A 288,358-nucleotide genomic window follows, 5' to 3' on the forward strand; every position below is an offset into this window, starting at 1 on the left:
CTTGCTCTCACTCTATCTTACTTTTGTTGATTGTTCTATCAGAATCTGACTTTTTCTACTTCTGACTCTGTCTCCCTATTTTAAGGGCCCCCAACATTTATATGAGAGTGTGCATGTGTGTACACATGTGTGTGCATGTGCAAGTGTGTCCTGATTTATCAGAAAATAGGCAATAAATTCAAAGTTCTTCTGAACAGGTGGCCCCAAAATCTTTGATGACTAGGGCTCCAAACATTCCAAAAATGACAGTGGCTCAGTGCTTAATTTTAGCCAGGGGTTACCAGTGGAGTGGGAGGGGGCACCTGACCTTATTTGTGAGGGGCAGCACTTATTTTCTGCATCAGGCAATTACTGCGAGCAAAAGACCCTAATGGGAAAGACAGAGGAAGAAAAAGACGGAAAAGTGTCACAAAGGGTGAAATCAGAAAGCTGCAAGAGTGAGCTAGAGGGGAAGGGAGTGGCTGTGAATGGATTAAAGAGGCCCGAGATGGCTTTAGGATTACCCTGCCTCAGTATCCTGTGCTTGCACATGTAATTGCAGTAGCCGCATGTTTCAGAGGAGAGCTTTGGGCACCAGCCCAGCACGTTTTTATTTACAAATTAAGCACTGCAGTGGCTCACTGGGAAGAAGGTGGTAAGGTCAGACTTCTTTGCCTCTTAATGCCTCCCATCCTAACATGGAAGCAGAGCTACACTGGCAAAATGCCAGCATACACACTTTCTGAGAACTCATACACTGAATGACTGTCCTGTGAGTTGCTACAAAACATAAATGACACTTCCAACAAAGTCATTGGCTGAAGATGGCGGACCCTATGTCCCACTCTGTGTTTGCTAACTATATATATAGTCTGATTCAGAATGTGAGAGACAGTTCAATGAAAGTAATCGCTGAAGCCCCTTTCTGTGTTATTTTTCTTTTCACGTTTGTGTTATTTTCAAGCAGTATGCAAAGAGTAAAGCCACTGGCTCACGCAGAAACTGTCTGTTATCAAGACATTTTCTGCACGAAGGAGGCTCTCACGCGCAAAAAAGTATGAAATTTGGTCAAATGAAATTTTGAGAAATTTTGCACGTTTTGTTCAACCAGAAATTTAGAAATGGCGCAAATTTTACCAACCTAATTTAAAAAGTGACCAGGCTTAATCAAAATACTCTTTTCTGTTAATATGTTACTGCTTTGTTAAAACTGACAAGTGCTCCGCAGCCCCTGTGAAGATGGTACATTTTTAATAACTCCACAATGAAATGATATAAAATGAAAGCGGGCACTAGCTCCTCCCTGGTGGCAACATGGGAGGGACATTCTGGCCTTGTCAGTAGTTTGCAGGGAACAAAAGTCAGCCCCGGAAATTCTGTCATTTAATTGTGGACTCTTGGCGCCTGCACAGTATATTCCCGAGACAGCAAACACAATGAAACCAAAAGCAGCTCATTATCTCCTAAACTGTACTTGATGAGCCCACAGAGGGCTCAGCTTTCATCAAACTGTGAACAAAGAAGTGTACAAATATTGTTTGCAAGAAACCCAATTAGGCCTGCCTGTCAGTAGGCAATTTTACACCGTTAGACATGCTGCATTGTAAGTCGAAAAGTCCCTGTGGGTCCGCCATTTTAGAGAACGACAATAAAGTTTTAAGTGTTCAGGGAAAGAATGTAAAATGAGAAAAAGAACTAACTGAATTGGTTAGAAAGCTATACATTAAAGTCAGAAGCACCGATCAGAGACTTTTTAAGGCATGGGCAAAGTGGGCTATGGCTAGTGCTTAATTTGAGCCGGTGGATTAAGTTGCGGAGTACCAGCACTTATTTTTCTGCCTCAAGCATTTCCTGCAGGCAAAAGACAGACAAGAGAAAGGCGGAGGATGAGAAAATCGAAAAAGTGTCACAAAGGGAGAAAGCAGAAACTGCAAGGGTGAGCTGAAGGGGCAGGAAGTGGCTGTAAATGTATTAAAGAGGCCCGAGATGACTTCAGGATTAGACTGAGTCATTATTCCAAGCTCACACATCTATTTGCCACAGCCGCATGTTTCAGAGGAGAGCTTTGGGCACCAGCACGTTTTTATTTAGAAATTAAGCACTGGCTATGGCCCAGGGCCCCAGCATTTTAGGGGCTCACCTGATAGAGTCAGCTGTGTTCTGAAGAGAGTCTTGCAGTGGTGACAAACAGATTGTTTTAAATACCATTTAATTGAATTCGTTTTTGATGTGGTTGATTTTGCAGAGAAATGTTGTTTCATGCAACATTCATAAAAAAACATTTCTTTTTGATTAAAACAGGACCTCATGTATGAGAAATGGGAGGGGGGTCAAATAGATTATTTACAGTACTGTTAGGGAGCTGCTGCTTTGTTATATTATTGAAAACATCAAAAATCCTTATACATTAGATATAAACACATGGAGAATTTGGACGTCAGTGACCTGGCTGAAGAGGGCATGAAAGTGCTGAAACTGGATCATAAATTCAAAGCTGTTCTGCACAAGAGCCCCCAAAATATTTTTGGTCCAGGGCCCCGAATCCTTAAGATGTTCCTGGCACTGATCTGTTTTTGTTTTTAGAAGTTTCTTTCAGTTGAGGATAATATGAGCTTTGTAGTTTTCAATGTGCAAAACAGTGATCAGAAATATATTAATTCATTTAGAAATAAATGGTACAACAGCAACACTCCTTGTCACTAAATTAAGCGAGACATTAGGTTTGAGGAAGCTGTAGCATTGGATACTTTCCAAATCATCTAACAATTTAAAGGAAAAACTATTTGTGAAATCTGAACTATATTAATTTAGGGTTCCCACCAATTTTATTTGAGAGATTAATTCACCACAACTTTAGTGGCCTGAAACGTTGCACAAAGAAGAAATTAGAAACCTCAGTACGGGCTACTGATGCCATCAAATCAAAGCTTGGGGGAAGAAAACCTGCGGACATGAAGAATTAGATCATGAAAATATGTTTCTTTGTTATTTAACTGTTGTAATTTGTGCCCAAGGTATTCTTTATGGTCAGGGATTGTTTATTTTTGTCTTTTACAGAAATGCACACCGATTGATAAGTCTGAAATAGTTCCTCATATCTGACATGATCTATCAATTCTACCACATTTTCCTACTGTAAGAAATTGAAGTATTATAATCCTTTGAATGCTTGTCACAATGTAGTCAGATTTATGTAAGAGGCAATGTGTATCTATACAGTAATCAATCAGTAGTATAGTGAAAACACAAAGAGGAACAATCCTAAACCAATTTAGACAAATAGGGTAAATTTGATTTTTAACATTTGAAATAAAAATAGTGCCAATAGGCACAACTCACCAATTGTGCATTATCTGGTCACGCTATACCAGGTCAAAGTCAAAATGTATGGACCCTCTATGTCGAACTTAGAAACATTTTTGGAAGTCAGATATCCTTCAGTGGAGCAAACTAGCAAGATGAGGCGACTGGTGATTTGATGTAAATGGCTGTGGCTTTGATGGTGATCCCTGTCTTTGACGGGTCTCCAGATAGAAAGTAGGCAAAACGTTTTTAAGTCCCACTTCTTGTAGATTTGAGCACAGAAGGCTAATTCTCTAACACCAGCCAAGAGTCCAGGATCTGGGCCGCACTTCAGGGTTAGGTTTCACTCCAACAGACACCAGCCGCAGGGTCCAGGGCAGGTCCAGGTCAAACTGGTCAGCTGAACAGTTGCAGAGAGAGAGGCCTCTGGGAGCTTGTAGAGTTCCTGTATCGCTAATAGAAAGTCAGTCAACTAACCCTTGGAATCACTTCTGGGGTCCTGGGTTCAAAGCAAGCAGGGGCAGTCTTCCTTCAGGTTTCAGACAATAAGGGCAGTCATTCTTGTTACCTTCACAGATCCTGCAGTATTCCATGGATAGTACTGGGGATGCCACAGTTATGCCCAGTGTCAGATTCTGGGTGGGGGAAACTCCTTGCCACTCCCTAACCAATGGAGTAAAAGTGCCCTGGGGTGACCCCACCCACTTCTGCAGCACTTCCTGTTTTACTGTAACCTATCCCACAGTACACATCTTTCCCTAAAACGAACATTGCAGACCCTTTGATCCCCTGGTCAGTGCTCCCTGTGTCCACTCTAAGGTGTGGCTATGATAGTAGGCAAACCTTCCAATGTGGTCACTCCAAACTAGTTTAGGGGTAGCTCCACCTCCCACTGGGTTGGGGACCAACTTGTCTAGGAAGACAAAAGAGAGGAAGGCCTAGGTGTGAGCTACATCTGACAGTGACAGGGTAGGCATTCATTGAAGCTCAGGAAGTGGCTAGGCGTACCAATCAGGCCATCCTGCTTAAGGTAGAAAACACCTCTCAATACCCAATCTCTTTGTCTGCTAACTGGCAGCAATACACATCTCATTAGAATGGAGCCATTAGTACTTTGGTGAGAGTTAGGCAGCAGCAGAAATGCCCCTTGGTTTTAAGCAGGAAAAATACAACTTTTTAAAGGTGTCTTTTCTAAATTAATTTATTTCCCAAGCTGTTGCCAAACTGAATTTAGCATTTGTTAAGTATAACGCAGTGTTGGCCTATGAGAGAGCCAGCCTTGCCACAGTAAAACATGACTTTGGGGGGTTTTCCTTCCATGATGTAAAACAATAAATAGGCATGTCGTACTTTTGAGTACCATGCACCCTGCCCTATTGGCATTTACAGCCTTCTTTAGGAATGACATATTAGTATAAAAAAGAAGCTTTAGGTCTGTCAAAAGAGTTATTTTGAGAGGTGGAAATGGTAGTTTATACAGCACATACATGTGCAGTGGCAGGCCTGGACACATGTTTTGCATTGGTACTGTGTTGGGTGGAACAATGATTGCTGTAGCCTAAGGATTACATTTACAGGCATTGTGTACGCATAGTTCTATATGCTAGGGACATATAAGTAAATTACATATGGCAATCAGAGGTATTCGACTCCATGCTTAACGGAAAGAGCACAAGCAGGTCTAAGCAGTAGTAAAGGTCATGGTGTTCTACAGTCAACAAAAATAGGGTTAATCAAAAAACAAAATAATCCCAATTTCTGACTCACGCCACTCCCATCCAAATGCTAGGATAGACTAATCAATGACTGTTGCAAAGTCTTCTTTTTTCCTGGTTCACCCCCATTTGTTTTGTTGCTGAATGGTGCTGATGGTAACAGACTGACTGTGACCAGTGCTATGTTAAAACACACGCATGTAGTAGAGTACACTAGGTATTAGGATACCCTTCCAATTGGCCTGACAGACCCTGTAAATCCCTAGCATATAGAAGGGCAAGGGAGTACAATCTGCCTATAATCCCCTAGTATATAATAGGGCATGGAGATTAGATGCCCTGCAGAATTTCTGCACTTACATGTGTGCATGGGTGTGTGCAGTCTGTCCTTTTAAATGCAGGCCTGCCTTGCTGCCTGTTTTAAAAGTTAAATTCATACCATTTACATGACAGCCCCTATAAGTCCCTAGTAAATAATATGACATGGGGGTGCCAACTACTTATAAGACCCTAGTGCATAATAGGGCATGGAAGTAGAGGCCCAGCAGAATTGCTGCCCTTTGCAGGTGGGCACTGCTGGAGGTTTTCTGTCATTTGTAGATGCAGCCTGACTCTGCAGACTGTATTTAAATGAAAATGGTGGCACAATTCGACTTTGGTGCTATGGGCACTTTAAATGTGATGATCTACCTTGTTTTCACATATTAGATACCCTCAGGGTCTCACCTAGGTGTCAGTCCCAGGGGTGGGGGATCATGTAACTATAAGCAATGGCCTTATAAAATATGTTTTATAAACCCTAGTGAGGGAAAAACTGATCATGTCATTTTTCCCTATTGTAGATACTGGGCTTCATAGGCTATCATTACAATATTGTATTTTGATCTAAATAGAGTAAAGAAAAGCATAGAAAGGTTATTCAAGATCTTAAAGGATTTGTTTTGCTAAATCCAACAATTTGACATTGGGGAATTTATCGTAACTTGTACAGAAAATACGTTTTAAGGCTTTTCTTTCTGTGAGCCAAAATCCAGCCTCCTGAAGGTCTCCTCTGATTTGACAGTGATAACAGGATTAGCAGAGCTGCTTGATTAAGTGATAAGTGGCTGTCCAGGAGAGAGCCTATCTGGTGAAGGGCAGCTCTGGGGCCACACAGGAATGCCATAGCAGTGGGAGGGGTAATAAAACATACAGCCGCAAAGGAGAGCAGGACAGGAGGGAATTCCACATCCCTAACCCCCGCCTTCTGGACCCCTCAGCCAGATATCAGGCTTAAGGAAGGAATTTGCTGATGTTAGGAGGAGAAGAGCTATGGAAATGAGCCACACTGGGTGCTGGTTTAGTCACCTCTTACTGCTCTGCTGACAATTCAGCCATCATGGATTTTGGAAGAATGGTGCTTTTTGGGACAGGAATATGCCATACTTTGGAGGAAGTGATCATGCACCTGGGTCTCACTCTGAGTTGTAATGGGCAGGATGCCCCCCTTCCTGATGCCCAGGAGCTGGGAATAAATATGTGATAGGTGCATAGCCTCTCAGATCTGTTGCCTGAAACTACAAGAGGGAGAAGGACTGCCCTGCTGGAATCTGGATCTGCACCCTTGGCCTGCACTTCTGAGTGAACTGCACCTGCTGCACAATCTGGTACTACAGCCCTGGGGTCGGTGTCTTGCTTCAAGAAGCACTCAGGAGTGGACTCCCTGCAGCTACAGGCTAACAAAGCTTCACCTGCATCATCTCCAGCAAGAGACCCCAGCCTGGAATGCATCCAATGGACTTTTAAGGATTTGGCTAGGTGCATTGTGTGAATTGTGGTCCAACTTTCCAAGGACCATCCAGGAGATGCTAGACCCTTGGATTTGTGTTTTTGACCCTTTGTACCTTCAAGGAGGACTTCAGGAAATACCTCCTGAAGTTTGGAGAATTTTGGTAAAGTTGGGGCTTTATGTTTCTAAGCACTAGGAAGTGTTTATTCTTTAAAAATTCATATTGCCGGGTCCAAAGACCATCCAGGAGATTTCAGACCCTTGGATTTGTGCTTTGGACCCTTTGTACCTGCAATGAGGACTTCAGGAAACACCTTCTGAGGTCTGGATGAGTTTGGAGACATTTGATAAAGTTGGCAGTTTTTGTGTTTCTAAGCACTAGAAACAGTTTATTCTTTAAAAAAATCATATCTCTGGTTCCCTACATTGGATTTTTGTCATTTTGGTGTCTTTTTACTCATAAACATATAACCTATTTCTATAAATTGGTGTGGGATTTTTATTATGTGTTGTGTCTCAGTTGGTTACTGTATTGGTGTTTTTGAATGCTTTAAACTCTTGTCTCCCAGGCTAGGCCTGCCTGCTCGGTTACAGCTACCAAGGGTAGAACAAGGGGCTAATTTACTGAGACCTTTCCTGAATCTATATTTGGTTAGTGAACTTATTCCCAGTGGGAGGTTCATACTTACCACTACCAATAACCCACTTTCCAGCAATACCTTGATGGGCTTCACTCCTCTAGTGATAGAACACAGACTGTTTGCCTCCTATGCAGTGGCACTGATCTTTTCTATTCCCCCTCTGAACATATATGTACCCCTCTTTCACCATCCTCCAAGGCCACTGTACTTGCCCATGGGGAACCCATATCCTCATTTGCAGGAGACCTGTGAGGCCCCTAACCATAGCTTGCCCAGTGATTTATCCAGGGAGGCAGACAGTACTACCATGGCCAAGAAGGTGATATGGCCCATCCTGCCATGTCAGGCTTCTGTCCCCAAACTAGGAAAACCCAGAGAAACCACCTGTGCCCATAAGGACAGCAACCACCAGAGGCCCCTGGCTATCCAGTAGCAGGTGCAGGGTCCATCCTGGTGCCTTGGCAGGCCTCACTTCCATACTTGGGGCTGGCAATGAGATTCCCACTTGCTCTTGAGGTTTCTCAAACCTCTTAGTTTTCACAGAGGGAGAGGCAATGGTCCAAGGTGATGGGCACCCTACTTCCACACTCTCTCCTGTCATCTCTGGAGTGGAATCTTGAGACTGAACTTTCAGGCGAGTATCTGTACCCTGAAATTGAACAGGTTCCTGGCAAGCCAGTACTTCCAGGAAGGAACCACCACCTCCATCAATGATAACATCCTGAATCTTGCAGTGGACTGCTTGGTGGAAGTCTCCTGTATTCTGTCTCTGTGACAACACAGGTGGCCCCTCCAGGTCAGAAGTGACCTCACCAGGGTCAGTCTTTGGTTGCCCTTTTTTTAGAGTGGGTAACCCCCGATCAACTGGTCCTCCTACTGTGGATTTCCTCAACCTCCTACCCTTTGCTCTCCAACTTGGCCTTTTTACTCTCCCTTTAGGTGCAGTACCTCCAGAAACCTGAGATTTTGGGGTGACCTGGGCAGCTGTCATACCCAGATCTTCTATCACTAGTCGTAATTTGTTTTGCACAATGCAGTTAATGGCAGTTGTGAACTGATAATTACCCTCATCTGGCCCACTTTTCTACACTATTCCAGGCAGACCAGAACCTTAGGAAGGACAAAGTCAGGGGTGTAGCTTGGTTAGTAAGATTAGCGGGTGTGAGCTTCAGATTTTCCAACAATCAGGCTTGCATATAATTCTAAAATATATTAGAGGAGAAGAAGGGTGCATGAAAGGGGCCTAATTGGCACTGGAAAGGGAGAGGAATGCGGATTAGTAGGAGTACTAAGAGAGAAAGCACAGTATTTTGAGGACTTTCAAAACAGAAAGGGAGAAAGTGTGTGTGTGTTTTTGTCTGTGTGTTTGTAAACATCCCTGGTGAAATCCGACTGACATCTCACAATGCCCGAATGAAATCACATGTACCCAACTATTTATCAGAAACACATTTAGTAGGGGAGTGTAACATCCCAAACCCTCCTCTGAAGCTACGCCCCTGACAAAGCCATACTTTTGTGCCTGGGTGACCCTACATACTGTCCTAACAGATACTGCTCTGGAGACACGACAGCAGTATCCACCACCATGATTGGATTGGCACAGGTATCCCTTAAAGCAGTGACAGGGACCCATTCATTGTGATCTGGTAGAAACATTGACTCCCACCAAGAGGGAACCACAACCTTTTCCTTGGAGTCCACCTCTCCTTCAAGGGATACTAGGTTATGCTCTACCCTCTGCACCTGGGGATCATCTGACCCAAAAGTCACAATGGCCACACCAGAGGAGTGCCAAATGTAGATGGCGTCCTGGACCAGACAAAGTCACCCACCTGTGCCCTAACTGGAGACAGTCAAAGCTCTGGAAAAAAAGGTGCTGAAGGCTTCTTCAGTAGGTTTCTGCCTATTAGAACCTTTTTCCTTATAAGGTGCTGCTTACACTCTTCTTCCTTATAATCTGCTGTTGTGGACTTTGGATCACTCCTAAGTACTCTTTTGACACTCTGGTACTGATCCAGAGGTCAGCCTCCTTCTCAAGTGCTCTGGACACAGTCAACTTGAAATGAATCATGTTGGTCCAGCTCTATAAAGCAATTATTGAACATGTGCACTTACATGAATAGATTGTTTCATAAATAGATTGTACAGCCCTTCAAAGTCACTTACTTTGCTACCCTTCATCCAGCCATCTAATATCTTACTGGAGTAATCCACAGAATCCACCCAGGACTAGTTTAAACAGTGACTGGTTGCCCCTAAATTTCAACCTGCATTTTTCTGAGGTAATGCCAAACTTGACAAGGGTTTCTTTCAAAGCACATACCTCATCCTGTCAGCTTTATCTAGGTTGAATACGGTATTCATCTCAGTGACTGCATGCATATGCTTCAGGAGAATTGCTCCAAATCCTTCCCTAGGACTTTGTGCATGCAAAGCCACCTCATAGGCTTCAAACTACTTGTCAAAGTCATACACTAACACAAAACTAGGTACTAGGTCTTTAGGAATGTGAACCCTGTTCCCTCCGCTAGGCACCTTGGTGTCATTGCCACCATCTTCACTGGGCTCTGTTTCAGATCCAATTCTTTTTTGGTCATCTCATCTGCAAGAAGATTTTTCTTCTCCTCTAGATCCAGTCTCCTTTCCTCTAAAGCTCACTCATCATCTACCTTTTTCTCCTCCAGGGCCCTTGTTGCAGCTGCTTCGGGCTTCCTCTCTTTCATGGCCAGAGAGGCCAGTCTCAGATTCAGCTCTCTCTTTGTCAGCTTGTCCGTCCTCCAACTCGGCAGGGTTCAGTCAGTGGGACAACACATTCTTCTCTTTGCCCTGGAAGAGGTAGGAGACCTCTGTTCTGTGGGCCCTTCTCACCCTCTGGCTCTGGGACCATCACCAAGTCATTCTCTTCCTCCTCTTCTATCTCATCCTCTGCAAAATATTCTCTTGCCTTTGTGGTGTAGACTGCAACACGCAGACCTCTTCTCCAGCTCCGAAGATTATCTGGTACTCCAGTTTTTTAGGGCCTTTTGTTAGCTTTATCCCCTTTCTTTACATAATTTCTTTCAGCTCTGCTAGACTTAATTTTTCACTGTTGCACCTCTTTCTTTGCAATAATCAAAGATGAAAATATGAGGATAGGAGTGAAATTTAAATTTAATTTTAAGAAAAAGAAAACAAATACCCAATAAAAATTAAAGTAGAATTTTAAAATAGGTTAGCAATTTAATTTTGGTCTAAACACAATGCTACAATCATTTTCTTGACATATCATATTTGGCACATGTCTGTGGGTTCAAATAAAAAAATATAAATGTACAGTAGTTTATGCAAGAGGAAGAGGGTCTTTCATAGACGGTTGCTTACATACTGCTAATACAAGATCAATATATCTTCCCTTAATGTGTAATACTGATTTTGTTACAACTCACTTGGATATCTTGAATGAGAAGGATAATATTTCACTGTGCCTGACATTATGGGGAGTCTAGCCACAGATTAAACTCCTCAGCCTCTAGAAGATGGGTTTACCAAAAGCTGAATGGGGATAAATTACCACATCAAAAAAGGATTAAAATGAAACTAGTTGAAGTGACTAGAGGTCTCAAATGCCCCCCCCCCCCCCCTCGTGTGATAGAATATATCTGTAGCCATAAATCATATCTCCCTGGACATCCTGTTTTTGTTGGCCATCTACGTTTCCCACTATCCTTCTGAAAGATTACTAGATTTTCTCCTGTTTCAGACCAAATTGACCGACGAGACATATGGGACAGTTTGGTAAATGTGGATGTGATTGATCTTAGGTAGCTATGTTACTGTAATAAATAAAATGAGGTCTTTAGTCTAAAATACAGTCAGATACAAAACTAGAGATTGAATCTGGACAATAGTCATTCACGAATGCATTAGAAATAGGCTGTCTGTGTCGACGCCAAGGGTTTTTTGACATTGTGGAACCTCCTTAGTGAAGCAGATACATGAGTGACTATATATGAGTTAACTATGGGTCCTCTATAGGGGCACATGGACCCATCTTTTGTTTTTAAAAATGTATCTCTTTGGATTATTGAAATAAAAATGAGGAAAAAGAGGGAAGAATGAGGTCAGGAAAACAGAACAAAACAGGAAAAATAGAATGGAGAGGTAAGGCCAGTTCTGTCTGTAATAAATAAAAAACAGAATAAAAGTGAAAAAAATGGAAGGCGCAGAAAAAAGGGGACGGAGGGTTTGGGCACTCAAGAAAAAATATTTAAAAAAAATACTAAACAAGAAGAAATAAGAAAGAGACTAAACATGGGTAGCCTGAAATAATTTCCAAAAAGTAAATACAAACAGAAGTTAAAACATTAGATGAAAAAGCAAAGTATACATTTTGAAATAAAAAATTAGAAGTAATGTGATACATTAACTTTAACTGTGCACGATTTATAATTAACCTTGCCTGGCTCATAATCAGTAACTTAATCTAACAACAAATTGATGATTTCAAATGGCACAACTAACAGCTAATAACATGTGTGAGGTGTCTTCTGAGGTGTTGCATGGATCAAAATAATAGCAAACAATGATCAAGCATTGGCAAAGCGAAGAGGCTTTGATTCTGAAAAATCCATTGGTTTTGTCAATATTAATTAGACATATTTTTTAAGGCATGCTGCACAGCACTAGCTGATGTGCAGCATGTCCTTAAGTTAATTAAAAAACGTTATGATGCAAACAGTGTCCATGTCATAGCTCTTTTAAAAAAAGAAATGTTTAAGCCATATTGTACAGCAGCTAGCGCAACTGTCCAACATCTTAAAAAACATTGACAAAACCAATAGATTTCATAGAGGCAAAACCTATTGACTTTGCCAATACTTATATTTTTAGTTTGCTTTACAAAGGAAAGCTGAATTGGAGGAAGAGCTGGTGGTTCTATTTTGCAACAAACTGAAACTATTTTGTATCTTATTACGGTCACACAGCATTCCCAATGCCTTGTTAGTCATAAATTGAACTTTCAGACACTTAATTTGAAATGTACTCCACAAAGCTATAAATTCAGGCAGCTGATTCCCTGCCTCTCGTTTGTTATATTTTTACGTTGAGAATCCAAGACCAGTTGTATACACTTTGTGGGCTTACATCCTGCCCATCGCTCTTTATTTGTCACTTGGTTTGTCCTTGGAAAATGCTTGCTTTCTAGTGGTGAATCTTTGCTCATTGTCTCACCTTTTAGTCTTTTGTTTTCTCCTATGGATTATTGACTAAGTACTGTATATTTATGCTTTGGGCATTATGTGGCAATTTTGTAGACTACTTTTTTCTTTGTTCCCTGCTTGTGTTGCCGTTTACCTGTCTTCAGTGGGTACATGATCAGCTTCGGCACCCGTAGTTGCTTGCACTTTATTGCAGCATTTGTCCCTCCTACATGCCGCATGCTGCATGCCCGCCACCACCTACCTCCATGTTGTTGTTTATTTAGTCGATTAAATTCTCTTGCACTCATCCTGCTGTTTTCCTCATCTCCTCGTAATTTCATGAGGTCACAAAATTCAAATTCTGTTCCACTGAATTCTGGGACATGTAGTTCTTTTGTCCTTTTAAACACACTAAGCGCACCAATAACACGAGTTGCAGGCACTGGCCCATCATGCCAAGCGCTTTTTCACTGCCACTTTGACAACACCACCATCCCGGTTGTGTGTGCCATTGTTTTGAATGAGCACTAGCGTTGCTGTTGGTGCCATGTTCTTTCTGGTGCCACCGCAGAGGATCACAGAAGAGGCAACTGGGCCTAGGAGCAGCAGCAGGTGGCAGAGTAACATAGGCTCGGCTGACCCTTGTGCACCCCGCAGAGCAGTGCCAGAGTCAGATTGAGTTATGCAGAGAGAGATCCTCCCTCTCTGCACTTGTCCAACCCTGACATTTTAGATCAAATATGATGTTTCAGTAATGAGTTTTGTGAAACTATTGCAGTGTCACCCACCCTAAAATGTGCATGTTGCTGAATCCCCAAAGAGCATCGGATTTTGTTTCACACCCTGTTGTATTGCCTCACTTTCTTGTGCGTTCAAATGTAGAGTCACTTGTGACTCTTTTTAGAATGGGTTGCACCTATAAAAAGATGACTATGATTTAGCAGTGCCCTTGGTTCTGTTTTTTAAAAGTATGGTAAGAACCTTAACAAATGTTAACCTTTTGAAATTTCACAGTCTTTTTCTTCCTATTGGAATTAACGTAGTAGGCTTAATGGGGAGTCTTGTGGTACATTATAGTAGCCAAAACTGAGCATTATATCACTTTAGTCTTAGCATTGCATCACTCCTGTTCTGTCTCACATCATGGGGTTTCTAAATTACCTTGTACTTGGTGTAAATATAACCCATCATGCAGCTATGTTTTGAAAGATGTTCTAGATTATGTTCCAGATGTTAATTAAATCAACGTTATCATTTCTGACCTAACAGCTAAACATTAATTCATATGTAAAGTCTTAACAACATTTGAACTTGTTGATATTTCTTTATCACAGAAAAGTCGCTGTGAAGATTCATTTGGGCTAATCACCACTGCTGTGTGTGGTAACTGGGTTTCTTATGAGGGAAGAATATGTTGTTTATGTCGCATTAGTAAAAGTGTAATCCAATTACCGGTCTATTTTTTTAATAGACAAATGTTGAACGTTATGTTTCTGGTTGTCATGCAAATAACACATTCTAATTATTGCTCAGAGGAGCAGGTGGTGAACTAATCTTGCATAAGATTTTCAATCTTAAGTATTTTAAATGGAAATATAGTGAATTGGAGTACGTGTGTGTTTAACAAGTTTCATTTTTTTCAAACGGAATAATCGCTTTATATTTGTTTAAAGTTTGCAACAGCATGCCCGCCTCATCTACTCCTGCATCGCTGTTTGTTTATATTGTTTATGTATGTTAATCATTTGAAGGTTTTCAGGCAATTTCTTCTGCCCGTCTCGTTTCAGCGTGCGCTCTTGCATAGCACTTATTTATTTACTAAAACCATGTCTAAAATCACCTAAAGGCACATTTGCCAATAAACGGTATTTACCTGTAGCAGTGTGCTGCATGTCTAAACACCTATAAGGTCAAAAAGGCGAGACCTATTGGCTATGCCAATGCTTGTAACCATTGATAAGCCTCCTATCTATCTCAACGCCTAATTGTGCTCCCAAGAAAGGGGAAATAGCTCTGAGGGTGATGACAGCCCCAATGAGAGCTCATACTCTTCTAGTTAGAAGCAGTGATCTTTCATCCAAACTGTGTTTCGTAGTGTGTTTAGGGAATATTTTTCTAACTGTATTTTTTCATCCCCTGCAAAGTACTTGTTAGCTGCCTAGTGTCACGAGGAACACTTTCAGCCAGTACTGCTCTCTACCTAGCAGTGCTTCGCATGCTAATACTTGCAGCACTATACTTTTTTTTTTTCAAAGGAACCAGTGAAACTATGAGTCCCAGTATGCCTAGAGCTTTTGAGAAAAAAAAGCATGTTTGCAATCTGGGGGATCTCTGCCCAATGGTCTGTGACTGTTCTTCGTGAAGCCATGGAGAGAAATCAGATTACTCTACAAACTTGGCATATTCACTTTGCGCTTAGAGGCAGCAATAGCAAGCCAGACAGGTTTTAGCCACGAGAATTATACATTCAGGGGCATATTTATACGCTGTTTACACCAAATTAGCGTCATTTTTTTACTCTAATTTGGTGCAAAACTAACTCCATATTTATACTTTGGTGCTAGACCCGTCTAGCGCCAAATTTATGGAGTTAAAGCCATTTTACAATTAGAGTAAAAAACATGACGCTAATTCAGTGCAAACAGAGTATAAATATGCCCCTTAGCGTCAAAAAATGATGCTAATCTGGTTAGAGTCATTTATTTTGACTCTAACCTGGCTAATGTCAATTATTTTTACGCTAGCCTACCCTTTGCACCGGCTTGCCCCATTCCATAAATATGGTGCCCAGCTGGTGCTAAAAAATGGTGCAAGCCGGTGCAAAACGTTTTGGTGCAAAACTGCGTTAGTGCAGTTTTGCACCAAAAAGTATAAATAAGGCACTCAGTGTAATCGTATTTCGGACCTGAAGTGAGGGTGTGGGAGATGGCTGAAGCAGGGTGGTGGGCAAAACAACAAAGAGCAGGAAGGAGGATGTGGTGGGTTAAAAGCAGCGAGGGGTTGTAAAAAACACCAGTGGTGGGCAGGGAAGTGGTGGGTTAACACGCCGAGGAGGAGAGAAGACTGCCTGCAAATGACACATATGGAGTACTAAATAGCAAATAAAAAAAAGGACCTTCAGAGTGTGTAGCCAATGGAGAGACACTGGCCAGTGGCCGTTCCAGTGACAGGAAGCTGTACTTGAGCCAATCTCCATGCCACTACATGGACAGCAACGCAGAGCAGGAAGACATGCAAAGTGAAAGCAGAAGACATGCTTACCAATCAGACGCATGGAAAATAGAGTGACTTTGGAATCAATGAATGGTAAATAAAGGTAAGTATTGGGTGGACCGTAAGCCCCTTTTAAGCTTTTTTTTCAATTACAAAAGATTACCAGAGCACAGCACAAGCGGTGTGCATACAAAACCTAAAAAGTAAATCTCAATATGTCACACACTTTCCCATGACGAAAGGGCCGGTGATGGAGTTCCTAACGTGTCAATGGTAGTTTTGCCCTAGGCTGTAGGGTTTCACAAAAGACTTTCCCCCTAAAGTGACCCTGCTATGTTTCTGACTGTGCAACACAGTCATACGCTGTGGGGAGGTGGGAGATGGGCTCTAGTGGGATTTCACTCCTTGGCACATACCCAACAAGCAGATCAGTCAAAATAATCTTCATTGTTAATACTAGATATCCATTGTCTAGGAAGACGTTTTTAGGCCTTTCAGAATTTGAGGTGATTTAACACTTACCTAATTGTGACTTTCTGAGTCGATTTCCTGAGAGGACATGTGGATGAACCATATCCTTGAGGTATAAAGACGGTGCGTTCACAACCAGAAGCCAGGGGATAATTTATTTGGGTATGCTGCAGGTTTTGATGCCTGATCACAGCCTTGAGATAAAGTTTATCATATAGTTTGGTATCTGGGAGCACCCTACAGGAGATATATATATTTTGCCTAGCTTGAGGTTAACTATGGTAAACATTCTTTTGTCTTTTTCCTATGGGTATTTAAAAAAATAGACTTTATCAGAGGATTCTTGGCAGACAACAGTGCTTAGTTATGTTTAAACACATTTTTTCTTCTCAGTTAGCCAATTAAGCTCTTTGCTTTTTAGGTCTGGCTTGACTGAGCATCTGGCACTTACTTCATGTGATCAATAGAAAAAAGAGCTACAAAAATCAATAAAATAGAGGGTGTTGACTCTGTCTCCGTATTGATTTTCATAACCAAAGCCTTTAATTGGACAGAAATTATTGACTTCCCATGAAAGAGTGCTTGTGTTACACTTTATGTCCTGTTAGAAAGTGTATACGTAATAAAGGAGGAGTGAATTGGTTATAGTGACAAGCCAATAATGCCACTTGTCAGATACTAAAGGTATGTTCAGTTACTCTGGAAAGTTATGACAAGGATAGTCATTCTGAAAGGGTGGATTGTTATTACACTTAACACAAATATTTTGTTACAAGGAATCTCACAGACTATTGCAGTGTGCATGGTTTATGTCCTGGTAACCCTCTCTGACAAACCCTTCAAGTAAAATATTTTGGCTGTGAGAATCTCTCTCAGTCATAAATAGGGAGGGTTGAATATGTTTTTGCTAATCATAATTTGGTACATTTTTGTAATTTTATGCTTGTATGCCAGTGGTTGCCCTGTGGGGAAATTAATGTTTAAGGCGTACTTTGGTTATGGTAACAATTAAATAGTAAAGGCTACAGACCTGGTTAGTTATTTTGGTAAAGTTAAGTAATAAGTCACGTATCTTGTCTGTCTATTATGAAAAGTTACAATAAAGATAGTAGGGCTCATATATTTATAGTGACAAAAATACATGTCGACCCCCATGGACCTTTAAAGGCAGTTTGTTACTCTCCTGCTTTTAGACTGTAGAAAGATTACTGAAGCATGCCACAGAGGCGTAACAAATGATGCTGCAGCCCCCGTGGTGCAGGGGGGAGGGGCCCGAGCTCCGGGAGGCCCCCTAAGTACAGCACGCTGTGCACAGGTGGCAGGCCCCTGACTGGGTCCAGGGATGTGCCCCCCCCCCTCAACTTTCGTTACATCACTCGTAGGCCAGGGTGTTGGTGCTGGTTACCCTCTTTGACCAACGCACACAACAGACAATTTACACTGTGATCATTCTTATTAGGCCCTCTTGGAGGACTTCTATCTGCTATTTTGTACATATTTGTAATTGTATCACTGTACGCCTTATGAGTGTTTTGCGGTAGAGCTTATGCTCGATACAGAAAGTCAGTGTTAGAAGGTGAGAAGCCAGCCCTGATTGGAGAACTGGAAAATGTTACATCAGGTTTCATGTGCCTGATCTGTTTTTTTTTTTTTTCAAAAAACAATGACACAGGGAATAGGCCTCAATTATTTGCTGTGAAAGTGTATGTTATAACCTCTATGCCTTTAAGCGTGGATTGTTACCGCCCTGTGGTATTGACAGTTAACAGGTACTTTATTATACAGAATTTCACAGATTACAATATGAGGCAATGGTTTTAATGTATTTACCTCATTCAGATACCTCTGGTGGGCTAAATATTTGCATTTGAAAATCCTTCTTAACCCCTCTTAGCAAGGGTTGTATTCCCCTTGTCAACTGTAATATTGTCCATGTTTGTAAATGTATGACTCTGTACCTAAAGGTTGCCTTCTGACAAAACTTATGATCAATACAGTAGGCCTGAGTTAGTTCTGGTAACAAACAAATGATGAAGCGGTTAGGCCTGATTTGGTCACTGAGAAAAGTAATGTAAGATGCCACAGGTCTGAACTGTTTACTATGAAAATTTAAAACAAAGGCAATAGGTCTGAGCTGTTAATAATTAAAACATATTTTAAAGCCAATAGGTCTTAAATGAGGACTGTGATTACATCATCAGTTAAAAACTTTAGACAGTAATGTTGTTGCATGGAATGTGACAGATCACTTTGATGGCCAAAAACACTCATGTTGGTTAGTCACTCTGACAAACCCTGGGGGTAGATGAGTTTCCAGAGACTTGTCTTGCTAAACCCTCATATTTCTGTTGCTCAGACTCGCTCTCTAACTTATCTACAATCTCGCAGCTCAGTTGGTCCCACACACACACCTTCATACATTTAAGCATACTCTTGCAGGGCTGTTAATTACACGTTCATACTATAACAAACTCCTACACACTCTTGCAGTACTGTCGATCAGACACTCAAACCATCCCAATGTGAAACACCCTGTGTCTGATCATAGATTTACACCATGGAGAACTCATTGCTGGGGATCACACACTGCCATCTTTTCACACTCATACATTCTCTCACAGTTCTGTTGCAGCTCACACTCATGTATGATCAAAAGTAGTGTTGATCATTCACTCGAACTCTCACAAACTCATCAACGTTCTGGCAGTACTGCAGTCATTCCCTCACAAATGTTGACGGATTCATGTAGTGTTTTCATGTACACTTCCTCGTAAAGTCAAATACTTCCTTGCAATACTTCTGGCCACACACTCATGCTCTAAAATACCATAACATTTACAATGCGGTCGGTCTCACTCGCATATTTACAAACTCATAAAGATTCTTGAAGTATTATTGATCAAATATTCTCACAAACGTGCACACACTCTTTCAGTGCTGTTGATCACTCACTCATAACCTTCAAAAAGCATATACACTTGCAGTACTGTCGATCGTGCAATCACAATCTTACAAACTCATATACTCTTGGTGTACCTTCTATTCTACACCCACAATTCTATAAATACATACTCATTGTTGCACTACTGATGATTGTACATTCAAGACTTTACACGCTCAAACACACTCTTGCAGTACGGTTGACAATGCACTCACAATCTTACACACTCATACCCAGTCTCGAAGTAGTGTTGAGCGCACACTTATAATCTTACAAACTTGAACACTCTCTTGCAGTATTGTCGACGTACATCCACATTCTTACACATTCATACCAACTCTTGCAATGCTGGCAGTCACACACCCACAATCTATTAGGATCAAACACCTTCTTGCCGTACTTTTGGTCGTACGCTCACAATTGGAGTATTGTCACTTGCAGTGGCGGCCGGTAATTTTAGGAAGGAGGGGGCGGGCGGGAAGCACACTCACACTTATTCATTCACACACGAACACACATCCATTGAAAACACTCCAACATTCAAACATACACGCACGCACCAAACATTCATTTAAAAAACACACTCACATACACTTGCCTTCACCTCGGAGGTCCCAGGAGGGTTGGGACTGCCGCCTTCCCTCCCTCACTCACCTTAGGTCAGCTAATGAGGGAAGGCAGCAGTCCGAACTTCACCACAGAGTGGGATGGGGTCAGTGAGACTTCTGACCCCCTCCCCACTCTGTGCTGAGGCGTCACTGATTGACATTCGCCCTGGGCGCTTCAGGGCTTAAACCTGAAGCGCCCAGGTCGGAGTCAATGGGTGAAGCTTCCCCTCGTCACCGAGGGGGAGGGCCTCGAGGCACCTTTGCTGAGCTGAGGAGGTCACGCCCATAGGAGCTGTGATCTCTTCAGCCCAGCAAAGTTCAACTCAGGCAGCCAGGAGTCTGCGCAAATCACGCATGTCTCGCTCCTGGCTGTCAGATCTGAACATGAAGAGTGTCTGTCAGGCTGACCTTTGCTCACCCTGACAGACACTCTTCATAAGGGGCAAAAGGTGGGGGGTGTGGCCCCTCCGCCCTAAAGGATGGGCCGCGGCTGGTCACTTGTCCACCTACAATCTTAAAAAATCAAACCCACCCTTACAGTATTCCTGGCTGTACACTCTCAATCTCACAATTTCAAGCACACTACTACAGTACTAACAAGCAGAAACACGCTCTTGCAGTACTGTCAATCATTAAACTAGAATCTTACAAACTCATACACATTCTCACAGTACTGTCGATTGAACTGGCACAATCTTGCAAACTCAAACACACTCTTGCAGTACACATTCGCAATACTGTTGAGCATTCGTTCACAATCTTACAAACTCACACACTCATACATCACAAAGTCATGCACACTCCTGCAGTAGTAGAGATCTCCTTCACTCTCACATTAGAATCCCCACTGTCTAATAAATGAGAGCTGTCCTTGAAAAGAAAAGGCCAGAGCCGATGCTGAAAAACAGTTTTATTTGGATCTTGAAAAGGTTCACACTTCTGGAGAAGGTTCCAGTTTTGATTTGCAACACAGTCCAGTGCTGAAGAGAAATAAATGTCAGACTATGATATGCAAGTAATTGTTTGGATTGATGGCAGCCACTTCCACTCCACAATAGTTATGTGTTTGTTTGTCAAACTCAGCTGTCTCGGAACACAAACGTCACATGTGGGCAGAGACAGCATCAAGAACTTGGCACGTGTGGGCTTCAGCTCAGATAATCTGAAAATGGAAACCTTGGTATTTTGAAAGAAAAATACAAAGGTGAGTGACATGTTGACTGCAAGACTGTTGCTAGCAGAAACGTTAAATGTGCCAAAGACCATAAAAGGTTACTCTGGCAATAGGAAGCTTTAAAGCAGGACAATACAAATGTGACCAGGCCCACATTACAATATAAAACAAGTGGATTGGTCTGGACACAAAAAGGAGAACATGCTTGTAAAAACAAAATGGGGGATGTGGCCTCTCCTATAGTTGAAAGCTAGTGGTTGATCCAGTTGTGACATCATCGATGATTGCTGAGGTGCTGTGGCTCATAAATGGGGGTCAGTTATGACGTCTTCTTGAATGACAGGTTGTTGCAGACTTTGAGACTGGGGTAGGTGGGGCGCCAGTTCATAAACTGAGAAGTCTGCCAGTACTGCAATGGCATATCAAATATAACATTGGCTCTATTGAAAGCAAAAAAACGAGGCCATAGGGTGTTCGAGTGTGTAATGCCTCACATCATGATCATTTTAGAATACTTCCAATGCTTAAATAGTAAAAAAAAAAAAATTAAATTGGAAATCCCAAATTTTCTTTTGCTTAGGAGTCCGCTTTTACAATTTCCAAATACTGGGCCATACCTATTCTTCTACCTCCATACACAACCTCTCTATTTCACTCTTGCTAGTTCTTTTTGCTCCCTCTTTCCCCCTTTCTCCATTTTCCTATTTTGTCTTCCTTCTTTCTTCTACTACTACATCTCTCTCTCTCTCTCTCTCTCCCACTCTCTCTCTCTCTCTCTCTCTCTCTGGGTCAAAGCCCAATGATGACAAATGAGTCCAGTGCCTAGCACCTGCTTCCATCAGCACAATTGTTCCCTTGGAAAGTTCAAACCTGGCTTTCCAGTGCGTGATGACTATCTTTGAAGGCCAAACCCAGTTTGAAATTCAAAAGGGCAAAATAGGAAAAAGAAACACAACAGGAGTCATTAGTCGCGCCTCGAAGTGCATACCTGCACCAATCCCAATGAGTTACTTGCAAAATACATATTAGCTATTAAAAAGCACTTGCCCTATATACTCGCTGCTCTGCATTTCAACACCTGAAAGAAGTCTAGTTTTCCAAATTCCATACCTTGTTTTCCCAAACATAGGAATTTCGTCTTTGAAGGATAATTTGGCGCCTGATCATAGCCATGGAGGCATTGGTTGTTATGGTGTATGTGTGATGCTAGGTGATGATTACAGCTTTTGTATTTTTCTGTTCCCCAGTCCCCACCCACCCTTTTAAAAATAAATATTAATATTCCCAACCATGCTGTGTATGGTATACTTTAATATAGATTTCCTCCAAGATGAGGATGTCTTATCTAACAATTCTTTTCCACCAGTGGCAACCTCAGATTCTTCTCCAGAACATACATGCACAGCTAATTCCTTGAGAAGATGAAGCTTCCGTAACTCCCTGATCCCACCTCCCGGTTTCTCCTCTGTTGGGTAGGTGGGAATCCATGAGTGTCTTCCAGAGTCATTAGATCATCCCAGCCAGCCAGGGTGGGAGGAAGAGCCCCACGGTGCCAAGCAGGCACACCATGATGAACATCCATAGGAAAATCCTGTCGATAACCATGGCCACGTACTTCCAGTCCTGCTTCACCTGTGAAGACACCAAGAGAGACAGAGATCATCATCTGCTGGGGCTTTGCTGAAAATCTGTAAAGTATGACATTCAATTGAGATTGGGTTATAGGTGTAATCTTATACTGTACTACACTTGCACAGACCTCCGGTGAGACATAGGGTCTGGCATAGGTCATTTTACAGTTCACATTATACTTCGGGATAGTTTAAGGCCTGAGAAGAATTTTGATTACACTTGAGTAATCAGAATAATTTCAGTAATTCTGCATTACTCTTTGAAGCATAAATACCAATAATTATGCAATTACTCCTGCTCACTTAATTAAAAGTAATTTAGGGGGAAAGATCATCATAGTGCAAGAGCACATTTAGCAAGTGTGAGTGGCTGCTCGCTCTTCGTGTTCGGCTACATTTAGTTCTATTTCTTTTTGCAAAGGCATCCCTGCAATCATTTTGGATGCTAGGGTAGAAAGCCCTACCCCAAGAGCACATTTAGTAAGTGCAAGTGGCTGCTCACAGTCACTATTCATTGGATGTTGCTTTTAATTCAATGTCCGAGCACAAAATCCAACTTCTTGTTCATTTTAGTTGTGAGGGGGCATTTTTGCACTAAGAAATAGCTCTCGGTGCCTAATTACTCTTCTTTCGTAATTTTGCATGATTACACTACACGGAATTATGTGAGTTACGCTCACCCCTAGACAGTTTGAGATTAGCAGTTGGTGTGGGGTGATAGTGCTAGGTTTGAGTTATGGTGGTGTCATTACTAGTGTTCGGCAAAGATTAGGCAAAGAGCTAGCACCAGGGTTTATAGTAGTTTTATGGTGAGTACTGAGTTATTGTTGTTGTCGGTATTAGGGTTAGTGGCAGGGTTAGGGTTGGGCTATTCTTGGTGCTATCATTAGGGTTAATTCAAGGTTAAATATACTGTAAAGATCATGGTTAATGGTAGGGTATAGTTTGGGTTTTTGCTGGTGTTAGCATTAGGTTAGTTCAAGATGAAGAACAGGGTTAGTATCAGAGTTCATGGGGTAGTTGTAGGGTTAACGCTGGGTTATTGTTGATGTTAGCATTAGTGTTCAAAATTAGGAAGGTAGGCTGATCATTGGGTTTCTGTTGGCATTATTAGGGCTAGTTTGAGGTTAGGTATAGTGTTAAGGTCATGGTTAATTCTAGTATTTGTTGAGGCATGCAATGTTGTTTGCGTTAGCATTACAATTGTTCACAGTGAGAAATACCATTCGCAACATGGGTAGTGGTAGGACTAGGGCGAGTCTTGGGTTATCGCTGAAGTTATCACAAGTATTAGATCACAGCTGGGCATAGGATCACCATGAGGTTTAGCCGTAGGGTTCAGGTGAAGACTGACATCATTAGTTTTGTCGTTAGGGTTAAGTCCGGGTTAACATATGGTTAGTGTCAAGGTTAGCTAAAGGATTACTAAAAGTGTTGGGTTTTTAATGTTGATTTTAAGCATATTTCAAGGTAAGGCACAGAGAAGTCATCAGGTAAAGTGGTAAGATTAGGGTGACAGTGTGGTTATTCTCAGCAGTTATATTAGTTCACAGTTAGGTACATGGTGAACATCAGGTTTAGTGACAAGTGTTAGGACTAGGTTATTGTTGGTTTGGCAAGATAGTAATTGAGTTAGGAGCACTGTTAGTAGAGGGGCTAGGTGGGCCGAGAGTGCGCACTGCAGTCCAGTTATAACCCATAACTGGGCTGCAGTGCACACGCAGCGAGCTCCGCTCCGCTGACGGGGCTAGCGGAGTTTTTGGTTGAACTCTGCACTCAAAGTGGAGCGCGGAGTGCCAAAACTCCATTAGCTCCAGCAGCAGAGCTGGCAGTCCACCCCTAATTAATTTACAAAATATAGTTTTTCTCGCTTAATACTCCTACCAATCAGCATTCCTCTCCCTTTCCACTGCCTTTTAAGCCCCTCTTACACGCCCTGCTTGACGTATAATGTATTTTAACATTAGATGCCAGAGTGATTGTCGGGAAAAATGAAGCTAACTCCACACTTGCCCGCAAATCTTACTGACCATGCTTTGCCATTGCAAACAGTCAGCATCAGGGTTGCTGGCAGGGTTAGGGCTGAGTTATTGTTGGTGTTAGCATTGGTGTAAATACATTGCTGCGGACACGGTAAGCACTGTAGGTTGGTGGTAGGGTTAGAGTGAGGGTAGAGTTACTATTTGTGTTAACATTGGTGTTAGTTCAGTGTTAGGCACACAGTGAGCATCAAGGTTGGTGGTAGGGTTAGGGCTGAGTTATTGTTTTTAACACTGGTGATAGTTTATTGTTAGGCACACATCAGTATCAGGGTTGGTGGTAGTGTGAGGGTGAGGGTAGCGTTATTGTTGGTGTTAGCAGTGGTGTTAGTACATCATTACAGACATGGTAAGCACTGTGGGTTGGTGGTAGGGTTAGGGTGGGGGTAGCGTTATTGTTGGTGTTAACATTGGTGTTAATACATTATTCCAGACACGGTAAGCACTGTGGTTGGTGGTAGGGTTAGGGTGAGGGTAGAGTTACTGTTTGTGTTAACATTGATGTTAGTTCAGTGTTTAGCACATGGTGAGCATCAAGGTTGGTGGTAGGGTTAGGGCTGAGTTATTGTTGTTAACACTGGTGATAATTTATTGTTAGGCACACAATCAGAATAAGGGTTGGTGGTAGTGTTAGGGTGGGGGTAGAGTTATTGTTGGTGTTAGCATTGGTGATAGTACATCATTGCAGACACGGTAAGCACTGTGGGTTGGTGGTAGTGTTAGGGTAGCGTTATTGTTGGTGTTAGCACATCATTACAGACATTGTAAGCACTGTGGGTTGGTGGTAGGGTTAGGGTGAGGGTAGAGTTACTGTTTGTGTTAACATTGATGTTAGTTCAGTGTTTAGCACACGATGAGCATCAAGGTTGGTGGTAGCGTTAGGGCTGAGTTAGTGTTGTTAACACTGGTGATAGTTTATTGTTAGGCACACATCAGTATCAGGGTTGGTGGTAGTGTGAGGGTGAGGGTAGCGTTATTGTTGGTGTTAGCAGTGGTGTTAGTACATCATTACAGACATGGTAAGCACTGTGGGTTGGTGGTAGGGTTAGGGTGGGGGTAGCGTTATTGTTGGAGTTAACATTGGTGTTAATACATTATTACAGACACGGTAAGCACTGTGGGTTGGTGGTAGGGTTAGGGTGAGGGTAGAGTTACTGTTTGTGGTAACATTGATGTTAGTTCAGTGTTTAGCACACGGTGAGCATCAAGGTTGGTGGTAGGTTTAGGGCTGAGTTATTGTTGTTAACACTGGTGATAGTTTATTGTTAGGCACACAATCAGTATAAGGGTTGGTGGTAGTGTTAGGGGGGGGGAAGAGTTATTGTTGGTGTTAGCATTGGTGATAGTACATCATTGCAGACACGGTAAGCACTGTGGGTTGGTGGTAGTGTTAGGGTAGCGTTATTGTTGGTGTTAGCACATCATTACAGACATGGTAAGCACTGTGGGTTGGTGGTAGGGTTAGGGTGGGGGTAGCGTTATTGTTGGTGTTAACATTGGTGTTAATACATTATTACAGACATAGTAAGCACTGTGGGTTGGTGGTAGGGTTAGGGTGAGGGTAGAGTTACTGTTTGTGTTAACATTGATGTTAGTTCAGTGTTTAGCACACGATGAGCATCAAGGTTGGTGGTAGCGTTAGGGCTGAGTTATTGTTTTTAACACTGGTGATAGTTTATTGTTAGGCACACATCAGTATCAGGGTTGGTGATAGTGTGAGGGTGAGGGTTGCGTTATTGTTGGTGTTAGCAGTGGTGTTAGTACATCATTACAGACATGGTAAGCACTGTGGGTTGGTGGTAGGGTTAGGGTGGGGGTAGCGTTATTGTTAGTGTTAACATTGGTGATAGTACATCATTACGGATACGGTAAGCACTGTGGGTTGGTGGTAGGGTTAGGGTAAAGGTAGAGTTACTGTTTGTGTTAACATTGATGTTAGTTCAGTGTTTAACACACAATGAGCATCAAGGTTGGTGGTGGCGTTAGGGCTGAGTTAGTGTTGTTAACACTGGTGATAGTTTATTGTTAGGCACACATCAGTACCAGGGTTGGTGGTAGTGTTAGGGTGGGGATAGAGTTATTGTTGGTGTTAGCATTGGTGTTAGTACATCATTACGGATACGGTAAGCACTGTGTGTTGGTGGGTTGGTGGTAGTGTTAGGGTGGGGGTAGAGTTATTGTTGGTGTTAGCATTGGTGATAGTACATCATTGCAGACACGGTAAGCACTGTGGGTTGGTGGTAGTGTTAGGGTAGCGTTATTGTTGGTGTTAGCACATCATTACAGACATGGTAAGCACTGTGGGTTGGTGGTAGGGTTAGGGTGGGGGTAGCGTTATTGTTGGTGTTAACATTGGTGTTAATACATTATTACAGACATGGTAAGCACTGTGGGTTGGTGGTAGGGTTAGGGTGAGGGTAGAGTTACTGTTTGTGTTAACATTGATGTTAGTTCAGTGTTTAGCACACGATGAGCATCAAGGTTGGTGGTAGCGTTAGGGCTGAGTTATTGTTTTTAACACTGGTGATAGTTTATTGTTAGGCACACATCAGTATCAGGGTTGGTGGTAGTGTGAGGGTGAGGGTAGCGTTATTGTTGGTGTTAGCAGTGGTGTTAGTACATCATTACAGACATGGTAAGCACTGTGGGTTGGTGGTAGGGTTAGGGTGGGGGTAGCGTTATTGTTGGTGTAAACATTGGTGATAGTACATCATTACGGATACGGTAAGCACTGTGGGTTGGTGGTAGGGTTAGGGTAAAGGTAGAGTTACTGTTTGTGTTAACATTGATGTTAGTTCAGTGTTTAACACACAATGAGCATCAAGGTTGGTGGTGGCGTTAGGGCTGAGTTAGTGTTGTTTACACTGGTGATAGTTTATTGTTAGGTACACATCAGTACCAGGGTTGGTGGTAGTGTTAGGGTGGGGGTAGAGTTATTGTTGGTGTTAGCATTGGTGTTAGTACATCATTACGGATACGGTAAGCACTGTGTGTTGGTGGGTTGGTGGTAGTGTTAGGGTGGGGGTAGAGTTATTGTTGGTTAGCATTGGTGATAGTACATCATTACGGATACGGTAAGCACTGTGGGTTGGTGGTAGGGTTAGGGTGAGGGTAGAGTTACTGTTTGTGTTAACATTGATGTTAGTTCAGTGTTTAACACACAATGAGCATCAAGGTTGGTGGTAGCGTTAGGGCTGAGTTAGTGTTGTTAACACTGGTGATAGTTTATTGTTAGGCACACATCAGTACCAGGGTTGGTGGTAGTGTTAGGGTGGGGGTAGAGTTATTGTTGGTGTTAGCATTGGTGTTAGTACATCATTACGGATCCGGTAAGCACTGTGGGTTGGTGGGTTGGTGGTAGGGTGAGGGTAGCGTTATTGTCTGTGCTAACTAACACTGGTGCTAATTCAGTCCTAGGCATACAGTAAGCACCAGGGGTTCAGTGGCTGGGTTAAGCTGTGGGCTGGGTTATTGCTGGTTCTAGCTGTTGGTTTAGAACTAGTGGCAAGCATGGAACAATTTGTTTTCACTTATCATCATGATGTGTTTTAGGTTGGCAGCTGGAGCACGGTCAGGGATAAATATACTGTTCAGTGAAAGGTATATAAAAAAACACTTTCTTGCTATAACCCTCGACTTTTTGACGGCTGAAGCAAGCAAGTCCCGTTCGGTCTCAGCGCCGAACAGCCAATACCACCGCGGTGCAGCGGAACACCTGACTGCCCACCGGGTCCCAGGCGGGCATTTAATTAAAATTAGCTTGGTCGGCTTAAGAGATAAAGACAAAAAGTGCTGAATCAGACATATCTGCCCCCCCCCCCCCCCCCCCCCGGCTAGGCACGTTTATTTATTTTCTTCATTACCAGGTAGAGGTTTTAATTTTCGCACACCATACCACTGCTTCGCGTTTCAAACACCGCTCCCATCAGCGGCTTTTACATTTCTCCTGAGACAGGTACGAAAACTTTCAAGAACAGAGATTCTGTGGTACTGCTCCGAAAACACTGACCCACGCAAAGAAAAAAATCAATACCAACCCAAGGATCGTTCCTTTTGCAAAAACACAACTGCAAAGGAGATTAATGGCCCCATAGTTTCGGTTTACATGGTCGAAAAATCAATTTGCAACGTTATCAGGAACATACGTGACAGCCGCAGCGCTGCCGCCTTTACACCCGACTATGTAAGAGGGGTGAGTGCGCGGTCTACCGGCCAAAGGGAGAAAAGAGGGCAGGTCTGCCTGTGGAGAGAGACGCCCGGAGCTGGATTGCTGCCTTAGCTGGTGCGTTGGTCCAATTGTCTCAATTAAAATGAACCAAGACTACAACTCCCAGAATGCGCTGACATTTAAAAGCAAAACTAAGGAATGCATTAGTGGCGTCCCGGTGGTATGGAGGCATCTGGTCACCCTATCTACGAGCTATCTTTGCTCCTTCTAATTTCTACGCCGTGTCACTCATTTCCTTAACCCCACAGCGACAAACAGGACATTTTTGAGGGACTAAAGTGGAAGAATGGGGTCAATTTCGTGATGTCTAATAGCGTCAAATGGCTTTTGATGTCACTTCAACTACGCTTCTTTTGGAACATGTTAAATTGTTATTCTGATATTTGCACCAACCAACCAGCGGAAACAAATCCATCAACAGAGCGCCTTAGATCAGTCATTTGGTGTAAATGTTGTTTATGTACCAGTCACTGAGTGCAAATGCTCGTCTAAAACTGACGTGCACTCTTGCTAAACTTATAGCCCTGACACGTTTCCCAGGGCTATGCATAAGGAGCTGCCCTCGTCCAGCTCTTTATTCCTTTGTAAAACCAGGATTGCAAGTACCAGAATTCAAATTAAAAACTGCAATGGAGCAGACCATCACACATGGACCTGGTACACTTGGCAGGTATTAATTTAGGTAATTCAGCCCTTCTCAATAATATCCATTTTCTAAAAAAAAATAGGAGACAGGTGGAGACATGATGTAGTCAGTGGTTAATTTGTAAAAGAAAGCGGGTCAGTGATGGAAGCCTGCAGCCGTAGGTTGACGGGCCGAATAACAAGGGTGGTAGTTCTGGTGCGCAAAGCTCTCCTCTGAAACACGCGGCTGCTGCATTTAAATGTGCAGCACATAATACTGAGGCAGCATAATCCTGAAGCCACCTCGGGCCTCTTTAATCAATTTACGGCCACTCCCTTCCCCTTCAGCCCACCCTTTCAGCTTTTACCCTTTGGGACTTTTCCATCTTTCTTTGCTTCGTCTTTCCATAGCAGTAATTGCATGATGAAGAAAAATAAGTGCCTGCCCTAAAAAAATAAGTGCTAGTGCCCCCACCGGCAACCACCGGCTAAAATTAAGCACTGACCTGCCCCTTTATCTCACTTTTGCTGGTTCCTGCTTTCTCTCTTTTTGACGGTTTTGCCATCTGTGTTTTCCTCCATTCGGTGTGTTTTTCCCCTCTTGTGGTTTATATGTGATGAAAAAAAATAAGTGCCAGTCCCCAGAAATAATTGCTGGAGGTACCCACCGGATGAAGCACTGCTTGTGGTCAAGCATACCTGCCAAGTTTCTTGGGTCCGTGTGTGACTAGTTAGGCCGCTCTCTTTTTCTTAGAATTCTGTGATTAATAGTCTTATTTAAAGCAATATAAAACCAGAACTACAAGTCCCTGAGTGGTAGGAAAAACCAGGACTTAGTAACTTAGGATACTTGGCAGCTGTAGTGAAGCAGAGTTGCTGGTCGTAGAGTAGCTGACACGTTTCACAGGTCTGTGCCTGAAGTGCTGCTCCACTCCAGGTTTCTTTCTTTGCATTCTGAGAGTTGTAGTCTTGATAACTGAAAAAAACTACAAGTCCCAGAATTCATAGGAAAAAAACTGCAATCGAGCAGCACATCATGCATGGACTTGGGAAACTTGGAAGGGCTGTAGTAGTGTCAGCACTGGGTATACATTCTGTGAACTGTAGGCCCTGGCACCTTTCCTCTGACTACAGTGCGAGAAGAAGAGAGAGTTAACAAGGACATCATTCAGGGGTCGCCAGGGATTGCAGCTGCGACCCCTCGCTTGCCCCTTGCGACCCCTGGCACTGGCTTTGAGACCTCTGTCCTCAGATGTGATACAATGAGTGCCTAGCACACAGGAGCAGCTCGTCCTAATGAACTTGGGTTGGGGCTCCACTTTCCTAGTTTTCTGACAATTTTTTAATTATCCAAACAGTGCTACACCTCACCCTGCTCCTCATGCACTCACACTCATCCATTCCCATCCATTGCACCTCAGTCATGTCCTGCAGCATTCACTGCTAGCCCTGCACTGAGTCTCTCGCAGCTCTGCTAAGGCACCTCAACCCAGTGCTACACCTCACCCTGCTCCTCATGCACTCACACTCATCCATTCCGCTCCCCTTGCACCTCAGTCATGTCCTGCATCACTCACCGCTAGCCGTGCAGTGAGACTCTCACAGCTCTGTTAATGCACCTAAACCCAGTGCTACACCTCGCCCTGCTCCTCAGTCACTCACACTCATCCATTCCTCTCCAATGCACCTCAGTCATGTCCTACATCATTCACCGCTAGCCCTGCACTGAGACTCTCACAGCTCTGTTAATGCACCTCAACCCAGTGCTACACCTCGCCCTGCTCTGCATGCACTCACACTCATCCATTCCGTTCCAATGCACCTCAGTCATGTCCTGCATCACTCACCGCTAGCCGTGCAGTGAGACTCTCACAGCTCTGTTAATGCACCTAAACCCAGTGCTACACCTCGCCCTGCTCCTCAGTCACTCACACTCATCCATTCCTCTCCAATGCACCTCAGTCATGTCCTACATCATTCACCGCTAGCCCTGCACTGAGACTCTCACAGCTCTGTTAATGCACCTCAACTCAGTCCTACACCTCGCCCTGCTTCTCATGCACTCACACTCATCCATTCCGCTCCCCTTGCACCTCAGTCATGTCCTGCATCACTCACTGCTAGTCCTGCACTGAGTCTCTCGCAGCTCTGCTAATGCACCTCAACCCAGTGCTACACCTCACCCTGCTCCTCATGCACTCACACTCATCCATTCCTCTCCAATGCACCTCAGTCATGTTCTACATCATTCACCGCTAGCCCTGCACTGAGACTCTAACAGCTCTGCTAATGCACCTCAACCTATTCCTACACCTCACCCTTCTCCTCAGGCACTCACACTCATCCATTCCTATCCATTGCACCTCAGTCATGTCCTGCATCATTCACCGCTAGCCCTGCACTGAGACACTCACAGCTCTGCTAATGCACCTCATCCCAGTCCTACACCTCGCCCTGCTCCTCATGCACTCACACTCATCCATTCCGCTCCATATGGATTCCATAACTGTCATAAAATTGCTCACGTGCTAAATCTCTGTTTACAGTTAAACCACACGAAACAGTGGATAGGGCACATTTACAATGACCAAACCATCCGTATTATGTTAACACGTTTCAGCCTGCATACATGGCAGTGTCTGTCATGGGCATTCTTCAGGGCCTAAAAATGGTGCGGCGGGGAGACCACGGATCCCTATCATCTTCTAACACTAAGTCAGTGTGGAGTGCAGAGTTGGCAGAAAATGACTCCTAATGTGATAACCTAAGAAACCATGGTTCCTCGATTTTAGGGAACTAAAACTCCATTGGCTGAAAGGAGGTGCTGTCCTCTGTACTCAAACATTTGTCAAGCGGTATAGTGGAGGCGAACCTAATAGCATCTGTTACTCAGCTGCTTGTGCAACCAGTGGAGTGTTAGGATTGGTTATTGTACCTTTACATCATCCACTGTTTTGTTTGGTTTTAACTGTATCTAAGGTACCTTCTATTAAAGGTATGACCTTGAGTTTACATTAGGTATGTTTAGTTTGTGTGGATCCCATCTTCTTTGTGACCTTTTTCAAGAACTCCCTCATAATGGGGTTGAGTCTGCCCTGGTAGTACCATCTTACCAGGGTGGGATGACATTGCCAGTGATGGAGGATGCCACAATTAGTGGGTGAGGCGTCACCCAATCTAATCAGCACTCTTGGACTAATTATATATCCCCTTGTGATTTAAAGTAGGGGCTTTCTGGTTTTTAGTGGTGGGGATCAACATTGGCCTAACACTGTCTAGCCTTCAAGCTGTGGTGTGTTGATCTTGAGGTGTTTGTGGAGGGTGTGTAGTGGAATACCACCACCTCTCCCTTTGGGTTAGTGGCACACTTAAAAAAAACATTTTGACAAAAAACACCAGGAAACATTTAAAAAGAAATATAAACAAAGGTAGATTGCCTGCTTCGAATACTATGGAGCTTTATGGCAACTCCCATCCCCTCTGGACCAAACTTTTTCTTCATGTTATCATTGTAGGGAACAATGTCTCCCAAAACAAATACACCTGGTTACAGTCTTGATAGTGAAGCTCCCCTTTCTTCATGCAACAGTCCTTGTACCTTCCTCTCTCTCCCACTTACATCCTACTCATGCATAAATCAAGCAATACCTGCATGAATTATGCATCAGCAACTTTCAAACATAAGTCTTTACTGAAGCATAAAATTGTTATGGCTTTGTGAACTGTGTGAATGCATAAACCAGGATCTTTTTAGGATTATGCAACCTTATCAAAATAAATCTTTAAATCTTTGGAATTTAGGTTCTTTATGTTTATTACTCTGATTTATTTGCCAAATTCACTTGAGAGAAAGTCAGTACCTACCCCTTTTCCCCAACCAGAAACCTAAAACAGAGAATCTGGAATCCTAAATATTTTAATGCATATGATTACACAACTGGGCACTTGAAGCTTGCAGCTGTTCCACATGAACCTTGTAAAATCCCAAATGCAGCCAGAACAAATATACTTCTTGCCAACGGTTTTCAAAATGTGCATAGCTAGTGTGGCTCTGAGTAAAGTGTTTAGGTTGGGAAATGACTGGTGACAACTGCTTCAAAACAGTGTTTCCACTATGTTTAAGGTCTTTTGAGAAATACAAATGCAGAGAAAGAAGTGCAACAGGTGTTATGAAAAAAATATGTCTTCCACATGAAATCTGAATATCGTCACCAGATGTCAAAAGAAAGAACATCAGTCCATCAGCTATTCTCAGGAAGGTGTTTTACAGAAATATTACACCATTACCACATGGGTTTGAAAATAAAAACATTCAATCCTATTTAACCTACAGTCTGAAGATGTGCAGGTGGCAGTACTCTTTAGATACTTCAAAAGATTGACGTCAAAGCCTTAAAGTAAGGAATGATGCCCTCGTATTTAAAGCGAGTAAATATATATAAAATGCGAGTACTTCATAGGAACTCTTTATAGGTTTTGAAAATGCCATTGTTATAGAGTTGAGCATTTTTTAAAGAACGAGATATGCTGCTAAACAAAACACGGTGATATGTTGACAGAGGAACATTAAGACTGTACAAACTGAATATACTATTTAAATTGCATTTGCAATATTAACTCCCATCCACCATGTTAGTGAAGCTGTGGGCAGACAGTAACCATTTGCAGTTGCCTGAGAGAACTCGTAGAGAAGCCAAGGTTTGTATGTCAACTTACTCAGTAAATTCCTGAAAGTTTGATGTTTGAAATCATAACTATCTCAATTTACATGTTTCCTGTGATTTCATAGTTTTCATATAATGTCATGCCTTGACTTTGTTTTTTGAGCGTCATTGTCATCTTGGTTGAAGTTGCAAAACAAATATACCTAAGGTGAGCATGATGTGTCCTAAAGATGCATTATATTTTGAGAACATGCAAATTGGTTAATATAATTTTCGAATTTTGAGATTCCAATTAAGTACTATGAATATTTGTGACACCCTCCGTAAAACTCCCTCCTCGACAATTTAAGGTATGAAAGCCAGTCTGTCTGCTTTAAAAGCACTGCATGTGTGTCACAGAATCAGTAATTATGTATGCATGTATACGTGTATGTTATTGTAAGCCTAAGTAACGATGAGTTGGGAGGAAAGACGTTCGAGGGCACATCCTATATGTTACAATTGTCTTGCAAATTTGCATAGGAATATTTGCTTTTTGCTCCTTTAATAACAGCCAGTAAAATACATTACAAACTTGGCATACAAAACATGTCTATGCTGAGCAGGGGTTCCTTGCTCGTTTTGGTGTACATCTATTCTGCGTTGGAGAAAATGAAAGAAATTTGTATTGAGATAGCTTACTAATTGGATTTGTGATCGAGCTGACAAACCTACATTTGAATCTCAACTCAAAAACTGATTAGCTGGGACATTTTGGTCCCCATTGGCCATTTTGCACTTTGAAGCTGACTTTCCCAGTCTAGTATCTTGGTTGAGAACAAATTCATTGCAGGAGGATGTTTAATTTAAAAGGCCACTATATTGCAATAACGGAAAGGATAAGGGCAGAATACAGAGTAGCGTAAATGCCTCCATACTTACGAAGTCAATATTAGATGTTAGGTTCTTGAACTAGTTCAACTGGTTTTTACACAAAGGTTTTATAAAAAAAAGCCCTGTCTTTTCTAGAAAGCTATTATGAAAAATGATGTTTCTAGGCCATGTAGGAGTCGAGCTATGCACAATCCATACAGAAATCCAAAGGATACCAAAATACATTTCAGATGGGTGAAAAATACAAATTAAAAAAAAGGATACAAAATCATGGTTTATGAGCTTGCTTATTGATTCACATACGCTAAGCAGATTGTAGGAAATCACTTTACTATTGAAGTGGAAAGGGTATTTATCTAGGTACAACTGACAAAAAGTTACACAAAGAACAGTAACAGGATTAGCAATACAGGCAGACAAAGTTCTGGGTAGCTCACATTTATTAGCCACCTATGATTTATGGAATTTCATGCTTTTACTAGCTTTAGCCTGTGAGGAGTTTTCCCCACAAGCACTATTTCATTGTCAACATTAATTGGCACTTAAGTCAATGTGCTGTTTCCTTGAAAGTTAACTTTAATACCACTTTTGTTGAACCTTGACACCAAATAGATGGTCGGGGTATTTTTCTCTAAACAACTTAGAAGGGGTGTGAAAGTCCCAATTTAACATTCAGAAGTGGGGGTCTTTGAGAGTTATGGGTAGCAATCATTGCATTCGTAATAAAAACTGAAAACCATGCAAAAGTAAATGTTCGAAAACCAATAATTACAAATGGTAATGGATTCATGGGTGTTCATCTGAATTTAAACAAAGGATGCGGGAAATCATGTACTTTTTGTACCTCAGAAAGCTGCACAAATTTCCATAGCAAAATGAGGTTTGGCAGTATCTAGCCTGACATTTTTTAAAGCGAGCACCTACCTAACGTAAAAAGAAATCTTGCAAGATAAGGCAAAAGACTAGTTAGTTAAGAAAATGCCTCTCAGCTAGACATATTCTTTCTGAACACGTCCACTGCTTGTATCTTGCAAGACTTTTTTACTCAAAGCATGCATTCCCTCAAAAAATGTTAATGAAATTCACATGATAAAAAAGGTTGAAAACATGTCGTGTCTTTTGTAATATCCAAATTATGCATATCAATAATTTCATTAGTGTAATTATAATTTTTCCCGGACCTAAAGTCAACATCATGACACTCTATAACCTGGTATATGAAGCATTACATGATGAACTATAAAACGCAGCGAGGACGCCTGAGATAATTCACAACTTGTCTTTTTTTGGTGAATACCTAATTGGGATCATCAAGTGAAACGAATAAAAGACGAGCAGATCCAATTAATAATTTACCTAATTTATTATGAAAGTATGAAATTAAAACTGTTCTCTAAAAAAAAAAAAAGAGGATCTGCAACAGTTTGGAGACACAGAAAAATATAGTAGAACATTAGAATGTTGGGAGATACATTGAATTGGGGTGGTGTTTGGGTGGTAGCCACATGTCTGCTTCGAGGCTCCCTCCTGGCTTACAGCGTGAAGGCATTGAAGACAATGTGGGGTAGTAATGGCTGGTATAATCCTTCTGATCCAACATTCCAATGTTAATGGTTCAGTTTCTCCCTTTTTAAAACATAAAATTCTACCTTCAGTGGGTGGAATGTTCTAACAGCCTTATGCCCTCTTGTATCGGGCTGACAGGTTGTTAAAGGGGGCCTTCTTCCTCGCATAGGCCCTCGTCAATGCCTCAGGTCTAGAACTCAGGGTCAGGGCCTTTAACAGCCGGTGTGGCCTTCTGCAGTGGGCTACACAGCTATGATATAATTTCATGTTGTGCAATTCATGTTATTGTTCAACAGTGAAGGGAGTTTAACAAGTCAGATATGAAGTTGATAGGAAATCATAGACAGGTACCTTTCTGGGGAATGGAACACGCATGTAATGGTAGATGCGCTGTGATGTCAGCCCTCCTTCACGCTTCCTATTCAGTCAGTTGCTGCAAAGACGTGAAGAAGCTGATTGCTCAACAGGTACAGCTCGAGAGGGTAGGATCGTGTCTTGTGCTTCTGGTGTTTGTGTCTGTGAAGCATTCTGGGCCAGCTTCCCTCCTTCTTTCCCTCCCTGGTGTGATGCAGGCCCTGTGCCTGGCAATGAAAATTGTATGCTACAATAAAGGTTGAGTGGCTCTCACTGGGAAGTGGCCCTGGGCTGGTCCCAGGAGAGCAGCAGAGCAATTGCATCTTCTGCCCTCAAAGCGAGAAGAGCTTCAGATCCTGGAAATTGAAGGGTCTGATCTCAGCTGCTGTGTCTGCTACCTGTGGGGCTGCTCATCTCAGAATGAAAGGGATTGAGACTGGAAAGATGGAAATGAAGAGAAAGGAGGTAGGTAGTGTAAACATCTTAAAGAAGCAGAGGCAGGAATAATTTACAAAGTCAATGTGTTTGACTTTTGGAGAGCGCATAGGCAGAGTGAGAAAGACATCATACATGCACACATTCCCATAGGGACCACACATTCAAGCACACAGGAAGACAAAAGGCACACAGGCCTCCTTGAACATAGATCAACAGTCACTAAGGCACAAAACAACTGACATAGAGGAAGGACTATAAACAGGCCCAAAGACTCCAGTCACCCATTAACCAAGAATATCAATACTAATTAATTTCCCTCCCCCATCTCGAGAAATCACTTCAACTGGATGACGTGGCCTGTCATTCTCCACAATGAAACAATCCTTAACCTATTGGGAAAAAAAACGCCTATTGTTGACAATAAATTGTATTCAATAGGTCCTTTCAAAGTTTAAACAAATATATGTAGCCTTGCCATTCAGTACCTGCATCTCTACAGTAGTAACATATTACACACATACCGTTGCCAGAATGTTTCATGTAAGTAATATAATGTGCATGTCATCACTGGTTTCCGTTCACAAAATATTGTTATGAGGTGTGGTGTTCCTATTGTGTGAATTGAAGCACACAATGCATACAGCTCCCAGAATATACACATTTGTAAAATAAGGGTCTTTAACTATAAACAATTCTGGCATAAACGTATCAAATCTGCTTCAGATGTGGTCTGTCTGCATCACCTTTACCAGGTCTCACTATTTAAATCAACCAGCATCTTGCCTCCAAAGGAACATAATACCAGATTTTACTAGCACATTGCAACATTCTAGATGAAAACAGCAAATCTGTTCTGTGGTGAATTATGCTTTGTTTGACTTCCAAATCTTTTTAGTAGGCTGTGACTGTATTAGTCCACAGACACACAGAGCACCATGGAATAAATCCTTTGAATGAGACACGAGAAAGATTAGACACAAAAACAACTTGAAAGACTTCAATTGCACATTTCATAGGTGGGTCACTTCATTTCACATTTCCAATATATTTGAGATGAGTGAACAGCATTTACTCAAGGAAACCTAATATTAGAAAAAGATAAGAAAAATAGAAGGAGTTTAGCAGAGTTTGAGAGAAAATAGAGCATGTAATGGGGCTGTGGGAGCAATGGGGGATTAAAGAAAGAAGAAGGAGAAGAAAATGAATAAAGATAGATGTAGAAAGCAAGGAAGCGAGAAAGAGAAAAAAGGAGATACAAGGAGAAAGAGCACATAAGGGAGAGCCAGGGAAACAGAGAGGAGGCACTAAAGGAATGAGAGGGAAGAGGAATGAGATTGGAAAGATGGAAATGGAGAGAAAGGAGGTAGGTAGTGTAAACATGTAAAAGAAGATAGTGTATGTGAGAGGGAAAGGCAGAGAGGAGAATGAAAGGGAGCATCTATGAGTTAGAGAAAGCCAGAGATCAAGAGAAAAGGAACAGAGAGAATTGGAAAAGGAAGGAGAGGAAACAGGAGATAAATAGGGAGAGAGGAAAATAGGGAGAGAAAGCGAAAGGGTGTAAGCGGTGGGAGGGAAATGAAGGGCAAGACAAAAAGGAGGAGGGGAGGGACGCAAAGGAAGAAACAGAGGGAGAGGGAAGATCTAATGGAAAGAAATAAAGAGAGAAACAGAACAAGAGATAGGGAAGACTAGGCCACATAGAGACAGGGGAAGAGAGAGAAAGAGAGGGAGAGAGGGGGAAAGAGAGAGACAGAAGGAAAGGTGAGCAAACAATCTTTCCAGGGAACATGCCCATTGCACTGCTGATACTTGAAAGCAGACTGGTGTTGATACAAATTGTGAGGCCTTCACCACAAATTTAGACTTTTGGGTACCCCTCAATTGCTAGAGATTAATCATTGATGAGATGGTGTAGGTATCCTTAACTGGGAGACTGATACCACTCGTACTCACTGGCCACAACCTGGTCAAGCCCCTTTACAGTCTTCCTTCGAAGTCACTCAGCTTTTTCCGTGACAGTGGTGATGGCATCATTATTGTGGTCCTCAAGTATTCTAGCCAATGTGATGCCAAACTGAAGAAGGAGGTGGTGCTGAAACACGTCCTCCAACTATGAAAACTAATGTATTCTATTTGCTGAATTTTGTGTAGTGACCCAAACCAAAAGCATGAGCTTCAGGTAATGAATGCATGTATGTAGGTATGTGGTAGTTGTACTGTGCAAACCTAAATAAAGAAAGTTGAGCACTGTACAAAGTTAAAGGCTCATATACAATCAACAAGTGAGTAGAGAATTTGCTGGTCTATTACCGCATTGTGATGTAAATGTTCTTTTAAGACGTGTGTCCACAACTTTTTCCTGAATTGGAGCAGGGTTTGGGTGGCCCTCATGGACATGGGGGTGTTGGTCTGGATCTTGGTGTAGTGATATAAAAGGCCTTTGCCTTGTTTGTTTCCTTTTCTAGGTCGAGCGTGCAAGCACTCTGGCCTGTTGTAATTTATCTTTGGGCTACGCCCACTGCACGCCCATCACTATTACTCGTTCATGAGCTTGCCTTTCAAAAATCCTTTGTTATCATTAGTAAATGCTTTATGTTTGTCCCTCCATGGGGCAGTTTTGTTACCGCCTTGGCCACTGACCCTGTTACATGGATAACTGAACTTTTGCCAATAAGTTTAACTGTGAGCGAACTTCTTTTGCCTTTTGTGTCTCTCCTTCTCGCTCATGTTCATGGCGGCCATGGTGCTTTGAATCGACTTACTTAGCTCAAATGTTTTACTTTTCATTTTCAATTTATGTGGCACAAAAAGTCCAGTTAGGAATATAAAATGCTAATAGCTCTAACTTGAGCAAATGGGAGAGCCAGTGCATTGCAAAATGCTTGTTACACATCTTGCCTCCAATCTGATGGTGTCATAGCTCCGGGTCTGCCGAGTGCCACCAGCGATAGTAAGTTTGTGAGTGTGGAGGTTTTGATGATGCAGATAGTTTTAAAGATGGAGCAGGCTGGAAAGCAGATTTAGTGGAGATTCACCAAGATGAGGATAACATTATCCTATTTCGTCATGCCCTTGATAAGACATGCTGCAGTGAGTATGATGGCTTTAAGAGAGGCCAGGGTGGCGGCTCAGCCAGATAAAAGAGTATGAGAGCTTGAATAACAGTTCTGAAATTGCTTTCAAGGAGGTATGGTTTCACAATTTTCAGTAGATAGTGTTGGAACCGGACCGCCTTTGCTGTTGCTGTCTTGGCCCTGTATGTCTTGAGGGTGAAGTTTGTGCCTCGTATGAATTCAAATTGCTTGCGATTACTTGAAGGTTTTGTTCGAAGCAGTCACGGTTTATGTCATGGAACCAGGTATGTACTATTTTGTGTTTGTTATTCTTGACAACTAACAGGAATTCTGTCTAGTTGGAGTTTAGCTTTAGGTGGGTGTTGGATATCCACGTCTGGCTGAAATTCAGGCAGTGCTTGAGGCACTGGGTGTGTGAGAGAGATCTTTCTGACCAGGAATTACAGTTTTAGCGACCTCAAACTGGGTATCCAATCATGTTATGTGTTGGACTTTTGCTTTTGCAGGGTCATCCCCAGACTTTTTTGCCTCCTGCCTCCTATATTTTTCTGACATGTTGCTGTTGGCTTTTCAACTCTGAGCACTTTACCACTGCTAACCAGTGCTAAAGTGCATATGCTCTCCTGTTTAAATTGTATGTAAGTGGTTTATCCATGATTGGCATATTTGATTTACTAGTAAGTCCCTAGTAAGGTGCACTAGAGGTGCCAGGGCCTGTAAATCAAATGCTACTAGTGGGCCTGCAGCACTGGTTGTGCCACCCACATAAGTAGCTCTGTAATCATGTCTCAGACCTGCCACTGCAGTGTCTGTATGTGTATTCTTACACTGTAAAGTCGACTTGGCAAGTGTACCCACTTGCCAGGCCTAAACCTTCCCTTTCCTTACATGTAAGGCACCCCTAAGGTATGCCCTAGGTAGCCCCAAGGGCAGGGTGCAGTGTATGGATAAGGTAGGACATATAGTAATGTGGTTTATATGTCCTGACAGTGAAATACTGCCAATTTCGTTTTCACTGTTGCAAGGTCTGTCTCTCTCTCATAGGATAATATGGGGGCTACCTTTAAATATGATTAAAGTGTAGATTCCCCTAGAGAAGAGATGGACATGTGGAGTTTGGGATCCCTGAACTCACAATTTAAAAATACATCTTTTAGTAAAGTTGATTTTAAGATTGTGCGTTTGGAAATGCCACTTTTAGAAAGTGAGCATTTTCTTGCTTAAACCATTCTGTGACTCTGCCTGGTTTGTGGATTCCCTGTCTGGGTCCGTTTGACAGTTGGGTTGTTTTTCACCTCACACCAGACAGTGACACAAAGGGAGCTGGGGTGTGATCTGCATTCCTGATTAGCCATCTCTGCTAGGAGGGAGGGGTGGAGTGGTCACTCTCATCTGAAAGGACTGTGCCTGCCTCTGACAATGCTGTCTCCAGCCCCCTGGTGTGTGTCTGAGGCCTTGCCTGGGCAAGGCAGGATTTCGCAAGAAGGTGTGAGTCCCCTTTGAAGGAAGGTGACTTCAAAGACTAAAATGGGTATAAGAAGGGCACCCAAACTTACAAACTTTAGAAACACTTCTGGAATCAAGGGGAACCTCTGCCTGGAGAAGAGCTGATCGCTGAGGAACAAGTGCTGCCCTGCCTGTGACTGTGCTTTGTGGAGCTTTCCTGCAGTGCTGCTTCTGCCAGAGTAAGAGGGCAAAGACTGGACTTTGTGTGCCTTCCATCTTGAAGAAGAAATCTCCAAGGGCTTGATGTAGAGCTTGCCTCCTGTTATTGAAGTCTCAGGGATAACAAAGACTTCTTCCTGCCAGCACCTGGAGTCTCTGGAGAGACCCCTACTCTGCTCTGTGGTGCCCTTCCAGTTCCTGGGACCCTGAAAGGAGAGGCTGGCAGCCTAAGGACAAAAATACACGCACCGAGCGCCGTGCGGAGAAAAGATCGACGCGAAGCCGATCGCGGCTGAGAAAACGACGCGACGCCGGCTCCGCAGCTGAGAAACGACGCCGCAGGAAACGCGACCGGAGAATCGACGCCCGGAGCAGGAGAAACGACGCGCAGCATCGCTGATGAAGGCTGAGAGATCGCAACCTGCGCCGCGGGATTTTCGGACCGTCGCGTGGCTGGCTGTTTCGACGCGCATCGCCGTGCCGAGTTGTTTTCGACGCATATAACCGTGCAGGGTTATTTTCGACGCGCACCGCCCGTGCGGGGTTATTTTTTACGCAAACCAGGTACATTTACACGCTAGCAGCGCTAGTGTGTTGTTACAACTACCTAAAGACTCTTTTTATTTTAAACCTTTTAAAAAATCATAACTTGACTTGTGTATGTTGGATTTTTGTCGTTTTGGTCTTGTTTTGTCTAGATAAATATTTCCTATTTTTCTAGACTGGTGTTGTGTCATTTTGTAGTGTTTTCATTAAGTTACTGTGTGTGTTGGAACAAATACTTTATGCCCAGCACTCTGAGGTTAAGCCTATTGCTCTGCCAAGCTACCAAGGGGGTAAGCAGGGGTTAGCTGAGGGTGATTCTCTTTTATCCTAACTAGAGTGAGGGTCCTTGCTTGAACAGGGGGTAACCTGATTGTCAACCAAAGACCCCATTTCTAACATTGGTGACCAGCGGTCGGGATTTGGACTTGTATTTGTACTTGACATACAGTAATTAAGTGTACACTACTGTTTTGATCTCAGACCACTACGCGACCACATACTACTTGTTTGGTGATCTTTTGATTTTTCTCTTAAGGACTCTTTTTATTCTACTTCCATGATTTTGCTGATCCCTTGACTGATTCTTTTTACTTCATTGGGAAATTATTTTTTTTCTGCCTTTGGAACTTTGCACTTGTGACCATCATGTCTCAATCTGGAGATGCAACAGCTGGAGCTGTGTTTGAAATGGAGAAACTGAAGGAGTACTCAGTTGCTCAATTGAAACAGTTCCTTAAAGATCTTGACTGTCCCACTGAGAGCTCCACCAGGGAGGGGGAGCTGCAACAGGCACAGAGGGCCGGGGTGACAATCAAGAAGGCTGGAGGGCACACAGAGGAGGAGAATGTGGGTGGGGAAGTGCAGAGGATACACAGTGGTGTAGTGGAGGTACCTGTTACGCCTGGGGGGAGGGTCCCCAGGAGGGATAGCAGGGTGTCACCCAAGGGTCTGACTCCTGAAGAGTTACAGGACAGACGGGCAGACAGGGCTCGCCGATTCAAGGAGTTGGAAGAAAGGAGGAGGGACTTAGAGATTAAAAAAATGATTTATGCTTACGAGCTTAAATTGAAAGAGCTGGAAGTCATGAGGGCTGAGTCCAGCTGGAATGGTGGCAGCAACAATTGTATATCCAGTGATGCTGCAGAAGTGCACATGCCCAGAGAGGTGGTGTCCTACTTGAAGGAGGGAGTTAACACACGCCAGGAGGTTCAGGGGTATGAGGTAGCTCCAGTGATGCACAGGGTCCCTGAGGTGGATTGGGGAACTGGCATGGGGAGTCATATTCCTACTGGTGGGAGGGACACTCTACTGACTCTAGGTGAGAGTGACAGGGAGAGGGGTTCCCCCCAGGTAGAAGTCCTGGTTATGGAGTGTGAAAACATCCCAGAAGAGCGTGGGTTGAGTGTCAGGGACAGTCAGGTACTGTCTCACCAGTCTCAGGAGGGTGATGTGGGGTGCTTTTTCAAAGCAGAGTCACTGGATGGGTGGGTGAAGGGTACTTTGGTTAAGTCATGTGAGGGGCTGAGTGATGTAATTGCTGGAGAGCATATGTCTAGTCCTTATTTTCCAGAGCTATGCCAACACCAGGTGGAGTGTGAGTTCTCTGACCCCAGGGAGCTTACAATGGAGGCAGACTTCTGGGTGAGTACCAGAGAGTCTGAAGAGGCATTTGGGGGTGCTCCTGAGAGGAGTGGTCTAGGTAGTTCCCAACCAGGTGAGGTAGGGAAGGATTGTAGTGTCCCAGGTAGGTCCCAGTGTAGTGGGATGGGTGAGGGACCCCATGTCCAGTCTCAGAGGAGAGGGAATGGGGATGGGTTGAGGCCCAAGGTGCCCGAGATCCGGTCCCAGGTCCTGGAGGGTTCCCTGCGGGAACACCAGGAGGGGAGCCTAGCCTGTACCATAGGGCCATCTGTTGAGGGAGACCCCACAGTGTCAGGAGAACTTGGGGGGGCCGCTGTAGCCAGCGTCCCACCAGTTCTGGTGTCTGGCAGTACCACTCCTAGTGAGGGGGTGCAGAAGTCCAGACAGAGGGTTGAGAGGGGGTTGCGGACCCCAGTGGAGAACCTGGAGGATCAGGGGTCAGCTCTGAGAGCAGAGCCCCCCATGAATGACCTTGGTGAGACCATTTCTGGGTTGGGGGGAATCCAGACTCTGTCAGATGGGCAGAGGTCAGGAGACCTGCGCCAGCCAGACTCTTGTGTGGCCCTTCGGGACAGTGTGTCCCTTGAGGGGGGTAAGTGTGCCCCCCTGGAAGTCCTGGTGTGCCAGGCAATGGTTCAACCGCAGGGTGGTGACTCTGGGTTGAATGATCAGGTTCAGGGGGTAAACTCTGACCTGATGGGGGGTAAGTGTGCTCCCAAGGAAGTCCTGGTGTGCCAGGCAGTGGTTCAACCGCAGGGTGGTGACCCTGGGTTGGATGACCAGGTTCAGAGGGTAAACTCTGACCTGGTAGGGGGTAGGTATGCCCCCCAAGAAGTCCTGGTTTGCCAGGCAGTGATCCAGTCTGTGGGTACAGGCCCTGGATTGGGAGGCCAGGTTAAGGGTGTCCCCCCTGACCTGGAGGAAGGGGCTACTGCTAACAGTGCCCCTACCATGTTGTCTTCTGGGGGGGCCGCTCCTAGTTGGGTGGTTCAGGACCCCAGAAGAGAGGGCAGGGGGAGGGAAGCCTCACCCCTGGCCCTGGTCCAACCTGAAGGTACAGACCCCAGGTTGGAGGATCAGTTGCAGGTTAACATCCCTGCACTGATGGAAGAATTGTGCAGGACTGCTTCTACAAGCACCCTGACAGTTTTTGACTCTGGGGGTGCCGCTTCTGCGGGGAGGGTACAGAGCCCCAGAGGGGAGGACCAGGGTCAGGTTAACATCCCTGACCTGGTGGAAGAGAGAGTGGTCAAAGGGTGCCAGGCACCTGGGGCTACCACCCCCCACTCTCCACAGTCACAGTGGTTAGAGAGGCCTGAGGTCGGGCTCTCATCCCTGACAGTTGTCTGGGGCCACTGTGGCTTGCTGTCCTGGTGGACAGAGTTGCCCCTGGGGGGGGGAGGACGAGAGTCACACCCCGGGGGTGGAGTGGGCAACACCACTGTGTTGGCCCTGGTGGTACTATCTGCCCATTGCAATACATCTGTGAGCAAAGTAAAGTTAGGTGTTGCACAGATGGTGTCTGTAGATGTGGAGAAGGGTTCCCCATGGGTTAGCTTAGTGGGCCCTGAGAGTATGGACAGAGGGATCCAACTGGAGTCAGGAAGGCGTAGAACTGGAGCATGCCCCTGCTGTTGTGGGCCTGGGTCCCTGTTCTATCGCCCCAATCAGGGAAGTACATCAAGGTATTGATTGTTCTCCCCTGGCTTTAGGCTGGTAGGGGGTCGTGTTGGACTTTTGCTTTTGCAGGGTCATCCCCAGACTTTTTTGCCTCCTGCCTCCTATATTTTTCTGACATGTTGCTGTTGGCTTTTCAACTCTGAGCACTTTACCACTGCTAACCAGTGCTAAAGTGCATATGCTCTCCTGTTTAAATTGTATGTAAGTGGTTTATCCATGATTGGCATATTTGATTTACTAGTAAGTCCCTAGTAAGGTGCACTAGAGGTGCCAGGGCCTGTAAATCAAATGCTACTAGTGGGCCTGCAGCACTGGTTGTGCCACCCACATAAGTAGCTCTGTAATCATGTCTCAGACCTGCCACTGCAGTGTCTGTATGTGTATTCTTACACTGTAAAGTCGACTTGGCAAGTGTACCCACTTGCCAGGCCTAAACCTTCCCTTTCCTTACATGTAAGGCACCCCTAAGGTATGCCCTAGGTAGCCCCAAGGGCAGGGTGCAGTGTATGGATAAGGTAGGACATATAGTAATGTGGTTTATATGTCCTGACAGTGAAATACTGCCAATTTCGTTTTCACTGTTGCAAGGTCTGTCTCTCTCTCATAGGATAATATGGGGGCTACCTTTAAATATGATTAAAGTGTAGATTCCCCTAGAGAAGAGATGGACATGTGGAGTTTGGGATCCCTGAACTCACAATTTAAAAATACATCTTTTAGTAAAGTTGATTTTAAGATTGTGCGTTTGGAAATGCCACTTTTAGAAAGTGAGCATTTTCTTGCTTAAACCATTCTGTGACTCTGCCTGGTTTGTGGATTCCCTGTCTGGGTCTGTTTGACAGTTGGGTTGTTTTTCACCTCACACCAGACAGTGACACAAAGGGAGCTGGGGTGTGATCTGCATTCCTGATTAGCCATCTCTGCTAGGAGGGAGGGGTGGAGTGGTCACTCTCATCTGAAAGGACTGTGCCTGCCTCTGACAATGCTGTCTCCAGCCCCCTGGTGTGTGTCTGAGGCCTTGCCTGGGCAAGGCAGGATTTCGCAAGAAGGTGTGAGTCCCCTTTGAAGGAAGGTGACTTCAAAGACTAAAATGGGTATAAGAAGGGCACCCAAACTTACAAACTTTAGAAACACTTCTGGAATCAAGGGGAACCTCTGCCTGGAGAAGAGCTGATCGCTGAGGAACAAGTGCTGCCCTGCCTGTGACTGTGCTTTGTGGAGCTTTCCTGCAGTGCTGCTTCTGCCAGAGTAAGAGGGCAAAGACTGGACTTTGTGTGCCTTCCATCTTGAAGAAGAAATCTCCAAGGGCTTGATGTAGAGCTTGCCTCCTGTTATTGAAGTCTCAGGGATAACAAAGACTTCTTCCTGCCAGCACCTGGAGTCTCTGGAGAGACCCCTACTCTGCTCTGTGGTGCCCTTCCAGTTCCTGGGACCCTGAAAGGAGAGGCTGGCAGCCTAAGGACAAAAATACACGCACCGAGCGCCGTGCGGAGAAAAGATCGACGCGAAGCCGATCGCGGCTGAGAAAACGACGCGACGCCGGCTCCGCAGCTGAGAAACGCCGCCGCAGGAAACGCGACCGGAGAATCGACGCCCGGAGCAGGAGAAACGACGCGCAGCATCGCTGATGAAGGCTGAGAGATCGCAACCTGCGCCGCGGGATTTTCGGACCGTCGCGTGGCTGGCTGTTTCGACGCGCATCGCCGTGCCGAGTTGTTTTCGACGCATATAACCGTGCAGGGTTATTTTCGACGCGCACCGCCCGTGCTGGGTTATTTTTGACGCAAACCAGGTACATTTACACGCTAGCAGCGCTAGTGTGTTGTTACAACTACCTAAAGACTCTTTTTATTTTAAACCTTTTAAAAAATCATAACTTGACTTGTGTATGTTGGATTTTTGTCGTTTTGGTCTTGTTTTGTCTAGATAAATATTTCCTATTTTTCTAGACTGGTGTTGTGTCATTTTGTAGTGTTTTCATTAAGTTACTGTGTGTGTTGGAACAAATACTTTACGCCCAGCACTCTGAGGTTAAGCCTATTGCTCTGCCAAGCTACCAAGGGGGTAAGCAGGGGTTAGCTGAGGGTGATTCTCTTTTATCCTAACTAGAGTGAGGGTCCTTGCTTGAACAGGGGGTAACCTGACTGTCAACCAAAGACCCCATTTCTAACATTATGTGTGGAGACCTCAAACTGGAGATCAGACCAGGTACAGCTCTAGTGACCTCAATCAGGAGACCAAACCAGGGATCACACTAGCAACCCCAAACTGGGGATCAGCACTAACACAGCTCTAGCAACCTCAAACTAGAGGTCAGACTAGGAATCATGCAAACAATCCCAAACCAGAAATCAGAGCAAGTACAGCTCTAGCGACCTCAAACTAGAGAGCAGACCAGGTATAGCTTTAGAAACCTCAAACTAGAGATGAGGCCAGGCACCTCTCTAGCGCCCTCAAACTACAGATCAGACCAGGTACATCTCTAGTGATTGCAAACTGGAGATCAGACCATTTACAGCTCTAGTATCCTCAATCAGGAGACCAGTCTAGGAATCACTCACACGACCTTAATCTGGATACCAGGCCAGGAACCACTTCAGCGACCACAAATACAGATCAGACCAGGGTTAGCTCTAGTAACCCCAAAACTAGAGCTCGGGCTAGGTACAGCTGTAAAGACCTTAAATGAGAGATCAGGCCAAATACAGCTCTACAGACCTCAAAGTAGAGATCAGATGGAGGGGACGTTCCAACAACCTCAAAATGGAGATCAGACAAGGTACAGCTCTAGTGAACTCAAACTGGGGTCCAACCATGTACTGCTCTAGGGAACTCAAACTGGAAATCAGACCAGGTACAGTTCTAGCCACCTCAACCTGGAGACCAGACCAGGAATAAATCTAGCGACCCCAAACTAGAGATCAGACTAGAAATAGCTCTGGCAACCTCAAAATAGAGATCAGACAAGATACAGGTCTAGCGCCCCAAACTGGAGATCAGACTATGCCAGAACAAACAGAAGTGGAATCCCAGAAAAAACGGTCCCAACTTCCTGTCAGCCTCGACCCTTTGCTCCCCAGAGAGGCCTGGGACATGTCTAGGTTTTGAGGCTCTTGGACATGATTAAAGCTTTATGAAATGCAAACAAAAATTAATTACATCTTTGAACCCTTTGAATTTACGGTCAAGGCCAAATAACCCTCCAGGACAACATCCATTAGGGCCGGAGTCTGAGTTGGTCCATGGAAACCTAGACACCTAGGGGCAGATTTAAGGAAAGTGGCGCTGCACCCAGTGCACCGCCACTTTCTTTGCGCCCCCTAGCGCCCCCTAACACCACCATGTGTGTGCCGTATCTAAGGTACGGCGCACTATGGTGCAGGGTAAGGGGCAATAGCATACACATTTTTTATGCTATTGATGTACTGTTCAGGGTTAGAGCCAACATTTTGGTGCTAACCCTGAACAGTACATAGGGACCAATTGTAAACAATGGTGTGCCCCCTTTTAACGCCTGCTTTGAGCTGGCGTGAAAAGTACCAAAAAAAATGACGCAAAGAAAACTCTTAGATTTCTTTGCACCATTTTTTTGCCCCCCCCCCCCCCACCTCCAATGGGTGAACGCCCCCTTTGCATACATTATGCCTGGCGCAAGCATAATGTAGCACAAAGGGTTACAAAGAGGCGCAATGCATGCATTACGCCACTTTGTAAATATGGCGCAGGGAAAAGCCCATCTTAGCGCTGCCTTAGCATTAAAAACATGACACTAAGGCAGCGCTAAAATGGCGGTAGCCCTCTTAAATCTGGGCCTTAGTTGCATTTCCTCCTGCACTGTGCTAGATATACGGATACGAAAAAAGTATATGCTTGCTCTGCTCTCTGAGAAGCTATAAACATTTCTTAGAAAATGTTAGGAATAAAAACTGTGCATCATCAGAGAGGGAACAGAAATGAATGTCAAATATGATGTATTTTGATCAGGCTATACAGGACATGTAACGTCAACCATGCCTACCTAACTATATCAGTATTTCTGCGCATATTCCTGTGTTAAAAGTGAACGAGACCGCTCAAGAACATGAAGAAGGCAGAGATATGCCACGGTGAAATCATTACAGAATTTACCTCTCCCTGATCAGTTCCAGGAAGTGACTAAAATAGTGGCGCCGTCTTTTGGGAGGCATTGAAATTAGACACTTTTGATGTACTCCTATCATTGCTCCAGTGAGGAAGATACCAACATATGAGAAAAAGTACCAATAAAAAATCGGTCACAGACTGGAAATTAAAAATGAGAAAGGTCATGAATGGACAAAGGTATAGACAGTAACTATTAATCCAAAAATGCCCCCGGAAGATACTGTCTTACACATAGTCACCTTTTATTCATTCGGCACGTCTTCACTTGCCTCCCAAATCATGTTATGCCTGTATGGACAGCGTCTTTTTTCATCTTCATTTTTTAATTGTTCACATTGCGCCAACCCCTTCTGCTTTCTCGTGTTCCGATTTACTTCTAAATGTTTCCGCTAATTTTTTCTTACCCTTTTTTAATCGTTCTAGTCTTTTTCTATTTCTGCTCCTTCCTATTTTTTCTTGCCTTGGTTCTTTTTTGTTGTAGTGTTCTTTCAATAGTTTTCTTTTTCTACACTCTTTCTTCCATCTCCTTCTGTTTATTTTTTCTCTTTAATGGTTTGAACTGTTGTTTTGTACAGAACATAAAAGTAATATAATTCTTATACTGATGTTGTGTTCCGAGTTTATAGGCTAACACGATTACTTTGGCAACACTTTATTTACAATAGAGAGAGCGAGAAAGAGAGAGAGGAAGAGAGGGAGAGAGAGAGAGAGAGAGAGGAAGAGAGGGAGAGAGAGAGAGAGAGAGAGAGAGAGAGAGAGAGAGAGAATGGGGCATGAGAGAAGCGTGAGTGCTTTAGTAAGTGCGAAAAGGAGATGAAAAGAGAAAAACAGAATAATTTCGAGAGAATAAGAAAGAGTTATGATGAAGGGTATGAGAGAGTTAAAGAAGAGAGGGAGAGAGAATACTTTTTAGAGGAAATAATGAAGACATGCTACGTTGTTGGGTTACTTGAGTATTAATTAAGGAGTTGATAAATTATAGAAGCAAATATTGATCTCTGCAGGTCTTTTCTCTGTGATAATTTCGGTAAGGAATTAAAATCAATGTTGTTTGCAACAGCATATTCTTATTCTTAAGGTGTTTGCACTTTGCGGCTATGCAGAAGTGGGCTCATGAATATTTAATATCGCTAGGGGTGGCACATTTGTAGTCCTGATTTTCTATAAGCATTGCTAACAAACGTCTCCCCCACGCTACCCTTATAAACATGCAAAACAATTATTGATGTTCCAAACCATATGCTTTGCGGCACTTCTAGATGCTGTAATATAATGTCAAAAAACAAGAGCAAGTTTTATCTTGAAAATCCATAAGCGGGTAGATTGTTCTGGGCAGAACAGTCACAAGTTGGAAAATGATAATGTGATTGGAGCATTTACTTGAGCCCCTGATAGCGTGGACATTGACAAGGTGAAAGTTACTGCAGTGCTTAATTTGTGTCGATGGCCACAGGCGTGGGGACACCAGCACTAGGTTAGGCAGAATGTTTTGTGCGGCGCGGGTAAAACAACTAGATGCGGGGCCCCATTTCTCTGTTTGTGTCAGGTGGCATGAGCACCTGAATAAAACTGTAGGATAATGTAATTTATACAGCATGTGCTGCATTCTAGTGGCGCTTCCTTGTTAGCTACTTCATCAATATTAACACAAATTAGAGGCTTGCTCTATAAATATATAGACTGATTTTGAGACAGGTGTGTGATGCCCTGGAAAACTGTGCATAACACCCCACTGACCCACCCTTGTGACAGCCCAGATGCTACTCGTTTTTATGTCCCCCCCTATCTGGCATTGCAAGCTGACGGGTTTGCAAAAAGACCCATTGTCAGTTTACAGTGGACTTAGAGCCCACCCCTTGCTTACCAGTGGGGGTTTTACTTCCTCTTCTTGTGAATGTCCATCTCCATGAGCAAGGGTGCATTATTTGTGTACTTCCATTGCTCGATTTTGAGGCACTACATTTTTTGTAGTTAGGCACTCCATGAGAGTGCATGTGTTTTTCAGCTATCTCCCTTGTGTAGTTTTCTTCCCTAGCACTGAACTTTTTATTGCTTTCTGTTGCCCTTGTGCTTCTCTTTCGCCCGCTATATGATGATGCATCTACCTGTGTGCTTGCTTCGCAGGTTGCTTTCTTGACAATTTGCTTCTCCCACAGCTCCACGTTTCTCTGTCGCTCATCCATTTGCTGTTTTCCCAACCCCTGCATCCCTCGTTGCCCTCTTTTTCACTACTTCGCTTTTCTCCACCGACCCTCTGTGTTGCTTCCACCACCCGCACCCCACCAAATTCCTCTGTGGTGCTTCTGCCCCTGTGTAGCTTTCCCAACACCCGCTTTAAAAAACGATACTTTGCGCTTATTTTTCTTTTTCTTTTCCTATCCAATCCAGATTGGTAAATAGAAACGAAAAAAGAGCCCCATTATTTTGTAGACATGCACATCCCTGTGAGGCACGCCTACAAAATGACAAGACTGGCCACATCATAGGCTTTTTTAGTCCTCTATAGCCATGCTGCATAGCATTGAGGATTTTGTACAGCATCGCTAAAAACTATTGGCAAAGCCATTAGGTGCCAGAAGTAAGACCTATTGTCTTTACCAATGCATGTTGGGGATTGGGACTTATTTTTTCCCATCATACTTTGACTTAGAGCAAGACATCCAGAAAACGGAGATAGAAGAAGGAAGAGGAAGATAGGAAAATAGTAACAAAGTAAGCACAGATGAATAATAAATCCACAAGTGTGAGATAATGAGGGTGAAAAAAGGCATGGGGGCGGAGTTAAGACTAGGCATCCTTGGCATTCCGCAGTCTAGGCATTCAGCATCGCTGGTGGCAGGCTCCTAAAGCTTTGTGTCCCCACACTTACTGTTTCATAATCCAGACACTGTCCTACCCTGATCTCTCCGGCTCATGCTTTGTCAGCACAGTTAACCTCGGTTTCTGATCTGATGCTCTCACAGGCTTAGAATTTCCCAGGAATTTGGAAACTTGGGAAGTTTTTATTTTGCAACTTTGCGAACAACAATGGAAAATTTCACAACTTTATAAAGGAAGCCGTGTTTCTCCCTCTCCTACTCTGTAACAATTAATGTCCTCCATGTCCTAATTTACTAAATAAAATGGTTCGGTATAAGAAACACTTTGCAGAAAACCGTGTTCCTTCCTGTGCAAAATGGAGGACACAGAAAAACTGCAAAAGGTTAACTTGCATCTTAGCATTCTAAATACATTTTACAGCTTGACTGGGTTTAATTATCAGAAAAGTTATCTCACTAGGTTCTGAAAAATATACTGCAGTGAGGGTAAAACACTCTGTGAAGGAAACTAAGGGCAAGATTTACAAATGCCCTTGTGCTACAATAGCATAATTATTCTTGATGCTAATGTGGCTCATCAAGGCAAAAATCACTGCACCATATTTACAGAGAGGCGCCAGGCATAATGTATACAAGAGGGCCTTCCGGTGTTAGGAGGCCCACAAAAATGATGAAATGTAATCTACAACGCCTGCACTAAGCAGGCATTAAAAGGACACACCGATTGTAATCAATGGACCGCCTTGTGCTTTGCTCCACTAGCGTCAACATTTTTTATGCTAGTGGTGCAAAACGCTACAATAGCATCAAAAGGTTTGACGCTATTGACCTAACGTGTGCCATGGTGTCGTTAGCTGGTGGTACGGGGGCACAAGATATATGGAGTATCAGTTCTGATGTGTCAGAATCTTGTAAATCTGGGCCAATGAATCAACTCTGCAAAATTATATTGATGAAAAAACCTACTTTGTTCACTCCTAGTTTTAATGGAAAAATTGCTCTTAAGGTCAAACAGAATCCCTATGCTGTAGAAAGCCGACCTATCTAGTTTCTCCTGCTCACGCGGAGGGAGTAAGGGGTGTCACATTTTAAGAAAGCAGGAGAATTTGCAAGTTTTTCACATGTTTTTAGGCCTCAAATCACAGACTTCCCAATTTAACAAGACTTTAAAAGCACGTTCCTTTGGAAATCCTTTAACGCCCATGTTTGGAAGTAAGGCAGCTTCTGTATTTCGATTTATATTCCACATATTCAAGAACACTGGAATTATGCGGCTGAGGAGGAACAAATTATGCGGCCGTAAAGGTCAGGGAAACTAGGAAAGAAGGAGACAGGAAAAGGCTAAATATCTTGCATACTGTGGCACATGTTGTGACAGTACAGACTTGGAAGGAATTATGAGCAGTTCTGTTTCTAGTGAAATATTATGCAGCAACCTTAAGTACCTTTGGCAGAGGTATGCATAATTTCGCTCACAAACAGTAAGCTTCACTGCTCTTCTCCAAACCATTGTTCCAAGCTGTAAATTTACAAAAAAAACGAAAAAAAACCTTGAGCTAAAAAAAATCCCCTCATGGGTCCTAGTGTGGTGGTGGGCTAGCGTGTCAGTAGAGTTGGGAAATGCTGTTCAATGAGGGAACGTTTTACTAGAAAATACGGATGGGAGAGAAGTATAGGGATTTTTGTGTAATCATTTTGTGCGAAATAAATGTAGGCCATGAAAACCTTGGGTTCATTAGAACCATTTACCTAGATTCGGGTGGAAGGGGGTGGTACGAGATGAACCCACACTTTTCATGCCTCTTTTCAGTAGGACGAGAGCCACTGTCTGCCTCCCACAGTTCCTTTCTTTTAATTCCTCGCACTTGCCTTCTGCATAGAAGATTTTTTTCTAATGGAAAGTGCTGGAACATTCCACCGGCGAAGCTGCGCCATTGTCTGCGACGTCGCCTTCTTTTTTAGTCCCATGGCCTTCGGCCTCCATTAGCATGTCCGTTTTTTTGTTCTCTGCGGAGGCTTTCGTGGCGCATGGCGGCCGCTTCTGTGCTGAGGGGGCCCCCTCCCTTTGATGACGCAGTAAAGTGCAACTCGTTCTGAAATGGGCTTTCTGTCGCCCCTAGTCCGTGAGTTTCTTTGCTTCCACGTCCCTTGCTGTGCGAGGGAGGAGTCGATGGTCGCACGTTCATCAGCTGTTTCTGTGGCTGTAAGCACAAGCTTTGACTGGCAGCTTAATATGATTTCTTGCATGTTTTGCCTCCTTTTGTAGCTCTCTGTCTGTTTTAAAGGCAGTCTACTTTACGAGAAGGGGGGAGCTTACTTGAAAGACAAATGCCCCTGAAATCAGGAGTCGTATTTGTGCCCTGCGGGTGCATCACGTGCGCTGTCTTGTTCCCTGCGCTCCAGGGGCTCCTTGGTAATACAAAAGGGGCAACAGGCGCTCGTGCTGCCCTTCTCTAATGCAGACCACACACACAGACCAAGGGGGCAGCACCTTTTTAAGAAAACACATTGCCACCGTGCTGTATTTCGGATGCAGAGGAAATGGCGCTGCCAGGGGGGCACCTGGAATGTACATCACACAGAGGTGTCGCACAGTCAGTGTGCCACTCGAGGGTGCTCCTTCGCAGGGGTCTAAAGGATGCCATTGCCCACCCCCTAAAGGTATCTCCTGCAGCAGGTGCAGTCACTGTCTCCACACACCTGCAGTGGGATCTCTGTCCTCATCCTTTAAAACCCCGACCACGTTGGCACCCGCACAGTGAAATGGACATGAGGATCTTTCACTAATGCTCAGTTCCCACTGCAGGTTGATACCTGGGCTGAGAACAGCGCATTCCTTATAATAGGGTGCACTGACCTGGTTTGCACCAGGTGCATGCTGTTAGAGTGCGCTACAAATCGCAGACCTAGGGAATGCCCCCAGGGAGTGCCCCTGATGAAGCAGAAAATGAAGGTTTTGATTTATTAACGCATAAACGTAGTGCTGATATAATCGTGTGTGACATTAACCAAATTAATAAAGATTGTACGGGGACAAAATGTGCCCTCAGAGTAGTTTGCCAACATTTATATGCGTGCTTCATATAACGTGGTGTATTAGAATTGCACTGATCCGACATAATCATAAACGTGTGCTACGATTTGCTTATTTGAAATGCCTTAGCTTAGCATTACTTTAGCGGAGGCTTTGGCCTAGTTGCCTGGTCTCACGGTTTAAATGTTCGTAATTTTCCACTGTGCTATTAAAGTGTATTTCTGCTTGAAGCTGTGCTTTTCCACAGAGACTGTTCACATGCTTATCTTAAAGTTGGTGCCAGCATGGCATATTTTCTCCTTAATTCAAGGTCGGCTTGCAGGTGCGGACAATGGAGGCTCTGAGAGTAAGCTAATGGAGAAACAATGTTGCAACTTGCGTACCCATCTCCAAGGATAATGTATGCTTAAGTAAAAGCTTGAGAACTGTCGTTTTTGATTGGTCAATTTGAAGCTAACCTATGAACCCTCCAATGGAGACCCTACAGGACTTGAACTGTTGTCTATAAAAACCAGGTGCACGAGAGGGAAGCTCTCTCTCTATCTTCGGACATCCCGCCATTTTGACTTCGTAGCTACTATGACCCATTTTGCTGCGACGCCATTTTGAGAGACTTTGATGCTTTCTCTAGTCGAGAGAAAGAGACTTTAATGATTCTTGCCCTAGAGACTTTAACTTTGATTTGTCCCTTTGCATGAAGTAGTAGTTTTACCTTGCCGCCGTGAGGCAATTGCCCCGTTCACCTTTGCCCCTTTTGTCCCGGTCCCATGCTGATCGAGAAACGGTACCTGTGAGACGAAGACTTCATTGATTGCTGATTGGAATTGGTAAATATGAAAGGAAATTGTAAAATTGCATTGTGTTTCTTTTAGGTAACCAACTGCTGATTTTGATAAGGACCCTAGCTAGGAGTTTTCTAAATTGATGTTGCCAAATTGTTTTTGCATGAAGTCCCACATGCTGATGCTAATTTGAGGTTAGACGAGGATTCCATATGTCGCACGATGCAATTTGAGATCTTGTTATGCTGACTAAATGTACGCAATTAGCCCATTGCAGATTATCGTATTAGTGCTTTGCATTGCCACTATCGAATGCCTTGTGATTCAAATGCTACATAGATTACACTTGTTTCGACGTTATGGACAGCTATTAATGTTCATTTATGTCTATCATTTGGTGTTGAGACACATTTATATTGTGCTAGCTTTGTTAATATAGAGAAATAAATTCACTAACCTTGCAATAAACTGGTGTGGTCATTCCTGGCTGAAAGGTCAGGGTTCGCCGAAATGTATTCTGGATTAATTGTTAGGTGTTATGTTGTTCAAGGTGTTGCTTATGTACGTTATTGATTAACGATATAAGGTGAGTGATCGATTAATAGTACAGAGAGTTCCCACTTAGTCAAAAGATTCATCGACCTAAAGAGCGTCCGAACGCAGGTAAATTGTTACCACGTTCAGCTCTGTCAGTAGATGGTAGCAGAGGATGGTTACGTCTTTTGGGACCCTGTACCATTAGAGTACATGGTGTCGAATTAACGGTTACGCATTTTGAGGCCTCATTCGGGAAGTTGAATTAGATTTTTCTTGGATGAAAATAATTGACAAGATGATGATGGGCTAGGTCCACCGCGACTTTCCCGGGATCTCGAAGCTTGCGAATGAAGAAAAGGGAGATGTGGAAACAGCGTTGGCGGTACTAGTGATGGTATGAGTGAAGTTAGGGTTTTGCGCTTGCACAGCTTATTGCCGCAGAGTGTGTGAAAAGGTTGCGAGGGTTTTCTTTTAAGGATAGCGGAGGTGCGACTCCGAGTGTAGAACTAGAGAAGTCGTCGAACTTCATAGAGTTAGCGGAGGTGCGGCTCCGAGTGTGAGAGTAGGGAAGTCGTCGAACTTCATGTGCGTCTGGCGCTTTGTGCATAAAAAGGTCCACGTGGTTGTTGTTGTTGAGACGGGCCCTGCGAGGTCAAGAGACTCCGGAGTATGTTGATCCATGTTGTGGTCTGGGCGGTTTAGTAGGTTGATCGGGTGTGGTCAACGAGTGGGTACGTGTGTTAGGGAGTGATAGGAACTTCGACTTCGGGCTTTGACAAGATTCTAAGTGCACTAGAACAGATCATTGACAAGTTGAGAGTAGGTCTGCGGGTCAGATTTGCTTGCGAATGTGGGGACTGAGAAAGACGGAATAGCGGCCGAGGCTGGTGAAAGAGATCGAATAGTGGCCGAGGTTAGTGAAAAGTCCCTAAGGTCCTGAAGCGATTATGTTACCCTTCCTGTAGTAAACCGACAGATCTGTTTTGGTTTTTTGGTAGCTCGCGATACATGCAAAAAGTTGTTACGAGAGGAGCTGAGTGAAGGAGGACTAGCCGCAAGGCTTTGTCAGCCGCAGTGTGTGTGAGTGTGACGTCACTAAGAGCCGCGCTGGGATAGGTTGGTTGGAGAGAAGGGTCGCGCACGGATTGGACGCAGTCCGTGGGACTCGATTGGAAGGGGAAAGGCAGGTGAAGAGTATTCCGGGAATTAAAGTCACCTATTGATTACAAATTTTGTGGAATAAAAGTGACCTATTGATTATAAACTTTGTGAATTAAAAGACGAGAAAATGAAATTCCTTAAAGCATTCAGGAGTGCGATGAAGGGAGAGTCATACATTAAAGTGAGCGTAGGAGAGGAGACGCCGCCCGAGGGTACACCAGCTTACATTGTAATGGAGGAAAAAGGGGTAGCTCCGTGCCTTTGGCTAAAGCAATGGCACAAGTGGACAGAGAAACATGGGAGCGTAGCATTCCCGATACATGGGACATTCAATATAAGGGTCCTAGAGAACTTGAGATTTACGATGTATGACATGAAGGTGCCTCCAAGGCCAGCACAGTTTGAGGCTCTAGCAATATGGGAACTCATGGCTAGACAGCAACAGAAGAACAAGTTTGAAACAAGGATGAGGAAGGTAGAAAAGACACTAGCGGATGCTAGGTGGGATAATGCGCAGAAGGTGTGGAGGTCAGATGTATTGCAGGGAATAAAATTGTTCCCCGCAATTACTAAGGATGAAGAGGAGACAGGTAAGAAAGCTACCTGTAAGACAGACAGGAAGTGTTCCAAGGACAGAGAGGACGAGGAAAAGTTGAGAAGAGAAGAAGAGTTAGAGGATGAGGAGTTGATAATGCAATTGCTGAACGACCGTCCACCACCCTATGCAGAGAATGGACAAGGTCCAAGTACCAGTTCTGCCCCTCCGGCATCGGTACAGAACAGTGAAACGCAGAATCCAGGAGCACCATCGAGATCTAAGGACCCGAGCTTACTGCTCACCCCACAGATACCGCAGGTCAGGAGAATGTATCCAGATGTGCCCGTGTTGAAACCAGCAGAACATTATCAGCCGCAGATGCCAGGGTACTACAGCAGTGATAACAGTGGAGGAATGATTCTAGATCCAACCGTAAGGGGCGTACAGAATGGTTACAACCCAACAATGGCACAAGCTGAATCAACTCAGTTTATGATGCCTCAAAAGCAAATGCAGGGAGGAAATGTTCATGCTCAAATGACGGGGAGTCAGATGGGCATGCCGGCAATGATGGCCCATAATATGGGAATGAACATGCCTCAGAATATGGGAAATGGACAAAATCCAGATGCAATATCACTGCCCATTACTGTAGGTCCAGTGGTACCTTTGTATAGTCAGCCCAACTTAGGTATGAGCAGTCAGGGACAAATGCTGCAGAATGGGACAGAAAGAAGGTGCATAGAAAACACTCCAGGGATAACCCCGATAGTGGCTCAGCCAACTGGGTCTGGGTCCATGATAGAGTTTAGTCCCGTATGCGCTCAATCAACACTGGTGAGGTCGAGCCCCCCATTGATAATACCATTAACATCGCACACTGAAAAGTTGCCGCAACCATCCATGGCAGTCGATGTGAATGCTACACTGATGGGGGTAAATGCGCAACAGCTGACACAATGGTTCAACAGTTTAAATTCCACACAAAGTTCAGACAGTGGGAAAGGAGACGATTACTTGAGCAGGATGAGGCTGAACATGGAAGCACAAGAATTGGTGGAAGGGAATATGGGTGTGAACAGGTTAGAATCCTACACGGAAGAGGAGTTGAGGTATCTATGTCCAAAGATCACAAAAGAAGTAAACAAGGTACATAGAAGTTTGCAGGAAGTAGCAGACAGGAACGGGATTGACATAGGCAAGACGAAACACTTGAGCAGGAGCTATAGGCTGGATTTTGGGACCACAGATTTTGAACACATGAGATCAGCAGGCATGAAGGCACACCTTAGAGAATTGTTGCAGAGCGCCCAAGTGTGGAGGTGTTTAGACAAGTGGGAAAGCAGATGGGTAAAGAGGAAGGATAAGAGGAGGGACAGTGTTACAGAGCATAATGAGAAAAGACCGCAGAGCAGCGAGACCGTAACCATGTTACCCATGAGGGAGACAGCAGGGGGAAAATTAGTACATGTACCATGGCACAGGAGCGATATTCAGTCTTTTACGAATGATTTTCCCAAACTGAGGGAGAAGCCGATTGAATGGTATCAGCAGACTGATAGGTTTGTGAAGCTTGCAAAATGTCTCTGGGAAGACCTGAACACTCTATTCGAGATTGTGGTTCCGGCAGATTTGTGGGAGGATTGCAAAAGAGCTGTAGGTTGGCCGACAAGTGAACCAGAGAGAGACAGAGAGACGGGTGCACCATCACCTATGGTGATGTGTCTGTACTATAAGGTGATTGAGCATTTGAAGACGAAGGTTGCCGCGAAAAATGTGGATTGGCAGAAAATTGATCGAACTGCCCAAGAGGCTAAAGAATCGATTCATAGTTACTATGAGAGGTTGTTGAAGGCGTTCAAGAATTACAGTGGCACAGAAGCAATTGAGGCGAAAGATATGCTTCATTTTGTGTTCAGATTTGTGGAAGGGCTGAGACCAGAGATAAGTCAGATGATAAAATCGCATTTGATCTGCTGGCAGTCGAAACCGATTGATGAAGTCTTGACTTATGCGAAATACTGTAGCGACGAAATTGAGGTGAAACAGAAAAGGCTGAAAGAGAAGGTGATGATGATGCAGCTTAAGGCGGCTCAGACAGGCTTGCAAGGGTTGCCAGGGATGCAAGGGTTCCAACAGCAGGTACCGCAACAGCAGCCGCAGTTGCAGGGAAACATGGTGTTTCAGCAACCGCAGCCGCAGTTGCAAGGAAACATGGCGTTTCAGCCACAGGGCAGAGGCAGAGGCAGAGGAGGTTTTGTGAATAATGGTCCGGATTTGAACACTGTTGTGACAGGTGTGCAGGCAATGAAGAAAGTGATGCCGTGTCACGCGTGCGGAAACGTAGGTCATTGGAAACGCGAGTGCCCAATGGTGGTGCAGGAAGGTGCAGGTGCAGGTGTAGGTGTTGGTCAGCAAAACAATGATGTCAATGCATTTCAGACAATGAGAGGACCGAAAATGAGAGGTCTAAACCCAAACTTTCAGACTATAAATCAATTGCAGGGATTACAACCTATGCAGCCGCAGCAGATGCAGATGCCCCGTGTGCAGATGACGCAAATGCAGCCGATGCAACAGCAGTTACCTATGGTACCTAATCAGCAAATGCAAATACCTTTGGCACCAATGAGTCAGCAGCAAATGATGGTTCCTCCACAGGTAACGGGTCAGGTAATGAGCACAAACGGCACAGTACAACAGTTCCCATTACACAGTGAGAGTGGAATAAACAATGTATGGGAGAGTGAAAGCTCAGAAGAGGAAGGAGATTGTGTGCTTGCGGCATCCCTAGAAGTTGATCAAAAGGGTCCGTACGTAGAAGGAAGAGTAATGGGTCATCGTGTTTCATTCTTGGTTGACACGGGAGCCACACGTTCAACTGTTAAGAGCAGTGAAGTACCAAATTTGCCACTCTCAGGGAGGACAGTTCAAGTGGTGGGAGTAGCAAACAGGCATCTGACGAACCCAATAACAGATCCGATACCAGTCAACATTGGTAACTATCAAGGGGTACATCAGTTTGTGGTGTGTGACTCAAGCCCGATAGCACTGTTAGGAAGAGACCTATTGTGTAAATTGGGTTGCTCGATCATGTGTTCAAACGAAGGAATAACAATAGAGACGAGCAATGATGGGGAAGACGAGGACAGTGTAGAGGGGGATGAGATAGAAACAGTTGACGAAGAGTATCCTCTGATTTGTCTTTTACCAATGATAACTGAAGAAGATATCCCAGCAGAATTGCGGGAGACAGTCGGAAAGGAAGTGTGGGACATGACAGGGAAAGAGGTGGGATTGATGAAAGGAGTAGAGCCAGTAAAAGTGATGGTAAAGCCCAATGCGATCTTTCCCCAGACCCCACAATACCACATGCCACAAGATACCCTCATGAAAGTTGCCCAACTTATTGACGAATTCGTGAAGCAGGGAGTACTGAAAGAAGTATTAAGCAGCCCATGTAATTCACCGATAATGGGACTAATAAAGCCAAGTGGGAAAGTCCGACTTGTACAGGATTTGAGGAAAATAAATGACATCATAATAAAGTGCTGCCCTGTCGTACCGAATCCGGCTGTGATAATGTTTCAGATCCCTTGCGAAGCTGAGTGGTTCTCAGTCATCGATTTGTCACAAGCATTCTTTTCTGTGCCTCTTCATGAGGATAGCCAATTCCTCTTTTGTTTCAAATTCCTAGACAGAGTATACAGTTGGTGTCGAATTCCTCAAGGGTTCTCTGAGTCACCGTCGATATTCAATCAGGTTCTAAAGAAAGACTTGGAAGAGTTAGAGTTGCCATTCGAGTCAACCTTAGTACAGTACATTGATGACTTACTGGTTGCATCAAAGACAGAAAGTGGCTGCACAGCCGATACCATTGCTCTGTTGAACCATTTGGGAGGGAATGGACACAAGGTGTCTCCTTCCAAACTGCAGTTCTGTCAGAAGAAAGTGAAATACCTGGGTCACCAGATAGAGAAAGGGTCACAGAAAATAATGAAGGAAAGAATTACCAGTGTACTTCAAATGAGTCCACCAAAGACAAGGAAGGAGGTGAGGAAGTTTTTGGGAATGGTGGGATACTGTCGCCAGTGGATTCCCAACTTCTCGTCTCTAGCAAAGCCTTTACTGAAATTGACCCAGAAGGATGCCTTGGATCAGATCGAACTGAAAGGGGACGAGATGGATGCTTTTGTTGAATTAAAGGAGTGCATGTGTAGGGCTCCAGCTTTAGGTATGCCTGATTACACGAAGCCTTTCATATTGTTTTGCCATGAACGTGATGCATGTTCTTTGTCTGTCTTGACCCAAGCCCATGGTGGCGTAAACAGACCAGTAGCGTATTTTTCAGCTACTCTGGATCCGGTTGCAGCAGCACTCCCAGGGTGTTTGCGCGCCGTAGCAGCAGTTGGTATCAGCCTCACTCAGAGTGACGGAATACTGATGGGACACCCAGTAACAGTCATAGTCCCTCACTCAGTTGAGATACTTTTGACCCGCTCCCGAACGCAGCACATGACTGGAGCAAGACTCACAAGGTATGAAACGACTATTCTGGGCTCACCGAATGTGCAGCTGAAAAGGTGCACTACGTTGAATCCAGCTACCTTGCTTCCTGGAGAACATGCTGAAATTGAGAACGCTGAAGACGTCGAGCATGACTGCCTTCAGGTGACTGAATTTTGCACAAAACCCCGACCGGATATCAAGGATACAAGACTTGATGAAAATGACCAAATTCTTTTTGTTGATGGTTCATGTCTAAGAGATGGGGTGGGAATTTTGAAAGCAGGATATGCTGTATGTACTGTGACAGGGGTCTTGGAAGCGGGATGGCTCCAAGGAGTCTATTCTGCACAAGTAGCAGAACTTGTAGCCCTTACTAGAGCATGTCAATTGTCTGCATTGATGAAAGTCACCATTTACACTGATAGCCAATACGGGTTTGGGATTGTGCATGACTTTGGACAACTGTGGTCACAGAGAGGTTTCCTGACTTCTTCAGGATCCCCAGTGAAAAATGGGGAGAGAATAAGGGAGTTGTTACATGCCATTCAAGTGCCAGCTGAAGTTGCAGTGGTAAAGTGCAGTGCTCACACGAAAGGACAGGACTATGTGTCTCTGGGAAATGCCTATGCAGATCAAGTCGCAAGATTTTGCGCTTTGAACTGTATATTGCTAAGGGATGATTGGAATACAATAAGTGAACCAGAACTCGAACCAGCTGAAGCATTTGCCTTGAAGGTTGTAGATACAATAGAAGAACTAAAAGCACTACAAAGTAATGTCAGGGAGGATGAAAGAGATTCCTGGACTAAATCACAATGTATAAAGAGACAAGACGAGCTATGGGTTTCACATGAGGGAAAACTTGTTCTGCCAAATAGTCTCTTATCACAGCTTGCGCGGTTCTATCATGGGCAAGCTCACCTAGGGAGAGATGCCATGATAAGATTGTTCAAAACTGATTGGTTTAACCCCAGATTTCGTCAAGCTGCAGAAGAAGTTTGCCATCGATGTGTCACTTGCCAACAGATGAACCCAGGAAAGGGAACAGTTGTGAACGCGAGCCACATTGGTAGAGCAAGCGGTCCTTTTAGTCGTATGCAGATGGACTTCATTGAGATGCCTGTGCATGGAGGTTTAAGATATGTGTTGGTGATTGTGTGCATTTTTAGTCATTGGATTGAGGCATACCCCACACGTAGAAATGACAGTCTTACAGTTGCCAAGCTATTATTGAGGGAGTTAATACCACGTTTCGGATTCCCGATCTCTTTAGAATCAAATAGGGGAAGTCACTTCAATAACGAGGTGATGAAGTTACTTTGCGAAGCACTGAACATTGAGCAAAAGCTGCACTGTAGCTATCGCCCTGAAGCATCAGGATTGGTGGAGCAGATGAATGGTACGCTGAAGTCGAGAATGGCAAAAATATGTGCATCAACAAATTTGAAATGGCCTGACGCATTGCCCTTAGTGCTAATGTCAATGAGAAACACTCCGGATAGAAAAACTGGATTGTCTCCGCACGAAATTCTCATGGGCAGGGCTATGAGACTTCCTGCAGTTCCCGCAAACATGCTTTTGAATATTACAGATGATATGGTGTTAGACTACTGCAAAGGTCTGGCTGACGTGGTTCGCTCTTTCTCTCACCAGGTGGAGGCGACCACCTTGCCACCAATCCAAGGTCCAGGACACGCACTGAAAGCAGGTGACTGGGTCGTGATAAAGAAGCACGTGAGGAAGTCGTGTCTGGAACCCCGTTGGAAAGGCCCTTTCCAAGTGATCCTGACGACAACTACCGCTGTGAAGTGTGCGGGGGTTCCCAACTGGATTCACGCCAGTCATACAAAGAAGGTGCTGTGTCCCACAGATGAGGAAGTTGAAGCGCTGAAACTACCAGTGCCTGATAAAACGGTGTCGAGTGCTGGGACAGAACAAAAGCGAACTGAAAGCGAACAAGCAACAGCAGGAGAAAAGGAGATATTACTGGAGAACGAAGAGTCCGACTCACTTGGGGAAGGCCAAGGAGAAAGTTCAGACAGCGACGACGAAGCTGCAGGTGACAAAGAGCCTGAAGCAGCTGAGGGTAGCAAAAAGCCTGAAGCAGCTGAAGGTGACAAGGAACCTGAAGCAGCTGAAAGTGATACAGAGCCTGAAGAAAGTAACGGTGACGAAGGGCTCGAAGAGAGTGAGAAGGCAGGAGAGCCTGAGCAGAAGGGGGCTTTTTCAGAAACAGACGATACGGAAAAAGGAAAGGAAAACGTGACTGATTCCCCTGAAGGTGGGGACAAAGAAGAGCAGAACGAAAAAGCTCAAACCTCTACAGAAAAGATCGCAGGTCCATCAAATGGACACGGTGCAAAAAGAAGATTAAGTATCTCACCGATAAAAGAAAAGGGCAAAGAAGGTTTGAACGAAGGAGGAAGGCCGAAAGTGAAAGAGAAAAGAAAGGAAGTGACTATCGTGGAACAATCGTCAAGTGAAGAAAAAGACTTGGCGAAGGAGGAGAGTGCCAGCGAAGCAGAATCGAAAAGAGAAGCAAAATTGAAAAGGAAAAGGATACCAAACAAGAGGTATTCCGGTCCTGAATGGGCATATGCAGTCAATGATGATTGGACTGATGAGTTTGTATCTCTAAGCATCGAGAACGAAGAAGAAGAAGAGATACCAATAGAAAAGAAAAGTTTCATAGACTCTGTTGATTGAAACTGTAGTAAATGGTATTGCTTGCTGCAATATAACGTGAGACAAACAACCAGCCCGAGACATTGCTAAACCGAATTGAGACAAATGGTGCTAACCGATAAGTGACTGGCCTTTTGAAAAGGACGGTGTGAACATTGTGCTCGTTCAAGCTTTGTAACTGAATTGCTAAGTAGTTTCATTTATAAGTACTTCTAGCTTTCTGATTCTATACAGATAATGCCTGGGTACGCTATGCAGAATAATAGAAAGAAATATTGTAAATACGTGTGTATAGGCTTGGTACTAACATGTGTACTAATAATAATGGCAATTGTGTTTGGAATGCATGGAAAGGGTGAGAATGAGACTATTGCTGCTTCTACTATTGTTCCTGTTACTGTTACTGAACTAACACCATTGAAAAGACTAGCAATGGATGAGAGGCTCTTGCATGATAAGAAAGAGCTTTCGTATAACGTTTTCTATCGCTTACTAACAGAGTATGTTGAGACTATGGATGCGAAAGATTGTTATGTGTGTACCCAGATACCGACATCAGTAAAGGAAGGGGTGACTTATCACCACATGCCTCTTACATATGGGATTACATGTAGTATAGTAATGTCTAGGTTTTATGGTCAATCTAACATACAGTATTTTTTCTCAAATTATGATGTTACCTTTGCTTATGTTCCTATAATAGCGCAGCTAAGCGAGACTGCAAAATATTGGGATTACAAAATTATGAGGGACTTTTTCGAGCCAATGCAACCTTTTGAAACGGCTCATGCTCATAGGGAGAACCTTACTTGCTCCGTCTCTGCTGTAGAAATAAGCTTTTTAGATCGCACAGATGATAGAAGGGCTCAAATGAAGGCGAAATTAGAAAAAGAACTACATAAGAGGACTTCAGTAGATAACTATGACTTTGCTGCTATAAAGACACAAGGGAAAATTGCTTTAGATGCTTGGCATGTAGGGAAATTTTGTATATATCGAGGTGAATCTTACTATGACAATATTTTTGTAGGAGCGAGTGAATGCAAACTTACGTTTATCTTTAAGGTCAAATGGACATTCATGATGGACGGACTTGACCCTGTCATTCCAGGGGTGTATTACATTTGTGGGCATAATGCCTATTATCGTCTTCCAAAGGGATGGTGGGGAAGATGTTATTTGGGTATAGTGTTTCCAAAGGTTTATCAACTGGATGACATATCGATGATTGAAAAGACACCTGGATCCCATCGTATCCAGAAAAGAGAGACCGCGGCTGCTGTGGTAGGTGATATATTTGGAGCCATGATTCCTTCATTGGGAGTTGTGCTGAATTCCATCAAAATAAGAAAGTTGTCTACCATAGTGGATAACATGTTGACAAAGTTTTCAGGTGCTATAATCCTGATGGATGCTGAACTTGCAGCGGAAAGAGCTATGACTCTTCAAAATAGGCTTGCTTTAGACATTCTTTTAGCAAAGGATGGAGGCGTTTGCAAAATGATTGGTGCACGTCACTGCTGCACCTATATACCTGATAATAGTGTGAAAATTAAAACTATGCTTGCTAATCTAACAAAAGAAAGTGCAGATTTGAAAGAACTGAAAGAACCAGGAGTGTGGGAAAAGGTTGGAAAGGGACTTGCTTCAGTGGGACATTGGATTGGGGGAATTTGGAATGGAATATTATTGAAAATAATAGAAGGAATATTAATAGTAATAATTTGTGTATTTGGAATTTGGGGAATAAAAAGGGGAATAATAATGATTATGGAAAGAATTAAAAGAAGAAAGGAGGAGAAAATAATGAAAAGAATGGCAGAAGAATACAAAGCGCAAACTAGGGGAACTAAAAGGAAAAGGGAGCTGACAGAATTTTAATGGGATAAAATTTGTGGGCTAAATTTGTGTGATGACAAGTAGTCATCAGAGGAGGGATTGATGAAGCAGAAAATGAAGGTTTTGATTTATTAACGCATAAACGTAGTGCTGATATAATCGTGTGTGACATTAACCGAATTAATAAAGATTGTACGGGGACAAAATGTGCCCTCAGAGTATTTGCCAACATTTATATGCGTGCTTCATATAACGTGGTGTATTAGAATTGCACTGATCCGACATAATCATAAACGTGTGCTACGATTTGCTTATTTGAAATGCCTTAGCTTAGCATTACTTTAGCGGAGGCTTTGGCCTAGTTGCCTGGTCTCACGGTTTAAATGTTCGTATTTTTTCACTGTGCTATTAAACGTGTATTTCTGCTTGAAGCTGTGCTTTTCCACAGAGACTGTTCACATGCTTATCTTAAAGTTGGTGCCAGCATGGCATATTTTCTCCTTAATTCAAGGTCGGCTTGCAGGTGCGGACAATGGAGGCTCTGAGAGTAAGCTAATGGAGAAACAATGTTGCAACTTGCGTACCCATCTCCAAGGATAATGTATGCTTAAGTAAAAGCTTGAGAACTGTTGTTTTTGATTGGTCAATTTGAAGCTAACCTATGAACCCACCAATGGAGACCCTACAGGACTTGAACTGTTGTCTATAAAAACCAGGTGCACGAGAGGGAAGCTCTCTCTCTATCTTCGGACATCCCGCCATTTTGACTTCGTAGCTACTATGACCCATTTTGCTGCGACGCCATTTTGAGAGACTTTGATGCTTTCTCTAGTCGAGAGAAAGAGACTTTAATGATTCTTGCCCTAGAGACTTTAACTTTGATTTGTCCCTTTGCATGAAGTAGTAGTTTTACCTTGCCGCCGTGAGGCAATTGCCCCGTTCACCTTTGCCCCTTTTGTCCCGGTCCCATGCTGATCGAGAAACGGTACCTGTGAGACGAAGACTTCATTGATTGCTGATTGGAATTGGTAAATATGAAAGGAAATTGTAAAATTGCATTGTGTTTCTTTTAGGTAACCAACTGCTGATTTTGATAAGGACCCTAGCTAGGAGTTTTCTAAATTGATGTTGCCAAATTGTTTTTGCATGAAGTCCCACATGCTGATGCTAATTTGAGGTTAGACGAGGATTCCATATGTCGCACGATGCAATTTGAGATCTTGTTATGCTGACTAAATGTACGCAATTAGCCCATTGCAGATTATCGTATTAGTGCTTTGCATTGCCACTATCGAATGCCTTGTGATTCAAATGCTACGTAGATTACACTTGTTTCGACGTTATGGACAGCTATTAATGTTCATTTATGTCTATCATTTGGTGTTGAGACACATTTATATTGTGCTAGCTTTGTTAATATAGAGAAATAAATTCACTAACCTTGCAATAAACTGGTGTGGTCATTCCTGGCTGAAAGGTCAGGGTTCGCCGAAATGTATTCTGGATTAATTGTTAGGTGTTATGTTGTTCAAGGTGTTGCTTATGTACGTTATTGATTAACGATATAAGGTGAGTGATCGATTAATAGTACAGAGAGTTCCCACTTAGTCAAAAGATTCATCGACCTAAAGAGCGTCCGAACGCAGGTAAATTGTTACCACGTTCAGCTCTGTCACCCCCTATCTGTATTATTAAAGCTTTAGATCAAAAGGGGACTGGCCCCACCAAATGTCGACTGACACCTCACACAAACATATGTCTTGGTCTGCTATAATTGTGTCAGCTTTTCCGACGCCTCAGAGGTGAGTGACTCTTCCCCACTCCTCTTGACCTTTCAGAAACTGGCATGGAGCAAGCTCCTCTGCATTTTTAGCACACAAAAAGAAATCCGACCTGTCAGTTAATCTTACAATAACTGGAAGGTACATAGTGGCACTTCCTCAGAGCTGAACCTCACAACTTGTAAAACCAGTGCATCCAGAGCCACTGAAATTGTCAAGGGGTAAAAGGGATGCACCTCTTTTCTCATGCACTTTATTTGTGTAACCACCAACCCTGCTAGAAGACTGAAAGTGTGCCTCTGCTCACCAATACACTGATGGCAACCTACATACAGTCAGAATTTCGAAATCACATGGCCTTTAATAACTCAAGTTACATAGCCACAACTGGGGTTTGATGTCAGCATATCTGAGTTTAGCTTATATAAATAGAGCTTTTCTGACACGATTATCTTCACATCAACTCCAAACATCACATTGCCCAGGTCCAGTAGTCTATATATAGTACTAATGAACAGGGAAATGATGACTGCCATGGCAGCAGACAGCGCCCTCCAAATATGGTCTGCCTGTTTCAGCCAAATTATGCACGGGTCTCTACACCAAATTTCCTATGTTGGTTGCATTATTATTGATGAGCTACTTTCCATTTTGTGAGGCTGTATGAAAACCCCACACATTATTTAATTGTTCAAAAAGCAACACAGACAGAAGGCAACAAACCATTCCGAATTGGCCACAGCGCGTACTCATGCATGCTCATCCATGGTAAACCCGGTCGCACTGGCCACTAGGTTAATATGCAGCACCAATAAAGGTTAGTCTGACAGGACAATATGTGGGCCAGGTTTTGGTTGCATGTGGGTCTGTTTTAGGTCAGGTGGGCCAGTATTTACTGTTCATTTCTTGATATTACCGCAAATGTTATCTGCAAAAAACACAAATGGATGCATTTTTCTGTACCCTGCAAAACATCTATACAGCGTGCATTTACAAATCCAAAACTGCCCCAATTTGCAAATGTGGCCATTCTTTAGCTATCTGATTCACCAACAAGGGCAACTTTACTTGATGGACAAGCTTATTTTCTGTTCCGTCTGACCCTGATGGTAGCCATCTTGGAATGTCTTTCTTTGGCTTTGTGAGAATTCTACTCAAAGATTTCTGCCCATGTTTGCACACAAAAGGAGGCAACCTTGACATTTTTTCATACAGCATAAGGAAATTGATGGACAGCCATCCTAGAGTGGTTTTCAAATCATTCAAAAATGGCAACCTGCAAACACATCCGCAGAAGTAGAATGTGGGGCAAGCACTGGCAGCTTTTTAAGTAAAGAGATTAGGGCAGGAAAGGGATTGCGAGCAAGTAAAGCAAGGAGAGAAAGAGAATAAATAGTCCTTCATATGCTACTATGCAAGGTCCTTCTATCAGCTATGGAAGGATACAACTCAGGCAGTCAGACCACCAGAAAGATTCTTCAATTATACTAACTCAGCATAGGCATCAAATCTATTGAATATGGACCCTGAAACTAAGACAAGGAAGCCATCAAATCATGACTAAATTGCAATGCTTTATTTGACCAGGTGGGTAGGGTCCACCGGCACCAGTTTTGGGGCCTGCCACTTATTTTTTCTCAAACAGACTTTGATTCACAGCAAGAGAGATAGAAACACAAAATGGGAAAATAAAGTGTAAGAAAAACACGGGAAAACAGTGACACAGAGAAATTAGGGGTTAAAATGATCCTGAAAGCATGAGATAAAGAAGCAGAGAGAGTTTAGTGGAGGATTAAAGAGGCATTAGGTGGAATCAAGACAATACTGCCTTGGTATTCAATACCACTCACTGAGGGTTTCTGAGCAAAGCTTTGGGCCTGGCACCTAATACTGTCAGAATAAATTGAGTACGTTATGTCTGTAGACAGAAAGCCATCTATAACTGTCTGCAGGCAAGAGTTAAACAAAAAATAAAAACATAAAATTCCTCATCCTCGAATCACCCAGTAACATTTCGAAGTAACCTTAGGATGACATGTCATTCTTTACAAGAGAACCGAAGCATAAGATAAAGTGGATATTGGCAGAGCTCATTTTTAGCCGAGGGGTATCTTAGCACTATTGGCGACAGCAGATGATTTCTGTGACTTTTTTTCCCGCAATGTATCGACTTGTGGAGAATGAAACTCTGAGCGGACTGGGATTCAAATGTAAGAGCATTTAGTCGGAAAAGCATCTCACTGCTCCTTTGAGTCCTCAGACCTCACTCTATATACATACTTTGCCATGCTAATTGTCAGTATTTTTTTAAATGAGTAAAACACATAATGGGTTGCAAGTTGATGACCAGCTTGTTAGGTACTATAGTGTTAAAGGTCCAGTGGCAGACAGCCTTGAATTTAGACTGACTCTGGATTTGCAGCCTGTTGTGGGTATGCTTGACTTGCTATATTAAAGCGCGGCTTATCACCGAAGTCTTGATGGGCTGATGGATCTCGCGGGTCAGTTGACGATCCAGGTCTTGAGGGCCATCCTGAACTGAGCCAATGAGGGTGACTGCCTGAGGTGAAGTGGCTGCGTGTTCCAGGTCTGGGCAGCTAGGTAGGAGAAGCATCTTCCTACAGCCGTGTTCTTTCAGATCCTAGGGATGCTGGTGAGGGCCAGTTGAACAGAGTAGAGTTGCCTGGGGGGGTGCATAGAAGTAGAGGCGGTGGTTGAGGTAGGCAGGTCCAATGTTGTGAAGGGCCTTGTTAGTGTGTGTCAGGAGTTTGAAAGTGATGCGATTGTTGATGGGGAGCCTGTGTAGGTCTCTCAGGTGGGCGGAGATGTGGCTGCGGCAGGGAATGGTCAGGATCAGTCTGGACACGGTGTTCTGTATTCTCTGGAGTCTTGTTTAGAGTTTCTTGTTGATGCCGGCATAGAGTGCGTTGCTGTACTCGAGTTTACTGCTGACGAGTGCATACATATATTATTATATAATATATTACCTAGTGGCAGTAGCCACTAGGTAGTTATAGTAAGGACCTAATTTCTATAGAAAAAAAACAATTTTTTGTTTTCCTAATAACTTTGCCACCGTTTGCTGAATCTTCACAAAATTTTAAAACTCATACTTTGCTAAGTTCAGCTTCTGTCTTGAAAGTTTCGGGGTGTTCTGTCAAGCAGGGGCAGAGAAAAAGGGGGATCCCAAAACACATTTTCCTCATTCATTTTTCCATAGGACCTTTAGGCGCGCCTATAGCCCGAACCACTGAACAGAATTACACCAAATTTGGCACAAAGGTAGATTCTGTTGCGCAGATCACATTTTGTGTGATTTGGTGTAAATACGTTCAGTAATTTGGGAGTAATTGAAGGCCAAAAATGCATATATATATAGAAACTCAGATCCTCCGGGAATCCATCACGGATCGATCTGCTGATGCACATAGCAGAAGAATAATCTGATTGGCTGGCTGCAACCTGACAGAAAAGTTGCGGCCGCCATTTTGTTTGTTGCATTGGCTCGGGTGGGAAAGAAGAGAGAAGAAGCACATAAGGGGTCAGGAGACAGGTATCCTGAACCCATAGGACACATAGAGGGTCCCTTAGGGGCCCATCCTGGGCAAAAATTGGCCAATTATTATTTTTTTCATCAGATTTCCGGATCCACTGATCCCAGATTCATGAATCCACTTGAGGATTAGCGAATCTAGAGAAAAATTGAAATAATAAACCATCCACTCAATGCAACCTCATACTGAGCATGGCGAAAGGCCGTGCGCAGCTTTGGTTTGGGTGCATGCAGGAGGGTTGGCCTCGGGGAGCAGCTTATATTCACATCTGTGCATGCTAAAAATAACGTAGAAATTCACTGAAAAAACCAAAGGTTGCAGGAACGTTATAATTAGGTTCTGAATTTACTCACACAAAACCTTAGAAATTCAGCAGTTATAGTTAGAGTTATTTCAAGTAACTATAACTCGTGCCCTATGGTAACTATAACTCGCACCTTCACCATGCGCAGCTAATTGCTCCACATTTTATATACTGATGACACCTTCTTTGGCATTATCACTGCAACATTTGCAAGAAAATTATTGATAAGACAACTATGCATGGTGAGGGCGCGATTTATAGTTACCATAGGACGCAAGTTATAGTTACTTTAAATAACTCTAACTATAACTGCTGAATTGCTGAATTTCTAAGGTTTTGTGCGAGTAAATTCAGAACCTAACTATAATGTCCCTGTAGCCTTTTTTTTTCAGTGAATATATATATATATATATATATATATATATATATGTATATATATATATATATATATATATATATAGATAGATATATATCTATCTATATATATATAGATATATATCTATCTATATATATAGATATATATATATATATATATATATATATATATATATATATATACTACAGGAAAACCTATGCCCTCCTAGGCCACTAAAAGCATGCACTGAACAGAGCTCTGAGGCTTAAGTGTCCAAACCTCTATATTGTCTGGAAGATATCTACACTTCATACCACAGCTGTCATGTTATCTGGGACAGGTGAATGAATCAACATGGAAATGGGTTTTGAGTGAGGGTATGCGAGTAAGGCAGTAAGTGAACAACTGAGCAAATTTTACGTAAAGTGAATTAATTGACTGAGAGCATGAGGGGTCATTTAACTACTCAATGAGAGTTAGTGATAATTACACATTAAGTGACTGAGTACTTGAATAAACAGTGAGCTTTTGTTACTGAAGTGAGTCAAGAAATGTGGATTAATTGAGTGAGTGAAACATTGAGCGCAGTGAGGTGTCTCAGAATGAGCTAGATGAATTGATATCAGGCTTTTTTTCCAAACCCTCTTGTGTGCAGTGACCACCAGGAACTTTGAAAGTGATGCTGGCTTTTCTAGGGAATTACTCAGGGTGTTTGACTCTGTCTTGGTGCCAGTGGTCAAGTAGGCAAGGCCTCCGTCAGGGGTGGGAAGATTAGTACCAGACACAGTGTACCTCCCACTTCTTAGAATGAGTGAAATTCAGTGTCTAGCCAGAGGTATTGTCTACAGTGGAATCTGGTAGTGATTTGGCTAGAGTGATGTCACTTGGTACGTCATTTGATTTTGCATTCACCTTTACACATGCCAAACGTACACAAACCCTCTTCATTAGTCCTGCACTTTCCAAGTTTGGTGGTGGGGAAACATGTAGTTCATAATTTGAGTGGATGACTTGAGAACAGTGGTCCAAGCGCAGCTCATATCACTTCTAGTCAGCCCTTACTCCAGGGGGTACCTCATTTTCGGAATCAAAAACAGGCCAAGTTACACAGTGTTTCCCAGTTGTAGATATTCTTTTTCAATGAATCTTCAGCTGATTACTGGAAGGCGAGTCTTACTACTCGGTGTTTGTCTGCTTAAAAGTTTCCAACTTTCATGTTATTGTATTTTTTTGTATTTCTTTAATGCTGATTTCCCTTACATTCCTCATGTTTTATAGAAGTATGCAATACTTGAAATTCTGCTGAAGCTGGAATCCTAGCGACATGAAGAAAACACACAAATAATATAGGGCAGTCATTATACAGCACACATGTGCAGTTTTAAATATCTGAAAACAGAATTATTTCCACCCCTAACTGAATTCTACTCCTATTGACTAACTAAGAAAGAGAGCAAAAGGGTGTTAATCCAATGGCAATATAACCTGTGATTTGCAACTTGCACTCTGGTTTCATCACCAACAGGATTATTGGACTCACTTTATCCCTCTGAGCTGTTTTACTTAATGAAAGTCCGCCTAAGAACTCCACGGGTTCTTGACCCATTCATAAAGGACCACGAACTGAAAGAAGTCGCAACACCAAGTTACGTCAATGCACTGAAAATATCTTTAAAAAGAGAATTGATTTGAACATTGATCATTTTGTCTGGTAACGATCTCTCCACACTTCTAAAAATTGTTGTGTTTTTAAGTCTTTTTGTCATAGGCTCAAACCCCATAACTCAGACCAACACAAGCAAGCCTGGTGCGCACCTTCTCTTGAACTTTAGTAAACCAGCGAGATTTCAAATTTAAAGGGTACCCTCAGTAAAGGGTCTTGTGCAATCACAGTCTGTGATTTATCTTTCTGTGACTATTATACTTATGGATCAAACCCTGATTTTAAATTCCAACAAAGTGAACAGAGAGGGGGTGTTTCCAGTTGCTAAGATGCTGAGTTTGGAGCCTGCTTTAGAATCCTGGCACAACACTGAAAATTATGTGACTCTTGGCAAGTTTACCAATGCCTAAATATGTAAAATGCAATTGTAAAAATGTGTAATTCAAACATGTCAATCATCCTTTGACATAGAAGGTGTTACATATAAGCTGTTGCAGAAATGTTTGATATTGTCCAATTAAACCTTCATTAATAATTAGTTGTTCACATGTGATCACTGCGAAATATTGAAAATAAGATGTGTTTAAGCAACTTCTAGGGATCAGAAAAAAATACAGCTTCCTCCACATTAACCCAGCTAGGGTTCAAACTACCAGGCAGTAGCATAGCAAGGATGAGTTGGGCCCTGATGCAAGAAATGAACATGACTGCTTTGATTGAAGGTGGGTTAACACATACAGCAATTATCTGGGTTCAGTGGACACCTCAGGGCTCTGGGCCCTGGTGTCACCCAACCTGCTGCACCAATGGTAGCTACGCTCCGCTACCTGGAAGAACCAGAGCAACACTGGCCATCACTAGAGAGGAGGTCATGGTCATGCTTCATGATGAAAACCATACAGAGCAGACTCTCCCTGGGTACCCGTCAGTCCATGAAATGGTCACCTATGGTATTCTGATTATTAGACTGAAGGGCCGGTTTGGAGTCTTTGGAAGCATGTGAGAATGGAGGCACTCTTTACTCTTGCCAGTCAATAAATCTGAAGTGAATCAAGTGAAACATTTGCAGTATCATCCGTCAAGTCAGGCTTGAGGGCATGAGTCGTGTATTTCGGGAGTATTAATGGTTTGGTAGCTATTTATAACTGGAGACTTTTGGTGGCTTTCAGGTTTTCAGCTGTGAACATAATGTACATGAAGATAAAAATGTTTATTAATTTTATTTAAAAAACAGCTTTAGTAGACAAATATAGGTTATGTTAATAAAAGGTCTAGTAATATTTTGAATTGAGTTTTATAATTATAAAGTTTCACCTCCGCCCAGCAGCTGATAGTGCACCTAGCTCACGGACCATCAGCCGGGCCCATTTTCCTGTAGGCTAGCCTTCAGTGGCCATGCCATGGGCCCACATCCCATGACACCAATGTTTACTTAATATGGTTATTTGTATTTCTGTTTGTGGTTGATGGACGCACTATCACCCTGAGTCTCTTGATGCTACTGCAGGCTATGTCATAAGCTGAATAAAAGAAAACAGCCAAGCTTTGTGACCTTTACTGAAGAGAAGGTGATCGGACATGACCGGGAGGTTGTTCTTCAGAGAGTCAAACATGCATAAAGAGATAAGACTAATGATAGTGATAAGTCTAACTACTGGCAATCGCTCAAGATAACATTCCAATTCATTATTCTTTTCCCCACCATGCCACCTGAGTTTAGGCCCAGTCATATGCAAATCCGTCTTGACCCTGCTCCAATAGGAACAGTTCAGCCCGAACTGCCAAGCTACGTCCTCCCTTACCCAGTATTCAAGCAACTCAAGTTCAGTCTCTCCCTAATTGGAGCTCTTCAGTCAGTCGTAGCTTGGCCCCAGTAACACAGTGAGTAAGGCACCCATCTCTAGGCATATCCATGGTCACTTAGGGTGTTACATCAAACACACAACAAGCATTTGCAATGCAACAGGTCTCACATTTCTCCGAGTTAGAGCTATTAGCAGTTGTAAACTCCCAAACTGACTTTTCTTGCCTCATTAAATGGAGAAAAAACGAGAGTGATCGCACTGCTAAACAAGCGAGATCGCGCTGCGAAAAAAGAGAAAAAGTAGTCCACAAACAGGACAGAAAACAGTGAGCCTCGTATGTTTTCAGTACTTGGTTGCTGCGCTTGAGGAGGGCTAACCACTGGAAAAGGCATGACATATGCATGCCTTCCGCTAATGAAAGCAAGCAGATTTTAAAAGGCAAGCCCACGAACCAATGAAAGACACTGAAGTGACATGGGCGGGGCTCTGAGCCCTTTTCTAACTACTACAGCGCCTCGCATGTGATACGCATGCGCAAGCACATGCTACGCAGGCTCGACCCTAAAAAGAGGTAGGAGGATGCTTGCACAAAGTCTAGCCACCAGTAGCATTCCAACCCATCGTTTTATTGCCCTCCATGCCCCCTCAGATTATTACCTGAGGGATTGCCAGTGGTTTGACTTATTACAAGTATCCTCCCATCACTTTTTGTGTGTTTGATGTCATTCAGAGTGCTCAGTACTGCAGGAGCGAGAACCGAAAAGGTGCTTCTAAAAAGGGGAGCTGTTTGTAAAAGATGATCGCAGCCTGCTTGCAGGGGTATATCACACAGGTTTTTTTTTTTAATGGGATGTCTTGTCATAAAGAAATAGGTGGACAGTACAGAGCACCTTGATATCAATGCGTTATCGGTAGATTTTGCCCACCTGTGGCAGACTGCCCCTCCTAATAGGTAGGTAGCCTCATTTTGGCCATGCCATACTATGTGGACTCAGGAAGCAGTTTTTACATTGTCACTGTCTGTAAATTCCATTTGGTAATTTCAGAAGAAAATGTAGCAAGTAGAGGGTTTAGACAACCTTATATTTGCCCCCTTTTAATATAACCGTTCCAAGATGTGAGATAGGTAGGCGTGTTTTGTTTTTGAAAAGTTTTGTGCAGAATCGTCAGATGGGGCCAAAGATACAAGCAATCAAGATATGTCTTTTTCTTTGGCTGACAGAGTACCATACTGGATGGTGAACTTAAACCTGCTTCACGCCACATGGCCAAATGTAGTAGTTTTTTGTTAATGGGGCACATTATATCTCGTTGGGCTAACCACTAACTTTCCCTGATGTTATGATGTGACCTCTTATAATTATTTCCACAGTCAGTTTATAGCTTGTGAATCATAACATTTTCGAGAAACCTAAAATGAGTAGCTCTTCTCAGTCAACCAGACTCAGCCAAATTTTCAGATTCAAACTGTGGTTCAAGACTGGTTAACACACATAGAAGCTGAATTACCACTGTTTTTTAATTTCCTCAAAAGTTAATGAACTGATCTACACAAAAGCAAGGGAGGGCATCTTCTTAGCAGAAGAACTATCTTAATGCAGAGGTCTTCTGTCTGGAGCTGTGCCCAGATCCACTGGTGCCTGAGCCGGCAGGACACAACCTTCACCATACTCCAGAGTCTCCAGTCATAGGCTGCGAAAAGAAAGTCACATTTCTACAGCGAACAAACCGATGTGAAAAAGAAATCATTTCTGAATTCAGTGATGTTGAGGGTAATACTGTTATATTTGTGAAATTACCACTTTGGTCATTGGTTATGCTGTTTCTGATGTCTGTTCTAAAGCAGTATATTTCCTCATAAACATTCATGTCTTTGGAAGGCTGAAGTACTCCCTTTAGCGCTCATATTTCCCAGAGAGACAAAGGACCCACGTTAAAGCTATTTCTTCCAGTTATGAGAATTCAAGCTTCTTTGATGTATTTTTGACACTTTTCTGTGGAGTGAAGTAGGGCCTTTTAGAGCATGTTTTAATTACTCTAAAAGCCACACAGTGTGGGGAACTGCTGCAAGTGTCATCTGCCCTGATCCTCTCCTTCCAAGTTTTCCCCACGTGCTGGAGGACTGAGGCATCTGACAGCTCTCCAGGCCTCCCGATTTCACCAAGAGGCCCACGACTTCCTGAAGCCTAGTCATCTAGAGGCTGAAGGTCCCTGCTGACCAGATGGTGTCAGTAGCTTTGACGCCCCTCCTGCAAAAAAGTCAGTGAGACCTGCGTCCGGTCAAGGTGGGCTGTGGCAGGTGAGAGGGTAAAGCAGTGCTGCATAAATACTGTTACCAGTGGCGACCACCGCAAATCTCAAGTGGAGTGATGAAGGGGGTGGGTGATTAGGGAAATAAAAAAAAAACTGTCCTGCCACTGACACTGCTGGCCACCTCGTTTCTCCTCTCTCCTGCTCCTGATGGTTTTGCAGCAGTCCCTGGGACACCAGCACAGTCTCCCCATACAATCCTGGCACTGCTCTCATGCTATATCTAGCATGAGAGCTGCACCAGGATTGGTCTGAGCAGCTTGGTCTGCTACTCAGAACATTGCATGGGAGTCTGTGCCATTTCTCCAACCTGGCAGTATAACACAGCTGGTTTGGAGAAACCTAAGTGCACATGTCTGTTTGGCCAGCCTAAGATGTCCGGCCAAACTATTATGCGCACTTTTAAGTGCACTCCAGTGACTCCACTCCACCCTTCCTCCCCACTCCATGGTCCGGCCCCACCCCTCCCTGCACACGAATGCTCAGCCAGCAGGTGAAAAATAAAATTATAATAAAATATTGTTTGAAAAATAAAACAATAATATATTGTTTTAATTTTCAGCTGCTGGCTCTGAGCCAGTGGGGTGACGCTCGGCCGCCATTGCGGAGAAGCCGCCACTGACTGTGACTGTTACCATACCTCGGGTCATGGAAAAACCTCTGGCTGAGGCTCTAGTCACATAGTTTTGCTCCTCAGCTTTTGTGCCAAGCTGAGAGTTTGAGCAGGCCCCCCTGAGAGTTTGAACAGGCACCCCTGAGAGTTTGAACAGGGCCCCCTGAGAGTTTGAACATGCCCCCCTGAGAGTTTGAACAGGGCCCCCTGAGAGTTTGAACATGCCCCCCTGAGAGTTTGAACAGGGACCCCTGAGAGTTTGAGCAGTACCTGAACCATTTTTGGAGCCCTCTTCAGCTGACAAGAGAGCTTTTGAGCATAGCAACTTTTTCCAACTTTTACTTCATTTATTTCTTTCTCTCATACAAGTCGGTTCCCACGTCTCAGTGGTCTATACAGATTATACTCACAATTTGCATGTTTTCAGGGAACCTGCATGTATATAAATGACATAAATAGTTTCTGAATGAGGTTCAAATTCCAATTCAAGCTTCGGTTTGCGAACGGATCCACCAAACAGTCCTTCCACATAGACATACATTTTGCAACTTTTCGTTTTCACTTTTCTAAAAACATTTTGAAGAGATGGCGCAAATCTAATCAAAGGTGTTCAGTTGAAAAATTTTCTTTCTTCATGCAAAGTTTGATGTAATTATCTGTAGCTAATCAACAGAGAGGAAAATTACTAAGGGACTTTTGAGGAGAAACACTTTTTTGGGCTCCACTGGAGCTTTTCTAAAAATCTGCTTAAAAAGTTGAACAATCCTTCTGTGGTGCGTAATTATGTTTGTTAAGTTTTGAGACAAGTCACCATACATGGTGAAAGATAATAGCAAATCAAAAATTGTTTTTTGGTTTAAACTTCATCGTATTCATGTCAGCTACTGTACCTAACTCCTCTACATACAGAGAGGTTTTATCAGCTCTCTGTGACCCAATTACTGGAAGTTTAAAACTGTCCTTCTTCTTGACAGATCTCTATACAACTTTTCAAATAATTTGTTTCTCTCTGAAACTATTTGCAATCATGTCAAAGATCTCTCAATGCCAAGGTCCCTGGTTCTGGATTCTTTGTGGTTTCAAAATTTGTGCTTTTTCCGGGCCAGCTTAGATGGATTTGCAGGAGTACAGTTTAGATAAGGCCAATGCTCATGCAAATACAATAAACTGATTGGTCCTTCCACAGAGTAGCAATTTGGAAATCTGTATTGTATATTTGTGACCATAATGATTAGTTGAGGAGTAGAGGACATCTCTGTATCGATCGAGATGCTAGGTACTTCTACTTTTTGCGATGGGGTTAGTGGTCCACCCAACATGGTTGACTACGAGGAGAGTAATTCTGGGTTGGTGTTAATCTATGACCCAGCGATTAATACATCTGGTTTTCCCCATTCAGATAGGGGAGGCTTTCTTTTTTCCAGAGAAAAATCATTCAAGCTCGCACTCAAGTTGCTATTCATATCTGATTTCCTGTTTGTTTGCAATTGAAGTGTGGTTAGTTTATGTTGGTAGGTTCGTGTGTCATCAGAGTACACCTGGAGCTGGAGTTAGCAGGCAGTCATGTTTTAAATAATCTATCATCAGTGGGACTGGGATTATGCAGCAGTGGAAGGCCAAATTATGTGGCATGGTTGACTGAATTATGCAAGAATAGGCATAATGTAGCGTATTTGTGATAGTATGACTTCATAATTTTGTCACTTTTGTGCGTGGCAAAATTTTTACATCATTAGTACCTGTACCAGTTTAACACCCAAATACAGCAAAAAGCAACTGAAAAATTAACAATCTACACAGCCATCCTTTGCATAGGGCCGTCCATTGCACAGTAACAAGTGTCGCTGTCTGTTTCCTAACTTTTGAACTTGTGAGTTAGAAAGATTTTTTTTGTTAAAATCTTCAAATTATGTACCCGATGAAAGATTATTTTGCAAATGCAGCCAACTCATTGCTGCGGCCACAGTCACAAAATTCCAGTGGCATGGCCTGTCATCCATTTATACGCGCACAACATGAAACATGGAAGGACATGCCTTGCATGTGCTAAACGGCAACGTATGAACACTTGCACTGAGGGACTGCGGGAGCGTGCGTGTTGAGAAAGCATTTGAGTCTCATGAATTGGCGATTACGCAGAGAACAATGTGTAAAATCATATTTAATTAGGATTGCAAAAATCCTCCTGGGTTTTGAGGCCTCACAAAGCACTCAGCCAATGGCCTCGTCCATTGTTATGATTTCTCAGCCCCCTTGGTGGCATTTTATAGCCTTATTAACTCCATTTGGGGTGCGTGTGTTCTGTATTTAATTGGCGTCTCCAACAGTGCACCGCTTTCTACTCTATCTGAAGGGAAGATGGATCTCCCCGCGGCGCTCCCAGCGGAAGCTGCCTGTTTCATCTCAGCCAAGCCGCCCCTCTGCAGGGGATGGGAAAAGAAATGATTTCACAGAAATTCGAGGGCAGGTAAGTAATGGTTTCGGACAGTTCATTCTGCAGCAACAGACTCCTTCTCCGGCACAGCTCCGGGCTGGGACGCGCCTCGCCGCATCTCCCGCGGTGACCTGCTTTCCTTGTTAAACGCCATCTCGGGACTCCTCGGGGAGACGCTGCTGACTTCACACATGTCAACCTGCGCGGAAGCCAAGACGAGGAAGAGGGAACAAAAGGCATCCGCAGAAATCGATGTTCACTGGGACACTGCACGAAAGAGCGCAAGGAAATATGGAAACTAAGGGCCGTAATTACGGCCTGGTCGCTCTTGTACCACGCAACGTGGTGCAGCGACGCAGACCTTAAGAGACGTTTGGGAAGCCATGCAACACCACCTTGCATGGCCCGGAGTGGCTTCGTAAATCCCGTGTAACGCAACGCAGCGCAAATCACTGGGCTGCATTAATCTGCGCCCGTGCAGCGTTTCCATGGGTGTTGCGTGGCTGTTCCCACGCAAAATCCATGGACTTTGATGCATTCCCTGATTTACAAGAACTTGTAAACTTGAGAATGCACCAAAAAAGATACGCCTGCCCAGGACACGCACAACAAGAAGAAATAAATTAATTTCTCCATGCTTTTTCAGCTTTCTATGTGTGCTGTTTCTCTGTGTGCAGCACACAATGAGGAAAAAGCCTCTCGGGTTGTTTTGTTCAGGAAGCTGTGCCTTCTTGCACAAAAACAATCCAGCATGCAACGCAGGCACCCTTGCGCCATGGTGCAAGGGTGTCTGCATTGATGCTAGACTGCCAAAAAGGCATTGGCGGAGGGAAGAAGGGCAGGAATGTGGAAGATTGGATAAATACGGTGCATTCCTGCCCTTTCCCTGTGACATAGGGCAGCACATCAAGGTGACTTGCTGTGCTGCCTTGCGCCATGAACCCCATAAATATGGGCCTAAAGGCATGACCAGTAACATAGTGTAAAATGATGCCCCGCAGAATGTAAGGAAGAGCCCATATCCCACAGATATTCCCTGGCCTCGGGCTGAATAAGGGGCTTCCATGAGGGGTTGGGGACCCCACTGATCCACAGGGTCTGTTGGGACATGTGATACGCCTCTGAGTGTGACATCAGGAAAAAGAAGGTTAATTTGAGAATAGTTGCCCAACTCACCTCTGTAGTAGGTAACTCTGCTTCAGATACCAGCAAGGCCAACACCTGCTGGCCCTCAATTAGAGCACATTGGTTGATTTGTGGTAGTGTCATGATTCTGGTAATTGCATTACCACAACCAGTAACCATGGTATTTCATAAATGCAGATATAAATGGGCATTTGTGGAAACTGTTGGAGACTGATAGAAACTGAGGGTCCATCCATACAACCCTTTTCCTGCCGAAGACTTAACTCTATGGGCAGTAGATGATCTCCCATTTTACTTCAGCTTTCAAACTGTAATAGCATTAGAAGGGAGCAAGTGGGGTAATACCACACCCTGAGAACTGATCAACAAATACATTACAGGATTCATCAATAAGCAGAGCCAGTAAAAGAGAGTTGAGTTATAGAGAGCCTCTCATTACAGCAAGAACATGCATTTGCAATGCAATGGGTCTCGCATTTGCTCGAGTTAAAGCTATGAGCGTTTTAAATTCCTAACTGGACTTTTCTTGCCACCTAAATTGAAAATGAAAAGTAAAACAGTTGACATAAGCAAGCCAATTCAAAGCGCCACGGTGCCATGAGCCTGAGCGCGAAGGAGGGACACTAAAGGAAAAATAAGTTTGCTCCCTGTCAGATGTATCAGCAAATGTGCAATTATCCATGTAACAGGGTTGATGGCCAAGGCGGTAACAAATCTGCCCCAAGGAGGGTCAAACATAAAGCATTTACCAATAATAACAAAGGAGTTTTGAAAGGCAAGCTCATGAACGAGTGATAGTGATGGGCGTGTGGTGGGCGTGGTTAAAGGCCCAAAAACAGATTACAATGCGTCATAGCGATTGCGCGCTCAACCTAAAAAGCACAATGCTGAGTGCATTGGTTCTTAACCTGTGGTCCGTGGACCCCTGAGGGTCTGCGACACACATTTGGAGGGTCCACAGCGGTTAAATTAAATACTATTAGCAGATTAATAAAGGCATTTTATTATCTGCTCAGAAACCAACCACATTGCCATCTGTCAAAGTGCAGTATTATCTGGCAAAGTGCCACTTGGGAAATTCCTGAAGATGTCTGTGAAATGTCAGCTGAGTCGATTCACTGGAACATAGAGCAGCAATTTCACTAATGAATGTCACACACTTGCTCCAGTAGGTCACTTCACTTGTACGAAAACTTTAAAATGGTACCTGATTTCTATGTGATGATGAAAGAAAGGCAATTTGTGTGAAAAAGATACCTTTGATAACTGTGGTCCAAGACTGTGATTCTCACACTAAGGGGAGCAGAAGTCACTGCTCCCTCCTTCGAGTGGCTTCCAGGAATTGGACCACCACTACGCACCTCACTGGAAGTAAAGTACTGGAGTGCTCTATTTAACCCTGTAGCTCTCCCTACACCGGAGTATCCATCGTCTTCCCCTCGTTGACCACTGGCAGGAGTAGATGAAAGCCTTCGTGATGGATGATAGAGGAGTGCAACATAATTTGGACAGTGCTCCTGCAGACGCTCATCAAAAGACTTCAGAGGCTTGAGATCAGGCTGTCAGATTGTCTTTGAACCCTGTGGCACCACCTAAAGCCAGCCCTGAAATTGCTTTGCTGGCTAGCAGTGGGAGTGACACCCAAGTTCAAAGCCCTCTGCCCCGTTCGCAAGACCTAACAAGACAAAACTCCTCTCTGGCTTCGATACATTGAATGCCCAACAGGTTCCTGCACTCAGTGACAGGACATTTGATCATCTAGAAAGTCTTACAGTCAGATCAAACATGAAGGGAGACAGGCTCTCAAAAGTGAAAAGCTCTGAAGCCAAGCCTGAGAGCCCAGAAGAGCAAACTACTTGTGTTTCAAGAAGGGCTTGACAACAGAACTGTTCTGTATTGCCTATAATTAGACTTTTGCTCACAAGGATACCAATTGAAGAATGTTAGTGGGAAGTTTCTCTGTCAGTGATTGGGCTTTATTGTCTTTCATTCTACCACAACATACAGACCCCGGCATATCTCTGGAGCCCTGAAGTAACTGAAAGGCAAGGTCTTATACTCTATGTAAATCATTAATAAACAATTAAGTAAATAACACACTCCTCAAACGTGCATGGCAGAGTCCACTCTCCTGACAGACACTTACATAATGGAAATAGTACTACCACACCCCTGGTCAAATACAGTACAGTCAATCCAGGGGCATCCTTTAGTCATTTCAACTGTGCACCAAAAAGCATGCCAAACTTGTTGCCTGCAAACAATGTGAACTGCTGTGCGAACACAATGAGTTACCATTCTGACTACAGGTCTTTTCCAAGTACTTATGTCTTTAATTTTTGGTACTTTTAGTAGCTGGGTATCCATAGTGGTTATCGTTCACCATATTGTAATCTACTTTAGTTTTTTGTAGTTTTGGTAGCTGGATGTGTGTTTTGGTCATCATTCATCTTTTACTAACGCTAGTTACCTTTTGGTAGTTTTGGTAGCTGGATGTGTCTGTTGGTCATCATTCACCGTTTATTAACGTTCTTTAGTTTTTGGTACTTATGGTAGCAAGCTGGATGTTTGTGGTGGTTATTAGTCACTGTTTATTACCGTTCTTTAGATTTTGGCAGTTTTGTAGCTGGATGTGTGTGTTGGTCATCATTTACCGTTTATTAACGTTCTTTAGATTCTGGTATTTTAAATAGTTTGATGTGTGTGGTGGTTATCCGTCTTTCAGTGGTGGGTATCAGTCGTTTAGTAACCTTTAGTTTTTGATACTTTCAGTAGCTTGACGTGTGTGGTAGTTATCAGTCACCGTCTATTAATGTTTTTTTCGTTTTTTATACTTTTAGTAGCTTGATGTGTGTGGTGGTTATCAGTCACCGTCTATTAATGTTTCTTTAGTTTTTTTAATACTTTTAGTAGCTTGATGTGTGTCGTGGTTATCAGACACTCTTGGTCAACGTAGTGCAGCTTTGAGCTATCACTAAAGTATGTTAAGAAAAGTTATGGTGTTCCATCCTTGGGGCCTATTGTGAGGTAAAGTAACTTCGTGTGCACGACCAGGGAGTTAAACAGCACTTAATGCAACATCCCATCCTCTATGATTTCGATGAAATGACACCACTGAGCCAGTCGCAGTAAATGTCTCTAAAAAATGGTTTAAAACAGGAGCACCTGAAGGTGCAGCAGGTCAAGATGTCAAGTCTGTATTTTAACAACAATGCAGGATAGGGCATCAGTTATTTAATCAGGAACTGGTTGTTGGAGACTTGTGTCAAAATAAGAGCTGCAATGCGTAGGGATGGTCAGAGACTCAAAGCTGCATTCTTTAGATCGGGGTGGATCATTATTTCCAAAGCTTCAGTCATAATTGAAATTCAGAAAAATGATCTCTGTGAGTCCCAAGACCCAGCTATTTTAGGCTAACATCTAAATTCAATATATTTCAATTACGTGAAGCACATTAACTTTCACAATGGAAGACAGAGAGTGGTTAAGATTAGTAAAGTTACAAAGTCGAATCATCAAATTATTTGTCAGTCGATAATCAATTCATGAATGTATTAGTCCATGTATTTGAAAGTTATTCAAAAGCTATAAACCAAAGTCAAACTATTATGAACTTCTCACAAAAAGAAAAGTTGATCAAAATCAGTCCTCCCATAAAGAGTGTACCCTACTCTGCTAAATCAGGAAAGGATCTACTAATAAGTCTATAAAGAAGGGTTATGAAGTCTCCTCTACATTACATTAGTTTAAAACACACAATTCCAACATTTGATAGCTTACACGTGGTTCCCATGTAATGGACCAATCAGTTGAGACATAATTAGTTAACTAAGTTCATTATTTTCTCAAGCTGCTGCACAATGAGGCTACTCTAAGCATCCTCGAAAATTACACTTATCTGAACCAAGATGGGATACATTGGACTATGCAGATGCATCACAACAGCTTGTTGAGAGTATCACAACAAGAAAATATTTAACATGAGGGCAGAAAACCAAGGGCATATAGAAATAACACATTTGGCATTGGCGTGTCCTGGAAAAGAAAGACACATGAAACAAAGCAGTATGGCTACCTGACGGAAGCCATTTTAAAATACAGGCCTGCGAAAGCTATAGTTAGTCTAAAAGTGAATAATACACAATCAATACATTTGGCTGTTAAAAATCGCCATCAGGGAAAGGTCAGATGTAGCCTAATGGGTCGGGGTAGTGCTTCTTGAGTTGGTGGTCCCTTAAAAGTACCACTCAGACCAATATAGCAGAAGCAAAACCTGGTCCTGACTAGGTGATGTACAATATTTGTGTAATTTGCTTTTGCAAAATTGAAAGCTATTTTTAGGAAATTGCGCATTATTATGCAAAATGCATATCCATCAGCTCGTGATATATATTAGCAGGCAATATACCCTGAAGTCAGAAATTGACACCAGGGTGCATTTCACTCTAAAAAACAAAACAGCTTGAAACACAAAATTGCAGTGAACAGTGGCTGCTCACATTCTGTCTTTTTTCTTTATGTGCTTCTATGCTATAATTTTCCTTCAAACAGTAGCTTGATTACACAACATGGCAAAATGGCGTAATTTCGGCAATTTTGTGTAACAAGCGGAGCAGGAAATTCCCGAAATGACATGAATCATGGTGGTGCAATTTAAATTTCACTCAGGCCCACTCCTGGCTCAAATAGGAGTCTGTTTACAGCAAATCAAAGGATTACTGCATAGTCTGGACAAGAGTAGGGCACCCAGTAATGGAAGAACCATTCACACTAAGAGGCATAGGGTGACATAATGGCAAAAATGCAAAAGGCAAAGAACTCTGTGAATACGAGCAAATCTCTGTTTTGACCAACAGGCATGAAAATGCATCATAGTGCCACAGCTATGCCCTATTTTTCAGATCAGAACTCCCTTAACAAAGCATCAGTTAGCCCATCATTCTAACCACCATGTGGCATCAGTGCTGACACAAAACTGGACAGGCCCCAGCAGTATTACAGTAAATTGACAACGTGAAATGTAGAATCCAAAAGGATGCTGTGGGCCATAATTGTGCAGCATTGGTGGGGAAATGTGGGTGGCAAACGCTGGCTTAACAGAGGTTTCTGGGTAATCTCTGTAAATAACAATCTGTGATGCTGCTCAGGGTTACAAAACAGCAGCTGTGCTATGCCTTGAGTTGTTATGAGTGTTCCCAATTAAAACAGTGCATTCAGTCTCCCTTCCCACTCTCCGCTTTCCTAGGTTCTGAGCGCAGAGCACCTTGGAGAGGCATTCAATGAAAACCCCATCCACGCATGTTCTTATTAGAGCCACTTTGCCACACTGCACTACGATGTATTTCAGCTCTTCCAATCTGAGCCGCCTACGCCTGCCAATCTTGGGAGCTCTCCAGATGATGAGGCCTTCAAGTGGGTTTGACTCAATACAACAGATTGGCTTTCACTTGCTGGAAGGTTTGCTCTGACTGGGTACAATGAACAGTTTTTATAGGTGTACCCTTGAGGGAGCAGGCAAGCATGCTGTGTCAAGTATACAGGCAATGGCTTCCATTGTATGACCATCTCTGCAGATGGGACCGGTGCCCACCCCTGCTGTATCCACTCTCCAGTGTGAGTGGGGTCACCTAGATACTGAGGGGTCTGATTAGGAAGATTTGTGTGCTTTCCCCTACCCCCATCTTATCCTGCATGTCAGGTGCATACGTATTTATGGGCATATTTAAGAGCCCCTAGCTCCATCTACCGACATATTGGCGTCATTTTTTTAACTCTAGTGTTTCGTTAGATGGCCAAAATCCCCATGCCATATTTACAAAGTGGCGGAATGCATTCATTGCGCCACTTTGTAACCCTTTGCACTACATTATGCCTGCACCGGGCATAATGTATGCAAAGAGGGCGGTCCCCGTAAGGGGGACCAAAAAAATTGCATCATTTTTTTGGCACTTTTAATGTCTGCTCAGAGCAGGTATTAAAAGGGGACATGCCATTGAATACAGTGGGCTCCTATGTACTCTACAGGAGTAGCACCAATATTTTGGCGCTACTCCTGCAGAGTACATCAATAGCGTAAAAAAAACTGATGTTATTGCCCCCTACCCTCGCCATGGTGCTCTGTATCTTAGATACGACATACACATGGTTGCGGGAGTTGGGCGCTAAGGGGCACAAGGAAAGAGGGGCTGCACTGGCTGCAGCGCCACTTTCCTTAAATCTGCCCCTAAGTATTCTCATGACTCGGATATTTGCCATACCTTGTGGGGCTAACTGCTGTCAATTTCGGCTGTGCCACTAGAATCATGCAACTTTGCATCAGTAGCATTTTCCCTATACTTACGGATTTGCCGCTGTTGGCATATCACACATCATCTGCTGCCTAATCTGCAGATTTTTAAAGAAACATTGTTTCAAGTTCAAATGGATCAAAAGTTACTTAAATGTGGCAACACGTGCTGGTGCACAGGGGGAAGCTATTTGCAACGGTTGAATGGGCCCCTTTCTGATGTTTATTAACTAGTACTAAAGACATGAAACCTTTTCCCAGACAGTGTTACCTGTGTGCAAAATTACAAAGTAAAGAAGTAATACTATAGCGGCCGTTCCTCCTCTAGGGCGGAGGAGCACCGCCCCACCTGCTGCGAGCATAGCAGTATACCAGTGTAAATAATAAAATGGTGTCATTACTAATTTATTATGCTGTGCGTGCCGTGGCAAGTGTGAAAGTGAGGGATGGGCCAATTCTCTGATTGGTAAGCTTAGCAGGAAGCAGGGATGACATCGTAAAGTGTGGAGTGATCATGTTGGATTGGTCGGCTGTCTTGGGACGGCCAACCCGACGTGCACTTTTGTCCCCACTTATCCAGCAGCTGTTTTAAAAAGGCCCGGGGATTGCACAGGCCTCCAGTGTCTAAAGGAGCGCTGCATTAGCCTGCTCCATCCAATCCTGACACTTCTTGCATGCTGAAAACAGCATGAGAGAAGCTGCAGGATTGGTTAGGCTGCGTGATGGGGTGAATCAAGAGTTTATTCTGACCTCTAGTAGACAGCAGCCTCGGAGGGGAAACCACTGTTGAATATCTTGTTCAGCAGATTGATGCCATGAGTGATAGCGAGCAGGATTTTCTGTTCCACAAACACTTAAAACAGCAATACATTTGAAGAGAACCAGATTCCCTCGGCAAGCCCAACAGTTCCGAAGCTGTAAAAATGTGAAAACCATTGCCAATCAGGTGAGGCTGCACAAGTGTTTCCCTGATTTGCTTTAAAGGTTTTTGCGAGGAGATCTGAACCTAACCAAAGGCAGCTGATGATGGGCTTCTGTGTGCTAGCTAGGGAGCGTTGTGAAGTTCCACACTTTGAACCGTTTGTAAGAGTTCCATGTCTGCACGTGTGCCAGCACCTCTGGCGGGTTAGGGTGGAGTGGGGTCTATGGGTGGATCACCCGCTACGGCAGAGGAGTCTCCCCCCACCACCCCCTGCCAGCAGCAGGAGCTGCAAACCTTTAAAAATAAAATGATAATAAACAATGTTGATTATTGTTTAAAACAATAATAAACAATGTTTATTATCGTTTTATTTTTAAAGGGGTGGGGCCATGGGGGTGACGAGCCCTGAGGGGGGTGCACAGAGCACTCCTCTCAGTTGACATGTATGTTTGGCCAGCCATCTCGGGCCGGCCAAACACACATGCACACAAGGGCTCTGCCGGGTTGGAGAGAGCAGGCCCAGTCGGCATTAGAGTGCCCAGCCAGGGCATTCCAGCCAATCATAATGCTGCTTTAAGCAGTGTCATGATTGGTAGCGGGGAGGGTATGTGCCTGGAGTGCGCAGAGAGCGGCGGTGCGGCGGTGAGGTTCAGGTACGTTTTTTTCTTAAAATTCCCCCGCCCGTCACTTTTTTCGGTCACCAGTCGCGATTGGTGAGGTCACATAGTATTCAGAAACGTAGTTGTTGGGAAAACCAGATAAACCAAAAGGTAATAGGCACAATCTAGTGAGGGTAATAGAGCTGTGATCTGCAGCAATGCACATTGGACTTCGGTCCCTTCCCAGTGACCCCCACAGTCATTCAGAAAAGGAGCCTTGGCCGGGCACATTCCCAGCCAATCCAGAGATACCCACTACTGGGCACCTCCCATCAGGACTTGTAGCTTCTCAACCCACTGCTGGCCTGTGACCTCTGACCTCAGCCCTGCCGAGCCACTGACAAGCTCCACATCTTCTCCAGGTAGCTCCCTCTGCCCCTCCTCTCTGAAGCCTGCATACGTGCCATCAAGTACAGCACCTCTCTTTCCACTGCATGCACCCTCACACATCTAGCAGCTGCCGTCCCTTCAGGAGCACCTCGTGTCCTAAGGGTCCTGGGACAGCCTCATCCATGAATGCGCCTTCTTCTCACTGTAGGTCAGTTATTTCAGATTCTCTTCTTTCCTCTGTACCCAGGTCTAGCCCATATCTTCAGGCCTCCTGCTCTCACCGACTCTGTTGCCTTAAAGCATCGAGAGCCACAGAGATTATTCGTAGTAATATTAGGGAGCTGCTGCTGTGTACAATATTGAAAACACACATCACTATCCATGAATATTACATGTAAACACATCTAGAATTTACCCTTGTGTGGCTGTGCACTGTAAGCGACCTGGCCAAAGAGGGCATGAAAGAACTGAAATTGAATCATAAGTTCCGAGTAGGGTTCCACAAAATGCATTTGGCCCAGAGCCCCCAAAATCCTTAGGATGTTCCTGCTGTATATGTGGCCTAGTTTCTTATGATACATGAAACAACATTAACATGAAGCAATGGCATTTTCGTTTAAATCAAACATAAAGGCCCTGAAGCGGGAACCGCCAGAAGACCGTACCGCGGTCAAAAGACCGCGGCGGTCATTCTGGGTTTCCCACTGGGCTGGCGGGCGACCGCCAAAAGCCCGCCCGCCAGCCCAGCGGGAAACACCCTTCCCACGAGGAAGCCGGCTCAGAATGGAGCCGGCGGAGTGGGAAGGTGCGACGGGTGCAGTTGCACCCGTCGCGAATTTCAGTGTCTGCAAAGCAGACACTGAAATTCTTTGTGGGGCCCTCTTACGGGGGCCCCTGCAGTGCCCATGCCATTGGCATGGGCACTGCAGGGGCCCCCAGGGGCCCCACGACACCCCATACCGCCATCCTGTTCCTGGCGGGTGAACCGCCAGGAACTGGATGGCGGTATGGGTGCCAGAATCCCCAAGCTGCGCCGCCATGGCGGATTCCCATGGGCAGCGGAAAGTCGGCGGTACACCGCCGGCTTTCCGCTTCTGGCCGTGGCTGTACCGCCGCGGTCAGAATGCCCGGCGGAGCACCGCTACCGCCGACCCCGGCCCTGGCGGTATTTACCGCCAGGGTCAGAATGACCCCCAAAATGTCTTTCTAGAAAGCATAGATTCCTGAGCCTGTGTATTTTAAGGTGCACGCATATGTGATAATAAAGAAAAGGGAGGCTTGGTGAAATAAAATATTTGCCTATGATCACTCATTTTGGTCAAGTGGGTAAGCCAGAATTGGTCACAGGATTTCTGCTTTTACATTGTGCATTTCAGACTTTGGGACCATGTGGCTGCTTCACTCATGATGTGAAATTCCGAAGAAAATTTGTGCCTCTCCACTTCCAAAAGTCACCAGCCGACACTGACTGCAGCACTGCAGGAGAAATTTTAAATCTACTGATTAAGTAAAATATTTCTCAGCATTTTCCATATCCCATTCCCATAGCTGTTAAGATTGTGCAGTGCCAGTTTCCCAGGAGCTACTGCCCTTTCGCATTGTTTAAAGGGATAGTTGTCCTTTATGGATAATCTTTTGAGCATCCTTCTTAATGTTCATAGCAACCAACTGTTTAATCAAAAACTAACATGAGAGTTAAAAAATCTCATATTAGCCTTCTTTTACTCTCTAAATATTTGAAGTTAACAGGCACATCTCAGCTTCAGGCATTTTCTAAGGTCAAAAAGATACTGGAAAAAGTGACCAGGCCAGCTTTTGATTAATTTAGCAAAGTAAATTAGATTTGACTCTTTGATGAACAACACTGCAAAAGATGCTGACCAATAATGGTCTTGGAGCTCTGGTACTATTAGCTATGCTGGCTGAGTTTGACACAGTAGATCATAAAGAATCACACATTCCTGGTCAATCATTTATTGTACTAGATCACACTCAACTCTGGGTGACATCAAGAGTACATATATTATGCACTGTGTTCAGTCAGGCCATCACCAGCTCGCCCCGTTCAGCCTTTCCTGCTGATGTTTAAGTTCTGTCTATGCCACCAGATTCCTATTATAAGATGATCTGCACTCATGTCTCCTTCTTTAGCTGATAGCACATAGATATTGATCGGGATGGACAAAGGGAGCTAGAAGGGAGAGAGAGCTATTTCAATGAGGAAAGGCATTCACAATGATGGGTGTAAAGGACATGCTAAAGCTAAGCCAAGATAAAAACTGAAGTGTGACTTTATTTAAGAGAGTGGAAACAGATTTTTGATCTGGCTGGCTCTACCGGCCCCTTGTACAGGGGCCAAACTCCAATAAGCACTAGAAGGAACAAGGGGAAACCTAGACATCAGCCTCCTCCTTGCATTGTAGATGAATCCAGTGACTGGTTCATCTTTTCACCCACTTCATGGTCCTGTTGAAGAACCTCAATTAGCTTTCCTTTCCACATCACTTGTTGTGGTGAATGCATTAATATTTTTAGGATTAGGCTACACCAATAGTCCACGCCAGGTACTCCTCAAATTCTTGAAGTGAGTACAAAATTCAACTCGAGGAAAAAGACACCTATACTCAGTTGCATTATCCACTGCCCTCTGTTTGCCCGTCAAAGAGGAGATACATTTCATGGTTTATTGTGTGGTACAACATTCATATCAGTGAAAGGTAGGGGGTTCATCATCTCAAGTTTACAAACATCCAGATCTATTCGGCCATTGATAGCCTCTCTTTGTCATATCTGTGCAGGGGACACCTCCACTCTCCACTTCTATCATGTGTTTAACTCTCGTCTGCTTTCTCCCTATGCACTGGCAGGCTTACCCCTTCCTTCCTCAGCTATGTTGTTATGTACTCCTTTCTTTTATTCCTGCTTATACTGTAGTACTAGTACACCTATCTACACCCTAATGGCTTTACTGTTGCATATGCATAGTAGCTATACCCCACCTATTGCTTCCTCTGCCATTGTATTTATGCCTCTGCCTGCTGCACCTAAGTATTACTGACCCATGTACACCCAATAACCTCTATCTCTACCAGAAACCTAGCAAGACTCTTCTTGACTATGCTTGACTCTGCCAAGTATCACTATATACATCTATTTTCTAGTGCCCCTATACCTGTCTATACACTGGAACCTCTCCCCATACTTGTACCCTTGAAATAATACCCATTATCTAGTTCCTCTTATTCTCCCACCTCTCAATTTTACTTTGTACATATTCTCTTTGCTAATTTTCTTATGCCCATATTTTGTTCTTCACATACTTTTCTCTTGTTGTTTTTTCAAAGGTGAAGTGTCCACAAGTTGTTTGAAGAGATGGGCTTCCTCATTTTGGAAACTCACCAAAATACAGGTCCACCAACTTGCTCTCCTTGGCTTGAAGAGCAGGAACTCAGGGCCTATCAGCACTCTGTGTAGTAATACATTGACTTATGTAATGTAATGCTTTCCAGGGGCCTGCGACTACCTCCAGCCCTACCAGCCTCTGAGAGGAAAGGCCTACACAGAAGTCTCAGATTAAATGTTAGGCAAATCACTCAGTTCTTACTTCTTGAAAGCACCTGTGCTAATACAGAACAGCTCAACCCATATTTTCTTGAAATAAAAAAAAGACTGACAGTGGTTAGAGGTTTTGCAGCAGAAACAACTCAGGCCAAGACAGTTGCATGGACAGAATACATAACATGTAAATACTCACCGAGAAATCAGCATCTTCGGCCCTCAAGTGGTCAGCGATGTAGTGGACGCCCTCTACAGCCAGTTTCAATGATGGGGACATCAGCAGCAGGTGCTGCTCTTTGGTGCTCACAGTCTTGGTTGCATGGGATGTGCTTGCAGCAACCCTCTTCTTGCATTTGCACTTACACAATGATGTTTGGCGTTCCAGCTGGTCCTCACTTATGTGGCACTGCTGGGATGCCGGGGAGCCACTGGATTGGTCGATGGTCTGGGAGGAATCTTCCTGCAGGTAGCAGTACTGAATGCTCCTTGAGCGGCAGCGGATACTCCCTTCTACTACCTCCCCTGGGCTGTACATTTGTTGGACACTCACTGAACGACCCTTTGAGATAGGAGACAAATGCTCGTCACTCAGGGGGTGTGGTTGGACCTGAGGCGAGGATCCGTTGGCCTGAACTAGTTCCTCGCGCAGTACGCTATACTGACCAGAAGGGGACTTGCAGAGAGCCTGAGAATCCACATGCTCCTCCAGCTGATTACAGCATGAGGAGGTGGGCGAGGCGTGGCAGCTGGGAGGGCTGCTGGAAGAGGAAGTGGGGAAGTTGGGCTCATTTTCTGGCTCAGGCCAGATAGGGCTGACTGTCTTGTGCATTGACTCTATAAGCCTCTTGCAGTTGTCTTTCACAGCCGATGGCCTTTTCATGAAGAGCACACGAGGGATCACATCGAGGAAGATCCTTCTAACCCAGGCAGGCATAGTGTGAGTGCGCGGGGAGCGGTGGTGGACATTGAGCACGAAAACCGTGATGATGATGGAAAGGGTCACAAAAATCATGGTGAAGAGCAAGTACTCACCAATGAGTGGAATTACCAGTGAGGTGGATGGAATGATCTCAGTGATAAGGAGCAGGAAGACAGTGAGGGAAAGCAACACAGAAATGCAGAGTGTGATCTTCTCGCCACACTCCGAGGGCAGGTAGAAGACGAGTACTGTCAGGCAGGAGATGAGAAGACACGGGATGATCAGGTTGATGGTGTAGAAGAGTGGGAGTCGTCGGATGATGAAGGAATAAGTGATGTCAGGGTATATCTCAGTACAGCACTCATACTTCTTGATGTTATAGTTGCCCACAGCATTGACAATGACCCACTCCCCACTCTCCCAGTAGTCAAGCTGATCCACATGATTATGCATGCTAATGAGGTCGATCTTTGCCTTGTCATAGGTCCAGGAGCCAAACTTCATGGTGCAATTCTGCTGGTCGAAAGGAAAAAAGGTAACGTCGATGCTGCAGGAGCTCTTGTAGATGGCCGGAGGCCTCCATTTGATCTGACCATCGTAGAAGAGATGGGCTTTGGTCAAGTGGGTAACTGCAAAGTCACCATCAGCACTGAGAGAAGAGAAGAGACACAATAGGTTTCAACACTTAAGCAGGCTGCAAAAAGATTTAATGTATTAATATGATGCTTCGCAGAGTTAGGAATTAACACAAAATAGGATGAATCATTTGAAGTTGAGATTTCAAAGTTTATAATTCCAAATTAAATGTTTCAGATTTTCAATAAGGAACACCACAGATTCTCTCTCACATACAGTAACAGCTATCCCTCACCTTCTCATCCTATTTCATCTCAACCTTTGTTTAGGGATTTCTCAGACTATCCTTTGCAGTTCAGTTTTAGCTTTGCATGCATTAGCTAGTGAGCACGAGGCAGCCATTTTATCCCCATAGAATCTTCAGTTTGAAAGTCTAGTTGGCCAAGATACTTCATCGTGGCATGTCCTAGAGGTGACAATATCACCTCAAATCGCAGCTTTCTTTTTTGGCCACTAAAAATAAATAAAATGGAAACTATAATATATTATGGCTGAATTTTTGGGGAACTATGCTTCTCTCGTACTTTAGTTCCAACTAAGTTGGAATAGTGAAACTTTCCAAACAGGGCCAGGGGAGAGTGAATTTGGCCCAGTATCACCATAGTATGCCGACTTTGCACACCACCATCACTTTAATTTCAAATAAATATTTCCTTGGAAAACTTACATCACTTCCTGAGTGTGATAACTGTTTGTCAAATCTAGTTTTCTTCTTCATGCTTCATGAGGCCAATTGACTTAAGTAAATATTTTATGCATAGCACACAACTGAAATCCAATTATCTTGAACCACTTTCCAGTAAATGGGCTTGCAAGGAGTATAGACAACTTCTTACTGGAAAAAAATGAAAGCATTCATGTATTGGCCAACAAAGAAGTCCGTGGCTGCTAATGCAATATATGCTGGTGGGAAACTCTGCTAGGCTGATTGTCCGAGACTCACTGGCAATATCATCTATCCACTCGTTGCCTGTCAAATTGAGGGTGAATCTCAAGGTCCTTTATATGGTATATCATGCATACCAAGAAAAGGTGGGTGATCCATCAGCTCTAGTTTCCAAGGACACAAACCAACTTGTTCTCTTCAGTCACCCTCCAACAGGCCCAGCTTTAGGGCAGTACGACTGGACAGGCCGCACTGGTGGTGACCTGGATGGGAGACGCTGAACTCAGTGGGTCCTGTGTTTAGCAATAACATACGAAACTTGTGATTTAAAAGCACCTGCTGGAAAGTTCCTCGTTCGCCCAGCCTTCAGGAAGCAATTAAAATGTCAAGATAACGCGTGTTATGAATGTTCCTGCTCCTGCTAGGTAGAGAGATTGGTGTTTTGTCAGTGTCAGTTTAGAGCAGTGATTCCCAACCTTTTGACTTCTGTGGACCCCCACTTTATCATTACTGGAACCCAGGGACCCCCACTGAATCATTATTGGAATCTGGGGATCCTCCACTGAGTCATTACTGAAAGTTGGGAATGTAATCTGTTAATATTATTTAATTCTCTAAGCAGTCGCGGACCCTCTGAGGAGACTTCACGGACCCCAAGGGAGTCCCTGGACCACAGGTTAGGAACCACTGGTTTAAAGGGTTTATATGCATGCTTCAAAGAACAGATCTGTATTTTATGTGGATAGCTGAGTACATTAGTAAAGCCAGCTTCTACAAGCGCTTTCAAACAAATGAAATCTATGTGAGAGAGTGTCTATAGAGAGATGAGAGGCACTTTTGCCAGGCGGTAGTGAGGGAATCCAAGGAGGAGGTAATGTGGTGGGGGGGCTCCAAAAAGATTATTGCACCTGGTGCCACCAGTGCTAAAGCCAGCTCTGCCCTCCAAGCTGCTGTTTACACTTTGCATCATCAGACAACATGTTGTCTGATGATGCAGACAGAACCAGTTGTTCTTAGGCTCTTCCCGGTGAAATAAACTACGGTGAGCAAAAACTGGCATAAGTTTGACGGAGACAAAAAAAGCTTTTACATTTACTGATAGTTTGCAATGAGCTGATCTTAAATCTAAGTAGCATACACCGAATGGCCCAAGTCCAATAGGTAGTAATGCTCTCAGATTTTTTAAACCTTGATGTCATTAGTAGATGAGATGGTGAAAGAAAAAAGTATGTCTAGATAATGTCCTTGTGGGTTTTGAGTAATTGCATGCATGCCATTTTTCCACCTGAAGTGTCTAGCTTTCAGTGAGCAGCCTTTCATAGAGCAGTACTGGGTGCACGCATTGGTGACATGTAGACATCTATCCAGGGCATCGTTTTAAGCTTGGACAATTAATTTGATCTTTCAGAGGAGTGCCATCGGGGCAAGGGGTGTGCTGATGTAGACCAGTGGTTCCCAACCTTTTGACTTTCCCCACTTTATCATTCCTGAAACCCAGGGGCCACCACTGAATCATTATTGGAATCATGGGACTCCCACTGAGTCATTACTGGAAGTTGGGAACCTAAACTGTTCTTATTACCTAATTTTCTAAGCAGTTGCGGACCCCCTGAGGAGGCTTTGTGGATCCCCAGGGGTCCCCGGACCAGAGATATGGAACCACTGATGTAAACAATATAAGAGATGAGGCGAGCGTCTAGAACTCTGAGCACACATTGTCAACAAATAAAACAGATTATTTTTACTTGCCCATAACTTTGCCATCTGTTGTGATGGACACCACTCCACTTTCTATTCAATAAACTATTCATTCCAGCTACAGCCCCACCATGGACACCACCATCAAGAGATTTATATCCCTACACCAGCTGTGTTCCCTCCAGTGACATTACTCTGAATCCCACCTACCCAAAAAGAACATTCCACACATACCAGTTCTTATAAGGTGGAACACCATAAACATCTTTTAAGGTAAATTATAGTTAAGCTAGAACCCAATATGTGTCATTACAATCATCGTCGACCCATAGACATGAAAAGGCACTGTATATAAAATGTAATGAAGATTATTAATAATGTATAATGTAAGTGGTGAGTTCTGGCAAAAAAATGAGGGTTGGGGAATATATATTTTGGCATCAAATTGAGTTGGGCTTTAGATTCTCAAACTGTACCTCAAATAGATACAACCGTCATCAAAGCGATGTGCTAATTGGGAGGCCTAATGTTGGCTGTTTTGGCTTTTTTGAGGGATTTTGTCCTAGAAGACTTCATAATACATGCAGAATGATATCACAAAGAAGTTGCACTGGTTCCAAAAGAATATTGAGTTCAATAATTGTGATACTCTAAAAATAATGATTTTGTTAAAAAAAAATATTAGTATTAAAAATGTTATTTAAACAAATATACATTACTTGAAAACAGACTGTATTCTTAGCCTATCAGGGAGGGAGGTTGCTCTGTTGAGGTGTTTCCATTTGCCAATTGTTATGTCTTTGAGAATGCTGTCTTAAGTGCAGACCACCACTGGTATCCTTGCATCCTGGACCAGCCCAACAAACACAGAGCATGGATGCTTCAGGCTTTAATCCATTCTTGTGCCACATTTTTCACAGTGCAGGATTGAACCATGCATGTTATCTTAGCACTCTGACAGCATCACACTTTAGGCTTTGTTATAATTACTGAAAACACCAGCTCAGGTAAAATGGCAATGCATGTCGAATTAGTATGTCTGTGGGTCTTTATGCAAAAGAAGTGGGTGTGCTCCCCTAACAAAATGCAATACATATAAGAGAAAACACATCTCAGTACTGTGAGATATAGTACATTACTGAATGTGTGTGGTTGTATTTTCTGTACATTGAAGCTTTACAATGAGATAGAAAAGGAGGCGGACAAAAAATTATTTTAGGATTAAATATTTAGAAATGATTAAGTTGAACTCACGGCTTTTGGGGAAAAGTCTTTCAATCAGAGGATTTTGTATTCTAAATAGTTCAAAATGGCTGGGGAATTTTCAAATCCATTGACAAAGACACATTTTACAACTTAATTTAAGAGTGTGATGCTCAGGTGTTCAAGTTATGTGGGAGTTAGTTCATGGTGAGTGTTGGTTACGGTATTTGATACGATTGAAGATTACAAGTTCTCTATCCTCCTTTTTGTCACGCTTTTGGTGTTTAACAATCTCGAGGAAGGCTTCCTTTGCTTCGTGTTATCCATTTATTACTGGTCCTCTTTTCAGACATCTTTAACTCTCTATTCTCGAATGAACAAAGAAGCCAGCTGTTTCGGAAACATCAGGGGCTGAATTACAAAAGTGCCCAGGGAGGGTAGGAGGAGTTTGCAGACCCCTGTGGGTCCCCACGTTACAGGAGAGGCCACATACAATTATGCGAACCTTCTGTAAAACTAAATGTAGAGAGACACATCGATCGAACGAACACACGCTAGGTAGAATTTCCCACATTCGCACAAGTCATCGCCCCATGCAAAAGAGGGAACATCTTTGTGTGTGCACGTGCCACATTATTAACACCAGCATTGAGGTCAATATGCTCTCTACAAGTGTACTAATGGTGTGCAACCTAGGTTGTGCTCCAAACTTAGGGCCAGATTTAGAGTGCAGAAGATGGGATTTACTCCATTAGGGTGATGGAGAAAGTACTCGGTCGCCCTGAGTGAGTACCTGCCCGCTGAATATAAAGATGTCCACCAGCCTTCCAGCCTTGCATTGGCAGGAACCGCTGTCATGGTGGCTTCTGTCAATGTACTGAAATTTTGATGGACAGCTCCGTCAAAATGACGGAGCAGTACGACAAACTTTCAATGTGTTTTTTTTTTCAAAATCAAACTCACAAAGTGGGATTTTATGTTTTTTAATTAAAAACATCCATGACCCTCTTGCAATGGGAGTTGTATCTCATGGCATGTGGGTCATTTAAAGTTTTCTCTGGAACTTACTGCCATCTTTTACCTGGTGGCGACTAACAGTGAAAATGTGCCATTTCATTGCCCACTCCAAATAGGGCGATCGGACAAATAGCAGAAGCTCTGATAACCGATACTCCGTTGGGCAATCAGAGGTGTAATTAGCAGAAGAGATGAAGTAGTCGAAATGCTGAACATCCACCAATCTCTAAACGAGGTGGTCAGGCCTTCAGTTTGACAGATGGTACTTCATCACCTTTTGCAATGGAGTATCCGCTTGGTCAAACTCTAAATAGGGCTCTTAGTACATCTCCACAGTATTCATTGGGATGGAGCACAATGTATAGGGTCATTGGGGTTCTCTGCTCAGCCACTAAACAAGAGGCAGGCCCACTATCTGCTGCACTTCTTTTACCTAGTGCAATCTCACCAGCTCAGGCATTAAGGGGTAATTTGCAACAGCAAGGGAAAGAGCACATTTTATTTGTAATCGGGTAACAGGTCCAGGCTTATAACAGGTGCACCCAATGAAACTAGATCAGTGCAGACCAGACTCATATGCCCAGGATGACAAGTGGGCAGTAGATTAACTGAAAAATTCTCCAAAGCTGGGTTGATGCTGATTCCAGTCTGCAAAGAGAAGGTACTGCCTCTTTGTGGTGTCTTGGTCAATCTTCTCCACCCTTGAGGGTTCTTGGTGAAAACTATTCTACGGTCAGTATTCTGCATGATGAAGATCTTTAAAAAACTGCATCTCTTCTGGAATAGTGTCTGTGGGTAAAACACACATCTTCTGGAGAGGAGGCCATTGGCAATGTTCTGCACGGGAAATAATTGATCTCTAAACCTTGTTCCTGCAGTGTACTTAACAGATGTATTTAGAATGCACAGCGGAGGCCTATTCAAGTACTGAGAGATGCAAGTACAGACTACATGTATAGTGAAGTTGGGAGGGGATGATTTCTATAGTAACTGAATTCACTGAGTGGACAATAGAAAGCAGAACATTCTTTTGATAATTATGAGCTGTAAAACTTGATGAAAGAGCATTAACTAATAGAAATAATTAAAGGAGAACATCTTTGGTATCATGGCCCTGAGATTTTACTGAAGTCACAGGAAAGGGATATAAACTTGTAGACTCAGAAACTTTATAGTCCCCTGTAACTGGTAACCAACACCTGCATTTAAATGAAAAACTGTGGGCAAATTGGCCACATCACAGTAGCACACAGTGACATACTCTTTTTGGCCTCTCTGCTTCCACTTCAGTGTCTGTAATAAACCACTGGTAAAAACTCCAAGGTCTCTCACAGTTGAATGGGGCCGTTCCTCCATGCAAATGAAGGCACACCTTGTAAGATCAAGTTGTTGTACAATTAACGCCACAACAATCCGTATTACAGAAAGGGCTCCACGTATGCCTGTGGTCCCTTAAGACTGTACTGCCCCACATGTGCAAAAGTGCTTGCAAATGCCCTTTGCACTCGAGCAGCACTAACTTTTTAAAATACTGCCCATGGTCTCAAATCTGGTCCATTACCACCGATTTCAGAAAATTCTTCTGAGCGGGGCCAGAGGGTGAATGCTGTGAATGCAATTTGTGCAATATCTCCTGTTTTCTTTATGTTTAAGTATTCTGCTAGAATGTGTTTATCAGCCGGCTCCCTCGTGTACTTCTCCTCCTCTGTTTTCCTCTCCCCCAGCCTCCCTCCTTCCTTTCTTGCTTGCCTCCTCCCATCTCTCCCTCCTTCCATTGTAGCTTGCCCACCTGCCCCTCTCTCCTTTCACTTTAGTTGCCCCCACTCGTACCCTAAAGTAATTATAACTCGCACCACCACCTTGCACCGTTTTCTCATCAAAAATGTTATTGAAAATGTTGTGGTTATATTATCAATGATGCCCTAGAAGATGTCATGAATGATGTAATATGGGGTAATAGCTGTGCATGGCGAGGGTGCGAGTTATATTTGCCTTAGGGCACTAGTTATAGTTACTTGAAATAACTCTATTTATAACACTATAACTCTATGGAGAGAGTTTACTCTGCACCACACTGATTGCAGACAGTAAAAGTCTCATGAGAAATGCACTACAGAGTATTAAAACGTATCTAATCAGAACAGTGTAGATTCTATGCAAAACCTGTCAAGAAAGACACTATTCACTTAAAATAAGCAATGTCTGAAGGTGCTAAAGATTATACGACCTGCAGTCTTCATACTATGTTGAAAACTTTACACATAGCCCATCTTCTGAGGCAAAACAAGGACATGTACATGGGTTACTCTTCAGTGCAAACCTTTATAACATGTTCAATACCTCTGCACGCATTTGAGGCATTAGGAGCACATGCATTTTGTAAACACCTACACCCATTAGCTGAACCCAGACTGTACAAAATTAGGAACAAAAGTAATACGCTAGTTACCCGCCACTATGTAAACTATAAATCAAAGTAGCACACTCATTCGATGATATCATCAGTGATGTCATCAATGAAGTCACTTAAGATGTCATCAGTTATGTCATAGAACATTTCATGAGTGATGTAATATCATAAGCTTTGCATGGAGGGGCACAAGTTATAGTTAGCGCTGCTAACTGTAGCTGGTGAATTTGTGTCTTTTTTTAGTTCAAAACATTAATGTTATTGCTGACATATATATATAAACATACACGTGTGTATATATATATATATATATATATATATATATATATATATATATACATATATATATATATATATATATATAATATATGCATTTATATATATCTATATCATCCCATCATATACATCATCACATCAGTGCAGGACCTGTATCATCTGCCAAAGTGGGGATGGGAAGGGCTAAGCTAAAGTACTTTTCAGAAAATGTGAGTAATCATTACTCCTCTAGCATGCAATAGAAATCAGCACAGCATGGGAGAGGGAACAATGCGCCTTTAATTTTGAGTTGATTCATCATTTTTGCTTTACTTTGAGCTCAGATATTGTCAGTGGGGGAGCCTTGATTTTAATTCCACAACATACATTTGACGGAGCCCCCCTTCTTTTATATAAAAATAGAACAATGGTTCGGAGGGCTGCACATTAAGATGGCACAGGCGGCTCACACATGATTTGTTCAGGGATATGTCACTTTTCCAGGGAGCTTCTATGCTGTAATTATCCACTGGAGCCCACTGTGAGGTCAGGCAGATAGCAGCAACCATGGCATCGCTCTGTTGGAAGCACCTGGTACCTGCTGGGGCTCAGCAATCCCAGCTCCCTCCAGCGTTCCCATTTCTGTGTGCACCTAACTCGGAAGCAGCTGATGCCTCTTGCATCCATTGGGAGAGCCAGCAGGGAAAGAGTTTTGGCAGAAGAGAGAAATCTATTTAAAATAGAAATGCAAAGTATGCACAGGGGAACTCGAATGCCCATTATCTGTGGGCAGTGGTTGGCATATCTGCTAGCGCCGCCGGCTTAAATCTGAGATACAGCTTCTGAAATGCCTCTGTTGGTTTATCAGTCAGTAATTTCACTCACTTCACCCCATGGACCAACATAATGATGTTAAGGATGGGAATGATGGTCCCCACGACCTCACCTCTGTTCTATAGATAGTTCTCCTAATAGCTTCCACACAGTCTCTCCCAGGCAGGGCTTGATTTGTAAAAATAAACAATTAAATAAAGAAATACAAACAAGTTTTTCAGAAGACTGTCTTTTGCTCTGTTGAATAATAAGAATGCATAGGTTTGTTTCAACCTCACATATACCTCTTTCCTCCAATATCAGACGATTCCTGTCTCTATATCTCATTTTTGCAGGTTGTTTTTCATCCCTGGTTTCTCCCTTTGTCACTATTTTTTTTATCTTTCTCATCCATTTTCTTTTCTATTTTCTCCTCACTAAAACATCACAAATATGTCTCTTTACAGCTTATATTTTGTATTAAAAGACCCATATTACAGTTCCCCTTTGGACTAGAGAGAGAACAACTCCTTCAAAGAACATTAAACTGTAGCTACTGTGACTGGACACAAGGTGTCTCTGTTGTACTGGTGCGTATCTCCTCCTCAGTGAACTTCCTACCACAATGGGTCTATAGGTGTCACTTATGCTTAGGAGTTTGCATGCTGCAACCAAAAGCCATACTCTGAAAAGGCCCTGTATGTCTCTAGTGCACCGGTATGTATGAGCTCCTTAGCCACTTACTGTCATTGAGCTAATTCAGCACCTAGATGCTCTTACGGGTGACAAACAGTGCTCTACAAATCCACCTTACATTGCATATTATTACATTACATGATGCATAATTATTGTAAGATGTATCATTCATGGCCTGATCAGAGTTAAACGTATGTGTGTTTCTGTGTGACTCATATTATCAAACACATTTATATTGTAAGCCTGGTGCACTGCATCCGGGTGTTGTATTGTACTGTAACATTTTATGGCACTTACTGTCCCTATTGGTGTGCTGAAGTATTTGCCTAAATGGGTCGCAAGCCATACCATGCAGGGTGTGTGGTTGGAAGAGTGTTGTGTGTTGTGAGGAGCGATTTGGTGTCATGCACAAGTGACTAAAGAAGATCTCTTACCTTGCCAAGTGTCAAAGCCCTTAATGTGCGCTGGTGGGAAGAAGTGTGAGAGAGAGAGATGCTGCACGCAGTTTACATCGACCCAACCCCTTGAAGCACCTTTAAAGCACTGATAAGCAACCAGGATGTAGGGTATCTAGTTTGGGGGCCGTGGGGCACTGAGAAGTATAGACAGCTACCTGTCACCACCCTACTAGATAGCCAATGGGGGCCAATGCGCATTAACCACAAAAAGGGAGCGATCACATAAGGCCAAGTAGTTGAAATGGCAAGATGAGAAAGACAGGTATACAGAAAATGTTTAATATAATGCAAATGGGTGAAGTAAGAGTTGGAGCAGGAAAAGATGTTGGTAATAGGAGCAGGAGCTGCAGAACCTTTAATGCAGTGATCGTGCCTACAGCTGTACGCCCAAGTGAGGTAAGTGGTGGAAGAGCAATCAAGGATGGAAACCTGAGCAGAAACTATACAATTATTAAAGGTCCAGACTTAACCTCCCCGTTCTGTCAACCAAGTCAAAATATTTGAGCAGTGGTTCATGTTGCAAGCCCTATCAAACTCTGAAAGGCGAACACGCACCAGTCAGATGAGCTGTAGTCCAGACAGACTGGTACCCTGCTTATGTGAGGATAAGACAAAAATCACTTGGTAGCTTACTGACCGGATGAGGAAGACTGAAACGGCCTTCCCCTGGTTATCATTCAATCCATGCCCCCATGCAAGCCCAATATGTTCTTTTAGATCCCAGACATGTGTCTCCCACACAGTTTCTACTCTTATTACGATTAGGGAAATGACATCTAAGGGTTAAAAAGAGACAGTGGTGACATGGAGACTTCCCTGCTTCCAAAGCTTCAACTGGGACACCAGCAAATGATAGAGATAGTAAGGCAGATTTTTTCCAGTCTTTGGGCCTGATTGAGATCTTGGCGGATGAGTCACTCCTTCACAACAGTGACATAAATCCCATCTGCCGAAATATAAATCCCATTATATCCTATGGAGTTTATATTTCGGTAGACAAGATATCCAGCATCATTGTGATGGAGTAACTCGTCCTCCAAGATCTCATTCAGGCCTTTGGTCTAGTTCTTTTCTGAACTCTGTACCTAATGGTAAATGTACTGTGGCTAGTGAGTGCTGAAGAAGAAAGAGGGAACAGAAGAGGGAATACATCACCAAAGACAAGGGCTAAGAGGGAAGAGAGGGCAAGACTGCTGGTTTAAATCTTAAAAGAACGGGTGGAGCAGCACAGGAGTCAGCGCTTCAGATGGGGGAGGAGGTGGGGTCAGCATGAGTAGGAACTCTGGATGGTCTGGAATCCATGTGGTAAGCATCTGATGAGTTGTGGCTTGAAGAGATTAATTTCCAGCTGCTTGGTAATTTGAGAATGGTTGCAGCCTGGCGAAGCTGGACTGAGATGATCTTCAAGATCCAAATAGTCCCATTATTTCGAGTTTTTTGCTGGCTGACTCACTTGCCCCACAAACTAAATGAGGTTCTATTATAGAGAGATTTAAAAAACTATTTGACTGTGTTTTCTATAGGAATTATTTCTCCTAAATGAGCATAATCCCAGCAGATGAAAACATCTGAGTACTGGCACTGTGTGGGGGGATACTTAAATAATCAGATTTTGTTCAATTTGCCTTTTAGCAGGACAATCTAGTCCTGATGAAGATCTCATGCTATAACTTGTTAGGGGTTGAAATGACAACGCTCATACATGTAGATTGGCGTTCATTGTACGTTATTGAAATTGTACTCCAAGTTTGAGTTGATTTTTAAAAAAAAAATGTGCTGCCACCTAGTCTAAAGTACTGTTTCCTTTTTCTTTTAATAACATAAAGCGCAACAAAAGTTACTTATGTCACTTTTATGATCACTGTGCCATTTGTTGGAGCACCTACCTTATGAATATTGCCATGCATAGTTGGAAACTTTATGTTCATGATTAAATTCAACTGTAAATATATATCTTTATATATTTATTATCTATGCCAAGGGGGGTCAGGCTTTTGGCTTCCTCTGAGGGAAGCATTGTTGTTTTTGATTATTCAAGATCCAAAAAGGACAGCATCTCACCTGCATACTGGGTGAAGACCATTGGTCCGGGGATAGTGTCTCAGGGGTGCCGCTGTCCATACTGATGGCCTCCAGTCCGAAGAAAATCATCTTGGCCATCTACTCTGTTCTACTGGTGTGACACAAGCAGTTTAGGATGATGCCATCAACGCACATGGATAAGGATGTCAAGTAGGCCTCAATGATTGAAGTAGCAAAGCCTGCCAATAGGTAGCACAATATGAGGAAACAGGGGTCACCATTGTGGTAGATCTGCAGGGCATCATTGACCACCTAGAAGGTTGTTATATCTGTACTGCATTGTACTGTGGACCCGTACTGGTAAACCTGAAGAGGTTCCTTTTGTGCTAAAAACTTGTCTCCAGCATTTGTCTCTGTCACATAATGACTAGTGCAGGCATATTAAATACAGTTAAAGTAGTCACAGTTGAATCCTTTCCACTAACTTCTTTGCCAGAGGCTATGTTTTGAGAGTAATTTCACAGAGCATTGGCTCAGGAATTCAGAGAGTTATTAGATTTAGGCAAGGAGCTTAGCTCTGAAAAGGATCCTGATTTGAATCACTGCTTCGGGTTATCATTTGTGGCTCTCTCTGTGCTTACCCATGTGGAGCCTCGTAAGGGAAGGACTTTGACTTTATCGTGGAATTTGTTCAACCACAATACAGAAGGTAAAAATTCAATTGATTCAGAACATGGCAGCGGCTACCAGGAAGACATTACACTACAAATTCTTCTGTGAGAATTGAGAGGAGAGGAATTGATGAATGTTGATGAGAAAGTATATTTAGCATTTGCGTTCTGACAGGTTGACTGTTTTGACATCCTTCCTCTCTTTGATTATGTGTCAGCAGAAACAGACTTTGAACCCTGCAGAAGCTTCTGTGTGGGTGGCAGAGTAATGCCGCTTTGCTCACAGTGGTGGTGGCAGAGACCGACAGGGCTGTAGGAAAATGGAAAGATGTGGTGACAGCCTTTTACCTTCCGACATTGTAGCACCTCGGGCAGTCAGGTTATCTGGGTATTGAAAGCTGTGTCAAGTCTGTTCTTGAATGAGACTCAGATTGAGGTGGCGACCAAGTGCTAAGGGCACCTTAGAGTGCCTCAAAAAGCACCTCACGTGGGCACTGTCTCCTCAAAGGAAGACAAATATCAGTAAATATGTTTTCTTATCAGCAAACATCATACAATGTACTGCACATTTGTACTGAAAATCCATGCTTAATTTGTATAAAAATAGGTGATGGGGCCCAAGGTTGTGTTGAGAAGCCTGCGGCAGATGCTATTGAAGGTCAGGATGCTGAATACTAAGGCTGTGTAGTCTTGATTGGTTCGACCTCATGTCTCTTTAGTTCACCACCAGACACTCCCTGCCTCTTTATCTGACTCTTGCAGGACCTTTTTCATCCCTACATTCTCCCTTTGTCATACCTTTCTGTCTTTCTTTTCCTCCTCCTTTCACCCTGTCGTATTTTTTGTCTCTTTCTTTGGATGAAAGTCTGTTGAGAACACCTACGCGCTGGTCCCCAAAACTGAATGTTGGAGACTCCCACTTGCAACCATCAGCTCCAGGGTTGACAGGGACTAAAAAAAGCCCCGGGCACCAAAAATATAAGTGGCCCACATAAGCAAAGCATATATTTAAGAGAGTGGTAATGTCTGAGAAATCAACAATAATAACCAGCTCACCTGGCCATAAAACTGGACCAAAACTGTTAAACAAATGCCCACACAGTGACCTGTCAGACAAGCCCGTCAGGCACTGCCTCGGTGCCCTATAAGCCAACCAGACCCTGACCCGCTCCAATGAAGCACTGGTGAAAATACATTTGTAACCCTCATGAAATGTACTGTCTAAGATGGAAGATGGTGTCCTCATGATGCCCTCCTTGTCAGAAATAGAATGAAACTACTGGGCACAGTGATACCCTTTTCTTCTTGGTCTGAGTAGGTACGAACAGCCTCTCTGAGGTTTTCTAGGTTGAAAGCTTGCACTACTAGTTTACGACTTTCTTTTTGGAATGCTCTAGTGCCGGACTGAGCTGGGGCACTCTGTCTTGTCATCAAGAAACGCAGGAGCTAGTGGTGAGGAGAGCAAAAGGGCATGCGTGTTGGAAAACAGGAGAACAAATGACCAAAGAGTTGTAGAGGCCACATGTAGAGATTATTCGCTTCCCCTCAGTCACATTACTCTGCAAATTCTCTGACTACTGTAACAGGGAGCACAGGAGGGGAAGGGACCCCAAAACCTGAAATCTGAAGTGATTTTGAGGACAAGTCTATTTGTCATTGTTTTAATGTGGGGTGGTCTGGCACAGGAATGGTTTTAAGTATGGGGCACATGATTTTCATACAGGTTCTTTCTGTGATGGGAGGGCAATAAAGCCATACGAGCAATGGGTGGATATGGGCTTCATGAAACCAGTTGATGACAGAGTACTGCATGACATTTTATATATTTCATTTTGGGCTTCTGTAACTATTGCAAGCGCCTGGTAGCTGCCTCACTGTTTTTTATTTATGATTGAAGTCAGTCGGTGTGAAGCCATTAACTTAATCTAACAAGAATCGTGGTAGAGGTAACAGGAATTTTGTGGGTAAAAAGTGAGGAAAGGAGAATTCTTTGATTTTTTGGTTTACATATTGCATAACATCAAAACCTGTGGACCAAGGAGAGGCTACTGTCACTACTTGGCTTCTTTCATAGATCACCAGTTGCAAAGGCCAGCAACAGGTTCATCAACCTAGCATTTCTAGTGGCCCGCAGACTTATAGCTATGAATTGGAAATCTCAGGTGTTACCCAGTACAGCCCACTGGCCGGCAGCGACACCTAAGTGAGGCAGAGCAGAAACAATAGCCTGAGATGTGAAGAGATTAGGGGTCTTAGAAAATACCCATAGCCACAGACTAGGAAACACTATTAGTTGCTTTACAGAACCACCTAGCGCTCCCTACCTACCCTCTAGATGATCAGTAATGACCATTTATGGTTGGACCAGATCACTATACACTCCAGAACGACACATGAGTGACCCCCACTCTATGTGCCACCGCAAGTTGAGGTAATACTGTAATATTTGAGTAACCTTGTGGCCCAGACTAGATTAAGGAGAAATTATCTCTGTACGCTATGTGCTGAAATCTTTCCACATAAAGGTTTATTTGTTATGTTGTTGTTCTTGTTGATGAAGGTGTGAACCGTTCACTCCTGGATTTTTTCTCTGCATCCTGAAAAATGGATGGTGGGATTGATGTATGTCATCATAAATAACAATCCTGCTTGGATTTCTGCAATGTATTACGACATAGTGTCTTCAATAAAAATGGCTCCAAAAAAATGGAAGGGATGCTGAGGAACAAAATCCAAAGTGAGTGGTAAAATCACAGTCGTACAGCTTTTAAATCAAAATCAATGATTTCACTTGCAAAAATTAATGAATATGCCAATTGACTGTGTCGCCATATATTAATAAATTAATCAAGAATTGAATTTTCAAAGAAAAAAACCCAAGTGAGGCAGGTTTCATGACAAAACAAGGACACATCTCTGCAGCACTGAAACACCATGGAGCTTATCAAGAAGTCTCAGGAATAGATTTAGAGTTAGGTTGGGGTGAAGGTTCCTCTGATTTCTTGTAGAAAGGCTAGAGTTGAAGGCAACTCCAATGGTGCAATTCCCCCCTTCATGGGGATATTATTGGCCTAGATTCAGTTATTGGCAAGGGTACTGAAGCAGGAAGATTGAGTGGTCACAGTTTCATGACCAAAATATTGGAGAGATTAGCTTAGCACACAGAGGAATATATAGATCGAATATTTCTAACATATCTACGTTTCTTGAAGATCTATATATCATTAAGGGTCATATGTATGGAGTTATATATAAAATTCTATGCTTACCTACCTGTTCAAATTTTGGATTCTGGTCAAAATATTGTAGCCGTCCCATATTCCTTCTTCGATATTCAGAACCCACACTCTGAATTTAAGTACCCTATTATTTTGTTCAGAAATACAACACCCAGTAATACTCGCTCTATAAATGATGGTATGTACCAGGCACAGTAGATAAGACCAATTCCAAAACCTCCAAACCAGAATTAAGTATATCATGTAGTGTCAGAGCTGGTAAACCTGATAAATGCATGCTTTGCTTCTTTACAATCATTGTCTGTCAGTCACATTCCATCAGCTTGTACGCATCGAAATGTGTCTTGAGAAAATTGAAGACAGAGGAAATCCCACGGGAATTTTTTTGTCTGAATTTAAAATTTTGAATAGAAATTTGAATGATTTACATGACCACTCAAGTCTAAAACAGGCCATAGGATTAATTAAAAAGATTCACTTAACCCACCAATATGTTCCATCTTCAGTGTCTGCCGACACTGGAGACCTCCAAGGAAACATTCTATGCTTCATCTGTGTGCAATCTGTACCAAGTGGGTATTCATTTCTATGAGAAATTATTTTCCTCCTGGAATAATTGTAGCAGACATTTGGCTGAAGGACTTGTAATGTCCTCTAGATCCAGCATCTTGCTTGCCTTCATCCCCAAGGACGAAAGAATGGTCATTAATTCCCAATGCCAGCACCGACATCTAAAGGGGAACCTCAGGAAGAACAGCAGTCACCTCTGACAGCTTTAGTTGGGCAGACTGGTTGAGCAGATCTAGTAGATGTCGTCCTTAATTTGGAGTTAATCTGAGATGGAGCACAGCACCTGATTCTTGGGGTAGATGGACTAATTAACAGAGAATAGCATTCCCAAAGTGAGCACTTTTTTCGAACGGCTGGGCAGCCTAGCAAAATGGGCAGCGTGGAATGAGAAACACTCTCATGGAGATGCGACCAAGAGGGCTGCACTATAGTTGATATCCTCAGTGATTGCTACCAACTCCAGACATTCTGGAGGGGGGTAAAATCCATCAGCAATGAGACCCTGTGGCTGTTATTGCCCTTTTCACAGCAGTTGTTCATGTTACACAACACAGGTGACTTCCCTAAACTCACTGGCCACAGGGCTTAACGTGGCAAAGATTGTCCCAACTTCCCAACCAAGGTGAATGCCTCAAAGAAATTGCAAGATGGCCTTGTATGGGAGGCCTATATTCAGAGTGCAAGATAAATCAGACACCTACATGTAGGTCTGGTTGCCTGTTTTGGGCACTGACTCCGCCCCTTGAAGTACTGTCACCACCACCCACATCTTGAGGTTCATTGATGGCACTCTTGAGTTCCTTCTCCATCCTCAATCCTCTTCCCTCTCATATTTGGCCCCTTCGCATTGTTCACGTCCCCAGCTGGGTCGCCATCATTGGCCCTCTTCTCTGCCCAATTCAACCCTAAACCCTGAATATCTCATCCACAGAAGAAATATACATACAACACACCCCTTGCTTGGTGATGGCCTTCTTTGGAGCTGTAGACTGCATCTTAAGTTAGAAGACTACATACCACATTATCCGGCCCAACTACCACCTCATTGCATTGAGAGATAGAAAAAGCAACAAGAAAGAAGACATCTGAGACAAGTCAGTGGTAAAGAGGAAGGAGCCTTGTGGATAGCATCTGTTTCACATTGATGGTAGCCAGTCTTAGATAGAAGTTCAGCAGAACCTGGGGAATGATGAAAAATACATGGTGGGGGACCAGAAGAGGTTAGCACAGAATAGGATGGGGAAGTAGAAGCTATGGGTATGTGCAACGATGTGTGTCAGACTAACCAGCACCTGAAAGAGAGTTAGAAGTCATATTACATTTTGAGAGATAGACAGAGATTGGGGACGTTTTGGAGCCGAAGACTGCCACCCTCATTCACACTGTCACACCTAGAGCTCACATGCAGTCTCTCCCAAATAGATACATTTACCTGAAGGCCCACAGCTACAGATATTGAGGCATCCTCATTTCCCTTGGTGCTCTTGTTTCTGCAAGCCCAGATGCATCAGAGTTTAAGGAGGAACCTTCCACGTGGTGCTGACTGCTTGATCTAGTGAGGTCAAGTCATCAAGATCTAAGGATAATTGTGGATCAAAAGAACCTTGCTAACTTCTAAGATTTTTCCTCTATTTCCACTCTCTTAGAACAGCATGCAGAAGCTGGGAAATCATGGATAGAAGCCATTCAGTTAATGGACCAGTCAACTGTTATATTAGTTTTAAAAGACAATTTCAGATTACTAAAACGAACGAAATGGACAGTTTAAAACGTGTTCTTTTATGATCAACATGTTATCAGTCACGTCTTCCCCATCCCAAACAATCAATAAAAAATATTTAAATGTCAAAAATCCAGACACTCGAGATATAATTCTGGAAACTATTCCATTGGTCCCAAAGTGTTGAGATGAAAGCCTAGAAAAGTTAGTAGGAAAAAGCAATGCTGTAAGATTTCATTATGCTTAAATATCAAAAATCCAATTCTGAACTTCAGAATGGGACGCCAGGACATGTATAACAATGGTGACATTATCGAGGCTATACCAAGCACAGCACAAAAGAGCATCTACAAGCTACATAAAATTGTTTGCTATTGGAGGTTAAAAAAACTCAACCAAGACAATATCTGCTGTGTTTTGACATGCATTACAATCTCCATTACAAGGCTGATGGGGTAATTACCCAAGACTCCGTTGTTATCTAAATTAGACAATTTAGATACTAAACCAGTGAATGCCAATTACCACTCTGTACTTAAACATAGAATTCTAATTTTAATAAAATAAGGGGGGATCCATGGTTCGTTGTTGTGTTTTGGGGTTTTCATTTTTTTTTTAAATACTAAAAAGGATCAGCTTTTATTAATCCAGTTTTCCAAGCAGCAGTCAGGAAAGGAAGGACTTGAACATTTTACTGAATTAGTGTCCCAATGATTATTGTTTATAATGAATTCTGAAAAAAAAAATGGCGTAGGTGGTGATGCCGTCATTGGTAACCTGAGTAGCACAGAGCATTATTTCAAGGACCAATTTTTCTCACATGATATAGCTTGTTTACTGTCATCGATATTTTGAATCAATCTAAATAACTACGATGTATCGAAAGCCTTGATAAAGAAAGGGCATTTGTTCATTCTCACTGGCCCATTTTTGGATCACTCTGCAGCAAAAGGATTTTACTTTTTTCATAGCTTTATTTGGAATAAATTATCAATTATTCTGGTGCTAACATCTGATGATTATTAAAAGGCCACTATATTCAAGCACAGCAGAAAACACTTTTGAATCAATATTCAGCATTAGCTGATTTATAAATCATCACTGATTCAAAAATGCAAACTATTGGCAGACTGCCAATTGTGGCATGTATATTTTTATTAGAGTTATTCTGTGGTAAATACATTCATATTAATGTTATCCTATTTGAACTGACATTGTTTTTTAATAAAAAATCTGTAAAACTAATTTCAGAACGAATTCAACCTAAGACAATTAACGGAGCCTTCTGTCTACTGTCAATCTTGGAGACGCAAAGGGGTAAATTGTTTCCTTTAATAATGTCTGTGACATGTTACCACCCTTAAAAGTGGGTAGAAAGAGAGTGGCCGGGGTGATAAGGATGGCAGTAACTTAATCTGAGGGCCCCACTTTTCCCGGCATTATCCACAACCATCATTCCTCTCTAACGTTCTTCAAAGGCACAGCAGAGGTTTGGGGACAAGGCGATAACTGGGGCACCTGTATGTGACACACTCTGTTACTTGCATCCTGCACATCCCCAAACTAATTTGTCATGTGCCTGGGGGCACCTGCAATCCAAGATGGCTGCCATGATATTTTGAGTCCACACAGCTTCAATAAGGCAGCTTCAATAAAGTAACTGTAGGCCTTGCCGCCGCGGCAGGATTACAGATGTAAGAGACGAAGCTCACCAGACAGTGCAATATTCAGTAGCAAACACCAGAGCCTACACCCCAGCCTTGATGGGCAAAGCATGCCACAGATCTCAGGAGGACTCTGAGAATGCTGAGAAAGACCACTTCTCAATCAGCATTCAGGCCCTGGTGACGTAATGAAAGCACGCTAGAAGCTGCAAGTAAGAACACATAATTAGAAAGTGAGCAGGCTTGGTGAAAGGCCTGATAATAACCGAGGGATGCAGGCCTTCGCAAACCCAGTCCCCAAAGCTAGAGACAATGATGAGCCGGTCTGGCGAAAACCAACCTGAAACAATTCAACTAGGCCACCAGGACAGGAGAAATGTGCTGGCCTGGGACTCTCCAATGTGAAAAAATAATAATTACAATATACACAAATCAAAGAGGGGCCGGGAATGGAGGCTCATCCACTTTAACAGCTAAGTGTTGAGTCAGCTGAGCCTACTGAGCTGCAGAGAAAAATGCAAAAGAGGACTCCCCAGGACTAAGAACTAGAAATCTAATCCTCCAACTAGAGTCAACTATGTGCCTCCAAACTTTAGTGCGAAGGTGGTGGCATGGGGGATTGGGAAGTCCAGAAGGGATGAAAAAATAATGCTGACGGTGGATGATGGGGGTGGGGCCCAGCAGCTCCAGCAACCCCAATATGAGACACCCCTAACTCACTGCTTCCACCTCCCTAGACCCGAGACTGAGAACTTTCTATAGCAGTGCACTGATCTTACCATGCGGTTTGACAGTTTCAGGAATGACGCATTCCATAAAATATTGCTGGCACTAATGAGAAAGATGGGTCCGTTGACATGCAGACTCTAGTTGTAAGTGCTGAAATGCTCAATAATATTCACAAAGTCTTTGTGAATTTGAAAAATAACGGTAGACTTTTATGCTGTCATTCACGAAGGTGGCTAGAAATGACACCTTTTGTCTTCTTGCCTGGCTTGTTTGGAGGATGCAGCTACTCAACAGATGAACACTGGAAACAGTCTCTATGGTGATGAAATTATGGATGGAGATTGTCGGAATCTTCACCATCAATAAGCTAATATGTAAAACAATTAAACAAACGAAGAATATGCAAGAACCTGAAGAGGTCTAGATAGAGATTTAAAGGGGCAACGAATGAATGATGTCACAATGAATCTTAAACATCAGCTGACATCATCAAACAAAGCAACATTCTAAAATGCCTTTAGTTGATGACTGCCAGCAACGCGTATTGGGTATAGGACTGTTTTTCCCCAAATTGGATGGCCCTTTAAGAGGCAACGAGTCTGAATTAAATGAATCGGCTGCATGTTTGTGAAAACTTTAAATAAGAAGTGTAGGGAAAGCAGGTTTATGATTCATGCTGTTTTCATTGTTTTTTTCATTTCCAGTAACTCATTGCACACACTGTGTGTGTTAAACAAAAAAAATCAAGGCTCCCATTTAGTGTTCTTTGGTGGTAAGTGACATATTTTTATGAGAATAATGTCTCTTTTATCAATTGAGTGTGCTTTTGTAATTTTCTCTCCCAACATGCATTAATAAATAATGAGTTTTAGTGATTCACTGCTATGTGTACCCCAGGGGGGAACATTCAACTGTGAGCACAGAGGCCTTCGCACGGCTAAAGCCAATAACGATGTTATTAAATATGAAAATTACAGCTGTTTTGCAAATCCCTATTTTTCTGCTGACAAGGAGCGTTGGGACGGGCTCATCTCGCTGCCGTGAATCAGCGTTGATTAACAATTATTTTTCGGCACAGGTGCAAAGTGGAGCGTCAGAGCCAAATGAAGTTTGCATGGTTTTTATTCCGCGGGAATAAAGCAGCGCCGAGCAATCCTTCCGAGTCAGCTGCTGCGATTTTTAAATCAGCTTTCAAGAAACTCCGGCGAGAGCGCGCGCTAATGCAGTCAGCGCTCCGCCGTGCATACACAACGAGACAGAATCGGGTTAGCCAAGTTACGCTTTTGTGTCCTAGAAATTACATCCTGCTGAACCTGCAAAAGGACACAGCTGTGGCATGCTTCCGAAAAATAGTCCCTCCTGGAAAATTCAACTGGAGCGTTTGATCATTTGATTTTTTTTAACAAAAAGGGGGATTAAAGCAGCAAGGCGGAGGTGTATCAAATGTGTGTAAATATGTGTCACACTGTGACAAAAGCGTGCTTAAGGGGAGACTTAATAAATAAGCGATGCAGCAACAGAAAGGACAAGGAGGGGAACAGTTAACATGAGGGTTGCAAGAAGAGGGAGTACCTATCGTCATGTAGTTTACAAGCGCCAGAAATAGAAGTTCCTTATGTTCCTCGGCTACTGTGATCTTATTAGGATGGCGAAATTTAAATGATACTGACGTATTTTGTATATTTGTGGGAATTTCGTGTTATTCTTGATACGCGAAAATGGCAAAATTACTCCATTATGCCACAAATCGTAATTATGCGTTGTTAGCTGCAAACGTTTAGTGCAAGCTGGCAGTAATAACTCAAATGACCATACCACAGTCGGGTTTTGCTGAATGGCAGTGGAATATTTTTGGTGCTTTATTTTTTATTTTTACAGCAAAATGCATCCTTGTCTCATAATGACACTAAATGATGGATTTGCATTTTGATACTTACTCATAATGCAGTCTAATTTTCCCTTTATTTTGCTTAATTATGGGTAAGTCTATTATATGAATTTCGCACTCCCCTAGTCTTGTTAGTGATAGAGATGGGCAAAGCTGCAAAGGCCTCAGCCTCGCATCTTTACAAAAGTTGTAAACTTTGACAGGGCAGAACTTCTGGGAGTGAAGAACGGAAATGACACAGCCTTCTTTGCCTGTACCCGCTGTCTGCCTTGAGCAAATCTGGGAAACGTTACCCTCCTTGTGATGTGCAAAATTCCCTGAATTCTCCTCACCCGACCAACCCAACTATACAAATGTAATAATGCCATAATCTACACATAATTATATACATTTGAAGAACAAAACAAGTTTTTTTCTGCAGATGGGGTGTGGATGCAACAATCATCAATTCAAAAAGTTAAAGAGATCATTAACGTAATGGATACACAAGAACAATTTTGAAATGGATTAGGTTTTACTAAAACTAAGGTTACCCTTTGACTCTGGGTACCAGAGACGAACCATTCCTATAATTGGCTTTCATGTAACTTCATGTAACTTAACAGTTCATTCTGGAACATGTGCTTTTGGTTTGGTTCTAATGATCCAATAGGTCTATCACAGTAGAAAACACTGATTATTTTTTGTCCTAACCTTCTTCCATAATTTCCAATTAAACATTTTTCCACTCTACAGAACTGAAAATAAAGACAGCGGCCTAACCAGGCATTAAAGGGCGCACAAAAATCTGTTTTCTGCAAATATTAGGACTGTGCCAGGTCTAACAAGGAGCATTTCAGTTCAAGGAGCAAACAATGGAATCAACAGCCATGCAACAAAACAACCATTATTATCTCAGATATGTATTCTCTCTATGTTGACTTTATTTTAAATATCACAACAGTTCCATTTGTCTCTGTGAATAAATTACCCATAAATTCTGTAATGCTTGTTGGAACTATCAAAAAAGCCAAAAGCCATACAAAGGTCTAAGTAGGAGAGCAAAAGCAAAGTGCAGTAAATTACAAAGGGGTGCAAAAAAGTTCTACATATCACCAGACACATTCTGGTTGATTTCTCAACCGTTCTTAAAGGAAATTCATTGTCGCCATTTTGAATTATTTTTTAAACACTCACCATACACACAATTCATTGTCTAAACACAAATTAAACCAGGACTGGAATGGCATTAAGCACACAGCACTTTTAGAACACAAATAAAACCTGGAATGGATAAACATTGACAATACAAATTATAAATTATCCAAATGTACACAAAATTTATAAAAAAATGTCTGACACAATCTTGCCTTAATAGGCTAAGCAAGGCAATATAAATAATTCAAAAAATCATTATTCTTCTCTCATAGGGTTGTTTTCATAAGAATTAAAAACATAAGTCAATATCCATAAAACTTATACAAAAAAGATCCATCTAGTTATAAAATGAAACATGCAAGCCTTTATCAGTGTTAAGAACAAGCATCTGAGAGGGTCATTTTTAAATGAAAAGTTGTTTGAGACACCATCCTATGTAGTATTTGCTCCCTGTTATCTTTCCTTTTAATACCAGATTCTCTGTATAACCCTAGAATGTTAAAATCATCAATCTTACTATCAAGTTTTTCAGCAAAGTGGTCAGCAACCGGAAAATAGGTGTCTAAGGGCCAGATGTACATAGGCATTTTACATCGACAAAACTTTCAACTTGAAAAATTGGTCTGTTTGCGATCGTAAAAAGACCTTTTGGTATGTAACAAACCTAAAATGTGATTTGCTACACATAACCAAATATTAATTTGGGTTTGTGACTAAATAGCTTCACTTCCAAATACCAATTAGCAATGCAATGTATCAATGTTTTGCATCTGAATTCAGGTCTCAAAACATTAATATTTTACAGACTATACAGATGTAGTGGTAACTCATGCATAAATGGCAAGTGGTCCAAGAGGGGCCCTTCACCTTTGTGAAGGTTGAATTTTTTTTTTTTATTGGTGTCAGATATCCTATGGACCACAGCCTACTCTTAATAAATCTTACTTTTCATTTTTGTAAGTGCATCCAGGTTACGTTTATGGATAATGAATTGCATTAAAAATTGTTTTATTTAAAAGAAATCACAAATATGCTGGTTTGCTGACCCCAGATGGCCACCATTCCTGTGAGGCTGCAAATCACAGTAGGTTGCAATTTGCAGTCTACCTCATTAATATTTATGAGGTAGGTCTGATTGCGATCCACTATGATTCAATATTTTGCAATGTTATTATTAGTATATAGTACTAGCAAAATACTACACAGATTACAGGAATACTGGTTGTAGTTTGCAACCACTATTTTGAGATCACATCTGGCCTATATGTTCTAACATGTTTTAAAATGCATACTTTCATGGGACGAATCGTGATACCACTATAGATAAGTCTACAAGTGCAGTTTCATGCATGAACAACTTCATCTATCAAACAATTAATAAAACACTTTGGGCCTCATTACGAATGCGGCGGCCCTTTCACAGGTCCGCCAAAGCTGCTGCAGCCAAAAGACCACCAGTAGTGGAGGTCTTTTGCCTGCCATATTAGGAGTGTTCTGCTTGGCCAGCGGGCAAAACCCAGCGGCACACTCAACACAACATTGACGCCGGCTTGTAATTGAGCGGGTGGCAATGTTGTGGTGCGTCGGGTGCAACAGCACCCTTCGTGCATTTCACTGCCCGTCACTTGGGCAGTGACATGCGTGATGAGGCTGTGCATGGGAGTCCGTGCACTGCCCATGCCAAGCGCATGGGCAGTGCTGGGGCCCCCCGATACCCTCATTTCATCAGCCTTTTCATGGGGGTGTTTACTGCTATGGAAAGGCTGGCGGAAGCGGACATGTGATCCCCAGGGCAGATTACAACTGCCGGGACTGCCAGGCTGCAGGCTGGCTGCAGCCTGGCGGTGTCTGCGGTTAGACCGTGGCGGCTCCGCCACGGTCATATTGGGGCGGTCGGACCACCCTGTCTGCGGCGGTCCTACCTCCATCGCAAGGCTGGCGGTCTTAAAACCGCCAGCCTCGTAATGAGGCACTTTATCTCTAAAGATTAGTTACTATTTCCATTCACTAGCTTCTTACATCTGTACATATCTTGCACTAACTGCATGTTTAAGACTTTTCACATGTATCCATAAGCAAAACCTCATAACTTTTTTTGTAAAATGATTACAAACCACCATTTCCCAAATGTACATGATATTGGAAAAAAGTAGAAATACAGTGTTTCAAATCAGGATCTGATTTCTGTATCTTTCATTGTCTTAGAATACTTCTCAAGATATCAGAGCAGTCTGGGGAATACCTGGTGATGAACCTGAAATCAGGATAATATTTCTGTTTTCTGTCTTTTAGTAGACAAAGGTTATCACATTTAAGATTGTGCACCCTCAGTCTCATATTTTTCACTAACTCACATGAGTAACAGTATTCCATCATATCAGGCTCTTGTTCAAGATCTTCAAAATTAGAACAATTTTGTCTGTCATGTAATAAATCACCTTAAAGTTTAAAGGTGATGTGCAGTTCAGGATAACTACCCTTAGCATGCAACACAGACATGGTGGCAGCAGATTTCCAGAATAATCTTGTTTGTAACATTTACTACTCTAAGTCAAGTCTAAATGTTATTTTTTTAAATCTATGCTTATGGTGAAATAGAAGATTACAATCATTATTACTCAATACTTCAATATACTCTTGCAGTTCATTGATGTTCCCATACCACATATTTAACAGGTCCCCTATGTACCTCAGTCATATAACTATGTGGTCATACCCTTTCTCATTCTCTGAAGACCAAGCTACTTGTCTCTCCCAATAACCGTTAAACAGTATAGCCTATGTAGGGGAGAATGAAGAACCCCCCCACAACACCACAAATTTGTAAAAGAATATTCTTCAGTAATCAGAACAAAGAATTCTGAAGAATAAAATTCAAACAATTCCAGCAATATTTGGTTATGGGGACTATAATATACAGATCTTTCTTGCTTCTTGCAAAATAATTTGAGTGTTTTCAAACCTAATGTCTCAGCTGTACACATATAGAGTGAGGTGACCTCCACTGACAAGGCAGTGTAGATGACTTAGTCTATTAAGAACATCAATGGATTCCCATAAATATGATGCTAAACCAAGCACATAGAAAAAATACAAATTGATGCATTTTCTGTTAAGCATCCAATGCTCAACAAAGCAGCACAACACAGGAATTTGGTTATTGACTCACAAATTTTGGGTAGCAGAAAAAAGGTTTGAATAACAAGAAATAAAGGGTCATATTTAGAGTATGTTTGACAGGATACTCTGACACTAGCATGATGGATATCCCATCTGCATATTAAAAGTGCATCAGAGCCTATGGCTCTGTTAATACAGCAGAATGGTTATCTGTAAAGTCTTGACGGAGTATATATAATATATTACTATACTGATATTTAATAAGACTTTCCTACAAGAGAACCATTTATCTTAAGGTAGAGTCTCCTTCTACCAACCATAACAATTAATCTCATTAAGTTAGTTATTTGATTCAGCTAAATATTCCAACCATATCAGAGAGTTTGATTCTTATTCTGGGATCATGTGCAGGTGATCTCAAGGCACCCATTGTTCTTTGATAAATATTTTTTCTACCCACTCTTTTTCTTCTCATTGAAGCCTCACAGTCCTTTGAAATCAGTTATCAAACATTCTGATAGCATACTTATTAGACATATTGAGGCAGAATTAATTTTACACTCCAAAGCCCACTGTCAGATTGTAAATCTACATCAATACTCTAAGCAAAAAAGTGCTGTCTTTAAATTTCATTACTCACATATTTTTTAAGGTGTTCCATGGAAATCAAATAGGTCACATCTCTCTCACTCCACTTTGAAGATGTTTTACATAATACACTGGTAATAGTAGAATTGTGCTTATTTTTATTAACAAAATACTTGTAGTGTCAGAACGTAAGAGTAAAGGTAATCATATCAATTTTCAAATTAAAGAGATCTATCTTAGTAGTAGGGCAGAATACTCAAGCAAGTATTAGTACCTCATGTTCAACTTTAGTCAATTCCATGGGCAAGAGATTAATTTCCTTTAACTTCCCTGCATCATCATTAATTCCCTGCAGTTATTTTCTCACTCTGAGGTGGATTTTGTTGTATGTTCTTTCCTCACCTTCCTCCCACTCCTTGTTTTTCCCCTTTTTGTATATTACTTTTGTCTGCAAATAAAATGTTAATTTGTTCTAAAAAATCTGTTGTATGTTTCCCAAAACTTCCAGGTTGACTCGCATCTATTTCAGAAACCACATTGATGAACTGGGTGTGCTGGCTTGGTTAACATGCTTTTAAACCAGGTATTTGTCCTTATTTAAACATATCTTTTTGCAAAAGTGTTCATGGGAACCCCTTTCACAGTCTACAGAGTCTTTCTTAACTTTTCAGTGTTTTGTCAAGGAAATAACTGCTTGATGCTTAAGTAGGCTCTTATCCAAACTCCGAACTCCATAGACATTCCTCAGTCCTATCATTTGGTGACAAACATTTTTCAATTGTATCTTATCAGAGGAGTATTTCTTAATAAAGAATGGATAGGTAAATTAGGGTCTGAAATTCTTATAAGCACCACGTCTAACCACTTCTCACATTATTTTAGAGTATCCAGACTTAACATACTAGGTTATGAGTCTTTTGAAGTAGGTTGTCCTAAAAATATCCATAACAATCAATTTAATTTGAGGAGCCACCCTACCTGGCCACTCTGATAATGGGTAATAAGAGTTTTTAACATAAGAAGGGATAAATACCTATGACATTGATCTTGTAAGGTTTTCTGTGATGTATGAAGAAAGGGGGAGGGGTGTTAATGCAATGTACAGAGTAATTGGTGGATTTACACAATGCTGTTCTAATATGTATAAGCAACATTGTTTGGGCTGGGTAGGACTGCTGGAGTGAGACCTGGTGTGGGACTCTGCCTAACTTAGGGTGGAGACAGCACTGGATCAATTCGCACCTGCACAATTGTAACTGTTAGTACTGTCGTAGCTGCGGGGAGGTGGGACACTAGTTAAGCAGCGAAGTGTCTGCCAGTTTGAACATAAAGGAGTGGGGTTAGGGTATCTGTGCTTCCTGCAGCACAGGATGGTTGGCAATCGCTTCTTGGTGGTTTGTTGTTGTTTGGTGACTGCCCAGGGAGAGATGGGGGATTGGGGGTATCTACAGGTGAGGGAGAGAGCGAACAGTTACCAGAGTTTTTAAGAGAGCTCCCTTTGATAGGGAGCTCAATATTTGGGCACACATGCCTTTCCATCGCATCAGTGCTGATGTGACAGTTCCGGGCTGTAGGGGGGGCAGATGCAAGATGCTGGGGGACCTCTATCGGGGGGAGACATTCCTCAGCTTTGCAGAGACTCTGGATGCTTTTGCCCTGGGAGGGTGGGCAATTCTTGCAGTACACTAAGACAGCGAGTACTGGGAGGAAAATTTGGATTGACTTTCCCAACACCCCGAAGCAAACGAAAATGCCACATCTATTACTGACAGCAGGACCGGAACGAGATATGGTGACACTTCTGTATATAGCTCCTAAGGTGGACAGAGCTGAGACTAACTCTGAAGCCCACGCAGTGTGGGGAGAGGGTCTGGGATCACCATTGATGGATGGGGAGTGGAATGGGACATGTGCATTGGTTAACGGGGTCTCCTGTAACGACAGGTTCAAACTGGGAAATTTCAACTATATACATTGCATGGATCTAACACTGGTTAGGCTTAGCCAGTTGTACAGGGACAGGGGACTGGAATGTCGTAGATACGAAGGAGAGGGCGTCTCTTTTTCACACGAGGTGGGAGTATCCCAGGGTTCACGCATACTGGGTGAATGTGGTGGCAAGGCTGCAGGTGACAACAAAGCTGAGGGTTGAGGTTTCCCCCAGGTACTGACTGCTGGGAATTGTCAGTAGGACCAAGGGAGGAAAGATGGTATGGAAGTTCTTGCAGCTGGCCCTGGTGCTGTCCAAGCGAAGGGTACCTATTGGATGGCTGGGTACCAGGTACCCCTCACTTGAACTGTGGATGAAGGATGTTACAGAGTGGGTATAGCAGAGGAAGCACACATGAAACTTAACAGACGGGATGACAAACTAAAGGATGACGTGGAGACTTGCGCTGGTTTATTGGAAATGCTTTAGAGGGAATTGGATGGGGTCAGTGACAGTGTAATGCAGGTGCAGGGGACTGCAAACGCAGCCTCACAGGGATGACTGGCAGAGGAGGATGAGGAGAATAGGGAGGCGATGGGCCAAGCTTGAAGGCTCTGAAGAATAGAATCTGGTAAGAGGTAAAGAAAGTGCAAGCTTGTGCCCCTTGTGATGGAGGGGCTGACGAGTCCATGGTAAATGTCTATTACCATATGGTATCCTTAGGCATGTGGGATCAAGTCTGGGGGCCCGCTGAGGTTTAGATTGGTGGGACGGGATCGAACTCAGGATCCTCCTGAACTTTACATGGGATTGTCATGCACACTAAGCACATGTACCATTTAGGGTTCTGTTTTCTGTTTTTGTTATATAAGGTACAATGCAAGGACAATACTAGGAAATGACAAACAGAAAATGTGTAAATTATAATTTGATTATGTTCGATTATGGTCCCACTATTTTATAGTGAGATAGTTGTACTAAATTTACCAATGCAAAGATTTATTTTAAAAAATACCTATAATATTTTTCCATGTTGGATGCTTCCGAAATAGGGATCAGTAATTTCGTTTTGCACACAAAAGATATATGACACTTATATAGTTGATGAAATCTAAAATAAGAATATGTGGTGGCCTGGTATTTGAAGATATAAAGAGAGTGGAGGAGACTTACCAAATTAAATCCATTACTCCTCACTTGAAACCAAGTTTGATTTTTCCAACTTCCAAAGGCCTTCATTTAAAAAAAAAAATGAAAGGATCTACTTTTCGGAACGAGGCTAATTTACATCTGTTTTATTCCATATTCCCAAGTATTTAAACAAAAAATATTGCCATAAAATGCCAATATGATGTAAAGACACTCTAAATGTTGCTCAGGAAAGTGAAAATATTTATGACTTTCTCCTATTCACCTGTACCTGATGCCCCAAATCCTCCATTCACCTAAATGAGTTGTAATGCAATTGTAAATAGAAATATTGAATCTGGAGTTGCCAAAAGAATAACAACTCAGTACTGCAAGTATGGAATGACAACAAGATGGTAAACATTGAAGCATTCAGGCGAGAGTATGAGTAGCCTATTGTTTTCCGAAAAGTACTACAAGTTAATTGGTTACTAAGATTGTTTTTTCTGGAATGTAATCCTTTCTCACTTGGATAGTTAAAAGAGGAGTTCGGTGGGGGAAAACAAGATGGTGGCCACTTGATTCGGCTGTGAACGTCTGCTCTGGCCAGATCACCTTCAGTGCGGTAGTAGCTCTCCCATAAGCCGGGGGTTTCTTCGGGCGCCGGCCTAGGGGGAAGCGTTTACCTTTGTGGCTGGATACATTGTAGCGGCGTCCTCGCCTCCAGTGGGCGGATACATTGTAGCGGTGGGTTGCTACACTGTAAAAATATCGAGGATACTGTTGTTGTTGCTGACGGATTGCACGTTCCCTCAGAGGAATTTGCTCTGGCTCGCTCCCGCTTTCGCTTAAGGGCAACGGCCGTTCTGTGGCCACGGACGCCAATGCAGGAAACCTTCAGACGCGGATTTATAAAACGGTTAGAATTTTTTTTTACTATCGGCGACTGGCATTTGGTATTTATTGCAGTAACGCATCTGTGTTTTGGCGAGTGAAGGGGATAAAAATGCCGCCTAAAGGAGCAAAAACTATGACCTTGACTGGACGTGGAAAACCGTTAAGGATTAGTGCGTCTATTCGACAGGGGGCAACAGCGAAACTTGGCTCGGGGGAGAAGACAAATCCTAAAATCAAGAATGCCTCGCTGGATAGGTTTTCTTGAGAAAGGGAAGGATATATCGGTAGGGGGTATAGATGCGAGGGCCCCCTCTGCTGTTGTGGTGGCTGATCAATCAAGGACTATCGAGATAGAGGCTGATGAAGGGCTCCCCCTGCAGGAAGGAGGGGGGGCAGGTCTACGCCTCAGATGTAGTGTACCCAAATAAGCATGGTGCCGACAATCAGGTGGATTGGCGGAATAGCTTTCAAAATGATATGATACTGGCACATGTAGAAGTGGTGGGCCAACAACAGCAACAACAAAACTCCCCCGGTTGTGACAAAGCTAATAGGGTTGATAGCCCAGTAGAGGACCTGCTACACTTCGCCGGTACAAGCTCATTAAAACAAGGTCTTATTGCGTCACAAGACAATGAGATAAAGCAAAGAGACAAGTTTTTCTCATTATCGGATCATTCGAGCTGGTCAAGCAATGAGCAACTGGACTTAGAGGCTGATAGGACTTCCTCGGAGCTTGACTCTGAAATGTCCTCCTTAATGCTGGGGAAGGAATCATATGAAAGTAGTAAGAATGCCACGGTAAGGAAGAAACAGAGGAAGAGAAGTGAACAATTAGGTCTCAATAAGCACTCTACTAATTCCCTGGATACTAAGGGTCTTCAGTTCTCTAAGGGTGACTTGACCCTACATGATAATACCGAAAAACAATCTAACCCCGTGTCAATGGAAACCATATATCAAAGTATTATGGAACATCGAGAAGAATCTAAGTCTGAGAGCAAATTAGCTTGTCGAAAGATGCAAATCCAAATTCACCGGGTGGCTAAAACATGTTCGGAGTTTGCTACGCAGATGGAAGAAGTGGAGACTCGTATCTCTCATTTGGAAGACGAGGCTGGATCTCAGCAAGTGACTCGAGAAGCTATGGAGAAACAACTTGAGGATACTCAGTGGAAATTGACGGATTTAGAGGACAGACTAAGGCGTAATAACCTGCGAGTACTGGGTATAACAGAGGGAGCTGAAGGATCTGACGCACATAGCTTTATGGTTGCACTTTTTAAGGAGGCCTTTCCTGATCTACAGCAATGGGATTGGGACAGAAAGATTCAAAGAGCCCACTGATTCCCTTTTAATAGAGCTGGGTTAACTTCAGGAGGAGTAAGTGGTAGGCCAAGAGCGATGTTAATCTCTGCTTAATTTTCAGGCGAGACAGGCTGTATATGATCGCGCCCGACCTAACTCTAGAAGCAAGGCTAAGGGGTGCAAGTTTTTTGTGAGGCAAGATTTCTGTCATACCACTGTTGAAAAAAGATGGAGGCTCCGTCAGCTAATTCAGCCACTTCAAAATAAGGGGGCACAGGTCTTTCTGTTAAACCCTGCTAAATTGAAGGTAGTAATGGATAATAGGACCCAATATTTTACGTCGGAGGTGAAAGCAAGAGTTTTTTTGGGCGGACTAGGTGATCAGGGCTCTTGATGTAGGGTTTTTGACCGACGGGGGGGGGGGTGGGGAAAGCAGAATGGGTAAGATGTCGAGAGGTGGGAGGGTGAGGTGGTGGTAAATAAGTTTCTGTGTTTCTCCCCCTCCCCCTGCTATTTTTGTCTTCTTAACCATAAAACTTAGACACAGATAGTATTCAGATAGATATAAAATGCTAAGGCTATGATGCTATAAGGCAGTCTAGAGGTTTAGTATAATAAGCACAAAATGCACTGGGTGGGACGGTCAGAGCAGATGTGCTACCATCATTAGGGACAGTGGGGTCCCATACTTTCCATAAACTGGGTGTAAGGATAAGGGTAAGGGCACGGGGGCATAGGTGGGGGAGGGATGGGGTTGGTAGTAGGACAGGGTGGCAAGGGGTTGGGGGGGTGGGACGTTGGAGGGGGGGTGGTGGGGGATGGGGAAGTGCTTGTGTAGTTAGTAACGTAAGGAGTAAGTTAATTGAGACATGCCAGAAGAGGAGGATTAATAGGGCTCAAAACCAACAAGTAGGTTTGTTTAGAGGAAGGAGCAGTGTCGCGAGGCTGATACAACAAATTGGTCAAAATGGCAAATAGATTAAGAATCTGCACGGTGAATATCTGTGGTCTTAATAGCCCTCAAAAAAGGAAAAGAGTGGCAGCGGGTCTTAAACTGATTAAATCAGATTTATATTGTTTACAAGAAACACATATTTCATGGGGCAGACGTGAGCTATTGAGAGAACTTGGTTTAACACTTGTGGTTTGTACCCGACAGGAGGTATCGACACGTGGTGTGGCGATATTTGCTAGAATGGGTAATGTTCATGTTCATGTTTGCCGATCTCTAGCAAGTGGTGATGGGCGTTGGGCTCTCGCAGAACTCTCTGTGAATACATTTAAATTTACTCTCTGTACTATATATGGGTCAATTTTTGATGAGGCTGAGATTCTGGATACGTTGAATGCAGAATTAACTGGATGGCCCTTAAAATTAATTGTATGTGGCGAAAGTAGGCAATAATGGTATGGATGCTCAGAGCCTATATCAGGGTCGGACCCTAAAGTATGGAAAGCTTTAAGGAGGTTAGCGGTGGATCACGGATTGACGGACGTTTGGGAAAATATTAAAGCTCCAAACCCGGGGTATACTTACTACTCCTTCCCTCATGCGAAATTAGTACGGCTGGATTATTTTTTTATTTCACAAAGTTTAATTCAAGGGGTTGGAATAGAATGTAAGCCTAGATTTTTATCAGATCACAATCCGCTAATTTTTTCCATAGCAGTAAAGGGGCCATTAAGTCCACGTTGTGTGTGGACATTTGATAGGAAACTGTTGGTCGACCCAGGTTATATACCTCATATGAGAGTGTGGATTCATCATTTTTTTTAAATCAATAGAAACACAGCAGATTGCGGGATGGTATGGGATTCATTTAAAGCCGCTGTAAGGGGTGAAACCCTTAGCTATAGTTTTGGAGTACAGGCAGCCAGGGAGAAAGAAATTACAGAGCTTCAGATAAGATTAATAGCAAAAGAGAGGGAATTAGCCCTTAAAATTACTAGTAAGGAAGATTTTACTTCTATACAGACTCAGACGATGATCCTCAAAGCTAGAATAAATGCTTATTTGAACAAAACAGTCGCAGCTGATTATCAAAGTCACCGGTTTGAGCATTATGAATATGGCGAAACAACAGGAAAAGTCTTGGCTAGGCGCATAAGGCAAAAGGCAGTCAAGCAAAATATTTTAGATATCATTGATATTAATGGCCAGAAACACGGACAGCTAGAAGAAATTTTAGAGGTCTTCAACGATTATTATCAGGATTTGTATAGAGAGGATATAGATCACTCTGAACAACTTCAAAAAGAGGCCAGTGGATTTTTGCGTAAATTAAAAAGCACAAGGCTCTCTCTCGAGGAACAAAGGGTATTAGATGCACCAATTCAAATTGGAGAGATAATTGAAGCCGTGAGTTCCCTGGCAGCTGTGAAGGCGGCTGGGCCTGATGCCATACCACTTGAATTTTATAAGTTTTTTTTGGCAGAAATAAAAAGGGACATACATATCACCTTTTGCAAAGCACAGGCAGGCCAAGCACCCTTATCTTGGGAACACGCTAATATTATAGTATTAAAAAAAAAGGATAAACCAGCAGAGCTTCCCAGTTCATATTGACCAATATCTTTGCTGAATGTATATGGGAAGATCTATGCAAAGGTTTTGGCCAGTAGATTGGCAAATGTAATAGCTAGTTTGGTAGGGAAAAAACAACATGGATTTATTCCCGGCAGAGACACGATTGATCATATAAGAAGAATAATATCTATGTTTGATCTTGCAGAGCTGCATCGAACAACTCTTGGGCTATTACTACTAGATGCCGAAAAAGGCATTTGATCGAGTATCATGGAAGTTTCTATGGGAAACTCTGCAGTGTAAGGGTATAGGGATAGGGTATATCACAGCTATAAAAGCCTTATATGTAGCCCCTAAAGCTAGAATTTGTATTGCGGGCTCAGAGTCAGGCATTATTTCAATTTCAAGGGGGACCAGACAGGGGTGCCCTTGCTCCCCGTTGCTTTTCGCTTTATATATTGATCCTTTTCTATTAAGATTAGAAGAATGCAATAATATTAAACCATTATTATATCATGGAGAAGTATATAAGGTGTTTGCTTATGCTGATGATGTAGCTATAGTGACAAGTAGTCCGGAGGATGCTATTAAGGCAGTGGAAATAGAGGCAAGAGAGTTTGGAGGATACTCCGGATATAAGTTGAATTCCAGTAAGACGCAGATGGTATGTTCTGAGCATACCTCATTAATAGACAAGCGGGTGGTATCTGATGCCGTGTATTTGGAGGTTAAAATCACTTCTGCGGTCAATCGATTGGTGGAACTGAATTTCGCTCCATTGTTAAGTAGAATAAAAAGTGATTTAGATAGAATGCACAATTTGCACTTATCACTGGAGGGTCGCTGTAATGTTTTAAAAATGATGGTTCTTCCGAAAATACTATATTTATTTTGGGCTATTCCCCTTGAGGTTACTAAAAGTTGGCTTAAAAAATTGGAAAAATTAGGGAATAACTTCTTGTGGGGATATGCTAAATCTAGAAGGGCAATGAAGTATATGACACTTCCCAAGGGTCGTGGTGGCTGGTCGGTTCCCAATTTTACACTGTATTACTATGCGTGTTGTCTCCAACATATGGATGAACTTATAAGGGGAACCCCTAGAGGAGTTATAGAAGTAAATCAAACCTCTATTTATACTATGATGGCGGGTGGGGAAGCAAGCGGGTGGCTGTCGAAATTTGAGGAACCAAGCTATTTAAAAAAAGTAAGATTTAAGCCTTTTTTAGCTGCCTACAAGGTTTGGGTCCAGGTAAAACAGAGTATGGGGTTTGGAAGGATTACAGCTTATACAGCAATTAATTTCTCTGCTATTCCTAACTATATTTTTAAAGATCCTATACTAGCTTCTTGGCGTTCTAGGGGAATAAAGAATGTTGGAGACATGTATTGTAAATCTGGATGTAAATCCTTTATGGAGTTGAATCTCAATATGGTTTACCTAAGACCCATTTCTTTAAGTTTTTGCAAATACGGAATTTATTTTGCTGTCAGAAGCATGACATGCCAGAAATGACCGAGATTCCAGTAATTGAGGCTATTAATCGTGGTGCAAAGATTGGCATGATATATACTTTACTAGTCGATTTACAATCAGACGATATGGCACATCAGAATGAAAAATGGTCTACACGGTTTGGCAAGGCTGGGGACTGGATGGTTCAATCTTTAGCTATGGCTGACACAACACTTCTTTCAGCTAATCTGAAAACCCAGCATTATAAAACATTGTTGGATCTATATTACACACCTGCTAAGCTGAAAAAATGGGGGAAACCCTCTGGGCTTTGTATTCGTTGTGGGGAGGAGGAAGCTGAGATATTGCATATGTTTTATGCATGTCCAATGCTGCGGATATTTTTGTGTGAGATAGAGGTATTTCTCAAGAAGATTACGGGCTGCAACGTTCAGTTGTCTGTCATGCTGGTATTACTCGGGGTTATTGATTCAACTGAAGGTATGGAGCCCTCATTGTATAAAATAAGGCGATTTCTATTTGTAACAATGGCAATATATCGTCTCTGTATTGCAACAGACTGGATCAAAAAAGAACCCCCTACGTCTGAGGGATGGCGTTCTAGATTACTTGCCATCTATAATATTGAACTGAGCTTGTATAAACTAAAAGGTTATAAGAAGAAACATAGGGGGGAACGAATCTGGGCACCACTGACTAAATGGCTGGAAAATCAAGATACACCATAGAGGTTGTTGGCTATTTTGATGTGTGATGAATATATCTGTCTCGTCCAGCTTTTGTTTCTGCTTGTGGAAATATTATGTTTTTTTTTTAATTGAATAGTCCTTCTCTTCTGACATGTTAGAATACTAATAAAAAAAAAAAAAAAGGATAGTTAAAAGAACAGCTCTGGAAAGTAAGCCTTGCTTTTCTATAAACATTAGGCCTGGGTGAAAAATTATATTACGCCTGCGTAATTCATGAAACTATGGGAATTTCACATTACGTTTGCTATGCAAAATTCCTGAAATTACACCATTACAACCCTTTGCGTAAGAATGTACAGTAGATGCACCATTTGGGGTTAAAATGTACCTCAAATACATGCAAACTGAATGCGAGCAGATATGTGTTTGCAGTGGTTTTATTTAAATGCTTCCTCACATAAAAAATTTACGCAAGAAAGCATTTTCTGCTGAAATATAGCTCAAAATTATAGATTTGCATTTCACGTAATTATGTGTCATTTTTCTGAAATTGCACGTACTTATGAAAAAAGCAAAGAAATTACCTGAATTTCACACACCCCTAATGAACACATAGCAAATGAAGTAAGCTTTGAGAGTTTACTAGTGACATTGTGAGAGTGGAGTTTGGAGACTTTTTCTGACAGTTATTTAGACTTGTGGAAACTTCGTAGGTCTGGAATTGTTAGGATTGGTCATAATTTATCATTGACGTTAATGCAGCAGAAGAGACTTTGGATGAATTATTGATTGCCTGTTCACCTTGACAAATTGGGGCTTGCCGAGAATGATAACTGGTAGAAATTTTGTATTTAGGGAGCAATATTGCATCATATGTTGTTCTGTTGTCCCTTTGGTACAATCAGTTTGCGAATATGCCTTTTCAAATATCACTGATTTTGGTGAATATAATCTTTGATTTGTCACTGTTTAAAGATGTTTTGCATCATATGTATTTTTAGCCAGGTTTGAAAATATGGAATATGAAAGCCCTGATGATCAGGAAGAAAGTATTTCTGAAAAATTTGAAGGATAAATCTAATCTTAAAAAGTTGAGCTCGTTACAAGATATTTTTCTTCTAACCACAAAGGAAAACTCTTCACATGAATGAACTACCACGATGGTATATCCAAGTAAAGAAAGTACAGGGCAACCTAATAACCCCTTGAGAGCTTGGGACGGAGGGGCTGAGTAAACAGCACCAACAAAACTGCAACTAGGAGGATCGCTCAGCAAATACTCTTAACAAATACAAAGGTTTTGTTTGGAAAATGGAATTAGCCCTTCAGGACAAAACTCAATCATGTCAAGCTATCATTGTGTAATGACTCGATGAAATAAGGAAAATATTTCCAGAGGCTTACATCTGAAAATAAATGATTTACTTTTTTCAACAAATTACATTAACCAGTTATATTGCATGGCCTATTTCCAGCCCAGCAGATGATGGAGGGCCTATATTATGTACCATACAATACTCAGGTGACCATAAAGAAGCTCTTTAAAAACAGTTCTCTGACAAGGGGTCAGGTGGATTCTGGTCCACTCTTGCTGAAAAGGAATCCTCCTCAACGAGTAATCCACTGTCAATAAAATACACAGATGAAGCTAATTCGGTTGAAGATTTTGGATGGCAAGTAGTGGAAACACGTAGACATGTTGTTCCCATTCTTAATTAAAAAGTGAGACCATTCGTAGGATTATCAGCAGGATTTTCATTAGATGGTAATCAAACAAGCTTATGGAGTCTATAGATTACTTCATATATAGCGGAGGACCTATTCGACAAGAAAGTAATCCAACTGCTCATGAGCAATTGCTGACAGCACCAGCTTGGATTCACTGGATTCATTCTCGATCATGATATACAGTGCTTAATTTGTCCCAGTTGTTTCCAGTGCTGAGCACAGGCACCTATTTTTGAGGGCGGCGCTTAATTTTCTGCCTCAAGCATGTACTGCGATCAAAAGACACATATGGGAAAGACTGAGGAAGAGAAAAACGAAAAAGTCACAAAGGGAGAATGCAGAAAGCTGCAAGAGTGAGCTGAAGGGGTCAGGGAGTGGCTTTAAATGGATTAAAGAGGCCCGAGATGGCTCCAGGATTACGCTGTGTCACTATTCCGTGTTCGCACATTTAATTGCAGCAGCCGAGTGTTTAAGAGGGGGGCTTTGGGCACCGGCACGTTTTTATTTACAAAATAAGCACTGATGATATAGCATTGATTGGTGTTTTTGGATGACTGGATGATATAGTGCAGGGCCCGTCCCCAGTCAAGGACTTGCAATAAGCATAAGAACTACCAGTGGTAATGCCCCAAGCATAACCCTCTCAGTGCTGGGCAGGAGTGTGGTGAATCCAAACCATCTCACCTCCAGACTTTGCCATAGGCTACAGAGATGACTTGTAACCTAGGAATCTAAAGGAAAACAATCCAAAGCAGGTGTACACCAGCCGTGCTGAACTGTCCAGAACGTATGTTCTAAGGGTCCTGACCATTCTTCCTGGAAAGCCCATTCCTCGATAGGGCCCTCAAAGATGAATCACCCCCGTCAGGCACTAGAGTCGAAGCGCTGAACCATCATGTCTGCCTACTAGAAATTCCACAAAAGACAGAAACTATTCTGTGGGTGCCTGTGTTTTTATCGAGAGGGGTCTTAGCCCGTCAGTGCAAGCTCAACTATACCTTTTGGAGCAGGACCAAGTCGTCCTTGCATACTGTTTGCCTGTGCAGTGGCATAGTAGACAAAAGCCTAAAGCACTTAAATATGTCCTGGGAACTTATCAGTTGAAGAGTTTAATTCAAGCACTTTACCCATCAACTTATTCTTTTTCAAAGTGAGACACCCTAAGTGTGTCGAGGCATCGGTCCTATTAGGGGTGTAAGAAAGGCCCTCGCAACCCCACGGTGGGAAGGACCCTGAGCTCTGGGGGCCCCTCAGCACAGTACACTGAGCATGGGCAGCAGGCCCCTGACTGTGTCCGGGGGGAAGGCGGACCCCTACATGTACTTTGCAAGGGGGGGCACTTTAAGTTTTGTTATGCCAACGTGTCCTATGCCCACTGTGCCACTGGACTCAAGCACAACCTCACTGGAAACGTGCAAAAAGGGCAAAACCGGTCTGAGATTGCTTGTAATCTTGTCTACAAGGGACCTGGCCTCGCAGTTCGGGGTGCAGCTTTCATTATGAAGCAGGGCAAAGCTTGATTTGAATATGGTTGGTCTCGGACTGGATTGCATATTGCGTAAAACACGGATGGACAGGAGTCTGCACTGTGTAATTACCACTGGCTAGGTATAATTCAAGCACTATATCAATCATTTTTAGGTCGAGCACACAAGCGCTCTGACGTGTTGCAGTCTATCTGTGGGCTTTAAACCACGCCCACCGCACGCCCATCACTATCACTCATTTATGAGCTTGCCTTTCAAAACTCCTTTGTTATCATTGGTAAATGCTTTTCGTTTGCCCCTTCTTGGGGTAGCTTTGTTACCGCCTTAGACATCGATCCTGTTACATGGGCATGTTTGACGATACATGGGACTGCGAGCAACCTTTTTTTCCTTTTGTGTCTCTCCTTTGCGCTCATGGCGGCCATGACGCTTTGAATTGGCTCGCTTATGTCAACTGTTTTACTTTTCATTTTCAATTTATGTGGCAAGAAAAGTCCAGTTAGGAATTTACAACGCCAATAGCTCTAAAGCGAGCAAACACGAGTACCATTGCAATGCAAATGCTTGTTTTGTTTCACTACCCTGCACATACAGAATCATCTATCGCTTGCCTCCCTCTACCTCTGTGTGCCCACGTACTGAGCTTGTTTGCACGCACGTCTGTTGTTATTTGTAAAGAGGAGCAGTGGGATACTTTGAGCGGGTGACTCACACATTGGCAGCTGGAGTTTGCAATTTCTTTCACAACAGGATGTCCAGGAGCACTCGCATGCTGTGTACAGCAAAGGGAAATGCTATCTGTGAGCTTAAAAGCACTTCCTGCAGAACACCTGGCAGCCTTTGCTCAAGTAGCGTTTCAACCAATCAGTAATTTTTCAGCATTGTATAGTTTTGTCTCCCTCCCACACATAGGGGGTCATTATGACCCCGGTGGATGGCGTTAATATAGAGAAAAGTACTGCCAACAGGCTGGCGTTACTTTTCTCCATATTAAGACCTTGGCGGTTTGGCTCAGGCCAAACCGCCAATGTACCACACCGACCGCCACAGTGGTAACGACCGCCGGGCTGGAGACTTCAGTCTCCAGCCTGGCGGCCGTCACTTGCCCGCCTGCGGGATTATGACTCTGCCTACCACCATGGTTTTCGTGGCACCCTTACCTCCACGAAAACGATGGCGGTAGGCACTATCAGTGACAGGGAATTCCTTCCCTGTCACTGATAGAGGTCTTCCCCGTCTCCCTTCCCCCGCCCGCTCTCTAGATTCCCCCCCTCCCCAGACCCCCACACTACATAAATGCACCTTCACACACGAACACACGCATACACACACTCATACCCACATCCATCCACACATGCATACATCCATTCACACACACATCCACACACCCTGACATACATTGATACACACATGCATTCACACAACACAACATACACGCACTCACACATCCATACACGCACACACAGACAACACGCATCACACACCCGCACACACGCATGCACAGACATACACACACGCCCCCACATACACACACAACACCCCCCTCCCCTGTCGGAGCACCCAACTTACCTGATGTCAGGGGGTCCTCCGGCAGGCAACGGTACGGGGCACTGCTGCCAGCAGCAGCATCCGCCAGCAGAACACCACCAGGCCGTATCATGGGTCATGATATGGTCCGGGGTGGTCTACTGGCGTGGCGCTGCTGCTGGCAGCAGCGCCACCTTACCGCCCTCCGCCGACATGGTCACAGCCAGATTTCCGCCAACATTCTGGCGGAAATCTGGCTGTGGTCAAAATCCGGCTGCTAGCCACAGCGACGGTCTTTTTGCGGCTGTCGCCGCGGCGGTAGGCGGTTTTTACCGCCGGGGTTGTAATGAGCCCCATAGTGTTTAGGGTTATTTGAGTTTTCAGTGCTTGCTGTTTTCTTTTTTTTCCTAAAATATCTTCTTTGACTTCATTCACATAACCCACCAAAGAGAGAAAATTACAGTAATGTAATTAAGATGTATAACCACTGTCATCTAACATATGAAGCCACAGCAACACGCTGAATCAACAACTAAACAGAAAATTTGCAAAGAAAATTGACCATGGGTCTGAACTGACCAGATTTCCTAACTATATTTCTTCACCCCCCCTGGGCCTTTTGCCCCATTTGCAGGGTCCCCCTTCCAAAAAGGGCCTTGCTCTACCTCTGAGGCCTAGGTGTCTTCCCTAAAGATGTCATTGAGCATGGAATGTTTTGAATTATGAGCAGCAGTGAGGCTCACTGAATTTTAGATACCTCAAATGCACCATTTTGATGTGGCCTGCTACATTTCTCCGGTTCTATGTATGTATATATGTATGTGGTAGGTCTATAATGCAAACCTATCCGAAAGGCAGCAGAGTGCCGTACATCATCGAAGACAAGCATAGAGCAATGAGTAATGGGATCGGAAGCTGGTCTGTCAATGATTAATACTTTGTGATGTATTGTTCTTTAAAGAGATGAATCTTAAACTCTTTCCTAAATTGGAGCAGTGTCTGGGCGGACCTTATGTCTGTGGGGATGTTTTTCCAGATCCTGGCTGAATGGATGTCAAACGTCGGCTATCTTGGTTTATTTTTTGTTCTGCTCCTGTTTCTTAGTTCCTGGATTTTAAATACAGCTTGAAGTGCTCTAACCACCCAGGCGGAGGAATGCTGGTACAGAATAAAACAACCGATATTAATAGCGCTGCAAAAGCCTAGACGGCTTTGGTAAATTCCTACAAGTTGGACTTGATCAAGAGGTGACTGTGGTGGACAGCCTGAGAACTGGACAGTATATTGTCCAAAAGGTTAAGGGCCAAGAAGTCAAAAGGTTAAGAACCTCTGCTGTACATTATTGTCCAGCTGATGATTTCATTCTGAAGGTGCACCTCAGCATGGCCATTCCCTTTAAAACATAACAACCGACTAGTGTACCTAAACTGTTTTAGAGGGCGACCCATTCCACCTGACATTTAATCTCTTATTGGCCAATTATAAGTTATAGGTAGGCCTAACCAGTATGCCTTTCTAACATATATGGTTCTCTTGGGCATCTGCTACAAATGCCAAGGGACTCCGCCTATCCCAAATATTAATGCAAGGTTAGCGCAAGCACCACAGAAAGAGTGTGACACAGAAGGGCACTGGCACTATGGTAGTGAAGAGACCAATAATGATATAGTTAATCAAGATTGATTGTGATGAGTAACATTGATATACTTATTTAGGGGTAAGGTAAAGCCCCACATGCTCTTACCACACTATGGAAACTAGTTGGAAGTTTACAAGGCACATGAACCGACATAGGCAGGTAAAGTCCAATCCAATGCACCTAGTGCTACCTCTATCTGGTATTCCTTTGTTATTGACAACTTCGTAGCAAATCATTAGCAGAAAGCCAGTCAGAAGCGCTCTGCTTTCAGGGGCTTTCTAACAATGGTTAGATGCTATTACGAAGATGGGGTTCAGTAATCGCAGAGTCTGGTTCACTGAATGCCCAAGGACTTGTCTTCATGCTGCTGCTGCCTGAAGGTCCATTGATGGATTAGGTGTAGTCTGGTTTATAGAAAGCTCCTTACAGATGCAGACTGATGTTTTAGGTATCTGGATCCCTTGACCCACGAGACGTATACAAGTGCTGGATTTCATGTATGGCTAAACATTCCTCTATTTACAAGGATGGAAGCAAATTTTATTCAATTATTTTTTAGTTTTAGCAATTTCTATAGGAGCTGTTTTCATTGTCTGTATAACTACAATATATGTATCTATAGGGTTCGAAGAAAGCTCCATGTTTCCAGACTACAAATATTCCAGTCCATGAAGTTTTGCTCCTAAATTATGTTTTTCAGGTGTGTTAGTGCCAATTGGTACTCTTACAATGGGCCATAACTACAAGTCCCAGAAAGCATTAGAGTATTGAGCCATCTGGTAAGTTTAGCCAGTGACCCACAGTGTTTCACAAAGAAAGGACGATGAGTGGCCTTGGTAACCATTATCAGTGCTTTAAATGGGCCGGTACTCTCCGGTACTGAGTACCGGCACTTTTTTATTTTGAGAGGGAGAGTACCGGCATATCTCGAGCAAAACGTAATACTTTTAATTGGAGAGTACCGGCACTTCTCAGAAACAAGCAGGTACTCTATTCAGAGTACCTGCACTTCTATTTTTCCATTTAAAGCACTGACCATTATATTAATAATAATTAATCTCTGACAACATTGAAGGCTTTCCTCCGTTTCAGTCTCAGCTTTGACATGGACATTACAATTGGCGGTAAAACTGGACTCGATCCTCGGTTGCTTGTAATTAAAATACTAATCTCGCTAATATCCTTTCATTTATTAAAATCCAGAACATTCCAGGGATTGTTTTGGATGGAACAGGGCTGTGGTTCCTAAATCAGAAAAGTCAAAGTTTAATCCACTCGATTCTGTCCATTACTTGAAATGAATCCAGCGATCTGACAATGTGAATATTTCCATTAAGGTCTAGGAGGCCGCCAATCCCATAATTAACTGATGTCAATGAATAATCAAATCTTGGCTTTTTATCTCAAATCGCTTCCTGTCAACAAGATACTAAAAATGTTACCATGTTTACCATCCGGTACAGTCATTTCAGAAATCTGTGCATTTTGAGTTTTTGACCTTTAAGTTGAACCACTGGGACTAATGCACAAGAAATCAAGGATTTGTAAAAAAAAATTAAAATATGCCAGTCTTGGAAGATCCAGACCCGCAACCATTTAAGACATGGGGCTCGTGATCACTTCAGGGCAATTGGGGCCAGATGTAGCAAAACTCCAAATTGCGAGTTGCAATTTGGAGTCCCAGCGACTTGCAAATTGCAACTCGCAATTTGGAATGCAGAAAGGTGTCTCAGACACCTTCTGCAAGTTACTATGGAGTCGCAAAGACCCACCTCATTAAGATTAATGAGGTGGGTCGCAATTTGCGACCCCATAGCGATTCAGGGCACTCACGGGGATGGTGGCCTGCTGGAGACAGCAGACCACCATGTCCGTGACTGCTTTTCAATAAAGCAGTCTTTTTTTTTCAAAGTGTAGCCCGTTTTCCTTAAAGGAAAACGAGCTGCACTTTGAAAAAAAACCGAAACCTTTAGTTTCGGTATTTTTTAGGGCAGGTAGTGGTCCCTTGCACTACTGCCTGCTCTGAAAAATTATTTTCTTTTCCAGACACAAAGGGGAAGGGGTCCCATGGGGACCCCTTCCCGTTTGCGCCTTGGTTACCATCCACTTCAAGTGGATGGTAACTGCGCTTTCATTTGCGACCGCAATCACGGTCGCAAATGAAAATGCATAGCATTGCGAGTCGCAAATAGGAAGGGAACACCCCTTCCTATTTGCGAGTCGGAAATGTATTTTGCGAGTCGGTTCCGACTCGCAAAATGCATTTCTACATAGCAAAGAGGCTTTTGCGACTCGTAAACGCCGATTTTCGCCGTTTGTGACTCGCAAAACCCTTGCTACATCTGGCCCTTAGTCCTTTCCATCTAACTGAAATCAAATTATTTTTTTGAAACTTGCACTTTTGCTTTTCCTTTTGTAAGTAAAAGAAGTATTTGCAATGCGATAGGTCTGGCATATTTCAAACAAGTTAATTGTCACAAGCAAAAACAAAAAAAACGAGTGGAAAGCGAGAAAAGACAAATTAACAAAATAAAATAAAGTAGTTAGCTTTAAAAAATAAACTTTGCAATTTTGTTTGTCCTGCTGGGCACGTTTTTGCCAGTGACAAGCCTTGTGCTTGCGGGGCACTGGAAACTGAAATAAATTAGTACCTCGATCACGTCGAGAGCAGCGGATGAACACTAATTAAGTTGAAATCAACTAGAGCTTGATCCCTGCTCCATACAGAGGAACAGAAATGATGTCACGACATGTCTTGATGAATTACGAGGCTGTAAAGAAGAGTGCCATGCAAACCAACAAATGGTGAGCGACAGGCGGGCTCCAAGCCCTTTACTGAATACAAGAGAGTCTCATACACACGCGCATGCACTTGCAGTCTCGACCATAAAATGTAGAGCAAAATACAGTGACACAAGTTATCAACGTATGGATTTACTGAACGTCTGACACTTCATATAGCACCACTTTAATGATATGTGCATATAATGTATATTCATCAGAGCAACCTAATTTTATGGAGTGATGAATTAATGTCTATGTTCTAAAACAGAGGCCTTACTTGGAAAGTCAGAAATAGTTCATAGGGGGTTACTTGTCTTTAATCATTCACTCCCTAGTTTTTCAGAGCTCCAGGTGGTATTTTTAGATTCTCTTATTAAGCTCAGTGTTTACATTTTGGGGAAAATATTAATTTTACTACTCTTCATAACTGCAGAGGTGGACTAGTTCTAAAGAAAAACAGTCTGAGAAATGTCCTTAAAACATTCTCTGAGAAAGGCCACTATGAGCCTATACTGCAACCTTAGACATTCAGGTTTCTGTGCTGTGTACCAACCCTAATTTTGTTTCCTATAAAGTAGCTAAAAAAAACTGCACCTTCCATGGATATTGCACAAAAAAGATAGGAATCCCTATACATAGGGAATGCCTTCCTAAGCCTGGATCCCAAGGACTCTACATTAGGTTATCGTTTGTGAACCAAGTGCACTGTCTCAACAGTATAAGACTTTATTGAACTTTGCCCCTGATCAGCCTTCTTTGAAATACTGTATAATTATCTTGTATCTATATGATACACTGGTTGACACTCTGCACGAGCAATTTTGCACTAACCACGGAGCACCCTTATTAATGTTATTGTAAATAATATATTTGACTCACATTTTTTCAAAGATTGTGATTCTCTGACTTATGTGCTTGTGTGTGAAGATAAACTTGAATTGATTTCTAGATATGTACAAAGTGAATCCACCAGAACAATTTATTGTTTAATATTGTACAGAGCCCATGTTCTGAGGACCCCAGGATCACCCCATAGTTGGTAACAGATATTCTTCTGATGACATTCTAGTCGTAAACCTTATTGTCTTAGTTTTTCCATAAATAAGGAACAACAAGTATAGAGTTAGAAGAAAGCTCCAAGTTTCCAGACTGCAAAGATCACCAATAAAATGGGGGGCACAGTGCGTACCCATGTTGGCAGGGAGTGGAGTGGTCCGGATCGAAAGCCCTTCCAGTCTGAACTCCCTTCTTGACGAAGACAAGAGCTGCAAGCCGTAGGCAGTTTTATTAGCTTTAACAGGATTGGTGGGCATTGTACAAAGCTGGTACTCCTGATCAGTGCTGTAATCTGCCACTGGTGGGCACTCTGAGATGCTAGCTCTAAGAGGCAGTGTGGGATCTGCCACTGATCGACAGTGTCTGATGCTGGCACTGGTGGGCAGAGGAAGAGATTGTCACTTGTGAGCAGTGTGATAAGCCGGCACTGGCGGGCAGTGTATGAATCTGTCACTGGTGAGCAGTGTGAGAAGCTGGGCCTGGTGGGCAGTGAGAGAAGCCAGCACGGCGGACATTATGAGTAGCCAGTCCTAGTGGGCAGTGTGCATAGTTGATACTGGAGGGCAGCATGGACCTCTGCCACTGGTTGGCAAAGTGTGAAGCTGAAGCTGGTGGGCAATAGGAGAACGTGACACTGATGGGCAGGCTCAGAGACTGTTGCTGATTGACAGTACGTTAATTTGCTACTTGAGGACTGTGTGAGAAGCTGGCACCAGAGGGCAGTGTGTAAGAATCTGCTACTGGTGAACAATGTGAGAAACTGCACTGTTGTGGACAGTGTTAGGGGGTAATTCCGACCCTGGCGGTCATGGACCGCCAGGGCCGGGGACCGTGGATGCACCGCCAACAGGCTGGCGGTGCATCCAGGCCAATTGTGACCGCGGCGGTAAAGCCGCGGTCAGAAAAGGGAAACCGGCGGTTTCCCGGCGGTTTTCCCCTGGCCTGCAGAATCCTCCATGGTGGCGCTGCAGGCAGCACCGCCATGGGGATTCCGACCCCCTTACCGCCAGCCTGGTTCTGGCGGTTTTGACCGCCAGAACCTGGCTGGCGGTAACGGGTGTCGTGGGGCCCCTGGGGGCCCCTGCAGTGCCCATGCCAGTGGCATGGGCACTGCAGGGGCCCCCTAACAGGGCCCCACAAAGATTTTCAGTGTCTGCATAGCAGACACTGAAAATCGCGACGGGTGCAACTGCACCCGTCGCACCCTTTCCACTCCGCCGGCTCCATTCGGAGCCGGCATCCTCGTGGAAGGGGGTTACCCGCTGGGCGGTCGGGTGGCCTTCTGGCGGTCGCCCGCCCGCCCAGCGGGAAACTCAGAATTACCGCGGTGGTCTTTTGACCGCGCAGCGGTATTCTGACGGCGGGACTTTGGTGGGCGGCCTCCACCGCCCGCCAAAGTCATAATGACCCCCTTAGAACCTGTCACTAGCATGCAGTGTGAGAAGTTTGCATTGGTGGCCAACAGTAACTTGCCATCGACAGGCAGTGTGAGAACCTGGACCCACAGGGCAGTGTGTAAGAATCTGCCACTAGTGAACAATGTGAGAAACTAGTACTGGTGGGCAATGTAAGAACCTGTCACTTGAAAGCAGGGAGAAAAGCTGGACCTGGTGGGTAGTGAGAGAAGTAGGCATGGTGGGAAGTATGTGAAGTCAGTCCTAGTGGGCAATGTGCAAAGCTGCAACTGGTGAGCAACAAGAGAATCTCAGTGGTAGGTGCTGAGAGAATCTGTCAGTCGTGGTCATCATCATAACTCACAACTAGGGGCGGGTGAATAATTCCGGTCCAGCGACGGAGTTTTCCCCACTCCATGCGGAGTTAAAAAAAACTCAGCTAAGTGACGCGGAGCGGAGATTTCTCTCTTGATCGTGCTTACCAACATCAAGTTGGTGAGCGTGAGTGAGAGAAATCGCTAAGTTGGCGAGCACAAGCAAGGTTTCTGAATATAAGCGGTCGCAGTAGGCCGCGCCCACTTGCGATGAGAAAGCTGGCGCTCATGTTAAGGAAGCTGCCACTCGAGTAGAACATCTACTCGAGTGGCAAAAAGAAGTTAGCATCCTCTGGTGCTCCGATTGATGTTGTTTGCACTGATTTTACAGTGTGAGAGAAATTCTCGCGCAGAAAATCAGTGCGAACAGTGCGCCTTACCCAAACTCCGCCACTTGGGGAACTCTGCGTAGCACAGCAGTTTTTTTTCAGCACTTCATGGAGTGCCGCGTAGCTGGACTCCGCCCAGGCCTACTCACAACAGTGAACTGTGGGAAAAGGTGACATTAATGAGAAGTGAAAGGAGCAGGCAGCAGTTGGAAATATGATTCTCTGGCACTAAAGATGTGAGAATTGTGATAAGTTGTCAGTTGTGGGTTATGTGAGGAGCCTGCATTGGTGGGATTTGTGAGATGTTGGTTATGTTGGGTACCATGAAAAATGTAACCAGTGGGGAGTTCGGAGTGATAGAAGTGGTGCGTAGTGTAATATTCTGTCACTGGTGAGAAGTGTGAAAAGCTATACCTGGTGGATAGTGAGAGCAGCTGGCACAGTGAGCAGTAGAGGTGGGTGAGACAAACGATAAACAGTGAGAGTGGAGCCAGAGCCGCACCAAGGATCTGGCCCAGATCTTATACCCTGTGCACAAGCCGAGCCCTGAGAAAAATATGCTGTGTAATTTGTACAATAAACATTACAAAAAATATGATAAGGTCTCTTTAAAATTCAAAAAAGTGTCTTTGTTTAACACGTGGAAGCTCTGACATTAATAGGATACCTTATAGTACACCACTGAGAAGTACTTATTAAAGGTGATAGGTTTCTACAACTGGTAATCTGAACTCACATATTTGAAAGTGTTTTCATATATGACAAAGAAGAAAAACGAATTTTGGTGAAATAAAGTATTTACCTAAGAGCACACAATTTAAGTGGGGAAGCTGTGATTTATCCAGGATTTATGGTTTCACTCTGAACAAATCAGCGGTAAATGGGTATCTTTCTTTCCTTACGCTAAGGCTTTGTTATTACCTCTTTGTGCCTTTTTTTAATGTAACACAATCTCGAGCAAGCACTTTACATGAGCACCAAATCACATTTGTTGATTATAGGCATGGGAATGTTAAGTTATTTGTTGAAAATCACAGGATGTTGAGTGGATGCTGAGACTACAACCTGGTTCCCCAGTTCCACTTTTAGCAGCTCTGACTTAACACCACATCCTGGGTAGGGGAAGAAGGCAGTCAGAAACCACATGAAAGTTTGGTCTTTCTGGGCTCATGGTTCCAGCATGACCTCAGGCTGAGCCAGACCCAGACCCAGGCCTTAGGCTTGAGCCTGGCTCGAGCTTTCAGTGGCTCAGCCACTTCTAGAGAGCAGTTGGAGAAGTCAGCCCTAGTGGGCAATGTACAAAGCTGGCAGTGTGGGGTGATATATTGGTGGGCAGTGTGAGATGCTTATCCTGAAGGACACTGAGATGATTGTGCTAATTAGTAGCATCATCATTTTGCACTGATGGGCAAGGTGGGTTGCTGTCTCTGAACAGCGGTGTGAGGAGCTTGCACAGTGACAAGTTTGCACTTGTGACCAATGTGAGAGGCTTGCACAGGTGGGCAATGTGAAATGAAGCCAGTGATGAGTGATGTGACGAGCTTTCACAGGTTTTGAATCCAGCCCTTCTCACAAGCATTATGTCCATACCCAAAATACAAGCGGGTGTCAGAACGAGATTGACTTCATAATGTGTGCTATGCAAGAAAAACTTCAGAACAAAAGAGATGCTGAATAAATATAAGGCACTGAGTTGTAACAAATGCATGCAATTTAAAGATGGTGGCCTGCGCTATTGGAAACTATCAAGTAATAGGCTGAGCAACACCATGAAGTCTGGCCAACTGGTCAGGCACCCAGTGCCCACCGTACCCATGTGGCAAGTTCCAGATGTGGCCATGGTCATTACACGTGCAACAGAAGCCTTCTTGTCCTCCCTATTGCCCCTGCCACCCACACACTTCCCATGTAACCCATTCGCTGTGCTACCGCAACCCACTTGTTATACAGAACGATGTCCGGTCTCCAGATAAACTCAGAGGGGATCCGGATTGACGTCACATTCTCATATTCAAGGGGGTCCCAGCGCAGCTTGTAGTCGTTCCATTCCTGAGCCCTCCGGGGAAGAAAAAGAAAAGACAGACAACAAAATAAGTTTTTGGTTACACAAGGGGTGAGGCATGGCTTCCTCAGCCAGAGGCGCATCGAGGCAATCAGGGCGAGAACATCGAGCGGGCTCACCTGCTTCACCCACACGTTAGTTGTCATCATCTGGTTCTTCTCATCCTGAGGAAGGACAGAATGTTTCTTGTTAGAATGAGGTAAGTCATCCATTCATTGATTATATTTATTATTTTTATTAAGTATAATCAGGGCACAATTCCTAAAAAAAGAAGTTGAGGGACTAACCAAGTTAGGGAGTATGCAAGTGACCTCCCGGCAGTTGACATTGCAACTGGCATTACAGGAAGTGACATCAGAAAAAGTGGCATCACAACCCATGAATTTACAGTGACATCATAAGAAGTGACATCAGTTCTTATGGCCTCACGTGTGTTTAGCTATTATGAGATCATTTGAGCACATTATGTTTATAAATACAACCACTCATGATTTAGACAGAAGACTCATATTTTTGTAAGCTACACATAAAACAATGTTGCCTCCTGTCAGGGTATAGCTTGATTTACCCAACGACAGAACAAACAATGTCCGCCAGGCATAGTAGTCCATATGCAGCACGTTTCCATGCAGGTGAAATTGCTTTAGCTGCCTGTGTGTGTAACGCCTACCTGACATAAGGTAACGCAACGCAAGGCAATGTGCTACCTTGCTTTTTTGTTTATTTATTTTTTACTTTTAGCAAATCAATTCAACACGGATTTGTTTGGCACTGTAAATCTCAAAATTGATTTCGCATCAGTGTTGTGCCTGAAAAGTGACATAATCCTGATGCAAAATCTGCACCTCAACTTGTACATTTAAAAAAAGAAAAAATTCTGCCCCAAAGAAATTTGCAAAAAGGAGAAAGAGTACAGTAAACCTGTTCTGCTTAATTGGTTGCAAAGTCTGAATTAAAAATATTTTATGGGGTTAGGGCACCTGCTGCAGAGATCTTTGAGTTCCCAGTAAATCTGAGAGAATAATAATAATAATAATGGTAAGATAACCTTAGCGATTACACATTGGCTGGAAAGAGGTGTGTGTTGTCTAGTGCCTGTTTCTACTCAGAGTAGCATAGAGGGTTAATGTGTCTCCTGCAAAGCACAGGTAACATGCAGATGACAGATTTTTATTTTATGCAGATAGGTTAGTGGGTTACCGTTTTTGACACAGAGATACTTTTGTTATTTGCAGTTCATAAATTGTAATTCTTCTAACATAGCGCAGTGAGCTATAAAGGGCGATATGACTCCTACACCTTGTGAGCCTCACTGACTTATATAACTTATTGTGAACAGTGAATTACAACATTGTATGATTGACTGTCAATGTAATGAGTATGTGTGATGTAAAGTGCGCAGACGCCCTGCATTTTGATGAGCAGCGCTATAACAGATATAAAAACACTGGTATTTCAATAGTTATTGTGTGTACATAGGGGGCAGACCACCACATCTGAACAGTGCATGCATATTTCTCATACACAGGGACTGAAGAAAGTCACGCTAGGTGTGAAGTGCTAACAAGCTGTGTGCCTTTCTTTCCCCTGCACTGCATTTACATCTTTATTGCGAGGCTCCGGATAGCTTCCAGCCAAGGATACTCCAATAAAAGAAGGCCTGATGACTCCTTAATGTTTGCCCTTGTCCTGGGCTCAGCTGGATTCTGATATTGAAAAGACCCCCTTGCTGCTGATACGTTGTTGCTCGGATCGAAAGCAGGCAACATGTAGGAAATGCTGAATGTGTCCCGGTGTCTAAAAATTGGAGCCGCCCACGTGTACCCCCTACTTGTGCCCTGAATATAATGCATCCTGTTTAAAAGGAAAAAATAAATATTTTCTACAGGTTAACTTAATTAAAAAATATAAATATGACCCAGAAGCACAAATGAAAAAATGAGAAGGCATGTGAAGTCAGACATTTTGTATCAATAAAACAGTGTGAAGTGTTCTGACTTTGCATGAAGTAAAATAACACCATCTGGTCTGCTGGAAGGCAGAATTTCATCGTGCATTATGCCCCCTAGGCAAGACATCATGGCAAGTCTCTGTGCCCACCGGCAGCAACCCCTCCACTTGTAGGTACAGTGCAAGAGAGAGCATAAGGGGGGTTGCAGAAGCTCAGTGTAAGTCATGTAGCAGGGCTTTTGAGGGCCACCATAGTGCACTGGCAGGTGGGAGCCTGAATCGGGTGGACGGAGCTGAGAGGCTGGGTCAGATCAAGCACTACCCCAAACTATCCTTTGTTGCAATGTTGCCTTAAAGATTTTGGGGCCCAGGACAAAAAATATTTATTGGAACAAGTTTGAATTTTATTACCCATTTTCTGCTACTTCAAGCCCCATGATAGCAAACACAAGTGAATCATATGTGAAAGGATGAGAGAGAGAAATGGATGTGAATGTGAAATTTCAAAAAGTACACTTTCCCAGGGGCCACGCTTTACTGCAGTCGGAACTAGGTTTTGCTGCAGCTGAAGGGTGCTGATACGTCTTCTTTTTAACTAGGAGAGCTTCACCCTTCAAAAAGTCCACAAAGTATTTAAAAAAAAACGTTGTCTGGCCAAGTTGCAAATCCTGTAACTTCGGAAATTTACCCTCTTACCCCTAAGAAAATGATGTCTGATCAGGTGGAGACCAAAGAGGGCACAAAAGTTATGGATCTGAAGAGCAAGGAGCTCTTCACACCAATAACTAGTAGCTGCTAACACTTCTTTTGCCCCATTGTCAAATGATTCTGTGAGCCCATCAACATGAGTGGTATTTTGTCTTCATTAACTTTTGATCTTTTTTCATTTCTTACACGTGGCATCTTAAGCCATGTAAGTTCCATGCCATTGGTGGTTATCTCTGGACTGCTTCAGGATGAGACCCAGAGAAGTGAGTAATCAGGCTACTGGAAGCAATGCAGGATATACTCACCAGTGAGATCACCCAGAATCATTCACTACAGATTTCCCAAAAGGGGATTGCAAAAAGGTCCCTTCCATACTTGCCGAGCTCCTGAGATGCTGCAGCATCAGCTCAATGGCATGGCATCATCATCTCATGGTCAATTATACTGAAGATTGTGGTCAGGCTCCACATGACCAAGAGCCATTTGCTTACCTTGTTTTGGTTATGAAAAGCCAGCCTGGTTGCATGACCTTGATGAGTTCATATATGTGATGTTTATTCTTCTATATAGGCCGTGCATTGATGAGCACACATTTTCATTTTTTTCTAAATGGAAGGCTGATTGGTTTTGGATGAGTGGGGATTGTCTGGTCAGTAAGCATGTACAGTTGCAAAACGTTTGGGTATGTCAAGTTCTTTTATCTAAATATCTTTCTCAATTGTATGAGAAGAGAGGGTCAGCTGGGGCATGAGCTTCATTGACCTGAAGTTTATCTCTAATCCAAAGAGTGAAGCATGACGACCGTATGCCATTTAAAGTTGTCCATGGTGCTGATATTGCACGTTAGAAAACATGCTTGTGCTGGCTAACTTAGAAGAATACTTTTGTGCATGTCTTGACCATTTATGGTGAAGTCATATTTTGCAATGCTAACGTGGGGTGTCAGTTGCTTACATCGTTAAGACATGAGGATGAGTAGTAGATCTGATCTCTGCTGCACTAGATAGTCAAAAGGCAGAACAGGATTCTGCACAGAGAAGATGTCATCTACCACATTTTACTGGATTGACCAAGTGACTTTATTTTGAACACGTCATGATAATACTCAAAGTTTTGATGTTTCGCAATCCAAGGATTGGGTATCACCTGGCATACTGGTCATGGATACAAGGAAAGCAAGTGACAGGTCTGACACTTGTCACTACTGCTGCACTTTGAAGATCATGCAGTAAAATAAGGCCAGAAATAGTACCAAGAAGAAAGGCATTGAGCACTGACCAATAGAAAAAATATGAAATGTTTACAGACAGTTTGGTATGTCTGAGAGGCCAGTGGGCAGATCTGTGCCAGATTAAATGACATATTGGGGTATCTGGGCACAGGACATTCCCTCGCACAGCCTTGCACACTGTGCTTTGTTGAAGTGCCTGTGAGTGGCCAGAATTGGTTTCCCTGGGAGACTGTGAAGGGGGAATTGAAGGAGAGGAGATGAAATGTACAGTACAGCTTTAGAAACACATTTTTATTTACTAAGGCTACTAAGGAAGAAAGTGACCTCATGGTGCATGAAGTCTTATTGGGCATAGGCAGCAGTGGGCAAACAAGGACACACTCGCATAGATGGGAATTGGTTTGTGGGCAGACTTGTCCAATTCCTTTGAACTGGTGATACATGTGAGGTATCGGTTTGGGGATGTGTGTGGGGGACTGCCATCTTAGGGTATGGGTATGCATTGGAACATGCTCTTCTGGACACGATAGTCCTGATTTATACTTTTTTAGCGCTTCATTTACGTCATTTTTTGACCCAAAAGCGGTGCAAACTTACAAAATATAATTGAACTTTGTAAGTCTGCTCTGTTTTTCTGTCAAAAAATGACGCAAATGCCACGCTAAAAAAGTATAAATCAGGCCCTATATTTTACCCCAAACCAGTGCGAAGTGAAAAGACACCAATACAGAACAAGACAGCAGAATAAACATGATACCACTGTATGTCCATGAGCCTTGGAGTCAATCAGCAGCACGAGGGAGGACAACTGGAAAATGATGCCACTTGCAACAGGATTTGGTTGCTCCAGTTCATGGTGCAACCTGAGAGTAAGGACACAAACACCAATGCAGATGGCCCCAGGATCTTTGTCGTCATACACAACAGTGTGATGCTTGGAGAGTCTGGTTTCGGTCCACCTTGCCGATGCCTGTGAGAGTTAATAGCTGTTGTCCAAAGGTTCATATAGTGCATGAGGAAGGAGCATTAATAGAATCATGTGAAGTTCATAGTAAAGCTTGCTTTCTCTTGGTCTGTTGCTTGACTTTCCAAAATCTCTGAAAAACTGGGAAAGTTGGTGACAATTTCTAGCATTTTCCTAATAGCCACTATCCCTTCTTAGGAGCAGCAGCAAGTCTGTCTCTTAGGTGAAGAGGTACTTAGGAAATGTCTCCACAGGACTGTGTATTGGCTGTATTGGGTTTGTGTAATACTTGTTTGCCACTGCACGACAGCTGATGAGACAGGCCAAGTCACTCATGGAGAGCTTTAGACAGACCCTCATGATATTGTAGCATAGATTTGCAAATTTTGCTGCACAGAAACTGAAACTTTGCAGCACAAAAATGAAAATTTTGCGGCATTAATGCTGCACTTTATTTTACTTGTAATCCTTCCTTTTCAGCCTTAAATAAATGGAAACTGGAAACTTACTTAGCAGAGAATTCCACTTTGCAATAGGCATGTTTGTCTGAGAGTGTTTGTTTGCTATATTCTCCTTTGTGGTATCATTCTGGATCATAGGTGAAGCCAGGCACAATAGCACAGGGTTGCACAGCGTTGCTAGTCATTCTGTTTTCTGTTGCATTGTGCTGGCTTGGGGCTAGCCGATCCAAAGCCACGTTTTGATATTCCCACTATGTGCCAAGGGTTTGAGGCTCCAAGAACAGCTGTTTAAAAAAAAAATGTCATATTCACTGTAATGTTGATGTTTCATTTTTTGAAGAAGAATTCTTGTTTAGTGCCTGAGATATTCGGCAGGGGTCACGCAAAATCCATTTTGAAGCTTGTAACCAACAGCTCAACCAACCTCAAAGACAGCAATTCCACTTGTTACACGTCATGACGGTGAACAAACTGGTTCCTTGGCAGGCTCTTCCTTGCATGCAAATATGATTGGTCGACGCTGTAGCTAGGATTCTATGTACAGTTTGAGAGCAACCATCTTCCAAAAAAATCATCTCTCTCTCTCTCTCACGACTTCAAGAAACGTCTCTTAGCCTCTTGTCCCTCTACTTCCCTTCATTCGTTCCCATGTGAAATGGATCCAAAAAAAGAAAAACCCCACGCTGAAAGTGTATTTTTCGGACATTTTTGCCTTTCAAAGTGAAGCCTTTGGACAGAGAAAGAAAAATGTTCAAAACCCGGAAAAAAAATATTAAAACGAAACAGTGGTCAGATTGGTTTTATTCGCACCCAAACAAATTAGCGCCACTTTACAGAGTTTGCCATTGAAGTGCTACTTTTTTTTCTCGTCTTTCTTTCAACAGCATTGTTTACCCCTTTGTGCGGTGAGGCACGCGCAGCTCTGGATCCATGCACCAGAGAATGCTAGCAGTGAACGGGCCGACTGACACTGTTGTGCAAACACTTCTGTGATTCCTAATGCAGCAGGGGGCATCAGGCAGCTATTGCGGCTGTACGGCACCACATAGTGACGTGTGCGCGTACAGCCAATAAGATGTCACCATTTTGTTTCTCTCTTTCGAAGATCTATTTTGTGGCCACAAAGATAAATATTGCTGTCATTGTGCTCCTCAGCTGATTTTATGATTATTTTGTGAATTGTGAAATCGCGAAATGCTGGAAGGTCTGTTTAGAGCAGGTGGGCCATTGTCAAGGTGAGGTGAAGGTTCGAACCATGCACCGGTGTGGCAGCATCAGGGCAAGGTGCCTCACACACCTCCTTCTCCAGGAGGCAAGGTGATGATTCCTTCAGCAATAATGAGTGGTTAATGAGGGCAGTAACCCTACCCAGATGCCCTGATGCTCCGCCCGGTAGGTGCACTAGGGGAAGGCACCTGACAGGTGGCCTTGGTAAGTTTGACAAATCAAGGTACAGAAGGTCATTGAGGTAGTTGCAGAGTCAGAGCTAGAGTTTCACCCAGCAGGCAGCTTATCCCTCTTGAAAACCAGCAGCAAATGTGGCTCTAGATAGTTTCTGAAGTGTCCCAACCAGCTACCTGTCTTACCTATGGAATGACCCTCTATCATCTCATGTTGGCTTCACACATGAGCAGGTCCTCCACTCCACATGTTGAGGCAGCTGGAGGGATGGAGTTGCAGGGTCCATGTAGGAGCCAGGTGCTCCCCAGGAGCGTGGTTTCTCTGCACATGGTGTACAGAAGGCAATGCAAGCTCTAGTGATGTGTTTAGTGGAGCCTGACATTTTCTTCCTTCTCCAGGGGTGAGCAGGTCCTTAACGTCCGGCCTCGTATATGGCAGGACAGGTTTCTGGGTAGATGAAGCTCAGATGAGGGCTGAGGCAGCGGCAAAGCAATGTTTACTGCACGAGACAGCTGGGCTCTGCCGCATTTGGCCAATCATGCCCTTGTATTGTGGAACAGGCAGCGTCGGACTGGTCTATGGGGCAATGAATCAGTGACAGAACGGCTGGTCTGACAGGTCAATGTGTGAGCTGTTTTTTGGCCAGTCTTATGGTCTGGTGGGTCGGTTACTACTGTTCATTTTTCTGATATTACCACAAACATTGTTTGAAGCAAGTAGAAATAAATACATTTGCCCATATCTTGCAAAACACCTATACAGTCTGTCTTTACAAACTGTCCTTTTTTGGAAATATGGGCCACTTTTTTTAGCTATATAAATCGCTAAAGGGGCCACTTTTAATTTGGTGCCGAGACCTATTTTCTGTCATAGTCCAACCACAGGGACAGGCCCTGTGGAGCTACACTTTCTCCTTAGCAACTCAGTAAGAATAGGCATTTTAATACACCAGCCCGAGGGCCACCACTGACGCAGACTACTGTTGCAAATGGGCCCTCTCCCGTGCCACAGCCTGTGTGTCTTTCCCCCTCATTCCCAAAGAGGTGTTGTGTAGCATCAAAGACACAAGACACTTGCAAGGCGGGAACTGGAGGAAGGACACAGGCCCCAACCCCTTTTATTAGCAGGGTCACCACACTGGCGGGACTTCTTAGAAATGGGTGGGTGGATATATGTGGGACAGCCCCCTAGGAGAAGGGATGTGCCTGGACGTGTCCTTTTTGGTCACTACAGATTATAGTGCTTGAAAAGCAGAAGTTAAAGCCTTGAGTAAAGCCACTTGATTGGGCGGAGGCTGGATTACGTTAAGGCCCATCTGTTCCTGCCTTGACATGTAACTGATTCACCCCAGCCCTATCGAAAGGTGAATGACCCAATCTGTCAGAACCCTACTAGGCAGCTGACAGTGATGCAGATTCCCTTTTTGGCAACTTTATGTGTGATGTTTATTTAGCTTGCACTGCTCGGAATTGATTAACCTCCATAAATAAAACACAGCTTCCCCTCAGACCATCCTGTATGACCGGATGTGCCCCCATTTTGAGTCTTTCAAGGATCACCGACTCTGAGGGAGCCTCCATCCGAAGAGGTCTCAAGACGTTCCCTACTCTAAGTAGGCCGCTTCTTCCTCTTCAGCCTGGAGCCATAAATAGACCTAATGTCTTCTGCTGCGGCATTTAAAGGCCTCATGAATATGTCAAATCCATTGAGCTCATTTGCACAATTACAGTGTAAAGATGCGTTGTAAGGTGCAGCCCTGATATATGAACCTGCCACTCATCAATAGGCCGCGGGCTTGTGTGAGAAGGGCACCATCAGCCGGAATTTCGGGGGTGCGGGGGATTGTGTGTGTGGTCAGTGGCTGAACGTGCGAGGCATATTCTGTATCTTATTATGGCTTCTCTCTCACGCGCACCACAGCATCCTGCTTGGACTCCCCAGAAATCAGAAAACCGAGAACTATCCAGCAAGAAAATACACACTTAAGTAGACCAATTAAAGGGATTATCGGGTGAATGGCGTCAGAGTGGGGGGTCAAACCCAGGCAAACATACTCAATCCAAACGAACATTCTGGAATACCTATTGTACGTGATTTTTAGCCACAGAACCAATGATGGAGAATTGATTTTTTTTGGTCTCCACTGATGAACCCTTCAACAGTTAAGCTAAGGGTTTGACAGGGGCATGGGGCAGGCCTCTACTGTCCCTGTGGTGCCTTAAGGGCCCTCCAGTTCAATGTAAAAGCTAAGGACATCTGTGAGATATTGAAGTTTCAGGGCCCCCTACCACAATCCGCAGAGGACCCTCATTAATTTGCATTACGCCAATAGTGCTGGGAAACAGTCTGTGGATTCTGGTGGTCCTGGCTGTTACTCAAGGTGCCACACGCTAAATGGCCTTTCAGAGGAACTAGCCTCTCTGCAAATGTACAAATCTCTTATTAGTGCTGTAGGAGGCTGGCTGTCTATATAGTGAACGAAAATGACGTGCGCTGTGCAGGGAGTTCAGGACATCTTGGTATGCAGAGGCACAAAACAGACAACCCACTGCGCTATTTTTTGTGGTAGTATGGGCGAGCAGTTAGTTAACTATGAGTCGTGCTAAGCATTTTTTGTGCTCACAGTATCAATAAATGAAGACACTCTCAAAAGAATAACGCAAGTCCAATTTACAAAAATAACATGGATCTTTGTCTGATTTTTAAGACCAAGGTGGTTACACGGTAAGCAGTTTTTAAATTAAAAATACTTTTCAGTTTCAAAATTCGACACAGTTCAGTTTTCAGAATCTTCAATGTTATCCTATAGGAGGAAAACAAGAATGCAGTTTTGCAGGTAATTAAACAACTTTCAAATCCAGTCTTCAGGTTTTGAGGTCAACACCAGGCAAGGTTCAAATCAGCACCAAGAGTGCACCCACAGCAGCACAGAGGTCGCTGGGTGCAGAGGTCAAATTCGGAGTCGGGTGCCCATAGTTAACCAATGGAGACTGGTGGGGCAAGAAGATGCAGTGCTCACGCATTGCATGGTCTCCGGGATTCAAGGTAAGCACCGCGGGGGCCACAAGGCAGCACCAAACTTAACCCTCAACGGCAAAGTGGCAGCCCGGTGCAGAGTGCCAATACAACGTTGTAGGCTCATTGTTAACCAATACATGAGATCAGTTTCAGAAACAGGCTGCAGGCTCTGACCAGGAGGCCGGGTGAAGACAACCCAGCGCTGCCCAAGTAAGTAGATAAGTCAGGGATCATAGGGACACTGATGGTCCAGCTCCCAAATGCCCAGGGGCTCCGGGCGCGGTGGTGTCTTTGGGCATCAGATACAGCTTACCGGACAGGTCGTGGTCAGGGAAAGACTTTGGATTAAGGCTGCAGGCATCGCTGTGGAGTCCAGCAGGAGTCAGCCCATGGTGGACTCTTGCTCAGAAGCGTGGGTGAACCTTCGCAGGACCGGGGCGCCACTTGGACTCAGTCCGGGTGCATTGGGTGCAGAAGTGGTTCCAGAGGCTGTTCGTGGTTCATCAGGCAGACTTCTTCTTTAAAGGTGGTTTCTTTTGGAAAGGTCCGCTGTCAACGGGAGATCTTGGTCTTTATCGAAGGGAGGCATTTCTCCCAAGGCTTTAGAAGTCACTGGGCTGCAGTACAAGTCATCTTTTGGTGCAGGTTCTTTGAGGGCTGCAGACAGGCCGATCGGTCTGGGACCAAGTCAATTGGTGTCTGGATTCTTCTCTGCTGGTGCAACCTCTGTGGGTTCTGGCTTTTCTTAGGTCATCACAAATCTGAGGTTCTTGTCAGGGTTTGCCACCTAAATACAATATTTAGGGGATGTTGGGGGAGTACCAGGGAGCAGCCAATGGGCCTTAAGGCGGATACACCCACTATGTGACCACCTCCTTTGGGAGGGAGACACAAACCTGACCCTAATTGGCTATTTTTCCTTCCATCTAAGATGGAGGAAAATGAAAAGGAAGGGTCACTTCGCCTGCCACACCTGATGGGTGGTGATGGCTGAGGGTGGCCACTCCTCTATTTCTTTCTTGATTTCCGTCTGGTTTTCCCACCCAAAGTGGGGGTTGAACCAGGAGGTGGCCTTCTGCTAGTAGCAGCAGAGGGTGGGGTAACATTTCAAAGGTGGTATAGCCTTTGAATCTTCCCGCCTTAGCAGGGTGCCTGCATGGGGAAAGAGGGGTACCACCCAGAAAAGTCTTTATCTTCTAGCCCCGGAGAGCATAGGCTCTCACCCCAGGAGTCCTGTCTGGTGGTGGCAGGCTGGCAACGTCCAGTCAGCAACCATGCCAGGGCTGTTAGGTTTGCAGGGAGCACCTCTAAAGTGCCCTCTGAGTACATTTGATAATAAGTCCTACACTGGCACCAGTGAGGATTTATTATGCTGAGTTGTTTGCCACCAAACAACCCTGGGTTCAGAGAGGTCATCATGTAGCTGAGGAACTCATAGTGACCGGTGTCCAGCACATGCACTTACTATGGCTTCCCAGTACAATTACTATGTCTAAGAATTGACAAAGACACAGTAGGGACATATTTGCTTATGCACATATGCCCTCACATGTAATATAGCGCACCCTGCCTTAGGGCTGTAAGGCCTGCTAGAAGGGTTACAGCTATATTGCATTCAGTGTTAGTGGAAATGGCACCCAGGCGGAGTCCCATGTCATATTTGTAATTTTGGGTATGCCTTGTTATGCAGCCTGCAATGGCAGTCTGCATAAGGCTGGTGTTGGGTCTCTCAGAGTGGTGCAATTTATGTTGCAGCTCTGGGTGTCCTCTCCTGTACCCATGCCCTGGGTACTAGGGGTACCTTTTACTAGGATTTTACAAGGGTGGCTGAAGTTGCCAATCATAGTACAGTTTTAGGGAAAGAGAGCTGGCTCTGGGAACCTGTTTTTGCAGGGCCCCAGGGCACTTACAGTTCGAAACCACATCATGTTCCAGAAATAAAAGTGGGGGGCTAACCATGTCATAAGAGCCACTTTCTCACAGGTGCAGCCTCTGTTTATTTACTAAGCACTAATATAATTATTGGACGAATTGTAAACTCTGGTGAGTAGGGAAGGTTATTGCTCGACCTTCCAGATTTGGTGTGCTGGTGTGTAGGAGGAATTATAGCAGGCTTTTGAACCTGCTGCTTGACTAAATGTTCCTTGTCCTCTTGGAAATAATGGTTGGAAGAGCTAATGTTGCTCTAAATGTTGAACATGCACCAGTGAAGAGATGGGCCCCATACTGGAAGCAATGTCTTATCACTCACAGAGACTCTCTGATACAGTGACACTTGTGAAGGCACATTGGCCCTAATTGTGGTGGTTGCCATCTATCTCAGGCTGATCAAAGGACTATCGAGGCACAGTCCCAGGCCTCTGTTCTCAGTAGCCTAAGTCCTTTCAAGCTCCTCACAGCAGGGCACCTGTTGCAAGGACTGGGTACAGAGATAGACAGATTTTCTACATTAAGCTGTCTAGCTCTCACCTTTCTTACTTTTAGTATGACAATCTTTTCAGTTCCTTGGTCCTGGGATGTGTTCCCCACCCCAGAAGGAATGACTACCTATTTTCTGCCTCTGATGCTTCTCTTCATCTGCCCTGATGTGCAAAGCTTATCAAGTAAATGGCAAGCAACGACAAAGGGGCTTCGTTTTTATCCTGGCCAGGGGTCTGCGAGCCTCCACAAACTGGCCACTCTTATTCAAGCTGTATCTAAATATTTGATGGAAGCAACTACTCACAAATTGAATTTACTTTAGTTGTGCTATATCTTCAATGCACCCAACAACCAGGGACTCTTTCACTCTCAGGTAATAGACAGAAAACCAAATGACCCCTGTTCAATCAGATTCTATTGCAGGGACTTAGCGTATTTAGCAGAACAGGACAAAAGCTGCAAGGGGGTGTCAAGAAGCTTTGGTCTCACCCCTGGTCACAATCTTTGTTTATGTATTGCCTCTCTCAGACCACATGCTCCACTCGAGTGGATGTGGTTACAGAGGTGTGTATTTGCCTTCAAAATAGGTTCTGTGGGAAGGTGGCTCAAGCAAAGGAGCAGTGCTGTGTGTCAGACAGGAAAGTGGGAAAACAGAATCTCTGGCTACCCTCTGAACCCCATAGAGCACCCTACAGCCTTAGTGGTGGAGCAGCGTAGATTTACTTCCACCTTTGATGTCACAATATTAATCTATATGTGACTATGACATAGAGCATAACGTGGAAATTAATGTTGAACTAATGTAAAGTGGCGCATATGAATCCCTGAATAGAGGGCATTCAGTGTAATATTAAGAAAATGTGTACTGTATGTCTTAACTTTATTAACTGAAATTTAATCATCGAGTATGATCTTACAACCATCCTTATGAAATTTGAGTGTATTTACCCAAAAAACCATAACAGTTTATGAAACATTTGCACTAATTTTTATTAGATGACAGTGAGAAATGTGGTTCCCCATTCAGTGGCGGCTTGTGAGAAGGAAAAGGGGTGGGGCGGCGTGTGGTGGGGGTGAAATAAAATAAAATATATATTTTTTAAAAACGTCTCTTAATGCCGCACTGCTCCCTTCCTCCATCCTCGAGTGCGGGCACAGACTCCCAGCCTGCCCTGCAGCCAATCCTGACTCTGCTCAGAGCAGCATCAGGTTTGGCTGGCAGCACCCAACCAGGGTGCTCCCAGGCAAACTGGGAGCCTGTGTTGGCTCTCTCCAGCCCGGCAACACAGTGCCGGGCTGGAGAGACCCCACTGCGCATATGTGTTTTGCCGGCCCGAGACAGCCAGCCAAACACACATGCGCTCTGAGGGGTGTGTACAGTGCACTACCCTCATCTTCGTTACAGTCCATGGCCCAACTCCTTTTAATATAAAACAATAATAAACATAGTTTATTATCGTTTTGTATTAAAGGGTTTGCAGCTGCTGCTGCTGCAGGGAGTAGGGGGGTAACGCTCCTCCGCCCTAGCGAAGGAGCCGCCCCTTTCCCATTATGTTCAAGTACATGTGTTAACAATTTATTTATATTAATTGTAACATGAAGTGTAAAATGAGAAAGTATAACGGACATTATATAAATGTAGAAATAATATGTGCACAGTATATCAGGAAACTAAATGTGCAATAGTGATTATTATTCATAGCTTGACTTTACTCGGAGTGAATTTCTTTGACGTGACAAGCTGTTTTTGATTTTCTGTTAACGTGTCATTTCATTGCAGGTGCATTCACATGAATTGTTAGTTTAGAAATAGATGTGCTATTGTTTTACTCATAGCAAGCTTGAAAGAAGAATTTTGATGAGAAGAAACACAGAGAGAAGTGATTGTCCCTTATTCATTCATCTTGCAAATGATGTACAGGAGACCAAGGACAGCAACTTTCTCAGGACTGCCCTGGGAAAGAAAGGCAGTGCTACAAGTTACTCTGTGCGAACCCAATGGGACATGTAATGGCATAATCACCAATGTTACTAGATCATGAAGTTGTGGTATTAACTAGGACTTTCACTGAGAGAGGAGATTCCTTTGGACTTTGAGGTACAGAACTGTGACTTTCCCCTTGTCCCCCACGCTTTACTGAGTGCAGCTGAAGCTTACACTTAACTCTCTAAGAAGACTCTTGACAGCTTCTGAAATGCTGATACCTTCCCTTTCATTTTCCTAAATCCTCTTTTTCCTATGTTTGCTTCTCACTCTTTGTCCATATGTCTTTTAGTTAGAATCTTATTTTTGCATTGCTTAAACTATTTAGGAGATTATCCGTTGACCCATAGTTTAAGATAGTTAGATGATTTTAACTTGCACTACTGTGAAAGAGAATAGACCAATGCCTATTTTCAGACCATCAGATAACTTTGCTTATATTTTATATTGCAATTATTGAATTATTGGTTTGCCTTAGGCTAACTTGTCTAAACTTCTTCAGAAAAATTGGTTATCCTATGGTTATTTTGCATCTTTAAAGTATGTTTTTGAGATTTGTTTACATTAACCTTCATGTTAATTTGTAAGAAAACCATTTAACTTTATTTCCAATTTGGGTTTCCATTGTGTGGCCACATTGGTTACACTATAACTTGTATGTTGCTGAATTGGTTCCTAACTCTCTAGTTAATCCCTTAGCATGGATTCAAAGATCATCAACCTCTGAATTACAGCATACTAAATGACCCATCAGTGATTACATCCATATAGTAGGACTCTAAACAATGGGTACCCAGATCTCATGGAACCAATCACTATCTAGGTGAACCCCATAATAATAACAAGAATCAGGGGAAACAGTCATGACACACTGCACAGATTTATATGGGGACAGGCGATAAGCAGTCACCCCACTGAAAAGACCTGCCTCTCCAAGGTCTAATAATTAGTTGCCACCAACCATCAATTGTGTTATAGCCAGTTCTTGGGGATGTTGGCAATTTATAATAAAAAGAGAACCTTTTATCTGTACCACAAGTGTCAAACAGAGACTAGCATTTTGTTTTTGATAAACGATATGCCCCCTGAATATCAAACCCACAATTTGATGGTACAGAATATGGAGGACAAACTATCAAAAACAATATTGACAGGTAAGTCTAGATTATTTATACCTAACTCCATATATATGTACCGATACAGTACATATATCTTCAAGATACATGGATGTGGAGGTAGTAATAGTAAATCCATACGTCCCAATAAGCACTTACCTTTCAATATTTTGTCCCATGATATTCTGTCTTTGATAGTCTTATAGCACAATTTTGTAGTTGTCAATATTTACTAGTATAATCCTGATCAACAACCAAAAATTATGCACAGCTTCTATCGGGTGACTTGTGAACATCTCCCAAACAAGAAGAAAGCTATGTCAGTTTGAGTGAGAAAATGGGGAGAAGGATGTCAAATGAAAACTGTTTTAGTGACTTTGTACCCAATAGTGTGCCTTACTAAATAAAGCATCACATACTGGACCAGATGGATGCAATACTCTAGGAAGCTTATTTACAAGCCCCAGTTAGATGTTTGTTCTACAGATCATGTACAATCTCACTGGCATGATTATAGTTACTTGTAATGGGTAAGGGGTCATATAATGAGCAACCTTCCATAGCATGAAGACCTCATAAAAATAAATCTGGAATTATATTCCTTAAGATTTCTCCTACTGGTACTCCTACTGGTGTTGCTGAGGAGACCGAGAGACAAAATACAGACATGCAAACTCACACGGAGCCACCATGTGTCACACGATTTCAGCTCCTTTCACATGGTCACCTGGTGAGGAGCCAATATCACATGGTGGTAGACAATGTGAGTTTTACAACCTACCCAGGACATCAGCGGCAGCATTTGAATCCTCAGTTTGTTTTTAGGGGAGTTCAAGTGGCTCACAGGCAGAGACCTGCCCAAAGTTAGCATACCTCACTTGATAGCCGAACCCCCTCCGAAGCACTTTCAGGGCTTCTTAGGTAATGGACCTAATATCCCTCTCCCTCCTCAGACCATACCCCACCTGGTTTCCTCGTCTCACACTGTGTGTTTTTTTTTTGTAGGAAGTTGGAGAGCAAAAATTCAGTGACGGAAGTGACCAAGGGTGTGATGGCGCTTATGCTGTTAGAGAAAAGTATGAATAAAAAGTCGACAAAATGGAGGACATAGTGGTGTGGTTTGGGCTTAGTTGTAAACCATCTCACCAAGAATGACTGAAGCAGAAGAGATTTTGAAGCACTTGTGGAAGTCAAGATTAACATTTTGTAAGAGACTATATATGTATTTAAAAAGACTGTTTGACAGCTTTATAGTTCCAGGTCTATACAGTAACCTGTATTGTTTGGCTACAAAAACTAGGGGAGTGATTGGTGAACTTGAGAAGGGCATCTAACTTGAGGAGCATCGGGCGGGATGCAGTGAATGAGTGTCTGGACTTTAAGGAACTGGTGAGCACTTTCTTCTTAGGCTGGTAACTGCAGAGGTTGGAGAATAAACGAAATGGGTGGTAAGATTGCCCACTTTGGGGTCAACACAAAGGGAAATGGCTCTTGGGTTTATGCTGGCTACTCTGGGGGAGGGAGGGGACATGGAAGATTATTCTAATGCCCGGAGTCTTTAAAAAAAAGTGTTTTACCAAACAGAAAACAAATGGCAATGCTATAAAGTCTTTTTTTCATTTGGAGGAACATGCCACTGAATGTTTGTGTTTACCTAGGTTAAGAAAGTAGTCATACCCCATAATATTGCAAAGTTTTTTTGTAACTTATGAAAATCATGATTGCTTACTTAACACTGACAAAGTGCTCTGTTTAAGAAACACTTTTCCTAAAATACCTGGGGGCATATTTACAACCTCCTAGCGCCACCAGAGCGTCACTTTTTGTGACCCTTCAGTGGCGCTGTGCTTTGCACTGTATTTACAAGGCGGCGTCAAGCCACTTTTTGTGACTTAACGCCACCTTGTAATTATGGCCCCTTAACATTGGGCACTTTGTCTGTAAGGGGTGTGCATTGGGTGTTGTTGTGGAAGTTCCACAGCAACACCCATTCCATTTTTACGCTGCCCCACACTTAGGAGATTTCCTAAACCTACGGCAGTGCCAAAATCTAATGCCACCCCAGGGGTGGCATTAGCATGGCGCAAAGAGGAACAATGCTTTCATTTTGCCTAGTTTTTTCCTCTTTGTGTGCTGCATCCTGCAGCACACTTAGAAGGAGCTAATCGCTATTAAAGGTTGTTTTGTGCAGGAAGGTGCCCCCTTCCTTGACAAAAACAATCTCCCCCGCAAGGCAGCCATCCTTCCAGCATTGTGTAAAGGTGGCTGTGTTGGCACTTCCCAGCTAACTTAGCACCGGCGCAGAGAGGAACACAGGGATGCGACGTATTCTTTTCAGTACAGCACATCCCAGCATCTTAGAGGTGACACAGCACGGCAATGCCAATTTTGACACTGGGGCCATGCTTCGCAACTTCTAGTAAATATGCCCCATGTCCCTTATTCTGAGTTGGCTAGTTTTACCCTATGGTAATATTGTCCCAAGGCAAATTAATAACCCCACCTTGCAGAGTAACCCAGGGATCAGATTTGGAAGTGGTAATGAGGGAGAACATGCTGAGTAGAAATTCATGCACTTGATTTCCACAAATGTTACCTCTTTCTGATCACGTTCAAATTTTGCCAGATTAAATTTGCATTTTGAAAACCCTTGCAAATTTTGCACAACTTGTAATTTCAAAGTAAGTGCAAAAACATGTTACAGTAACATTTAATATGGGACTAGATCCTCAATATTATTTTCTTGGGCAGTATTATTGTCCTTGGGTAATTCTGCAAAAGCGCACCATATTTTTTCCCAATTGTTTTTTTTATGGACTTTCCATTTGTTTGCAAACAGTGTAAGAAGATTACATTACATAGGCTCGCATTACATATAGATTATTAGTTCAAAATGTCATCGTGCTATTAACTATTGAACATGTCATCGAACTATTAACCATAGAACAGCAACTGAATCAAAAGGAAAAGGAAAAAAGAAAGAAAGAAAATAATAAAAGGGAGCAAATCAAATACAATACAACTTGAATTAGGTTAACAGCATTCCCTTGTTAACCAGAGGGTTCTTGTGTGCAATCCGCACATGGTCAAATCACCTGGATTGTTTTGTTACAGTTCACTCTCGTATACAATATTTGACGATAATGGCATAGTTGTCAGGGTACAGAGCACAATATCCTCCACATCTTATTCCATTAATGCACATATTCTGCCCACAACAAATACGTCTCAGTATTTCTTCAGGCATCTATGCTAACTTAACGTGATCACCGGAAGTCACTTCTACTTTGTATGCAGTGATGGCCTGTGCACACTTTAACCCATTTTTGATGGTTTTCCATTATGCATTAATGATGGCAACTCGTAAGATTTAGCCGAGAGAGGCATCAGTGTATTGCCCCATGGATCACTTGCATGTTACCCTGTCTCCCCTAGGCAAAGTGTGTAATCTGTTCAGCCATCGCCCATTTAATAACATCATGCAAACATGTAGTTATGCTTTGGGATCTATTTACTTTCCAACCCATGCCTACTATTTGTTTGGCGATGAGAAGAGCAAGATTCACAGACCTACATGCATGTTTGGTGTAAGGTGACTTAGCCCATTAGACATAACTGCACTGTGATTTCCAATGTCTTGCCTCTGTGACAAGGGTGAGTATTTCCTCCCAATATCTTCTGATTATTGTGCGCACCCAGGTACCCCTATATCATATGTTAGAAGTCAGCCTGAGTACCATGACACCTTGGACAATACATATAGGGTCTCTTCTCGAGGGCGATAGGTGAGGTAAATAGCTGATTTGGGTAAACACTGAGGCCCAGATTGAAAAGGGTCTAGCGCCATTGTAACGACACATTAGCGTAATTTTTTTACACTAAAATGGCGTTAGATGGCCAAAAACTCCACACCATATTTACAAAGAGGCATAATGCATGCATTGCACCACTTTGTAACCCTTTGCGCTACATTATGCCTGCGCCAGGCATAATGTATGCAAGGGGGCGTATCCCTGCTAGGGGGGCTGAAAAAAAGGTGCAAAGAAATCTAATAGATTTCTTTCTGTCATTTTTTACTGCACTTTTAACGCCTACCCTGAGCAGGTGTTAAAAGGAAGCTCCTATTGGTAACAATGGGCCTCTGGGTGCTTTGCAGGATTAGCATCACAATTTTTTACTCTAATCCTACAAAGCGCCAAACTAGCGTCAAAAGTTCAGATGCTAGTTCCTTAACTACCGCCATGGTGTGCCATATATTAAATACGGAGCACACATGGTGGTGTTCGGTGGGGCGCTAAAGGGCGCAAGAAAAGTGGCGCTGCAATAGTTGCAGCGCCACTTTTAATAAATATACCCCTGAGTTCCTTGCCACTCTTTTAGTACAACCCAGTGTATCAACCATTCTTTTTCTATGAGCTCTTTCCAGAACCTGGCATCCCATTTTACTTTCGAATCAGAGACATCTGTCCAGAATGCAGCAGGCAGAGATGAGTGTCACTTCTCACCTGCATCGCCCATAAGTCAGTATCTTAGTGCCTCAGATCTGGAGCATGTGTTCCGCTGTTGCCCTTAACTGCATCTTACTGCCTTCATTGGTACATTGTACATCATGAACCGACTCACTGACGATCCAAGAGCATCTATCATTGATTCCGAATGAACCACTGTCCCTGATTATATGTCTCCACCTGTGAGAAGTTAAGGCTCCTGCCTGGGTTTCTTGTCAAACATCTTTGATACTTCTTAAACCTTGTCCAACACCCCAGTGGAATCAAAGCAGTGTCAGATCTCTGTGTAAAACAGCAACAACAATTTCGTGTTGCCACTAGTGTTCTGGGATGTGACTAAGTCAACCTCTCATTCCCTAATAAAATGGCACTGTGCTTCCCCTGACGCATGCCCCCACTGTGTGCCTTCCCGGTCCACATGGTGGCTTATCCATCTAATTGTCCAGATCAGTTGGGTGGCGTGACAGTAGACATCAAGAATTGGAGCACCCATTCCTCCTTCATCTATGGGACGCATAGTAGCAATAGCAAGTCTTTTTCGTGCTTTGCCTGGGATTATTTCCAAGAAGACCCTATTTATTGCTTTAAATAAATGCTCCAGAAAGATAATAGGCATTACCATGAAATAGCGTAGCAGTCTCAGAAAGATGTGCATTTTCAATATTGCCACCGCCCTAGCCTGGAAAGAAGAAGCCTGCACCAGAAAGAGTTAAATAATTTAATTGAGATAAGGGCCTTGTAAAAAATACTCATTCGTAGCTGGTCGTTTTTACAACAAATGTGAATATTTTGGTATTTAGAGTTAATTGGTTTCCAATTCAGTACATTATGATTTTCACCCACTTCAGTATGTTCAGGTGCTGGGTGTATTGAGAAAAGAGGTGATTTATCCGAAACTTTAAATCCAGAGACTATTGCATAATCCCCCAATATGGTCATTTTCTCGGGCAAGCTCCTCAGTTAGCCTTTCAAAAACAAGAGAGCACCATCAGCACAGAGCGATATGTACTGATGTGTTAACCATATACCCCATTTCTGTGTTCTTTCACGCAATTTACATGCTAGTGTTTCAAGGGAAAGGGAAAGTGGACACCCTAGCTTTGTTTCCTACTGTATCTTCACAGTATTCCAAGGATAGCAATCCTGTCCTGGATTCGGCAGGTGGTTGTGCGTAGAGCAGTTTCATCCAATTTAGGAAGCCTCAGCTATCCCCATCCTCTCAAGTATCCCGAATGGTACCAAATGCCGTCACCCTGGTTAGCAAGGCAACAGCAGGTATACAGCACTCTTGCGCAGTACCCAAAACCTAACCCTGTTGAGAAAAATTCTGAACTCATTTTACAGCTTGGCTTGAATGTATTATATAGAAAATTATCTCCCAATCTGGAAAAAGATACTTTGCTCGAGCAAAGATGAACTAGAAACCATTGCAACCTCTGCCAAGGGCAACATTTGACAACTGTGCAACACTTCCTGCTGGAAACCAAGTTGCACACATCCTTGCACTCTCCCAAATGAATACCACAATCCCTGAGGTCCACACTTTGGCAGAGATGTCAATCACTTGTGCATATTGGGGTACTCCTTGTTTACAGAAGTGGACTTCTTCCCCGAGGGGTTGGTTCAGAGACCTCAAACTCACGGCATATGTGCCAACAAACAACTTGCCAGGTGGTAAAGATTTCCATTAATGGATTTATCACACAACCAAGAAAATGTGTGGTGAAAGAAAGACTTGTGACACAAATAAGCGCTTACTACTCCCCCAAAATTATTTTAATCAAGACAAGACAGTTTACATTAACACCTGCCTTTGCCCCTTCATAATTTATTTAGCCTTGTTCAGATTTGTGGAAGGAACCGGTGTTTGATGTCCCAATCTTTGACAACATATTTGCAAAACAGTGTTAGGAGGTGGACAGTGATTAGGGGTGGAGGAGCCAGCAATGGAAACTATAAGGCAGGTCAGAGAACCAAAAGCTTGAGAAGGTGGAAATGCAGAGTCAGTTTCTTGAAAGCCATGCCCCATCAAGTAAATCAAATCATATTTATTGATCCCTGAAGTGCATCTAATGTGGAGATCTCTATCACAGCACGTCCTTTTGATGCAAAGATCAGTACTGCACAAAGCCTGCACCTTCATAAAATATTCACATAGAATACATAAACCATCAGGGGGCACCCATTCCAGCTCGGACAAAGTGCACCCGGGAGCTAATAGATGTTTTATATGGTACAGCGGGTATGATTGACATATTATGGAGATCATTGAAACAGACAACAGGACTCCTCAAACTCTTCATTTAGTGATATAATATTGAAAAAAGTGGTTGACCTGCTCTTTCCATTAACTTAACTTATTAACTCTGTCACATCAACCGACTGACCTTCAACTTGATCTTCTGTCTAACCTAACGTGATTATGATCCAAACATATTAATACGCTCAACTAAACCAAATAATAGTGTGAGATAATCCTATTATCATCTAAATGTATCATTAATTCAGCCTAATCCATCTGCAAAAATGTCTAGCGCTGTTGTTTCAATTAACTTATCATCATCCCAACCAGTCGACTTTATGAAATGAAATTGTCAGCTTCCTGATCCTTTCTGACAAATGTAATCAATGTTTTAATTTATATAACAAAAATTTTAAAGCTTTAAAAAATTGTAATGTGAAAATAAGTGTACATTTTAATTTATAACAATGATTGTTTATTTTTTTATTATATTTACCATTTAATATATATGTATATGTATTTATAGATAGATAGATAGATTGATAGATTTTTTTTTACAATTAAATAATTTTATTTATTTAACTTTAGTTCTTATGTGGATTTAGTTTAATTCCTTTCTTCTCTTTTTGTTTTGTTGTACCTGTCGGTGGCTATGTGTAGTGTCAGGACTTACTCAGAGGATGGGCACACAGAAAACAACCACGTGCCAGGCACAGTCACATCTGAAGCATAAAATCAAATTAAATGAATTGACTGTTACAGCTCTCATATACATTGGCACTTCTATGAATGTTTTGTCAGATGACCATTTCCCATGCCTTGACAAACCTCCCACCTTGGTCCCACCCTGGTATATAACTAAGAATTAAGAATACATAAATACAGCATCTACGACAAACAGCTGCTCTTTAACCACTAATGCTGCGCACAAAAACCACACTGCCCATGACTTTCATAACAAAGAAAAAAAGGTACAGCGCTTAGTGACAAAGCTTCAAAAGCTCTATATCTCATCTATTTTGATTGTTCCAAGCAACATCTTAGAAACCACCTTCTAGGATGAGAAGTGGATTTGTCATGAACAAGAATACTTGTTTCAATTGATCTACAAACCCTGTACCCAAATCTAGGCTGGCCAGAAGACTTCTTTTGCAACTTTCAAAAACATCTGTGCAAAATATAGCACATTTGTCAAGCTTTCAAAGTTTTTCACTTAAGTCTTAGGTGTGAAAAGCATTACTTTTATGACAAATGTATTGCACATATCCTTATTTGCGACTAAGAGATTATTCTGTAGAAGATATACTTGTTATCAAACAGTTAATGTACTTTTTCTGCTCCACACCATTGTGCAAGAAAAAACTCTCTGAAAAAAAAACCTGCAAAGAAACATTCTGTTACCATTAGGCATTATGCACAGAAAAGTTTTGCAAAAGGTAAAGTTGCAGATACTTTTTCAGCTTGAGTAGTTTTGACTGGAGTAAAAACTGTCCTTACATTGACAATAAAGTAGGGGTGGGCGAAGAATTCCGCTCTGTTGGCAGAGTTCGTTCATTTTTCTCGACTCCATGAGTGCGGAGTTCCGAAAAACTCTGCAAAGTGATGTGGAGCGGAGTTTTTTCTCTCGCTCGCCAACGTTAAGTTGACGAACACGAGTGAGAGAAATCGCTAAGTCGGCGAGTGAGATTTCTGAACGCGAGCAATCACGGCAGACCACAACCACTCAGTTGAGAAAGCTGCTGCTCGCATTGATAAATATGCAGCTCGAGTAGAAAATCTACTCGAGCAGCAGAAAGAAGTTAGTGCCCTTTGTAGCTCTGTGTGATGCAATTCGGGCAGATTTTACAGCACGGGAGAAACTTCTGGTGCTGAAAATTAGTGCGAACATCATGACTTACACAAACTTGGCGTTCGTGGAACTCCGCATAGTGCGGCAGAGTTTTTTCAGCACTTCGCAGAGTTTCACTAGCAGAACTCTGTGAACTCTAACCAGGCCTACACTAAAGCAAAACCCTATAAACATCTGCCTTGGAAACCAAGCATTAATACCTAGAAAGTGGCCTCTTCCACTCATTGCAGAGAATTTTCCAACCTCTCATTAAGTGAGGTCCAATCCTGATATAATAGATCCCTTGTGGTGACTGATGATTACACCAACCATACTGTTGCCAAAGTTGGCAAGACAACCTCAGCTGATGAAGTCAGACGTAAGCTGACAGTGGCTCACCATTTCCAGTGTTACTTAATTTGTGAGACGAGTTGCAGTTGTTGGGCATTGACACTTCTTTTGGTCATCAGAACCTAGTTTCTGTCAGATGTTAATGCAGAATAGATAGGGGAAGGCAGAAAATGAAGAAGAAAAGAAGAGAAAGATGGACAAAGAAGGACACAGCGAAAAAGCAAGGATGAAATTCAGTACATAAAAGGCTTGACATGTAGGGAATTGGAAAAAGAAGGTATAGAAGGTATCCAGAAAACTCAGCCTTGTTACTCTTCAATCCAGGTATCGAGGGGAAGTGGCTGTAAGCTTTTTAAAAAATGTTGGGTCCATGCACTTACTTTTTTCCATATTAAGCCCCACTTTACAGCATTGTTAGTTTGTAGAGTAGCTGAAGTTCCTTGGAATAAATTGCCTCAGTGGCATACGGCTGATGTACATAAGCAAAAGGCAAAATAGTGTGCTTTGTAAGAATTGTATAAGCCAAGGACAATAATCTCAGGAGCATATTTACAATCCGCAAGTGCCACCTCGAGGCCGCCCTAGCGTAATTTTGTTTTCACTAAGGTGGCGTTAAGGAGGCCCTTTTCCTGCGCTGTATTTACAAGAAGTTGCAATGCTTGCATTACGCCACTTTGTAAACCCTTGCGCCACATTAAGTCTCTGTCAGACATAATATATGGAAGGGGGGGGTGTTCCGACGCAGGGTCTTGAAAAAATGGCATTGTGGAATTTACAACATTTCACCTCTCCATTTTTTCTGTCATTTTTAATGGCTGCTCAGAGCAGGTGTTAAAATGACGCACCCGTTTTAATCAATGGGCCTCCCTGTGCTTTGTTGCACTAGCATCAACGTTTTTTACGCTAGTGCAGGAAAACACCACAATAGCATCACAAATATTGACACTATTGTCTTAACGACCACCATGGTGCCCTGTATTCTAAATACAGCCAGCCATGGTGGTATTAGGTGAGGCAGGGGTGACACAAGAAAGGTGACACATTAGAAACGATGCACTACTTTCTTGTAAATGTGCCCCATGGTCTGCTAAAACAAATTCCTGAGGGAAAATGGGACCATACATCATCCGACAACCAACTGCACTGTAGACTCCATGAATATTACAGCATTATGGCTGATTATATCCCATCCTAATTTCTCCTTCCTTCCTGTGAATTCTAAGAGAGTACAAACCTTTGACAACAAAAAGACTAGTTAGAAACATAACAACCATGAGTAAAATCAACAAGTTAGGGGCTTCATCTTGGTGTGTCATCACACCTCGCAAGCAAGTTACGGATACTCTTTGAACTAATGCAAGGTGTTGCCATGGCATGGAAGGGGACACTGGCCACTGCTCAGAGAAATGGAGAAAAGGTGTCTTGAACTATAGCATTTTTAGGATAGCGGATCAATCAACTTCTTGGCCACCCCTTGCCTCCAGCGTACATTATACCATAGGATTTCAAAAGCCAGAATGTACAGCAGGATGTTGAATGACAACATGGGATGATCCCTTAGGAAACATCCCATATTTCATCCTAGATGTCCATTCTTGAGAACATTTTCTTTCCACCTGAGTCCTCAGGGTCTCAGTCCCGATATCGTCTGTGGCCATGGATAACATTGGTGATGGCGCCCCATTCTGTCCTAAAAACTAATGGGCATGAGGCCTGCACCACCAGCCCACCTGGAGATCCCAGATCCACTCTCCATCTACTTATGGGAAAGTGATGTCCATTAAGTGTTTGTTTACATAGCAGCTCCCATCTCCTGCTTCCTTCTTGCAGCCTCCTCATCAGTGAGCCCTGATGAAATCAGCAGTAACAAAAGGAAGCCCACTAGCACCAAGACATCAGTGTAAGAGTTGATACTCATCCACTCTGCCTCAGTGTCTTTTATTGTGACTGCTGAACATGTCACCATCTTGGGAATACTTTAGAAGACGAAGGCCCTGATTTCGATTTCCACAGAGTGGTAGAAGATAATTATAACAACAGTTAAAATCTGATACACCAGGTTTGATATTAAAACAGGTACAATAATTGTCAGCGTTTATCTGTCCAAAATGGGGCATAACATGCTTGGGCCCATATTTATACTTTGTTAGCGCCGCATTTGCGTCATTTTTTGATGCAAAAGCGGCGCAAACTTACAAAATACAATTGTATTTTGTAAGTTTGCGCTGTTTTTGTGTTAAAAAGCGGCGCAAATGAGGCGCTATAAAAAGTATAAATATGGCCTTAATTTGGTGCTTTCTGCAACATAATCTCCATGTCCCACTCGATACCAGGCATTTCCCTGGTATATATGACCAGGTTAGACCTGCAAATATGTACCTGAGAAAAATTGTAGGGGTAACTACTGAGTATGGTGAACTCAGCTCAATTTATAATTCTGATCACTGTGCAAAAGGGGGTTCGTGCGGGGGTTGGAAATAATGGGCCTCTGTGCCCTTGTATCTTGGCTCCAGCTCTCATCTTTCTCATCTCCTTGCCTGACTATTTCCTCCGGTTGTCTTTTTTATGTCTGTTTTCTGTCACTTGTATCTTTCTCTTTTTCCCTGTCTCCCTCTTTTGTCCTCTGTCCATTTTATTTCTCTCTTCCACTTCTCTCTCTTTTCCCCTTTCCTGGTTTTCATGTTTCCTTCCTATTTCGCCCTCTCGTTCGCATGTTTATATAATTCCCTCTTCCTATCCTTGTTCCCTTCCCTTGGGTCTTTGTACTCACTACCCTGCCCCTTATCTCCCGCTTTCTCACTTATACTTCATGTCTCTCTTGGTGCTCGCACCATAGCCCAGGAGAATTGACGAGGCGCCTCTTTATTGGCAAAGGCCTCTCTACAATCGAGTAACTTTAGAAGTTTGTACTTTCATCTCTGTAGAAAACACGGCGCCTCCAGGTAGCTTTTAATTGTTTTCTATGCCTCACATTGCAGATTGGTTCAAGAGGCACTTTCCTGGATGGGGAAGGCTGGCGCGGACCCTGCACTGTGGGCGCTGCGGGGCCCCGTGTTATACTCCTAGTTGTGTCGTGCATTGTATGCTGCGGGTGGGAGCTAAGGTTGACTTAGCAGCAGGGTGAAAGAAACATCTCAACTTGAGATTTTGTTGACATTTAAGTTTTAAAGGTGATGTCACTGATAAGGAATTACCCGATCTTAATTCCCTTTCAACTTCAGTTTTTGTCGATGTACATACATATTTGTATAAAGATGGTTTCTATAATGTACTATGTTCTGTAAGCCCTTATCATACCATTGGCTCTTCTGTCAAATCAACTGCTCTTGTCCACTGACTGTCGGCCTTGTCTATTCCTGCCGTCTTTGACTTAAGCTATTTAATATGTCAGTTGGGCTAAGTAAACATCTATTCACAGGCTGCTGCCTTGATCGGTTTGGCTGCTGTCCAAAGCTGATGTGTCAAGTCATTGCACGGACAGTGTCTGCCTTACAGGAGGCTGCTCCCGTGTAAACTGCATTCTGAATGTGTATCTGCTAAGAACATCTGGCAGGGCTAATGAGTCCTTGAACTTCCTCGAGTCTCTGCACTGAAGTCCCTCGTGCCCAGTATTCCTCCACTCCGGGTGTTAAAAGCACGGTGGAGTTTACAAATGATCAATGAGATAACTCATTCCTCAGTGCTTCCAAGTTGATTCCCATAGATATGAGTGTGTCGCACGCCCCAATACATCATGTCTGCCAATTTATTCCTATAGATTTCTGCATCGGTATTCGAGTCTCCATGCATGTATGCCGCCTGTTCATGTTGGGACTGATAGTTCATTTTCCAAACCATGGGGGTTATTCTAACTTTGGAGGAGGTGTTAATCCGTCCCAAAAGTGACGGAAAAGTGACGGATTTACCACCAGCCGTATTACGAGTCCATTATATCCTATGGAACTCGTAATACGGCTGGTGGTATATCCGTCACATTTGGGACGGATTAACACCTCCTCCAAAGTTAGAATAACCCCCCATGTGTCTCAATTCCTAATGTCCGTACATACCTTCTGGGGGGCAAATGTATCTCATCATAACAGAAAATCAATAGCCCTCTTGTGGTGAACTGACTTTTTGTGGTTTATGGATGTTATTGAGTTTTAGGCAAACATAAGGGCATATTTAAGAAAAGTGAAGCTGTGCTGTGTGCAGCGCCACTTTTATTGTGCCCCTTAGCGCCCCCCCCAAATTTCACCGTGTGTGCACCTTATTTAACATACGGCGCCCCATGGCGGTAGTTAGGGGACTAGAGTCAAAATTTTAGACGCTAATCCGGCGCTTTGCAGGATTAGTGTAAAAAATGTTGATGCTAATTCTGCAAAGCACCCAGAGGCCCACTGTAAACAACGGAAGACTCCTTTTAACGCCTGCTCTGATCAGGCGTTAAAAGTGCCAGAAAAAATGGCACAAGGAAATCTAAGAGATTTCCTTGCACCATTTATTTGCCCCCCCTAATGGGGGAACGCCCCCTTTGCATATAAAGTGGCGTAATGCATGCATTGTGCCATTTTGTAAATATGGCGTGGCATTTTTTGCCTTCTAACAGCACATTAGCATAAAAAAAAGATGCTAATGTGGCGTTGGAATGGTGCTAGCGGCTCTTAAATATGCCCATTGGTTGCTAACTTTTATTTTCAATCTCTTGTGCACTCTTTGTAACACGAGGGCTGATGCCTACCCATAAATATATATATATATATATGTATACCTAATCTTTCAGGAAGACAATAAAGAGTAGCGCCTTGAGACCCGCACGGGTGAGTAGCGCGCTTTATAAATGTTAATGATTTGATTTGAATAAACAATCCAAAAGTTTGCTGTTGTGATTTGCACTTTACACAATCGTGACTGAAGGTCTACGAGATGTGATTTGTTTACTCTTGACGTTCCATTAGGTAGTTCAACTTCACACAAACTTCTCATTTACTTAAGCAACTCTCATGTCCAAAGGTTTAAATGATACTGTGACCTGCTACGTTCCACAAAGAGCACACACGTGTGCGCATGCACATACACACACACACATACATGCTAAATCATGCATCAAAAGCACAGACTCAGCTATAAATTTAACATGAGGTGTTTACAGTCCCATCTGACTTTAGGAGAAGTGTTACTCACCACATCAATGAGTTGAGCGATGGAGAGCCCGAAGCGGACCAGGACCACGTCAGTGGTGTTGGCGACGGGCCGGGACCACTTGTTGTATCCAAAGAAGAGTTTCTTGAGCAGCCTCTCCTCCGCGTGCGCACGCATCTGCACATCACAGCAGGCTGGGGAGTGTACACAAAGGAGTGCATTACTTAAAAAGCAAAAGCAAGGATGCTTTACCTCACTACAAAATCTGACCTAGAACCTACACTCTGCTCCATGACTACAACTGGAGGGACACAGTGGGCCTCATTATGACCCTGGCGGTACAGAACCGCCAGGGTCAACGGGGGCGGGAGCACCGCCGACAGGCCGGCGGTGCTCCCTTGGGCATTCCGACCGCGGCGGTAACGCCGCGGTCGGACCGGGACAACTGGCGGTCTCCCGCCAGTTTCCCGCTGCCCAAATGAATCCTCCAAGGCGGCGCAGCATGCTGCGCCGCCTTGGGGATTCTGACACCCCCTACCGCCATCCTGTTCCTGGCGGTTCACCCGCCAGGAACAGGATGGCGGTAGGGGGTGTCGCGGGGCCCCTGGGGGCCCCTGCAGTGCCCATGCCAATGGCATGGGCACTGCAGGGGCCCCCGTAAGAGGGCCCCGCTAGTATTTCACTGTCTGCATAGCAGACAGTGAAATACGCGACGGGTGCAGTAGCACCCGTCGCACCTTCCCACTCCGCCGGCTCGATTACGAGCCGGCTTCATCGTGGGAAGGTTGTTTTCCCCTGGGCTGGCGGGCGGCCTTTTGGCGGCCGCCCCCCAGCCCAGGGGAAAACTTGGAATACCCTCCGCGGTCTCTGGACCGCGGAGCGGTATTTTGGAGGGGGGAAGTCTGGCGGGCGGCCTCCGCCGCCCGCCAGACTTAGAATGAGGGCCAGTGACACTGTGAACGGTAGGGCCTTAGCACATAGGTGCCAGAACCAGGGTACACATTACAACATGAAAAGAGACCATTTGTTGTTGGAGAACTTGTGCACAAGTCTAGAGTCACAAAATAGTAACAAAGAGTTTCAATGTTTCAGTGCACGCATGGACGTCATTTAGGGCTTGCCAGGGGTCGCAGCTGCGACCCCCCCAGCTTGCCCCTTGAGACACTTGGCACTGCCTCTGTGACCCCTGGCCTCAAAGGTGGCAAAATCAGTGCCAGTGACACAGGGCGGCTCGTCCTTATGGACGTTGCTTGGCGCTCCACTTCCTTGTTTTCAATCAGTTTTTTATTACACTAATAGTGAATAATGTATTATTCACTATCAGTGTAATAAACAAAATGGAGTCCAGTTAGCTGCAATATGACCCTCCTTGTAGCTGAGGTAAGCAAAAACACTTTTAAATGCATGTTGTGTGCACGCTTGCGGGTGAGAGTGCTTGTGTAAAAGAGAGTGTGAGTATGAGTGAATGTGTGTGTATGTGTAAGCATGTGTGTGTGAGTGAAAGTAAAGATGAAATGGCGTGTGATGTCACTTTAGCAACCCCTGGCATTTTGATGAATTGACATCCATGAGTGCATATCACATAATACAGTATGTTTATTAGGTAAAAGGTAAATAGCAATGGACATCAGGCAACACTCTAGACTTTTGGAAGAAGACATTTATGTGTATTAGGTCTGTGTCTTCTCTTTAGACCGTATGTTCTCTAAGAATGTGTCTACCACTTACAACAGCATACTCAATAAGGAAAGCAAACACTGCATGGCTGGCAGAATTATTTTATATATTATATATTTCAGGCTAAATAATTTATACATTCTCAGAACTCGACAGTCTGAGAAAGGTCTATTGTCTGTTATAGCGGTTTGTGATATTGTAAGATACTTAAACATCTGGATGAGTGGATCGAAAAAGATGTAGGGTTACAAGGGAAGGTGAAGAAAAACACACTTTTCATTGGTGCAGAAATGTGTAAAAAACAAGCAAAAATGCGTGCTCCGAGGCCCATGTGCCTCCCCATTCGAGCCTGCCCACCCTCTGTTGTCTGTCTTTTTCCTGCCTGCCCACTCTCTGTTATCCGTGTGCTTCCGCAATGCAGCACTTTTTTAGATTGCTTTCAGCAATGCTGTATAGCTGCCATTCTGCTGTATAGCATGGCTCAAAATCACTGCCAAAGCCAATAGTCTTCATAGGTGAGACCTATTGCCTTTGACGATGCTTGTTCTCTATGTGGCTTCAAGCTGGGAAGCTCTCTTCTTTATATTTTTTTGCCTCTGCTTTGTTCTGTGGGGTGGCTTTCTATTTTGGCCTTAGAATATACCAGTTCAAGAAAGGTGTTCCAAGTGTGTTCAGAAGTGCTTAGATGGTGTGTACACCTCCTGGAGAAAATACGCTAATATTGTAAGTAATGGGCCAAAGTGGTTTGAGGTTTTATTTTTTAATTTGGATTTATAAAATTGATACCACTAGGGGGTCCTTTCCTAGCAAGCAGCAATAAAAAGAAAACACGTCAGCATAATCACATTATAGAGGAAGTCGAAAATTACGTTTTTTGAGGTGATATTGTTCAACAGAACCAGGTTCAAGGAATGACCTCCATTACGCTTTGAACCATCAATTTATTATATAAACTGTAATTGAACAGCACTGTACAACCAGAACATACATGGACTTTGAATGTATGTAGTTTTTAGAATACCAAGTTCAGAATTACTGTCCATAAAAATGGTAGAGATGGGCATGTATGGACACCAATAATATGATGATTAACAGATTGTATCAGCCAATCTGTCTCTTAGTAAACCATTAGTAGGTGGAGTAATATGGATAGGCAACTGCGGCATTGATTGTGTATTAAATGATTGAGATTGGGTCCAAGCAGTGTGTTGCCAGTGCCTGTTTTAGAGCATGTTTGTGATCACATGTATTTAACCTTTGTGTACGAAGCTTGTCTCAGATTTTCACTTCAAAGGCACTGCATTAGGGGAAACTGTTCTCATACTGCCCTGCACTTCGGAAGTTTGCAAACTAGATTATCAAGAAAGGCAATAGAATCTTAGATCTAAATTAAGAACAGAAAGTGCATGTCTTTAACAAGGAAGGGCAGTCAGACTTGAAAACAATTGAAAATAAAGCTGTCCAGTAATAGAAATAAAGACAGATAAAGAAATGAAATAGATTGTTTATGATTTTGATTCCCTGAAACAATTTGTTCCCATGATTGTTATTGTGATTACCTTATCCCCTTAGGTTGTCCACTAAATTCGCTTACATGTTTATACATTCCACTCACAGTATCCACCTACTCCTCATACATTAACCACTTTCTCAATTTATGTTATCAATTCATGTCCTTCAGTCCCTCTACTCAGGTGGCTTCTCCCACATAGTGCAGTCCTCTCTTGGCTTTGACTATGCAAGTGGATCATACCTATAAATACCTGGCTCCATCCTACAGAGGTACCAGTGCTTTCAAAGCACAGCCACCAAATAGCTTCTACGCCTCCAAATACATCTTTGAAGGCACTCTGCATGTCCTAGCCGGCTATCCAAAGTGTCCGACTAAACTTCATGTGTCACAGTCTCCAGGTGCACTATCCAAGGAAGACCCTCAGAGCAAGACTGGTCCCTGACTCTGAACCTTCCAGAGCTCTGGAAACCACAAACAACATGCATCAAACCCTTCTCTACCACTTTGAGTTCCGAAGAGCTGTAAATTCTTGTCTGTTCTGAAACATGACCTTCCTCCCCTCCAAATTAGATTAACCCACAAAATATACTCCACCTGTAAGCAGAAACTGAACGCCTTCGCCCACAAGCTGACACTGGATGCCTTTCAGAATCACTGCTCAACATGGCCCGCCCAGGACCCAAGCACACCATCTAAAACTTCCCACATAGGTCATGCTATAAACATACTGTTCACTACAGCACTACTAACTAGTGGTAAGGTGCTTATGCTCCATGTTTAAACATGATGAAATTGGTGTACACCTGAATCGTCACATTTAACTTACCTATTAGTCACTAGTATATGCTACGAAGTGTACCCATAAAGGCCGAGTGCATGGTATTTAAATGTAGGACACATAAACGTGTAATGCTCCACATGTGCTTACACTGAATAGCCCCTCAAATCTATTTTCACTGTTGCAGGGTTGGCGGTTCCATAGGAAAGCACTGAGATGCAATATTAAATATGAATACTGTGTCTCAGGAATGGGCTACATAGAAAAATAACTACACAACTATTTTATAAGTTATTGAAACTCCATTTCACTGGTGAAGTCAGATATTTTTCTGTGTAAAAGTAACTTTTAGAAAGTTACATTTGCGCTACCTAAAGTCCCTGGAAATCTAAATCTGCATTTTTCTCTCCGGCTTGTGCCAGCCACTCATTAGCACTTGAATAGGTGTGAATAACATATGAACCTCCTCAGAGGAAACTGATAAAAGTCATTGGATGTGGGCAGGTGTTTTGTTTTGCCCTAATAGGATGGCCTGTGGCTTGCCTCGAGGACTTGATAAACTTCAAAGAGACCCATCCAGTCACAAGCAGAGGTGGCGAATACCCAGGATCGCACCCTTCTTTTGTCCTCGACCGGCCTCCATCACAGTGGGCATCTTGTTGACATGACAGTGTCAGATCCTGCTGGAGTGTCAAACCTGCCTGACAGGTCTGCTGGGGTTTTCATATGACATTTGTGGTGCACTTCAAAGGAACAAAACAGATTGCCAAAACAATTTGTGTGTATTCACTGTCTGATTGCTTGAAAGCTCAGCTTTGTTATGTCAGACTACTGTCCCTGAGTTTGTTTGGTAGACAGGGACTCCTAAAACATGATCTTTGTGTTAGATGTGGGAGGACACTTGAATTACCATGCAACACCCACACATACAAGCATGCACACATGCACACACACATCCCTTAGAGCCCAAGTTTAGAGCAGCCAAATACTTTGATCATATTGAAAATGGCCAAAGTGGGTACGGTTAGCCTCAGGAAGCTTACCCCAGTGGGTTGGGCTTCACCAGGTGTCATTCCCACCTACAAATGTGTGCCAAGCATAAATGTGGCATTTCTAGGCACCCACTGTAGAATACACATGTACTTGTGGAAGATCAGAAGAGGACTGAACCTGCTGTCTGAAACCAAGAAGATCCTAGAAAACTGGACCTGCACTCCCTCTTGTACCCAGGACAAAGAAGTGGACGCCAAGGGTCATAAGGCTAACATCTTGGTAAAGCTACAAGGACACAACAAGCTACAAGAGTCATTTTCCAGAAGCAGCCAGCTGACCAGTGGAAACTGAACCTGGACTAGCCTCTCCTGTTGACCTCTGACTGCCACCTGTGAGTCTCTAAGAGCCTCCCGTGGTCCTGGTTGACTTTAGAAGTGTAATCTTGTGATGACTAAGTCCTGGTTGGCTCTAGAAGTGTAGTCTTGTGGTGACCAAAGTCAGAAGGTAAAATATTTGACCTGGATAAGCCTGGTTGGTGTTTCCAATGCACACCCCATCATAGTCAGCATCAAATTGAGTCTAGGTCTTGTTTTACTGTGAGCATTGACTATCATTGGCATTTTGTGCTTCTTTGAGCTATCTCTACTTAAAACTTTTAGAAATTAATATTTTCAGTTTTCCCTGTTGGATTTTTGTCATTTTGGTGTCATTCAGTTTATTACATGTAATTCTCTCTTTTTAATACATTTGGGGGGTTATATTGTTTTTCATTTCGATTTTATTAGTGTTTTAGTACAAACATGTTTTTTTATGTTGTCTTCAAATTAATCCTGTCTGTTCTGTGCCTTAGCTACCAGGGTGCTCAGCCCAGGTTTATTTAGTGACTTTAGTGGTTTACACTGACAAAGACTGATTAGTACTTGAGGTGGGTACTTACTGCCCTCCACTTATAACTCGGACGGTCGGTCGAATAACTTTATTCGGCATTTGCCATAAAAGTGCAAACCTGAACACATATTACCGCTCTATAAATAATATAAAACACAATTAAAAACTATATAAAACCATTTCTAAGAACACCATATAAGCATCCGATCTAAAACCCCTTGGCATATAGCAGATAAGTATACTAAACATGATTAAGAAATAGCAGAAGCACAAAAAATACAGATATTATCTCAGATTAGTAGACTTTCACTTAGATATACGAATTTAAAATAGAGTAGACCTTTTCCTAAGACTTAAAGAAGCTGTAACAAAATCTAGTACAAGATGACAGATTTGGATATCTGACAGTCTCTGAAAATATAATAGAGCTTCCTTGAAGTGGATAGGTCTAAGGTGACATAAAATGGGTAGGATAAAAGCCCTTCTAGGAGCAGCATATAGAGGGCAGAAAAGAAGAAAATGCAAGGTACTCTGATTTGACTTGGAATCACAGGGGCAGAGTGGTAAATCCTTTTTCCAAGAACATGGTTCGGGAAAGGCTACCTTAAAATGAATAGGATTACATCTAAAAAGTGTTAAAAGAGAAATTGTTCTAAAACTTGAAAACCAGGTCAAATAGGGTTCAAGGCATGGAGCAGTCACAATCTGAGTGTAGGGATCGAAGGATTTCAGTTTCAGGGAACTATAAAATCTCAACTCTGAAACGTGCTCAGAATAAGTTGACTTCAAAACAGTCCTAGAATTTGTAGTTAGCAAATGGGGTTCGTCAAACATATACCTGAGCCCTAGCTTCTCAAAGGAGTTTCGCCGAAACATAAGCCAGGGAACTTACAACTCAATTTCTTACTCATACCCTTTCACCCAGATAAATAATGGGCTTAATAGATCCTTTCACAAATATATGTGGCAGAGTTTTAGGCCACTGAGTCATATGAAGTGTAATACAAATGTTACAATCAACGCAGTTATGAAGAAGCACAACTTAAAGGCATATATGCACACAAATGGCACCCACACATTCACACATGGAAAAGAGCAGCACCTCTACAGACATCCATATGTGCATAGATCATCAGACATGCAGGAGCCAATTCACGCTGACCAATACACATACAGCCAACTATGTTCACAGACCAACATACATCAATGCAACCATGCAGACAGACCAACACAAATAGAGGCATTGATTTTCAATCTCTAAGACCCATACAGACACTAATACCCACAGACCCGCTGTTACAGCTACAATACATACAAAAAACAATGAAAACAGATCGGTTGACATAAAGGTACATATGAGCAGGCAGGTATCAATGAAGTCAAAGGCATGAAACACGAAAACATGCACATGTGGCTGGGTAGATAAATACATGATTGTTTTGGCAAAAGGATTGATCCATTGGCATATGAGTGTGGCTGGACACATGGGAGAGTATATCAAGGGCAAGAGGTACAAGGAAGGTCAATGCAAGGATGTGGATGGATGGATGGATTGATGGATAGATGGACAGATGGATGGATAAATAACATCCCAGATTTTTTTTGGAGGCATGGCAACATTTATTTGTATGTTTGTTTCTTCATTTGAAAGTCTCGCAAAAGTAAGACGGTTGGAATGTGCTTCGCTCTGCAGTCACGTTTGCTAGCCAAAATTTTCCAAGACTTTTAATAAGAAAAAATAAACAGAAAAAACGGAAAGTCCCAAAGAAGTACTGTATTCCCAAAAATAATTATGTAGTTTAGAAAAACATGCTAATTAATACTCGCTACTTGTGGGTTTTCGAGCATTGCAGACAATTTGAAAAATAATGCGGCTTTGATGTTAAAAGAAATCCATGCTAACATAATTGATACCATAAGATATTTTTACCGCCTTTGAAAAAATGAATGCGCAATTCGCAGTGGCGGCTGCCACTTAATGGGGGTGGCAGGGTGGGGGGGATGGGGTGGGAGTGGCGGCTGGGGGGGGGAAACGGGGTGGAAACATTTTTTTTTAAACTTACTTGTGGGGGAGACGCGTTTGTCTCCCCTTCGTCCTCGTCCTCTTCCTGTTCCCAGGCTCCTAGCCAATCACGACGCTGCTGTCACCAGCAACAGCAGCATCGTGATTGGTCTGAGCGCCGTGCTTCTTCGCTCAGACAAGAAATGGGAACCTGGGCATATTCTCTACTCGACTCTGCTATACAGCCGGGTAGAGAACATGCAAAGTGTGTATGTCTTTTTGGCCGGCCCAACACGCCAGCCAGACAGACATGCACACTTTGTGTGCACATGGCCCTCCTCCGGCCCCCTCTCTCCAGCCTAACCCCGCCCCTTCTCCCAGGAAAAATAAAATTATAATAACGGAACTTTATTATCCTTTTATTTTTCCTTTCCCCACAATCCAGTGGGGCAAAGCTCCTCCGCCTTAGCCCCTGTCAATAAGGCCCATATTTATACTATTTTTGCGCCGCATTTGTGCCATTTTGTGACGCAAAAGCGGTGCAAACTTACAAAATACAATTATATTTTGTAAGATTGAGCCGCTTTTGCGTCAAAAAATGACGCAAAGGCTGCGCAAAAAAAGTATAAATATGGGCCTAAGTGCTTTACATTATTGCAAAGCGTCGATTTGGCACCAACAAAGACCGCTCGGAATCTGAGCTGCATCATACTCTGTATTTCCTAGGGTGCGTTTCGTCCTTCAAGATCATTAATTAACGGAGTGTCATTCAAATGGTTAATTGTAACATCTATAATTTCAGGAACAGTGGACAAATTAGATTCTTTATCACTGAAGGGAATTTAGCAGAGGCCTTAATTGGAACGGGTCTGTTCTCCATATTTAAGACATGGAGTATGCCACCTTGTGGCAAGCCTTCTAATTACACCATTACCCTGGAAGAGAGCTGGCGCATCAACGTGCCGATGGTGATGAAAACACATACAACTAACTCGGCGTGCTGACCTCCTCCAGTCCAGGGGCCAGATGTAGAAAGATTCCAAATTGCGATTTGCAATTTGCGAGTCCCTGCGACTCGCAAATTGCAAGTCGCAATTTGGAATGCAGAAAGGTGTCTCAGACACCTTCTGCAACTCGCTATGGGGTCGCAAAGACCCACCTCATAAATATTTATGAGGTGGGTCGCAGTTTGCGACCCCATAGCGAGTCTAGGCACTCACGGGGATGGTGGCCTGCTGGAGACAGTTTTTTTTTTCTCTTTGCAGCCCGTTTTCCTTAAAGGAAAACGAGCTGCAAATAGAAAAAAATACCGAAACCTTTTGTTTCGGTTTTTTTCAGAGTAGGCAGTGGTCCAGAGGACCACTGCCTGCTCTGAAAAAATAATTTTGTGATCATTCACAAAGGGGAAGGGGTCCCGTGGGGACCCCTTCCCCTTTGCGAATGAGTTACCATCCACTTCAAGTGGATGGTAACTGCGAGTTGATTTGCGACCGCTTTCGCGGTCACAAATCAACTTAAATCGCGGTGCGAGTCGCAAATAGGAAGGGAACACCCCTTCCTATTTGCGAGTCGGAAACACATTTTGCGAGTCGGTTCCGACTCGCAAAATGTGTTTCTGCATCGCTTGAGGGCTTTTGCACCTCGCAAACGGCGTTTTTCGCCGTTTGCGAGGTGCAAAAGCCTACCTACATCTGGCCCCAGGTTCAGTCATTGCATTCAGTTCAGTCCTTCCAGTCAGATGGCTTAACTCTGTGTTCAGACTGAAACGGCCGTCTGAGTGCCACATTATGCCGTGAAGTCAGCATCAGGTGCATGCAGTGTGAAGTACTTTTTAAACACGCTTTGCTGCGACGCCTCAGCATGCTGAAACTGGTCTAATATATACACATCTATCGCCTAATGGAATTTGGCAGCCTCTCCCTCACCGAGTGGAAATTCACTGCAGTCATTTGCGTTATGAGTGGGTCTGTCTACAGACCACGAGAGCTGCCAAGACCGAAAACACCCGCCAGCCGATACTGCCGAGCGAAATCAAGAAACCACGCCAAGGTATTATCACAATTGCACGTGCTCTCAAGGGAGGGGTGAAATGAAGGGGGGGGCATGAGTGGGACATTAAACGCTGAAACCGTGGACGTCGACGCCCAGGGCTTGCACGGTCACCTCAGATGAGTTTTCCCTGGGGCCTTCTTGAAGGGAGCATATGATATGATTGTGTCAGGCCGACCTGTCGTTTTCAAAATACGTAAGTGGGGAACCCTATCCTTCCTGGGGGCTGGAATGCTATTTCTTCACCAAGGATATCGTGTTTTGCCTGCAAACCAGTTGACGACAGCAGGACCGCCATTGTCTTTCTGCCTGACTCCATTGGCTGCCATTGCAGATGTTCATTCGATTTGCTCATAATACTGGGCGTAGCCTCAATTGGTGCAGAAGGTGCAGTGCCACCGGGACCTTGATTATTTCTGTATTTCGTAGTTCAGCGGGCGGGGGGAGGGGGGCATTTCCTTACTTGCACTAAGGCCCGTGACACACTGGCTATGCCACTCTCATAATACCCTTGTATTTTCAATTTTGTTAAAACACACTATACTTTAGAATTGCGTTCTGCCGCAAACCCTCCACCTGTTTCAGAATAATTGTACCCCTGTGTTAAATTTCAAGTCCAGTGTCACATTTTCGCCAACATAAACGCTGAGCAACCTTCCATTTGTGATTAAAAAAAAAAAAAAAAAAAAATCTTGGGTATAACTCTTCCTTTTTACAGAGTGTGTAAACCCAGCGGCATGGTCCCTTGTGGTAACAATACTAAAGTCATTATTCACCAAACCAGTTTTACTCATTTTGGCTATCTTTAAAGATGAAATGCCAAATTGTTTCTTCTGTAATCGTAATCCGATTAATTATGCATAGATTTCTGTATCAAGTGCATGAACTCACTGAACTATTTCACCAGCCTAAGTTAGAATGACTTCTATTCTAGCAGCAAACCAACCTACTGAATATACTTCTAAACATTAGGCCTATTCAAAAGACATTCTGGAGTACTTAAAGTAGTACTCCTGCGGTACTCTTTTAAACACTTTTACATGGCTTTGTGTATCGGTCCCTGTTAGAAATGGGGTCTCTAGTTGGCAGTCAGTTTATACCCTGTCCAAGTGGGGACCATCACTCTAGTCAGGGTAAGGGAGTCACACACCTAAGATAGTCCCTGATCACCCCATTGGTAGCTTGGCACGAGCAGTCAGGCTTATTTTAGAGGGAATGTGTCAAGTATTTGTACCCACACACAGTAATACAGTGAAAACACTACACATGGACACCACACCAGTTTAGAAAAGTAGCCAATATTTATCTAAGTAAAACAAAACCAAAACGACAAAAATCCAACATACACAAGCAAAGATACACATTTTTAAAGGTTAAATCTCAATGAAAGTGCTTAGAAACACAATAGCTCCAACTGGGGCTATCACTGCATAGTGATGGAGTCGTTCCCAACAGGCCGACGTCACTCGCAAGGGAGTGCGGCGCTGGTCACAGTCACATGAACCCCAGGGACAGTACCTTACAGACGAAGTAGAGTCAAAGACATGGCACGGAGTAGGGGAGTTCAGGCGTCGCTGGAGCCAGTGTGGCATCAGTTCCGGACTGCTGTGCCGGAGGTGAGGCATTGGTTCCTTACTGCTACGCGGGGGAGGTGAACCTTTGGTTCCTTACAGAGACAGCAAAAGCGAGCCGGCTTTCGGAGGCGAGGCGTCGTTCCTCACAATCCTGTGGCGGTGAGTCTAGCAGATCAAGACACGATGGGGCAACCTCGCTGGGCCGCGGTCACTCTATGGGGCAACAGGCACCTCAGGGGAGTCAGGTGTCACGGACTTCAATGACTCAGCACTCAGGACTCACGGTGTTGCAGGACTTCAGAGGCCTTGTGGCGGGGTCAGGCCTGCAATGTCAGTCGTGGTCATCACACTTCAGCAGGGACCACAGCGTCGGGCGCAGGCCTCAGCATGGCAACGGGCAGCTGCACCAGTTCTGGAGTCGTCCAGAGTCAGTGTGCCTGTTCTTCTTGTTTTATGCAAGACATCACTCCCAGGGGCCCAGGAACTGGAGTGTGCACCTCTTGTCAACTCAGGGTCCTCAACAAGAGAACCCAGGTGCTGGCAGGTGAAGCCTTTGATGTTCCTGACACTTCTTAGCAGGAGACAAGCTCAGTCCAAACCCTTGAAGCAGGATACACAGCAAAGTCCAGCATTTGTGCTCTCCAGAGCAGAAGTAGCAACTGCAGGCCAACCCAGCAAAGCACACACAGCAAAGGGGCGGTACTCCTCCTCACAGCTCTTCAGCTCTTCTCCTTGAAAGAGTCTCCACTTGATCCAGAAGTGTTCTAAAAGTCTGGGCTTTTGGATCCAATACTTATACTCATTTCTGCCTTTGAAGCAGGCAAACTTCAAAGGAAAGTCTTTGTAGTGCACAAGACTCTTCCTTTCCTTCCCTTGTCCCAGACACACTCTAGTGGGTTAGAGACTGCATTGAGTAAGGACAGGTACAGCCTTATTCAGATGCAAATGTCAGCTCCTCCCACCACTCTATCCCAGGAAATCCCATCAGGATATGCAGGGCAAACCTCAGCTTCCTTTGTGTGACTGTCTAGAGTGAATTCACAACCAACCCAACTGTAATTCTGACCCAGACGTGCATTCCACAGACAGGCAGAGGCACAAATTGGTTAAGCCAGAAAATGCCCACTTTCTAAAAGTGGCATTTTCCAACTTACAATCTAAAAACAACTTCACCAAAATATGTACTTTTAAATTGTGAGTTCAGAGACCCCAAACTCCAGATCTCTATCTGCTCCCAGTGGGAAATTACACCTAAAAGATGTTTCAAGGCAATCCCCATGTTAACCTATGGGAGGGATAGGCCTTGTAATAGTGAAAACTGAATTACGCAGTATCTCGCTATCAGGTTATGTAAAACACACCAGTATGTGCCCTACCTTTTAAATACATTGCACCCTGCTCATGGGGCTGCCTTGGGCCTAACTTAGGCGTGACTTATATGTAGTAAAAGGGAAGGTTTGGGCTTAGCAAGTGGATGCACTTGCCAGGTCGGCATAGCAGTTTAAAACTGCACACATAGACACTGCAGTGGGAGGTCTCAGACATGTTTACAGAGCTACTCAAGTGGGTAGCACAATCAGTGCTGCAGGCCCACCAATAGCATATGATGTACAGGCCCAGACACACATGGTGAACTATACTAGGGACTTACTAGTAAATCAAATACGCCAATCAAGGACAACCAGCCATAATCACAATTTACACAATTTGCACTTAAGCACTGAACAGCAGTGGTAAAGTGCCCAGAGTACAAAACTAGCAAAAACGAAATCCGATACACAGTCAAAAATACTGAAGGCAGAGGCAAAGAGACAGGGGAGACCAAGCTAAGGACGCTCAGTCTAGCAGTCCCACAAAATCTAAAAGGGGAACAAAATTTGACTTTTGGGGAATATTCATATACAATTAGAACAGATTGAAAGGACTGCTCCCTCTCTGCACTTTTATTAATAGGATTGAATGTTTCCAGAGGCAAAATCATAAAGGTATGCATGAGTAAGTAAAAGAGTTCTCCTTAAGTACTACATTCCAGACTCATAAAGACGGGTATAGCTTCCAATAGTGCAGTAGGTACAGTGGCACTGGGGCCCAGAGGTCCGAAGGGCCAAATACACCCTGATTATTGAAGTAGTTTACAATTTAAACATCACTCTGGGGGACAAAGTCCTTTCTGGGCCAGGGACCAACGACACACTGACTATTCCACAAATCATAATCACTTTTGTGAGCCATCCCCATTATGTATGTTAGCGTTCACATATTATGGAGGAGTGACCAATAAATTCCGCTCTGCCAGCAAAGTTGGCAGAATTCTGGCCACTCTCCATTAAACCTGTAACATGAAGTTTCAGACAAATTCTGCTAAATGCTGCACAGTGGAATTTTTTCCCACGAGCGGCCCTCCACCGGTATGTTGGCAAGCGTGAGTGAGAATTAGTGTTGCCTTGTACAATTTCCGAGGGTACCCAGTGAAATATTGTCTCCGCAAAAATGGTCATGGGCGGTCTTGGCCTTTAGCAGTAAGAAAGCTACAACTTGAGTAGGAAATGTACTTGAGCAGCAGCTAAATCAACTCAAACAGCAGCACCCTATGATGTGCTGCATGGTACCATTTGTGCTGATTTTTCATTGTGAAATGAGCTCACAGAGCTAAACATCAGTGGCAATAACATGACTTGCAGATATCCACCACCATCCTGCAGAATCTCACTGAGTTTTCAAGGAACTATGCAGAACTCCGCTGAGTGAAACTCTGCGAGTTCCACTCACCCCCAATATTATACACATACAGCCACCTTCAAGTTCCAGGTAAAACTGCAAGAGAGATCCACTTGATTTTGGACAAACGATTTAATGCAAGTCACATAAATCCACCCACATATAAAACTCTGCTTACCAGCGGCAGCCGCTGCAAATCTCAAGGTGAGGTATGGGGGGAAGGACAGAAACAGGGGGGGGGAGAGAGTAAACACATAATAAAACAAACGTACCTCCTCCTGTCACCGCTGCCACCTTCTGCCTCAGTCCTCTTCTTCTGTTGTCCCAGCATTCACTGGGACCCCAGCACAGGCTCCTCAGCAATCCCGGCGCTGCTTTCATGCTAAAGCTAGCATGAAAGCAGCATCAGGATTGGTCTGAGTGGCTTGGACTGCTGCTCAGACACTGTACTGGGATCTGCAGTTTCCCCAGCCTGGCTGTTCAACACGGCAGGGCTGGAGAAACCTAAGTGCGCTTGTGGGTTTGGCCAGCCGGAGACGGATGGCCAAACACACATGCACACTTAGGTGAACTCTCTCCTCCTTGCGCTCCCCTCTCCCCCCTCCCATGGCCCTGCCTCTTTATCCCTTCACATGCTGCTGGCTGAACCAGCAGCTGAAAGATAAAACAGTTTAGAAATATCATTTAATCTTTCAGCTCCTGGCTTATTTTAAAATATGGAAACTGAGTTTATGGTGTACAGCAATATCTTTATTTCTTAAAAAGACACAATATGCGGTTACTGCTACTTTGCTGTAGGAATAATAATAAACATATAGGGTCTTGTGGTACTATTAAGTTTATTATTATCCCAGAGTTCGGTCTGAAGTTCTGATCACCTGAATAAACAGGTCAGAACCATAAGAAAGGACACATGGAGAGGTCAGACTCTAACCCACTCAGTGGTGGCTGGTTCATATTTACAATTGGGGAGAGTGAGGGAGGATACAATAAGAATAACATTTAAAAAAAGGCACTTACCTGACGACGATCTTCTCTCCTCTCGCCGTCTCTCCCAGTTCCGAGGTCCGATGGTCACGGGACCCAGGAAACTGCACAAGCGAATCCTGACGCTGGTTTCGTGCTGGTTACCAGCATGAAATCAATGTCAGGGTTGGTGGGAACGGCGTCTCTCAGCTCTCACCAGAGCGCTGGAGTCCTGTGCTTTCTCTAACTCAGCTGTCTTAAGACAGCTGGGTTAGAGAAGTTTAAAGTGCGCATGCTCGGCAGCATTTGCCCCAGTGCATCCTGACACTCGGTTCAGGACGGGGTGCTGAAATATAAACTGGTAAGAAACACAGCTTATTACCATTTTATGTTTCTGTTCTGGGGCATTTTCTTGGCGGGTGACGCTCCTCCTCAATTTCTCAGAATGGATGCTATTGGTGGAAATATTATGCTACATTCTACCCTTTATTTGCACATGCTTTCAACTGGTGCTTGGATTCTACAGAGTCAGGTCATACTCCTTTGGTAGGTCTGGCTTCGCGTAGGATGATAGTGGTGTTTGTTTTGTTTCCACCTGCTTTTGGGTCAAAGTGGAACTCATGTCAAGGGTAATGCTTGATGACACCATACCTAATAGGAATTTATTGAATAGGCAGATAGTAAAAAAAAAATTACAATTAATAAAAACAATTCATTAACATCAGAAACGCACAATCTACGTTCATGTGTGATTCGTTAAAACCATTGTTACTGCTAAGAACAAGTAGATGACAGGTGGCACTGCAATCAACATTTAAAACATATGGGAATTACTGCTCAAGTTGATCGCTATTGGTGGTGGCGTTGTTACCTAAAGTGCTGGTGTGATGGATATGGCAATAGCAGCAGCAAAATTGTACATCATTGTCAGTGTGAGGGGTATGTAAACCATGGTGTCACAACCAAGTGTTTGCTTTAAACAATTACTATCCAGGTTACATCGCACAGAAATCAATTGTTATTACGTTGTCTTAAACTAAATTATGTAGCGAGGACAAAAAATGTCCTGACTAATGCTTGATGAAATTGATGATGTCTGTTATATGAGATGTCGCCAACACCATTAATGTTACTTGTGATGTCAGCTGGTAAGTTATGACATCAAGAGCAGTGCACTGCACGTGATTCAGATGAAGGGCCCTATTCACAAGCTTAAATTTACATATCTATATTTACTCATGTTTAAATTTACTCTTACACCTCGGAGTAACTACTACTTTATGCTATTCATACTTTCTGAGTGCAAAGTTGCTTCTAAGTGTAGGCTTACATGCCTCCATCCTCTAAAACTAGGGGTGAAGACAAATGTAAGAGTGTAAAGTTACTGCTAGTAACCTCACACTTGTAGTCAGACATCTGCTCTTCCGGGGTGTAGCTATCCCTATGGTAAAGAGTAAGAAAAAGCATTAAAATGTCCTCAACTATTTAGAACAATATTAACAAACATTGGCAAAGCCAATAGGTCTCCCCTTTACAAGAGCTATTGGCTTTGGCAATGTGTTTTGGCCTTGTTGACCCTCAGTGTGGCTGCTATTCATCACAGCTGAAAGTTACTGGTGTAGAGTGTTGTAGAGTAAAATAGGGAGTAGTGTTGTAGTATGGAGTGGGGGAGTAGAATGGAGGAGAGTAGAGTTCAGTGGAGGAGAGTAGAGTTCAGTGGTTCCGGGGCAGGGAGAGTCGTGGTATGGAGAGGCATGGGTTGGAAGACGGTGGAGTGGGTTGGAGTGGATTGAGGTAGTGGGGTGGATTGGAGTAGAATGGGGTGGATTGGACTGGAGTAGAGTGAGGTGGATTGAATGGAGGGGGTGGATTAGAGGGTGGTGGATTGAAATGAGGGTAAGTGTATTGCAGTGTCGTGGATTGGAATGGGGTGATTAGACTGGATTGGGATTGGAGGATTGGACTGAAGTGATAGGACTAGGGTGGGGTGGGTTGGATTGGGGTGGTTTTGAGTGAGGTGAATTTGGGTGGATTAGACTGGACTGGAGTGGGGAGGATTGGAATGGACTGGAGTGGGACTGATTGCATTTATTGGATTGGAGTGGGTTGAACTGGACTGGACTGGGGTAGATTGGACTGGAGTGGACTGGAGTGTAGTAGAGTGGATGTATTGAAGTGGGGTGGGGTGGTTTGGAGTGGGGTGGGATGGTATAGATGATTGGGGTAAGGTGGATTGAACGGGGGTAGGGTGGACTGGATTGGGTTAGAGTGGGGTTGATTGGACTAGAGTGGGGTAGATTGGACTAAAGTAGAGCGGGTGGAATGGCGAGGAGTGTGGTGTGGTGGACTGAAGTGAAGTGAGGTGGATTGGTTTGAGGTGGATTGGAGTGGGGTTGACTGGATTGAATTGGGGTTTGGTGGATTGGAGTGGGGTGGATTGATTGGGGTGGGGTAGATTGGATTGGTGTGGGGTGGGGTGGGTTGAGGTGGGGGTGGTGTGGGGTGGATTGCACTGAACTGGCTTATTAGAGTGGGGTGAATTGGGGACTGGAGGGAGTGAAATGGGTTTGAGTGGGGTGAATTAGATTGTTGTGAAGTGTAGTGGAATGGATTGGTGTGGAGTGGAGTGGATTTGATTGGAGTGGGGTTAATTAAGGTGGTGTGGGGTGGGTTGGATTGGAGTGAGGTTGATTATGGTGAACTGGATTGGACTGGGTGGATTAAGGTGGATTGGATTTGAGTGAGATGCTCTGGGGTGAGGTGGGTGGATTTGAGTGGGGTGTATTGGGTTAGATTGGATAGAGGTGGATTGGATTGGAATGGGGCAGTCTGGAGTGGGGCAGACTGGAGTGGGACAGATTGTTTTGGATTGGAGTGGGGCAGGATGTTTTGGTTTGCAGAGGGGTAGACTAGAGTGGGGCAGATTGTTTTGGATTTGAGTAGTGCAGATTGGTTTGGGGCAGATTGTTTTGGAGTGGAGTGGGGCAGACTGGAGTGGGGCAGATTGTTATGGATTGGAGTGGGGCACATTGTTTTTGATTGGAATGGGGCACATTATTTTGGATTGGAGTGGGGCAAAATGTTTTGGATTGGAGTGGGCAGATTGTTTTGGATTAGAGTGGGGCAGACTGTTTTGTAATGGAGTGGGATAGATGGTTTTGGATTGGGTGGGGCAGATTGTTGTGGATTGGTGTGTGGCAGATTGTTTTGGATTTATGTATTGGAGCGGGACAGATTCTTTTGGATTGAAGTTGTCAGATTGGATTGGGGTGGGTTGGGAGTATTGGAGTGTGGTGGATTGGGATGGAGTGAGGTGAACTGGATTGGAGTGTGGTGGATTGGACTGGAGTGGGGCAGATTGGCGTGGGGAAGATTATTTTGGATTGGAGTGTAGTATATTGGAGTGAGGCAGGTTGTTTTGGATTGGAATGGTGCAGATTGTTTTGGATGGGGTGGGGAAGATTGTTGTGGATTGGAGTGGGGCAGATTATTTTGTATTGCTGTATTGGAGTAGGGCGGATATTTTGGATTGGAGTGGGGCAGATGTTTTTGGATTGGAGTGGGGCAGATTGGAGTGGGGTGGGCAGATTGGAGTGGGGCAGATTGAATTGGAGTGGAGTGGACTGGTTCATACGTCATAATTATGTATTAAAGCATAATTTTGGAAATTACACATAGGAAAGAAACAATGTTGCTTTATAATATTTAGAACAAGATAAAAGTAATCTTTTGAGAACACTGCCCACGAGCAAAAACAAAATAAAACATGAGTGCAAAGTGAGAAAAGAAGACTTAGCAATATAAAACAAGCATTTGCAATGGAATGGGTTGCGCATATTACGAACAAGTTAATTGTCAACTTTTCACAACAGCGACCATGAGAAGAACCAAAAAAGCAAAAAAAATGAATGAAAACTGAGAAAAGACGACTTAACCAAATAAAATAAAGTTAGCTTTAAAAAAAAAAACTTTGCAATCTTGTTTGTCCTGCTGGGCATGGTTTTACCAGTCACAAGCCTTCTGTTTGCGGGGTACTCAAAGTTAGAACAAAATAGTACCTCCATCACATCAGGAGCAACGGACGGCCACCAATTAAGTTGAAATCAATTAGTGCTTGATCCCTGCTCCACACCGCTGAGCGGAAATGATGCCAGATATGCCTTGATGAATTTCGAGGCTTTGAAGAAGAGTGCCATGCAACCCAACAAATGGTGAGCTACAGGCAGGCTCCAAGTCCTTTGCTAATCACAAAAGTCTCTTGCATACAAGATGCATGCGCAAGCACATGTACTTGCAAGCTCGACCCTAAAAAGTTAACTATAGAAAATACACCTTTGCAAATGTATTTGTCCCTCTGGGTGAGTTTTTGCCATTCACGCCCCTTCCATCTGCCGGGCACTTGAAGTTAAAAAACACAGAAAATATGAGTGCAAAGTATTAAAAGAAGACTTGGCAAAATAAAAAAAAGTTAACTACAGAAAATACAACTTTGCAATTTTGTTTGTCCTGCTGGGCATATTTTTGCCAGTCATGTGCCTTCTGTTTGCAGGGCACTAGTAGTTAAAAGAAGAAAATAGTACCTCAATCATGTTTGGAGCAGCGGACGGCACTGATTAAGTTGAATCTATCTTTTCTTGGTCCCTGCCCCACAGACAGGAACGGAAATGACAATATGATATTATGAGGTTCTAAAGAAAAGTGCCACACAGTTCAACAAATGATAAGCAACAAGTGGGCTTCAAGCACTTTTCTGAATACAACAGCATTTCCATACCGATACAAATGGGCTAGTGCATGCTGTCGCAGGCTCGACCCCAAAAATATTTGAATGTAAAATAAATTAAAATATGTATTTTTTAAACCTAGGGCATATAACACTATGGGGGTCATTCTGACCCTGGCGGTAAAATCCGCCAGGGCCAACGACCACGGGAGCACCGCCAACAGGCTGGCGGTGCTCCCTTGGGCATTCTGACCGCGGCGGTACAGCCGCGGTCAGAAACGGAAAACCGGCGGTGTACCGCCGGTTTTTTCGCTGCCCTGGGGAATCCTCCATGGCGGCGCAGCTTGCTGCGCCGCCATGAGGATTCCGACCCCCATACCGCCATCCTGTTCCTGGCGGTTTTGGCCGCCAGGCACAGGATGGCGGTATGGGGTGTTGTGAGGCCCCTGGGGGCCCCTGCAGTGCCCATGCCAATGGCATGGGCACTGCAGGGGCCCCCTAACAGGGCCCCACCAAGATTTTCAGTGTCTGCACCCGTCGCACCCTTTCCACTCCGCCGGCTCCATTCGGAGCCGGCATCCTCGTGGAAGGGGGTTTCCTGCTGGGCTGGCGGGCGGCCTTCTGGCGGTCGCCCGCCAGCCCAGCGGGAAACTCAGAATTACTGCGGCGGTCTTTTGACCGCGCAGCGGTATTCTGACAGCGGTACTCCGCCGCCCGCCAAGGTCAGAATGAGGCCCTAAATGTTGTAACACATTAACCTAAATATGTACAAAATCATTAATATATTAAAATATATTTCTTAAATTACAAATAATATTCATAAAAATAATTTTAAAAATAATGACACACAGTATTTTCATTCTTATTTACTATGGATTTCAGTTTACTAAAAGGTATACATAGATTTAATCTGAACATTTTTCGGATTTGCATTGAAAAGTTTAGATGTTTAATGTGAATAAAATATGATGTTTTTACATTTCACACCACTATAATAATTAATTATCCACTATACATATTTTTATCAACATTAAAAAAATGTATCTTTTTTATACGTTGAAATAATTTTATTTAATTTGCATTATTTTCAATGGTGTCCCCACCTCCATTATTTTAAATGGGAGTGTGCCGCAGTAATTGTGAGTGCCCATGTGTGCTGCTGGAATTAGCCGGCCTCTGAACTGTGGCACGTTTCCAATTGTTTTGGGTTTTTGGGCTGTAGTAATTTTAGATGTGTAGTTCCTGGAAGGCAATTGATTTACTCTTTAGTGTGGTTTTTGTTTTACATATCCCTCCCCAAACTTTCCTTATCCTTCACCTTCTTAATTTCCACCCATTTAGTAGTAAGTATTGTACACCCCCAGTGCCTCCCATACCTACATCTAAACATATATCTACATGTGCAGAGATTGTCACACATGTGGCAGAGACCTTTATCTAGCAAAGATAGGAGACACAGAAGTGGAGGTCTCCATGTGTAGTTTTGTGAATAATATTTTGTAGTATGAGAGTAATACAATTTTAGAACTAATGTATGTACTGCAAACTGCAGTTTGTGAATGGTCGCCTTTCAATGTGACAGTAACTTTCCAGAACCTTAACATCCATTTAACTGAAGTCTATTTGTGTATTTTGTGAGGACTGTTGTGTTAACATCAGCCAGTTATCTTCCTTAGAAAGAAACCGTGACTATCTTTAATTAAGTTTTTTTTTCGCTAAAGCTCATGGAGTTATAATGAATGTACATTGTTCACATTTCTGCCCTCTGTACACTATATACAGACATTTGCCCATGACCTTTATGTTCTGAACATAGGGCATGATGATGTCCTTTTTATAGTCAATAACTTTTGGACATTGCCTTTGTTCACAACATACAAGCCAGGTCCTAAGACCTTTTGTGTTCTGGTTGTCAAGCCATGCATACCTTGCACACATATTACAGCCGGTGGCCTTTATTACTGCATGTATGGCTTTTCCGGTGGCTAAGCCTCATGTACATTCCATACAGTCATAAACCGTGCCATCCACAAACTGTACCTTCTAGGTTTCTTGTGTGTATTCTTTAACTGCTGTTGGTCTCAGAGTGAATCTTCACAGAGTATCATATAATATTTTGTGGAGCTCCAAAGTGATCCTGGTACAAAATCATTCCAAGGGCAAATAAAGTTATTTGAAATGTTTCTTTAATTTCCTTGTTGATCCATATGGCACCTGAAACCCCTTCAGAAGGTCTTAAGTGAAGCACCTTATTTACACAGTCACCTGATCCTGCCATAGTGCCAGGTGTCAAAACGGCCCTGTTCTGGTACCAGGTGTATCATAACCACCCGCTTGTATCAGCTGAATTCAGATCCCACTTCTCAACATCCAAGTAATCCTTATTGATGTTTTGCAGACAACCTTGTGAATGGAGCATTGGGTCCTTTTATAGGGGGAATTTTGAATTGAAGCTGACGCGCAGTGTGTGCTTTCTGTTGCATTGTATTGAAGGAGGATCAGTATTTATTTAATTGGGCATTTTGTATCACATGTATGCCACAGGATGACATTTTCTGGAAACGTACTATCTTTTTTATAATGCTAAATAGTGCACTTTTGCAGTTTAAAACATCTGTAATTAACATATGTTACTGTCACCATTATAATAGTATTCAGTTTACTCATCTGAATAGGATGGAAGGCTGAGTCAGCGTTGACATTTATGCTTTCCAAAACACAGCAGTTGACAACATAGGCAGTGTCCTACTTAAATATTTACTCAAAAATATGGTTTGACCCTAATGGGTCAACATTTTCAGGGGGAGTATGTCATTTTAGAATTGTTTTACTATTGTATCAAAGTTTAACATATTCCTTACTATTGTTTTGTATTATGGTGTTTTATTATTTCAAATGTTTTTAGCTTTTTATCTAAATTATTGTGAAATTATTCATATTTTAAGTACATATTATTACTATTCATATTTTTGTTGGGTTATTCAGGGATTGTGTTGGTAGTGATATATATACATATAAATGAATGTTAATTAACTTGCTTATTGTGTGTTCATTGTTTTATCCTAATTATAACTTTGCAAATGTATTATTTTTTTATGATGAATTGAATGTATTTTGGGTTGTTGAGTTTATTGAGGTTTTAGATAGGTATACATTTGTATTCAATGCATATGTATTAATGTTATTTAATGTGCCTGTTTTTAATATTTTAATTAATTTTTATTTAGTATGTTATTACATTTTGTATTTGTGTATTACATTACAGGTTTTGGTCAGGTGGTTTACTGGGTCATTGGGTGGGCAGTTTTTTAAATAATATAATAGATAACAATTGATATTCATTGGTTTATGTATTAATTATGTTACATTTTATTTTTGCAATTATTTAATTGTACTTTAATAATCTTTGATTGCTAACTGTTTCATGTAAATTTTCAAATACAAATGATTATTTCTAAAAGGTTGTGTGATTATTTTTCAGTTTGACTGTGTTTATAAAATGTATCAGTATTAATTTAGTATTTATGATTGTTAAACTGTAAAAAAAATACATTGCATTGTAAATAATTGTTATTATATATAGAATTGTTTTAATGTTTGTGTGTTTTATGAGTGAGTTTAAGGTGTGTTGTTAATTACAATTTATTTTAATATTTTTTTTTATTAATGTTATACCTCAATAGTAGGTTTACTTTTTATCAAACTATCATATTATTTAATATTTTTGGAAATTTTAAAAATTTATATTTAATTTGAATTAATGTATTAGCTCTCATATATGCTATTTTCCCAATGCTGGAATGACTGGAATTAGAAGTAAATCATCGTCCTTCCAATGAATGCACTTTCCCTACTGTTTTTTTTGTTAGAGTAGTTTAGAATAGTAAATCTAATCTCTACAATGTATGAAGTTTCCTCATCTTCTGTAAGACTGAAGTTAGAATAGTATATGTAAACCTACTCTTCCTCACCCCACCCCCAATGTAGGCACCTTTACCAGTGTTTGTTAGATTAGTGTTAGAATAGTAATTTGCTCCCTCCCCCTATATACACTTCCCCAGTGTTTGTTAGATTGGAGATAGACTAATAAATCTAACCCCCAATGTGTGTGTTTGCCCCAATGTTTATTAGACTGATGTTAGATTTGTAAATATACCCCATTCCACAATGCTTATCTTTCCTCCGTCTTTGTTACTCTGGAGATAGAATAGTAAATCTCGTCGCCTTCACACCCCAATGTATACACTCTCTCCTTTGTTTTTTAGACTGTGTTTTAGACACACCTACATAAATATCTGCACTTTCCCCAATATTTGTTACAATTAAGTTGGAATATTAATCTCATCTGTCCTTACCCCAGATATGAACTTTCCCATGGAGTTAGACTAGTGAACCTTACCCCACCCCACAATGTATGCGCCTTCAACAACTATTGATAGACTGAAGTTAGATAGTAAATCTGCCTCCCTTTCATTCTCTGCACTTTTTCCAGAATTTGTTAGGCTAAATTAGAATAGAAAATCTGATAAATCTCATGTATGCACTTCCCACAATGTTTGTTAGATTGGAATTAGAATAGTTAAACTCATGCCACTCTGCCACCAATGCATGCATTTCCCCCAATGTTTGTTTGATCGGAGTTAGAATAGAAAACCAGACACCCAAATTTATGCACTTTCTCCAATGTTTGCTAGAGTTAAAATAGTAAATATGACACACCACCCATATATATATCCGCACTCTCCCCAATGTCTGTTAGAATGAAGTTTGAATAGTTAATCTGACCCTACAATGTACACCATTTCCCCATGTATGTTAGACTGGACTTAGACTAGTTAATAGGAACCCACCAATTTAAGCATTTTCTCCAATGTGTGTTAGATTGAAGTTCGAATAGTATATAAGAACACCAACTGTACCCACATTCCCCCTGCATTTATTAGATTGGAGGCACAATAGTGGATATACCCCTCCAAATGTATATACTTTACCCAGAGTTTATTAGAGTAAAGTTAGAATAGTAAATATGACCCCCAACCCATGTGCCCACTTTCCCCAATATTTATTGGGCTGTAGTTAGAATAGTAATTGCGACCCTCTCAATGCATGCAATTTCCCCATTGTTTGTATTTGAAATTTGAGTAATAAATATCACTACCACTCCCCATTATGTGCACTTTTCCCAATGTTTCTTAGATTGGAGTTTAAAGATTAAATTTGCCCCAGCCCAGTGTATGCACTTTCCCAAGTGTTTGTTTAAATGAAGTTAAACTAGTTAATCTAACTCCCAACGTATGCACTTTCCCCAATGTTTGTTAGATTGGTGTCAGAATAGTCAATCTGAATTAATAAGAATCGTAACTATGCCGTCCTGACACCCAAGAAATGACCTTCCTTTAGTGTTTGTAAGGTTGAAGTTAGAATAGTAACTATTTCCTCTTTACTTTCCTCAATGTTTGTCTGATTAAAATCCTAACTATCCCATCCAACTCACACACTTTCTTCAGTGTTTGTTAGACTAGAGTTAGAATAGTAAATCAGACACTATAGTAAGGCCCAATATATGTACCTTTCACAATATTTGTTTTATTAGAATTAGAATAGTAAATCTGTCCTCCCTCCAAGGTGTGCACTTTTCTCAATCTGTGTTTGACTGTTTGAATAGTGTGACCCTCTTAATGCATGAGCTTTCCCTTAAAGTTTGTTATTTAGAGTTAGTATAGTAAATATCACTAACCTCCCGCCAGCATCACCCCCATCAATTATGTTCTTTGGCCAATGTTTCTTACATCAGAGTTGGAATAGTTCCTCTGAACTCCCAATCTATGGACATACTCCATTGTTTTTTAGACTGGAGTTAATACAGTAAATCTGGCACCCCCTAATGTATGCACCTTTGTCAATGTTTGCTGCATTAGATTTAGAAAAGGTAATATGCCACCACCCCATTCTATGCATTTTCCCCAAAATAGTTCATATGACCCCCATTTAATGCACTTTCTTAATGCTTGTTAGATTGGAATTAGAATTGTAAATATTATCCCCAGCACAAGCACATTTCCTAATTCCTGTTTGCAGTAAGAATAGTCAACCCGACAACCTTCCCTCCCTCTCTCACCCCATTCTCCCACAATTCATGCACTTTCCACAATGTTCGTTAGATTGGAGTTAGAATAGCAAATCTGAACCTAACCCTTAACAGTTTTCTCTATGTTTGTTAGACTACTAAAGTTAGATGTTAGATTGGAGATAGAATAGTAAACATGCCCCCTAATGTATGCACTTTTTCCAGTGTTGATTAGATTTGTCTTAGGCTAGTAAACATACCCTCTACAGCCGCCTCCCAGTGTGTGCACTTTCCTCAATTGTTGTCATGGAGTTAGAGTAGTACAGAATAGTAAAATATCCCTACTTCCCTCCCAGATCTATGCACTTTCCACAATATTTGTTAGAATGGAGTAAGAATAGTAAACCTGGCAACCCTCCCTTTCCCACAATGATCTCATTCAATGCAGGCACTTTCCACAATGATTATTAAGTTGGAATTAGAATAGTGAATCTGAACACCATTGTTAACAGTGTTTCCTATGTTTGCTAGAACAGTAAAGTTAGATTAGTGTTAGAATAGAAAATATGCAACCAATGTGTGCACTTTCTTTCTTGTTTTTATTAGATTCATCTTAGAATCGTAAACATGACCCCTGCAGCCACCTCCCAATGTATGCACTTTCTTCAATGGTTGTCATTTGGAGTTTGATTAGTAAAACATCCCTACTCCTTTCTCCAATCTATACACTTTTCATAATGTTTGTTAGATTGGATTTAGAATGTTGATGCATGCAGGAGGGTCCAGGTGTCTGGCGATGTTGTAGCTGAGTGTATTTATAATATTCATGAGCCACTCTTGCGATAAACTAGAGAGTGAGACACCACATTTCACAGTGGTGAATTGATTATTTCTGCATTGATTATCTGATAGCTTTTCATAGTACTGTTAACCGTGTGAAGAAGGGCATCACAATAACATTACATAGCTTAGAGGCAGAGATTAAGACCATGGCTATATAATGTATGGGATGCATTTAAATTATTCAGCAGATTGGGGGTTCTGTAGCAAGTGCAGTAAATTCATAATTATGTGCAAGTCGCTGTGGCCACCGAATTGCATAAAGCCTTAACTTAGCTAGCTAGAGTCATAAACATCTGATCTCTATGGCTTGTGGGAAACTTAAGGAGTTGTGCGTAATAGTTTCCCAGGGAGTAACAACCATCACATTTCCTTAAAATAGACACATTTTCCAATAGGAGAGTAACAGTCCTGTACTAAAAGTATAAAAGTCTGTTTATTTAAAGCACTGGTCCTACCAGACACATCCTCACCCAAAGCAGTTTTCCAAACTCATTCTCCATCCACAAGGGGAGAAAGACCTTGGACTGACCATAGTGCAACTGCTCGTCCTAGCTGTCAATAGCTTCCAAAACTCTTACCAAATTTCTGACAGTCACTCCTTTTTTCTCCTCTTTTACCACGACTTTTCCAGGTTTGCTCATTGGAGGCTCAGCAGACAGTGCTGTATTTATGATGGGTGGGCCCAGCCTCTGGCTTCTGCTGGTAACAGAAGTCCAATGTGGTCTATTTATGGAGCAAGCAGTTGTCTCCTGTCTGCCTGCATCCAAGTCATCTGGATGACAGCTCTTCCTTAGCACAGAAGTTCAAGTGTAGCACAGACACAAGTCCTTCCTCTCTATACTTCCCCATGCCTCTCCCAACAAAGGTAATAACTAACATATTACATTCAGCAGACTGCATATATGGTTGATGCAATGGCACTTTCCTGGTGAACAAAAGGTCCTGAACAGAAACCATGATTCAAGGAGTTAATTTTTTGCCGAAGGTAAAATCACATTGAACAGTTGGCCTGACTAGTAGAAGAGTCTTTCCTCGTGTAATCCTGTGAGGCAGTGAAAGATGATTTTCTTGTTCTAGCATTTCTGTACTGTGGTAATAACCTGGAATTTAATCTTAGTGCATCAGTTATAAATGTGACAATATGCATTTGCTCTAAATAATATGTGTTATTGCACACATTTATTTCAGTGCCATGGCATACCTATATATATTATATCCCTGCCAGGGAGATGGAAGGATGAAAGGCTGAGACAGGCCTTCGCTGCCCATTGAGGGTTTGTCACCAGAACTGGATGGTTACTGGAGGTGGTGGAAACACATGAGAGTGATCACGCTACAGAAATCGACTAATGGCATTTAAGGATCAGGAAATGGTCACATTGAAAGTATAATGTGACACAGAAGTGTGAGAGAGGACTTCACAGGAGTCGTCGCAAGTGCAATTTGGGTAATGAGCCATGCAAGGGTTACAGTGAACGACTTCTGCGACGTTCTCATTGGCTGGGCAGAGTAGCGTGGTTTTCAGATACTTCTCATTACAGGTTTTCACATCAGTTCCTTTTCAGCCTCTAGAAGCCTATCGGCGCGAGGAGCTCGGCGCGCGCGTAGGGAGCACAGGTGGAGCACGTGGCAGCGTGGGGGAGCTTCCGCGCGCAACCAGGGGCATGATCAGAAGTCTGATGACCGTTTAGGGCGCTCTAGGAACAAGGCAGCAGCTATAGTATGAAAATACCCCTCCCCCAGCCACTCACTTTCACCCACACCTGTACTGGTCAGCAAAAATGCGCTTGACCCGCCCTAAAAGAGCTTCTTTCACCCTTCATTTCATCTACGTGTTAGGCATTCTTTCATTATCCACCTCCATCCATTCATCCTTCATCCTTACAACCATTCATCCTCTAATCCACTAATCGCTGCACCCACACACCCATCCATCCATCACCTTTCCAACTATTCATCCTTTCACCCACCAATCGATCTAACCTTTCTCCATGCATCGATCCATTCACCCATCTACTATACATCCATCCTTTCACTCTCCATCCAGCTTCCTTCACCCCTTCCTACCTTCCTTCTTTTCGCCTTTCAGTCTTTGCATCCTTCCTTTTACCTTCCTTTACTTTCCTATCCCCGTCTTTCCTAACACCCTGCATTTCTACCTTCATTCCCTTCAACCCCCTGATGTTTCTTCCCCTTTTCTCGTCTCTCTCTCTCAATCATTCTTTGTTTCTTCCTGCCAGGCTTTTTCTTTCAAATTATTCTGCATCCTGCTTTCTCTTACTATGTGCCTCTCTCCTCGTCCTTTTTTTCCCACATTTGTATAATTTCTCTTCCCCGTTCCTGTGTTTGTCTCAGGTTCCGTTGGTGCATCAGGTGCAGTGACACCGGCGCCAGAAGCCCGAGGAGCCCTCTGAATTATGAGTTTTGCTGTATTTCACAGATCAAACAGCGGCCAGGTGCCCATGTCCTTTCTTGCGCTAGAGGCAATAACACCCTGGCTGTGCCACTGCGCGTGAGACGCTGTCACTACACAGAGAGGGTCAGAAGAGTGAGGGAATTTGGGAACATGGACAGTGAGAGCACATTGGGAACCGGGGAATGGGCAGAGAGCGTGCGAAAGGTGGGACACACGAGCAGCGTGACCTGCTGCAAACGGGCAAAGCGCCAAGAGGCTGGAATGCCTGTGCGGTGTGGTGTAATGTGGGCGCATGCGCAGACAATGCGTGAAGCTCGGGATCCATGCCGGACAGACTGCGGAGTTCAAACTCTCCAGGCGGGCCTTGTGTAGGTTTAGGGCGCCCAAGGACAGTGTGAGATGCTCATGGCCCTTAGACAGATCGTGTGAAGGTTTAGAACACATTGTCTGACAGTGTGAGAGGTCAGGGCCCCTGGACAAACTCCGTGAAGGTTTCAGGGCGCATAGACAAACATTGTGAAAGATGCAGGCCTATTGACAGAGTGTGTGAAAGGTGGAGGGCCGGTGTACAAACAGTATGAAGGGAGGAGAGCCCACTCACAGACTGTGTGAATGGTGGAGGGCAAATGGACAGCTAGGCCCATATATCTACTTTTTTTCCGCCGCATTTGCGTAACTTTTTGACTCAAAAGCTTCACAAACGTACAAAATACAATTATATTTTGTAAGTTTGCACCGCTTTTGCGTCAAAAAAATGAACCAAATTCGGCACCAAAAAATATAAATATGGGCCTATATTTCGTACGTTTGTGCCACTTTTGCGTCAAACATTGACGCAAATGTGGCACTAAAAAAGTATAAATATGGGCCTTAGTGTGAAAGGCGAAGTGCACGGAGACAGATAAAGGTTTCAGGTCTCATAGACGGTGCAAAGGGTGGAATGACAATGGACTGATAGCGTGAGATGATAAGGGTTCATGGGTAAAGTGTGAGGGGTGGAGGGCCCATATTTAGGAAGTGTGAATGGTCCAGGAACTATGCACAGACACTGTGAGGGGTTCAGGGCCCATGGACAGACTCGGGTTCCGGGCACGTAGGCTAAACGATTGATGGCTTCATTACCCAATAGCAGTGTGACGGATCACTCAGTAGACACAGAGGATGGGAGGGGCTTAGAAGAAACCAAGGGCAAATAGTGTGAGGGGCTCAGTTCCAGCGATAGGCACTTGAGGGCTCGCAGACTGGGATTTGACAGAGTGAAAGGAATCAGGCCTGAAGCAAAGACAGTGGGAGGGTTTGCAGACTTGGGGCAAGCAATGTGAGTGATTCAGAACCTGAGGCAGATGGTGTGAAGGCCTCCGAGCCCATCGAAGCACATGTTGAGGCCAGAGCTCACAGTCAAATATAGATAGACAAGTTAGTTGTTCAGGAGCCAGTAGCATACAGTGTAAGGGTCAGAGGCCATTGATGTACACTATGAATCTTCCTGGACTCATGGGTGCAGTATATATGTGTCCATACATGTAAAGTGCAGCCCCTTGCAGGACAAGGGGAAAGTGTCACAACCTCTAGACCTAGGGTCTCCAAACTTTTTAATGCCGCGCCCCCCCAGGTGAAAAATAAAAATCATTGGCCCCCCTCTTAGAATTTTTCACAATTATTTTATAAACTTGGCAATGTTTAAATGTGTCTAAACCTACTTAAACATTGCAGTTAAGTACTGTTACCTTTTTAAAACTGCAATAACATGCTTCTGCTTAAAACAAAGGCCAGTTATCTGTATAATATTTCTTTTGGCCAGAGTCTGGGGCCCCCCCTGGGATCACTTGAGGCCGCCCCCCAGTTTGAAGACCTCTGCTCTAGACCTAGGGTCTCCAGCCTTTTCTGTAGTGACAGCTACTTCTGATCAGTGAAAATCATCATGAACTACTGAAGGCTCAGCAACTTCTGCATTACCAGACTCCCCCACACCCAGCTTAATTAACTTTAAACCTAATGTCCATAGAGCCAGATACTATGATTTGAACAAAATACTTTGATCAGGGCACAATGACAGGGCTGCCATGTGTGTCGGTGAGAGCATGGTCCTTGGGGATGTATGAACATGTGTGAGTATTAATCGAATATATGTGCGTAGATGATTGAAAGACTGTGTCATATGTACTTGTGGCGCAGGACATACCTCTCACCATATGTGGCACCGTTACTTGCATAACACAAACATACAACCATTTTTTTAAATGGGAGAGATTTAAAGTGCAGAGAAATGTTCTGCAAAAAATGCTCAGGATATGAAACATTTTTCTACCCTTTAAATTTCTCCCACTTAAAATAACGGGTGTATTTTTCCCTTAGAAATATGGCACTGTGTCGAGACAAAAATGAAGAGTTAACTTTGTTTGCATGGATTCTATAAAACCCATTATTTAAATTTTCTCCCATTTCCAAGTGCCATGTTTACAAACACCAGGTATCTTCTCCCAGTGGCCTGTAGAGTAGTCCCATATTTATAAAAGAAAAATACATTTGTTTAAGCGGAAGGAATTTTAAGTGAAGTACCATGCTTCCTACAACATTAAGTTGTAACTGACTTAATTAAAATTGTACAAATACATTAAGACTGAAGGTTTCATAACAAACGATTTCCTCACTTTAGATTTCTCCCATTTAAATAATGACTATTTTTCAGTAATAAATATGCCACAGTGTCTATTGGCCACTGAGAGCAAAAGGCCTGCTGCTTGTAAATATGGCACTAAGAAATGGGAGAACATTTAAATGACGAGTTCATTATTAAGGTAACTTTCCATTTTTATTGTTTCACATTGAAAAGCATTCAGAAACACAATTGTGTTCTCACACCCCAATACTGAGCAGAAAAGGACTTTTATTTAAGACCTAAATACTTCAGTGCTTCAGTTATTCACCTCTGTCCCACCCTGGCCCAAATAATTTGACTGAGCACTGCTCATTTTCAGTCCCTGCTGTCTGCAGCCTGATAATAATATATAATAAACACAACCTTCCTTAACCTTATAAGAAAAGTGTGACTCTGTGCTTTACTTATTTAAAAATGAACTCAAAGTGAACTACTCTGAAGGTGTCAGGGAGCTACTGGTAGCCCATGATCGACTGGTTGGAGACACTCACTCTAGACACTGTCAGTGACGATGGACAGAGAACGTGAGCAGTTTACCCATAGACAGGTAAAGGGTTCATGCAACATGGGCAGTGTGACGATGTGGTGATGTTAAGGTACCTGGGCAGATAGCGTAAGCACACAAGGGCCCATAAACTATTAGTGTGAGGGGTCTGCGTCTTTACACAGACAACTTAACAGCTTTAGAGAAATTGGAAAGACAGGGTGAGTGTCTCAGCATCATGGGCAGTGTGAGGGTTTCACGGAGCATAAATAGGCAGTGTGAGGGTGCATAACCCTTAAACAGATACTGAGAGGGGTTCAGGACAGTGGACAGTGTAAGAGACCCATGGGCACTGAGAGAAGAGTTCATGGAATGCGGGCAGTGCGACCAGTTTAGGGTACCAGGAGCAGACTGTGTGAATGGATGAGGTCCTATGAACAGACAGTTTGAGGGGTCTGGACCCATATAGGCTGAGAGATCCGGGACTAGAGACAGGTGGTCTAAGGGCTTAAGGACCAATGCCAAGACAGTGTGAGTGCCTCAAGACCGCAGAGTTTGAGGGGTTTAGGGTAATTTGAGCAGACACTGTGAACGGATGAGGGCTCATGAACAGTAAAGGGGGAGTTGCACAAATAGTGGAGAGTTCAGGCACAAACTAAAGGCTTTTTAACATTTTAGGTTCAATGAACACACAGTGTGAGTATCTCAGGAGCATGGACAGTGGGGGTGGTTCATGGAAAATGGATAGACAGGGTGAGGACTTAGACCCCTTAACAGTGAAATGGTTTAGACCCCTTAAACAGACAAAGTGAGGGTTCCAGTACACACGGGTAGTGCGACTGACTCAAGACCCATGGAGAGTGTGAATGGTTCAGGGAATAGATAGTGTGACAGTGGCGTGTTTGGGGCAGACACTGTGAACATGAGACCCCACCAACAGTGTGAGGAGTTCTGCACCATACACAGTGTGAGTGGATGAGTGCCCATGCACAGATGGTGCAAGGGGTTCTGCACCATATGCAGTGTGAGTGATTGGCGATGGTTGAACATGTGAAGAGTCTATGGAGCATGGATAGAGTGAAGGTTGTTAGTTCCAATGGCTGGAAATATGAGTAGTTGAGGGCCCAAGGACACCATGAGGGGCTCCGCTCTAGGTCTGGGTGGAATTTCAATTCTGTAAATCTGTCCTTTTCAACTCCCCAGAATCTTATTTAGGTGGGATATATATATAAATATAACCCCCCCCCTCCCCAACTAAATACGATTATGGGGAGTGGAAAAGGAAAGATTAAGATTAAGGGTATGAATGGGGGATTGTTGAAGGGAATTGAGTGGTTATGTGAACCTGACCAGTGATATTTTAATAAATGAAATGCAATGTGATTTATGAAGATGGTTATCATAATGTGACCAGCAACACTGCTATAAGTAAACATTTGATTATTAATGGAAATGGGGGATATATTTAGTTAGTATGTAGTTAGTTGCTTAAATAATTGTGTAGTTGAGGAGGTATTGACCATCATGATTTTAATATGGAATGTCATTACATTTGTTTTCATACAGATGTTTTTATTATTACTGGGAGACTATCTGATTGTCCTGAGGAGGGTGGTGAAAAAACTGGAAAGGCCACCGAAACACGTCAACACATTTGAAAGACTGGGCCCGCTGGGACTTGCCAGTATTAGACTTGACAATTGAACTATCAGTCTTTTGGCATGTTGATGAGATATGGGGGGCAGTGATTGGTTGATAGACAAGGGAGGGTGTCTACTGTTGTGCCTCCTTTTTGTTGAATATTTTTTATATATTGTGGTGGGTTATTGAAGGGTACCATTGTGGCTTTTTGAATTTTACCAAACAGTTTGTGTGTGATTATGTGGTAAGATCCACCTATATTTTATATGGTTTATTAATGTATTAAACAAAAAAATTATTTTTATATTCCTTTATTGTCACTGGTCATTTCTGAATGTGAGAGATTTAAGGTAGGGATTTATATGTATGAAGGGGAAGTTTTGTTGTGATATTGTCTAGGACATGTAAGATTTTTATCAAGGAAAAAATTGACATATTTTGCTGTGTGTACGGTGCCCCGTCCCCTTGTTGTGAGGGGCCCCCTCTCTCTCTCTGGTTCCTCTGGACCCACAGACTGTGTGAGTGATCTGGGACCGTGGACAGTGTGAGGGTCTCTGGGCCCCCAGTCAGTCTGAGTGATCTGGGAGAGTGGACAGACAATGTGCTTGTCCCATAGATAGTGAGGGGGTTAGGGCCACAGGGCAGCCACTGTGAGATTCCCATTGATAATGTGTAGGGGTGTGTAGGGACTCAGGGTAGGCAGTGTGTGTGTCCTGTAGACAGTGTGGGGTTAGGGCCTCGGGAGACAGTGTGAGTGAGTCCCATAGATAATGTGAGTGGTCAGGGCAGTCAGTGTGAGTCGACAAGCGTCACTGGACAGGCAGTGTTTCAGGACCATTGTCAGTGTGCGGGGTTCACAGGTCACGGATAGGCAGCGTTGGGTAGTGAACCCATAAAAAGATATGAGTGCCCCACGGCACGTGGACAGTGGGAGGGGCTGCGTGACAATCACCACGCAATGCAGGCGTCTCGGGGCACACGGGCGGCATCTTTAATAAGTAGGCAACGGGAATTAGACGTGCACCTGCCAGGCTGCTCCTGCTGTGGAGCAATTATAAAGGGACATTGCGAAATGGTTTAAAGAAATCGTGGGAGGCAAGATGAAGGTAGCGGTGGGGGCAGGAACCAATGTGATGATAATTTATTTATATAGGAAACGTGAACGCAGCCGGACGCAGCACCAGAGTGGGGTTTAAAGTGGAAAGGATGAGGCTAGAACCTTTTAGCTGGTTTATTTGATGACAGTTCAATAGAGCGCCTTGAAGTGACTCCATGGCGGCAGCTTAAACGATGCCAAGCCCCCGAGGCCTGCATTCATCTGATCTGTCCATGTGATGCCCCGACAGGAGATATGCTATCAGCGGCCCCCAGATCAGAGATTTCTTCCTTTCACACCAACCTCCAAAGCGTCCTCGCCTTCTAGGGGCGCCTGGTGAAAGCAATCTGGGCTTCATCTGGCGTGTGCGAGGCTTGGAAGGGGGGTGGCGGTGTTCTGGCGTGGGTGGGGGATGTGTTAGTGTTAGAGAGTAACACCCCCAGCTTACGAGCAGAGCCTGGGACTTAAATATAGTCTTCCATAAAATAAAGGGAAGATCCCAATTCCCAGCTCCATCATGCAGCAGCAATAGGTTTCAGCTCAAAGTGATATAGCTCGCTGGGCTCCTGTACCTGCAGCAAAGTTAGGGGCGATATGGAGATTTGCCGATTCGTACGACTCGTTCTTTCAATTGATGTAAATATGAGCTGAGCAACAATAGGACTGATCGTTTCGGATGTGCCAGGTGCAAAGTCGCAACACAATGACAGAAGGCGCTATGAAATGCAAGAATTAATAAAAGCTAGGAGATGTTGGACAATTGAAAAGTTTTGAAGTTTTGAGGCCATGTCGGGTGTTGGGGCTGGGAAGTGGGGGAAGGGGTTTTAGCACATTTGGGCCATATTTATACTTTTTGACGCAAAACTGCGCCAACGCAGTTTTGCGCCAAAAAAATTAGCGCCGGCTAACGCCATTCTGAAGCGCCATGCGGGCGCCGTATTTATTGAATGGCGTTAGCCGACCGGCGCTGCCTGGTGTGCGTGAAAAAAAAACACGTACACCAGGCAGCGCCGGCGTAGGTAAAAATGGTGTTTGGGCGTCCAAAAATGGGGCAAGTCAGGCTGAGGCAAAAAAATCGTCTTAACCCGATTTGCGCCATTTTTTTTTGCCGCCCAGACGCCATTAACATGACTCCTGTTTTAGCAAAGACAGGAGTCATGCCCCCTTGCCCAATGGCCATGCCCAGGGGACTTATGTCCCCTGGGCATGGTCATTGGGCATAGTGGCATGTAGGGGGCCACAAATCAGGCCCCCCTATGCCACAAAAAAAAATTAAAAAAAATACTTACCACAACTTACCTTTTCTTCCCTGGGATGGGTCACTCCATCCTTGGGTGTCCTCCTGGGGTGAGCAAGGGTGGCAGGGGGTGTCCCTGGGGGCAGGGGAGGGCACCTCTGGGCTCATTCTGAGCCCACAGGTCCCTTAACGCCTGCCCTGACCCAGGCGTTAAAAAGAGGCGCAAATGCGGGGTTTTTTGCCCCGCCCACTCCCGGGCGTCATTTTTGCCCGGGAGTATAAATACCACGCACATGCCTGGGAGTCATTTTTTAAGACGGGAACGCCTACCTTGCATCTCATTAACGCAAGGAAGGTGTTCACGCAAAAAAATGACGCTAACTCAATGAACTTTGGCGCTAGACGCGTCTAACGCCAAAGTATAAATATGGAGTTAGTTTTGCGTCGAATTTGCGTCGAAAAAAACGACACAAATTCGGCGCAAACAGAGTATAAATATGCCCCCCGGTACCAACACAGAAACCATAAGAGGCGTGTTATTAATCCTGGGGGCCTGGGGGCGGGGCAGCCTCAGTGCTTAATTTGTGCTTATTGTTTCCGGTGCTGAGCACTGACACTTATTTTTGAGGGCCGGCGCTTATTCTTCTGCCTCAAACATTTGCTGCGAGCAAAAGACACATATGGGAAAGACGGAGGAAGAGAAAAACGAAAAAGCGTTACAAAGGGAGAAAGCTGCAAGAGTGAGCTGAAAGGGTAGGGAGTGGCTTTCAATAGACTGAAGAGGGCCGAGATGGCTTCAGAATTACGCTGTCTCAGTATTCCGTTCTGGCACATTTAAATGTAGCAGCCCTGTGTTTCAGAGGAGGGCTTTCAGGCATCAGCATGTTTTTATTTACAAATTAAGCACTGGGCAGCCTCCCGCCAGCTTTTCTTTTAAGGTGTCTGTGCGCTATAATCACATATAACAGAAATGCATTAAACAATCTAGCAGAACATACTTAGGTGCTGGGTCCTACACACATGTAGTGCCCGCTCCACACGCTTCCCCATCACAACCCCGTTTCCTCCCAGCCTCTAGATAATTTCCAATAAGGAGACGCAGTTATACTCCGAGGACAGCCTGACACCCCTCTTCTGCTGTCCCAAACAGAACACCCCGAGACACTACTCACTCCCCTGTCAAAACCGTGAGGGCACGCTGGCTCCCTCGCCACTTACCTGGCACGATGCTGGCACAGAGCAGGAAGAGCAGGCTCTCCCTGCGGATGGAGAAGCCCATGGTGGGATAGCGCCTACTACTGCACGGAGCCCGCCGGCACCTCAGAGCGCTCCCTGCGGGGCTCTGCTACTTGCGTCTTCATCCCATTCGGAGTCTCTGGACTAGTTCCGGCTGTGAGGTGTCTCGCCACGCGGGTAAGGAGACCTGCTGGTCGTACAGTGAGCCACACAGCGCAGGTGTCCGGTTTAAAGAACTCCTTTTGAATCCACACACTGAATCCTGATCTTCATTAATAGTTTTCTTCTTTCTTCTTTTTTTATTTGACGTTTTTTTCCTGTATTTTGGGCTTGTCTTTTTTATTCCTTCGCGTGTTTCTTATCACGGTCCGCCTTTTATTGAATCTTTACTTGTTTCTTTTTTCCGATCTTTCTATCTTATTTTGTGCTTTATTTCTTTCCTTTTTCCTCTGCTTACCTTTCTTCTTCCATTTCCGTTCCTTTTTCTCTTTCTTTTAACTTCCTTCTTCGCGAGTTCCCTCCTTCCTTCACTCAATTTGTCTTTCTCCTTTCATCTATATGTCCTTCTCTCCTTTCTTCCCGTGTCTTTCTCTTTAAACTCGTGTTTCTTATTCCTAACTTTAAGTATTCCTTTCTATTTTCCTCGCAGATGTATTGCTCGTTCTCCCTTTCTTCAATTCTTCCTCTCGACTCTGTTTTGCATTTTTATTTCTCACCCCACTTGGTCCCGCTTTCCTTCCCTCTCCCCTTCTTTCTCGGTCGCGCTCCGTCCTTCTCCTCGCAGACAGACTCTGCTGTTGCAGCTGAAAGTGAGCGGGAGGTGCACCGCGCGCCGTCTGTATGTTTTAGCCACTTGGACCTGCCCACCTTCAGCCGGAGGGGTCGACGAATATCCTCCTGCTCGCTGAGGCACGCTCGTACTGAGACGCAGGTCTCATTTCTCTTCAGAGGAGGCACGGCCATCAATAGGCCCCGCCCCTTGCAGGGGATGCACGATCTTTCATCATCATCGCGACCCATCAGATCAACCCTGGACCACTCATCCGCACCTATTTCTCGATTTCATTTGGCACATGTGGGACTTTTGGTGTGAACCGGAATGATAGCTCAGTGGGTTGGGTGTCTGTTGCAGGGATGTGTTTAAAGCAGCAGCAGATCACAGGCCCCCACTTTTCTATCAAACACAACTTATTCACAAGTCTAGAGGAATGCAACCTGTTAGCTGAAGGATGGAGGTATTCATCTAAAATAGTACTAGTGAAAGCACAATACAAAAAAGCAGGGTCACTGGAATTTTGCAGCAGAATATAAATTATGCGGCAGAGTTCACTAAATCATGTGGCAGGAAAAGGGAAATTATGCACGTAATGTGGCCCATTCTGTGACAGTATTGCTTCATTATTTTTGGCATTTTAACCTTATCTTAGCACTATTTTCACATCGATGGTACCACTTCAACACCGATATACTGAATGGTGTCTAGTTTTAGTTCCCGTTAAAATGTATTATTCATAATTAATGAAACCATTATATATGCAGACTACAAAGACCAGTCGTCGTTTGCCAGGGTCCTTCCACTGAACGGCAACAGGTTTTGCTGTTTTATTTTTAGTAACTTTTGATCTGTTTCAGCTAGCAAATTTTTTTTGTTAAACTATGCAAAAAATGTAACAGACCTTGTTTGTGTGGGAAATATGGCAAATCCATTTGCGGTAAAAACAGTCATAATTCGTATAACTCCAGTGGCCCTACAAAGGTGTCTGCTGTGTTGCACAAAGAACCTATAAACCTAGGTAACCAAAGTAAACAACTGCTTTAAAGTCTTTTTTCTCATGCTTTCAATCAGGAGAAGGCGGACAGGCACTGACCTACCAAGGAAATGAGGGTCTCTATGGAGGAAAGAGGCACTCCCTGAGAAAGGTCTTGCAGGAAACTGGTCCCTTGTTTGCAGTGCCCCCACTTTTTCCCTGTTACCTGATGCTAGCTTGACTGAGTGTGAGCTGGGATCCTGCTAACCAGGCCCCACCACCTGTGTTCTTTCCCTTAACTGTACCTTTGCTTCCACAATTGGCACACCCCTGACACACAGCTAAGTCCCTTGTGAAAGGTACCAGTGGTACCAAGGGCCCTGTCGCCAGGGAGGGTCCTTAAGGGCTGCAGCATGTATTGTGCCACCCTAAGGGACCCTCACCAAACACATGCACACTGCCATTGTAGTTTGTGTGTGCTGTTGAGGAGAAAAAGGTAAAGCCAAGATTGCATCCCTCTCAGTGTGCTATGCCCACAAGCCACTGCCTTTGGCATAGGTACGTCACCCCTCTAGCATGCCTTATAGCCCTAAAGCAGGGTGTACTATACCATAGGTGAGGGCATAGCTGTATGAGCAATGTGCCCCTACAGTGTCTAAGTTAATTCTTAGACATTGTAAGTGCAATGTGGCCATACTGAGTACATGGGATGGGAGTTTGTCATTACAAACTCCACAGCTCTATGATGGCTTCACTGAAGACTGTGAAGTTTGGTATCAAACTTCTCAGCACAATAAACCTACACTTATGCCAGTGTTGGATTTATTGTAAAATGCTTACAGAGGGCATCTTAGAGATGCCTTCTGTATTTTAGCAAGCTCTTTAATGCAGGGCTGAACAGTCTGTGCCAGTCTGTCACTAACAGACAAGTTTTTGACCCCATGGGGTGAGAGCCTTTGTACTCTCTGTGGTCAGAAACAAACCCTGCTCTCGGTGGAGGTGCTTCACCCCCCCCCCCACCCATGCAGGAACTGTAACACTTGGTTGTGAGCCTCAAAGGCTCAGGTCTCCTGCTACAGTGCCCCAGGTCATTTCATCTAGTAGAGATGCCTGGCCCCTGGACCTAGCCCCACTTTTGGTGGCAGGTCCGGTGGGAAAATGAGATAAAACAGGAAGGAATGACCACTGCAACTAGGACCACTCCTAAGGTGTCCAGACCTGAAGTGACCCCCCCCTTGCAGAATCCTCCATCTTGTTTTGGAGTGTAGGGACCAATAGGGTTAAGAATGTGCCACCTCCACAAAGGGAGTGGGCACAGGAAGGGTATAGCCACCCCCAGGGTCTGTAGCCATTGGCTACTGCCCTCTGACCCCTGTAATGCCCCTAAATTTAGTATTTAGAGGCTCCCATGAAACTCACTCACCAGATTCCTGGCAACCTCAAGAAGAAAAGAAGAAAGAAGAACTTCTAAGCTGACCCCAGCAGTGAAGACTCCAGACGACAACTGACTTGGCTCTAGCGCTACCGGTCTGTCTTGAGCTTCAAAGACCCTTGCTCCAAGAAGTTGATGTATCCTGCAGGACCAGCGACCTCTACAAACCCCCAGAGGACTACCTGCCCGGCAGAGGACCAAGAACTCCTGAGGACAGCGGCCCTGTACAGAAGAAATCTCAAAAAGGACTCTAGAACCGCCCTGTCCACTCTGCACCTGACACCCACGACCCGAGTGCAGGTGGTCCACCAGTCCAGAGAACTTCCCCAGGCGATTCTGACCTCGAGTCCATTCTGGATTGAGCCCTCCTGGCCACCACGTCAATGCCTGCAGCCTGAATCAAGAGGGCCACCCTGACCGCGACCAGATCTGACAAAGATTCCTAAAGCAGAAAGGCCACCCTGCATCTGCAGCCCCCTGGCTTTGGGAGAATCTGACCGACAGTCCAGCTGCATCCAGCGGGCATCTCTTCTTCCTGTCCAGCCTTTGGGTTTCCAGAATCGATCTCCTGGGCCCAGCCTGCAGCATCTTTGTGACCCCCCGGGGTTCCCTCAATGCAAAGAATTGGGCACCCAAAGCTATGTTTGCACCCTGCATTTGGCCACCCCTGTGCCGCTGAGAGTATGTGTTTGGTGCTGACCTGTGGCCCCCGTGTTGATCTACACCCCCTAGGCCTGTGTCCTTAAACTGCAGGTACTCACTTGCAATCTCTTTTCTACTAGGTCCCCCCAGTCCTCATAGGATTCCATTGCAAACCTGATGCTAACTTTGACCTCTGTACCCAGCAGGTCCCATGTTGCTGGTGGTGCACTTTTGGGGCCAACTTGAACTTTGAGCTGTGCACATCCTGACCCCTGAAGACTGGAATTGTTAGTCGTGCACTTACCTGCTACCTGTCCTAACACTTTTCTCCTCAGGACTCTATTGACCTATGAAAAATTACAGTGTGTCAACTTTTGAAATTAAAAAGTGTTACTTACTTGTAAACTGCTTTATTTGCAAAACCCAAACAAAGTACATTTGATACATATGGTTGATACTTTACTTACAACTGTACTTACATGCAACAAATATCTTTTGGTTCTAGTAATAAAGTAACAGAATATATTTTTGCTCTATAAAAACAATTGGACAGGGGGCTAGCCATTAACTGTGGGCCTCATTTCTTGACAGTGTGTGTACAACAAATGCTTTGCACTGCCCCCTGATAAGCTTATCTGTTCGACCACACTACCATAAAAGAGGGCCTTAGTATTATCTATTTTAGCCTCTGTTAAGCCTCTGGGGAACCACTGCACTCTCTACCCAACATACCTCATTGTGGTATAGTATACACAGAGCCAGCTTCCTATAGGTCTAACAGTGTCAGCACATTCCTCTGTAGATAACAAATCGCTGGGGACAGAGAAGCAACCACAGGTTCTAGGCTGGACGTCACACAGGTCAGGCACCTTGAGCAGGGGTAAGCTGCCACTGTATAGATCCGCAGGCATTGCTGCCAGAGAGTGGAAATCGAGTTCAGTCTTTCTTTTCTGTTTTGAGCTAGGCTGGTCTCTGAGCATGAGCAGTATGTAAACAGAGTACAGAATTAGGAGAGGGGTGAAGCTACTAAGGGATTTCGGTGGCACACTCCAAAGAATATTCCAGAATAACATTCCCTCTGTGGGGGATGACCATCTTCTGCTGTCTGTAACATGACCTTGTGAAGGACACCATTCCTAAAGCTCCCACCTCCATTTGCATCCCAATTTAGGACTATCACACCATGGGCCTCTTATGGAACACTGAATGCATTTGACTTGGAACACGCTGTTTATAAGGTCCATTTAACATTTTAATTACGCAACAACATTTATGAAATTTACAATTTTGCATTATTTTATCTCATTTGAGACTGATTAGAGAAGAAAATGGCTTTTTCAAACCAGTCTCCATCCAGTATCTCAAATGATTTTTTAATGACATGTGCCTTCACATAAAAATTTCACAAAAGTTAACAGCAAAGCATACTTTGAACAATTCACATAGTTGTGCATAATTTTTGTGAAATTTCATACAATTTGCAAACCAATTTACAATGTTTTGTGCACTTCTAGCTGGCAATGCTCTCTCTGAGATGCCAGTAAAATTGCTAGGGTTTTTATTAGAATCAGCCTTCTATGGGCTGGTCAGGGGCCACACCTTCTTTGAGGGGACATTTTGTTTGCACCCCTGTTCAGCAGAGCTGTGTTGTCCTTGTGCCAAACACAACAACATATGGATCAGGTCCAACAACTCACAGGTGTTGAGTTCATTGAAGGAAAACCAGGGTGAGCTTGAAAGTTAAAGACTAAAGCTGGGCGTCTATTGAGAGGACACAAGTTGCTAGACTGCTGACATATATGACCTGATGGTCCTGTGGTGGACGGACCATGATTTGTTATGTTTCTGATGCAGACCCAGTGGATCTGCCATAGGAATCCCTGATGTTCCCCAACTCTAACCGAGGAAGGGAAATCATGTATTTATTTAGTATTGCTTTTAAGCCAGGGTAAAATTGCATTTACACTAGCCTATCAAAGGAGCATGGGATTAATGCAAATAAACGGAACAGTAGTGGGTGTTGTTTCCATCACGTGCAATTTTGTTGTTTTTTTGTTTATTACAAAATACATCCTTGCATCCAAAATAGACACAAAGATGCATTTTGCCTTAAAGGCTTACGATCTCAGACCAGAGAGAAAAAAACACAGCTGGCGGTCCAGGAGGTGGAGTCCCTAAGGAGAGCTTCCCAGTACCAATAACTTAACTCAGAGACACTCTGTTCAGTGAGGGTAGAGTTCTGTATTACTGACTGGTGCTTTAACACTCAAAGGCGGCTCCTCCGTAAAGGCAGAGGAGCGTCACCCCCACGCCAGCAGCGGCAGCTGTACACCTGTGTTTATTATTGTTTTTGGGGAAAGGGACGGGCCATGAGGGTGACGAGCAACTGTTTCAGGCCGGCCAAACACACATGCGCAGTAGGCTCTCTCCAGCCCAGCAACACAGTTGCACCCCGCACGCCACCTGAACCTTCTGCTTCATGCGAGCTGCGACTGCTAACACTGTTGGGCAGGGAGTCTGATACTTTGACATCCAGAGAGGAATGTTCTCTTAGCCTAGAACTACAGTGTTGAAAGTAAGCCAATAAGTTATTTGGCAGGTTTGTGAAAGCATCAGAATGCGAGCTCCCGCCCAGTGGTTCAAGAATTCAAGACCCCTTTGGAAACACCACATGGATATAGTCCAACTGGAGCCAACTGACCACTAGATGAAGAAGCAGGTAAGAAGACAACCATTCCAACAGAGTCCAACCTTCTGCCCAAGGTCATCTGCATCTACTTGTGACTCAGACGGTTTTGGGGTGCCAAGTCCTAGAAAAAAGTGCTGTAAGAAGAGCCAGTATTTTTCCAAATATTTTGCATCCATTCATCGACTCTATTGAACCACAAAATTTGAACAGTAAATGCCGACTGATTTTCATTAAAAATGACATTTTGTTGACCATGTGCTTTTCTTACGATTTCAGATAGTTTTTTATGATAAAATACAGACTGTCCACATTTCATGACCGAGGGTTTCTCTAGTTCATTGTTTAATTTGATTGTGATTGTGCTGATTTCTGCTTCTGCAACACCTGGAGTAGATTATCGTTTGAATCTGCCCTGGGCTAATATTGGGGTTCAGAGCCAGTTCCAGGAGGCCTTCTGTGCCATTTCTGTCTGTTAATGAGTTAGAGCAGCTAACTGCCCACTCCTGCCCAGCCAGCAGGATGTTTACACTTTTTCTATCTCCTACGGCTGCAAATAGGCCAGTTTTCACCACACTCTTATCTCATGAATTTTGCATTCATTCTCATGGCTAAGCCTTTAAGGGCCGGGAGGAGTCAGTCTATAAAGCCAGCTCACACCCCAAGTAATGTTTAATAGTCTCTTCTGGAAATCATACCTTTCTATACAGTTTTACCATGTGTTTGTAGCTCATTCTCCCTTTCCCGCGGATTCACAGTAACTTTTTCCAGAGTGGCTAACTTTCAAACACTCAGTTTTAAGATTCATGGTCCACTTTCTTAGACTTTCATGCTGAGCAATGGTGAGGACCTTTGCAGCACAATATACTGCAGTCAAGAGACAGCAAGGCCCTGTCAATCATTTGCCTAAAACTTAGGTCTGGTTATTTTTACCGCCCACCAATGTAGTAGCCGTTCTCATCATCTGTCGTAAACAGATCCAGAAAGTTATGGAAAACGTGCGATATTGTGTCTGGTTGGATGATCCTACAAAGAGAAGAGAGACTTTTCGCACCACTTGATTCAGCTAGACCATAGAGAAGCAAAACGAGCTCTGGCAAAGCAAATAGGTTTTGTGTTGGCTTCCTGCAATATAGCTTTGAATGCTAGTTTTGTTTTCTCATACTTTTGGAAAAACTTTATTGTTGGGAAGTTGCTGGGCCCTCTTCAATCTAAAATAAAAAATGGCTAACAACAAAATGATGTTTCTTTGGCTTCAAACAGCACATGCCATAGGAGTCCATGGTTAAGAGTTATTTTTTTAAGTTCATAATTTTGGGTGACAAATATTATTGAGTATTAATGATTTTTATAATGAATCAAAACACAAATGCTGAGTTAGTAATATTGCAGTTGAAATGAGTTTAATATTATTTACAGAAGTGTTATTATTGATAGGTTTAGTTGTGTCACATTTTCACAAAATGAAATACTAGCCATAGTGGATGCTGTTCTGATGCAGTTCATTTCACTCCTACTCTTTCCCTTCTCATCTTGTCCCCTTGCACATCCACCTCCCCACAGGTTTGGAAGAAGGAAGACATTATGGTCTTTCATGTGTTCCTAATGTACTTCAATCAATCAAGCAATCACATTACTTATTTCCTTCATCCTTCCACTGTAGTTCTGTTGCTGGGCCTAGCAATATTCACTGATGTATGGCTTATTGTTTGTAATGTTTCATAATATTGTGCATAATCTGTTCTATGCTTTTCGTAACAGTGGGTTAGTGTTATAATCATTTTAATGCATACTCATACTCTGATTTCTCTAATATTTGTTACTTTCAAACATGCCACTAAGAGACTGCATTTTCTTATTATTTGTTATGCAAGAATTGTATAATAGAAACCCTTAATTTGAAGTGAGCCAGATGACATTCCTGTTTTAATAGGGACTCTACATTTTATTTCAGAGAAGACTTTTCCATTTTACTAAAGCCTCTCTCCGTTTCTCTATTATTTTGCTGTTTATTTGGGACTTAGAATGTTTTTGATTTCTGACTACTCTGTTTTTTTAATTGAAGCCTACACAGCAGTCACTGCATGACCATGGTAGCAGAATGGATGCAAATCAACTGCCTGCAGTTTAACGTCGCCAAGACGTAATTAGTGGTCTTCAGCAACAAGATCTCACTATGGAACTCCACCTGTTGGCCATTGGAGCTAGGACCAATACCCACACCCATAGACCAAGGAAGAAATACATCAAATCAAATCCCCAAGGTGCTAAGGGGGTTTGTCCTTAGAGCTTCATTCGAAGAGCCAGGTTTTAAGGTCCTTCCTAAATTGGGGTAGCAATGGTGACTGCCTGAGGTGCAGGGGCAGGGTGTTCCAGCTCTTTGCTGCGAGGTGGGTAAAGGATCTCCCACCAGCTGAGGTCTTCCATATGCGAGGTACGGTGGCTCGTGCTTATTGAGCGTAGTGGAGAGATCTGTCGGGGGAGTAGAAGGTGATGCGGCGGTTGAGGTAGGTGGGTCATGGTCATGGCAGTAAGGGTGGACAAGGAGCTTAAAGTTAATTCTCTTCTCGATAGGGAGCCAATGGAGGTCCCTTAGGTGACTGGAGATATGTTTGCAGCGGGGAATGTCCACAATGAGTCTGCTGGAGGTATTTTGATTGTGCTGTAATTTCTTGATGGTCTTCTCAGTGGTACAGGCATAGAGGGCGTTGCTGTGGTCAAGTCCGCTGGTAACCAGGGAATGGGTTGCGTTTTTTCAGCAGTCCTTTGGGATCCATTTGTAGACCTTCCGGAGAAGCCGAAGTGTGCGAAAGGATCATCCTGGATGACAAACTCAAAATGAGAGCTCAAATCAACAGAGTGAACACATCATGCTTCAACATCTTACGCATGCTGTAAAAAATCTTTAAATGGTTGCCTCAGAACACCAGATGGACTGCCACACAGCCGTCATCATCAGCAGGCTGGACTATGGCAACACTCTACGCTGGAATCTCCAAACAACTCCTACGTAGGCTCCAGCACACTCCGTCAAGTATCATACTAGACCACTAATGCGTCACCCACATTACACTGCACTTCAGGAAGCTTCGCTGGCTCCATATTCAGAAGGACAGCCCATTCAAACTTCTCATGCAGACATAAAAGCCCTACACAACACAGGACCAGAATACCTGAACAGGTGCATACACCTTCACCAACACAGCAGACATGTATGCTGTGCCTCCCTCTCACACGCAGACAATCCCAGCATCTGCAAAATCAAAGCTGGAGGTCACTTATTCTCATACATCATGCCCAATACATAGAACGACCCCCCCCCACACACATCTGTCTCCCCCTCACTTCTTGAGTTCCGCAAGAAGCTGAAGATTTGGCTCTTCGTATAAGCACCTTGGGGGCCACAATACTACACATGTGCTCAAGTGCCTAGGTACACTCTTGGGTGATTAGTGCGCTGTACAAATCAATATAACATAATGTACTGTAGTTCATCAGTGGTGACCCGGTGACTGAGATATGACTGCATTTCAATTGAATAACCAGGTTATTGCCGCTTAGATTTAAATATGCATTGTTAAGTGTTTAATTGCTTGTGATCCAGGGCAATAATGCTAAATAAGCAGTTAAATGCATACTTCACTGCCAGCTGCTGGGGGTCATTGTTTGCACAGTAATACTCTATTGATAAATTTGTCAATGGTAAACGTCTATTTCACACCTATAAGACAGGGCCCCTTGTTACATAGGCCACGCCCACTGTGGCCGTATATTATATGTGCATCTTAGACCACGCCCTGTTTAGCCCCCCTCTGTCATTTCGCTTAAAGCAATGAGTGGGGCTGGAGGCAAGAGGGGCTGCTGTGACTTCCTTACCACAGCCCTCCCCAGCCTTGTCACTGCTTGCCACACCCCCTGACGTTGCAGGACAGGCTGCACACCTCAGCATCTCTCTGTTGATGGTTCTCTGGGGCAGCTTTAATATATTCATTCTGTGACCTAAAGCCGGGCAGGGGCATTCCACTTGACTTTTGTCCCAGCAGCTTGTTCCCCAGACAATTCTTGTAGATAATGACCAGGTTTCTTTCATCCCAGCCTGTTTACGAGGTTAAGACCTTCCTTTTGTGACCGGGGCGACATCAAGTGTGGTCAGGCAGTGAAAAACACAAACACATTGCTGGCACTGCCTTCTATGGGCAAGGCCGACAGGAGCCAAAGGGAACTCCTGTGATCTGGATGGCATCCTAATGCACCTGCCTCGCGCCAGGGTTGGACTGGCCTACAGGGAAATCAGGCGGTGCCCGAAGGGCTGGTCTGAGAGGTCTGTGTGTGGAGCTTTTAGGGTGTTTCTGGGCCTGATTTAATGTCTGCTAAGCTGATTTTTACTGTTGTTTTTCCTGATATTAAAATAAATATTGCCTGCAGCAAGCTCGAATACATGTTGTCTCCAATACCTTGCAAACACGTATCCAGCATGTCTTTACACGTTTAAAACTGCTCCAATTTGCAAACACTTGCATTTTTTGAGCTAATGTACTAATAGGAGCCGCTTTTAATTTGGTGTCCGGGTCTATTTTCTGTCCTAGTCCGACCCTGCTTGTCGCAAGCTTTTAACCCAGAGTACTCGCCCTTTTGTTGCCCTCTTTGGTGTCATTCAACTTTATCTCTAGGTTTTGTATGGACTGTTGGGTATGTGTGTAATACAGTTGGCCTTGGTGGGAGGGGGGAATGGAGGTTGAAATGCTGAAATTGCCTTGCAAGAATTCGAACTCATGACCTCAAGCTCATCAGAGGTCATCTGCAAACCCTCATTGATTGGGCCACCTTACCTTTCCTCAGTGCTTAATTTGTAAATAAAAACGTGCCGGTGCCCAAAGCCCTCCTCTTAAATACGCGGCTGCTGCAATTAAATGTGCGAACACGGAATACTCAGACGGCGTAATCCTGAAGCCATCACAGGCCTCTTTAATCCATTTACATCCCCTCCCTGGCCCTACAGCTCACTCCTGCAGCTTTCTGCTCTCTCCTTTTGTGACTCTTTTTTGTTTTTCTCTTCCTCCGCGTTTCCCAAATGTGACTTTTGATCGCAATAAATGCTTGAGGCAGAAAATTGAGCGCCGGCCCTCAAAAATAAAGTGCCCGTGCTTTGCACCGGAAACAACAAGCACAAATTAAGCACTGCCTCTCCTGTTATGCAAAATTCACAAAACTACCATCAGTTTTTGCTTGCAATTAACTGGTTGGAGCAGAAACAGTCACCAATAGACATTTTGGGGCATATTTACAAGTCCCCTGCCCCTCCTTGTGCCACATTAGCGTCATTTTTTTCATGTTAATTTGGCATTATGTAGGCAGTTCCAACGCACCATAATTTCAAAGTGGCACAATGCTTGCATTGCGCCACTTTGTAAACCCTTGTGCCACAGTATGCCTGCACCAGGCATATTGCATGTAAGGGTGGCGTTCCAGTGCAGTGCGGGGCGGCCTGCAAAAATGGCGCAGTGAAATCTACAACAGGCGTTAAAATGACGCTCCCATATTAGTCTTTGGGCCTTCCTCTACTTTGCAGGATTAGTGCCATCTTTTTTTAGGCTAATCCTGCAAAGTGCCACAATAGTGCCAAAAATGTTTGACACTATTGTTCTAACGTGCCTTATGGTGTGCCGTATTGTAACTACGGCGCACACATGGTGTTGTTAGAGTGGCGCAGGGCAATGCAAGAAAAGTGCCGCATCAGGAGTGACGCACCACTTTCTTGTAAATATGCCCCTTTGTGTTCTTGCCAATCTCATGCTGGGATGTCAAATGTTTTTTTGCACAAGGTATTCTACATAGTTTTTGTTTGGCCAGCGCAGTTGTGTAGGTTTACATGCATTAGCTGAGTCATTGGTTCCTTCTTTGTGAGGCCCTAGTTCCAACCATCTCTTAATATGGCTTTTACTTAGTTCACGTATATCTATTCCTTTTTAGCTGCATTCACATAGGTGTCAGAATTTTAATTGAACTTATATAAAATAATTTTGGTTTTAGATTTTCTCCGTGCCTATTTTTTGTGTTAAAATCATCCACACACGTTAACTCCACTACACCTAATTATTAGGGGATTTTTCTACTGATCAATTATCACTATGAGATTCTTTAATTTCACCATCACACATTTATTGTGCCTTCATCTCCAGCTAAACACATTTATTGAAGCTCAGTTACACTCATCATTTTAACTCTCACTACTTGGAGTACAGCCTTGGTCATTTGCCTCATACCTTTGTACACAGTCACTTCCTTGGGGTGACATTTTCACACCCTGCCATCCTTGAAGTGCATTCTCAGTCACTGGATTTGAGTCCTTCTTCTTGGTGCAGTCTACCTCATTGACCCTAAATATGACTTCTTGGACCTCAACTTCACTCATCTGGTGTTCGTCCAACCCTGAAGTGCACAATTGGGTGTGACTTCTTTAAATGTATGCACAATCTCTCTCATTGGGTGCACGCCTTGGAGTGTAGTTTCACTCAGTTAATGAGAGCTTCACTTTTTAGACTACAATCACACTGACTGGGTGGGAGCCTTACACCCATGAACACAATAACACTCATTGTGCGTGAGTCCCTTATATTTGTGCACACTATCTTTCATTGGGTGTATGCGTTGCAGAGTAGTCTCGCTCAGTGGGTGTAAGTTTCACTTCTTAGAGCACAGTAATTCTACATAGGTGTGAGTCTTACATCGTAGGGCCCTCTCTGTCTCATTGGGTGTGACTCTTGCTACATTGCAGAGGAATCCTCGCTATTATCTCAGGCTGAATAGTGGATTACGTGCCTCAGGCTGAGTGACCGACCCCACATAGATTTGAGGGGATGCCAATTGTAATACATCATAATAACAGTATATAGGAATCATACAGCCTCAATAACACCACAATAACCACACCAGTTTATTAAGAAGGTTAACAAGTTTATTTCCCTATATTAACAATGCTAAAGTCACGAAAATAATTCTCAAACATAATTGATACAAGTAGAGAGTCATCAAAGGCTGATTCGAACACCTTATCTATCTGAGTTTAATCAATGCAAGTAGACAAATCAACTCAAAAATAATAACACAAAACCATAGCACTAGAATTTGGACAAGTGACAGTAAATACATCAGAACAACTATAAACGACAAAGCATCAGAAACATATCATGAGCATGTGAGAAACACCTTCCCTCACTAACCACTAATTAGCATCACCATGTTGTGCTTCATGAAAAAGGTTTAGAAACACAAATTTAGGAAAAACATCTAACTCGGCTTATATAAAAAATGATATGCAGCAGTTAATTGATGGGTTGCAGCTGGTACCTGAAAAACAAAAGGCACATGACAGTACACTTAATACATTACCAATGATCTACAGATAGCAGCAACGACGATTACTTCATCAGAAGGACACCATCAGCAGCATCAGCTTCAGGATACAGGATAAGGGTAATGGTTTAGAATTTGGACTATAAGATACACTAAACGATTAAAGCATTAGAACAATATAATAGCAGGAATCCATGAACCGACAAACCCACAAAGAAGTCCACCAAGAATGACGTGAATGAATGACCTCGAAGCATTGATGACAAAGCATTAAATTAAACTTGTTAGTGAAAATGATTGGATGAGACATAAGTTGAGAAAATTATGACTAATCAGAATATTAACAGATATCTAGAAATTATACATTCGTAGTACACAAGTTTGCTATTCGCTGTTGCTTCATTGACGAAATCTTAACTAAATACATTTTATATTCTCATCTTCCTTCTCTTCCGTCTCATCTGTGGATTCTTTCTTTTCTCCATCAGAATACGAACATACAGAAAAATGATTAACATTGTAGCCTCTACTTCCACCCTCGAGGGATGTTAGTAACATTTCTCTAACAATGAGACAGTCAACTAAGAAAGACAGTTGGAACTTTCCATTAACTGAATTATACAATGACCCTGTATCTGCAGCTATTAAAACCATCATTTGGAGACGCTGTTAAAACATATATCTAGTTAAAAACACACTTCCTCTTGTGAGAGCTGAATAATGGAAAATAAGTCCATATAACTTAAGTTGACCAAAGATGGCGGCCATTACAAAAAAGTCACCCGTTAATATGATCATTTATCAAGGTTAAACCACACACTAGTCTGTCAAATTGATTACATAAAACTCTTAGATTATTATCACTAAAATCTACACTGCCACATCTCACAACTGGATTTCGCTCATTTGCGTGAGTTCCTCAGCTTAGTGCACAGTCTCACCCACTTTGTGTGAATCCTGAACCACAGCATATGGATCAGCTATTGTGTGTGTGTCATTTCTTGGAGCACCGAAGCACGCTTGAACATTCTCAAAGTCTAGTGGGCCAGGAAGTTTTTCTCCAGCAGTATTAAGCTTAATGTCCCTCCTGAGGCCATGTCTTCTGCCCAGGTGGCCATCATAGTTTCTTAGGTCCCTGTGTGATGTGCTGCTCGATTCCAGGTTTTTTTCTTTTGATTTTGAGAAATGAAGCCATGTTTTATACTGGGATAAACAAAACTACAAGTCCCAGAATTCCAGTAAAAATTGTGGACTGGCACAGCACCTTACGCATGGACCTGGGAAACTTGGCATGGCTGTGCCATTAGCTGATCTGTGAATTGAGAAGAAGTCAAACAGCTGAAGGGCCTGGAGCAGAATTTAAGTACAGTTTCTTCTTGGAGCAATAAATAATGGGATGTGTACTGTGAAGATGCATGCCTTTTTCTGCACCTGCTTGTGGGACAAAAAAGCCTGATTACAGAAAGTCGGAGAAAGAAGATTGAAATAAACAGTAGGAAACACAAAAGGAGGAAAGATAAAAGAGGCTGTGGAATGAAAAGAGACATCATTGCCATCATCTTAATTATCTTCTCTTTCCATCTAGAAGGAACTACAAATATGTATTCATGAAACAGGCTATACAACTCCAGGGTGCATTAAAGCCTGGATGCATTCAAAGGAGGACTAGAAATAGAAAGAGGAAAACAACAGCCACCTGAAAACAACAGCCACCCAGCGTTGACAGAGCATGGTAGTCATGTTGTGCTGACAGAGACATGGACAGCCTATGGGGGTCGAGGTGGTGGCTAACAGATGAGGAGAGACGATATAATAAGACACAGAGTAAAAAGAGATCCCACGACTGCCACACAACATTGCCTCTATGGTAGCAACAAAATGAAAAGTAGCTGCAAACAAGTGGTTGGAAGGGGACACAGATGGGTGGGTGGTAGAAAAGGGCGGCCAGCAGGTTAACCAGAAAAATAGCACTCAGAAGTGGCACAGTGGCTGGAGAGTCTACAGCCTGCTGGCCGCCATGTTTTTCAGGAATAGTAAAAAGCAGAACCATGAAGAAACAGCTAATGTGGGATGAAGCGGTGGTTGGGGGCCCTAGCATCGGCCGACACTCTGATGCGAAGCTGACCTGGGCTACAAGTGTTATGATTTTAGCATCTCTATAGCACCTTGTACTACCTTGCAGTGCTCTTGGGTCCAAATTTAAGAAGGCACTAGTGCTACCTAGCACCACATTAGTGTCATTTTGTTGACACTAATGTGGCGTTAGGATGGCAAAGCAGTACCAAATTTTGAAAGTGGTGCAAAGCACGCATTGCGCCACTTTGCAAACCCTTGCGCCAAATTATACCTGCACCAGGCGTAATATATGCAAGGGGGGTGTTCCTCCGTTAGGAGGCCCAGAAACGTGGCGCAGTGGAATCTCTGAGATTCCACTGCACCATTTTTTCATCATTTGTAACGCCTGCACAGTACAGGCATTACATTGAGGCACACCATTGATTATAATGGGCCTCTGTATACTTTGCAGGACTAGAGACAACATTCTTGACGCTAATCTTACAAAGTACCACAATAGCGTCAGAAATGATGACGCTATTGATCCTAACATGCGTATCATTAATACAGCACACACATGGTGGTGTTAGGGGGACGCAATGGGGTGCAAGAAAAGAGGTGCTTCATGTAAGGAAAAATGGCGCAGTGAAATTTACTAGATTTAACTGCGCCATTTTTAGCATCATTATTAACACCTGCCTAAGGAAGGTGTTAGGATAACGCTCCCATTGAAAACAATGGGCCTCCCTATGCTTTGCAGCATTAGCGCCATAGTATGTGGAGCTAATCCAGCAAAGCGTCACATTAGCGCCATAAATTATGACGCTAACTTAGACAGGACCACCATGGTGCGCCGTATTGTAAATGTGGAGCATTAATGGTGTCGTTGGGGGGACGCAATGGGATGCTAGAAAAGTGGAGTATCATGAATGATGCGCCACTTTCCATAAATATGCCCCCTGGTATCATTATGTCTGGTGTTTGATGAATATGTTCTGCGTAGAGTTTAGTGATGTTCCTTTTAGTTTTATAGAAAGGTCACTGTATGTTGACTCTTGTTGTTTTTTAGTTGGCATGAAGTCTTTGCAGTGTGTATTAGTGTGTAGGGATTTCCAATAATCTTGTTCCATTAGGGAGAACGATTTATCATTGTCTGGCGGGTTGTATTTATTTGTGCCGCTGGAAGGTACCACATTGCAGCAGTATAGCTCTGGTGTTGCACTGTGAGTGTGTATGTGAAGAACAGACTGACCAGAATGTTCTGTTGCCCTGTAGGGAATGGCTATGTGAAGAGTGTTTTTGTTCTCTTTGTGTGATATCACTTTAAGAGTTGTATGGTTGTATGTGATTTGCTGTACACAAGAGAGTGCGAGTGAACTGTTGTGTGCTTCTGCTGTTATTCTGGGTGTTGACATGTGTGTGCAGTATGTTGTATATTGCTGGGCTTTAACTGAACCCACACACTTGTACTGAGTATATATGTTCACTCAAACGCTGGGGCTCTAGTTGTGCCGAAACACATTTACAGACGCAGTACTACCACCCACATACATGTTCAATCTTCACTCCATAGACACATGTTGATATGTTAGCTTAGTTTCATTCAAATATATGTCTCTCAAGGTCCATCCAGACATCTCTATGACGTCTCTAAGACAGTGTTGTGTGAAATTTAGATTACACTGCTGTAATTCCCGTAATTTCATGTGGTTGGTACATGAAGTTCCCAGAATTATGCCATTACGACACTTTGCATAATTATGCCCTATTTCCAGTAAAAAGTTACTACAAGTGGTATCATTTGGAGTAAACATTTCAACCACATGCACGGGAACAAAAGAACTTTAATAGCTGTTGTTCACAGTGCTTTTGTTTCAGTCCATGCTTGCACTAATAATTGAGGTAAGGATTCATTTTGTTCCAAAATATAGCAAAAATTGACAGTCTTGCATTTAATGTACTTTTGTGTCATTTCGCGTTAATTTACAACAATTTCACATAAATACACAAAACCAAATTACACAAATTTCGCACACCGTTGTTCTATACTTGCCTAGAAACCTTTATTGATATTTTCTTTTTACGCACACAGAGACACACAAGCACAACCACATGTGAGACTCTGAGTCAACATACTCACATTCATTAAATTGGGTTTAATACATAGTTCATGGGGATAGCGCAGCTCATGCGCTCATTGATCTGGGTGTGAGACTATCCCAGACGCCGACTTTGAAAACTTTTCCACTACCATATGCATTTTTTATGCTTACTGTGATGTAAATTCCACCCTCGTTTGTCAGTTGCACGGCCATGACCTTGAGCACATGACAGTGTGTGACCTTCCAGTATTTCTTTCAGGGATCCTCCAATGCAGATGCAGACCAGATCACAGCTTACATTAGAAGGCAAACCCCAAACAGCGTGCTATGCAAATGCCAGTAATATACCATAACATAGCGTTTCATTGTTCATTATTAATGAGTGCTTTAAAGAGTGAGGCACATCACCTTCTGTCAATATCAAAGTTCTTGATTTTCAAAGCGATTCTCCTGGAGACGAGGAAGGCGTGTTTTAAAAGTGGGGGTATGCTAAACTTGCATAATTTCATTTTGACCTAATATGTGAAAAAATACATGAAATGAAAATCTGGCATTTAGCACCACACTTTAGTGCCAAATGCGTCCGGCCATCCATTTTGGACTCAAGGCTCATTTTGCACTAAATAAAAATGCAAAAAACAAGTGCAGTGAACAACAGCCGTTCATGTTCTGATCGTTCACTATGCTTCTGCGCTCCGACAATAGGATTTTTATGTCAACGGTTTTTAACTATGCAATTACGCCTAATGGTCTAATTTCAGGAATTTCGTGTAACAAGCTTTATGCACAATGTCAGAAATTACGCAAGATTACACCTGAGTCACAAAAATGTTGCCCAGGCCTAATTTAAACTTCTATTACACTCATTACAAGCCATCTTCCATTGCTCATCAGTTTCTATTCGTGCACAGTCAAGGTCTACATGAAGGTTAGTCAGATCACGTCAGTGTTAGGCAGTTTCCTGCAGCACCTGTGGCTGGGTTCTAGGCCTTGGACCTGCCAGCCACTTGCCTCTGTTTCATGATCCTTGAAAACATTTCAAGAACCCAGTGTGAGGTGGCTGCAGACTCTTGGGTTGTGTGCACATGAGTAATTTCGTTCATGACCTACTGCCTATTATACTTGGTGGTTTTGTCAATGAAGAAGATAGTTTGGAACGTGGTTGGTAGCCCCACCAAGAGTCAGTGGAGTGCTTTTACAGCCGTTCAGGGAGCCTTTTGGGGAGCCCCCTGTTAAGTGCATCATAGTTGTCAAGTCACATCAAAAAACTAAAAGGATATATGTAAGCACCGACAGCAGCACGTTGCTATCTTCAACTGTAACATCAATTTGATGTTCAAACATCATGTCAATGTCAACAAAGATCTCCCAAATCTCCTGGCATCTATAATGTGGCAGGGGGCAGTCTCACATTTCAAGATCTGTCAAAAGGTTCTTTGGGATCCGCTGCCACGCAAATTAGTTCAAGTTTTGTTCCTTCCACCCGAGGAAGTTCTTTTGCATCTATCACTGTACATGTTCTAGGAATTTGATTATTATTCAATCAAGTGTAGCTTAGTGCCATTGACATTAATTTAAAAGTGCACCTCATGTAAACATCAACACGCCATTTGGGTCCCACAAATGTGTCCAGACGAAGCCCTCTTTTCAGAAATGTGACATTTGTGGAAGTAATAGCAATTTCTCCTTCTACACATGCTTGAATTAGAGTAAACTTTATTTTAATACACCTACTTTAGCTTCATGCTTTGGATGTACTAATAAGAGGCAGTCCACTGCTGTATCTTCTCGGCATTCAGTTTATTCCCTGGTTCCTTTCTGGAAAATAACACAAATCTGATAGCCATTTCACTACCCCACTTCTTAAACCCTCCAGAGATGTTATTCTGACATCTAAACCTCCACTTGGAAATATCTGGATCTCATCTCTGCAGTTTCTGCCCCCCAGAAGATCATATCATTTTTTGTCAGAAACCCATCTCCCATTCCTAAGACATTCCTTCCACTGCACCAAGCAAGTCCCACCATTGTGTTCAGCCATTCCTTTAGCTATACTCCATAACCCCTGCCCTATTCTTGACAAATCAAGCCTTATCATAGAAGAGCTTCTCTTGCTTTATCATGTTTTAATAAACAATTCCAGACTTTCTGCTGAAGGATGTCCATCATCCTCCTCAACGGCTTCTCATTTTGAAATTTCTGATCTTATACTACGAAAATCTTAATTATATTCAGCAATTCCCATCTCACTCCTGTGCAAATCTTGCCCATAGAATGTGTAAATCTGAGAAATGCACAAAATACACAAATTAACATCAGGGCCCATGGAATTCTGCAATTCTGAAGCCTCTGCTTCTTTTTTTGGATTTGCCATGTTTTAGATTATGAATGTACCAAATTGATCACATAACTCACCATCTGATGGATATTCTGTGGATTTTATCAAATCACAAATTTGTTTCTAGCTCAGATCAAAAATTACTAGAACATGGTGCCACATGTCTTTGTGCAGTGTTAGCTGGTCATCTTTCAGTTGTTTATTTCTGTATTTGGTTGTAAACTGGTACACATGCGGGAAAATATTTGCCCAGAAAGTATTATCATGTATAAAAATTACAAAATAATGATTTAACACTATAAAAAAGTAGTGTGTTATGCAACACAGTTTACATTTTCTTGCTGCATATTTTAGTCAACGCTGCTACATAATTTGATTCTCCCCTGCTGCATAAGTCCAGTGGCCCTGATTAAAATTAGTGGTTTGCAAAACCACTTTTTAAAAGATACAATAAATTCATTCCAGTGTTTCAAAAGCATTATGCAATTTTACCCAAAATTATTATTTTTGGGTTGTGCATGGAAATTGAAGATAAAGGGATACCTTGCAGGTATTGGCTTACCTTGCCAACCTTGGGCCAGTCACAGCTCCCCAGCCACTCCATGGCCCTCCTGCTTGTTGCTGACAGCTCCACCCGCATTCCTGATTGCAACAGCTCTGCCTGCATTCCTGCACCTGATTGCATCTGCTCACACTTGTGCTGATGCCTCCTTCGTGTCACCAATACTTCAAAGGTGCACCAAAGGCAAGCCTGTCTGCACTTGTCTGCGCCTGGACTGCACCCAGCGCCAGGACCCCTGGTCCTCAAACCCCCACCGCTACACCACCAAGGAGCTCCAGGCCCTGAACGTTGGACACCTAATCAACAGCTGCTTCACAGCCTCCCCACGCTCAACCAAAGGACCTTTCACTCTCCTACAATGCCATTTCTCCTGAAATGCGGGCCTACCTGCACACACTAACGCCCGCACTGCACCCACACAAAAGACTATGAACAACCAAGCACCACTCCAGTGCATCATGCTATACGCCCGCTCCTTATGCAAACATGCCACTGAAATCTGGGACCCTGTCACCACCCACGACCTGGATGTCTCCTTCATCACTAAAACATGGCTAACACCCTCCTCAAACCCTGACATTGTCACAGCCACCCCTAAAGGCTACAAGATGATGCACCAAGACCGCACCAACAAACATGGTGGGGGCATCACCATCATCCTCAAGGAAACCATCCAATACACCATCACCGTCAATGACCCAATGCCCCTCGTGGAGCACCTCAACTTCTGACTCTCGACCAATGCCAACACCACAATGAGAGGCACCCTTGCATACAGACCCCCAATACCATGCCCAGCCTTCTGCGACGCCAATGCCAACCTCATCGGCCCCCTCGCCATTGACTCCCTCCACTACGTCCTATTCTGCGATCTCAAGTTCCGCCTTAACAACCCCAATGACACTAACTCCTTTTCCCTCATAGAGAACCTGAGCAACATCAGCCTCACCCAATTGGTCGCCAAACCCACGCACAAAGCCAAACAAGCACAGAATTCCATCTTTACTTCCAGCTACAGAATCAGGTTCACCCACGTCAATTAACTCACCAGGACTGACCACCTGATCATCCACTTTAACATCACCAATTCCCAGCACACCACCTCCAAGCACCTCAGCACTCCCCACCAAAGCTGGGGCAAGGTAACTGAGACCCTATGGCTACAGGCACTAGGTACCTCACAACCCAAGCCCAAAGCAGACCACTACCTCAAGTAGGAGGTCCAAAACGTCACCATCTGGATCACCAACTCACTGATACCTGCAAAAACCAACAACACCTCCAAGCCAGCAAGATGGTACTCTCTGGAGCTCAGAGACTCCAAACGCAACTGCCACTGACTCAACAAATAATGGAGCCATCTGCAAGACAGCCCTCAACAACTACCACCGCCAAATGAAGGCACCAAAAATAGCAGCAATCACTGCTGTCATCAGCACTGCAGCCAACCAAATGAAAAAACTATTCAGAATCATCAAAGGAATTCTTTAACCTGATAGCCACAGAGACCACCATCCACCCATCCTAGGAACTCTGCGACACCATCTCAGATTACTTCAACAGCAAGATCACAACCATATACAACAACTTCAAACCCCAACCCTCCACCTCCAGCTTAGACAACTTCTCTCAAGCAGCAAACACAAGCCACACAATAACCATCTGGTCCCCTATTACCACACAGACCACCGCAGCCATCATGTCACCCATCCACTCCGGGACACCCACCGACCCCTGCCCCACTGTCATGTGCTCCTCAGAGCCAGCACTATTAGCACTGAACTAACCTGCATTCTCAACACCTCCATCTACACAGTAACCTTCTCCGGATCAATAGAAGCACGCAGAGGTCAGACCTTTCCTAAAGAAATCCTCAGGAGACCCCAGTGACCTACAAACTACAGACCCATCTCCCTGCCCCCTTCCCGATCAAAGTGCTAAAAAAAGCCATCAACCAACAGCTCATCAACTACCTTGAACGAAATAACCTTCTCGACCCCTCGCATTCAGGATTTTGGGTCAACTACAGCACAGAGACTGCACTGATTGTAGCCACAGACGACGTCAGGACCCTCCTCGATTGAGGAGAGTCATCAGCTCTGATCCTTCTGGACCTCTCCGCACCATTTGATGCAGTCTCCCACCACACTCTCATCAACAGACTCCACAACATAGGTATTCAACAAAACACCCTTAAGTGGGTCACCTCTTTCCTCTCATGCTGCAAAAAGGGCATCCACCTTCCTCCATTCACTTCTAAACCCAAGAGCATCAGTGTACTCCAAGGATCCTCCCTCCGCCCAACCCTGTTCAACATCTACAAGACTCCCCCTAGAAGACACTGTCAGGTCCTATGGACTCATTATAGTCTCCTATGCCAATGACAATCAACTAATCCTCTCACTCCCCGAAAACTCCCACAATGCCAGAACCAACTTTTGCAATGCCATGACCAACATAGCAACATGGATAAAAAACAGTTGCCTCAAACTAAACACTGACAAAAAGGAAGTCCTGATCTTCAGGAAGAACACCTGTGCATGGGACCCCAGCTGGTGGGCAGCAGAACTCGGATCAATGCCCTCTCTATCAGACCACGCATGAAACCTTGGCATCATCCTCAACTGCCAGCTATCCATGAATCGACAATTTACTAAGTCACCTCCTCCTACTTCTAATTCCTCCATATACTCTGCCTAATCTTAAGTGGATCCCTAACGACACCAGAAAGACAGTCATGCACTCCCTGGTTGCCAGCCGCCTCAATTATGGCAACGCTTTCTGTGCTGGATTGTCCTCTCAGCTACCTAAAAGACTAGACTCTACAGAACACCAACACCAGACTCATTCTCAACCTCCTCAAGCACCACCCCACACTTCAGGAACCTTCACTGGCTCCCCGTCCTAAAGAGATGCCAATTAAAAATCCTCACACTCACATACAAGGCTCTCCACAACCTAGGGCTGTCCTACATTACTCACTGACTGAGCTTCTACTTTCCAGCAAAACAACTACGCTCTGCCTCACTAAACCTCACACACATCCTTCACATCCTTTGCAGCCACAGCGGAGGTCACTTCTTCTGCTATGCAGCAGCTAAGTCCTGGAACAGCCTGTCCCTTGACTTCTGAACACCTCCCTCCCTGGCAGACTTCAGAAGGAGACTCAAGACGTGGCTATTTGATGGAGACATGACACCTTCAGTGTACAGATACCCTTAGGTGTGATATTGAGGTGTTTTACGAATGCTATGATTGATCGATTGATTGCAATCAAAAGTCATGGAAGCAACAGAATGCAATTGGCTGTTGTCCGTGGTACTTTTGTTTAAATGCACCTGTGAACCAAAAATGAAAGCAAGTATGCATTTCTTGCTAATACAGCACAAAATTATAGATTTGCTTTTTTGCTTAGTTGCACCACCCCACACTTAGGGAACCTTCACTGGCTCCCCGTCCAAAAGAGATGCCAATTCAAAATCCTCTTACTCACATACAAGGCTCTCCACAACCTAGGGCTGTCCGACATTAACCATCGACTGAGCTTCTACGTTCCAGTAAGACAACTACGCTCTGCCTCACTAAGCCCCGCACACATCCCTCGCAGCCACAGCAGAGGCGACTTCTTCTCCTACGCAGTAGCCAAGTCCTGGAACATCCTGTCTCTCGACTTCCGAACAGCTCCATCCCTGGCCGGCTTCAGAAGGAGACTCAAGACGTGGCTATTTGATGGAGACATGACACCTTCAGTGCCCAGATACCCTTAGGGGTGATGCTATGATTGATTGATTGATTGCAATCAAAAGTCATGGAAGCAACAGAATGCAATTGGCTGTTGTCCGTGGTACTTTTGTTTAAATGCACCAGTGAACCAAACATTTAAGCAAGTATGCATTTCTTGCTAATACATCACAAAATGGATTTGCTTATTTGCATGTAATTTTAACATAATTTTACATCATTACCCAAAAGTAAATTACAAGAATTTCACACATCTCTACAAAATTATTTGAATTTTCACAACTGTGAAATTGACAGAATTTAACGTATTTCTCGTAGCACAAAATGTGGTATTTTTCATGGGTGTATTAAAACCCTATAGTCCCTTAGGAAAAGTTAACCTGAGCCTCAACATTTTTTCACAGTGGTAACTCCTGCCTCTCTCTGTCTCTCCTAGTAAGTCCCTTTCTTCAAACCACTCCTCAGTTGATAATGATCGTTCTCCTTTTTTCACCAGCTGCCTACAATTATGTTTTTCTGTAAATTCATTTTTATTGAAAAAGACAGCTTATGACAAGTATTTAACAAAAGGCTTCTGTACACGCTTGACTACTCAGCATATTCCATCCCAAAAATATTATTTTAGCATTCAGATGTGGAACAACTCCCACGGGGATGCTTAGCAGCTGTTCTTCACACGCTGTTAACACTTCAGCATCTTGCTTATAATGATCATCATGGTGTTGGAAAGTACATACTCAGCTCACAAGGGTCAGGGAGGGTGATAATATGATAAAACAATAGCTGGGCCTATCCACTCAGAGGACTGAAGCAGCCATGCAGGGTTTTATTCTTGACCTCATGTTTACAGGTTCAAATCCAGGTGTGGACTCAGCCTTTCATCCTTCTGAGGTCAATAAATTGAACTGGGTAATAAAGAACACTTGTTTTTCAGTTCTAAGATGCCCTTGGAGGTGAAGAAGAGCCTTGGGAACACAAAATATGCCATAATTATGGCACGAGAGAACACTGGTTTAGATGATTTGACAGCTAAAGGCTATTGCTTAGGCTAGTGGTTCTGAAGCTTTGGTTCAGTGACCCCCCAGAGGTCTGCGACGTCTAGTCAGGTGGTCAATCACTGCTTAGAAAATTAAATTATATTAACAGATTAATATGGTGTATATAAATAAAGAAGTAAAATGTAAAATTTAAAGTTTTGAAATGTTCTGGAAAATTAATTTGGTAATCTCGGATTGATTTGTGGGAGCAGTGCAAATGCCTCAAACATCTATCTATCTATCTATCTATCTATCTATCTATCTATCTATCTATCTATCTATCTATCTATCTATCTATCTATCTATCTATCTATCTATCTATCTATCTATCTATCTATCTATCTATCTATCTATCTACAGATCTAGATAGCTAGCAAGATAGATAGATAGATAGATAGATAGATAGATAGATAGATAGATAGATAGATAGATAGATAGATAGATAGATAGATAGATAGATAGATAGATAGATAGATAGATTGGCGTGCGGGTGGACGGATGGACGGACAAACAGACAGATGTTTGGTCTTTTGTATTGGTGATAAATAGCAAAATGTCAAATAAAGAAATAACTTGACAAATACTAAAAATTATAAGATAGACGGGAGGGCGGGTAGATAGATAGCAAGATAGATAGATAGAGGGAGAGATAGATAGATAGATAGATAGATAGATAGATAGATAGATAGATAGAGAGAGAGAGAGAGAGAGATAGATAGATAGATAGATAGATAGATACATAGATAGATAAATAGATAGATAGATAGATAGATAGATAGATCAGGTAATATTTTATAGGATCAGCAGGTGAATTGCTGCCAGGTCCTTTGCCATAAGAAGCTCTTTCACGCTACTTCAATTACATATTTTTTATTCCCTGACCCTTCCCGGATTGGTAAATAAAAAATACCACTGGCATCACTTAATATGCTTAGTGATGCATGCATGTGCGTTACTGATGCCACATAAGCGCATATCACAGCATGCATGCACCTACAAAATGATGTAGTCTCTGCAGCATCGTCACACCTTTTTTCCTCTTTTGTTTTTCTCCGAAAATGATGTGCATCATTTAAAAAAAAGCTTTATTATTAATGCTTTACAATGTCGCCAAAAATGACTGTCAAAGCTAGTAGGTCTCAAAGGTGAGACCTATTAGCTCTGCAAACGCGTATTACTCCTGTAACTCTTAGCTGGCCATGAAAGTGCTAGTATCTCACTGACATTTCGCACACAATGACATACCTTCCTTAGCTTTTCGCTGCTGGTCAGTGCTTAATTTGAAGGAATGGGGATTAGCACTTATTTTTCTCACTAGAGTTTGACCCAGAGCACCAGGTTTGTGTTATAGTTTTTATGTTCAGGGTCAAACTTCGGTTGTTATTGTTTTATTCATTTTCAGGCATTGGTGACATTGGTCAACCCTTTGATTTATCCGTGAGATGCCCAAGGGTTTGGCTTCATTAGTCTAAGCTAGGACACAACCATGTCAGACAAGGGTCTCACGTGAGACAATGATTGATCCATTGACCTGTAATGAGGTCTTCTTGACATGCACCAATTCAGCCCAAGCTCTAGCTGTCAGCCATTTTTTTGACGGCCATGATTTCCCCAGGGATAAGATCTCTAGGCATTAGAATTAGAATATTAAATGTCCTTTGATGGAAAGCTCATTACGTTCTCAAATAGTCCTATTTACTGACTCCAACAGGTTTTCACGTACACGCAGTGTTGAAGAGTATTTCTATACTTTTGAATAGTCAGCCTTTATAAAGGCATAAATTAACATGGAGGTGAGCATTAAAAACTGGGATGAAACTCATTGACTGCTTCTTGAACACATTCCACGTCAAAATATAGAATACCAAAAATATGGATCTACACAAATATCACACCCAGAGTATCGACTACCAAAATATATTGAATGTAAGTTTATAAATGTAAGTATAAAATTCTGATTCTTAACTCCAGATCTTTGTACCTTTAAAACATATATATCATACAATTACATTTGCCAATCTGGTGGTTTAGTGGACTAATGTATCCATTCTAGGGATTCGTGTTTGGTCGCTCATTGATCGCCAGTTTAAATCTTGGCAGTTTCACTCAGTCTTTGATCTTTTTAAGATCAATAAAATGAGTACCATTGAGTTGGGCAACCATAGACATCAGTTATTCTATGCCAAGATAACCCAAGAGATGAATATTGGCTTAATATATACAGGATACATAGGTAATTACCCTACTCTCATCACACTTTTAATTGGCCCTTCATTTCTATGTTCATTTGACAAAAGCTATTCCAGCTGACAATGTCTGGACGTTTCACATCTGTTTATAGTCTGTCCTAGAATGTTGCTTTCCCCCTTCCATTCGAGATTTACAGTGGAAATAGACACAAATGGAAGCAGGTATTGTGAAATATAATTGCCTCTGGGGACTATTACAGATATGACTGGCCTATAAACCTCTCCAGCAGGATTTCTGTAAACACTTTCACAACAATAATCTGTGGGAAACAACAAATGCTTTAAGAGCCCTGAAGCTTTAAGAGACCCGTCAGTTTTTCAATTCCTTTGAAGGGTCCCTCTCTGGCAATAGGCATTCTCCAAGGATGCTTTCTCCACAGGCTGGAGCTGTGCTAAAACGAAGTAGAATGGGGTGAAGAGGTGAGTGGTGGAGGCTGCCTATTAGTTTGGAAGATGCTGCTTCTTGGGTTGACCTCAACACAATAGGTGCATCACTCCTGTTGTTCAGAACAAATAAATGCAATCACAAAAGGACCAGTTTACATTCTCGTGCTTCACACAACCCCCTCTCGTGCTTCACACAACCCCCTCATACTTTGCACAGAAACAGTTGATCTGACAACTCAATGATACAGTACACACTAATGAACTTAGCTTACTATGACCAGCTTCTCAAATCCAGCGTTAGGGCACAGGCTGCAGTGCAATTGGTTCCGGGGTTCCCAAAACTATATTAAAGGTCCATGCAAGTTTAGTAAAAAAAGATACAATTTTAGTAAATGTTCAGGAGCAAAAATTATCAAAATGTGATCAGTGCATCAGTAGTATTAAACTTCAAAAACTCTCCCCGCGTATATAGAGGCCACTGAAAGTTAAATGTGCTTTAAACGGGATAATGGGGTTCTGCATTAAAAACTAGACTGACCTCAAACCATTGTAGAGCACCAGTCAAATTCAGTAGCTTTATTTGGCAAGCAGTGTTTGAGCTAAACAGAGCCAAATTTGTGAGATGGAAAAATTAGAGAAACTGATGGAAGATACTGGGTAAAAAAAAAAAAACATGGAAACCATTAAATCTTGTTGAACCAGTCTGTTGCCGTTGAAATGCCATAGTAGTTAAGTTGAAGCTGAAAATGCCCAATTATGTTGAACTTTGTAATGTTAGCATTTAAACAAAACACATTGGTAAGCTCTCAAGTCTAATTTGTGTCTCATGCAAAAATAACAAGCAGCACAGCAAATAATCAAAAAACAATTGTAATTTCATCTGATTCGAGCTATCACGAGAAAAGGGTCAGTTGAGGACTGATACTAACATTCAAGAACTGTAGGACAGTTTATGAATGTTTCTCACAATACCAGTTTATGGCACCTAATCATGTGACAGAAACTTACTCCTTGCAGCAAAACTAATCAAAGGAGAAGGTGGCTGGAACCACTCCTGGAGGAAAAGCAAGGCGTCCTTGAGGAGAAGATATCATTCATGAATGCAAGACTGAGCTCATTATTCTCTGGTTCTCTTTGCAAACACTGAAAACAAGGTACGCTGTGCAGAAATGTGTAAACGTACTACTCTGAGTAGAACAGTGTAAAGGCCTACTACAGGCATGCAACTTAGCAAGTGCAGTTGAGGTTGAAGGATGCTTCAAATATAAAAGAAGCAACATCTGTATGTGATTAGAAAATATATCAGCCACATGTACAGTTAAACATATATGTAAAACAATAACGTTGAAATATATAGGAGTATATGATTGTTTTCACAGTTTTGCAGGTAACTTAAATCCCCGTCGATCACCAGGGTCCTCTGACTGGTATACATGGTCTGAGTTTGATGAGTGTTGGAAATTGAGCCAAACAGAGCCAGATACAAACTTGAGTCAGAACTCAGTTGAGTCTGTTTAAAGATTAAACTCCAGGATTCCTCCAAGATGTACTCTCATGCTACAGTGGCTCATCTTTTTGAAAAGCTTTATATCTGTTTTCAAGTTCTTACAACTCTTCAGTTCAAACTTGGCATACTCTGGCCACTTGGTAAAGGGAAGGAAATCAGAAGGTTAATGCACTCACAGTCGTCTTGTAAGCTTGTAGGTCACAGCACTTTCAGTGAAAGTCAAGCTGTTTGTCCATATGAATAAACCAGGACATCATCTGGAACACTCATGAGAGCAATTTCTTAAACCCATAGATTCTTCCTCTCACTTCTAACTTTCAAGGTTAGTCTGAGACCCTGTGGTCCTGGTATTGGTAATTAAATGGTGCTCATCTCTAACACGGGTGAGACGCTACTATCCATTCAACTACAAATTATGGTAGAGAACCATACCTACTTTTACTACGTGGGTATGCTTGTTACAGAGTTTGTAGAGTGAAAATTAAATATGTCATGGCTTCCTGGAGCAGATCTCCTTTCATGGTACAATCTCCCTGTGTCTTGCTTTCTGGATGACATGGGGAATGTGCTTAACCTAGCGCACTAGGGTACTGATAAACTGTGTCACTTCCCTGTCAAGATCTCTTTGCACTCATACTGCGAAGTGGAGTCACATGTCTAGCATTCACTTCCAGTATGAGTAAAACTAGCAGGAAGAGCAGCATCTGTCAGCGAATCAGCCAACAAAGCGCATCCCTTCAGAGATCTTCAGCTCAGCTGGGAAAATTGTCATCTTTAGCAACGTTTCTCCCACAACTAAATATAACATTCTAGGGGTAACAGAGGTTAAATGGGCTCGACGTTCCCTCTTTCATGCCTTTCTTTTGTTCCAACTCCAACCCAACTCCCTGCTAACACCTCAAGAAAAAGACTATGTCAGGGCTAGCTAGAAAGGAATAAGCTAAAGGCAGGGACTGAGCTCAATCAATCAATCAGTCAGGATTTATAAAGCACGGCAACTCACCCATGAGGGTCTCAAGGCACTAAGGACCTGATTTAAGAAAAGTGGCACTGCATCCAGTGCAGCTCCCCTTTTCTTGCGCCCCTTAGCACCTCGATAATGCCACCATGTGTGCGCTGTATCTAAGATACAGCGACCCATGGCGGTAGTTAGGGAACTAGCGTCGGAAGTTTTGATGCTAGTTCGAAGCTTTGCAGGAATAGCGTAAAAAATGTTGACGCTAATCCTGCAAGGGCCATTGAGTCCCATTGTAAACAATGGTGTGCTTCCTTTTAATGCCTGCTCTGAGCAGGCATTAAAAGGGCTAAAAAAATGATGCAAAGAAATCTCTTAGATTTCTTTGTGCCATTTTTTCACCCCCCCCCAAACAGGGGAACGCCCCCCTTTGCATACATTATGTCTGGCATAGGCATAATGTAGCAGAAAGGGTTACAAAGTGGCGCATTGCATGCATTGCACCTCTTTGTAAATTTGGCACATCGATTTAGGCCTCGTTGGGCCACATTAGCATAACAAAATGACGCTAATGTGGCACAAGGAGGTGCTAGGGCCTCTTAAATTTGCCCCTAGGAGCTTCAGTGCTTACTGCTGGAATCCACAAATGATTTTTGCAGCTTTATAAAGATGGGACAGAAAATTCTAGGCAGTGTGCCAAGATTTTACAACCAGAACATCAGTGGGGATTGAAAATCACTGCTATGCTTCAGGGTTGCTGCATCTAACACAACTCCACTTGCTACGTGGGGGGTGCTTCAAACGTTTTTGGAGAGACTTTTTTGACCATGCTTTGGAGGGTGGAACTAACTGATGACGAGCATGTGGAAAACACTGACAGAATAAGAAAGACTGTGAGGAGTCAAGCTGAGATGAACTGAAGTGGTCCACGTTGACACAGGGAAGAACATGCACCTCTTCACCGGGAGTTGACGTTTCGAATCCTAGCAGCACAGGCTGAAGGTTGAGCACCTGTGTTTGCTAAGCACCAGGGAAATCGGCTATTTGGGATCTCTGTTCAAGCAAACAGGCACCGAAAATTACAAGGCGCAAAAGAACACCTGACAACATGCAGCCTTCACTAAGAAACCAGGGCACCAAAAGAAGTACTGTGAAAAGGAAGAAGGCGTCCTCCATGGTTGGAGGGGAGCATTGCCAATACTTTGTACTCACCCCTATGAACTGAGGTAGGCTGCTAGCTTGTTTGGGTGATGGGCTTGTGATTGGGTCTGGGTAAGATCCCAGGAAGCAAGAACCACCAGAGTGCAAGCAGCGTGACCTTGGCGTAGCTTCCTTCCACCTGCTTCTGACGCTGCCTAGGCTTACTAGACGGAACATGCACCAATGCTCTGTCATGACAAAAGCTACATCAGCTGGGCAGGAGCATAGTCAGAGTGATCCCTATTTGGTGGTCATACGCAAGCACATCCCATCCTGGATAGAGTATCTCCCATTGACCACCCAATGCCATCAAGAACTCCCTGCTTCATCGAACATCAGAATGAACAGAGGGGAACACACATGAACAGTGAATTCCAACACCTGAAATAAGCATTCACAACCCTCCACAAGGGTGGAACCCAACATCCCTGTGAATGTTACTACTCATTATGATGCCAGAATTGCATTGAATTACCACTGACCCCACAGGAATAGCTTAGGATGTCTTTCAAGATCCCTGTGAAGCTTATCTAAATGTGATGCAACAATGCTTTCTATTAGTTACGCACAGTATTTCATCATATGTGAACAGTAAAGTGCTTTCTCTTTTATATGACAAAGCACTAGCTGGATTTTAAATTATTGATTACTATTGGGTGGCCTATTGAGTTGTCAGTCGCTAACCCCATATCATCCCCTTGACTTCTCCTTCTCTTTGTCACCTTGTGCTGCTTTCCTTGGGCCATGTGCTAAAGGGGTGTACTTGGTTTTGTTCTGGGCTCAATAGGTTAGGTCCTGGACACCAGTGATGAAAGGCTCTCATTGTCTGATCTGAGCCCAGTAGCCCCGTCTGTTTTTGAAGTAAAGAAGCCACACACTTTGTGGAGTTACAATTGCTTACTTCTGATCACATTTGCTGCGACATTCATTTTATTGTAACTAAAGACCTATTATTTTAATAAAAACATAGCACCCATTACTCCCTTCAGTTTGCTGCTTTTCTTCTGTTTGAATTGAATTTTGTAAAGTCTGAAGTCACTTCAGTTTGTTGTGCTCAAGAAACCATGGCCCATATTTATACTTTTTGACGCTAAACTGCGCTAACGCAGTTTAGAGTCAAAAAATTTTGCGCCGTCTAACGCCATTCTGAAGCGCCATGCGGGCGCCGTATTTATGGAATGGCGTTAGCCGGCGCAAGCAGACCGGCGCTGCCTGGTTTGCGTGGAAAAAAACCACGTACACCAGACAGCGCCGGCGTAGGGGGAAAATGGCGTATGGGCGTCTTAAAATGGGGCAAGTCAGGTTACGTCGGAAAAATCGTCGTAACTCGACTTGCGCCATTTTTTTTCGACGCCCATCCCCCATCAACATGACTCCTATCATTGTAAAGATAAGAGTCATGCCCCCTTGCCCAATGGCCATGCCCAGGGGACTTATGTCCCCTGGGCATGGTCATTGGGCATAGTGGCATGTAGGGGGGCACAAATAAGGCCCCCCTATGCCACAAAAAAAAATTGAAAAATAACAAAAATTATACTTACCTGAACTTACCTGTACTTCACTGGGATGGGTCCCTCCATCCTTGGGTGTCCTCCTGGGGTGGGCAGGGGTGGCAGGGGGGGTCCCTGGGGGCAGGGGAGGGCACTGTGGGCTCATTTTGAGCCCACTTGTCCCTTAACGCCATCCCTGACCCAGGCGTTAAAAAGCGGCGCAAAAGCGCCGTTTTTGGCCACGCCCACTCCCGGGCGTCATTTTTGCCCGGGAGTATAAATACCACGTAAAGGCCTGGGAGTCATTTTTTTAGACGGGAACGCCTCCCTTGCATCTCATTAACGCAAGGAAGGGGTTCACGCTAAAAAATGACGCTCACTCCGGGCACTTTGGCGCCCGAAGCGTCTAACGCCATAGTATAAATATGGCGTTAGTTGGCGTTAGTTTAGCGTCGAATTTGCGTCGAAAAAAACGACGCAAATTCGGCGCAACCAGAGTATAAATACGGCCCCATGTCTTCTTTTGTCAGTTTTAATGCTCCTCAGGAAACACAGCATTCCTCGCACCACATATCCAGCTGGACATCCGAATGACTGCTGGAATACAACCTTCATTTTCAAAAGTTGGAAACATGATGGTCATTGATTTAGTTCGTTAGAAAGTGTGCAACAGGTGTAATTCTGATTAAAAATGGTACGTCAATTTCTATTAAAAAAAGTGTGAAGAAGCAATCAGTCGGTGAAGAGTGTTGTTCCACTCCAGAAATGTGAATCCTCTTGAATGCCAGGACCTACCAGAAATTAAGGCCCAGATTTAAGAGGGCCTAGCGCCTCCTTGTGCCACATTAGAATCATTTTTAGCCCAACGAGGCCAAAATCGCCGCACCAGATTTACAAAGTGTTGGAATGCATGCATTGCGCCACTTTGTAACCCCTTGTGCCACATTATGCTTGCACTAGGCATAATGTATGCAAGGGGGCGGTACTTCTGTTAGGGGGGCCGCAAAACTGGTGCAAAGAAATCTAAAATATTTTTTTGCTCCATTTTTTGCAGCATTTTTAACGCCTGCTCAGAGCAATCGTTAAAAGGGGGCACACCATTGGTTACAATGGGCCCCTATGTGCCGTTCAGTGTTAGCGCCACTTTTCTTGCGCTAAGGGGCGCAAGAAAAGTGGCGCTGCCCTGGCTGCAGCACCACCTTTCTTAAATCTGCCCCTTAATCTTTCATCATAAGGCCAAACACAAATTCCTGATTAGGATTTGTTTGTACACTGGGCCCTCAGACCCAACTAAACACTCAGAGGTCCACTTTCTCAATAATAATTATTTCTTTGTTGCCTAAATTGTGCTGGGGAAGTTTCTAAATGGCAGCACAATGTCTTACCAGTCCTACTTCAGCCTCCACCCACTAACATTCAGAACAGTTTCAATGTTCTAATCCCTGCAGCTTTTCCAAGTTTAGAGAATTCTTTTAAACCATAGTCTTACTTGGGTGATTTTGTTCATGCTAAACCCTTTAGACAACTAGGGCCAGATGTAGCAAGCGTTTTGCATGGTGCAAACAGCGAATTTTGCTGTTTGCACCATGCAAAACGCACATTGCGATGCTCATTCCCATTTTGCGAGTCCGTAACCTGGTTACCGACTCGCAAAATAGGAATGTGACTCGCAAATAGGAGGTGTTCCCCTTCCTATTTGTGATTTGCATCGCGATGTAGAATTGCTTTGTGACTGCGAACGCGATCGCAAAGCAATTCGCAGTTAGCACCCATTTCAAATGGGTGCTAAACCATTCGCAAAAGGAAAGGGGTCCCCATGGGACCCCTTCCCCTTTGTGAATGACTCTGAAAAAACGAAACAAAAATGTTTCATTTTTTCGTGTGTATTGCAACTCGTTTTCCTTTAAGGAAAATGGGCTGCAATACAAAAAAAAAACTGCTTTATTAAAAAGCAGTCACAGACATGGTGGTCTGCTGTCTCCAGCAGACCACAATCCCTGTGAGTGCTGCGAATCGCAAGGGGGTCGCAAATTGCGACCCACCTCATTAATATTAATGAGATGGGTCTTTGCGACCCCCTTGCGATTCGCAGATGGTGTCAGGGACACCATCCTGCACCTGGGTTTGCGAATTGCAAATTGCGAGTCACTCAGACTCGCAATTTACAACTCGCAAACTCGGACTTACCTACATCTGGCCCCTAGTGCTCATATGTACCAAGCCATTTAGTGACTGCAAGCCCAGCAATTAAAGAAATTGCAGGTTTTGTGACCACATAAGGCTTTCAGGTTTTTGCTGACTTGTCTAATTAATATTCATTAGGAAGGTCGCACTGTGGCCACCCAGTGACTGGAGACTTTGCAATGAGAACTATTAGTGTATAGTTTGCATTGGAACGTGAGAGATGGTTCACAAAAATTGGGTGCACAGTTTGCAACCGCTTTTTGCAACTGCAGTGTAAGTACATCTGGCTCTATTCTCCGAAGCCTTGCAGCAATAACTTTAATTTTTAATCAGTTGGCGTATTCACATTTCTCTCCATCAGAGATTAAGAAAGGGATAATAAATCTTGTTCCCAGCCTGTGTTAGAACTTATATCACTGTAAGGTGTACGTGAAGCTCAATAGTTCAATAGAAGTTTTACCCCACTACTTGGAGAGGCAGCCATCCCTTCAATCTCTGGTTTGTTCAAAAAGAAATTTAATTTGACATGTTCAGGCACCGTGGACCTAACACTTGCGTTATCAGATGAGAACCTGGTGACAGCTGCTCATTGAGCATGTCTCATGTATTATAAAAAGTATTTTAATGTACCATCTGATCAACATTGAGGGGCGGCCCTTAGCACACCCCCTACCCCACCATGTGCGGGCTGTATGTAAAATATGGCACACCATGGCACATGTTAGGGGGCAATAGCATCATCTTTTTTGGCACTATTGATGTACTGTTCAGGATTAGCGGCAAGCACCAAAATTGTGGCACTAACCCTTAACGGTACATAGGGGCCCATTGTAACCAATGGTGTGCCCCCTTTTAACGCCTGCTCTGAGCAGGTGTTACAAGTAGCTGCAAAACATTACACAGTGGAATCTCTTAGATTTGCGGTCCCGCTAACAGGGCAATGCCCCCTTTGCATACATTATACATGGCGCATGCATAATGTGGCGCAAAGGGTTGCAGAGTGACACAATGCATGCATTGTGCCACTTTTTCAATCTGGTGCGGCGATTTTGAATCCTAACGCCACATTTGTGTCAAAAAATTGACGCTAATGTGGCGCTAGTGCTTCTTAAATCTAGGCCTGAGTGTTTACCTTAATTTGTACAGACGACTGTACCTATGTCGTTATTCCCTGGCTACTTACGCCATACCTCAGTGTCTATATTAGGAGTGAGAGGTGATATTCTATGGCACACAGACACCCTCAGTTGTGGAACAGAAATCTGGACTCCTTTACTGAAGATATAAATGTGTACACAAGAGTGGTGGGGCACGGCACTATAGGCCAGAGACTGAAATAAAGGCATTGCATGCTGTGCAGTGTTACTCAGCATTACAAAGGGAAATATACCTTTCCTTCCATCAGAGCTTGCGACATGTATAATAAATCGTCTTGCTGGATTGCATGAGAGCCCATGGCGGTGTAAACTAGGCCTGAAGCACAGAATTTCAAATAGAATTTAACATCACTACTTGGAAAGGCATTCATCCATTCAATACTTCATTTGTTCACAAAGCGACCTCCTTTTCCTGCCACCTAGCATGTTACATGGACGAGTTCAGAAAAGGTGCCCTGTGTATGACGTCAGAACATATGTACAGCAAAAACTTTCTTTTATCTCCTCAGCCATATGGAAGAAATCACCGTCATTGACTCTACTGGAGTCTTCTGAACTACAAAATCACTCCAGGGCAGATTGTCTTTGGTATCAAAACAAGTGTCAGGGTCAGGCATTCGGCCTGCAGCACTGCAGGTAACTGGAAGACCAAACACCTCCAAAATAATATAGAGCTTTCAAGTTTCCCAGAGCAAGATATGAGTAGCTCATCTAGTTCGGGTTTTTCGCTTTGCATACTGGGGTTTGCAGTTCTAAATTTAAAATGTGAAGAACAGGACTAAAAGTCCAAAAATGCAAAGCAAAACATAGGTCTGAATGTGTTACTCATATATGGAATTGGGAAGATTGGAAACTCTGTCAATACTGCCCAAACCAAAAGTCATCAACTGGTGAACCCATGATGAAATAACACCTGCCAACCTGCCCTAACAGCTGTCCCTTAGGCACATCTGATTTACCAAGACTGGTACGAAAACAAATATTTTCCGAACTGGCTAAGCTATATAAAGAGCATTTTTGACACTTACAGTATTGCCTGCTCCATATCGCTACCACGTGATCCAAAGACCAGATGTGTGTAAAACGTGCATTACTACACAATGTTGTGGGAAAGTCAGAACAACTAATGTTCCAAGGTCTTCTTAAATAATCAAACGCTCCACACCATGAACCTATACCAAGCTCCATACTGCACACACCAACCACCTTTTTGACAGTTACAGCAGAGACCAAGAACTGAATCAACATAAAGCACTTTGGATCTGTTGCACGTGTCTGTATTTGCAAACCAGTCAGAAACTAATTTGTGACTGCTAAACCACCATGATAAAATGTACCAAGGCCATAAATGTTACGTTACGTTTTGTTGTGTTATGTTATGTTGATTTGTATAGCGCACTAATCACCAAGAGGGTTGGTGTATAGGTGTGTGGTTCCCAAGGTGCTTAATGGAAAAGCCAGGTCTTCAGCATCTTGCGGAACTCAAGAAATGAGGAGGACGCTCTGGTGTACTGAGGCACAAAAAACATGTGAAACCAAAACAATTGCAAGTTGTTATTTTGAAAACAATACCAGTTGCCAAATAATGAATCACAAGCAGTATATACTAAGGATTCACAAATACTGAAAAGTCGTTAAAATGTACTCAAAATTGTCATCGAATGGAAGTAGTGGTAAGCAGGTGAAAGTATAAAAAGGGTCCAGAATGCATAAGCTTTTTTCAAAATGGCTGTACTGTAGGCAATAGTGACAAGGTTGTAGAAAGGAGAATGTGCACAAAGGAGAATTAAGAGAATGGAGTGAATGTTTAGGGTCAGATTAATACTTTCGACAGAGTTCCACATTTTCACACTGCTCGTGGCTGTGTTGATGGGACCTATCTGTCTATCCTCTGCAAATGAATTTCTAAACAGGAATCAGCTAACATTAGTTACACCATAGTTCCCTAGCTACTTACACTATACCTCAATGCCCATGCTACTAGTCAGGGGAGATATAAAATGCCACATAGACAAAGTCGTTTTGCAACATCTTCTGGACTCCTTAAGTGATGAGTTTAATGTCTACACAAAAGTGGTGGGGCACTGCACTAGAGTCCAGGGACCCCATATAAAATTATTGCATACTGTGCAATGTTTCATAACATTGCAACAATAAATTGATTGCCCTCTTTTTCTGATGATGATGGTTTAACTTACTTTGCCCCATGGCTCCCCCAGGAAACCCTTGTTTAAGATGCTTTCAGTAGTGCAGAGGGAAAGACATGGCGCACAGACATTGTGAGCAACTTTTTTTTAAGTTAGTGGTGTGCATGCATTACATGAGTTTGTTTATGACATAGCCGTAGACTTTCAATTAAATATATTTTCTGCTTACTCAAGGGTGTCATATTCTTCAAAAACATAACAATATCCAGCCTTGGCAAGTCCTCAATGATGCCAACGTGAATGGCGGTTCTGAAATTAAATACATTCTAAATGTTATATATAGAGTGCAGTGTCAATAATTACCTTCTCTTGCCTCCTCCTAAATGAGTACTCTCTGCAAAGTTAGTTCTTCTAGAACCTTCACTGCTGCTCCCAGTGAGCGACCTATCTGAACCTCTTGAACGCAGGCACTAATGATCCTGGAATCTATTTCAGCAGAGATCTGAAGCTTTTCAAATACTATGGGCCTCATTATGACCTTGGCCGTCTGTAGACCACCAAGGCCACGGTGGCGGTCTGACCGCCGCCAAAGCGGTAGTCCGACCACTTTGGCAGCGGTCAGACCACCACATTCTGACTATGGCAAAAGCGCCACGGTCGGACCGCCGGCACCACCAGTTTCCCTCCAGAGGAGGGGCTGGCGGTGCCGGCGGTCCTAATCCGCCAGGGCAGAGCTACATGCAGCGTCGCCATCAGGATTATGAGTCCCCTCTCCGCCAGCTTTTTGCATTCCGGTAGCACTCATTCCTATTATGTAGTTACGGTGCGCAATAATACGTGATATAATTTTTATATCTGACCGCCGTGCCACTTGTATATTAAAAATAGACAATATATTGTTATTTTTGATACATCATAAACTTGGGATCCCTGGATCGTCCAAGGATGGCTGCGGACCTTAACAACATAACAGGAATGATTGGGACAAAGATTGCTCTACATATTATCTGCTATTTACATATGGAGGCTACACATCCAATATGGCAACAATTTACACTGTGTGTTTTTTAGTCTTATTTTGATGTTTACCACAAGTATATGTCATGGTGAATATGGTGCACAGATCATGTGATCAAGGCCGCTCTATCACTTTACATACCGAGTGAGCGTTTTCTTTCTGGATTAATTTGGAATTTATTTGCTGGTGCGCTCCGCCGCCTCACGCTCCAGCCCCCTCGGGTAGCGGCCCCGTTTTGAAGCAAGGTTTTGTGTGAATGGTGGTGTGCAAGGGACAAGAGACCTCCCTGCTTTCCCAGACAGAAGACATTTAAAAAAAAAAAAGCAGTCTGTGTCCATTAAAGAGACAGATACTGCTTTTAAAAATGAAATTCAAATTTAAGAACACATCTGGGTCTCCTAAACCACTTCCTGCTTCTCCTTCCCCAGAAGTTATCCAAAACCTACTTGAAAGGTGGTAAATTCCTAGTGCTTTGCAACAGCAATTGAGTTTCCAAATCATTGGGGGAACGCAAGGCTGTACTGGGGTGCTGGTTTTGTAGGAGTGCAGCAGTTTTAAAGTACTGCAGAGTTTCTTGAATATCCAACAGTTTTCAGGCAACAATTAAATTACCAAAATAATCTTGGTGATTAATGCATCCACTGGAGAGAGATGAGAGTTTTGTCTAGTGGCAGTTTTGACACATCACAGGTAGTGGAGAGCGTTAATATGTTTGCTGCACATATGTGCAGTACTCAGTGGGATACTATTTGTCACAGAGATCCTTTTGTTACTGTGCAGTTCATAAGTTACAGTCATAATCTCACACAGCGAGCTATGAACTGCCAACAAAGAGCTGCATGCAAACTGCATGGTACAGGTTACAAAGTTGTGTTTTCTCCAGTCTTTGATTATCCTTATTTTGCTAAAAAGAGGGTTGTTTGGGTAGAAATAAATTGTTATTTAGTAAAGTCAACCATACACAATGCATTACATTCTCAATTCTGAGTTTATGCTTCCCCAGACCAAGCCCTCTTAAAAATGCATACCAGTATGGATGACATGGGAATCCTAAACTTTGTAGTCCCCTTTGTATTATGGAACATTTTCTATACACTGATTTTCTATACACTGATGATTCATTTCAGCCGCGGTCCGTCCTTTAAGGCGGCGGGGCCACGCCCCCCCCCCCCACCTTTTGCCCCTCATGAAGAGTGTCTGTGAGCCTGACAGACACTCATCATGTTCAAATCAGGCAGCCAGGAGCGAGACATGCGTGATTTGCGCAGACTCCTGGCTGCCTGAGCTGAACTTTGCTGGGCTGAAGAGGTCACAGCTCCTATGGGCGTGACCTCCTCAGATCAGCAAAGGTGCCTTTAGGCTCTGCGCCTCGGTGACGAGGGGAAGCATCACCGATTGACTTCGACCTGGGCACTTCAGGTTTAAGCCCTGAAGTGCCCAAGGCGAGTGTCAATCAGTGACACCTCATCACAGAGTGGGGAGGGGTCAGCAGTCTCGCTGACCCCATCCCGTTCTGTGACGAAGTTGGGACTGCTGCCTTCCCGCATTGGTTGACCTAAGTCAGTAAGGCCCAGAAACCCTTTTTTCCAGTACGAATGACTTTTCCTCACTCAGAAGAGGGTTTTTAAATATTTGGAAAAGTTGTTTTGTAATGAAAATGCCTGATTCGCAAGCATTGCAACTGAAAACACTCTTGGTACAGAAGGCCTACTGTCCAGCATGTAACTCTATTAGGGAGGGCATCAAACATCAGTGCTTGTTTTCCAGCCGGTATGATCGCTATTATACAACATATTAAGCAAATGACGACAGACTGATGATTCAGTTTATGGCTTGTGAAGTGCAACTGGTCATCATTTTTTAAAATTTCCTGTGCCCCTCAAGAGCACAATACTTGCATTCTCCATCTGCACAAGTGCCTACAAGTCGGGGTTGGACTGGCCTACAGGGCAATCAGGCAGCTCCTGATGGGCCAATTTGACAGATCAGTGTGTGTTTAGCAGCTGTGAGACAGTTTTATTGCCACTTTGGCCGTTTTTTACTGTTGATTTCCTTGCTATTGCTACATTTATAGCTATCGGCATGGCTAAAGGAGGCCACTTTTGTTTAGGTGCCCAGGCCTATTTTTATGTCTCAATGCGACTCTGCAGAAAGTAATCCATTTGAAGGACTTAGGAGCATACAGTGATACCATTCAGTGTGAAGCACAGATATTGATTATGTTTTTCAAGATTTTGCCCTTTCTAGAGCGCATACATTAACTCAGCAAATCTATGGATTTGTTCATGGCTGTAAGCATCCAGATCAGAATTATAGAGCTGCCATTGCCTCTGTATGTTCCCTGCTGTTCTGTTTACATGCCATGCAAATATTCTCCGATTTTTAATTGATGTATACTCTCTAAATAGTACAATTTTGGTTAAAACAAATGCATTGACCTCATCTGTGCTCCATGTGGCACTCCCAAGAAACACTTACCTCATACACCACGATTAGACCTAATAGCTTCACAGTGATACCATGTGTCACACAATATCAGCTCCTTCCATAAAGTATCCCAGTGAAGAGCTGATATCACATAGTGCAAGATGAACTCAAAATGTTTGCAAAGAGCAGGCTTCCAGCTCGTGTGTGGAGGCTTTGCATACTCCCTTAAAAATTAGCACCAGCATCTGAAGATATTGATTCTGTTTTGTGGGAATTTTGGAGGGGATCTCAGTCACTGCTGGACATAAAGCCCAGCTCATTCTACATGGCCACACTCCCCCTCTTCTCTCACATGTGACACTTTTTTCGTAATTGGTAGGTCTCCATGTGGGCTCTTTGTAGACCCACCAACGGGCCAGTGTTTAATTTGTGGAGGTAGTTGCGGGTGGTCGGAAACTGCACAGAACATGTTTTTCATATTTAGACTTTAACCCAGAGCAAGAGAGAGAGAGAAAAAACAGAAAAGTGGGAGGAAGATAAATATAGGATAACAGTGACAAAGAGACAACAAAAGAGTAAACAAGAACTGCAAGAATGAAATAAAGGTAAAGGAAGTAAACCATTGGCTAGAAAGAGGCTGCACCAGAAGCAAGACTGGGCAACTTTGACATTCTTTACCCTTATCACAGCGGTCCTTCGGCTGTGGGACAGGCAGGCTGGGAGGTCCACAACACCTATTCAGGGGATCCACAACTGCTTAAAAAATAGATAATATTAGCATATTAATAAATGTATATAAATAAAGCAGCTAAGTGTAAATCTGGTGTTCCTTAAATGTGTTGGACTTTGAAATTGGAGGCTAAAAATTAAGGGCCTGATTATGACTTTGGCGATCTTGTTGCCACTGCCATGGCAGCATCGGAAACTTCGACCTCTGGTCTTTATACACCAGAGCACAACCACCCAGAACACTGCCCAAAACAAACAAACCATTACCAAATATGAACAGACTGCCACCACACACCAATGAGCTGCCATCACAGACCAGTACACTACCATGTCATACCAATATACTGCCACTGACACCAAAGCTTCCTCCCTCGCCAATAGACTGCCACATATCCACACCAATGCATTGCCCATACCATATTAATGAACTTCACTCAGCTAACAACTGGTACGTGGTCTTTGGCTAACGTTAATTGTGCCGACTGACATTTTGCTGCCTGCTCTGCAGCACATAATTAAACAGCGCTGCAGTTGTAGGTGTGGGCACAGTGGGGAGGACAGCGGGAAGCAGGAGGACACCGCCCATAAAATGAAAAAATAAGGTGCTCAGCATAGAGCAGAGGCACCTGGACCGGACTCCACCTGCCACCCTTGGAATCTCTAAGTGCCTCCGCTGAGGTCCTGGGGAGCTTTAGAAGTCTACTCAAGGGGTGGATTGGGGCTGAAAGGATATAAATCAGAAGGAAAAATGTTGTCCAGGGTGAACCTAGTTAGTGTATCCGACCCGCGCTCTAGTGTTGTCATTATCAAATTGCGCCTATGTCATGTGATACTGCGACTGTTGATCATCATTGGCACTTTGTGCTTCTTTGCTCTATCTCTAATAAAACCTGAAAAATTCATATCTCTGGTTCTTTTTAGTATATGTAGGTCATTTTAGTGACATTTTGTTTATTAAATGTTCTCCTACTTTCTTGATTGATTTTATGATTTTTATGGTTTTGACGTTATTACTGTTTTACTACTACATATATACCTTACATATTGCCTGCTTCCTTTCTCTTCACATGCTTCTTAAGCTCCTCAAATGGCTTTTTGTCAACACCAGACAAACTGTCACTCAGTCCTAGTCACCAGCGGGCTAGACTACAGCAACGCAGTCTACGTAGAAATCACCACACACTTCCTGACGAGTCTAAAGAGCATGCAGAATTCAGCGGCCAGGCTGCTCCTCCTCCATCCCCAAATGGACCCACACCACCCCAATCTCAGGAAGCTCCACTGGCTCCCCATTCAGAAGAGATGTCACTTTAGGATGTTGATTCACATCTACAAGGCCCTTTACAATTAAAGACCAGCATACATCAACCACCACCTGACCTTCCACCAACCATCCAGACACCTGTGTTCCACTTCCTTCTCCCTCGCATACACCCATCGCATCCACTGAAACAACAGTGGAGGATGCTCCTTCTCCTACCGCACTGCGAAATCCTGGAACGACGTCCCCATCCCATTCCCATCCCTCTGGTATAGCTACTGGGGTTAACCTCAGGTTTATTTAGTGACTTTAGTGGTTTACCTTGACAAGGATTGTGATTATTATTTGAGGTGGGTATTTACTTTGCTTAACTAATAACCTAATTTCCTGCACCGTGATGGTGGTCTTTAGTTGAATCTAGTTGTCCAATGCAGAGAGGATCCCATTGTATACTGTGGACATGTCCTGGTGTTGCATATTGATTAGTGTTTCAAGGTGCTAGTTTAATATTATGAGGTTCAATTCAATTTGATTTTCTGTATGTCAAGTTGTTGCTTATGGGTGTTGCTGTCTTGGAGGCATTGTTATATACTGGTTTGTTGCACTTGAAGGTAAAGACATGGTGGTAACGGTGAAGTTGTTAATTCCTGAAGCATGCTGCAGCGGTGCGAAATATGACATTCAAAGGGTGATAGGTGGAGCAAGATGGACCGTATATAATTTGTTGGAAGGTAAAGGCCCCAAGATTGGATGTGATGACAGCAGTTGTTTTGAACTCCTTTTTGTAAAACCAAAGGTTAAGGTCCTTAGCATGCATAGGTTGGGGTAATTTAGTAGTCTTCATCACTGCACCTAGGAAGGCATCTTTAAATTTGCACTGGTGGTAGATTGTTCATGGATCAAGTGGAAAGACCAAGCAAATGTTGGAGTGGGGTGACATCTTACCAGCAAGGATGCGCTCATGATGAAGTCATCACAGCGTGATATTTGTAAACATTTCTTGTGCATAACCACTGGGCCTCCTCCAAGCTTGCCGTTACGATTTTTGATGGTGATGCCATGTCGAGGTGGTATGCTTTGCAGTTCTTAGGTTCTTCTCCAAGGCTCTGGAGCTGTGTGGCAGAGACAGCCTCACACAATTTCAAAACAGCAAATCGACAGAGACCAAATATCTGGGTTACTGCTCTGACACCATCATGGGCAAGCTGCCCCTAGAACAAAGTGCTCAAACCCTTGCAGCCATAAGAGAACCAATGAGAGCAAAGCCTAGGGGAAAGACCTGGTCATGAGGCTTGGTTGGCTTTTGACAACGCTGTTCAATGGGAAATCTCCCTATGACGTTTGGGTCTTCCAGGCCCACCTCCAAGCATGACACCAGCGCGTACTTTTATTGGAAGGGGAACAGCTGCCCTGAAACATTCTATCAACCTGGAGCTCGGATAACATATTATTAGAGAAGGAAATGGAAAAATACATGGTCCGAAAGATACCCATTAATACTTGAACAGAACAGCTTCTTCCTTCAAAAAAACATTTGATGCTAAAAGCAGGCACACATGACATTTGCTTACATTGTGCAGGAACAGTGACGCACAGGAAGGCAGAGGTAGCTGGATCTGTGAAAGCTTTAACCAGGTCACATTTTACATTGTGTTCCAGTCGTGGAAATGTAAACTGACCTGTGACTGACCCTTGCCCATTCGTACATGGTTCCCCATGGTCTGTTTGCTTCCGGTCATTTCTAAATTATCGGCCGCACTGAGCTCGTTTTCTCCCCCCCCCCCCCCCCCCCTCTTCCGCCTCAGCTTAGTTTACATGAAAGTCGCAGTAAGTAAGAAATAAATCCAGCTTGTTTCTCCCCAGGCCTCACCTCAGGGACGTGGTTGTTGCGTATGCACTCTGCAGCGTTCTGTGCTGACGCATTTTCACGCCCCCTCCATGCGCCCTCATGAAACGGAGGTGGAGGGCAAAAGTAACCTGAAACTTTCTTCGACAAAATAAAACCCTGTGCCACCAGCTTGCTCCCCATAAACGAGTGACGTCTTGCTCCCCCGACGAGGTCTTGGTGTTTGCTGTGTTTTTTCTTTCTCTGCCTTCCTGTCAGACTTGTCAGCAAGTTCTGAAGACAGCACCTGTAGAGACGAACACTGAAGAGTTTCTCCTTCTAATTTAGGAGCCCCCTCTCACAGGCTTTTTATTGCGCGAGAGAGGCCTTTCTACATTGTGCATATGGCAACAAAGTGCCATGCTGCAGCCACCATCGATGGGAAGCAAGTCACAGAGTGCTAGACAATTAGCAAATCCTATGGGAGCGGGGTGGTCCTAAGAGACTATTCAGCATATTTATACTCTGTTTGCACCAAATGTGCATGAAAAATTTTGACGCACATTTGGCGCAAACTGTGCACCATATTTAAACTTTGACGCCCGAGCCCGCGGACGTCAAAATTCCTCCGTATGAGTCATTTTTTGGATGCGGGAAACTGCCTTGCATTAATGACATGCAAGGTAGGCGTTCCCGCCCAAAAAATGATTTTAAGGCCTGTGCGCCTTATTTATACTCCTGCGTCATTTTGACGCACAGGAGGGGGCGGGCCTTAAAAAATGGCGCCCAGCCTAATGTGCGCCGTTTTTTAAAGCCTGGGTGAGGGCAGGCGTTAAGGGACCTGTGGGCTCACTTTCATGGTCTCTGACCATGGAAGGAGTCCAGAGGTGCCCTTCCCTACCCCCAGGGACACCCCCTGCCACCCTCGCCTACCCCTGGAGGACACCCATGGATGGGGGAACCCATCCCAGGTAAGTACAGGTAAGTTGAGGTAAGTGTTTTTTTTTTTTTAAGTGCCACAGGGGGGCCTAATTTGGGCCCCCCTACATGCCACTGTGCCCAATGACCATGCCCAGGGGACAGGTGTCCCCTGGGCATGGTCATTGGGGAAGGGGGCATGACTCCTGTCTTTGCTAAGACAGGAGTCATTTCAATGGGGTTTGTGCATCAAAAAATGGCGCAAGTCCCGATTGAGGCACGATGTTTGCCTCAAACCTGACTTGCACCATTTTTTTACGCACAACCCCCATTTTCCTGTACGCTGCCTGGTGTGAGTCATTTTTTTTTACTCTGACCAGTTAACATCATTCCTCAAATAAGGTGCCCGCATGGCGCGTAGGAATGGCGTTAGTTGGCAGTAAAAATTTTAACGCAAACCAGCGCCAGCGCTTGTTTGCGTAAAAAAGTATAAATATGGGCCTATGGTTTCCAAACAATAGCCCTATTGGGTTCTGGGGTTTGCAGTCGAACCCCATAGTAGAGCCAACACCCTTCGAGAGAGTTTTATTAGGCCAGTCAGAAGCTTTAGTGTGCCACAGGCAAACACTAGGCCCATATTTATACTTTTTTAGCACCACATCTGCGCCGCTTTTTGAAGCAAAGCGGCGCAAACTTACAAAATACAGTTGTGTTTTGTAAGTTTGCGCCGCTTCTGCGTCAAAAAGTGGCGCACTCGCAGCGCAAAAAAAGTATAAATATGGGCTTTGTTTGCAGGCCCTTGACCTGCAGAACCTAGTTTCAGTCCTGGCTTCCCTCTGTGCCCAAACTGTGAGATTCTGGGGAATTACTTTTCTTCCCCGTGACTCACTTTCTATGATCATTACTAAGGGGCGCCTTGAAATTATTCAGTCCAGGGGGCAGACTGCACAAAAACATCTCCTGGATGCTGTTTGATAGGCCACAATGTTGCTCCACGTGTAACAACAGTAAAAGTCTTGCATAGGAGGCACATGACAACTGATAGTAAAGTAAAAGAAAGACTTAAATAATGTGATAATATTTATGTAAGTACTGTTTATACACATTTATGCCATCTGTTGCTTCTGTGTATGGTATCCTGATATAAACCCAAAACGCCTCATTTAGTAGATAGAAGTTCAAGCAAGTGCTTAAGAATATGAATTGATCAATTTTCTTACCTTGAGGATTCGGGTCCTTTAAACTGGAAGTCCTAGAGTACATGCTTCTTGTACTTACAACACCTGAAGGTCAGACTGCTTTCCTACATCTCAATGCTGAGAAGATGACAGGTGATATTTGGTTTGCTTTGTTTTTATCCAATGTAGGCTATTGTAGTGACAGGGAGATAGAATGATAGAGGCCCAGACTATTATTGGTGTAAGTTATGGCGAAAAAAAAAGAATCTACCAAGCATGTACCACTGACTTTACGGTATGGCGAAACAAAGAGAATCTACCAGGCATGTGCCACTGAGTTTACGGTATGGCGAAAAAAAGAGAATCTACCAAGCATGTGCCACTCAGTTTATGGCATGGCGAAACAAAGAGAATCTACCAAGCATGTGCCCCCGAGTTTACGGTATGGCGAAACAAAAAGAATCTACCAAGCATTTGCCCCCGAGTTTACGGTATGGCGAAACAAAGATAATCTACCAAGCATGTGCCCCTGAGTTTACGGTATGGCGAAACAAAGAGAATCTACCAAGCATGTGCCACTCAGTTTACGGCATGGCGAAACAAAGAGAATCTACCAAGCATGTGCCTCAGAGTTTACGGTATGGTGAAACAAAGAGAATCTACCAAGCATGTGCCTCCGAGTTTACGGTATGGCGAAACAAAGAGAATCTACCAAGCATGTGCCTCTGAGTTTACGGTATGGCGAAACAAAGAGAATCTACCAAGCATGTGCCCCTGAGTTTACGGTATGGTGAAACAAAGAGAATCAACCAAGCATGTGCCACTTAGTTTACGGTATGGCGAAACAAAGAGAATCTACCAAGCATGTGCCTCTGAGTTTACGGTATGGCGAAACAAAGAGAATCTACCAAGCATGTGCCCCCGAGTTTACGGTATGGCGAAACAAAGAGAATCTACCAAGCATGTGCCCCCGAGTTTACGGTATGGCGAAACAAAGAGAATCTACCAAGCATGTGCCACTGAGTTTACGGTATGGCGAAACAAAGAGAATCTACCAAGCATGTGCCTCTGAGTTTACGGTACGGCGAAACAAAGAGAATCTACCAAGCATGTGCCTTCGAGTTTACTGTATGGCGAAACAAACAGAATCTACCAAGCATGTGCCTTCGAGTTTACGGTATGACAAAACAAACAGAATCTAACAAGCATGTGCCTTCGAGTTTACGGTATGGCAAAAACAAAGAGAATCTACCAAGCATGTGCCACTGAGTTGTAACAAATTGGTGAATGATATACAACAATATACAGCCCTGTTAAATAAGCATTTTGAGAGTAAGAGAAGTTCCCTCCATTATTGTACACACCAAAAAAGGAATGTTTATTTTACAAATGACACAAAAGAAAATGAATCTCAGAAGTAAATAATCTTAGCAGTTTTGAAAAGAATATTATGTAAGACTAAGGAATTCTTTATTTTAATGTGATTTCAATGATTTTTTAAGCCCGAATAGACTACATTGATGTTAGAAATGGGGTTTTTGGTTGGCAGTCAGGTTGCCCTCTGTCCAAGCAAGAACCCTCACTCTAGTCAGGGTAAGTCACACACAATCCAAAATCAGCCTGTGCTCACCCTCCGGTAGTTTGGCACGAGCAGTCAGGCTTAACTTAGAAGGCAATGTGTAAAGCATTTGTGCAATAAATCATACAACACCATAGCATAACACCACAAAAATACACCACACAGTGTTTAGAAAAATATATAATATTTATCTGGGTATCTTCAGGTCAAAAAGATCAAAGTTGCAATACGAATTTGTAAAGATATCACTGAAAAGTGATAGAGAGTGTCTTAAGTCTTTAGAAAGTAAACAAAGTCTCTTTCAAACACAAAGTACCTGGTTTCTGGTGGAAAATCTCCTCAGAGGGCCACAGGAGAAGAGGTGCATGGAAAACTGGTGTGTGCGTCGATTTCTCCTCAGCACACACGGACTTGCGTCGTTATTTTCCACATGGGGAGTCGGGCGTCGTCTTCCGGCGCGCGGACAGTCTCTTACTGTGGTTTGCGGGGAGTACCAGATGTCCCGGGTCTGTGCGTGGATTTTCCTGCTTGTTTTCCGGCTGCGCGTCGTTCTGCGGGGCTGCGCGTCGAAGTTTCGATCTCACGGCAGGCGTCGCGTCGATTTCTCCGGCGGAGTCGGGCGGCGTTGTCCTTGAGAGTCCGTGCGTCAAAGTTTTGATCTCACGGCAGGCGTCGCGTCGATTTCTCCTGGAAAGTCAGGCGGCGTCGTCCTTGCGAGGCCGTGCGTCAAAGTTTCGATCTCACGGCAGGCGTCGCGTCGATTTCTCCTGCGGAGTCGGACGGTGTTGTCCTTGCGAGGCCGTGCGTCAAAGTTTTGATCTCACAGCAGGCGTTGCGTCGATTTCTCCCGGGAAGTCGGGCGGCGTTGTCCTTCCGAGGCCGTGCATCAAAGTTTCAGTCGTCCCGAAGACGTTGCGTTGATCAGCGTCGGTGTGCGGCGTTTTTCTTGCCGCGGAACAAGCTGTGCGTCGAAAAGTTCGGCGCACGGAGCGTCCAAGAGGAAGAGAGAAGTCTTTTTGGTCCTGAGACTTCAGGGAACAGGAGGCAAGCTCTATCCAAGTCCTTGGAGAGCACTTTTACAGCCAGACAAGAGTTCAGCAAGGCAGCAGGCCAACAGCAAGGCAGCAGTCCTTTGTAGAAAAGCAGACAGGTGAGTCCTTTGAGCAGCCAGGCATTTCAGCAAGGCAGCAGGCCAACAGCAAGGCAGCAGTCCTTTGTAGAAAAGCAGACAGGTGAGTCCTTTGAGCAGCCAGGCAGTTCTTCTTGGCAGGATGTAGTTTCTGGTTCAGGTTTCTTCTCCAGCAAGTGTCTGATGAGGTAGGGCAGAGGCCCTGTTTTTTACTAAGTTGTGCCTTTGAAGTGGGGGTGACTTCAAAGAGTCTCTAAGAAATGCACCAAGCCCCCTTTCAGTTCAATCCTGTCTGCCAGAGTCCCAGTAGGGGGTGTGGCAGTCCTTTGTGTGAGGGCAGGCCCTCCACCCTCCCAGACCAGGAAGACCCATTCAAAATGCAGATGTATGCAAGTGAGGCTGAGTACCCTGTGTTTGGGGTGTGTCTGAGTGAATGCACAAGGAGCTGTCAACTAAACCTAGCCAGACGTGGATTGAAGGGCACAACAAGATTTTAGTGCAAAGAAATGCTCACTTTCTAAAAGTGGCATTTCTAGAATAGTAATATTAAATCCGACTTCACCAGTCAGCAGGATTTTGTATTACCATTCTGGCCATACTAAATATGACCTTCCTGCTCCTTTCAGATCAGCAGCTGCCACTTCAACAGTGTATGAGGGCAGCCCCAATGTTAGCCTATGAAAGGAGCAGGCCTCACAGTAGTGTAAAAACGAATTTAGGAGTTTTACACTACCAGGACATATAACTACACAGGTACTTGTCCTGCCTTTTACCTACACAGCACCCTGCTCTAGGGGTTACCTAGGGCACACATTAGGGGTGACTTATATGTAGAAAAAGGGGAGTTCTAGGCATGGCAAGTACTTTTAAATGCCAAGTCGAGGTGGCAGTGAAACTGCACACACAGGCCTTGCAATGGCAGGCCTGAGCCAGGGTTAAGGGGCTACTGAGGTGGGTGGCACAACCAGTGCTGCAGGCCCACTAGTAGCATTTAATCTACCTGCCCTAGGCACATGTAGTGCACTCTACCAGGGACTTACAAGTAAATTAAATAGTCAATCATGGATAAACCAATCAGTAGTACAATTTACCCAGAGAGCATATGCACTTTAGCACTGGTTAGCAGTGGTAAAGTGCCCACAGGTCAAAAGCCAACAACAACAGGTCAGAAAAAATAGGAGGAAGGAGGCAAAAAGTTTGGGGATGTCCCTGTCAAAAAGCCAGGTCCAACAATTGAATTGACTGTAGTGAAAAATATTCACTCAAAGGTTTGCATGCATTGTGTTGGTACCATCCTCGGTGGCCATGCCTGAGTGCCTGGATAGGCCATAACTTGGCTATGTCAGTTGAGTGTGATCTCGAATATGGCCGAGTAATTACTCCAAGTGAGTGAAATTCTGTTTTGTGAAAGTTTATAAAAAGTTACACCAATTTGTGGGAAACTCACAAAATATTGCAAGTGTCGCCTGTGGTGTCGTATATCGAGATTTGTGCACATGCCTCAAAATTACCACATACTGAGATTAATTCAACCATTTCACCCACCAGGTGTTGGCTTTGCATGGCAGTTGTTCCTCACAGGGGAATTTTGGATTATGCACTGTGAATCTACATTACTGCTACTAAGAAAGCAAGAGCCTGTGAGTGTCAAGGAATTTGAGTGAACCCTAACAAAGGGTTCCAGGATTATGAACTAATTTTAGCCTTCAGAAACACCTCATTGATGTGTATCCCTCTGTATGAGGACTCCAGCTGTCGCCTACTGCTGCTCTCCTACCTCCTATCCTTCCATCAACCCCACTCCCCTGCTCTGTACTAGTATCCGAACTTCTTGTACCGCCATCGTGTGCTTTGTGGCTATACCACTCTACACATGTCCCTGCATTTCTACATTAGCCTATGAACTGTATCTCCATATTGCACTACTCGATACATGCATCGTCCGGTGGGATCATCCCAGAGCCTGTACGCAGGAGATAGCACTGGGGATAGCTTGCATCAGTATAGACCCTGCCCAGATTTAAGGAACAACCTTTTAATTGAATAAAGGAAATCACATTTCTATTGCATCAGTAGAACAAATGTGGGGTGTCTTGTACGTTTCTTCCATGAGGAACTAATCAATTTCATAAAGTGTTGACAACAATAGTTCTTGCACCACGAGGTATGCCAGTTGGCTCTCGAGACATTGCATTTATTTTTCCTTTTTATGAGTTTTCTCTCTGTTTCTGAATCCAGTAAGCAGGGTGAAGGCAATAACATTTTACTTTGATTAGAAATAACCATGGGAGTGAATGTACCGTTGCTCCATTCAGAAAGAAAACTGACTCTAGTTGACTCAATTCTTCACCTGTGTGACTGGACTCACATTGAAGAACTTGGAGCATAGTCAGGAATGAAGTCAGTTTAATGGCTGTAGTTTATTCTTAAAACTCTGCGTTCATCATGAACCTGGCAGCTCCTGTACGTATTCAGCATAACTGAATTACCAGAGAACTAGAACTTGTTCCAAACATAACTTTGTCCTACCAACATTCTGCCACTGATACCACTATGACCTTGGATTACAATGTTATATTTTCCTCCTTTTTAAGACAAACCAAAATTGAAAGAAAAAGAAAGAAAGAAAACAAAACACAGAAACATTAAAGTCAACAGTGTTCAATTAGTTATCGTGGTTTTCTAAAAAACCTTTGTAGAGAATAGGCCGCTCTTCCAAATTGTCATTTTCAGATGATCTAGGCTACTGACACGGTTGCATTTCTTGTGCCTGGTCCATTCCATTACCTTCCTTGTCTCTTATATTATCTTAGATTCCCAGATCTAATTTCATGAAGTGTGATTTATTCCTGTAGTTTCTCTAGTTTTCATCCTGTGCAGTAATTGTTCTTCCCGCTTACTTTTGTAATTTTTAAAAGACAAGCGTGAAACCTATAAACCAGTATTCTCAAATGCTGTTGCTAAACGAGTACTAAACCTACAATTTATTATCACTGTGCTCATATATTCCTTCTCCTGTTGCATAATATTTCATTTTCCCCATGGCTTCTCCATATTGCCCCATAATCTCCGTGTGGTCTTTCATGAATTTAATTGCCAAATGTTGTAAGCGAATCTGTGTAATCCCCAAACATAAACTCAGAGAGTAACTTGCCTGTTGATGATTGTGGAGTATTCCTATAATCCCTCAACATATGACCCAGAGCTTGATTTATAAATACTTTTTTGTACTGCTTCCTTGATAGTGAACATTGTTCTCTCCGCCATCTCATTAGCTTGTGGCCACATAGGAGTTACTTTCCTATGAATTACTCCCATGCAGTTTCAAAAAAACTCTTAAATTCATACAGTGATTGATGGTCTGTTCCAGTATATCTGGGATACCCCGGGCTAAAAACATATAATCAAAAACCCTAAGTACTGCTGATGCTGACGTAAATGATACAATCTGTAGAACTAGAAATCAAGTATACTGATCAATGATAATAAATAAATACTGCTCACAGGCCGTAGAAATCTGCCTGATCCTACTGTGGACAGTACTGCAACTAGCAACTCAGGCATATGCAATTCCTCAGGGGTTTCCTTTGTTATGCTTTGGCACAAATGACCTGTCTGTAAAATGTCAACAACTTTGGGTTTCAGCTCCGGGAACCAACAATTTTCACACAGAAGATATTCTGTTGCAGACATCCCCCTGTTTTTTCGGTGCAATATCTATCTCACAATCCTGTTGTGCATGTGGGATTTCGGACCTTGAACTTCTTAAGAGAATACCTGATGGCTCTACCGATAATTCAGTTTGAACATTGTAGAATGCAGGCATGTCTTTCTTTCCTACCTAAGCCTGAAATAATATTGCATTATTAATAAACTTGTTCACAGTTATTTGCTTGCTTCCCAAGTTGTAACGTTTAATTTTTTAATCTATCAGCTCTTGTTCTAGACATTATCTCAGGTAAGGTACATTTGACTTTGAAACATACACATGCTTAAGCTATGGATCATTCAGCTACAGATTTCAGATTTCTATCAATTCTGGGTTGGTATCTGGACAAAAACTCCACTGGGTTGCAGTGGCGCCCGCTGCCGATGGCTGGAGGGGCAGCGTTGTGGGTGGCAGGGAGCGGGGGTGAATAATGCATTAAAAAAATAACTTACCTGAGCTGCCCGACCATGCCTCGGTGCACCCAACGCCTCGGTACTTCTCTGCTCCTCTCCCACCCAGTCCAGACACTTCTCTCATGCTGTTACACAGCTTGAGTGAAACGCCGGATTTGGCCTAAGCGGGCTAAAATGCCACTCAGGAAGGGAGTGGGAGCCTGTGCTTGGTCTCCATCTGGCTGTAAAATACAGCTCGGGTGGAGAGTTCTAATTGGGCACCACCACTACTCCTCCTCCATGGTGACGTGGGAGTTGTTGGCCCTGCCCTCCATAAGCGGAAAACTAAAATGATAACAAAGTACTTTTATCATTTTATTATTTTGCCTTTTATCAGTGGGGCAACGCTCCTCTGCCATATCGGAGGGTCCGCCCCTGCTGGGTTGTTGAATTCCTTTCCTGGTCTCTGAACACATTTAAATTCATAATACATCAGCATCGACGTGAACCTCTCAATAGAGGAAGGCATCTTAACTTTAGGATTGTCAAAAATAGTTGTTAGGGCTTGATGATTTGTCATTATTACAGAATGTTCACAATATAAGAAAATCTGGTACTGAATGCAGGTCCAAACTACTCCTAGGGCCTCTTTTTCAGGTTCAGAGTATTTTCTCTCTGCATCAGAAAAATATTACTAGCGAATAAAATTACATAGCTGGGAGTTTCTTGTCCTTGTTTATGCTGTACAAAGTAGCACACCCAACCCTTGGTTCTTGAATCCACCACCGGTTCTGTGCACAATTTAGGATCAAGATATCGCAGGCATGTTGCTAATGAGGTATCTTCTTTGATTTGATGGAAAGCATCCTCACATCCTAAATCCCACTTGAACAACCTTCCTTTTTAAGTCAACTTCCTGAGTGTTGCATTCGTAGTAGCATACTCTTCAGTAAACAGTGAGCAACTGTCATGGTACTCATTTGATTCACCTCCGCAAGAGTATCACACAGTAATGCCAGTTCCATGACACTCCTATCTCAGTCTCCCATGCTTCCAGTACTTAACTTGAGCAGTGGTTTCCTGTGCGGGGCACCAGCACTTATTTTTGAGGGCCGGCACTTATTTTTCTGCCTCAATCAATTTCTGTGAGCAAAAGACGCATATAGTAAAGACGGAGGAAGAGAAAAACAAAAAAGCGTCACAAAGGGAGAAAACAGAAAACTGCAAGAATGAGCTGAAGGGGCAGGGAGTGGCTGTAAATGGATTAAAAAGGGCCGAGATGGCTTCAGGATTACGCTGCCCCAGTATTGTGTGGTCGCACATTTAATTGCAGCCACTGCATGTTTCATATGAGATCTTTGGGCACCGGCACTAATCACTGCACGCTTCACTCAAAACACACAAATGAACGAGAGGACATCCAAGGGGGAAAGGGTAATTGGGAAAGAGCGGAGCAAAGTGGGCTGGCAGAATAGCAGATTCTGATGTGCTTCTGATTGTGGCTTACAGAGAGCACTGCACTGACTACCAACTCAGAAGCTGAAACATATACAGTAAATAAAATAAGCTTCCTAATAGTATGATTTATTTTTACTAATAAAACTAATAAAACTGTGAAGTAAGACTAGGCTTTAATTAAATGCCTATTATTTTCTCTCATCTAGCTCACTGTGGTTTCTATGACATTTACGGGCTTATTTACAAGCCTCTTGTGCCGCCCATGCCTCATTTTTTATGATGCTCGGATGGCACAAAGTGTAGACCCATATTAGTGAGGCCCCGCAAAGTCACTTTGTGTGGCTTTTCATGGCCTCGCAATGCAGAACATGTTGCTGCGCTGCCTTACACTGCATCAGGAGCATTTCGTTAGCATTGTTGTGTGTTTTGCCACACACCGCCCACAGGTTTTCAACGCATACCCAGATTTACAAGGATCTGTAAATCTCGGAATGTGTCAAAACTGTGTACCTCTCCAGTGGAGGCGTAACAAGGAGATATATCTTTATTTTTCTTCATTTGTTCCTATTTTTATGTGTGCTGCATTCTGTAGCACACATAGAGGAAAATGCCTCCATTTATTGTTTTTGCGCTGGAAGGTGTCCCTTTCTACACAAAACAATCCTGCCAACAACACAGACACTCTTGAACCATGCCTCTTAATGCCTATTTAGTAAGGCTTCCGGTGAAAGGCAAATATAAATGTGGATGTCCATGTTGAATGTATACCTGCTTCTAATCCAAAACGGACAAGTCCAACAACTTGCCCTAGAGCTTATACTAGCTCCCTTAAAACATGAATCACATAAATGCTAACCTCAAGCTATAGAGTGAGTTCATATCGTGTAAATCTTTCAGCAGATTAGAAAAGTAATTAAACAAATTAAATAGATTCATCCCACCTGGCACTGCAAAAGGGCTTTCTGACAAAGTAGAATTACTCCCTATAAAAGATGAAGGCTCCGCGGATGCTGTTTGATGAAGCTGTGTGATGACTCATATTCTCCTATTGTTTACTTGGGTGTAAGGATACCAAGTTAAGGTTTGAAACTATATTGATACTTCCAAAACTGCCCTCTACGGAAGCCTATGTATGGTAGTGTGAATATGTTTTTAGTGTGGGGAACACTCTGCGTTTATCATGCATAACAATAAACCAACATTCCTGCCATTTTTCCCTGTGCCACTATGTTCGACAAATCGTTTCCTCCTGTCCTCTTCTAGAGCATAATGATGCCAGCAATACGTAGCCATTCCCAAAAAGCAACTGAACTCTGGCACATCTTTCTGGCTAACAATAGTGGTAAGCGGAATGTTTCATTCGCTTGAGGAATTGACGGATTTTGGCCACTCCATGTCACTCCTGCAACGCGGAGTTCCAGTCAAATTTCACCAATTGTCGCGTGGTGGAATTTTTCCTTGCGAGGCTCCAGATTAATGCGAGCTGGTGACCATAAGTGAGATTTGGGGCCTGAGGTACGACACCTTTATGTGGTTGCAAACGGCGAAAATCACCATTTGCGACCACAAAATGGGCAGGTACAATGTACCATCCCTATTTTACGAGTCTGTACGCATTAAACAACTGGCAAAATAGGGATTGAAACTCGCAAGGGGATGTATGATTGTTCTGTGATCATGAATGCAGTCGCAAAACAACTGCAGTTAACACCTATTTCAAACTGATGTTAACCCATTCGCAGAAGGGAAGGGGTCCCACGGGACCTCTTTCCATTTGTGAATGGAAGCAAAAATATTTTTTCAGAATAGGCAGTGGTCCCATGGACCATTGCCTGCTCTGAAAAACTGAAAAGAAAACTTTTCATTTTCAGGCTGAGCATAGCAGCTCACAAGCTCTGCTTTTCCAACATGTTGGTATGTATCTGGGCTTTTAACCACGCCCATCACCATCACTCATTCATAGGCTTGCCATTCAAAAATCCTTTGTTTTCGTAGTTAACTGCTCTATGTTTGTCCCTCCTTAGGGCGGTTTTGTTACCGCCTTAGCCATCAACCCTGTTACATGGATAATTGCACTATTGCTGATAACTTTGACTGCGAGCAAGCGTCTTTTTTCTTTTGTCTCTCTCTTCGCACTCACGGCGGCACATTGAATCGGTTCACTTATTTCAACTGTTTTACTTTTTATTTTCAGTTTGAATGGCAAGAAAGTTCCAGTTAGAAATTTACAAAGCTAATAGCTCTAACTGGAGCAAACGTGAGACCCAATGCATTGCCAATGCTTGTTCTTTTTTAACCCCTTCGCTGCCAGGCCTTTCCCCCTCCTGTGCCGAGCCTTTTTTTGGCTATTTGGGGCAGTTCGCGCTTAGGCCCTCATAACGTTTTGTTCACATAAGCTACCCATGCCAAATTTGCGTCCTTTTTTTCCTACATCCTAGGGATTCTAGAGGTTCCCAGACTTTGTGGGATCCCCTGAAGGAGACCAAGAAATTAGCCAAAATACAGCAAAAATGTGTTTAAAAAAAAAAAAAAATTGAAAAAAGGGCTGCAGAAGAAGGCTCTTGGTTTTTTCCCTGAAAATGGCATCAACAAAGGGTTTGTGGTGGTAAAATCGCCATCTTCCCAGCCTTCAGAAACAGGCAGACTTGAATTAGAAAACCCCATTGTTCAACACAATTTTGACATTTTACTGGGACATACCACATTTTTACTATTTTTTGTGCTTTCATCCTCCTTTCAGTTAGTGACCGAAATGGGTGAGAAACCAATACTGCATCCCAGAAAGCTAAACATTTCTGAAAAGTAAACAAAATTCTGAATTCAGCAAGGAGTCATTTGTGTAGATCCTACAAGTGTTTCCTACTGAAAATAACAGCTGAAATAAAAGCATATTGAAATTGAGGTGAAAAAAACAGCAATTTTTCTCCACGTTTTACTCTGTAACTATTTCCTGCGATGTCAGATTTTTGAAAGCAATATATGTTACGTCAGCCGGACTCTTCTGGTTGCGGGCTTATATAGGGCTTGTAGGTTCATGAAGAACCCTAGGTACCCAGAGCCAATAAATGAGCTGCACCTTGCAATGGGCTTTCATTCTACCCGGTATACAACAATTCATTTGCTGGAATATAAAAAGTGAAAAATAGGTATCAAGAAAACCTTTGTATTTCCAAAATGGCCACAAGATAAGGTGTTGAGAAGCAGTGGTTATTTGCCCATCTCTGAATATCGGGGTGCCCATACTAGCATGTGAATTACAGGGCATTTCTCAAATACACGCCTTTTTTACACACTGTCTTACATTTGGAAGGAAGACATTTAGAGAAAGAGAAGGGGCAATAACACTTGTTTTGCTATTCTGTGTTCCCCCATGTCTCCCGGTAAAAATGGTACCTCACTTGTGGGGGTAGGCCTAGCGCCCGCAACAGGAAAAGCCCCAAAACACAATGTGGACACATCACATGTTCACAAAGAAAACAGCTGTTTTTTGCAAAGTGCCTAGCTGTGGATTTTGGCCTCTTGCTCAGCTGGCACCTAGGGAAACCTAGCAAAACTGCGCAGTTTTTGGAAACTAGACACATAGGGGAATCCAAGATGGGGTGACTTGTGGGGCTCTGACCAGGTTCTATTACCCAGAATCCTGTGCAAGCCTCATATTTTGGCCAAAAAAACACTTTTTTCTCTCATTTCGGTGACAGAAAGTTCTGGAATCAGAGAGGAGCCACATATTTCCTACCACCTAGCATACCCCAAGACTCCCGATAAAATTGGTACCTCACTTGTGGGGGTAGGCCTAGCGCCTGCGACAGAAAAAGCCCCAAAACACAACTTGGACACATCACATTTTCACAAAGAAAACAGAGCTGTTTTTTGCAAAGTGCCTAGCTGTGGATTTTGGCCTGTCGCTCAGCCGGCACCTAGGGAAACCTAGCAAACCTGCGCAGTTTTGAAAACTAGACACCTAGGGGAATCCAAAATGGGGTGACTTGTGGGGCTCTGACCAGGTTCTGTTACCCAGAATCCTTTGCAACCCTCAAAATTTGGCCAAAAAAACACTTTTTCCTCTCATTTCGGTGACAGAAAGTTCAGGAATCAGAGAGGAGCCACAAATTTGCTTCCACCCAGCGTTCCCCCAAGTCTCCTGATAAAAATGGTACCTCACTTGTGGGGGTAGGCCTAGCGCCCGCGACAGGAAAAGCCCCAAAACACTATCTGGACACATCAAAATTATCAAATACAAAACTACCTGTTTTTGCGGGGGCACCTGCGTTTTTGGTCCTGGGCTGAGCAGACTTCTCGGGAAACCAACCAAACCCAGACATTTCTGAAAACTAGATACCCGAGGGAGTCCAGTGAGGTGTGACTTGCGTGGATCCCCTAATGTTTTCTTACCCAGAATCCTCCACATTTCTGTGTGGGATCACCACACTGGGACAAATTTCATACCACCCAATATTCCCCTCAGTCTCCAAGTAAAAATTATACCTCATTTGTGTAGGTGGGCCAAGTGCTTGTGAAAGGGAAGAGCCAAAAACATGTTGATATTGTGGGGGAACCAATGGAGGTCCAAAAGGGCAGTTTGCAAAAAAACATTTTTAGGCTGACAAGTGCAGTAGAATTTTTATCGGTATAGATGAGACAATGCTGGGTGGTAGGAATTTTGTGGATTCCTGCAGATTCCGGAAGGTTCCATCACAAAAACGTGGGAAAAATATGTGATTTCCAGCAAAGTTGGAGGTTTGCAGGGCATTGTGGGTACAAAAATGGTGCGGGGTGCATGTGAAACACACCACCCTGGAATCACCCAGATGTTTAGTTTTCAGATGTGTCTAGGTCTTGTGGATTTTTCTACATGGCAGCATCCCAAAGTCCATAAAGTGCAGCCCTCAGCATTCCAAGTGGGACGATTTTGAGAGTTAGCCAAGCTCTCATGGCCCAAATGTAAAACCCAAATCCACAATAATCAAATGTCTTCTTGCTTGCTGTGGGATAAGATGTTTTAGAGTGTGGGGGAGAGCTGAACCCCGTTCAGTTGGATTGGGGGCATAACCAGGCCCATTCTAGTTGGTAGCCACCACCCCAATATATGTATATTTTTTTAATCCTCTGGCATCTAGCAGACTTTCTGCCCCCGCCCGGGGTGTGGATCAGGGGTAATTGCCCCATCTGCCCACTGGTGGGCAGAACAACTTTGGCCCCATTTATTTGGGGTGGGGGTATGGCCATACCCCCACCCTCTTATTTTTGAAAAAAAAAACATCCCTGGTCTCTGGTGAGCTTTCTGCCCCCCCTTGGGGGCAGATGGGCCTTCCAAAAATAGGCCCATCTGCCCCCAAGGGGGGGCAGATATGGCCAACAGTAATGTGCCCCCATGGGGAGCGACCCTTACCCAAGGGGCGTCCCCCCTAAAGAAAACACAAGCATACACACACACCAATCCCTAGTGCCTAAGTGGTTTCTGCCCCCCTTGGGGGCAGATTGGCCTAACAAAAATTGGCCGATCTGCACCCAAGGGGGGCAGAAATAATCTAAATACAATTTGCCCCCCAGGGGAGCGACCCTTGACTAAGGGGTCGCTCCCCACCTCCAAAAAACAAAAACAAAAAAATATTTTTTTATTTTTTTATCCTTGGCGTCTAGAGGTTTCTACCACCCCTGGGGGCAGATCTGCCTAATAACAATAGGCCGATCTGTCCCCGGGGGGCAGAAATGGCCTAAAATAAATTTGCCCCTTCCCCCAGGGAGGGACCCTTGCCTAAGGGGTCGCTCCCTTTGCGTGAAATTGGCACAAAAAAAAAGATCCCAGATGCCTAGTGGTTTCTGCCCCCCTTGGGGGCAGATGGCCTCAGAAAAATCAGCCGATCTGCCACCAAGGGGGGCAGAAATTGTCTAAATACAATTTGCCCCCCAGGGGAGTGACCCTTGCCTAAGCGTTCGCTCCCCACCTCTAAAAAACAAAAAAAACAAAAAAATTAACAGTTTTTATCCCTGGCGCCTAGATGTTTCTGCCCCCCCTGAGTGCAGATTGGCCGAATACAATGGGCTGATCTGCCCCCGGGGGGGCATAAATGGACAAAAAAAATGTCCCCTCCACCGGGGAGCGACCCTTGCCTAAGGGGTCGCTCCCCACCACTAAAAAAAAAATAAAAAAATAAAAAAATGTTTTCCCTGGTGCCTAGTCGTTACTGTTTCTGCCCCCCTTGGGGGCAGATGGCCAAACAAAAATTGGACGATCTGCCACCAAGAGGGGCAGAAATGGTCTAAATACAATTTTCCCCCCAGGGGAGCGACCCTTGACTAAGGCGTCGCTCCCCACCTCTAAAAAACATTTTTATCCCTGGCGCCTAGAGGTTTCTGCCCCCCCGGGGGCAGATCGGTCAAATAACAATAGGCCGATCTGCCCACGGGGGGCAGAAATGGCCTAAAATAAATTTGCCACCCCCGGGGAGCGACCCTTGCCTAAGGGGCCGCTCCCCTTGCGTGAAATTGGCGCAAAAAAAAAGATCCCCGATGCCTAGTGGTTTCTGGCCCCCTTGGGGGCAGATTGACCTAAGAAAAATCGTCCGAATGGTCTAAATACAGTTTGCCACCCAGGGGAGCGACCCTTGCCTAAGGGGTCGCTCCCCAACTAAAAAACAAAACACAAAAATTAACCCCGGGCGCCTAGAGGTTTCTGCCCCCCCTGGGGGCAGATTGGCCTAATAACAATAGGCGGATCCGCCCCCAGGTGGGGGCAGAAATGGCCTAAAATAAATTTGCCCCCCCTGGGAGCGACCATTCCCTAAGGGTCACTCCCCTTCCGTGAATTGGCAGTTAAAAAAATAAAAACTCCCTGGTGTCTAGTGGTTTCTGCCCCCCCTTGGGGGCAGACTGGCCTCATAAAAATAGGCCGATCTGCCCCCAATGGGGGCATAAATGGCCTAAATATAATTTGCCCCCTAGGGAGCAAACCTTGCCTAAGGGGTTGCTCCCCAACTAAAAAAAACAAAAACAATCACACAAAAAAAAAACCACATTTTTTTTTATCCCTGGCACCTAGTGGATTCTGCCCCGCCTGGGGGCAGATTGGCCTAACAACACTAGGCCAAAAGACCTTGCAAAATATTGCCCACCTGGGGAGCGACCCTTGCCCAAGGGGTCGCTCCCCTCATGCCAGTTTCTTTAAAAAAAAGAAATCCCTGGTGTCTAGTGGGCATTTCAAAAGCCGGATCACTTTACGATCCGGCTTTTGAAATGCTCTGAGAGACTTCAAAGGGAAGGAAATTCCTTTCCTTCCCTTTGAAGCCTCTCTGGGCCCCATCACATGATCGGAAGAGAAGTGCTTTGCATTCCTCTTCCGATCACGCTGGAAGCTCAAGTGGCCTCTGGCGTCATCAGACGTCACTGGGGGGGAACAGAGGGGTCGGGTGTGGAAGGGGAAGGGCTTCCCCTTCCATCCCTGCCTTGGGGGATGTGAGGGAAGCCCAAAGAGGGTGCTCTAACGCTCCCTCTGAGCTCAGTGCCAAGGACGTAATGGTTACGTCCTCGGCACATGAGCACCGTGCCGGTGGACGTAACCATTACGTCCCCGGCACAGAAGCGGTTAAATGCATCCCGTTTTCCTTTATGGAAAACAGGCTGCATTTTAAAAATAAATACTGCTTTATTTAAAAAGCAGTCACAGACATGGTGGTCTGCTGTCCCCAGCAGGCCACAAACCCTGTGAGTGCGCTATTCCCAGTGGGGTCACAAATTGGGACCTATCTCATGAATACTGATGAGGTAGGTCATTTGCAAACTCATTGGGAATTGCAAACAATGTCATTGACATTGCTGTACATTTGGTTTTGGGACTTGCAATTTATGACTCGCTAATGAGTCTCAAATTGCTTGTTGCAAAACAGTCATACATCTGGCCCTTGGTGTCCTCTAGTGTGACTTTGTAAGGCAGGTGGTTTAAAGGGGTCAGAGGGCTGCTTCTCTAGCCAATTTTCTACCCGAGTGACAGCAAAATCAGTTCAGGTGGCTGTGCGCTTTTGCACACCACATGATGCCGTTCACTTTGATTTTTCAGCGCTGCTCATGATACCAGCGCTAAATTGCAGCACAAGCAGTGCAACATGCATATTTTCTGCCCACTAGCCAAACTGCATGGAATCTTGATGAGTTTTTATGTAGCTTCATGGAATTCCACACAGTGAAACTCCGCAAGTTCTGCCCACTCATGGCTAACAACAACATTAAGAGAGGATACCTTTCTTGGCCCCTGTGTTTGCCTCCAGCCTGTAAAACTATTCACCTGACTTCAAAATGGTATCTTCAATTCAAATCCACTTAAGGATGCCTGATTTAAAGATGGCCAAAGAGACTTTGTTAAGCTCTTGTGTTGTTTGGTGTCTGACTTAAGGATTCAGTAAGTTTATTCAAATGTCCTTTTACAGTTGCACTCTTGAGGCCTCTGGGTTCAGTGCTCGTTGTACCACAGATCTCCACAATTAATATACTCATATACACTTCTGATGACCATTATGTGCTGTCAATTACATGGACTTTCAAGGATTTGTGCTCTAAGCAGGAGTCTTCGTTTAGAACGTTTCTCCAGAGCACGTATTACGTGACTGGCTGGTTTCCCATTTGTTTCTTTTCAAGCGTAGGTGAAGCGTTGTTTGTCTCTAGGAGCGTAGTCAGCATTGGATTTAACACAATATCTGTTTATTCTTAACAGGCTGCAGCCATCATTAATACGGCCTGTCTGCATACCCTAGCATAACCGAATTACCATAAAACGAGAACTCAACCAAGCATAACATTCTACTACTAACATTCTGCCTCTGACATCACTATGACCATTTATCAGGATGCTACACCAAGGAGGATGAGCAGATTGTGAGGTCATCCTCACGTTCACCAGGGAAAGAATCACCTGGTAGCTTAGGGGGTTGGAGAGAAGGGAGGCTAAGAAACTCGTATTTTACAGTGATAGAAATATTTGACTATGTTATTGTGAACACTAGCCCAGGGGTACATAGTAATCCGTACTGAGGGTCTAATTTACAGAGAACCTTTTTAGTCTCATGGTTGACTTACACCTTTAAATAGGTGTAATTTACTCCGGCATAAGTTACCCATATCCACAAACTAATGTAAGTAAGTGAGTTAAAAGTGCTATGCTTACTAAAGTCTGTGGGAAACTAGGGGGAGCGGAGCCATGACGGCGACCAGTGCAGTTGCATAACACAGAGCTCCACAAGAGTCCCGGAGATTTTGGGGGTCATTCTGACCCCGGCGGTCTCAGACCGCCGGGGCCAGGGTCGGCGGGAGCACCGCCGACAGACCGGCGGTGCCCCGCAGGGCATTCTGACCGTGGCGGTTCGGCCGCGGTCAGACTAGGAAAACCGGCGGTCTCCCGCCGGTTTTCCGCTGCCCTACAGAATCCTCCATGGCGGCGGAGCGCGCTCCGCCGCCATGGGGATTCTGACACCCCCTACCGCCATCCTGTTCCTGGCGGGTCTCCCGCCAGGAACAGGATGGCGGTAGGGGGTGCAGCGGGGCCCCTGGGGGCCCCTGCAGTGCCCATGCCAATGGCATGGGCACTGCAGGGGCCCCCGTAAGAGGGCCCCAAAAAGAATTTCAGTGTCTGCCTAGCAGACACTGAAATTCGCGACGGGTGCTACTGCACCTGTCGCACTCCAGCAACTCCGCCGGCTCCATTCGGAGCCGGCTTCATCGTTGCTGGGTCTTTCCCGCTGTGCTGGCGGGCGGCCTTTTGGCGGTCGCCCGCCAGCACAGCGGGAAAGCCAGAATGGCCGCCGCGGTCTTGTGACCGCGGTGCGGTCATTTGGCGGTAACCGCATGGCGGGCGACGACCGCCGCCCGCCGTGGTTAGAATCACCTCCTTTATCATGTAGAACACCTGAAACTAGAGCAGGACACACTCCAGGGCCCAGAATCGCACCAGAGGTGAGCAGCAGTGGGCCACCATGGAGGAGGAGAATACTGAGGCCCTACCTGCCCCGCCACGCCTGAGGAGATCAACCAGAGGCCTGCCCCCAAATGAGATGGGTGAGCAAGGCCCCCCCCAGGCCACGGAGAACGGCGTGGGCTAAGCCAGGGCAGCAGCTGCGTGGCTGCATGGCTAGGCCGCGGACCCAGGAGCGTGCTGAAGGTGAGGGGCGTGGGCCTCCAAGGAAGAGGGACATACAGAGGCCCTACCTGCTCCCTGCACTTGAGGAGAATAGCTGAAGGCCTACCCTCTTAGAGAGCTAGGAGAGAAAAGCCACCCCCTGGCGCCGCAGATGCAAGGCGAATTGGGGGAACTCCTGGGTACCAAGCAGACCTGCAGGAGGTGGGTCCATGAATGCGCCCCAGTGGCTGCTGCGCCGCAGAGACCCTGGCGGCCTGGGAATGACGCAGCCATTGGCAGATGCACAGCAGCGTGCAGAGACCATGAGGGCCCAAGGCCGCGCGGGAAGTGAGTGATGAAGGTGCTGCCGGGTGAGGGAGGCGAGAGGACCCGACCTGCCCCCCTACACCTTGAGGAACCTCTGGAGCCAATTGGGGCCTGGGTGCAGAGGGGACAGGGCCACCCCCCCCGGAACAGTGGACATGACACAGACCTCGTGGGCCTCCTGGACAGCAAGTGGATCTGAGGGCAGTGAGGGCCGTGACCGTGCCCAAGGCTGCTGCACCACGGAAGAGTGGTGTGGGCCGGAGAAGGAGATGCCACCAACAGACGTGCAGCCGCGTGAAGGGGCCACAAAGATCAGAACTGGACCGGAGGTGAGGGGTGAGTGACTGCTGAAGGGGTCGGGCATAAGGAGGCTCTGCCCACCCCAAACACCTGAGAGAACCAGGGAAGCCTGCTCGCCCATAAGTAGCCGCACATATAAACTGTCCAGTTGGAGCATTAGCCCTCTGAGACCAGGAGGGGGTGTACACAATTATGGCTCAAATTTACCTGCCGTGCTGCGCAGCCTGTCTGCGTTTGTGCTGACATGATGGGAAAGACCAAAGTGAACAAAATTCCGCTGCAGGGTCTGGGGTCACTCCCCCCCACCAGACTTCATGGCGTAAACACTCACACAGCTCAAAACTACGCTTACGGCGCACTCTGCACAGTTTGATAAGGTGCAGAGTCTTCCCTCATCTCCCTAACCATACAGTCCAGAATCTACAAACTCAAATGGCGTGAGTCCTGACGGAAGTAGCTGCCCTTCACAGGCGAGTAGATGACACCGATGGAAGATCTCAGTGCAATAACATCAGACTGCAGGGCTTTCCCTAGTGTGTAGAAGGTCCCAGTGTGGAGCTATTTTTGGAAAAATAGCTGATCGACAATGTGTTGGGTGGCAGTCCTTCAAGGTTTTTTTCGCGGAGAAGGCCCACAGGGTATCTATGAGGCCTCCCCAGTCCGGGTGCTCCGCCTTGACCCATTGTAGCCCATCTACTTAATTTTAGAGACCGGGATCTGATTCTTCAATTGTCCCACAAGAAAGGCCCATGGCACCATGAAGACGCAGAGATCACAGCCTATCCTGACTTCACCACCTAGGTGCAAAGGCAGCGCACCACATATGGAAAGGTGAGGAAATGTCTCAGAGAACCGAACTTCAAATATGCGCTCCTGTTCCCAGAAAAAAACTTAGGGTGGCTGATGGCGAAGCGATCTGGATGTTTACCACCCCTGAGGACTTGTGGACCTGGCCGCATGCCAAGGGCTTAATGCACTCCCCCATAGAGGCTACAGATGAGACAACCTGGCTAACACCCTGCGGACGACAACACACATGCAGACGACCTAAGGCTGGGCCGTCTCAGGCAGCTATGGAGTGAGCGGAGGCAGTACTGGAGGCCTCACAGCTATCTATCAATCCCTTCCTCGCCCTCAAGGACTGGTTGTTCACCGACCCTGGTTCGAACATTGAGACTCCTTATTACTCCCAGACTTCGCAAGAAGAAGGGCAAGCACTGATCCCATGCACAGCCGATGATTTAGGAGCGCATGGATATCTCCCCAGGCTTGCCAAGCCCTTGTGCTTGCGCAAACAAGAGGAACAGAACCAATATTGGACTACCCTCTGGTCGCCTGATAACTATTTATGGGCTCCGGTTCCACATTTCGTTCTTTTCCGTGGGCCCACGCCACAGACCTCTCCCCTACTAAAGACCTTCTCACTGCTCCCATGGAAGGAGTGAGAGAGATGGTTATTACCTTACCCATATGGACTCAAGTGTTTGAAAAGAGCCTTCTGCACTGGTTAAACAGATTTGGAAGTTGTGGCATGACACTTGTTGAAGTTCAAGTCTGGGTTCAGGGAACTGTTTCTATTGTTCTACCATGTCCAGCTGGCAAGGAGAAGGCTTGGTATTCGTTAGAGATTAGGGAAAATGGAGGATGGGGAGTCAGAGGTAGGAATGGACACTGTAATCTTCTGGTATGGCGGCTGATTATGCTGCATTGTCTTGGAATATCCGGGGGATGGGCATACCTGTTAAAAGACACAAGGTATATTTCTACCTCAGACAAAGACAAATGCACTTTGCATGCCTTCAGGAGGCACACCTGACACACGGGGAACTACTGAAACTTCACCAACGGTGGAGGGGACAATTAAATTGCACTCTGGAGTACCATTTATCAAACACAGGGTTCAAGTTGACAGGGAAGGACGATATGTCCTCCTAGATGACCCCCTGGCTGGGCACCCCCTTATGATTTCATCTATAAATGCTCCTAACACAGAAGCAAGGAGCCTTTCTAAACGCACTATCTCCGACCCTAACACTAGACCCGTGGTCACCCAGACTTTGGAGAGGGGACTTCAACTGTATACATGACACATCACTAGATCGCTCGTTCCCTCCCCTCCCGAACACTCCTGGCTTGCAGACCACCAAACACTTAACACTGGTCCAACTCCCTAGGCTTGCATGATATATGGCACCTAAGCCACCTTGGGGATAGAGAATACTCATACTACTCACCGGGACACCAAATACACACGCAACTTGATTATTTCTTTTGTAACTCAGATTATTGGCCTCACATACGAGGATCCGAGTATTTGGGCAGGACTTTATCCAATCATAACCCTCTTAAAATTACCTTCCAATGGGGCAGGACTAAACCACCCATCCTATCATGGAGACTAAGAGCGGAGGCCCTCCATGATACGGCGTATAAAGGGACGATAAGCACCCATATTGTTGCATACTTCACTGACAACACGGGCTCTGTGGGAGATCTAGTGGTGGAATGGGATGCAATGAAAGTGGTCATGAGAGGCCACTGCATAGCCACAACCTGTGGGGTGAAATCCTCAGTCACACGCAGTGTATCAGAACTTATAAACAACATCCGCAAACTTGAGAAATAGGTGGTTCATGTCCCATCTGCGCTCCCCTTCCTAACTACACCAATATGGAGAAGAGCTACAGTGCCCCTGTAATGTTGACTATAAGGCATACCTAGTTAGGCAACACTAGGATGGAGATAAACTGGGGCGCACATTGGCATGGTTATTACGCTCCGAGGCCCCTAGAACAGTCCTGGGAACAATTTGTGACTGCAGGGGACAGGTGGTAAACAGCCAAGAAGCGACGATTAATTACACTTTTGCCCGGTGCTATGAGCGATTGTACTCTTCACCGACCACCCCCTCCTCCTCCTGCATTCAATCATTCCTACAGGACATACCCTTGCCCAAACTAATGAAACCCCAAGTGAGTGACTTAGAACAATCATTGCATACAGATGAAATACACCCAGCTGTCCAACAAATGGCTAAAGGAAATATGCCAGGTGTAGATGGGTTCCCAGTTTATTATTATGCTACTTTCAAGGATACACTAGCACCCCGACTGCTGGATATGTATAGGGCTTCCTACCAACAGTAGGAACTACCCAGCTCGCTATGCAAGGCACTCATAGTGGTGTTACCTAAGCTGGGCTGAGGGTCACTTGAGGTGAGCTCGTATCGCCCACTGTCAATGTTGAACATTGTTTATAAGACCCTAAGCAAAATCCTGGTGAACAGACTGCTTCCGATGATCCACTTTTTGATACACCCAGATCAGTGTGGATTTGTGCCACGTACAGCCACATACCATAACATTATACGACTATGCCACATCATAGATGCAGTCTATGGAGAGGCAGGCCACCCAGCGGTAGTCTCTCTGGACGTTGAAAAAGCTTTTGATACCCTGGGTTGGGCTTATCTGGAGCGGGTCCTGGAGCGATTTGGCATCTAACCCAATTTTTGGCGCTGGATAAGGCTACTGTACACTGCCCCACGAGTGAGAGTTTGCACCGGCACCCAGATTTCCCACGCATTCCCCATACAGAGAGGAACGCAGCAAGGCTGTTCCCTCTCCCCTGTGCTTTTCACCCTAGCTATAGAGCTCCTGACTCTGTGGCTGCCTGGCAGGGGGCCGGACTGGGGAATCCAGGTGGGGGGCATTGGCACATAGCATCATTATATGTAGATGATGTCCTGATATATGTGTGGGATGTGATGAGTACTCTCCCAGCCCTTTTTGACCTCTTGGACTGGTTTGGTGAAGCAACTGGCCATAAGATAAACTGGGGGAAATCATGTATTTTCCCTTTGCGAACAATGAGTGGCTTTCCTCAGTTGCATCCGAGCAGGGAGTGCTTCTCGTGGGCTCTTGGGACCTTCTGATATTTGGGGGTTAACATTTACCACTCAGCGGCAGATTTACCAGAAGGTAATCATGGCAGGGCCATGTCTTCCATCCGGCAATCACTGACCTTTTGGACACACCTGCCTCTCTCTCTCTCCTATGGGTAAAGCAGATATAGCCAAGATGCTGGTTCTTCCCCAGCTCTTATATCTCTTTGTGGCGCTTCCTGTGGCCCCTGGGAAAACCTTTTTCAAAACCGTATGCGGTCTGCTAACGGCACTCATGTGGGGACCAGTGCGTAGGAGGGTGTCCATCAACACACTCCAACACCCCTTGGAAGAGGGCATCATGTCCATGCCTGTTATGGAGAGATAAATTGCCGCAGCTCAGCTGCAATGGTCGATGTGTTGGTTGGCTGGAAACTGCACAATAGAAGATGATATGGTTCACACCGCGCTGGGTGAAGGGAAGGTGCTGGAGTGCCTCCTCACCCCGAGCTCACACTGAGACACCGCTGGGCTGCTCAAGGAGACCGCAAAGCAGGTTTGGAACTGATACATCCAACCGAGGCCTTACTCCCCACAGCTCCCTTTGTGAAGTGTATCCCAGTTGAGGTGTCTTCGCCAGACCCATAACTTTGCCCCAAGGACAGACAGCCGGCTCAGTCTTCTGGGTGATCTTTATAAGGATGGTTTGTTGTGCTCCTTTACAGACTTCACAGAAACATATGGGCTGAGCCCAGGACAGTTTCTTTCTTATGCAGCTGTAAGGACAGTAATTGAGGGGATTTGGCAATTGAGCCCATCCGAACCCCTATCTCACCGGGGACTACACTATATATTAACACAAGGCCTTTGTGGGAAGGCAGTGTCCACTCTATACATAGCATACAGGAGGCCCCTAATACCCTACACCCACGCAGCAAAACCAGATGGGATAAGTGTCTGGGCATTAATTTAACAGACAAACAATGGGTGATGGCTCTGGAAAGGGTGAAATATGTCTTATCTTGCTAGACTGAAATACTTGCAGTTCAACTACATTCACCAAACATACCTAACACCCCACCACCTCCACAAAATATTCCCAGGAGCCTCCTCCCATTGCCCGAGATGTGGCCGAGACAATGCTACTTTCTTACACATGACGTGGGAGTGTCCGTTGATTCTGGCACATGGTCACGAGTACTACAACATGTTTCAGAGATTATAGACACACCACTCACACCAGATCCACTCCTTTGCCTTCTAGGAGTCACAAAGCGATCCAAGCAGACCAAACATTACTGAAAATTTGTAGACCTAGCGTTAATACTATTTGAATGACTTATTGTCATGTCCTGGAAGGTGGCCCAGCCCCCCACGATCGAGAACTAGCTATGGGTAATCTCCCGCTGGACCATGGTGGATTCTAGTGCATTGGAGAGGGGTGGCTATGCTTTGGGATACCTATTTGCTGGTTATCAGACAAACCGAATAGTCAAGCGGCCGGAGATGCTAGAGCCAGTGACCCGCCCCCGGTGGCTGAGGATCCGCCTCAAACCTGAATGCTACTTTCACATCACGGAGGCCCTTGCAGTAATTCCTCTAGATACAACTGGGACTGCAAAGTGCCAGCCAACAGAACCCCTATACATCCGTCCATGTGTATAGACATGCCACAGTCACCCCCCACGGCTCGCTGTGTCTCGGGGTGGTACCCTGTTACAGGGACCAACTCACCGGGCACATTGGCATTATTCACTAATTCCCTAAGCCACTCTAGACATGTATAACTGTTAGTTAACCCCCTTCCCTAGTTCTCCTCACTATCTA

General features: G+C 43.6%; 1 protein-coding gene across 1 annotated transcript; it reads right to left on the reverse strand.

Moving 5' to 3' along the window:
* Window positions 1-20,717: 20,717 nt before the first annotated feature.
* On the reverse strand, window positions 20,718-216,135 carry CHRNA4 (cholinergic receptor nicotinic alpha 4 subunit). The gene is made up of 6 exons (XM_069243201.1): window positions 215,307-216,135; window positions 177,807-177,958; window positions 148,581-148,625; window positions 148,339-148,448; window positions 95,983-97,354; window positions 20,718-22,628 (listed from the first exon to the last, which is right to left on the reverse strand). Exons 1-6 carry the CDS (start codon window positions 215,365-215,367, stop codon window positions 22,503-22,505), a joined length of 1,866 nt encoding a protein of 621 aa, XP_069099302.1. The 5' UTR covers window positions 215,368-216,135; the 3' UTR covers window positions 20,718-22,502.
* Between the last annotated feature and the right edge of the window lie 72,223 nt (window positions 216,136-288,358).

Source organism: Pleurodeles waltl, chromosome 7, assembly GCF_031143425.1.
Source record: "Pleurodeles waltl isolate 20211129_DDA chromosome 7, aPleWal1.hap1.20221129, whole genome shotgun sequence".
Classification (NCBI taxonomy): domain Eukaryota; kingdom Metazoa; phylum Chordata; class Amphibia; order Caudata; family Salamandridae; genus Pleurodeles; species Pleurodeles waltl.

What these genes read in the sequence shown, in the direction of transcription:
- CHRNA4 (XM_069243201.1), bottom strand. Translation starts at nt 215,367, where the DNA reads ATGGGCTTCTCCATCCGCAGGGAGAGCCTGCTCTTCCTGCTCTGTGCC. An exon ending in GACATCGTTCTGTATAACAA is followed by an intron (nt 97,355 to 148,338) that starts GTGGGTTGCGGT and finishes CTCTTCTCTCAG; the next exon opens with TGCTGATGGTGACTTTGCAG. An exon ending in CCGAAGATGCTGATTTCTCG is followed by an intron (nt 22,629 to 95,982) that starts GTGAGTATTTAC and finishes GTGTCTTCACAG; the next exon opens with GTGAAGCAGGACTGGAAGTA.